Genomic DNA, 286,831 nt, shown 5'->3' with positions numbered 1-286,831 from the left:
ACTCAAGATTGATGTAGAAACATCACATGGAAGTTATTAAAAAGTACAATTTTTGTGGTGTTCTGTCAAAAAAATAATACAAAAGCACAGATTTTGACTTTCCACAAAAACAGCAGCCCTATTAACCTATCCAGTAAAACCGTGTGAAGAAACCAGTTTGCTTGCTGTGGGTTTTTTTAAATATTCTTTGAGCAAAATATTTACTAATACTGTGAAATAAATACACTAGATTACACTATATACCTGAATGTATTCTGAATGCTCAACTGAAATAAACGACCAGCATTAATTCCCGCATCCATACACCTCTTAAACAGTAATGTTAGATCAGGTGATGAACTTTTACACTTTTTATGGTGTGTCCTCATATTTCCACATGTTCACGGGGCTTCCTTTGCAAAACTGGATATATGTGCCATACCTACTACTCAGTAAGATTCATGAAAGTACCATAAAAAATAAAGAGATACAATAATTTTTATGCAAACTAGGCATAAAGAGAAAAATCCCTCATAAAATAATTCAAGCAAAAGATGACAGTAGAACATCATTTTTAAAAATAAATTTAAAAATCTAATTTTAGAACAAGCAGTTCTAAAGTCAACATCACTGTCGGTTACCTATGAAACAGTAACTCAAGAACAACTCTCAAAAAAGGTATCTTAGTCTGTAAGAAATTCTGAAGGCTAACAATGGTGTGTCGGTTTAAAAAGTTACTGAATTTTTTTTCAAGTTCTCTGTGAACAATTTATTTTTTAAATGGCTTGATGCAGCCCATCCACGAATACTGAAGAACAGAAACAATCACAAACAACAAGACTAGATAAGAATATTTCATTTACATGACTCATCTATTCTGGTAAGTATAATTTTGGAGATCAGAAGGAACGGTACTCATTCCTTTTGTCTAGCCCCTTTTTCTTCAATATTCACTCTAACACCATGGAGTGACTACCCTCAATAACAGATCCAGCTCCTGCAAGTGGTTAAATTAAGAGTACGGAAATTTGGCAAAAAATAAACTCCACTGCTCCTGCTTCTTCTTTTCTATGCAGCCCTGAGTCTTGGAGAAAAGATCCACAAGCTTCTCTTTCCTTATGGCTCCTCGAGAGGCCACAACATGTTGTTCAGCAGTGACAGAAGCAGTTGAGGGGAGAAACATGGTCACAAGTTGGATCATCAGCCACACTACAGAAGCTGGTAATTTAATGATGGTAGGTACATTAACCAATACTACTAAAAAAAGTATTTATCATCTTAATTTACAGATAATTCTCAATGTATAACTGAATATAAAAGTGGCCAGCAAGCAGTGCTCAGTCTTACACTAGAAGCTGGAAAAAATAATTATCTATCAAATTTGCTTTCTTGCTACAGTAATTCCTTCTACTTCCTTCAATGCTGCACCCTGCCTAGTTTTAGGGATGTCAAGGCTGGACAGGTGACCCTTGCGCACAGGGAACTGCTTTCCCCCACACTATTATTCCCATGAATCCAGTAACAGAACAAGTAGACTGAGGACCTTGGCTGGACATTTGGCTCCTTCAGCTCCTGCCTGGAAGGCGCCACATTTGTCAGTAGTGGAAGAGTACACAGGAGATGAGGCAAACTCAGAGCGACACTGATTAACCAGAGAGAGGAGTTCTGGCTAGGATGATGTTTCTGGAGACTGCCCATATGCAATGACCAAGAAATTTCCCACACAAATGTGTGTGCAAATGTAGGTGTAAAACTGTACCAAAAACTACTGACCTCAACTTGTCATCCAGACTCTGAAAAGCAATGCAATGATCCCACTCCCAAGGTACACAAGTCCTTGAGATATGGCAACTGCTGTTCTCCTGTCCACATGTATTTTTTCACAGTTTCTTTGAATTGCACAAACAATTAGTAAAGTCTCTCTAGGAACAAAGATGTTCTGAATTGAATGTGATATACCACATCTGCCTGATTCTGAATTACAGAATTGCTTCTCAGCTTCACACGGTGTTCATACACCCAAAAATGGCTGTGCTTATTGCTATTACCAGATCACACTGGAAAATGAGTGCTCCTTTTTTTCACCCTTTATCTTGACTGCACTTCAGATCCCCTGCCCAAAACATAAATTGATATGCCCATGGATACTTTACCCTTCACAAGCTAGTATTTGTTTTTATATTATTGTTTTTCAAGTTATCCAGCCGTAACATGGTGATTATGCACTTAAACTCTACCTGCAGGCTCTTAATTTATGTGCTACATGTGAATGTATCTTCTTCCCCCCATCTCATAGCTGCCTGACTACTGTGAGGAAATTAAAGTATTTTGCATAAAACCCCAAAATATAAATGAAAAAAAAAAATTAAATCAATGCTTTGGTGTTTATTTTCTCTTGACTGTACACTCTGAAAAGCATTAGAGACACATTTTAAAGTAATACTTCACAGAATTTAGACCTGGACCACATAGTTCATAAACATTATTTAGCTTAACTGATCACTATTTTTGCAGTTCTTTAATACTTTACAAAAACATTTCACTGGGTTTGCCAGTACTCTCCATCAGACTCCCTCATTTGTTCAATTATCCAGCAAAGTCTCAGTCTGCAAACTCTTACTTTTCTAGCAGGTGTTATCAAATTATAGTTTTTATAAAGAGGCATCAGAAGAACTGGAAGGGAGCGATAAAAGGAAAGGTGCTCCTCTCCTGCAGCAGGCAGGAAGAAGCATAAAGAAGGAGCATGTTCTGCTGTGGTGCACTGCCTCCACACGTTCCCCTTCTGCAGGGTTCCCTGCTCCACTGTCACCAGGGCACCGTGGCCCGGCAGCACAGGACACCAGCAGGGTGCACATCACACCTGCACTCCCAGGCTGCAGCGCTCTGAACATGCCTGGCCATGGAAATGCCACCTGAAGCCCAGACTTAGGATTGTAGCAGCACAGCCCTTCCCACAGTTTAGCCATCTCAGCTCTGCTGAGAAAAAGGAAGGAAGGGGCAGGAGCAATCATCAGCTATGCCATCTTCTTCACCACTACATCCCACAGACATTTAGAGCACTTGATGGGTGACATGGCAGAACCACAAGCCATTAATCACAGCAATATTTTCACATCAGCATGTTTAAATTTACAGCAACACAAGTTTTTAGAGACTCAGTGCCCAGAAACTGAGTGATACTGCCTGTATCATGCTTAATTCCATTATTCTCCTTGAAAAAGAACTTGGACTTGGAACAAAAATATGGAAATAAATCTCTTCCCCTCTGAAAATTAAAAGAAGTGTTATACCAATTAACATCTCTATGTTATAGCATTAAACCACAATTCATAGGGCCCATATTCAGACCTAGAAATTTAAAATTTCTCAACATTACACATTTTAGGTGTCATGTAATGGTGGGTACAGTCTGCAAAAAGGTAAGCAGTTCATATTTCTTCCCTGAGGCAGGTCTGAAGATGTTTTTAAGAACAGGTTAGACAATACTCAGTTAAGATTTCATATTCTTTCAAGCTACCCTGTTCCAGTGCTCAAGAACACCTAAAATTTTTAGATTTTCATTTTTCCATATTCAGTTGATTCCTTCTTTAATAAAGACACTGAAAGCAACTTCTTTTTGTATCTCTAGCACCTTCTCCCATTTCTTAAGTTTACTATGAGGAAGGTTATTCCTTCCTTTCTTTCTTAACTACTGTTTCCTAGAAGAAACTAGAACTTTCAAAAAAAAGGTTTGTTCTTAAATGTCTTATTCTCACTTAGATCTAGTATGACATTCATCTGTATTTCCAGGTGCTACCAACTCTTCACTTAGTTGATCTCTCTCTCGAAAGCTAATATTATACAAATGTACTTTGGTATCTCAATTACTTTGAACTGTTTCAATTTCATCTCCTAGTCTAACACTCCACTTTCATTTTCTTCCCGCTTATATGGCCTATCATTCCCTGAACTCTGCTATCTCTAATGTACTTGGCCACCCTTATCTCTTCCAGGCAAGCTTTGAGTGACTACGTATGTCTGGTTGCTTCTCCGCACATTAAGATGTTTTTCAGCTGAACTACTAAAATTCCCTACGTGATTAATTTTTTAAACCAATCATTCTTTCATGGAAATTCCTGCTATTTGAAAGCTGCAACATTCCACATTAGGTTGCAACCTGCTGTTTAACCAGTGAGTTGTATCACTTTTCTTTAGCTTGCATTCTGTTTTGGAGGGTTTTGTTGTTGTTGTTTGTTTGTTTTTGTTTTGAAGGGGAAATATATTCCAATTTGAATACAGACTAGTATATTGTCTTACTTTCAAGAAGAGAATGTGAAAGCTCAATTATACGTGGTATGAACAATGACATCTTAAAGGCAGAATGAATTGGAATTTTTTTAATAAGTACTGGAAGGGGTGAAGAGCAAACATGCTCCATGATACACGTCACAGAATCAAAGCTGCAAACCTTTACGACAGCAGTAATGGAAACCTATTGTGAAAATTCCCAAAGCCTGTTTTTACAGACACTAACGAGCATCTTTTGGTAGACAGAGATAAACAATGATCACATATGGAGAAGGAACCATCTTCCCTCAAATGTCTGATGTCTTCTTGAACTCAAGAAAGGCAACATTAGTTGACAACAGTAGTCAACGACAGCCCCACCATCTGAACAACACTTGCCGTTTTTTTTTCAATCCAATCCAAACCCAAGCTGTTTTAGTGTTCAGTATGAATGCACATAATGACAACGGCCCAAGTGCTGTTATTAGCATAGGGAATTCTCAAGATTAATCACTCTGAAAAAATGGCAGCAGATCTGAAGTTGGTTTATGCTGTCTACAGGAAAACAGCCTAGGCTTGATGCACAGTATAGATAAAGTTTCACATATTCATTAATGCCAGTTATTATAAAGCATGACCCCATTTGCTTTTATCAATAAAAACATTCTATGCTTTCACATTTTATGTGCTACAAATATACTTACATCTTTTGCCATGTTACCAAAGACTAAAAACCAGTCGTCTTAAAATCTTGATGTCTGCAGGACACGGGGACAATGCTATTTTCTGGAAAGCAGAAAGCAAAGATAGCACCAGCTATAAAAAATGAAAGGAGGGAAAGTTTTTACAATTGAAATTATTGACTACTACCAAGTACAATTTAGGTTTCCTTTTGAAAAAAAACCCACGTTTTTAAAAAGGGAAAAGTTTCCCACCAGCACCTTCTCGCCCCTGGAGCCCCAGGCTCCCGTGTGGGGGCACTCCTTTCCCCGGGGGGGAGCGGTGCCCCGGCAGGAGGGAGAGGAGGGAGAGCCCTTCCCCCGCCGTGCCCGCCCCACGCGGGGCCGGTCTCGGTCTCGGTCTCTGTCTCTGTCCAGCTGCGCCCCTTGAGCGCCGGGCGCGGGCGGCGATCACGGCCTCCTCCTCCCCACCCCCATTTCCAGCAGCAGGCACAAGTAGGCCCCAGGGGCAGCTCCCCCCGGGGCCTTCCAGCCCCGCTTCTCTCCTCCTCCTCCTCCCGGCAGGCGGACGGGCCGCGGCCGCAGCGGGCGGCACAGACCGGCCCCTGCGCCTCGGGCACCGCGCGCCCGCCCGCGCCCCCCGCCCGGGGCCTCACCGCCCTCAGAGCCCTGAGCCCCGCGCCGCCCCCCCCGGCAGCGAGGGGCCGCGCTAATCGCCTCGGCGGCGGCGGCGGGGGCGCGGGCCAGGGGGGACCGCCCGGCGGCCGCGGGGGGAAGGGGCGGCGGGCGGAGCGCGGGTCCGCGCCGTCCTCGTCCTCATCCCATCGCCTCCGACCCGCCGCCGTCCCACGCGACCCGCGGTGCTCCATCCTCGGGCGCGGGCTGCCCGCACCTGAGCGGCCGAAGGCAGAGAGAGCCGGCTCCATCCCCCGCCGCCGCCCGAGACAGGGACCCGAGCGCGGAGCGGGAGCACCCCCCGCCCGCCGCTTCTGCTGCCGCCGCCGCTTGTGCCGCTGCCGCTGCGGAGGCGCCCCACTGCACATGTGCGGCGGCTGCGCGGGCCGGCGGGAGGGGGCAGGGGCGGGGGGAGGCGGCGGGACACCGACAGCGGCAGCCCGGGAACAGGGGAGGGAAGCGGAGAGGGAGGAGAGGGCGCCGGCAGGGACCGCCTTTCCGCCCCCCCCGCGCGTTCGGGGAGGGGGCGCGGGGAGAGGAGGCGGCGGGGGAAGAGGGTCTCCCCGGCGGGCTGTCACTGCCCGGCGCGGCTCTGCCCCCGCCGGGCTCCGGGCCGCCCCCCCCGCGGCCCCGCACACCTGCCCGGCGCCGCCGCCGCCGAGGGGCTGCCCGGGAACGGGGGCGATGCGGGGAACCAGCGGGGACGAGCGAGCGCAGCGATTGCCCCCCTCCCACGGACCCTGCGCGCGTGACCCCGCCACTCTTCCCCCGTCTCTTATTTTTTTTTCTTTATTTTTAAAATATTTTATTTTAAAAAAAATTGAAACTTACACTTTTGTGCGTCCCCCTGACGCTGCGCGCTGACGTCACGGGCGCGGCGCGCCTCGCACGGGCACACGCGGAGCGGCCAAGCCAACCCGCCCGCCCGCCGCTTCAAGGCGCGGAGGGAGCGGGGCACGGAGCATGCGCGGGATTTTCGCGCCTTCTTCCGACTCCCCGCCCGCCCCGCGGTGCCGGGCGCTGCCGGCGGGCGCTGCCGGCGGAGCGGGGCCCGGCGGGGCAGGGCCGCACCGCGGTTTCCTTGCCGCAACATCCTGCTGCCGGTGCTTCCTCATCGCCTTTGGTCCGGCCGTTACTCGAGCAAAGTTTCGCTTGCAGCGATCGTTGCTAAAATTAGGGATTTTGTGGTAATCCAAGCGAGTTTTCCTTGGGGCGGTTGCAGCTCTTAACCTCGCGCCCAAAGCTAAAGCACTCGGGGCTGTGCGGCCTCTGCCTGCAGGAACACAGCATTAGCGAGGGTTTTCTGATGGAATTGCATCATTGTCCTGCACGTTTTGGGGGGGAAAAAAACAACCCAACCAAAACGTGCAGCGTGCTGGGGCCCACAAAGGCAGAGCAGTTACAATAGACAGTGCAGGAAAGCAGGGAAGGCTCAGGAGCCGGGGCCTGTAGGATGCAGGGCGGTTTGATGGGGAGGAAGCTACAGACCCAGCCTGCACGGTACGAGGCTGCTCATAACGCAGTGAACAGGGGAGCAGGAAGTTAAAGGCTTGTTCTTTAGCTGAAATCATGCTGCTTCCTGTGAAAGAAGACTAGTTGGGAATGTAGCACACAACCACAGGGCCACTACATTGCAGCAGAGAAAAATCGAGCAGAGAGGATGCTGGAGAAGATGCATTTCATGAGTTGATGAGATTGGCATTCACTTTTACACCTTATTCTTTTATTTTTTTTTTTTTTAAGACATTGAATTGTTGTGTTTTACAATAATAATGAAGCACTACGTTCATTTTCCAGATAAATAGCAATCTTTGGATTTTTAAATTAACAATACCACCCCCCCCCACGCTGCTCTAGGGTTATTAGTTATTACCTCATTTCTTTATTCCTCTTGATTAAGCTTGACGGCAGTGGACATCGAAGAAAGAAGGTGATAATGCAAATGTGTTTGTAACTTTATAACTTTTCAGAAAGCAGCAAAAACTTTCACACACAAAACCCATAAGCCAGCTGCAGGAAAAAATGCTTCCTGAAAGACATCTCCAGTAGATAGTGCTGCTCTCCACCCTCCAGGTCATATATACTGTGCCTGAGGGTTCAAACCGTCTATGTATCTCATGTCCCTACCCACCCACCTCCCCCTCTTTTGTTTTACATTAATTCTTGTAGGAAAAACACTTGCGAGTCAACAGAACAAGCACAAACAAGAAGGAGTGTCCTAGTTTGCTAGAATTTATTTTGATACATACTAACTGCCCAAACACGCCCAACTCTTGGGTAGTGGTTGTTGTTTTTTTTTTTTCTTTAGCAGAGGGTTCTTCACAACTAATTTGAAGTATTTGTACCGGTGGAAAAACTTTCAACACTTCTCTAATCTCTGAGCACACCTTTTCCAGGTATTTTGGAGTTTTAGGATTTGTGTTCACAGTGGTGGAAGGCTATTCCACTTCACAGTTTTCTGGGGAGTGCCTCTCCCTTTGCGGTGCACGAAAATAACTTTAAACAGCACCAGCACCGCAGGACTGCATGACAGACGTGAGGAAATTGTCTCATGAGGTCATCCAGTCTATAGGCAGAAAGCTTTAACAGATGCCAGAGGAAATACACATGAACGGGAGACATGCAATCTGAACACTGTGATCTCTGCAAACTCATGACTTAATTAAAGACCTGGTGACACCTGACCACCTTGTCAGCATCTGGCCTCGTCGGGAGGTACCATCTTCCAATTCTCAAATTTCTACTCTGTTTTAGGAAATAAAAAATATGGCTTGGTACCATAACTTGGATAATTTTACTACTCTGTGATCTAGGTTTTGTCCCACAAGGCAGGATCAGTTATCCTTAAGTCGCTCTTGTCACACCATTGTCCCGTTTGTTGTCTCCAGCATGCAGAAGGGTCTCCTAGTCCTCCTGTCCTGAAAGTGTCAGTAAGTCCAACCCCGCAGTGGTAATTACTCGAGAGAGGTGGTGGGAGAACCCAAGAAGCAAATCTCCTGGGCTACTGAGTGAATTGACAGAAGCATGGCTTTCCCTCCTGCCTTTAGGGGTTGAGAGGGCTACACATCTCCGACCCTTAAGGGCATCTCACTGTTGGTTCTTCTCCCTGCAGCAGTTGTGTTGGCTCCCTCATCAGGTCATCAACACTGCATGTCCTGGTACTTCGCTGCTCCTTACAAGCTATTGCATTTCCCACGAAATAGTAATGCTGTTAGTGTGGCTTGCCTCTTGTCATTCAGGGATCCCGTTTCCTCCACCTTTGGCACTGCCCACATGCTGGAACACTGCCAGGACTGGTTACAGACCAGAACTATGGATTCCTTGCCTAGACGAACCCCAGGAGTGTTTTTGTGGTTAGATTGTCCCTGGGTTCGTTCCAACAGGCAAGACCACACTAGATTTCTCACCCCCTCCCTCAAGCATCATCATACAGCAATTATCTGTCATACAAGGCAGCCCCACATCTTTCTGCCTGCAAAGCTGAGGATGTCCAGTCATAAAACAAGTGAGGTACCAGGCTTTGTGAGGATGTTTTTCCTCATATTTGAGAATTAGAGGTAGTATAAATTCTTACAGCTTTTAAAAGGCTATGTAGGCTCATGGATTTGGTCCACCATCACCACATTCTTGAGCCATCCCAGACCTACATCAGTCACAGTTTCAGGAAACCACCTCACAGCTCCCACAAATACCTTCCTACTGACAAACTGAAGCCACCTGCTCTGTATGGGATTAGCCACAAACAGGGTGGTTGTGGGTCCATACGTTGTGGGTCCAATCTAACCCCAGGGTCAGGGAAATGGCTCACAAAGCACAGCCCACACGACCAGCTTTTAAACTAGTTTGGTTCCTTTATCTTCACAGAATTAGCGAGGATAGCAATTAAGGGCTAACAGACAAGAACTCAAATTTTCAGAAAGCCACACCAAACAAGCACAGCTAAATCCACCTACAAAATAAATCAACCAAACCCACCCTCCAAAAAACCCCTGAATCTCAATCCCAAGATAGGTCAGCTGAATGAGTTGCAAGTCAAGCACAGAACAGACGTTCCTTTTCACTCCCTTAAGTTCAGCTTGACCACAGGAATATCGTCTCATCACCTTATGAGGTTTCTGCTCTGTATCAGCTTTTCTGTATTCAAATGATGCTGATCATTAGTTAATGAATGAGATAGAACCACTGTCCAACAAGCTGGAACAAGAATTTCCAGAAAAGACTTTGTTTTTCAAGAAATCAGTAGATTTTTCCTTTCAGGGCTCCTGGAACTCTGCTTTAATTTTATCTGCTTGACACAGAAAGAGAATATTCCACAGTACAAGCATAAGGTTTCCAAAAAGCTGCAATTATATCTAAGTGGGCTGGTTATGCAATATTCTCCCCATTTTCCATACAGGAATGAGTGATCATTCAGGAATAAGGTCTGTTGTTTCTGTCCTAAGACCATATCATGAGACCACCCCATTTGGACATGGAATTATGCACAGAGCCATTACATGCATTTCAGCAACCATTTACAGTATCTCAATATACCTCCAGATTTCTATGAGGCAATCTCAAATGTCTGATTGTAAACAAACTTACCATATGCCTGTTAAGATTACTAATTTGCACTTACATCTAATATTGAACCAGGCAATCCAAGTCTGTGTCAACAAAGAGGCACAGAACACTGGTAGTCACACAAGGCTATTTCTCTTCCCCCAGTTCTCCTAAAGCCTAGCCAAGTTTTCCTGGTTTTGGCCAGGACACAGCTGTTTTCACAGTAGGCATGAGGAGCTGGAACCTGGAGTGGTGTGGGTATGTGTATTGTTATTCTATACCATCCTACCTCATTGCCAGAGGCAAGGAAAAAGGGACTCCCTCTCTTACTTCAGGAAGAAAGGTGGCCCCTTTGTCTGTGGTGGGATGGAGAAATGTTGTCTGGGGATCCTCTGTGTACACTTTTCTAACTAATATTGTTGCTGTTACTGTTTTCCTTATCTCAATGCTGTTTCCAGTAAATGGTGCTTATCTCAACCCACAATCTTTGCCGTTTGTGCTTCCAGCTGGGGGGAGAGGGGAAACAACTGACAGTGTGGTTTTGGTGAGAGCACTAAATGGGGGAATACCATTCCTAAACTATGACAAAAGTTTACTTGGGAGAGAACTGAGAGAGATGAGGCAACGAGTAAGGTATCTAGATGCTTGCTTTCCTTTTTTGAACATGGTACCAAAAGAGCTTTTCAGGCACATCTTTTAACAGATATTCAAGAAAGTATTTTCTTTCTTTTAAGAGAAACAAGCCATCAGTATTTCCTAGTCTCCTTCCTAACTTTTAAAGAGTTTTCTAGAGAACTACAACTACCCACCACAATTTGTTTAGATAAAAGTTTTACTCATCACAGGTGCAATATGTTGTGCAATTGCTTCAGGGCTAACTAAGTGACATAATGGAAGCCACACAGAGGTGTCTTACCATGACCTGTCATACATTTTTTCCCATGAATCAAGTGGTAAACTACATGTGAAATAAGCATCTTTCAAAGCCAAAATGAAGCATTCAGGAGAGATGCTTGTATTTCATGCCAAAACAATGAACTAAGTGAGTGGATAGAGTGGATAAAACAGTTACGAAACAAATTATTTCAGTGAGGTACCTGGAAAAGAGTAAAAAGTCTGAGATAGCAGACTGTGAAATGGAACCATAAAACTTGAACTGCTTCTCTATTTTGAATAAAAAATATTGAAACACACCAAACAAATCAGTTTTGATTTTCTTTTCTGTTATAGATTCATTTTATTAAAAAAATATTTCATTTATAGGGCAGCTTTTTGCTCTGCATTTGTCTGTTTTGTGACCAATTTCTGAAACCATTTGAGGGGAGGTGGAACTGCCATACATTCCTCCAATCATTAGGAAGCATTAGTGCCTAGAGGGAAAGGCCTGAATCCAGTGAGGAAGAACTCATGTATGATGATCTCTACCCTGTCCCACCAGTACATACACACTCCAGACTAATCCAAGCTTCATTTGGACAAGCCCAGCAGACGTCAGAGAAAACACAGAAGAAACTGAGGCTGCTATGGGGGGAAAGAAGTATAGAGCACAAAAATCTGTCCAAAGCTTTGTTTTGCTACTTGGAGGATAATTTTCATTTTAATTGGCAATTTAAACCTCATAACATGCATTTTTTCTAACCATTTTGTGGGTATCAATGTTATTTCAGATGACACTGCAATACTGACTTGAAGTGTTAATGTATCTTAAACAGTATTGGTTTTAGCAGATAAACCTCAAGATGATTGTTAAACGCTTTGTCACAGAGTAGACTATAGCCTATGAGTAAGCTTTCTCTATGACACTTAAAGAATGGGCTTTTACAAGACCTATCTCACTACATACAACATTTTAACGAAAAACCACATTTAAGATCACATTCAAAACACTGTTTTCTAAAATATCATGGTATTTTTAAAAGACTAACAATTTATTCAATGTAAATGTAGCTTAAAAGATCATGGGGTTGCAAATATACATCCAGTCTGCCATTTCTAGTTTTCTGCAAGTTAATTTACTTAAAGTAATTTCAAATCTAGAGTAGTGTCAACTAAGATCCAACCTCCAAGGTTACAGAAGTACTATTTTTCACATCTAATTGAAATTACACTTTCCAGTTTTACTACAATTCTTTTTGATTTAAAGGAAAACACCCCTGTAAACCATTACTGTAGCAGCAGTTAGCAACAAGAATGGGTAACAACTGTCAGTGTGCAAACATAAGTTATGCCCTTTCTTACTGTCAATTCTTAGTCAAATATGTAAATAAATACAAGAGCTAACACAAAATATACCACTATAAGAAAATACATTATATGCTGCAATTTGGAATAAAATATCATGCAGTACTGGCTGCATGATTTGGAGTATGTAATTAACTGCCTGGAACTGATGCTAAAGAGTCTTTGTGTAGATCACTCTTTTATTCACCATCAGAAATTTGGTTTTTTAATTAATTTTATACTGCTATTTTAAAATCCTAAATGTGAAAATGACTCAAGTCATTTAGTGAAAAAAGATACCATAGGCACCATAATATATATATATATATTTTTTTTTTTTTTTCCTTTTTGAACAAAATCTGGTGATGACCAGCATTAACAGGATGAAAATTAAAAGGCACATTCAGGAAAAAAAATAATCAACATAGTTTGCATGATGCTATATTTTAAAAAAATAATTTATGCTCTGAGTAACAGACTGGATCAGAAACAAATATTCTAGAAGATTCCAATCTGTCCAAGTAAAAGTAAATTTTGTAAAAGGTGTGCAAATCAAATGACGCAAGTATTTTTTTAGTATTGAATTTTGTTTTAAGGTCAGTATAAGGCTTATAACCAAGTGCTTGTTAAGAACACTGACTACTCAACAGGTCTTGTTTTCTGAGTGCATAGAAATACAATGAGCAATGAAGATGTTTTCCTTGCAAGAGGACATATTCTTCTATTTGTGCAAATCTTGATCAAGTACTTGAGCGTCTTTCAGGTCTTGGAACACATTTCATAATTGCAGCCCTCCACAGGGCAGGGGCAAGTAAAAGGCTAAGAGTAGTCACACTCAGAATAAGAAGATAGACCTGCAAAAGCAAAGAAAAGCTATTACTTCTCTTGGTTACATGGTAGCACAAAGAAGTATCTAGAAGTTTGATGAATTTGACAAAGAAGTCCTAAGCAATTTTGCATATTGCTACAAAAGCAAACAAATGCATGCTCAAATAATCTAATTACTTGTTTACCTGGTGTGAAGATAGAATTGCAAAAACATTATGAGCTTATAGAAAAACAACTGTTTTTATGTGAAGTGATCAATTTTGAAAATTCAGCATTTGTTAAAAAGCCAAAGGTCAATTATCACTTTGTTTAAAAAACATAACTAAAATCCCCAAACAAACCAAACCAAAAAGACTCCCAACCAATCAAATTAAAAAAATCCCACCACCACTCTAAACTATTCTGGTTTAATGATATAATAGCAAAGTTCACAGCTAGTTCATGTATCAACATAAAAAAGCATACAAAAATCCTTTCAAGTCAGACTATACATCTACTGAAAAAAAAAAGATCCTAACTACATAGTCTGAATAAGTCTTAGAAAACAGTGGCAGGAAGTAGTTGAGGTCTCAAACAAAAGAATGAGGTTAGGAAATTTCAGAGGTATACAAACCAATACAGTAGATAATCATGTGAGAGCAGAAAAAAATGGAAGCCTCAAAACCTCCAAACTCAGTGGGCAGGCCCCTAAACTGGTTCTGTGATCACGTACAGATATCTTGAAACTATGCAAACATGCAATATTTGTAACTCTTACTTATATGAAGGAGTGAACATGAAAGTGAATCACCTTTACCTACAAGTGAACAGCATTGTGTAAGTTTTTCACACATGCTTTATTTGGAATTGGTTCCAACACTATGCAGTCCACTTGCTCAAATAATGAAAACTTTGTATTACCAGGAGAGCACTTTTTGCGAGCAGAAGCACAGAAGATAAAGCAGCTAGTACTAGAAAGTGAGGTCAGTTGCTGTATCTCTATAGCCATCATTTACTTAATTTCATAAATCAGACCTCATCTTCCAAAAAAGAGTAAGATTCTCACAGGTTCAGTATAAAACTAAGTTTAAGGCATCTTTCCTGAAGGACTTTTTTCATGACTACCGAAAACATTGGTTGTTTCTTCTGTGAAGGATTTAAAATTAATACAGTTTATAGGTTAAAGTGATTACAAGTTTATTTGCTTGTTTAAATGTTAAGGCAATTTTCACAATATCTGCTCTCTAGTTCTTATTTACTGGTACTTCCTTCTTCAAATCCTATATTCTCTTTCTCTTGTACACTCCTGCATGTCTTTCAATAGCTGTATCAAGATTTTTAAAGCAAAGGCTTTGTGACTTGGGTGCTATCTGCAACTCACTAGTCACATAATTAAGTTGTGAGAGAAGTTAAGGTAAAACATTTATAACTAAGCTATTTAAAATATTGAAGTACAATATGAAACAAGTAAAAACCAGCACTAAGAACCCTGTCAGGGACATACAAGCATCCATTTGTATGGGTTAATTCTACATTTTTACAGTTGAGAGGTGCCACAAAATTGGAGTGTATTGGTATTTCAGATACTGGGATTTTGTATTACAGTGTAAGTTTTTCAGGTGCAAAAAAATTAAGTTAATAACCACAGAACAGCTTACCTCCCGAGATATGATCCCTGCTCTGCGTGCTCTACTTCCCAGAACAAAAGAGAATTCACTGACTTGTGCCAGTCCTGCTGAGACAATCCACTTGATATATTGGCTGGTCTTTGGAAGAATCAAAGACAGGACAAGCACTGCCAAGACAAACTTTAAAAACAGGTTTTTTGGGTTTTGTGGGTTTATTTTGTTTGTTTGTTTAAATAATGAAGTCCAATAAGTAAGATATTTTATATCTGTAAGATATATAGCATCAAATAGAATGATTTTGGACATAACATAAAATAATGAACTTCCAAGTGTGTCTTCTGTATTAATGTTAAAAGAGACTAATGTACATTGCACAGTAAAAAGTAGCATCTTCTTTACTATAATAAAACACTTGATAACTGTCACAAATCCCAAGCTAGAGAAATAGATGCTTTGCCATGTGCAACTTACTTTTAACATTAAATTATTTTCTTTTTAAATACATGAAGAATATTATATCAAACTGTATTCTAATCAGTAAGATTCCTCCAAGTACATAATAACAGTAATATTCTCCATTATACCAAATGATCAGTTCTTGCTTAGAATTTTCTTTAGGGGATGCAGCACAAAGATTACTTAGATTATTGAAGATTAAAATATTTTTTAAAAGTGTAGAAGAAAATACCTTCATTATGACGACAGACAATGTAAGGAATAGCAAGACTGTGAGTTCATATATTACAAACGTGGGAAAAACATGAAGTCCTAGAAGGCAAGAAAACAATATTGCACAGTTTGAGGCCAATATCTTACTATGGTAATTTTCTGGGTTAATAATATATTAAATTGCAAGACTGTATTCTCAAAACCAATCAAACAAAAAGCCTTAACTTACCTACCAACCACTTGATCACTAAAGCCCTAATGATCTACTTGATCAAAAAAGCATTTCCCCCAATATCCAGCCCTTTTTTCCTTTGGGGAGGTTTAGCACAGGCAATATTCCCAACTGAATTAAGTTGCATACGACTGATGCACAAGCGCTTTAATTTCTAAAGTCTTCCACCAGTCAACAATACAAAATCTGAACTGAAACACACATCTAATGAAAGCTATAAAAATCCTGCAAGAAAATAATTCCATTGTTATGCACAGTTATATTTTGCTGGTCATTTAACTTTTGTTTTATGATATGGTAATGGACTATCACAGTGGGAGGAACACGATACTCAGTATTTGCATGGATTATAGCTACAACAGAAATCCAAACCGTTTTCATTCTATGACCATCACTTCCAAACACTGTAAGTCACCTGAACTTGAAAAGTCACTTAGCCTGAAATCAGGTAAGGCCATAAACCCCTAAGCACAGTCTAACAATTAAGAAATTATAGAAAAAACCATTGCTATGATTTTTTTTTTTTTTTTTTTTTTTTTTTTTTTTTTTTTTTTTTTTTTTTTGTTGGAGTGGATTGTCTTTGGGGTTTTTGCAAGATTTGGTCTTTTTAACTTGGAAATTAGATAAAGAAAGGTAACAGGAACCACAACAAAGAACTCAAAAACTAAATCCTGAAAACATTAAACATAAGAAAAAGAAATATTTGTTGGAGAAGTTCTAGAGTCATGGAGGAATAATCTTACAACTAAGTCCATTTTTATCTCCTGAAGTATGAGGAACTTGTGCAGGCAAACATAAGCGTGTATCATCGGAAGCTCATTCCTTTTTCATAGAATCTTCTAAAATGTGAAATCAAAATAGTGGTGGTGTTCCCAACAAATTCATAATAGTTGGCATTTCTCCAACCCAATTATTTCTGATGAAGAACAAGAATTTAGCTTTCTAAAGCATAAGGCATGTATATCAATGCTGTAAATAACTTCTTATTTTAATGTGGGACAAGGTTCCACTAGTTTTCCCTCCCTACAGTGCTGAAGATCCAGTTGAGCTGTAGAGAACCAAGAGTTGTCATCTCTTCCAAACTTACAGTAACTTCACAGGCTTGTCTGTATGTACATTCAACTGCCAATGGAAACCTTCTTCAATTACATCAGAGATCTTTACACAAGTGCCACCCAGTCAGTGTGCACACACCTTGTTTTATTTTTTAATTTCCTTCCAACTACTGAAGTGCAAATGCAAAAGACTATCAAAGTAAGAGGAGAGACAGCAGAATAAGAGATGTAAACCACACCAAAAAAAGAAATCCATATATATGCACAGATGCATGTGGAAGGGCAAGTGGCTTCTGTTTTCACTGTTTATCACGTGCACAACGCTCCTTCACCTTTAGGCTGACCTAAGAATACACATGAAAAGCAATCAGAGAAATATACAGCCCCTAGCAATGGCATGCTTGATAAGAGGGACAATTCTGCCAGATCTAGAACTGAAGGTTTCCAAGGGAGGCTATAAATAAACCTAGTACTCTCATCACTACTGGTGGCACTACGTGTTCAGTTTTGGAGCACACAGGCAGTCTGAAGTCCATTTGAACAGCTGCTCAGTGTTGAGATTATTGCCATATTCCAAAGAGCTGAAGCACAAACTACAGCAGATTTCTATACCAACTCTTTGGAGGAGAGTGTCTGCAAGGTGAAAACATGCCTAAACCTGTCACATACACTATTCTGAGCAGACAAATCAACATCCCAGAAACCAGACTTTTTTTTGAAAGAAATAAATCCCATCATAAAGTATTTTTATGGTCATTACAGACCTTTGCCCCATTCCTAGATGAAAACCCAGGATAAGGCCAGAAGTGCTATCAGACTCATATACAAGCACATGGCGCCTTCCTGATAACAAAAACACCATCAGAAAGATTAATTTCATAGGCAGAAGATACATGAATATGGCCAATTATTACAATGGTTTTGATCAGACTTTGACTAAGCTCAGGACTAATTTTGAAATCATTCTCTAACACGGGAGAAAACACTCCAAATAACTCAAAAGCTTCAGCACTGTCATCAGCACATGTCACACTGGCCAGCAGTCAACAGCTAGGGTAACACCTTCACAGAGCTGACCACAAGCTACCAGACTTCAGCTCTAAGCAGTGTTCAAAAGAGCTGGAACAGAAAGGCCTTGGAGTGCATTACTGTCAAGCCAAAAAGCACAGTTTACTCATAGAAGTTGGTGTGTATTCCATGGACAATTACAGGCAAGACTTTGCACAATTTTTTTAAAAGTACTTTTTTCTTAACATGTAAACTCCCTCTTTCCTCGATTACAGAGATTCTACCAATCTGCTGGATAGCTTCTAAACAGCATGTGAAGATCCAAATGCCCTGACCACATCTTGCTTACATCCAACATCAGAAAAAGCAATCTTGGAGATCCTTGATGGTAAACAAGAGTACAAAAATCAGAACTCTGTGGGTCAAACTGGAGCCAGTAGAATTAATTCTGACACATCCTCAGGACAAGATATTACTCAGAACAATCACATTAGTTATGCATTGAGATTGTCTACTAGGAGTCGTAATGACCTCAAGATCATAGCCAGGAAATGCAATAAATGCTACAATCCTTGCTAGATCATTAAGCAGCAGAGGGGAAAGCCAATCTTCCTAATTTTTCTGCAAGGGGTAAAGTGGAAAGTCCTTTTGATTCTATTGTCAGTTCTGAGAACATGAAACCTCCAAGTTCCATTGCGCTCCATGCAGAAAAACAAAGCAGTAGAGCTGAATGGATAAGAAGGCAATGCATGCCACCTAACAAATTCCAGCTGAGATCTTCCTTTGATATTCTCAGATTCAACAGAAATGCTAAGAGGCTCATTGAATAATCCTTGTGTGCATGTTTGTTCTGGACAGGGTGGTGTTGGCAGTGTCAGCATCACCCATTTTCTGAAGAAAAAGACTGAGCTGTTAAAGGGTTCCCAGCATCTTGCATTCAAGGTCCAACACTGACCACAGGAGTTACCCGAAGGGAAAAGTGGAACCTTGGCAGGTGGGTACAGGTGTACATCACATTGAGAACACATAACTTGTCAGTGGCAGAGAGGGTCTTGATGCCCAGTTTCAAACTCTATACTTCACATGTAGACTAAAAAAAGAAATGGGAGTTTTTTTAAAACACTCAGTCTATGCAAAGATACCTGCCATCTTTCCAAAAAGTAATCAAAACAAAATCAAATGATGTATGGGTAAAGATCTGTGTACTGGGTACAAAATCAAGTGAGAAATAAAGTGCCCAAAATGTGGCTCTAAGAGATTGGTCAAGATGTTCTCTCAAAACTACCAGTAAGGACAGAGACTAACAGAAAATCTCCAACTTCAGCAGGTGGCATAAAGAATGCCAGAAACCTTGAAGAACACCCAGAGGCCTAAATGACTGTACAGATAGAGAGCAACTCAAAGTGCAGCTGTTAATGCCTAACTGCAAAGGTGCATTATTCCCACAAATGCACCCAAGCGCAAATTTGAAAGCAGGACCATTGCACAGGTCAAGCTAAGGGCAGGTCCACTGCTATGTATATTACATGAACAAGTACTATCCAGCTCAGCTTTTAGGCACCAGAAGGATTTCTGTAGTAAGAACAGAAATGCAGGCATTTAAGACAAGCAAAATAGGAATGAACTTTTCCAAATGACATACTTACAGTCACTTTTCAATTAAGATAATTTTTTCCATTTGTGCCTTTATTCTAAAGGGACCAGAAATGATACTACTGCAGTGGTGTTCCTCAAGATCTCAAGTGTTTTTGCTCTCTATAAGATGCTTGCTGCATATAGTAACAAACAAACCTTCTCTTTAGGCAGGGGTGAAGAATCTTTCTCTGTGTCTTTTACATAATTTCACACAGTAAATCTGTATATATTTATATATACATATAATTTGCATGTATACATATGTAAGTAGAGAGCAAGCAAGAATTCTTTAAAAAGAAATCTAGCAAGAAGAAAAATTAAGGAATACTTATTGCTCTACTCAGGTTTTCTTTGCAATATCACATCACTCCTTTTAAAACATACCTCCTTGCCACCCCAGAGAATTTCCTGTTAAGCACAAAATTTAAAAGTAACTGAAAGTTAAGGGGCTGGGGAGCTAATTTTCATTTGGGAAGGAAAGGGATTTTGTTTGAGGGTGGGAGGTTTTTAGGGTTTGAGATCTTTTTTTGTTGGTTTTGGACGGGTATTTGTTCTTGGTTGATTGGTTTTTTTAACAAGCAAGCATTATCACATCTGATTTTTTAGTTAATTTTCTTCTGAGGCAAAAATAATAACCATTTTCTGTAAAATCACACCAATTTGTTAGGCAATTTTATTTTCTTCTCTTCTTGCAATTATAATGGTAACATTTGTTAAAAACTTTTTTTAAAATTCTGTAACAGAATGACTAAAATAATTTCCTTAGAGTACAATGTAGGCTGTATGGAGTGCTGCTAGCATGCCAACTGAGGTCGTGTTATTTTCTTGTACTCTAGCAAAGTCTTATCTCTAGTCTTAATTTATGCAGCCACAAGAGTGTAGGACAGTATTTTTTCCTCAGTCCCTTGTAAAATTAACTTTGGGCTTGTAATCACTTGTCATGTTTTGTATCCCTGATAACACTATCCACTCCATCAGCATCTTCATTGAAACACATAAACAACTTACATCTGTGAGCATTTACAAATTACTCATCCAAACTTGTCAGTTATACGGGGCCAAGTTTCATCAGAGCTCACCACTTTTCTCCCATTATTAAAAAATAAGTTATTCAAATAAACATATTTATTACTAAGTAATCTGACTCATCACCAGAAGGTACTATAATGGGCTGGATCAAAAAAAAGACAATAAAATTAAGACTGGCAACCATAGCTATTTCATTTTTGTTTTGACAGCCACCAGTTTTGTTATGAAACAATGAGAATCAAACAGGTATATAAGGAAAAATATTAAAGTTATGCTGATGATGGGACTTCACTGTTATCTGAAAAAATACATGGAGATAAAAAGAACAATTAAAAAGTTAACAGCAGAAGAAAAACCAAGGATGGTGTTGAAAAAATACAAGCTCAAACCCTAAGACTTTCTAAGTAAACATGGTTGAAGGAGGTTGGATTGATGCACCAGGCCATATCCAAAGTCCCTCTTAGACACTGCAATGTCCCCACCATAGGGACATGCATCTCCTGTACAATCCACGGGGAGGCAAGTGCTTTCACAGTGCCTTGTGTCCTCAGCCACTGCACTCGAGCACCTCAGTGACGTGTTCCAGTTTCCTTTAGACAAAGCGTATTGGGGCATGCATAGACAGCTAGAGGATGTAGCAGTTCAAAAGGAAGTTACTGATTTACTCTAAGTATTCTGATATCCAAACTCCTTTTGGATATCAAGCATAATGAGTTACTCTCTCATCTTATACCTCAATGCTGCATTTGGCATTCGAGTAGTGTCTGAGATACATCTTATTTCAATTATTTTTTCCCTGCATTGAGAACATACAGATCACACTCTCCGAACAAAATTTCTAAAGAAACAAGCTATAAAAATTAGGACATTATGACATTCTGCTTCTATAGAAAACCAACTCACAAAAATCTGAAATCTAGTCTATCAATTGACTCAATAGTAATACAATTTTAATATAAATTACAAATACAGCTGCTGGGAAGACAAAAGAACATTCAAAAAAACCCCAAACGAGTCAACAACCAAACCAAGGCCCTTTTTATCTTAAAATATTTAGTTACATGTTTTAAGTGGGATGATTTCAGAATTAATATTGAAAAACTGACACTAAAACAAGACTTGGGAGTACAACATAAAAATGGCTTCTAAAACTGAATGTTACATTTAAAAGTAGTAGCAAAGGCAAACCACTCTTGTGGTCAATTAACAGTACAGTATTTTAACAAAATAAAATCTATTTCCTCCCCTCACATATAGACACCATTTTTTTCTCCTCACCCACACTGTAAGCAATGCTTTTATATATTATATGCATTTTATATAGTATAGATTTAACATTATTTAATATTACATATAAATATCAAATACTTTAAAATAAGATTTCTGGTAAGTTACCTATAGATGCAAAGAAAATGATGGCAAGAAAGTCACGTATTGGTTCAATACAGCACATAATCTCCTCAGTAACCATGTGACCCTGAGAAGAGATCAGAGCTCCGGCTAAGAAGCATCCCAGCTCCATTGAAACATCCAACAGCTCTGTGATCTGTTAAGGAATAACAGAGAATCTATTGCTGAGTGACTTTATATACCATTTCACAGTGAAACTATAAAACTCTAGGTTATACCAAATGCAGGAAATTACTGTCTTTATGCAAGTTCAAGAACAAACAGAATTCAATGTATGCATTTCAAAGTTCTGCAGTGTTGTATTTATACAGATGATTCACAAATTTAGTTTCTCCCTTTATGTTACCTCCTTTCCCACAAAAATAAAAATAAATTTCTTAATCTACATTGCAATGCTTTGTGTGACCCTTAAGGACAGCATCTGATTTTGCAAGTCAGAGAGAGACTATGACAGCTTCAGAGTTGGGATTACATAATACATTGAAGCTGTGAAATAAAGCAGTAAGAACAAGGTATTTTCCAGATGTCAAACAAGAGGGAAAAAATTAAAATCTCAGCATATATTCAGGGGAAGAGTCTCAATCTAGCAGAAGTCCCTGGCATAAATTACGTTTTATTATTATAATTTTGGTTCAAATGTGCCTGTGTGCCTCACTGAAAAGAATTCATTTAAGTGCACAAAGTAAACTGCTGAAATGAAGCACAAAGACTGCTTGAAATAATTCAAGACTGCTTAATTCTTTTTTAATATTTTAATGCAGTACTAGAAGAAGAGATGAAACATGTAAAGAAACTAAACAAAACACAATGTAACTGCTTAAGGCCACACTTGGAAAGCTAAAAAAAAGCAAACTGTACTTCTAATGTATGGTATGGTATAAAGTATGTTTTAAAATAATTACTTCAAAATCATGCAGCCGCAGATGGTCATCTTGCTCAGAAAGGACAATGTTATTAATAGAACATTTAAAACCAACAACTTATTTTTATTCTAATTTAAATTAAGCAAGAAGACACTATAGTACATTTATGGACACCATTCATCATAACTTGAATAGTGTTTTACTGTAAGATATTAAACAAAAACTCAGGCAATGTGAAACTAATGGAGGAGTGCAAAAGACACAATAAACAAGTCTCCACACTATGCATAAGATGCCACTTAAAAATAACCTCAAGACCTTTGTGTATTGAAGTAATAATGCCTGAATGCTCATCACATAATTGCATTTGTGATAACACTGTAATTTATTGCAGGATGTTTAAGGTAATAAATTAGTTCTGTCAACTAATAGAATTAGATGCTGATCATGCAAAGCAAACAAGATAATGTTATTCTCATTTTAAAACAAAAGAAATTTCAGTGCTTTTTAGAACAATTAGAAATCGTAAGAGGGAAGAAGGCAATATATATGTGACACACTTTAAAATCACCAAGAGATGAATAAAATTAAGGAAACAGTTATGAATAGGAAACGTTTAAGTTCTTCTCAATCATACATTAGTTGTTTTAAAAGTCATGGCCTCTTGTGGATGATTAAGATCCAATACAGCCTATTCAAATAAAGTTGTAATTATTTTTACTACTCTTAAGTGTTATCAGCTGCAACAGAGCTCCACATCAAAAGTTTTATAGCTAATATTTTAAACATTCCCTTGGACAGGATTAGGTTACCATAAAGGAAGAGATGCAGCATATTTTGTACCAGAATTGCATGATACCACACTGTTGTGAGAATCACTCTTCAAGCAAGGAGCCATTTGAGTGTGAAAGAAACATGTTTATTCAGAAAGCATCAGACATAACTGGAGCAAATCGCATATCTAACTGGGAATTTGGTCCCACAGCATAAAAACTGAATTACCTTCCTTCAGTTTATGGCAAGCCAACTATGAGCTCAAGGGCCTGGTAAAAAAATAGGCAAGTTTTACCATTTCTTGTCTAGTCCCTGGGTACTACACAACTTCAGCTCTACAAAATCCATAGGTCATTCTACATACAGAAAAGTGCAAAGCATATCAGAGGACAAGAAAAAAACTAAAAATTACATAATTATCATCTAAATATTCTCTTCCCTCCTCCAATTTGTTCTTCAGATTTACAGAATCAACTAGGTTGGAAAAGACCTTTGAGATCATACAGTCTAACCTTTTATATGTAGCTTTATACAGAAAATCCTTTTACAGTTCCCATATTGGTCACCAGTTGTCCCATAGTATTACCTACAACTTGACACATTTCCTCAGCTAAAACTGTAGCATCAGAGTTTATTATATATAATGTATGGGCACATGTGCACACACATACTGGAGAGGACTTGTTTTACTGGCAGGAAGGCATTTGTAGCAGAGTTTTTTTACATAAGCAAAACCTGGAAAGTATTGAGCATTTAGTATTTCCTTTCTGCTTGCATCACTTCTAATGTTCAGCCTTTACCAAACGGGGCTTTAACCATTACTAATCCCTGGGCTTTGTACTGTCCTCAACTCTTACGTTACAGAAAGCCTTTTCAGTCAAAATGACATGAAAATATTTTTCAATTCACGTTTTTCTCAGCACAACTTAGTTTTCAGTTGTATTCAAAGGTCCCATTTACTCCAATTCAGAAAGGATTGCTTTACTTTCACTAGAATATTGGATTTTTACGTTCAAATGTTCTACCACATCAATAAATAAAGCAATAAGCGTTACTGCTATAACATGTTCTGGGTGAATCTCAGCCATCTGTTCAGCAGTTGTTTTGCTTATATTCTCTAATGATGTCTATCTTATTGCTAATCTTTAATCATCACAGAAGCTTAATGAATATGGTAAGCCAGTAAAATTAAGTAAAATTTTGCTGGAAATAAAGGTATTAGAATTTCAGGCTTTAGTAACTTAAATCTGCTCAAGAGTACAGAGGTGAATTTTAAGCCTGCATTTCAAGAAAGTTAAGCTGTAATGGAAACTGAAACAATTTTAAGTGAACCTTGTAAAAACTCTATCTCAACTGTATTTTTTGAAATAATTAACTAAAATTTTTGAGATTACAGTTCCTCCTAAATCTTCTTTCAATTAATAGAAAAGAGTTCATAAGCAGGCTATAAGCCATTGAGAAGCACTGCAGACAAGCAAAGAATGATATTTCAATACCAGTAACGATATCCATAAGACACTGCAGAAAAAGCTCATACATTTTCATATGTAAAGTACTGCGATAACATCACTGTATTTTCTTTTCAGTATATAAAGCAAACTGGCAATTTGCCTCCACTCACTGCCACCATCTCAGATCAACTATCAGGCAGCAAAACTAGAAGCCACTTTTCCTCCATGTGTATGCACAGTCCTATAAACATGTAAATGTAACTGCTGTCATTCTTGTCAGGTTAGGTTTTATATTTTTCCATTTCCCTTGTAACATTCCACAATTTCAGTTTTAAAAAACAATAAAACTGACTACTGTTGCTCTGCAGGTTTCCAGTACAGCATTTCATTATCAGGACAGTGTTTTAAACAATTTTCCTTGTAGTGTTTCCATACATATAGAACATGAAAAAGCAACACTATACCAGTGAATGCTCAGGCTGACATATTCTTCAGCTCATCCTGGTAAATATCGTGACTTACAACTACCAGTTTGGCCATTGATTCTGAATGTTCATGTTTAAAACTGTAAGTTAGATTTGTTCCTTATGCTGCAATTCAGGAGAACAGTTCACCAATGAAAACAAGCAAACAATCAATCAAACAAACGCTATCTGCATAACTCAAAGCTTGAAAATGAGTTGCTGAAAGTACAATAATGATCTACTGAACCTTTGTTACTGAAGACAAGGTACATGATTCAAAGATGCATAACTTTGTCTCAGTGTCATCTATACTATTACAGGATTGGCACTTGACACAATCCCCACCTCCCAGCCCTGATCTGCCTAACCAGTTGAAGGATAAAAGGGAGGGGAAGAAAACAGAAACAGAAAGGGTCTCTTTAGATCCAAGTCTTACTAAAATATCTGCAGCTGTAACAAGTTGCAGAGTTATCCAAGTGACTCAAGTTCAGAAATGCTCAAAAGTCACAACCATACTCAAAGCTTCTCAACTGACATGATAATCCTTACATGAAAAGTGCTTACTTGCACTGCAGTATAGGAACCTCTTTCATCTCATCTTCCTGCTTGTTCTTCTGTACAGAATTTGCCCTTAATGGCAAGGAAATGGCAATTTCTTGTATGCTTGCTTAATTAATGCTTAATTAATTCTTGCTTAATTAATCCTCTGAGATTTTTCAAACACAGGAACCAAGCAAAATAAATCAAGTTTATATATAATGAACATTACATGTGTTGGTGTTACACATTAATCCAAATACAGAATAAGCTCAGCTGGACCCCAGAAACCCAGCCAACACTGAAGCACCTAATAAGTAACTATATGCATGAGGCAGGAACATCATAACATTTCTAGTCTCTTTTTTGTGTATTGGAAAGGATGTGTCTTGCAGAGTAACTCACAATGCTAGACAGTGACTTAAATTATTTTATTTAATAATGTATGTCAAATTTTCTAAATGGAGCCAGAGAGTTGTCTTTGGTTAAGGACACTAAAATAGGCACTTTCTTACGGCTCCTCTACAGATTCAAAAGCTTTTTTAGAATTACACCAGTACAGAAAATTCTGTGTTTGCAGATTAATTATACGACCTCCTTCAACATTTAGCCTTGGCTTCCCAAGGAAAAAGATCTTTGCAGAATCTGTGACGGTTTAATTGTTTTTTTTAATTGGCACCCAAACACCCTAAACTAACCTTTCCAAAGATATGCAACATTTTTTTCAGCTTAGACTGCAATCACTATGTTTGTACTCCAGAAAAAGTACAGAATCTATACCAATTAAGATTGGTTTTCCAGGTTTGTGTGTTCACCTATTCAACTCGGCAAGCAAACACTATTTTACTTTTCTTTTTTTTTTTTTTTTTAAGTTTGTGTGTTCAAACTACAACTTGTACTATTACTATAATGAATCTATAAGTGTCAGTGAGTATCCAGCATCTCAACTGGTTCACCCTAGTTACCTGCAGTATCCTTTTTACTATTCCCTTTGATAAATTATTCATCAACTTTAAAAGGAAAGAATTTTGAAATGCTGAAGAAGCTTTCTGGGTTTGCAGTATAAATCCAACAAACTCAAACATATTCTCTCCTGCCATGTCTGTATACGCACATGTATTGTGTAAAGTCACATAGATGAACTCCTTGTATATTTGAAATGCAATTTGGGTACAAGAAGCCCAATTCTACGTAGGCCATGGTTTTAATGAAAGTAAAATTGCATCTAGATACCATAATATTTTACATAACTTCAGTGGTTTCTTTGCTGTTTTTTATTGAAGTTGTTCTACAAATGTAATGTTTCCTTGTTAGAAAGTAAAAAGGAGAAACTAGTCTTGTTTCTTCTCTTCTTAGAGGACACATTTGAAATATGAAAAGCTGTTTAGAAAAATGGCATTTTTAACTTATACAATAGAAGTCACTAATTAAGGCTACAGTCTCATTAATTAACTTCTTTTTAACTTCTTCCTGAAGGTGGTCAGCTTTTCCTGTTGGACTGTAGTAACTAAGCAAACACCCCTAGAAAACAGGCACAGGAACTTTTCGGCTTAATTATTCTCAGGCGATGTAACAATCTGCACATTCAGGATAATGGAGTGTCAAAGCCACAACATTATCAAGCAACTGTCACATTCTGCTCTGCAGCAGTATAGTTTTTCAGAAGGCTGAAATGTGAGATAGAAACAAAAAAGGAGAATTCAGGGAAAAAAAGACCACACCCAGTAAGGTTAATCAAAATCTATAAACCTTAAGGCATTTCTCTACTTTCTTAACTTCATCCCAAAATATGTCTCTCACACACACAAAAAATTATTTTATAATAAAAACCATGTTGAGAATTTGCTATTGAGAAGAAACGCGAGCAAATGTCACAAATGTCATTATCAGTATCTCAAAACCCATTGTGAACAATTTTCAAATGCATGAAGTAGCCCACAAATACAACTCAGATCATGAATTCCTAAACTGGCTGTATTAAAAGCTAACAGCAGAATTCCAGCCGATTCTCATTCAAATTGTATCTCTTCTTACTCATCTGTGCTACATTGCAGGAATCATCTGCAAATTTGGTGCTTGTTTAAAAACAATTTAAAACCAAATAATTACAGAGGCACGTGCATATGCAATAACACTAAGTGTGATGGCTTTTGTGATACTGATGACATAAACTACCACATGCAGAAAAATGTTTTCTCAATTTAAAAGATTACCGTTAACATAAGGAAGGTGAATGCAGTTATTCCTAGAATGAGGATTTCTTTATTCCCTTTGCTTTCTGTGTGCAACTTGCGGTAATATGGTCCTATGAGATAAGTCTTTATAACAAGACATAGAAGAAAAACAGCAGCCAGAGAAAACAGAATTTGACCAATCAGTATCAGTATTCTCAGAATTTCCTTGAAAATGCTGGAAGAGAAGAACAAAGAAAAAGTTTCTTTCAAGTGCTCTCGTACTTCCCAACCAGCTCATAAATGAAAACACCCAACTCCATAAATGCTCAAAACTGAGTAGCTACAGGAAGGTATTTAGATACATTAGTAAACAAGATTAAAACTAAATCTGCAGAGTGCCCAGAAACCTCTTTTTCAGTCTCGAATTTACTTCCATGTTGACTCAGAAAGATTTTCATTGACTGGTCTCCAAGGTAGGCCATTTGGCACAATACTATTGCTTAGTCTTTGACAAAAACATGCCCTGCAAGAATAAAGTAAGTGAAGAAATTAAACTTATTTTTTTACAGTAACAAACTTTTTGCTTAAAATTTTAATTACCACACAGGACTAAAGCAGCTATAGCAAAGAGTTTATTTTCATACAACTGCTTTTGTATGACTACTACAGGTTTCTACTTCATGTCAAGTAGGAACAGTACAGGAAATCTCAGTGAACAGAGTGCCTATTTTCCATGGAACCAACACTAACTGTAGTGCTTTCACATTCATATTGGCAATCTACATACTAATTGCAAGGGGTAGAGGGAAGATCCACACAATGATTTTTTTTTTTTACCTGGAATATGTGCTCACTCCTGCTTGAATAAGTGTAGGCATGACAGCTATAAATAAACCAAGCTGCACATCCTGCATCACCAACATGCCAAGCAGTACGCTGCTGTAGTCAATATCCCCTGTACATCAGCAAAGTGGTCATGGAAACAGTCATCAGAAACTATGAATGCTTGCAAACAGTCAGAAATCTAGAACAGGCCTAACCAAATGGAAGCCCAATATAGCTCTTAATGGGCTGAAGGTCATTCAAAGCAGTCTAGGGACATTTTCCCCCCACTAGTAGGTAAATTAAAATGTATCTATAAAGACATATTAAAATACAAACAGAATATTCATATGAAACTTCTGTTACACAATAAAAACATAGATTTTGCTTAGCAGTTAAGCACTAGCTCCACATTTAGTGAAACTCCTCTACTGACAGTATACAGGCTTTATTCTGAAGACACACATTCAAGCCAGCATGTGTAAAATATACACCTTGAACTTTGGCATTAGAATGAATATGCTAGAGGGTGAGGAGTACTTTAACACATTTTGTATGAGGGAGACTTAAGTGGAAGAAAGCACAATGTCAAAACTTTCAAAAGGTTGTACCACACTGTCTTTGCCCAAACAGGACTGGCTATGTACAAATCAAGTACACTTCCTAGCAAGAATACACACAACACTGGCCAGTGTTAAACAAGGATGACTGTTTGTAAACCAGGCTTAAGAGTGAGTTTTGGTTTGCTTTTTGAACTAGCTTCTCTTATAATATTACAAAGCCAACTTTTTTTCAAATTTTATTAGATACTAGAGTAGTCCATATTTAAAGTCATATTTACCTTCTTTATCTCCTCGAACACTACCTGCAAGAAATCTGGAAACCAGTGGTGTGCTTGACAAAGACAAACAAGTGGAAATGAAGACGCTTTGTGTTGGTCTAATCTGGAGCAAGTGCCCCCATAGTAAACCAAAGGCGATCATCAGAACTGTCATGTAGCAAGGTCCTTGCAAAGATATTTTCCATACCTTGGGAAGAAAACAAATTCTTATGACACTTTTTTCACTGCTAAGTTACAATGTTTTTCTTTACAAATAAGCAGTTAAAGATATGTGATTTGGGGCTGTAGTACTGGGGCACAGAGTAAAGGACTGTCACACTATTTCACTGAAAACTCCCAACTTACTACACTGAGTAGATATTCTACCCCAAAAGACTCCCTACCAGAAACCAAGTGAATTTCCCAAAGCTCAGGGACGAATTAAGGGCCAAATGGTCCAGGATGGGTGGAAATACATTAAAATTATCAAATGAAAGAGCAGTTATTTGATGTGATTCTAAGATGAGGAAAAAATGGGTGTGGCAAAGGCAGTCACCAATACCAGTAACTTGCTCCAAACTAGAGCACAAACTATCCTGAAGCAGCAACTCACCTACTACAGTTTAGGAACCCTTGAATTACTGATTTTTATTTTGGACTTTAGATGGACCAGAAATAGCAGATTAAGCTAAATGGTCATAAATTGTGACAGATTTCAATTAAAGCTTTTCTAGTATCATAAACTCACAACCATCAGGTTAGGAACAGATCACACAATTATTTACATATATACAGTCTTCACATATTTATAGCCATACTTTCCACTATTAAAATTCTAGCTGGTTTTTAACTTTTTCTTTTTAAATTAAGACAGAAAGAAACTTGTAGTTTTTGCTGAATTCTGATGGCCACATAATTTAATATTCCAGATTGCATTAACATACTTGCTTAATCAGTTTATTAGCCAGCAGAGTATGTACTATTAATTCAGTATGCAGTACTTGAACTTTCTGATTTTTTTATAACAGGAATGGCAAACATCACTGACACTCCATAACAGCAACTGCACATTACTGCATGCTAAAATAAAGCAGAGATAGACTGCCAAACTGTGAGAGATTTTTCTAGTAATCAAACTGTTTTACTAAAATAGGGAGTAAATGCACATTTTTTTGAGACACTGAAAAAATAATGCATTCCATTCTTTCCAAAGTATAGAGGCAACTGTCACATTTGTCTTTTCAAAAATGTACAAAGCTACACCAGCGTATTATAGGAAGTGCATAAAATTCTAAAATATAACTGAAATCTGCAGTTTCAGTAATTATCAATTAAATCCCTTGACACAGAGATGTTATAAAAAAATACCTTTCTTAATCTTTCAGGAGAAAATTCTAGACCAACTAGAAAGAGAGTGAAGAATACACCAAACTCTCCTAATGTCTCCACCTGTACAATAGACTTAGGGGAAAAAAAAAAGAAAAAAAAATCAGTGCACATCAGTTGACTTATACTACAAAACTATAAACACACTACAAAACAAATTGATTCTCATTATGTTTCCACAGGTAGTTCACTTGCTGCTTATACGACATCAGAAGTCCCCAAAGCACCTTTGGAGTGCAATTCTCTTTCCCATCACCTGGCTGACACTAGGCAATAATTTGGTGGGAGAGTGCTGGTCACCCAACGTGCACACGTGCATGGATCTTGGTAAGTGTTGAGGAACACACCTGATCCAGGTAGCTTGGCTGGCAAGCTGCAGATTGAGATGCAGACTGAACTCTCAGTGGGAGCCTGCAACAAGTGTCAGTGAACTACCAACTTTTGGGATAACCAAGGGCACGAAGGTGAAGAAGGCAGAGAGCCTTGTCAATGGTCAGACTGGGGAGTTCCCTTAAGAGTAAGCTTACTTGCTGGTTAAAAAAAAATAGGCTATTTTCTATGCATGTACTATTAAATCTCCAAGGCTTGCATTCCAGAAGCTACTTCTTGCTAGTTATTTTATTGGTCTATTGGTGTAACCTTTCTGCTAAACTGCGGTTGCTGTTCTGTTTTCCATCCTACAGGCTCCACGCATCCATCTCTCAGATCAGCACAATTACCAGCCTTTGTGCTACAGAGAGAAGGCTCCAACAACAATAAAAGTGGTTATCTTCCTCATCACAACAGAAAAATGGGGATACTTCTGGCTGGCAACTGGTGTACCCTCAGGGTTCAGGTCTCAGGCCAGTTCTGTTCAACAGATACATACATATATCAATGATCAGAATGGAGGAACACACCACTCACAAGTTAGCTGGTGATAACAGACTGGGAGGTGCTGTTGACTCTTTTGAGGGACAAGATGCCTTGCAGAGGGATGTAGATACACTGGAGCATCAGGCAATGATTAATGCGAGGAAATTATCTGACAATTCAAAATGCTGGATTCTGATCCCCAATATACTTTGACAGTTCAAAATGCTGGATTCTGATCCACCTAGGATGGGGTAATGCCAGGCACAAGTATGGATTAGGAGAGGAGTGGCTGAAGAGCAGCCCTGCAGAAAGGGATCTGGGGGTAATGGTGGACAGCAAGCTCAATGTGAGTCAGCAGCGAACTCTGGCAGCCCAGAGAGCAAAACCCATCATGGGGTGCATCCAACAGAGCATCACCAGTCACTCAGAATTATCCTGCTGAATTCAGTGTTGGTGTGGCCTCACCTGGAGCACTGTGTGCATTTCTGGGCCCCACCATGGAAGCAGGATGTGAAGGTCCCTGAATGCATCCAGAAGAGGACAAAGCTGGTGGAAGGCTGGAAGAATGTTCTGCGAGAAACAGCTAAGGACTCTTGAGTCTGCCTAGCTTGGCGAAAAGCAGGATGAGGGGCAACCTCATCATTCTCTAGAGAATCATCTTCCCTTCCTGAGGAGGGGAAGTGGAGAGGGAGATGCTGAGCTCTTCTTACTGGTATGCATTGACAGGATGAGTGGGAACAGTTCAAAGCTGCCTCAGGAGAGGTTCATACAGGACATCAGGAAGCACTTCTTTACTGAGAAGGTGGTCAGACCCTGGAACAGGCTTCCCAAAGAGCTGATTGATGCCCCAAGCCAGTCAGTGTTTAAGAAGGAATTGGACCATGCCGTTAACAATATGCTTTAATTTTGGTCAGCTCTGAAGCATTCAGGCAGTTGACTGGAATAGTCTATTCTATTTTAAGAACCTAGTATTTCTTTTCTATGTATTTACAGGCCAGAGTAGAAGACAACAAGGTTTACCATGAGTTACAGAAGCGGGGATGAAAATCATCTTCTCTGCCACATTAGAATCTGTCTGCCTTCTCAGTTCCTCAGACATTCAACTTCTTTAGGAAATGAAGAAGAGACCAAAAACTAGAGACCCAGCCAACCTGAGTATTGTCCAGATGAATAATGTTTAATCACAGCTCCACAAGGAAAAGGCACGCCACTTAAACTGTCCTAAAGAAACTTCTCTTATATCTGTTCTGACCACATCATCTTCCTCAATGAAAGTCTCTTGAAAATTCGTCGTTAGGTCTCTTTCTCACACCAAGTTTACAAACTTGTTTCTCAGTCCAAGTAGTCAAACTCTTCAGACATTCTCAACCCAGAAATTATGTACAACACAGAGGGTGAGATTATTTAATCTCTTCCAATACAAGATCAACAAAATCCTACAATTTCTACTTCTCCCTACTTACTTTTGAGCTCAATGATAATTTTCAACAGAAGCCCACATAGGAGCAGATGTTGCAAAGACAGTAACTTCCAAGTGGTTTCATGGCTATCAATGCAATAGACACATGCAATTTAAGCAGACATTACTGTGCAGCCCTAGCATGTGTTCTGTTTTGCCTGCTGGCTAAACAATCTGTTAATGCACACCAGAGCACTCATCAAAACATGTCCAGCCAACCACAGCTCATGGTTTTGCAGGAGCCAGAAATCAAAGTACACGTGATGGAGCTAAAAAGGTTCAAAAGACTTCAGGAATGTGGGCAGGGTATGGGGAAAGGAATAGGGGAACTAGGGTGGATGAAAGCACTACAGAGCTGCAAAGTAACTCTCTAGAAACCCAGGCTATGTTCCTTGGGGAGCTATTTGTTTTAAATGCTTCCTCCACTGTCAACACTGACTTTTTTGCAAGTTTCTGTGTATTTTATGTCCTTTAAATAATTTGGTTCCCAATTGTGATGCTTTACGATTAAATTCAAAAAGAAGAAAAGAAAGAAAGAAAAAAAAAAAACCCTGACATAAAACTTCCACAACACACAACCTTCAGTTTTCACTTTCAACAACGTTCATAATTTTATAGGAGAAAAAACGATTGAAAACAAAGTGATTCGAAGGCATAAAATTTGAAGCCCTTCTCTTGCAAAGTTTCAGGTTTGGGGGTATCTCTTTTTGAAATACATTTGAGGTTGGCAATACCATATTATTTTAAAACTACTTTTAAAGATTTCAACAAATTAAATCAGTCAATAAGTAACTTGCACGCTTACCTTGATACTATTTAGTCCTGAGGGTCCTAAGAGTACTCCACAGATGATATATCCAAACATGGTTGGCAATCCTATAGTTGTGCACAGCCAGCCACATGGCAAAGACAGCATTCCTATTGTCACAATATCCTAAATACATGAGATTTACAAAGGCATTAATATAAAGGACACATAAATCTGGGATGAAATTGAAAACTATTATCTTTTGAAAGATAAATAGCACTGTAAAATTAAATATGGACTACTTCCTGTGAAAAGAAAACAAACCTTCTGTAAATTAACCTCAGTGCTGCTGTAGGTGTAAGCACAGCAGTTTTTTAGATGAAACAGATGAGGTACTGACCTTAAGTAACTGGGGGACTTTAAATCAATTTATAAATATTTTAAATGTATTATAGAAAGTAGGCTGTTTCCTGGGTGGAATGACACCTTGCATTAAAAAAAGATGGTGAAAGAGAACAGGCTTTGGGTTTTATAATTAAAACAAAAATCCCAATCTAGTTATTCTATATGAAGCACAAATACAATCAAAATTCTACCATGTCTGTGTATTTTTCAGTATTCCTTTTTCCATCACAAGGCACAACCAAATAAATTCTCTCTACTGACAACATGCAAGTGGCTTATTAAGCACAGCAGTAGCTTTAACTCTTTGTGGTCTGAGAGAAGGAGCAGTGCCCCAAAGGTGCAACAAGAGAAGCAGAATAAAAACAGAGGATTCACATGGCATCATGATCAATCTTGTGAAAACAAACCTAAGAGTAGGGAACACATGGCTGAATCACCATAGACAGGGGAGTCATGAATGCTGGTAACTCTGAAAACTTCAGAGAGGCAAATGCTGAAACTATACTCACTCCAACCAAGTGGGACTAAATTCAAAAGTGACTGACAAGAATGTCTATAAAATTATTACCTTAATGAAATGATGATCAGCACGAGGAATGGTTGAATCTCTGGGTTTAGTAAGGATGTACTGATTGTTCTGAGAATCAATAAGCATACTAAGACCTAAGTCATCTTCTACTTCTCTTTTTGAAGCATTTCTTTTGGAGTTGGCTTCATCTTCTTCCACCCTTAAAACTGCTTCAAAGTTTACACCTCTTACCTTTAAGAAAAAGAAAAATAATCAAACAAACAAAAAAGAGGAGTGAATTAAGCATGCCATAAAAAGGGAAAGACTATTAGCTGTCCTTCAAGTTTTTACAGAACCTGTTGACGCCAATTAAAAATACTGCAGGTTTCTTCTTTAAAAATCTTTCAGTCTCTTTATCAAAACTTGATGTCTTTAAAAGTAACATTTTATTATCTTGAACAAAACCAATTGGAGACTATAAAGTGATATTCAGTTCACAAAAATCTGAACTAAAGACTGCATTCCAAGTCAAGAAAAGGTCACTATCCTGTAAATTTGAAGGAGATATTATGAAAACTGTTTCTATCTAGTTATTTTCAGGATTTTATTTCTCAGAACAGCCACTCTTGAACACAGGTTGTAGTGCAGTTTTTTTTGGTTTTTTTTTTTCATTTTTACCTCCTACACTTCACTATTTGGCTATATTTTAATAGAAGCCTGTGTATCTTTATCAGAATATTGATTACTGTATTAAAACTTCTCTATTCTAAAATCCCACTGTTTAAAATAATTTTCCTTGCAATGATGGAGAAGCACATAGTCCTCCAGGCTGCACTTCATGATTCCTTTCCTGTGACAGATGGAGCTGGAAGCAGAAGAGCGGGAGATGCCGGGAGAACAGGGCGGCGCTGGCGCTGCGGCGGTGCCCCGGCCCCGGCAGGGCCTTTTACCCCGGCGGGCCAGGAGAGGGCGCCCCCGCCGGCCCCGCCCCGCTGCAGGCGCGGCTCCCACGGGCCACGGCCGCGCTCTTCTGCTGCGGGCAAATAAAATACCTGCTTTCACCTTCTCTCCATTCGGGAAAAAAAAAACACAAACAAACAAACAAACAAACAAACAAACATACAAACATACAAAGACACAGGAAAAAAAAAAAAAAACCAAGTAAAACAACATCTTGGCTCTCTGCTACAGATAAACTGGTTTTTGCCTTCTCAGCAGAACTCAAGAGCTCTGCTCACCTCGGGAGTCAACCTGGAAAACAACAAGTATCTCCTAAGAGAAGAAGTGAAATAAACTGTAACTTGTGTTCATACAAACAGGGCCAATTTAGGGAGTCTGTTTCAGGATGGCAGCATGGGACACCAGAATAAACTGACACACTCCTGGCTCCAGAGACACAGAGCCTTACCTGAAGGATACTGTCCCATCATGCAACATAAAAACAAGGATCAGTGCAGGTAGGCCAAGATAAAAAAACACAGAGGAAGTCAGATGTGGAAGAAGGGGAGTGAATTAGTGAGTGAAACACATTTCAGGTCTTTCCTTTGAACAATATGTCCTTTCCCAGACTGTAAAAACCAACTGCAAGGATTCTTGCTCTCCCATAACATTCTCAAGAAAATGAAAAAGTGGAGACAATGTTTAACATAGTAACTCCATATCCTGCCAAGTCCAACCATCACAATTCCCACCACCACAGAGATCCCATGTCTCTCATGGGCTGTATCAGTGAAATGGACTACACTCCAAAAGTGGCAGCTGCAGGGAGGACTTTCAAATCAAAACCACAGAATCACTAGTAAAAAGGAGCAATTACTCCTATTTGCTCACTCTTTAACAATTACTAAAAACGTAACAACTATATAACACAAGAGAAACACACAGTGCAAACACCAACCATAAATAAATGCACTCCAATGAAATGACTGAGTATAAAGCATCACTTACAGATTTGTTGTCATCAAAGGCATGCTCTTCTATTTCCTCTTCCAATCTATCAGCTGCCTTCCTGACATCTTCCAGAATTTCATCAAGCATCGACAGGCTTTTGTTTTGGTGCTGCATGTTCTTAAGGGCTTCAACCTGGTGTTTTTCTGCAGCTAAGAGTTCAACATATTCCATTTCTTCCTGTTGAATTTTACAACACACAGATAAAGTGTTGGCAGGCCTTTGAGCAGCACAAAACATTTGACACAAATGTGTGCTTCTTTTGACACAAAATATTTTATCAGTGGAATTGCAAAAGCAATATAGACATCATGAAGATTGTTTTTTCTTGTGCCAATTCTCATTGGGTAAGTGGGTAAGAAAAAGAACCAAACAAAATATCCACCAATTGCCTTTTCTATTACATTAAACAGTAGACCTGCCCCAAAATTATGATCCAGAAAATGCAAGAAAGGATTTACTTTGAGAAACTCTAGGGAGCATTTTAGAGCCAAATAAAGTTTAGAAGTTCGTGCTTTTGAAGGGAAGCATAACACCTTGAAAGCATAGCTATACTATCTACAAGAAACAAACAAATTAGATGTACAGCACAATGAATCTTAACTTTATAAGCCCTTTTATAAACATAGGAAGAGATCTGTTTTCAAAAATTACAGTAACTGTGGAAACAGGAAAAAAAAAGAGCTGGGGGAGAGACGAACAGCCAATCACTCTAGCCAAGCTTCCTGTTCGTGTTTCCCAAAAAGCACTTTTACTATTAGAATTAAAGCATGTGACCTTTCCCCCTATTTCATTTTAGGCCTCTTATCAGCTTGCACTGACAACTTCTGAAAATTATTAGATTTCTGAAGAAAAAAGAAAAAATATGCTAATATGGTTTGCTATGGTGTGAAAATATTTCAGTAAGTTCCCTGATAAAGTTATGATGTTTCACCTTTCTTTGGATGTTTCAGGTTCAAAAAGAGAACTAAAAACCTTAATTTACTCACAACTGGGCCTAACATCTTTTACATAGTTACCATTACAGTAACCAAACAGAGTATTTGTGTATTGACAGAGAACAACTTGAGAGTTTGGGGGAAAAAAGGTTCTTTCTTTTACCTGCCTCTATTCTTTGAAAGATTTTTGAGAGAATAGCTATGAGTAAGGAAATGTACACAAGGGCATCACTCTTTCCTTTCAGTTAGATTCAGGATTCTGAAAATACTTGCATGAGAGAGACCCTTCTGCTCCTTTAGAAAGCCAATATTATTAAAAAGGAAAAAAAAAAGGCAAAAAAATTGCAAGCAATCTATAGGCCTGACTCAATTCCCAGAAAACATAAGTTTCAGTCTTCAGATGCCCTGCCCCTGCCATGCCCAGTTAGAAATCAGAGGACATAGGTCTCCCATAGGTTGTGTGTTTTATCTGCCTACCCTCCATAGATATCTTCAATAACCTGAGCTCATTAAATGGTCCTAAACACCTACGCCGAAATAACAGGAGTGTCTCCTCCTCCACACATTTGCAGATGGACATTTTTCCCCTTGGAACCTGCAAGAACATGCACATAATTTGATCAATTCCTTGATGCCAAGACAAGAATATGTTCAGTACAACCAGTAACTGTAGCCGAACCCTTTAAAAATCCTGACAGTCGGATGAATGCCTCTGACTGTGATGAAACCACAGTAATGGTGTCTGTTGGGTGTTTAGAACCATCATAGTTACACCCTCATGGTGAAAGTTACCCAGATCCCAAAATAACTGGAACTGGGAAGAATCTAACTATTAATGTGTTTGGCCCAATGTCAACAATTAGTTCTTATGCAACACATAAGTAGGAGACACAGTCACTCCCATACAGCCTCAAGGGAAAACATTTCCTATCTGCTGCTCTATGCTAGCAGACATTGCTCAAAAGATGTAAGAAACAGCCCTCATATGAGCTGCAGATTCTCTGCTAATTCAGCAACAACTTAGAATGCAAGATGAAATTGAAAATTATTAGCTTCTTTCCCCTCAAAAATGGAAGAGGTTTTGGTAAGGAGCCCATCACGGTCCTTTCTGTTGGCCAAGACACCGAACCTGAACAGAGGCAAACTACATAAAAAAATAATGCTCTAATTTCAAAGGAGTTAACTTTCTCTGAAGAGCTAGGTAGGAAAGCTTCGAAAAAAATAAGACTTTGGCTGCAAGTTCCTTCAATTAATGGAGATAAAGGTTTTTGCAGTCCATTAAAGTGGGATTTGTTTCCACTGAGAGACAAGTGTGATAGCAGTAGACTGGGATACCACAGGCAATGGTGGCCATAAAAAGCACAAGTTAATTCAAACATCCTGCTCCGTGCTAAGCAAAGTGCATCACAGAACAAACACTGTTCTGCAACTCAGGCTGGGATTGGAGACATTTGATCATGAGGTACATACCAAGCAACCTCTTAAGCAAAGTAATACAGATAAGGATTGTGCACTCAACAGGAACACCTAAAAACACATGAGCAAAATGAAGTAAGATTAAGTAAGACTTTGGGACAAAGGTGATTCGGAATGCAGTTTTGCTGTTGCCCTCTAGTATTTAATCAGAGATGACAAAAGCACATGCAGAAGAGGTTGCATCTTTGCAATACTTGCAAGTTATTTTTTCCCACTCATGTCTGATTAGAAGGCATCCAAAAAGTTAGAAGCTAACTAAAAAGTAGATAAGATTTTGTTGCTTTTTCCTGAACTTCGAAACAAGATCCTGGAGCAAAAAGAAGGCAGAAACCATCTTCAGTGCTTCTTTCTTACTTCCCCCTGCCCCACACCGTGAATGATCCCATTACATCTTTTCAAAGCAGCAGAACCAGCAAGAAATGCATCAGACATACATATATCATCCCAGCACTAATGACTTCCAAGCACTTCAACTCAACAGAAATTATACAGTATTTTCCATTCGCTCACTGCTTAAAAAATAGCTGTTCTATGAGTATACCAACAAAATAATCATTACAATAAAATGAAACTGGGACAAAGTTCGACCTAATGTGTGTCTTATGAAGTAAGAACAAGTCCAAAACAAATCTATCCCATGCAATTTTCATCTTTTTGGCATGCATTTTTCCGTATCCTTTGCTTCCCTTTATACAACAATTATAAGGTTGTTAAAACCACAAATATTTTGTTTAAATAACCACATGCATGGCATAAGAAGGAAGGTGCAAAAAACTGCTCACTCAAGTAAATATTTGGATAATACAAAAAAAGCCTGCACAATCCACTTCTGCAAAAGTAAAGTTTTGACAGGGCACACCTCTAAAACAATCATTGTACACCAAGGCCTCCTTCTAAGAGAAGCACCATTCTCAAGTTCAAGGATAAATTACCTCATTATTTTACAGTAACATTACCAAGAATTAGGTAAATGGGAAAGAAGGTTCTGGACACCCTCAGTGCTGCTATTTTACAAGCTCTTAGAAAGAAAAAAGTTGGAAAATCAAGTAAAGCTCATGACAATTTCTATGACATTTCAATGCAGCAGAGGCTACCACTATCATAAAGTATCAATATACAAGTCATATAAAGCAGTCCACTGGAATACATTTGGATCCAAATTATTCTCTATTCAACTTCGTTGTAATTCAGTCTTCACCTCCACTGCATAGAATCACTCCAGTCTGCCAAGTTTAATCCTAATTTCTACTTCCACCAAGCCTATCTTGGCATGATTCACTGGACACCTTTCCGACACGTAATTTCTTTCCATTTTCACCTGTCAAGATCTGCACATTTCTTAGCACAAATGCCTTCCAGAGACTGTCACAATTCAAATGCTAAATGCCAATTACATTTTTGTTCCTTCTCTTGCTCCCTTGTGCAAGCGCAGCCTCTTCTTTTGGAAGACAGAAAAGAAACAAAATTCTTAATATATTCCTCCAGTGGTTAAGGGGTAGAGAAAGGAAAGAGCAATTTAAATACCAAATACATTAAATTACATTTTCTCTCAATGGGAGACTTTCAGTATAGTCAGACTTTCAGTCTGAGCACTACTAAGTCCAGAAGACAGTGGCAGATTGTGCTCAACCTAATGCGACATGGGAACTCAAACTTTCCATGAAGTATTTGTGTTCAACTGTTACTCATCTGTGTTTTTTCTTGGCAAAGCTATTTCAGCTGACTCTTTCCCAGAAGCACTGCTTTTCAAACCCACACTTCCTAGGTTAGGAGTGCAATACTGAGTTTAAAAATCTAGTCGCCTACTGTTTTGCATGTCCATTTTACCCATATCTATACAAACATGGAAATGAAAGGCAGCAAGTCATCCTGTTTTAAGTGTGCACTTTGGTTGAGCAATTCTCATTTAAAATGGATAAAACAGTTAGTATATCACTCTTTGATGGCAGTATTTCCACTCAGCTAATGCCACTGGCTTGTCTAGTGCAACTGTGCTATGTGCACTGATTCATTCTTCTTATTCCTCTCCCTTGAACATTATACTTGCCATAGGTCTTATGATTATGCTTAGCTTTGACATAAGAACTATTGACTGCTAGTAAGTTTTAAGCTCTACATCAAAATTGCCTGTAAATTTGCTAATGAAAACAAATACTTCATTAAACAGTAAACATTACAAGTTTCATGTAGATACCTGTTTTTATTAAAATAGACTGAAACTGTGTCATAATAAAGTTAAAATCACAAGTAGAGTATGAACACTCTAGTAACAAACATGGGGAAACCAACCTTAATTGCAGCTTCTCTCAAGGCCTCCAGTCTCTGTCTACTGCTTTCTTTCATATTTACAACATCTTTGTAATCACCCTGTAGAGCTCTCTGGAGGCCATGGATCGCCTGAAAGACTGAGTTTTCACTTTCATTTAGCTCCTTTTGGAAAATTTCGAAGGTGTGCACCTGAAAAAGTTTCTCTTCATCAGACAGTCCTGCATCCTTCTCAACTGCTCTTATGGCACTTTTTAGTTTGTTGAGAACAACGTTCTTCTGGCGAAGAAGACCAGACAGTTTTCTGCAGCTCTCCAGCACCCACTGCTTCCTCTGAGTGATAACAGCTCCCTTCCCACGGTGCAGCTTTATTGCATGCTTCACTACATCTTCACGTTCTGCAGGGTTTGCTAATGGGCCACAAGGCAGCGAAACTAACGTCCACAGGGAAATAAATCCAGTCGCCTTCATTCTTCACTTTATACTGCTCTTGGGAGAAACTGATAATCCACAGCTGCTCAAGGCTTTCTGCTACATGGTTTCTGCATCTCCAGTATGCACACCGGGCTGCAAGACAGTACCAACCAGTTATCAAACATGGTAATGTTGGGCCATTAGATCAAACATAGAAAATAAATCCAAGACTGCCTCCTGCACCACAACCTTTAACAGAACACAGCATTCTTCTTCACTCAGCATTTATGAAAACCAAGAAACAGGCCAAGGTTAGTGACAGATTTTTGTTTTCCCCTTGACTATTTCCTAGATAACAACTTATTTTAAAAGCAGTGACTAGAAAGCTTAGTCACTTCACATGGTACTCATCTGCACTTCTCACATGAAAAAAAAGCCTTTAAAAATATCAGGCCATGATGTCATAGGCTGCATTTCAATCCAGCACTAGAACTCATTATTCTTAGCTATCAGGAAATCTCCTGTCTCTTCTCAACCTAACTTAAAACATTGCATCATAATCATTTATTATTTATAAATGTGTCAGAAGCATTAACAAACTCAACTACACACATTCAACACAACATAATACTAAAAAAAATTAACTAAACCAGATTACATTATAAATCATAATTGTGGAAGAAAAAACAGGAAAACTTCCTGGACTTCTGAGTGCTACTAGTTTGGATCAAAGGCCTCCTTCACCTGAAAGGCTGTAGAGCCTTGAGGTACTTTACTTCAAAACCTATTAGAGATCTTCAAGATTTCAAAGTAAATCGTAGAAATACTAAATAAATTCATTCATAAGTTCATTCCCTAGCAACTACTTGAAGATCTATACTTCAACTGCTGTATTTAATTTTAACACCAAGCAGAATAGAATTTAGAAACTAATGTCCTTCCCTCAGAACCTAGAAGGAACTACAGACATTATTGCACAAAATAACAAGTATATTTTCTTTTAAAAAATCCAAACAAACATAAAAAACCCTCACACCACAAAGTTACACATAAGAACATATAAAATTCTATACATGGCCTGCTAAAAACTCACATCGCACAAAACATATTCATAGATCATCAATACAGCAGGTATTTCCCTAAAAATTCAGTTACAGTCTTGATCATTGGGCCAGCAGCCTTAATGAGGAATCAACACATGGACAGAGTCATCTGGAACCAGTCTGCCTAAGAAAGAATCTCCTTTTCCTTCAAGGCAGGAGAAGTCACAATCCCAGATAACCAAGCCATCAATACACAGAATGAGCTCTGAGCAACCTGGTCTAGTAGATGTCCCTGCCCACGGCACAGGGGTTGGAGCCATTGGTCTTTTGGTCCCTTCCAACCCAGGATATTCTGTGATTCCATGGGAAGGGAACTTGGCAAGCACAGTCATGTACTACCTTCATTTTTTAAATGCCCTCCCATCTCTGTTTCAGAGAGAAATGAGAAAATCTGTCAGTGAGTTGGTCTATTTCTTTTATCAATGCATAAAATGCAAGCCAAAATATTTAGTTATTAATAGTTGAGCGTGGGCTAGGGCTTAACATCACAAAGAGCTAAAATATTTAAAATGAAGAACTGAAAGTGCAATCAAAATAGCAAAAGCGTATGACATCAGTCTAATGTCAATAAAATAATAAAGTACTAACATTTTGGAACTGTGAGAAAGCTGTGGGGCTTACTACTTTTAAGGAATCAGGAAAACAACAATCCCCACCAGCTGGCAGAATTCTAGAGTGAAATTAAAGGAAATATTTCTTCATATATAGAAACTAATGCTTTTCCTGTTTAGTAGGCTTGGGGCAGAGATTTTACTAAATATATATTACAACCTATTTCTGCGAGAAAGAGGGAGAAGAAAACACCCAGTGTATATCCAAGGTGAGTAAAAGACTCTACTGCATGTCTTATGTGGTACATCAAACCACAGAACTTAATTCTGAGCAGAGATTTACACCAGCAAAGTGCAGTCACTGCTGCACTGGGCAAACTTAGCACTGCGGTTCACACATGGGACAGTTTTGTTTCAGTGATTTTACTTGGCTTGCAAAAGCTGTTTAGAGGAGCGACACCTGGGGCAGCGCTCAAAAGCTCTTACAGGAATAAAGATCTCACGTATCAAAATAAATGATGTGATGCTGAGCACACACACACACACACACACAAAAAAAGAAAAAAAAAAGTAAAAAAAGCTAACGCTCCTCTCCATTCAGTAAATATCAAGTAGGAGGGACCCAACTGTCGTTCGGAGTCCTTATTTAAGCAGCGTTTGCTTCCTGCTGGATTGCAGCTCATCCTCCCCCTTTCTCCTTCCCGAACACGACACTGTAGCACCAGATTTCATCAAGCTGATAAAATTGGACCCTGCATTCAGACCCCTCCTCTTGAGGGTCCTTCCACATCTGTGGGTTCGCCTGCCCTCGGCCCTTTCCCGGCCCGGCACCGCCGGGAGCGGCAGGGAACCGGGAGCGGGGGGGAACCGGGAGCGGCGGGGCGGCCGGAGCGGCAGGGCCCCCGGGAGCGGCAGGACAGCCGGGGCCGTGCCCCGCGGCACCCCCGCCCCGTTGCGGTCACCTCAGCGCGGTGGCAGCTCCGGCCGCTCCCCGGGGCAGGCCGGCCGGGCCGCGGGGCACAAGGGGAGAACAGAAGGAGAGATAACCGGCGAGCGAGCGCGACCGGCCCGGCTCCCTCTCCCTGATGGCGGCGGTGGGACGGGAGAAAAGAGGCGGCCGCCCTACCCGGCCCTCCCGGCAGCGACACTCACCTGAGGGACAGAGGAAGGCCCGCGGCGGCGGGGCAGGAAGGGAAGGGCGGGGTGGCAGGGCGGCGGGCACCGGTGTAAGTGGGCGGCGGCCGCGGGCGGAGGGCAGCGAGGAGCCCCGTCCTTGCGGCCGCCCCTCGCCCCGCGCCGGTGCCCGAGCGCCGGGGCGGCGCCTGGGAGCGCAGCCGGGCGGGACCCGCGCTCCGAGCGCCGCCTCGCGGCGGGAAGCGGCACCGCGGCTCCTCGCCGCACGCCGGGAGTTGTAGTCGGAGCCGCGGCCCCGCAGCCGCCCCAGCGCCGCGGCCGCCACCGCTCCCCCCGGCAGCGCCGCGGGCCCCGCTCCGCCACCCCGCGCTCCGCTCCGCCACCCGCGCCCCGCCTCCGCGGCCCGTGCCCGGAGCGCTCCCCGCGGGAGGCGGCGCGGGCGGGCCGGGGCGCGCCTGCGCGGGAGGCGGCGCCGGGCGGTGAAGTTGGTGGGAGCGCCGGTGATAAAATGGTAGGTTGTGCGAGCCGGGGGGAGGGGAGGCGGCGAAACAGGGGAGGGGGAGCCCCGACCAACCCCCGGACACCCCCCGGGCTGAGGAGCCCAGAGCCCTCACGCCTCCCGCGGTGCCGAGTCCCATTGCTCTGCCCGGGGACGCGCCAGGCGCGGGGACGCGCGGCGCGGGGACTCGGGGACGCGCACCCCCCGCGCGGAGTCGCGCTCCCGCCGCCTCCCCCCGGGCCGGGAGCGGGGAAGGTCACCGGGGGCGGCGGGGGAGGGGAAGGGAAAGGAGGGGGCCGGGCCCCGCCGCGGGTATTTCGAGCGCGGGCAGCCGGCGCAGCGCGTACCTTTCCCTTTTTTGGGATTGAGGCTGGCGGGGCAGGGCACCCGAGCGGAGATCCCTCGCTCCTGCCGGCCCCTTCCCCGCCGCCGGACGCGGCAGGTGCAGCCTGAGGCGGTGCGAGAGGTGCGGTACTAATTCCCGTGCCGGGTCGGGTGGCGGACTCGGCCGGGGCTGTGGTGGGAAGGAAGGGCTCTCCTGGTGCCTCTGCAGCGGCTCCAGCGCTCCCCGGGGTGTGCGGCGCGGTGTCATTAGCGCTGGAGCGGGCTCGGGAGCGTGGCCGGGCTGTGCCCGCAGGCGGGGTGCCCCGGGCGGGGTCGGGCCGGGACAGGAGCTGCAGAGCCCCCGGGCCCGGCAGGGGCCGGGCACGCTGAGGGGCGCGGGGCAGCGGCGGGAAGGGCGACGTGGCAGGCGGGGGGCTGGAGAGCCCGTGTGCTCCTACCGCTTCTGATCGCTCCCTGCTTCATTTCGGTAGGAATTAAAATAGAAAATATCCGTAAATGCCTGGCGTTAACTAGGCTTGAGAGGACGCGGGGTTCGCTTTGGCGTTGTTGGCAGAGCCCTCTGTTGTGAAGTGATTGTCACTAAGTTTGCTGCCCAGAAGAAGTTTATGTAACTGAGGAAGATCTAGGTGCACAGACTCCCCCAGCTAAACCTTCATGAAAATTTGGAGGCAGGCTGGAGCTCGCAGCCAAAGGATTATGGGTTATTTACTTACCAAAGTATGCACTAGTTATATTTTGCACGTTTTTCCTCCCACTCTACATATTTCTTGTGGAAAAAGAAACGCGGCACATTTCTTCTTATATTAGATTGAAAAATCTTGTAGGAAAGACCAAGATCCTTATCTTGTTTACATGACGTGTTTCTTGTCTCGGGACCATCTATAGTCAAGATGTCCATATGGGTACAAGAGATAAAAAGTAAACTGAAAGATGGTCCCGTGTTTACTGCTCACTGGATCAGGATTCAGTTCTCTTTAAGAGTCCTGTAAATTTTCCATTTATACCATTGTACCATTATACCTGATGATTTAAGCTGTACTGGAGAGTTCATACAAATTTCTCAGCTTAATTGTTGGCCCAGAACATGTGTTAAGAATGGTTTAACAAAATTGGAAAATACAGAATATAATAAAAAAACAGAGTTTGATTTAAGCTATCTCCTTCTGCTTCCAATTTCTTGTAAAGAATAAGGCTGAAATATGTTACTAGCAAATTTTCTCCCTGTAAAATGCCCATTCCTACCTCTTGGGTGTTCCAGAAGTTTAGGGATATTGTCTCAGTATGGTTGCTGCAGTTGAGAGAACCATCATATTAGTTCTTGTAGACCACTACGATAGGCTTTTTTGTTGTTTAATATATTAGTAGTATAAACATATTTTTCAAAGTTTAATTAAACTTTTAGGTCACATTTACAGCAATCCTACAGTTTCATTGTAACATTCAGCAGTCTCTGAGACGTCCACTTAATCTATTTTATTTTTGCCTTGTATCTTCTGTTGGCAATGTTTTATAACATAATTGTATGAAAAATGCTTCTGCCTTTTTCAGCTGAGGACTTAGAATGATTAAATTTTGCATAGTTAGTTGTTGCTAAGAAAATATTAGGAAAACTCTTGGGTATTTTTTCTCCATGTATGAAGGACTTATACAGAATTTGAGAATCTGTAAGTTGCACCGTTTTAATTTCTTTTTTTTATAACCACTAGGCATATCTTTCAGAAGATAACCATATTTTAAAATGACGAAACTTGTGTTTACTGCTGTTACAGAACAGAAAAAACGTCAGCATATGTGAGCAATAAAGCAGAAATACAAGTTTGTTACTGACAGAATATGTGCTGCTAAAAATGTATATATAGATGCTGTCATTTCAATTTTCAGAAGAAAATGCTCTCTGTTTAACTGCAGAAGAACAAGGCTTTGTCTTCCTGTAATTCTGAAGTGAAAGTTGTCATCAACAAGAAAACTAAAACCTTTAAAAGATAGGCATTAGTAGTAGAATGCTGAAACAAACTTCTGGATTAGCTTCATTGGCTTTCCTGCTTCTTTTGCATCCCAAAGCATAAGCTTAAATCATCCCAGAAGGACAAGGTCCGCCAGTTTATGGCATTTACCCAGGCTGGTGAAAGGACTGCTATATACTGCTTAACACAGAATGAATGGAAACTAGAAGTGGCAACAGACAACTACTTCCAGAATCCAGACTTGTACTACAAAGAATCCATGAAAAATTCAGTAGACAAGAAGAAATTAGAGCAATTGTATAATCGATATAAAGGTAAGGTGTAGTTTTCTGGGGAGTTTTTGGTTGGTGGGCTGGGGTTTTTTGTTGTTGTGGATTTCCTTTTGTGTTTCTCTAAATTATGCTGTGTGAGGAGTTTTTCTGCTTTTTCCCCTACCATTTTTGAGAAGTTTTAAGTAAAGCTTGCTAGCTTTTGCTTCCCACTATGTGTTTATAATAATAAGATAAAAATGAAGAAAGGTTTTAAATTCTCTTCATGATCTGTACACAACTTCTGTAGAGATTTCTGTAGACTTTAAAAGTAGGAAATTAAACTTACAGTGAAGAAGAAGTGCCAGCTGTCAAATATGGTAGCAAAGTTTATTATGCAACATATGTGATTTTTTTTTTTGCCCGTAGCTGCTCTTAAATGTATGATGGTCTTTCCATGGCAAAATAATACATATTCTTCTTCTGCTAACATTTGGGGGAATGAATTCTGTTCAGAGACAGTAACATTTCTATACATTAAAATCAAAAAATGTTTCAGATAACATTACAGCTAGGAGTGAGACAAAACAGGTAAGAAAACTAAAAAACTGGAAACTGCACCCCTATTTAATTCCTTCATGCTGGCACCTTACAGCAAAAGTGATTTGCCTTTTCAGAGAGGGAAAACCACAGGAAAGTGGAGTAAAGGCAGAGTTGCTTCTTTTCCAAGTCTCATTTTACATCATTGTTTAAAAAAACCTCAAAAGCTAGGCATTTAAATATAAGAATGTGTGTGATGCAGGTGATGTGATGCTTGCTGAACCGTGGCCATCTGACACGAGCGTGCATTGCTCATGTTGCAGCAGTGCAGGCTGGAATCATTGCTAGCTCCTGTTGAAATCCATACATCACATGTTTGAAAACACAAACTCTTAACCATTACTCAACTAGGATTTTATCTACTTTTTTAATTGAAATATATGGCATGCTTTGTGTACACTTTACCCTTTTTTTTAATGTTACTGTTTCCACGATTTTTGTTGTTCTTTACATAATCTGTTCTATTTTAAATGTAGGGATTCTTTAATACTTCAATGTTGTGTGGTAATGAATTGTGTAGGGACAAAGAGGCAGCAGTGCTATAGTATTTCTTCGTGAAAACAAAAACCCAGAGACAAAACTCAAAGAACCATATTTTGTTTTATATATGCTTATGTGTATGTTTATATCGTATATATGTAAATCTGCATATATCTGAATCTTTTGTTTGCTCCTTAAATGTCAGTCAGTTTTGCAGATTGCTGGGTCAAAAAATATATATTCAAATTCATGAATGCTGTTAAGAATAGCTAAAATGGAAGAAGATTATCACAAATGTTATTTGTTATTTATAAATTTCTAGCAGTGGCAAACTGCACCATCTGACTTTCATGAAAGTAAGTCTAGCCAGTTTACGTCAGTATTTTAATTAGCAGCACACCTTTGCAATTCTGGCACTTAAACACTGAAGCTGTAAATATTAAAACCTTTCACAAGATTTGACAGAACCCTGTAAAAGTTTTGGTTAAGCGCCTTTCCTTGATTCATATCTGGCTTAAACCTGAGTTGCTGGCCCCTCAACAGTAAGAGTTTCCTTCATTCGACAAGATCTATAGGTTAGTACACTATACTTGAAATCTGAAATACCTTCTTCTGTGCTGTTTTTTTTCTTAGTTTTCCTTCCTGTTTATCCAGCAACTCTGTCAAAACAAGAATTGCATTTTTGTTACTAGTTTCCTGGATGATGTGAAATGTTATAGGGATTTAAAGTCCTTATTGAAATCCATCAGACTTTTTCCATTGATTTCAAGATAGTGCACATCTCGCCTTCAGTTCTTCAGTTACTCTCCAAATACACAAGAAATATGTTTTACATGTCTGAGAACTAGTTGAATAGATATATTTACTTGTTATTTGGGATCAAAGGTCCCTGAATTATACTGTGGATGTAATTCTTGGTTTAATAAATGTAACTCTGTTTGCCAAACTAACTTCCTCTCTGGAATTAACAGTTTCTTTCACTGTAGTATTGGCTAGAGAAATTAAAGGGATCTAAGCTTAAGAATTAAAATAAAATTCAAAAGGTTTTATCTAGGCTTGATTTTTTTTTTTTTAAATCAACTTCTTGGATCAGGACTAAAATAAATCATGGCTGAAAACGGTAACAGTTTAAGAATCTAGTGTTAAATTTACTCAAGAGATGCTTTTGTACGCAGCCCAACTTATGTTATTGAAATGTCTTCCTCTCAAAAGCTGAGAAAGACAGTTTAGTTAGTGGTTTGTGAAGTCTCAAGCTTTGAAAACTAGAGGTGTGGGTTTATCTTCTTTTGTTTTCAATTGCTTTTTTCTTCTCCAATTATCTAAGTTTTCGTGGAGAGAGTTGGTTGTTTGGGGGCTTTTTCAAGAGAGAATTTTGTTACAGAATTACTATAAGGCATCTACTGGCATTCAGAAAGCATTTCCTCAGTAGTACCTATGTTTCACTTGTACTAAGTTGCATTAACCAGCTTAAGACTCTGTTTTACTAAGGCTTTGTTTGAACAATGTTTTGGTGATTTCCCTGACTTATAATTAAACCCCCAAAATGCTTAAATGTGGTCTTTAAGTAGATATAGTGGAAACCCATATGTCACTATTAGGAAGAGAAAATCTGAAGTCTCATGTGGTAGGTATGTTTTTGTTGGATTTGGTTTTGAGTTGCTTTTTTTTTTGTTAAGCTTAATACACGCTGATCAATATAAATATGTTGTATATTTTGATGTGTTTGTCACCCTTACTGTTTCTGAATGTAGGCAGCATCTCCTGAGTTAATTCAAATCTTTTATAAAGGATTGTGGACGGAAAACAAAACTTAGTTGATGTTAGCAGATGATTTCAGGAAACATTGTAAAACAATTTCTTTATAAGTTTACAGAATACTTAATCTGTTTACTGATTCTCTTTTTAAAAAAATCTAGATTTCTAGTGAAAACATTTGTGAAATGGCTATGAAAAAATGAATACCTGTATTATGCAGCACTGTATTATGTGCATCAGAGCTGTCACATGAGTATTTGTTAATATGTTTTGTAAATAATTATAATTCTCCTCTTTGTATTTTGAACTGCAGACCCACAAGATGAAAATAAAATTGGCATTGATGGGATCCAGCAGTTCTGTGATGATTTAAGCCTGGACCCAGCCAGTATCAGTGTTCTGGTTGTGGCATGGAAATTCAGGGCAGCTACACAGTGTGAATTCAGTAAAAAGGAATTTGTTGATGGCATGACAGAGTTGGGGTAAGTATCCATTTCTGCATAGTTTGTAATGTAAGGCCCGAACCATGTTTCTGTTCAAAACATTTTCAGTTAAATTGCATGAAGCTTAAAAAAGCTGTTGAGGCTAGTGCCAAGCTTAACAGGTGCAAAATGTCTGTAGTGTCTTGTCTTCCTTGAATTGGTGCTTTACTGCAAAGCCTTAATGACCACAGTAGGGGAAAAGGAAAACAATTTCTACCTGTACAGCAAGGGAGTCAGATGGATGATTCATGTATCTTTTTATGTACTTCATAGTAAGTATATGCATATTTGTGTTAAGGATTTGAGTTGGACCTCCTGCTGTTAAAAACTGAAAGTCACTGGAGGTGTATGAAGGGAAGAAAAGTCAGTGTTAAAGCAGAAAAAGAATAGAATAGAATAGAGCCTTCAATTCTTTCCCTTTACCTTGCCACCAGCAAATGGACCCTTTCTTTTTGTCCATTTTACCACCCATATTTTCCTCTCTTTTATACTAGATACTTCATTTGTACAAAATATCTATGAGGAATTGAAGTAAAAATGAGGATATTGGTAATAAAAAAGATTGTCCAACTGTGATGTGACTGATAAAAATTTCCTTCCTGGATTATGGAGCTATTCTGGATGATAAGCTTTGAACGTTGCCTTTGTTTACCAATAAAGTCAAACATTTATCATCATAAAATAATGCTTTGTGTGTAACTTTTCCTTGAAGAGGAGCAGCATTTCTAATATTTAGACATGTCAAATGATTCTTTTTAACAGATTACATTAAATGGGTGGATAAGTGCCATTTATTAGTTCCTGGTTTTTGTGGCTAAACAATTTCATTTGATGTTAGAATGGCACCTTATCAATACATTTCTAAGATAGACCAACTTTTAAGAAATGTGGTGGTTGTTTCTTGACCAGAGATTGTAGCAGTCTGATGTTACTGACCTCATCAGTTACTGATTTCTTTTTAAGCATTCCTTTTTAAGAAATTGTGATGAAATAACTTCTGGTACCATCTGAAGTTCACTGCTTTATTTTGCCCTATTGGGCAGCTTTGGGTAGAAATTATGAGAATGACTATGGTCTTCTAACCATGGACAGAAATTAAGTGCTCGTGCTATTATATTAAAGGTTGTCAGCTTTTTTTTTTTTTTTCATAAAAGGTTTTCCTAACGACCTGTTCTCGGAACAGCAACTGTTCTTGGGAGCATTATATGGCTGTGCCTGCTTGCCACAGCACTTAGAATTTGGAATGATTTTGTTACATACTTGGAGGCACAGTGTCTGTGGTTTTTAGCAATGAACACAAGTGAGCAGTCAAATGGAAAGAAATTCTCTGAGGCTTAGATCACATAGCATCTTGAGGATGCATATGGAAAAGTATATTTATTGACTAGATCAAGTCCCAGTGAAACTGAGCTTCTCACTTGAAGACTGTTGGCAGAATTCTTTCTTTTCTCCGCCAGGTACTGCTGGAGGCGAGAAAGGTACTTATTTTTATCTGTACCATGCCAGACAGTTAAAACTACATTTGTGTTTTATGGATGTTGTTATAGTTACTCATCCTTTAATAGAATTTTTCTTGAATCTTTAGAATAAATACAAACATTTGATTACAGAGACCTTTCAAATACACTGTGTTAGTTGTGATAGCTGCTTCTTTTGAAACCTGTTTGCTTCACTTTGAGTTTCTAGGTATAATTCAAGATATTGGTTGTGTCCTGTAAACCTTGAATATTCATTTGATGCCTCATTGTGGGAGAAACACTTCCCTTTTAAAAATGTGTCTCAGGTGTCTTAGCTCAGGTGTTTTCACTGAAAATGCTTTGATGGTGTTATTCAGGGATGTGTTTCTGTTAGAATTTCAGTAACTTGATTCTGTCTTAGCTTAACTGTGCCAGGCTGTTAAATATTTTGCCAGCTTTCAGGCTATCATTCGAGGCTCATTTTATTCCTAGGTTTTATTCTCAGGTGTTCTATGATGGGGAGAGAATGACTGCAAATAATAGTTCATTTAGTTGGAAAGTCCGCAGATCTTAAGATGAACTGTAAAAATATAGTGTGAAGAAGCTCTTTATTCAGGAGAGCAGAGAATAAGCAATGTGTATCTAGATTAAAGCAAAATGTCACACGCTTGTGTTACAACATCTGTCTCAGGGGAAGGAATAACAGAGTTCAGTGAGGTTTGGGTGTTCATTAAGAACAGAATAGCATCTGTTCATAAAAAGATAGAAAATTCATAAAAAGATAGAAGTTAAACCACTGAATGCTGTTTGCATTCTGTACCTAATGGATGCCTGTATACAATATTCCACTTAAAATTCTTTAGTAAAGGTACATGAGCACTTATATTTTTCAGAATGCTATCCAGAAGATAATCTGGTTTTGTCTTAACCTCTGTTTTGCTTTACTCTTAAACTAAAGCATTAAAAAGGTGGGGGGAAAGTAGGAAGACATTTTAAATATATGCAAATAATGTAATCTCTCTTGAACAGGTGTGACAGCACAGAAAAGCTAAAAGCTCTATTGCCAAGACTGGAACAAGAGCTAAAAGATCCAGCAAAGTTCAAAGATTTTTATCAGTTTACTTTTAACTTTGCTAAAAATCCTGGACAAAAAGGTCTAGGTAAGTAGAAAAGAAATGAGAAAATGTCTGCAGTCAATGAAGTCTTCCAAATGTTTCCAGTACTACAATATTCTCATTGGCGATTGTATAGTAAATTCATTATTGATTTCTTTCACTGACTTCTCTTTCCCATCTTCTTTCATTTAATCTCTTCCTAATGTCCCCTTGGTGCAGATAATTTAATGTGGTTCTCTGCCAGTATTGACATTCTCTCACCTCTTGTCAAAAGAAGTTTCTGCAGTTCTTTGAGACCTGTCAAATTTTATTTTTAAAAAATACTGAGCTAGTGAGCTCTGTGTGTTAAGAACTACTGAAACAAAATGTCTTTATCAGCTCAGGAAGAGGGAGAAAACTGGGCAAAAGTTACTGTTCTTTTTAAAATCTTTAGTATTAGCTCAGTTTTTTTGTAAAATTTAGAAGAACAGTATTATGGACTTGGTTTAAAACTAGTGAGTCAAAATGAGCATAGTTTATATAGCATTAAACTCTTATTCTTCATAAAGTTTGAGGTTTATCCCAATCCATGCCTTGTATTGCTGGAGTAAAACTGATACATCATTAAAATTCCATTTTTTTTTTCTCAAATCAAAAATCTCCGGATTGTGAATAAATAAAAAAAAAACCAGCAAGATGAAGTCCATTCTTTTCAAGTTTATGTCCACTTTCAGAGGATGCTGTGTAGGAAGGAATTAATGTTTTGTATATAGAATAGCACTGTACCATCGTCCTTGCTCTTTGTGGTATGTGTGAGAGGAAGTGGTTTGTTCGGGTTTTTTAGGGTTTGGGTTTTTTTTTTTTTTTCTTTTTAGCATAGCCACTCTAAATCTGTGTCGAAGTTACTTGGAAAGTTGATAAATGTTTTTCTCAAGAACTGTTAGGAGAGCCAAATATCAATTTAGATCTCAATCAGGTGTCTGTTCCACATTCTTTACTTCAAATAATCTTTCTTGTCTTTCCTGATGTCTTTTTTTTTTTTTTTTTTTTTTTTTTAACTATGGACAACTTTTAGCTAGTTTATATTTTTCTTTAATTTTTTTTCAGCGATTTCATTTTTCATTTCATCTATCACACTCTTATGGCTCATGTGCCACTTTTACTGACACAAAAATGAAGAAGTCTTGTAGCATCTCTGTGAGTTTGGTTAGAATTCTAGTCCCTTAGCTAGTCTTCATTAACAAAGCTTAGTACCATTTACAGCTGAGGCTGGAATTTATGGGATACCTAAAGAAGTATTACAAATAGCTTCCTCTTTTGCTTGGGTCATCCCAACATGAAATTCATGAACTTGGGCAGTACATTTCAAGAACTTTTCACCTAAGCCTGTATTAACAGGAAGAGGGGAGGCAGCCCAGCCCAGGTTTAGCGCTGATTGTGCTGTTTGTTGGATGTGAGGAGACTGACTTGTTTTCCATTACTGCAGAGCTTACAGGCCAAGAGCAGGCAAAACTACCTGCAAATCAGAAGTGGTGGGCAGATATTTATTCTGCATCCGAGTAGGCCCAACGCCTTTCTTTCAACTTTATTATGACACACAAGGGTGAGATGTTGTATTGCACTAATTAGTTAGTTCATTTTGCACTGGGTGTTTTTGGTCATGCCTTCCCATGTACCTTTTCACCTCCCTCACCTGATACCCCCTATTGTCTCACCTCCCCCTGGGTCAGCTCCCATTGGGCAACAGACCTCCTCCTTTCCCCCCCTTTTCCCTAGGGATTAAAACTCCCCACACGGGGGAATCTCTCCTTCTTTTTCCTCCTGGACCTTGAGGTGTGAGTTCTACAATAAACCTATGGGACTGTGCCCCACGAGGAATAAGAGCGCCTTTTGTCTTTTATCTTTTTCCTAGCCCAGATTCCCCCCGAGGTCCACAGCCAGCCAGGGTCACACCTTAGGGGTTTAGGAACTCAGGCACATTACTTCTTTTTATTCAGTATTGAGGGTCCTTTCATTTGTAAGTCTGTCTTCTCTGTTGTGTAAGAAAGGTGTTTTCTTGCTAGAAAGTACCAAAGTTCCTTCTTGCACTAAGAGTTGAACTATTAGCAGGAGAAAGTAAGAAGTGCAAAAACTGAAGTAAAACTTGAACTGTGGAATGAATTGATGGGAACTGTTGCTGATTTCAGTTTTCAGGAATTTTAGTAATTTTGATAATATTTACAGTGTCTTAATTTCTAGTACTTAGTTCTTACATGGCAGTATATTAGTGGCATTTTTCATCAGACTTTTTCTGGTTTTGCTAAGCTGTTTCTAGATAGTAAAGAATTACAAGCAGATTCCACTTTTCTTACTTAAGTGGAGATACACCATATTTCTTGGATCAGTATAGGTTGAGTAGAAAGATACTATTGAGCAAACATATGGACTAATGCGACACTTTTGAGTGAGCGAGGCCAATGATAGCTTACCCAAATGAAAATGAACACTGTATAGGTTTGGAATTGGAGTCCAAACCTATACAGGGATTCCTAATCCCTAATTACAGGGATTAATAGTCATAGTGGAGCAAAGAGGTGAAGCAAAAAAGTAAGTTTAGGGGTAGGTGTTTGTAATAACCACAGAGGGAAGCAGTATCTTGTAAGCAAGGAAGAAAATCCCACCAGTTATTTTACTGGAGCGCCTGTATGAGCTGAGAATTCTAGTTGCTTCAGCTACATTTAATACAGGTTTAGGTTGGTTTTTTTTTAATTTCACATCCTCTCCTCTGTATGCATTTACATGTTTTCTCCTGTGAGACTGAGAGTGAGAGGCTGTCCATCTTTGTTCCCTGTCTCCAGGGTTGTTTGGTATTTATGTCCAGTGAGTGTGTGCCCTATTGTCAAGGAGATGTGGGAATTGATACCAGCCATGTACAAAGTCTGTTGCTGTCTTACTCAGTTTGGAGCCTTTACTTTGATTAAGTCCAGATAGTTCAGCAGAGTGAATAATTAGATTTGTTACCATCTGATCTGTTAGAAATCTGTCCCTAGCTCTGTCTACATCATCTTACAGTGATGACTTCTCCTTCTTCCCCACATGCACATTAGATGGCATTCAGTCAGTACAGGATGCTTCTTGCCTCCTGCCCAGCTGCTTGCCTTAAAGTCTTTCTGGTGAATTGCAACTTGGAGGAGACTCAGAGGTCTATAAGTTTATGTCAAGTAAAGCATAAAAGTGAATGGTTTGAATTAATGAAGTGGAAATAATCTAGGAATTCTTTCCTAAACTTCAGTTGCAGGATATTTTAATGTGATTTTTCTAGGATCTGAAGTATTCCGTGTTTTTTCTTATTAGGCTGGGAGCTTAAATCACCAAGTCTGGTAACTGTACTCATTGTTTAGAGGACTGATCTGAAGACTAAAAAAATATTATTTAAATCTTAGATATACACATGACCTATAAATGTACATATTTGAAAACTAAGCTAGTTTGACATAGTGCCAGTGACAAATGAGGAATCCATATTCTTAGCAGATTGTTAATAGAAACCTTTTAGAAAAGAACACGTAATTAAACTCCTTCTGTTGGGTCCTTCAGGCTAAGTGCTAGGGCATCTCTTATAACAGAAATAACTCTTGAGACTAGAGCTTACCAGAAGTGTGTCTGTGATAGACAGACTGACTTACACAATTATTCTTCGTATTTTTTCCTTGGTTTTTTTGTCTTAGCATATTGAAGCCATAAGAAATGAGTGAAATAGCTCTAAAACGTTCAAGTAGCAATGCTTTGGTTACGAGTCGTGTTCATTGCGCCATCATTTCAGATTACTTTTTTAAAAATCTGTATCTACTGTTTTAAGAAGTGATATGCAACAGTTATTACTTTAATTTTTGTCTCCTCTCCTCTGAAAAGCACCAGGAAAGGGTGACTTATGGGTTTCTTTTTAATATGCCAGGTAGTCTTTAAATTTAAAAGGTAGAGAAATACTTACATAGTGTATTCCCTTGTGCTAGACAGAATCAACATCTACTTAAACCAATTCTTGCACATGCTTTTCTAACCAAATGCTCTGTGGTATGCTGCAATATATATTAAATTGCCTTTTCAGTTTCAATAGGTATTAATAAGATTTGGGGTCTGATTTGTACTGGTCCTATGGCTTAACAAGTTTCAGAGCCATTGCCTTCACAAAATAGAATCTTAAATTTTTGATGGCAGGTTCTATACATCTTTGTCCATGTTTGCTTAAACCTATTGTTAGATTTTTTTTTTCCTAGCATATAATTTAAATCTCTGTTTCTGTATTTCTCAGTTTAATACTTTAACCAGCCAAAGTAAATATGTAGAATACATTTCCTTAGAGTGAGTAACACCTTCTTAAATAGTTGGCAATTATATGTGTGTCTTCACTTAGTCTCTGGACTGAGTAAACCAACTACCCAGATAAATTTTCTCCCCTAGCTCTCTGATACTGGAATTTTGTCTTCTGACTCTTATTTGCTTTGCAGTCAAATTGATCTAATATTCTCTTGTCGTGTAGTACCCAAGCCAGACACCTTCTATGTGTCTTAAATATTTTGCTTCTTGTTTTGCATCCTTTTGACTTTGCTTAAGTCTGATACTGTCTGCAGTTTGCAGTTAGTTTTACTATTGGGTTTCTGCAGCACTACCATGTACCCAGTTAAGTCTGATTTTTCTGATCTGATATTTCTGTAGCCGATTACTCCTACTAGCACTATGACTTTGCACTTCTCTTTAATGAAATCTTTCTTATTTACTTCCAAGTGATTTTCCAGTTTGTCCAAATAATTTTGAATCTTAATCCTCTTTTCTATGATGTTAGACTTTTTTGAGGTTTTTTCTAAGTTGCAAATTTAACAGAAGTTAGATACAGGACTGGCCTGCTTGGCTGAGTTACTTTCTCCCAGTTTGGCAGAGGAATGCTTGAGGTTCTTCCAGAACTTCTTTGACCTTTATGAAGTTTCAAACATGGTAGGAAGCAGTTTGAGATTGCTTCAGTATCCTGAGGTGAATTTCACCGGATCTGCCTTCACATTGGGCAGCAGTGCTTGAAGAGTGAATTTCTAGAAGTTCTTTTTGAAATAACTGTCCGTTTTCATTGAATCATTTTGCTTGGAGCATAGCTTGGAAAAAAATATCTGTGTGTGTCCCAGACTTTCTGGAGTTACTATCAGCAGGACACAAGTGTCTTTTTATCACACCAGCTGCCATTTGTAAGATGAGAGGTGGAGGACACAGAAGCCTTTCTTAGAAGTGTTTTTGATGATAGAGAAATTTTGATAATACCTGAAATAGCTGTCTTCATAATTCTGAGGGGATTTTGCTCCAGGAAGATGGTCTTGGAGAGTAGGAGTATGTGTGTCGTTTTGTGTTTTCTTTATTTTTTGGAAAGGCTTATCTTCCCTTGCTTTTTAATTTCTTCTTCTTCTCCAGTTCCGCTCAAAACCAATGCAAGAAATTCCGCCATTATGTAATTAGATGGGAAGAATCCTCTCCAATAAACTAAGTTACATCTGTTCTGTCATTCCCTAAAATAGACACAGAATTCAGTACACCGATACTCATTCCTAGAAATAGGACTGCCTTTTATAGGAGTCTCTTTTCCACAGTTCATGTGGTGACAGTAGGGAGTTTTTATTTCTCTTTGTATCTGCAGGACTTCTGTCGCTATAGTCTCATCCAACTCGAAAGTTCACATTTTTTTTTATTAGCTCACCATTACCAAGTAGAATGCTCCAGTCTGGACACATGCTTTTTAAAGAAGTGAAAGTAGTAGCAGTCCCCCAGGATGATATCTTGTATAAGGAGTGAGGTGCAGGAGGCAAAAGCTCAGTGCATGAGATCTGCCATGATGATCTTGAAGTAGAAAATTATGTTCTGATTAATGTTACTCAGCACTCAACTGACGAGTGTCTTTCAAATACATCTGAATAGATTTGATCATTATCAAGGAAGACAGTGTATGCTTTTAACTGTTAGGACTATGACTCTCTAAGTGGTGGACAGAATTAAGGAAAAAAACAGCCAAGTTTCAACACAGCAGTGCCATCTCAATGGCTGCATGTTGGACCCGGAGCAGATAATATTTAGATATATTAAACTTGGTTTGCATTTTGTCTTTTTATTTTGAAGGTGCTGTTTATCAAGTTATCTGGCTTGTCAGGAGACTTTAAAAATAATTATTTTGGATAACTGTGATTCTGTCTTTAATCTGCTTTCTCATTTTCTTACTACTGTATATAGTACAATAAGTCTTTAAATTTTGCATGGTACAGATTTGGAGAGGTTTATCTTGCATTCTCCTCCCAAGGTCCAGCCTTTCTACTGCAGTCTAAATGGAATTTTGTATCCTAGCTCTTGTTGGTAAGTGTGTTAAAGGAAAGGATTAGAGGCCTTTTGTCATGTTGTCTACAGAGTAGTTCAGTTTTCTAAGGGCACTTGCAAGTTCAAAACAAGGCCTTAGCTCTGTCTCTATTTTTTTTGTTTTGTTTTGTTTTTTGAACCTGATACTTGCTGTGATTCTCTTATTGGGTCTCCCTTTGAGCCCCAAAAAGACATGCTCAGGAATTTGTTACAGTTTGTTTCACCCCCAAGGAGGAGCTTAATGCATTCTTTCATGGTCCTCACCTTCCAACATGGAAACAAAAAGCCGTTTTGGTCCTTCATCACTTCTTTGTGATCCCTTCGTCTGCTTGCTGGCTCAAAAGGTTGTGCTTCCTTCTCTCTGCCAGTTGCCTGGGATCAAGCAAGAGATGAAAGATGAGGAGGGCATTCAGACTTGAATCAAATATTACCTCAAGACCAGAAGAATGACTTTCTTTGCATCCGGTATGTGGACTTCAAGGAGGTTTCCTTTCCTATAAGCAGATGAGTATAATGTACTCTTTTTAATTGAAGCAACATCAACTTTGGCTTTTATCATAGCAGTATCTGAAGATTCTTTGAGGAGATCTTTAGACATTAGGGAAGGATATTTTTTCTTTCTATTTTGTTTTCTTTTTTTATTCCCACCTTCCCCTCAGCCTAGTTACCAAGATGTCCTCCCCTTTCAATGAAGATTTAGATCCATAGGCAATTTGTAGGAGTGAGTGGATGGAAGAAGTTGAGTGAGGTCTATAAATAAATTTTACATTTATTTTGAAAGAGGTCTGTGAATGCTGTATTTTAGGTGTTCAGTGACCTTGGTCTGTGGGTATGGTTCTTCCTTTATTTTTGTTCACAATTTCCACATTGAAAATCCCAGCAGTTTAAGAGAAACTTGGTATAGAAGAGGTGCTCTGATCAGTAAACATGTGGCATAACTTCCAGTTCTACTAAGGCCTCATTGATTCTTTTACTCATGTTTGCACCTTGTTAGGGAAATATATATCCAGTCAACTTTAAGTCATCTGTTTTAGTTTATCTGACTGGTACATGGGGAGATTTGCAGAGGCAAAAGGGTTGTTGAACTGGCTACAGTCAGGTTCATTAGGCTGCAATCAAACTGGTGTTCAGGCAGCTGTCTCCTAAGTCTAACTTGACTAAGTCAAAGTAGTTCATCTGTTTCTGTGCTTAAGGTGATCAGTAGATAAACCTGAAAGGTTCTGTATGGAATCAGGCTGCTTCAGCATGGCAGATGCTGAGACAGAGCCAATGAGCACAGCCAGACCTTGCTGGATTCCTGCAGTGCTCCTCTGAAATCCATGTGCTGTGCTTTACTATTCCTCCTGTCCACCACAGGCACTTCAGCCTGACACTATGCATTATCTGTCCCCTAAGACAGGGCACTGGGAAGCTCTTTGCTTACGTCTTTGCAGAGATGAGTGGATCCAGCTCATCTAGATCCTGACTATAGCCATGATCTGTATTTGTATCACCCCCTTACTCATTTCTTTTCCCTTCTGCCTGTCTTCTATGGAGGAGCATCCAGTTGTAACTATAGGCTATTTTACTCTAAGCTTTTGGCAATTCAATTAAGTGTTTTTAGGTTATATGTAAGAATATACCTCATGGTATATTCTTCTTATTTTGCTGATTAGGAAAGAAGAAACTAATTCTGCTAATTCTTGTCTGTGTTCTTAGCAATTTGGAGGCCAAAGAAGACTCTTAAAAATCATTCAGAAATGAAGAAACAAGGAATTTATTAACTCACTAAATCTTGCAAGTATTTACTTGATGCTTATTGGTCAGGCAGGTATAATAGTCTTGTTTTTGTGACAAGTTGATACCAGTTTCCATTGCTCTTACCTGTGCATCAGTTTCAATACAGTATTGAAAAGTTATATTAGTAATTCAGGTGAATTAATGATAATATTCTGTCCATTTCAAACATGAGCGCACAAACAGGTCATGTTGGTAGGGAAGACTGAGAGCTAGAAAGCTCTGTTTGGCAGCAATCTGATAATGATTTTCTTTCTTTCTTTCTTAACAAGATCAGCATTTGATCAAATCTTAAAAGTAGGCACAGGCTGTATTTCTCCTTCTGCATTAATTGTGCTGTTTGTTATCACTTCAAGCTTTCTGTTCAATCAGGATAGAAGAGGCTAAGTTTGTTTTAAAGCAAGTTTAGAATGAGGTTTTAATGTTTCAGGATAGATCATACTCATACAAAATACTGTTTTTGATTGAGAAAAACTGATTGTTTAAGGGTCTCCATGACATACAACTCTCATTAGATATTGACACTGAAAATATTTTTGGGTTGAAAGGAAAGCTCAAACTATATAATGTACAGTAGATGATGTGATATTTTTATGATGATCTTTAACCATTTAGCAGTTTTATACTTTGGATATGAACATAGATGTTAGCAATGAAGTCTCTTTCAAACTGATCATTGTCTAGGTGTTTTCAGAGATCCATGCATCTGTCTTTTTCTGTTTATAAAACTTATATTATTGGTCTGTAATGTTGATAGCATATATTTAGGTATAAAAGCCCAGCATATTTTATAGTCGTAGTTTGATCCTTATTGTAACAATGCCTTTGTATCTATACAGCATTGAAAGAGGTTTTCCTAAGACTGCCTGAGGAATTTTTGCCTTGTAAAAGCATCTTCCTGTGGGGATGCCTTAATGACATAAGGGCTTTTCTCTTTTTTTAATATCTATCAGTGCAGCACTAGTTGTAGCAGATCCACAGCATTAATGTTTATTGATACTACTCTCAGCCTGCTAATGGAGAATTTGAACTCTGTAGCTAGGTCTTCCCTTAAAAGCAGAAAAATCCTCTTTTTTTTGTCGTCTGGTGTCAAATTTCTCAACCTAGGTAGGGAATTGTCTTCAAGCAGAAGTGTAGGCATATCCCCTGAGCTCGTGGCAAACCTGAAGGCCCAGTTTTCTCATGTACTTTAAGACGGCATAAACTTGCACCACTATCAAAATTGATAGTCCCATCTAGTCCTTGTGTTCAAATAATGCTTGTGTTAGTTGATGGCTTTGTGGGATTACAGTGAACCAGATGAGGAAGATTGGACCTTTTTTTTCCCCCCCCTTTTAGCAAATTTTACCAAGGTAAGGACTTTCTTCCTTGTGCCTATCAGGAAGAGCAGCTCCAGAGTGCACCTGTTTCATCCACTACGGGGCAGCATCTTTAGTGGGATATGCATTTCTCATATGTTACAGCAAATAACTTCTGCATCTTTGTGCAGAAGTTGTTTGCAGACACACGTACACAGTGTCTTTCAGGTGTCAACTTGAGACAGTATTTAATATGTATTGTGTTAAATACAATTTTGCAATAATCAAGTTCACCTTAACATAATACTGACTTTGACAAAAACCAAGCAAGTGGTCTCTCTTCTTTCCCTTTTACCTCTTCTTTTGTGGCACCTTTAATCATCTTTGTTTCCCTACCTATACTTATTTCCTTTTTCCAAGGAATATTTCCATCAGAAGTATAAACTTTTCAAGGTGTTACTTCTTCAAAGTGCATTTTGCTTAAAGTTGTCACATGATAGATTTGCAAGATTTGCTTGGAGATGTTAAGTCTTCATAAAGAAGCCTGAGTGAGTGGGATCAAAGCCAGTTATTTCACAGTGAAGTTTAGAAACTGTTAAGACTTAAAGTTTCTCTATCTTCATTTTTTGCCTTTCATGTGGGATACCAGATAAGACTAATTAATCTGCATATCTAAGCAGCAAGTAATGCTATTAATTACTCTTTCCTACTTTTTTTTTTTGTGAAAAGTAAGCGTGGTGGCATAGACAGGAAGAACTGAAGGAAGTTTATTAGAGCATAATTCAAGTTCTGTACTGAAGAACATTGATCACACTAGGACAAACACTGGCAGCGCTGTCCCTGTGTAGATAGGTTGAGGCATATTGCATTTTTCTACATCTTAACTCTGCACTTCATCCAGTCCCCAGCTCTGTCTGAAACAGGGACTCTAGGAGCATGACTGTGTTAAAATCTGGAATGTTTCAGTCAGGCGTGAAGCTTGATTACAGGTGACAGTGTCCTTTGGTTTGTAGTATATATGTACAATTTCAAAAACCATTCTTCCTTCTTGTAGGTGCAGGTTGAGCTTCTGTTTTATGTGCTATCGCAGTACTTTCTCATAAGCTTCATGTTTTGCTTATGCTTCCTTCATACTGAAAGCACAAGCTGAAATACTTCTGTGGTTTAAGAAAGGCTGTGCCTTATTTTATGGTTGCCCAGTTGTAATCATGTACTTAGTGCTGTTACCTGTGGGAGCAAGCACCAAAGACATTAGGTATTTGGGAGCTGCTGAGGATGAAAATAGGCCTTCAAGGAAACATCCTTTTTAGCCTTAAGCTGCATGTTATATTCCTTCTGCCTTTCTGCTGGAATGTGTGGTACTGCTGTATCTTCCTTGACCCCTGCCCTCAGATCACTGGTCATGATGGAGAATAAGGGCTGATTTCTTGGACTTGTATTTTCAGTAGTGGGTGTAGGTGTTTATTGAATGATGCCAGAAGAGAATTATTGCTGTAAGGGGTTCTGTAGAATCATAATACCACAGACAAATGACTTTTTTCATACCCTCATGTCCTTAAATTCCCTTCAAAGTCAAGTATGTCCAAAATGTGATAAATTAAGAGGACTTGACATCTGTGGATTTAAATGTTTAAGTGTTTCTGTCAATATTTGCTATGTTTGTGCATGTGTGTATATTTTTTTCTAGATTGTTAAGTATTCTGTTCTGTTTCTGTAGATTGAAAGTAGCTTTAATCTGGCAGTGGGGATGGTGACAAAAATCTTCTATTGACTGATGTTCAATACAAAAGTTATACTCTCACTGCTTGTCTTTTACCTTTTAGGTCAGGGAGAGTAGAAAACAATTTCTCATAGTTTTTTAAGTGATTTCAAAAGAGTGTTATTTATTTGTATCAGAGTATATCTAGATGTAGCTGTCATAGTTTAACCAGAAGAGGTTTATTACTTATAATATGATGCAATATTTACATGTTGCTTAATCTCTTGCAGATCTAGAAATGGCAATTGCATACTGGAATTTAGTCTTATCAGGAAGGTTTAAATTTTTAGATCTTTGGAATAAATTTTTATTGGTAAGTATGTATTTTATTTCTTATTGCCTATCTTATTCCTCAGCAGTCTGGCTTTTGCTGGCTGTGTGCTTCCAGTGAGAAAAAGATGGCATATCTCTATACTTCTTTCAAACTTTTTCCTTTTTGAAAGCTGATATAAAATAGTCTCAAATCAAGCCAAATTAAATATTTTCTTTATGATTTTCTAATTTAGAAGAATGCAAAAAGATGCAGCAAAGGGTGATCTGCTTGCTTAATATTGTATCCTCCTACTTAGGAAAGTTCCTGCATGAAAGGAAGCATGATTGTAGATGAAACTGGTGCTGCTAATTCTCAACACAGCTGGGATTATTGTCAACCATGTATTTTACCACGCTCTGCCTTTTGTAGTACTAATGCATAAACTGGGTCTTTTTAAATCAGTCATACCAGAATTTAACGTTAAGAGACTTTCCATTTTCAACAAAATTTCTTGCCTGAGTCACCACATTGACTAATTTTTTAGCAAATAGTTGTGAACTGATCTTGACAGTTTTTTTACTACTAGTGCAATTCTGTGGGCAGTGGAGTAAAGGTACATAATTTAAACCTTAGAAATTCAAAAATATTCTTGTAAAAGATCCAATTCAGTCATCCATGTTTATACATTTGCATGTCTATGTAATTACAGAAAATGAAATTACGTAATATGTAATTTATTTTGATTTTTCTTCTTCATTCTATCTTTTTATCTGTAGTTTAGGAGAAATAAAAAGTCTTTCTGCATTTTTGTTCCCCAGTGCTTAATAGGGAAGGTGTACACTTTCTGAAATATTTTTTGTAGGTTTTCTCTAGATTTTTTGGCAGTATATTTATTTGAATCACTGAATAATGTACCAACTTCATCGAGAGGGCTTCTGAAAACATTTCATGTTTTTACTGCCTTAATACCCTTTAAGACATCCAAATTCAGATCTGTAGATGTAACTGAAGAAAAATCTGCAAGTTACGACCTGGTATTGAAGTGTGTTACTTTAGAAGAAATATTTAACCTGAATGTTTTGTTGAGAAAAATACGTAAATTAAAAGATTTCAACCTAAGAAAGAAGCAAGCTGGAACTCTTTCAGATGCGGGTTTTTTTGGTTATTGGTTTTTTAACTTAAAAAAGGTGAAGGAATGTTTGTAATAGGTATATTTTTGTATATGTTAATATAAAATACTGCTGTGTAATTTGAAAGTAGTTTGGACTGAACAGTACTGTTATTGCTCTGTACAGGAACATCATAAAAGATCAATTCCAAAAGATACTTGGAATCTTTTGTTAGATTTTGGAAATATGATTGCAGATGATATGTCCAACTATGATGAAGAAGGTAAGCAGTACCTGAATATCTTCAGAAATTGGTACAGCAGAATTAAAATACTGCTATAAATGAGCAAGAACATGTTGTTACCTCATGTCCTAATTTGTTTACCCTTAAAGTTTCAGTTGCCCATACAGTGTCATACTTATTGCCAAAATAGTAGTGATAAGGAGGTTAACTGGTTTGCTGTAATTAGAAAACAGAAGATACAGTCACACCAGGATAGAACACATTATTTGAATGTGTTATGCTCCCTCTGCATGAAACAATGTTTTATACTAAATTTTTGCTACCCTAAATGCAGTTTACTCTCTGTTACTAATTATGTTTTGGAATATGTGCAGAAATAAGTCCTAAGATCTGAATGGCTATAAAAAGAATCCTGTGGTTTTGCTATCAACTAGTGTTTATATTTGTAGTGTGGAGTTCTGTGTTTTAAGTACATTTTGGTTGTGTTAAGAACTATTACTGCAAGAAAGGATTCATATGTGGAATTTATTAGTTAAGTGGGTTTTTTTCAACTATTTTATCATGTTGGGCCTGTTAAAGCTAGACTAGGCCAGAAATGTCAAGATGAGCTTCTAATCCTTTGTACTACACCAGTTTATTGCTGATAATGGTAGGCTAATTTCTCAATCTCTTGATTTCTCTGTAGGAGCATGGCCTGTTCTAATAGATGATTTTGTGGAATATGCACGACCAGTAGTCACAGGAGGAAAACATAAAACTTCCTAACCCCAGATTTGTTGATATGGACTAAATGAACTGCACTGGGGAATGAAGATTTGTTAGCTGATAACTGCACCTTGGTGCTGGTTTCAGTGGTCATGATGATGTTCTACAGATAAAACTGAATTTCCTCCTTTCTGCCTAAAGAAAATGATGACTGATGTGTGGACACTTCAAGAACAAACTCAGAAGATCCAAGCTGTTTGTAGGCTATTGGCTTCAATTATTGTACTGGTTGTATCATATAGGATGTAGATTTTGCATGATTTTATACTTTGGAGAAGTTTAACTAGAGGCCATTTTATTAAAGTTTTGACAGCACAGCATGCCATTCAGTTCATAATCCAAAGTGAACACCAGCAGTTACATAAATAAAAATGTATTATATTGTACTTATATTAAAAGCAGTATTTGTGGTATATAAATTAAATCCATAAATAAAACTTACGCAGTATGTTGTATTTTTATAAAAGTTAGTTCTGTGAATCTGTCTGAATACAGAATTGTAAAAAAAAAAAAAAAAAAAAAAAAAAAAAAAAAAAAAAAAAAAACACCAAAAAAATGAACATAAGCTCTTTTTGTTTGTAACTTATTACCAAAATTTTAAATTTGTATTTTCACATCCTAGATGTATACAGTGATTACATTCAGCCTTTTGCTTTCTCCCAGTGAATTTGACTTCCTCATTTTTCTTCTTGAAGTGCTTGGACATGTAACAATAGCATTGCTGAGGACAGGCTGCTGCTCTATGCTGTGTTGCAACTCCAGCTTTTTTTTAGTACCATTTTGAAGTAGACATTATACAACCAAAGATGTGTTTATAATTCATGTTTAATTATCATAATTCATTTAGTCTCCAATTATGTGTTTTATTATTTTTTAATAAGGAACTGGTGTATGGATTTTATTTGTAGCTTGAAGCATATCATAAATTCTAGCTAAATGCAACATAGTTGTAAATTCATTTCCTGGCACTTCTCTTGGAAAATAGATGTAAATAAGCCCAAAGAATTAACTAGTTGGCTTTCATGGTGGAGAAATAGTTAGGGGTAAGGAGGTTTTATATTAATGATTATAAATATTCATGCCTGTGAATGTGTTGCGCATTCAGCTGTATTTATTTAAGGGGAGAAAAAAGCAAATTAATGCAGTTTCAGTGATCTCAAGGCTGGTGAAATTGGACCAGTTTTCACCAGATCTGAATTTGTTCAGTCATTTGTTTCTCCCCTTTGCCAGCCACTGATTATGAAGTGCACAGTTTGTCTTCTGTTTCTCATCAGTGTCTTCCGCTGTCTAAGCACAAAAAAGTTTTACCAGAAGCTGTTCAGCATGTCTTCACACAGGGCTCTTGCAAATGCTACCTCATCAAAATGAGTTTGTCATAGCCACTGTAAAAGTTTGTTAAAATGATGAGTTGTTAAAGAGTATGTGATCAGCTATGATCAATATATTTTCTGTATTTAAGGCTGAATAGATGCAAGAATTTTGGAGAAAATGGTGCATTAAGTTATATAAATTACATCTGTTTGGATTGTTGAAGTGTTGCATGACAGCAGACTATTTTATTTTGTAGTTGCCAGGGTATAAAAGCTTACAATATTCTCTTGAACTCTAATATTTAGAGTTTCATACAAGCAGTCAGCTTTCATTTTGTCAATACAACCTGCAAGGACAAGTGTACAAGAATACAAGTGTATTCATTCTTCCACTTGATAGAATTTCAGTTGTGCATGATCTTTAAAAAACAGGCCAAGGGAAAATTTGAACAAATAAGTGATTTTTCTCTTAATAAGAGCTTGCAAGCAAGTTACGAATGCCCGTGAGAGATTTGTTGTGAATATTTGTCCTTTTTTTGTGAGTGTCAGCCCTGGCCAAGCAGCCGCCAGGTGTCAGCGTCTGAGCCCGCTGCTGCCTGGTGCTCCGTGCAGAGTTACCCACTGAGATTATGCCCAATTACTGTTTTCTGACTGCATCTTTTTAGAAGGGCATTTGTGTACATAACTCCCAAGTATTCTACAGAAGTCAGCAGAGAGCTAGCAGTAGTTATGCTCTTTTTACTGTATTTGATTAATCTACGCCACCTCCCCCATACAAGCCCTTTCTATATCTGTCCTGCAGGCTTTGCAGAATGTGTAACATCTTACAGCAGCTAGTGCATTTATCTAGCTAGAAGCAGTGGAATGCTTGTTACTCACACAATTGCCACTTAAAATATATAGATAAAATATAACTGACCAGAAGTAGCTTAAGTTCTATTGGTATGTGATGTAACTGAAGTTTCTTAGCACTAGAGCTTGTGAAACATTTGCTCATGATAAGAGCTCCATCAAATCATTCTGATCAACCTTCTACTTTTAAAATAAATAGAGCATAAAAAAAGGCACATGGGTTGAGGAATTTTTTTCCTTGTTAATCTGGGCAAGAAAGAGGGTGCTTAGCCTAGGATTCAGTGTGTATGTGTGTAAATATATACACACATTTACTCTTAAATCTCATTCCTGGGGGACCCTTCATGGGTGACAGCTTCCAGCAAAGGAAGACTGGGCAAAACACTCCAAAGGTAGTAGCTGATCCTTGTCAACTGGCTTTTGAGGTTTGCTACACATTTTTTGTTGTTCTTCCTGGTCTTCTACCCATTTTAAACCACATGTGATTTTTACATTCCCATACATAAATAGCATGAAGTAATGCCTTCACACTTGAGCAGTCATAAAAAATGCAAATAAACTGCTCTTACCTTACAAGTTTCTTGGATATTTTAATCATTTGCTGCTGTCCACAGTTCCCCTTTACAGGGTACTCTTATTTCCATTTTAAGTAAGCTGATACAGTGGTAACACCTAGGCTGCTCAATTTATAATCCTAAATGGTACAGATGTCTTCAAGTTGTTCAGTGCATACAGTATTACTTCACAGATATGCCATATGTATTTTTAAACTTGGTGCCAAGTTGTTTGGTTTGAAACTGAGCCATAGGATTTGTACTTGCCAGTTCTAAATTTAAATGTAATTTATCATGTGTGTCATGCCAAGGAGAGCAAACCTGCAGGCATCTGCTCATTCAATGCACCTGGGAGATTTGCTGCTGAGTAAGCTGTATGTGTGTGTATATTTTTTGGCAATGGAAAAAGGAATAAATGGACTGTCAAAGGATTGAAGTCAGTCACATGAGATGTCTTTATGGTTCTTGTCAGTTTTCTGCTTTGGAAGTCTTAGTCTAGTGGGAGTTTTTTGTTGTTGTTTTCTGGTTAATTTATTAGGTTCTTTTGTTACTACTCCATCAGCCAGAAGAGGGTAAGGATGTAACTCATTCATTTTTAAATGGCCTTAATAAATGTTTGGTTTAGTCATCTGTGTCACCCTTAAGCTTTTAAGAGGCTTGACATGTTTACCTGCAGTACTGTATTCTGCATGTATCTGCTGGTCACCAGACTCTGCAGTTTGTGCCATTAGTTTGTACTGGCAATGGGAACGGTAATTACAGGAAGGTGTTGCTCAGTCCTGGCTCTGAGCTCTGTAGGAGAAGCAGCACACTCAGAAATCTGTGCAAAGACCTTCAGAGGTATGCATTCACCTACTGTTAGTTCTCTTCTGAAGGTTTAAGTCAAAATAAATAAGTTGTCCTCTGTCTTCACCCAGCTGCCATCCTTCTCCAGTACTTACACCAACCACGGGCTGCTTTGGTGTTGCACAAGTCTTGTCTTCCTTTTCCTGTGACAATGAATCTGCAGATGTTGATACTTGAACCATGGCAAGCCTTTTTTCTTTAAAGTGTCAGCACCAGTAACTTGCCTCAGCAGATGCTAACCAGCATCTCAATCACCAAAAGGCAAAGCCCTTCTGAAACAGAAAAAGTGTAATGTTTTTACAACCATAAACCTGTTCAGCAAAACACATTTTCTGATCTTTTTGTTATCTGCAGTCCGCTGGGTAGAACTAGGTGGCACGCCTCTAAAATTAACTTTTTTGTTCTAAACTGTTGACAGAGGGCTCTGCAGCTGCAACCACAGGCACATGCAAAAAATACTGTATTTCAGACAAATGGGTGCAATGTTCACCTCTTAATGAGATGGGCTGGGGAAGTTAAGGGGCATTCACATTTTGATTGAGTATTGGGATACCTCCTCTTCTTGGTGCATATACTTGACCAATTCTTGGCGGGGGGGAGGGGGGGGTGCAGGGAGGGGGGTGCCTCCTTTTCCAAGCAGTGAACTATTCTATTGTTTGGCAAATCCTATAAGGCTTCATGTCATGACCTCAGCTTTCTATCAAGACAGTAAAGAAGAAGTCCATCCTGTGGTGTTAAAGGATTTTTTTTTCCTTCAAGGCAGTGGTGTAAACAGTATGGAAATAATTCATCTCCATTGTTAAAGAATTGAGTAAAGCCAGTTTATTTTTTTCCTGAATCTCAATGAATGTGTTTTAAAGGAATGATCCTGATAAAGAATGATCCTGAATGATCCTGCTCGAGTAAAATCTTTCACTTGAAGTGTTGTAAAAATGCACCTCTGACATAAGTCTGGCACCCATCTGGTATCAACCTTACTTTTCCACTATATGGCCCTGTGTCTTTTGGATGGGTGAGCCTGGAATCAAGAACACTTCTCTGCTGACTGTCTTTGAATGGCAAAGGATCACTCACTCACTCGTGGGGGAAGCATTTGGGGTGTAGTCCTCTTTTAACTTAAAAAGGGCTTGTGTGGGCACAGCATCAGTCCAGCTCCATTTGCCAGTTCCTGGATTCAGAGCAGAGCTCAGCACCTGTAGCGTGCACGGGCTTTGTCCTGGAGCCCATCCACGCACTTCCCTCTGCTGGAGGAGGCAGGGGCAGCCATGTTTGCCAAAGGCTGCTTTCATGTTCTCACCTCGGGTTTCAAATGCAGTTGAGCTGAAACATCAGTGTGTTGTCACCCATAACAGACAAGCCTTTTCTGTCCTGCCTTCCCATTCCTTTTTTTATGGATTCTCCCCATCCAAAAGCTGTTATGTGTACACAAATGAAAAGACACCAAAGATGCATTTTAATATGATATAACAAATAGTTCTGCCAGCTCTGCTCAGGTTTGGGAGGTTTTTTTCCTATTGTGAATAGTTATCCGTCTTCATGGAATTACTGTCTTTTATCTCTGTTTAAGACATGTAAGTATGATATTTTACAAACAATTGTCTCCTTTGTGGGGAGTACAGATAGTTAGTTTAGCGTGTGTAGCCTACCTCTGCCCAGAAAGCTCACAGTAGCTGAAGTACCACATGAAAAGGAGATCATGTGCAATTAAAAAATTAAATAAAAATATCTTCGCTGCATATTCTGTTTTACAGACTTGAAAAATAGAACTTCTCTGAAATTTTATCTCGGTTTTTATCAGAGCCTTATTCCTAATTTGGGCTGTGTTCTGAGCAGCTGAGTGTGTTGCAACAGAGTGAAGTCTATGGGAGGCAAAAGGGCAGTGCAACTGCTAGCCACATTCAGAAGAAAAAGATAAATGGAAAACTAAGAATAGCTTTGCTCATTTTCAGGGAGGAACCTTCCATCTGATGAGGCCCTTACCTAGCTCACCACAGTTCCTCAGCAGGTGATTCCTCCTGTCCTTGCTTTGCAAGTTCAGATTCCCACGTGCCTGCAAACCGTGATGCTATGCAGCAATAGGGAACAGGTGTGTGCCACAGAGGGGTGGATGGACCTGTAACAGAGACATCAACGTCAGTGCTTCTTCCTGGTGTGTTCTGTAAGCTGTCCTGGCCTTGGTTTTCCATTTTTAGTGTTTGTTTTCAGACACATGGAACGTGAGGTAACACGGACTGCAGGGGTGACTCTAAGGTTACCTCTGTGTTGCATAAATGCTCTGGTTGTGGGGCATGATGCCTGTTCCTTCTGCCCCACACAGGGCAATGGGGCTGGCATCCACCACTTGTGGCAAGCCAGTCCTAGAGCAGGCTGCCTGTGCCCCACTGATACTTGTCCCTGCATATTCTCTGGTCCCTAAGGCATAATTGTCCTCCTTTTCTCCTTTTTTTTTTTTTCCCTTGGCTTTTTCAGTGTGGAGCTGTTAAATAAAAACGCATTCACATTTTCAGTGTCCTTTTCAGCATTTCTGTTAACCAATCCCAATCTTTTAAACAAGAGTGCACTAACAAGAAGCTACTTTCACCATTTGGGCACTTTATCTCTTCTAATGTAGAACAGACATGGCAATGTTTCGCTGTGTCCTGAAAATCCATTAAGTACAGAGATGTTTCTACACAGGTCAATAATTTAGACCATGATTAACTTATTGTTTATTAACTTGTTGCTTTGGGTGCTAGGATGATTAATCCCTAACATTGCTGGCCTTTTCCATCTGAATAGCAACCAGTTTTGCCCTCTGAAAAAGATCAAAGAAAACAAAGACCTTTCCCCTGCTATGAGTTATCAAAATTACAGTCTAGTCAATCAATTCTTTCTGTTTACCTCTCTATATTTACATTTCTATTTCTGTCTGTAATGTAGTAGTAATTTGTGAATCTTTAGGATTTTATTAGACTCTTAAGATACTGTTTCAATGCATCTTTCAAAATAGTTTCCTTCCAGAATCCAAGTGTGGACTGACCTCAGCTTTAGGAAATAGTCACTCTTTGCCAGGGAGTAAGAGGCATGGAATTGAAGCTGGTGTTTTCCTCAGTGTTTATCCAGGGGTGCAGTGAACTAGCAGAACATTCTTGTGCTAGGTGGAAGAGAACAAGAAAGCTGTTAACAAAATATCTCCATGGGGCATAATTAGAAATGGGAGAGGTCATCTGCATTTCACTAGTTTTCTTACTGTTTAATCCCTCCTTCTAGTGTGTACAGAGCCTGGAAAACTGCCTTTATTTCTGACTGGTCCCTGAGAGGGAGGCTGACTGCAGCATATCAGAAATAAGCAGAAGAAAAAATATTCATTTACAAGTTGTTGAATAAATAAGCACCCCTGTGGAGGCATCTGTTTTTCTCGGTGTAGAGTTACTTTGGCTGGGTAGGGCTAAGGATCTCCTGGCTTGCTTTAAGCTGGGTTGCAGAAACAAGGCTTTTGCAGGTCTGCTCTTACAGTTTCATTGAACAAAGCCCCTGCAAAATCCCTGGGTTATGAAATATTTCCTCTCTGTCGGGTCCCAGACAAGAGATGGCATCTGCAGAACCAGAAAAGGAAGTCCTTGCCTTATAGAGAGAGCTCTTGGTGTGACACAATGGCTGATATAAAGTGTCGGGAGAGCTGAGTTGAAGGCAAAGGAACAAAGGAAGATCAAGATTCGGTGGCTGTCTCGGGCAAAAGGAAAGTGGAAAGTGTCTCAGGGATGGATAAATTTAAGGCTGCACTTGTTCTGGCCGGGGTAGGGGATGCTCTCGGTTATCGCAATTTCTCCCGCGAAAACAATGCCTTAGGTGCAAAAATCCAGCAGGAGCTGAAGGAAATTGGAGGGCTTGAGAACCTGGTGCTCTCTCCCGACAAGTGGCCAGTAAGTGACAACACGCTCATGCACATGGCTACAGCTGAGGCTGTCATCACAGGTAGGTACGGCGGGAATAGCGAACACAGCCTGCAGAGGAACAGAGCTGTCGAGCTGCTGCATTTCTTAGAATAAGCTTGATTGCTGGGGAAATCATGAGAAAGCATGTCAGAAATGCTGCTTATGTGAATGATAATGTGCATTAGTTTGGCTGCTCCATGAGCACAATCCTGTGACCATCTCCCAAACGGGAGGGGGTTTTAATTTCTGGAGTGTGCAGGGGCTCGTCCTGTATTTTTCCTAGAGATGTACATTTGGTTGAAGCTTAAAGACTAAAATACCACATGTCCAGAATAACAAAAATAATCGCCAAGTAGACTATCTGTGTGCTGGAGTACATCAGGGCATAATATAGCCACTAGAGAGTCTTCTGTAATAGATAAGAACTCTTCTGAGTGCATTGTTTGTGTCCAGAACTCTAGTCTGGAGTAGAGTTACCTTAGTACCTCTTTCAGGCTAAAAGCACTAGTGCTGTCTCCTCTTTGCTGCCCCTCAGACAAAGGGTTGCATCTGCAAATACCTATTTGTTTTATAAGGAGAGCTGCATGTCATTGGTCCAAAAAGTATCCTAACATACTGTATTTATAATGAAATCTGTCAGAATTGTGGAAGTTATTAAGATGTCTTCTAAAATTACAATGGTTTGACAGAGAACATTTCTTTTTTCTTAAGGTGGGGGTAGTCTTTTTAAGATGAGAAGTGTTTGTATTGACACCTTACCCATCAAACTAGAGCCTTCTGAGGCTGGCAAGATCGTAGAAAATACACCAGAAGACAGAGACCTCTCAGGAGTATTTTGCCTCTTCAGAATGGTTCAATTTTTTTAAAAAAATATCTGTACAAGTATTCCTGATTTTTCTTAAAACTCATAACACTGCATAACTACCAGTAGCAGAAGCTCCCAGTGTAGCTAAGTATCGTTCACGTCAATGAGGTTTCCTTTGTGCTCGTGTTTCACTCCTTTATCTGCTTGCTTCCAATCTGCTCTAAATTTAGTAGGTAGAGATCAGTCGAAGAGTGTGTAGGACACTTCATACTTGGCTATTAGCTAACCAATGGTTTAAGGGGTAGCTAATACACTAAAGATAAGGGCAAGATGTCAGCCTATCAAGAAAAAAGATGACTAGCATATTTCTGAATATAGGCTATGATTAAATACATATCATATGTTTCTTGCTTATTGAACCCTCTAAAATCATAACTTCTGGGTAATCAAGTCAGTTAGACCAACAGTAAAATAATAATTCTTTTCTTAAATATAGCAGCCTGTAAATTGCTCTAAAGAAAAAAGTTTAAGCTACTGTTTCCATTGATTGTGTTTATCCTACACTTTCATTTCTTTCACCTGATCAGAGAAGCATTTTAAAAAGGTGCTTTCATGGGCTGGAGAGGAAACAGCAACATGGAGTAGGGAATTTTAATGAAAAAAATCTTCATTTTACAGTAACATTGGTGAGTGGGATAAAATGAGCCCTTCTCCCTGCTTCCCACAAGGGAAACAAGAACCTCTCCTGCCGGCAGCAGTGTCTCCTCCTGACAGGGGGAATGCAAAAAAGCTCTGTGTCTTACTCATGGCCCAGCCTAGGTGCCAAATCACCCAGTCAACAGAGTGAAGCTGAAGAAGGTGAACGTCTGTGAGGCTGAAGGCATCTGCCACCAGCCCTGGGGGCCTGTCCTTAATGCTGTGGAAACATACTTTAATGAATATATTGGGTGACTGGAAAGTTACTAGCCCAAAAAAAAAAAAAAAAAAAAAAAAAAAAAAGAGAGAGAGAGGGGAAATAAGCAACAAAAATATCTCTGTTGTTCACTGCCCTGCTCCTTGTTCCTGTTTGCCTGGCTGGCTGCCTGCTGGCCACAGCATTCCCTCATTCCCTGGACACTCACCTGGCGGGATACTTGTAGGCTGGCACAAACATGCCCGTGGCTTAAAGCCATGAAGTCCTGTTGTCACTGTCAGGGCACTGCCCTCGGTGGGGCTCCCAGCCGGAGCCTGAGGCAGCAGCCAAGTGTAAGGTGCAGGCTTGTGTTAAGACAAAGGCAGTTCTCACCTGGGGAGGGGATTTTGGCCAGCGCTTTGGCAGCTGCACGGAGAACATCCCAGGAGGAGCATGGCCACAAGCAAGCAGGGCTGCGGGCACTGCTGCAGACTGAGCTGGTGCTCCCCAAAGCCAACATGTGCCCTGACTGAAAGGTTGATCTGACAGTGAATGATAGACAAAGCATCTGCTTCCTGGAGCAATCTGTCCTATAAGGGAGGAACAAGGACAGCATCATCAAACCCAGGGCAACTATCTCTGTGACGACAAAAGCATCGTCATTTTCCTCTCTTGCTTACACATGGGTTAAAAAAAAAAAAAAAAAAAAAAAAAAAAGAGTTCATTTCTAAAGAAAGAACCTGTCCTACTGATGGCTGAGACAGAACTATGGTACCAGGCATGGGAACCATGGTGGGCTTGAACAGCCTGGAGGTGCTGGACCACAGGGACTCTGTGCTCTGGGAACAAAGTTTCTGCAAGAGATGCCAGGCAGTAAGCCCTGCTCCTGGCTCCCGTCTGGATAAACTGTGACACCTGACTCCTAAATGTGGAACAAGCTGGCAGCTTGAAAGTGTCGTTTCTTTGGGATTACACACTGAGATGGGCAGTGTAACTGGTAGGGTATTATTTTATGTGTAAGAAGAGGAATCTTTGTTCTACCCTTCATTTTCTTTTTTGCCTGTCTCCATAACTGGTGCTTCAGAATATCTCTTGCTGCTGGGACTCCAAACTTTCTCTTAAGATAAATTGTGGATTTCCAGAATTCACCATCTCTGACAAAATGAAGATATTTTTAAAAGAACTTCTCCTGCTGTGTCATTCAACCTGTGTAACTAACCAAGTATTAAATGGGGTTTTCTCTAAGTATTTAGAAAATATATAAGTGGATAAATCCCTTTGGCCTGTGTTCACACTGATTACACAGCTGTAATGGATGCCAGAGGAAGGTTTTCCTTGACATGAGTCAAGGGCAGGATTCTTCAAGACCAACAACAGACAACACCAGCCAAGAGAAGCAGCAATACTGAAGAAAGTCTATGTTTAACAGGGGGAAGGTTCCTCCTTAAGCAAGACTGTAGGACTTGGTAAAAATAATCTATAAACAGATATTGTTAGTCAACTTATGGAGAGAAATTTATGTGCTGGAAACTGCCTTCAGGCAGTAGGGATTTACTACTCTTACTGATTCTTATATAAATACTTCTTATTTATTTTAAAAACTCACTGTTCATGATATTATAACATATTTGGCTGCCTGCATGAAATACCTACAAATTTTAGACAAAATATATATAACATACAGATTTTAAAAAGGAAGTTGATAGTTTGCTTTTGTATCTAGTCATACATACCTCTTTAAAGTGATTCTGTAATGTGGTAATTAAAAAAAAGAAAGGCTTTCATTTTTAAATTGGATCCACATCTGTAAAGGCAGGGGCTCAGCCAGGCACAGTTGGCTTTATCCAGACCCCATGGCAGCCACGCTGTCACCTGACAGTTGATCATCTCTCTAATGACTTCACACCAACAGAGCTTAAATAAAGGCCCTCAGCAGCTACTGTTGATTAACAGAATGCTTCATCATTCCAGTGAAGGAATTAAACATGGAAAGGAAAGGAGGGAAAGATGAGAACTGAGAGTCAAGACCATTCTCCCTCCAGCCTGCTGTCATGCTGTGTAAAAATGTGACATTGGCACCAGAAACATGACTTGGTATATTGGAAATGGAAACAGGAGTATTTCTCAAATGCATAGTGAGCTTGCTTGCATGTTTTTTGTGGTTTTTCGCTCTTCTGCCTTCACACAGCAACCTCCTCTTCCCTCCTCTGAGCAGATTACTGGTGTCTAGAGGACCTGTACCGGGAGCTGGTGAAGCGCTACGTGGATGCCGTGGACAAGCTGTCGGGCAGGCGGCCAGACCCTGCCACCATTGAAGGCTGCAGGGAGTTAAAACCAGACAACCACCTTCTCGCCTGGCACACGCCCTTCAATGAAAAAGGTACAGTACTGCTTTCCTTTAGACGGCTGGGCCAGAATAATGCATGCTCTAGGTGTTTGTGGCTATATGGAAATTGTTTCCTTTTCCCCCCTGACATCAAAGGCCACTACCCCTGAAACGTTTCCATGTTCGCCTGAGGATGAAGAGAGATCTGCCAAAAATTCCTTCTGTAGGGCACTGTGTCCTCTTGTAAGCAAACCCCTCCCTCTTTAACATCTATTTAAAGAAACTTTGTCCTTGGCTCTGTGCCTCAGGGTCCAGATTTTTGTCCTTGAGTTTAATGGTTATTTTAAGAAATATTTTCTGCCATTTTTCCTTTAAACGTTTGTAGACTGGGATCTTTTCAGTGACACCAGATCTGAAACAAAATGCCAAGCCTGTAAATTGCTCTCAGTGCTAACACGTTCACTGGAGGGAAAGCAGAGACATTTCTCCCTTTGGGTGCCCTGCCAACAATTATGATTTTTTTGTTGATAATCCCTCATATTCCTAGCCTGGTTTACCTACATCTGACCCTCTCTTTCTTTTCCTTTATGATCATTCATTTTTACAATGAGTAAAATTTCCACTTCAAGTTAAATAACATGCACACAGCTATATGCACGCACATACACACACAGTGCAATTAATCTTGAAAGCCTGTAGAGGCCCCATTATCAGGGAGGGAGCTCCAGCCAGCCATAAAACACTGTCAGCTCACCCTGGTGCTGGCTGTGTCGGTGACACCCAGCCACTGCAGAGCGCACTGCCTCAACAGAACTGCGTATTGATGCAACACCACGGCAAAGACCTGGTGGCACAATGCCACAGCTATTTCTGGGTCTCTACAGCCAGTTTGACAAAAAAAGCATCTCTCACTTGTCCCCTGCTCCTCTCAACAGCTGCTGGGAGTGAAAAGGGTGTATCCTTCCCACCCTGCTATCAGCCAGCCAGATCTGAGAAAGCGCCCCTTTGGCAGTGTCATGTGTTTTGTGACTGACAGTGGATAAAATTTGGTGAAAATAATTGTGGGAGCTGCTGTTGGCCTCAAGTAGCTCCTAACATTGTTTGATAAATGGCTGAGTATGGCTGTTCCCTGGTCCACTGCAGAGTTGGAGCTACCTCTCTTCTTTCAGCCTTCTACCTCCCCAGCTTTCCATGATGGACTATCTGCTTTGGGGATACTCTGGGCTAGAAGAATCAAAAATTAATTCCTGCCTTGAGATCTGGCAGCTAAAAGCCACCTTCTCCATCTGGTCTGACAAATAAGCACCCGGAACATTTCAGGAAGCCTTTTTTTCACCCTGAGAGCAGAAGAACCAGTGACCTGAAGTGGAGATGTTCTGTCTTCTGTGGGACCCAACACTGCTATGGACATAATTAGCTTTTAATTGAATTTACACAAAATTCTTCTTGAGGCAAAAACATGCCACAGGCATTGAATGCCTGTGACTGAATGCCTGTGATTGCATGCCTAGCAGTCAGATTATATTTTGGATGGGGTGGAACCAAAAGGCTGATTTGCTGTAGGCATTCTATCTTATCTTGCTTCCAGCAATAATTCATGTCCCAGCCTTCATGGATTTATCTTAGGTAATTTTGCATTGCTTATGGATACTTCTCTGCTCAAATTCTTGTGAGTTTAGTAAGCACACTGAATCTCTAAGTCAAACTGCCCTGTGTGTCTCTGCCACCCCATGTCATGCTCAATGTCACTCATTGCAGAGATACCTGGGTTATGTTAGAGGCTGGTGAGATTCCTGTGACCACCAGAAAACCTGCCCAATATTGTCTAACACCTTCCATTTTAAGAGCTTGTTTACAAATTACAACACTGATTAGCACAAGCCTAAAATTCTCTCCATTAAGTGTTTGCCTCTGTCTGTAAGTATTTGTTTAAAATTTTGATGCAAATGAGTCTGCTGTTTCTGAGACGTGGTAAAAATGTTTTCATCCATTGCCGAAACTTCAAATTGTTCAGAAGAGAATCATTGATGTTGTATAACTGGAACCAAAGTCTGAGTAAGATAATACCCTCTGAGCCAGAGATTTGCTTTTGGAGCCATTGTGAAAAGCCAGTCAAATGGTGGGTCAAATAGCTGGGCTCTACCTGTATCGTGTATTTCAGGCTGAGAGTGCAGCATCCAACCAGGTCTTTATTTGCAGCTGTGGAAGCAACTTCTGGGCTTCCTAGAAGAACTTTTTGCTGGTGGTATCGGCAGATGAGCATGAGAGAAAAGTGTGAGGAAAAATGCAGAAAATTGAGGAGAAAGTTGAAGAGAAGGTTAAGCTGCAATTGCACAGGAGATAAAAGTGCTGGGCTCTAAGTTTTCATGCAGAATGATCTGTAGTCACAAAAGATACCACTTCTTCAGGGCTTAGCAGCCATTACCCTAATCTTTGTTATTCTACAGGTGTAGAGTGAAGAAAATCACACTGAGGTATGATATACCAAAAAAGAATAATGTAGTGCATGAATGAAAAGGAAAATAACTGGGAAACACAGAGCAGACGTTCACTGTCTCTTCCAGGACAGCAACTAGGGACTTCAAATGAAACTAGGAGGTCATGACCTCAAAGCAAACTAAAAAATGGACTTCTTCACACAACACCTACATAAACTGCATAACTATTTTTCCAATGCCAATTTGCAGATGCTACAGTTCATGAGAGTTTGAAAATGAGCTGGGCAAATTCACCCAGGGGAAATCCTTCAAGAGTTTTTAAGCAGAAAGATGAATAGCCAGCTGCCTCCTGGATCAGGGAGACAAATTGTCAGCAGCTTAGTTAGTACAAAAGGATATTGTCATTGTATTTTTTACAGTTTCTTAAGTATCTTCTTCACTGTCAGACATGATGAGTTGGTTTGACCTTTGGTCTGATCATGGAGGACAGTCCTTATGTTCTCACATGTGTCACTCCTGTTGCTTGGCCTAGTCTTGCTCTCCTTTGTGTCCTTATGGACACAATCAATGGTAGATGTGAGACATGGGAGTTAGCTCCCTGAAGCTCTGTCTGGGTTTAATGTTGCTCCATGTGATGGAATTTTTTTGTTACCAAGTTTACTTGTCTAATTCTGCAGAAGGTTTTAATGGAACTTCCCAGACTGTTAGAACACAATGAAGTGGAAAAGACAAGCTTCTCCAAATCAGAAGTCAGATTACTGTAGTACATCTTCTAGTTTGGATACTGAGAGATGTTATTTAATTAGCAGTGTTGTGTAGTGCAAGAGCTTGCCCTCCTGGATAACCAGCATGGACTGTTTCTGCTTTGGAGAAGCCAGGTTTTCATAGGTTCTCATCTGCTACTCCAGGACAGCAGGTGTTTAATGAAGGGTTTGGTCTTGCAAGCAGGAGAAGATATTTTCTCCCACTTGAGTGGTGCCCTGGAAGACTGGATTTCCTTCCTGACTCTTTCTAATGGTTTCTATGTGATCTGTGGGATAGGCAGACAGTTTTATCTGCTCCTGGATAGCTGCTCTCAGGGGAGAAGAAGAACTCTTTTCCTAAGAGGAAATTCAGATATTGCACCTGAAAATGCTAGTAGGTGGTTTATGTTAGTTTGGCTCAGGCTTCAGTTTGGCTTGAAGTAGATCTCAGTGCCACCTTCACTACCCTACTTGGATCACACTCATAATCTTAGTACATCAGAGCAGTGGTGTTCCAAAAGAGCCCCTGGTGCTCTGCTCTCACAGCAGACAAAGCCCAGTGGAGCAGCTGAGGGCCCTTCTGCAGATAAGTGACTGAAAGCTGTGACCCTGGTGCATTGGCATCTGCTGCTTCAATTCACTCTGGCCCCTGAGTTGTTCCTCCCATGCCATCATACACACTAATGGACATGCAGCCATTCCCCATGATGCCTGTCTGGGATAGACAAGGAGATTGGGCTCCTAATGCAGGTTCACATGGGCTAAAATTAGGTAGCATAAATATGCTCCTTATCTTCCGGGAACTAAGAAGAGAAATGCTCATTGCTCCCAGCTATTCCCAAGGTCACTGGGAAGTGTTATTGAGCAAAGACAGTGCTGAAAAACGCCAAGTACTTTAAAAAATCGAAGCCTCAAGGTGGTTGCCTGCAATGAGTTAATGCTTTTTTGGGCATTGGCTCACCAGCTGCAAAGAGGAGATAATCACCTCACTGGTGCCTGGTGAAGATAAGCTCATTAAAACTTCTCTGGGATCCTAAAATTACTGTGATAAGTACTGCAGAGAAACTCATTAGTAAGTTTAACTCCACTCAATGAAGTGTTTAAAAGTCAAATACCTAGGATCACACTCCCAATGCTAAGGATTAAAAGAAATTCTGAATTAGCTATTCAATAAATAAATTTTGTGTTGCACAGAGGTGGAGGTTCCCAAGACTAACCTCGGTAAGTGTAGGTTGTAGCACAACAAGCACTAATTTCAGGTTGTATGGGAAACTTCAGTTCTGACAGTGCCTAACTTTGTAGGATTTGGCTCAGTAGCCTTTACTTTCTTTCGGACACATTATTTTTGTACAAACAGGTGAGGCTCTCCAGGATGAAACACTGAAAGGCAAACTGTGAAACTCATAAAGTGCTTTAATTTTGTGCTTACAACTATAAAATAAGGGTGTGAGGAAATGTGTCTTTCTCAAAGTTCTGTTTCTGGTGTGGGTACTTGGAGCAAGCAAAACAGCAGTGTTAGCCAAAAATGAGTCAAGATGGGATAAGAGTTTGGATCAAACAAGTCCTGTGAACAAGAGAGTGCATGGTTTTCTGAGCCCACTATGCTCTTCATAGCACTTGATTATATTGGAATATACCTGTAAAACCAGATGACAGTGTAGGAGCAAAATTCCTTACAAAGAACTTTCTAAACTTGAAACTCATTTTGCATGGTAATTTCCCATTCCCTGAGCACACATGAGCTGAATTAATGGAGTATGCTTGTCCCACATTTTATCATATTTGTGCGGGACCAGTCTCCTTTTAAATGCTTGATGTTATCCTTTTATTTTAGGTTCTGGATTTGGAGCTTCCACAAAAGCCATGTGTTTAGGGATGCGATACTGGAAGCCAGAAAGGCTGGAGTCACTTATTGAAGTGAGCATTGAATGTGGACGAATGACTCATAACCATCCCACAGGTAATGCCTGACATCCCCTGAGGCAGCTTTCCTCTTCTGCAGGGACTAACACAGTGAACTTCCCTGGTTAAACCACTTCTGATTTGCAGGTTTCAAGGCCTCAGTTTGAACTTTGCTTGGTCAATGCATACGTGTGTATATTATTTCTATAGGCTTATCTATTTGCTTGTATATTATGCTGACAGCATTCTCAGGCATAGTTGTTTTCTCTCCTAAAATCCCAATATGTAAACATTACCTGCCTTGTCCAAAGCATATTCATGTTAGTTGCCCTGATCAAATTTTGGGATTCATGTATATCTAGATGACTCACTGTTATCATGCAAATTTATAGTTCAGGGGATAACAACATTTTTCTCTTGGCAGGTTTTGTCATATCCAATCACTGTAGGTAAAGCCAGTAAGCCAAAAAACCCTAACTCCACATATTTTAGGATACAATCTGAAACATTTTCTAAACAAAACCTAAATAAGCAGATTTAATGTTGTTTTTAATATTCAGGTCTGTCATTTTGATAATTTTATGCTATGTAAACCTGTATTCATTCTGTCTGTTTTAAACAGCAATAAATAAAGCCATAATGAATGGTGACATGTTCAACAAGCTCAGTGCTACAAAGCAGTCAGAAAAGCCATCAGGATGCCATAAAACTGGGGGAAAAGGGTTCAAAACAAAGCAGAAAATTAGGCTGGTATGTAAAGTCTGTGGTGCATTAGCAGCCCTAGTAGTCTGCTTGTAGTCTGTGCCCATCATGTCAGAAAGGGCTTATGAGACCCAGACAATGGCAGCAAGGAGGATCCAAGTTGTCAGACACCTTCCATATAGTGAGAAATTACATCCAGAAAGAGTTTTCAGCTGGGAAAAGAAACAAGTGTCACAGCAGGGAAGCAGGAAGGAGACAGGTGGAAGGGCCACATGTACCTCACTGCCATCCTGAAATGTGTCAGGGAAATGCCAATTATGATCCTCATAACTCAGAAAACCCAACCAGTGCATCAGTTGGGACTGAAACAAGCAGACAAAGGAAATACTTCCCCATGTTATGCACAGTGAAGCCTCAGACCTTGCTGCTACAGGCAGCTGCAAAGTCCATGGGTATGCCTGGGTTCAAAAGAGACCAGGCAAATAGGTTGTCTTGTCAAAATCAACCAAACTGTGTAATTAAAATGGCTCCTAAAACTAACTTAGTTGCTCTGGGGAATGGAGAAGCCAAACCATGTAGGGATTCACTTCTGTCTTGCAGAGGCAGACACCTTGGCCAGGGTGTGCTTTCTCCCCCAGGGAGGAGCAGCACGCTGTGTGAGGGCTGCCCTGGGCAGGGGGAGCAGGGCAACAGCAACAGTGGGATGGGCAGCCTGAGGGGAGGGCAGGAGGGGACTGCCAGTCCCTCCAAAACCTTCAGGGCACACCCCAGCTTCTGCCACCCTCTGACTGAGTTGTCCCACTGCCCCCTGCTAGCCCTTCACACTAAACCCTCTGCTGCCCCTCACGGTAAATGTGGCACTCAAGGACCTTTGTGGCCTCTGGGCTAGGTGCTGTCTTTCTGAGTGAGACCCTTTGGGCTGGACCTACACTGGCTCTTATTCTTTATGAAAACATATACAGGACTCTAGTTGGATGTGCCTGGGCCTGACCCCGTATTGCAGGTCTTGTAGCAGAGGGAATTAGTAAGCACTTCATCTGGACTTGTCACCTCCTAAGATAATTTTGTTTTACCTTCAGCAAAACACACAAAATTCATTATTACCTCTATGTATGAGTGAACACTTTTGGACTCATGCACTGAGAGAAGCACCTGCATCAATACTTCGCTCACCTGGGATTTATTTAAATGACTGACTGGTTTTCTTAAGCTTCTTTTGTACACTGCACCAGGTTGGTTTTTTTGCCCTTGACAGAATGCCACATACACAAGCAAATATAAGAAACGAGCCAACTGTTTCTGGTGTCATGGAAGTGTTGAGTGCCCATCAACATTTTTAAAATGTTGAAATATTTGTAACCAAAGGAGAATACCAGCATGTCTTTCTTGGACAATTTCTTCTTTCCTCTAACAGGACATGGCTTTGTTCCCTTAAAGTCAAATGAGCCAGAAATAATGTTAGATCTAGCAACCACCACTCTTGGGCTGGACAATGCTGTAAGCAAGCTGATACAGCTTGTAACTGAATCACTTTGTACAAGTTAATTATTTCATGTGACTTCAATTAGAAGATTTTCAGTACCCCATTGGTAGATGATGTTTATTTTTGACCCCTACCTCAATTTCTATCACATTACACCACTGAGAACAGAAGCTCCCTCTTATGTAAGATAAGTTGCAAACCGATGGGCAGCACTCATTAGCCAATAATCTCAACATGCCACAAGTCAGGCTGCAAACAGGAGGAGATGGCTTGTGTACATTTGTTAATCTATCTGACAGCCATGAGGCATGCCACTGGTGATCTTATGAGGAAAACAAGGACAAAAAGGATGGTACCAGCAAAGATGCACACTGTGAACCCTTGTTATTTGTGAATTGCAGGTTTTCTAGGGTCCCTTTGCACAGCTCTCTTCGTGGCATATGCAATACAAGGGAAACCCCTTGTGCAGTGGGGAAGAGAGATGATGAAGGTTGTGCCGATGGCTGAAGAATACTGTAAGAAGACCATTCGTCACATGGCAGGTACCAAGTCTGCATCAAGAGTTTATTTTCTTAAAGCTATGTTTAGCTGGAAAGGCACTGAAGAATTCTTGCTCCCTAGTCTTCCTCTAAGACTTTACATCTTGCTGCTTTGCCTCCTCTCCTCCCTCCAAAGGTTGTCCTCCTGCTTTCTCTGCTCGGAGAAGTAAGCTCTTCACAGGTGGTCTCACCTTCTTCTTCCTCCAGTTGGTTGCCTGGTGTATTGGTGGCAAAAATATAAAGCAAAATCGCAATAAGCATACCCTAGATGATCCAGTTTTATTTTTAGGGAATCTTCAGAGATTGCTGGCAAGGTGGAGAAAAGAAATTATATTTAGTAGGTTATTAGGCAAACTGACTGCTGAGATTAATTATTCAGCTGCCTTCCATCAATTAGTGCAGTTCAACATCTTCCAGCAGAAAAAACATTGACACTCCTCATCCTGCCAAGAAAATTTCACCTGCACATGCCTCCTGAGCAAGAGTTAGCCTTTGACCACAATTCAGATTTGACTTTTTGCTTTTCTGAACAAATATTTAAGATACAACCTGCTGTATCCTTGTTTTAAACAACCGAGTATCACCCACCTACTGAACTTGATACTACTTACTACTTTATTATTGCTACGCATGTGGTCTTTGGGGCAAAGGTACTTTGGTCCCCTCTTGCCAGGAAGTGGTGTCTGTAATGGTGAGACCTGCCATGGAAAGATGAGTACTATTACATTGAAACATCAAGAAAAGAGATTAAAGAACAGCTGTTGAGAAAGGCTGAATTCAATAGAAACCTTTACTCAAGAGCACTCAGAAATTAAAACTTACTACTGAAGAAAAGCTGCTGCTTTAAAATCTGAAAGGAGCCCCAGGAAGGCTTTCTGAAAGACCCTGCATTTTCATCTGTGCCTCATTGCACACCAGGATTTTTTTAGCAGAGACCCATGAGGAGCAGGTGCAGGATTAATGTGATTGAGCGTCCCTCTGAGTGGCTTTGCAGCAGGTCCCTGTCACTCCACCCCAGCAGGACCCCTCAGTGTGGAGATATGTGTGCTGGACTCCTGAGGCATGCCCTCCAGCCAGTGCCCGTATTGTTGAGCTTCATCCTATTTTGGTAGCGGGAAAAGTGTCCTGCATTAAAGTTAAGCTCCTTGGCTGCTGAGATGCACTGCAAAGAAATCCTGCCAAACAGAGTCCTCCAGTTTTAGAAAATCCTAATTTAGCTATATTATCCCCCCATGGATAACAAACAGAGAGCTTGTTATCCATGTCACAGAGAGTTTGACTCTACACCCCTCTCTGATATCCAGTTGCAGTTCCATGGACCTGAATGTGACCATCACCTCGGCTGGGCTCAAGGAATGGTGCAGAGCCTTGCTAGGGTTAGTGGCATGGGATACTACATGCTACAGGACCATGCTACAGGTCCACCCAACAAAAATTTCCTTCAGCTGCTTGATCCCTCTATTTCTGAAACTGTGGAACAAGCACCTTGCTTGTTAAGGTGTTACATAGAAAACATTCATTTTTGAGGCATTTATGGTTTATCATCATGGGGAAATTAGGGGGAAAAAGCACACAAACAAGCAAAAAGCCAACAAAAAGGAAAGAGATCGGTCAGGTCACTCACATTCCTAAAAACTCTCATAACCAGCTGCTGTAGTGGATAGTTTACATTTGCTTTGCTTACATTTGTTTTCCTCTCGATGGTGTAGGTGCATCTAGATGCTCTCCTTGGCCTGATGGCTGTAAATGCCCTTTCACTCTGCTTTTGTAAACATCTCCCCTTTTTAGGGTTCTGGTCAATGTTTTCCTTGAAATGAGGCTAAACTGTGTCATAGACTGAGAAAAAGGGCAGCTGACATTTCCAGATGTCTCAGACATGTGGTTGAATGGCCATCACTGTCTGGGACTGGGACATTGGAAGCTGACAACTTTGTGAAAGTATCAGGTCCTACAAAGTAGCTTGGAGTTTTACAAAAAAAGCCCCTACTTAAAGATCTTAATTGCCAAAGAGAGTCACTACTGTGGCATTTTAGGAAAAGAAGCAAAATCAGATTGCATCCTTCAGGTGAATGAATCATCCTTCAGGCTGTGTGTGCACTTCTCAGCTACTTGCAGTACATACCACTGAGAAGCCAAGCAGGAGAGAGGGAAAAAGTGGGAATGTTAAATTTTATTTTACACCCATAGTCCCATCCCAAACTGCTAGTTTGCCTTGGCATACTTAGCCATTTGGGCCACCTCACTGCTCTCTAACCTCCTATCCCCTTCAGCTTGCCAGGCAGGGCTTCCCTCAGGCCTCAGTTCTGCAGGCAGGTGCACGTGTATGTGCTTAACAGTCCAGTGTGACTGACTTAGGTGCCTTTTTAAGCCTTTATAAAAAGAGTGAACAAGAGCATTGGCCTGAAAATACACTAAATTTAGTAAGTTTATTTACATAGGGAACATAAGCATGATTAGAGATCACTTCCCAAAGTGATAGAAAAAAAGGAGAAAGACATATGGTTATTAAAAAAGGCTTATTTCTATGGGCACAGATAGCAGATGTGTATACTATTTATCTCTTTGCTACATTTGATATATATTATAATATCTGCAAATGGGAATTTTGCACTTTCCTATCTGTTTTTTTCTTGAATCATCACACAATAAATGCAATGAAAATAAAGCAGAAATACCGGAGAATTTATGCAATTAAAAATTGATAACTGAGGTAGGTTACAAATTGTATTTAGGATATGGAAGCATTTTTTATATTCTTTAATCATAGTAAAGGAATAAAAACTGGAAAAGAATTGATTATTTTCTTTTTGTTGACTCTTATCTTTTCCTTGGAGTGCTCTTCAGTAAATTCTTGTAAACTTTCATCTTGATATATTTTGAATTACATTAAAATAACACAAATTTCTGAAAGTATTTTCTTCATTGCCTCCTCTGTTTTCAATTAGATGTCCCACTCCATACATACTTAGTATATATACTTAGTAAAATACCTAGGGTTTCATGTCAGTCAATACTGTCATTACCTTTAAAATATATTAAAGTAGAACTGAAAATGTTCTCAAAATGAAATACTACATCATTAATTCTTCTGCCTTCAGAATATCAAGAGCACTGGTTTTACTTTGAAGCCAAGTGGCAGTTTTATCTGGAGGAGAGAGAAATCAATGAAGAAAATCAGAATCAACCTGTCTTTCCAGCCAACTATGATGCAGAGGAGAGAGAAAAGGTAACTGCAACTTCCAAAAGTTCTTGGGATAGAACCTGAACTCTGAACCCTGAACCAACAGAGGTATTTTCAGAGAGACACACCACTATTTTTCAACTAATTCTACTGCCAGAGTAGTCAGAAAATACTTCTTTTTCCCCCTGAAATTTCAAGAAAGAAAATAACAACTCCCATCCTTGACTCTGGTACATGTTAGCTTAAAAAATAAGCAGTTACCACCAGTCCTGGGTTTGCTGCAATGGGAGAAGCAGGTTTAATGGTCTGGTACCCAGAGCAGGTACAAAACATGGGCCATATGAGGGTGGAAAAGGCAAATGTCCTGCCTGGGGCACTCATTAAATCCTAATGGAGCTGTGGCCAGAGCCCCACAAAAATATCTCCAGGTATTAGAAGCTGGATTTGGTCGTGTTTAGTGGAGGGTGTCCCAGCCCACAGCAGGGGATTGGAACTCAGTGGTCTTTAAAGGTCCCTTCCAACCCAAACCAGTCCATGATTTTTTTGGTCCTTTGAGCAGAAGACAGACATCCCAAGTGGTTGATTGGCTGCCAACCTGGGCTGTGCCAAGCTAGTTTTAAGTGTCTAGAGAGATGGTGTTTCACCACATTCCAGGAGATACTATTTTATAATGTACATGATCTTTTCTTTGCTGGCTATATCCTCTTAACTCGAGAGAAATAATGTGTCTTCTTCCCTGCTGTTTACAGCTATCTGATATGGGCTGGCACCCCCCAAAGCTCTCCACTTAGCAGCTAAGCAATACGTATGTGGTTCTTGTCACCTTTTGCCATAAATCAATCCTTTTTTTCCAGACTATTTAAGCATAGTTCTATGCTGAAAAGTCACTTAGTGTATTTTTACGTGATTATCTGTGCAGTGCCTATGGAAGTCTGATTGACTGTGGATAAAAAGAAATATAAAAAATAGATTCCCTTCCAGGTATATTTTACTAATTCAGTGCCATGAATTCATTACTAGTTTTATATTCCTTCCAGTACTACTGGAGTCTCAGCAAAGGTTTAGGAGAGATTAAACCAAGCAGTAATTTTCCATGATCATTTCAAAAGAGAACTGTATGAATTCCTAATACAGAAGCAAAATTTACCTTCATTATCCTAGTCCAACTATTTTAGGCTACTAAGCTGTTTATTTTGATGAACAAGAAAGGAAAAACGGTGCTTGACCCTCAAACTCGTCCACCAGGCAGAGATCATAGCCAGGCAGAAGACGAGACACTTCACTAGTGTGGTAATAGCCATGGAAAGAATAGATCAGGAGAAGGTGACCATTCTGCCTGCCCTTTTTTCAGGAGTCCCCTCCCTTTGCCTTCCCTCCAGACTAGCTGTCCCCTTGTGTTTGGGAGTACAGCCCACTGCCTTTCCACACGCAGTTAATAAAGCACCAGTGTCTGGAACAACCTTTGCCCACAGGTCACCACATGCGTGTTCCTGCTTGGCCAGGTGCACCTTTCTGCAGGCACAATGCCAGCTGCACGTGAAAGTGAGGCCCTCAAATGTGGCTTGGATTGACACAAGCATGTTTCAAGGGCAATTTTCTTCTAAAAAAGAAATCACACCTTGAAGTGCTTAGCAGCAAAGGCCACACACTCTATAAGCTGGTATACACAATTTTTTAGTGATGAGCTTTTGTTAGAGATGCGGTGAATGGGCAGACATTGCTCAACACGTGGGATCAGCCTTGATTCTGCAAACAACTCACCTGACTTGTTTTCCTGTGATGGACAGAATGTGCTACAAAATTAGGGAGGAACAAAACCCAAGTTCATTCAAGACAATTAGACTTGTTTCCTTAAGATGGAGTTGCTTAAACCAGCAGTGAGAGAGAGCCCAGAAAGCAGAGAAAAAAAAGAATGGAAAAGGAGTGCTAGCCAGCAGCAGGTCAGATCCTGAAGGGTGAGGAAGTCAGAGGCAGATGTAATTACTGGCAGCAGGGGTTGACAGCAAGGAGGAGATGTGAATTACCTCCCAGGCTTGGCAGCAGCTCAGTGCCTTCAGCAGGAGAGTGCATGCTGACACCCCGTCCAAGTCCTGGGTCCTTGCTGGCCCACCCAGGGGAAGCTGGGCTGGTGCCACAGCACAGCACAGGGCTGCACAAAGGCGCTGGAGCTGAAAGGAGAAGGAAGCAGTTTGGGAAGTGCTGCCTTGGGACAGTTAAGTCCTGCCAGGTTCAGTCCGAGGACAGCTATCTCCAATATAAAGCTGTTTCAGCAAGGCCAGATGACCTCGGATGTGTGCGGAGCATCAGGGATGAGGAGGAATAGCCGGAGCAACGCTTGAGCTGCCTGGCTGCACACCCACAACAGCCCCTCCATGCTGAGCCCTCCTGCCTTTGGTAGCATTGCATGTGTGTCTGTGCTGCTCCACCAGCACCCAAACTGCAGCAATAGGGCTGGAAATTTCCATAGGGCAGAGAGCATAGCATAAGGCATATGCATAGCATAGCATTAAGACATAAATAATATCTCTAAATTGTAAGGAAAAAAAAAGGCAAAAAAAAATGCAGCAGATTGAAGCTGCTGAGTGAAGTAGTCCGACTCTGTCGAGTTTGATGGATGTATAGATAAACCTCAACCAAGTATGAAACAGCTCAGGTGAAAATGAATAGAGAGAAATGCAAACTCTTCATACATGTTGCAGAAGCCAAGACCCAGCCAACCAGCAACACTGAACTTGCCATGATGTAAGTTAAACTTCAGGAAATAAAGCTGCTCATTTCTTAATAAGAAGGTATTTTTTAACTATAGATTTATTAGTGTTAAGATAATTTGGGGATTTGGGGCTGGAGGTACCTGCTCGAGAGAAAATCTAATTTTCCTTTGCAAACCTCACTGTGGGTTTGGAGTTCTTTTGTCTTCCTTCTTCTCCTGGGGAAGAACTGTTTCTTATATTTTCAAATTATTTTCCCTTGTGTTTGACAAGTGCTTTTAGAAGAGGAGAGAAAAGGCTTGGCAAGAAAAAGACAGAGAAAGGGGCTTGAATTACATAGTCTGAAACCAAGGCCCTAAAGAAATTACTGGATCAGAACATTTTCACCTCCTCATGAAAACTTGGCCACTGAAACATTTGTGTGCCACAGGGAGTTGAAAATATTCCCAGAGGCAGGAAGAGGACTGATGAAGTATGTCCTTACCAACCTTAGTTTTTTATATGATCAGAAATTTCTAGGAAATTTTCTATTGAAATCTGTCTTGATCTAGTTTTTGGCATTTCTGGCTTGCTTAGAGCAGGCTGTGGGTGCAGTAATCAGGCCCGCGGGCTGACACCGGCCCCTCAGGCCCCCGGGGCTCCTGTCCCGGCCCGGCCGCCGCCCTTCCCCAGCCCAAAGGGGAGACCCGGCCCGCAGCTCCGGGCCCCGGCTGACAGCCCCGTTTGTCCCTCCACAGACGTACCGGAGGTGGAGCTCCGAAGGCCGCGGGGGAAGGCGAGGCCACGACGCGCCCATGATCGCATATGACGCCCTGATGGGCTGCGGCGGGGACTGGACGGAGCTCTGCAACCGCTCCATGTTCCACGGAGGTGAGGCCCTGTGCTTCCCGCCCCTGCTCCCTCGCCAGGCCCGGCAGAGCCCTCCTGGCTGCCAGCTGCCTCTACCATGTTGTCTGTAACATTTTCATCTCTGGTTTTAGCCTCTAAACCCCATTCCTCTGGCAGCAGCTGCCACACAAGCCACTGCAGCACTTTTCAAATGATGCTCCATCTGCATCTCATGATTCTGCCAGAGGTGCTTGAGGAGTAAGTCCAGCACAGCTTTCTGAAGGGCTGACAGATCCTTACAGAACACAAGCACATTTGGCTAAACAGCCCTTTAGCTCCAGGTAATGAAACCAAGTAAGGGAGAAAAATAATACAGCAACCAAACAAGTGGCAGCCAAATAAAATCCAGCACTTGGAGGCACACAATTAAGTACTTCTACAGCTTTGTGAGAGAGAACTTTCTCATGAGCAGGTGCATCTTGCTGGGCTTTTGGGAGGGCCAGCATAGTTGGGGGTAGGAGCCCAGCCCTGAATCGCCCACTCCCTCCCTCCCTGTGGTGTGGGCCCTTTGCAGGGCTCTGGGTCTCTCACCTGCCCCAACACAGTGGTGGGAGCTCACAGTCCCCCCCTGCAGAGCCCGGCAGGACAAGCCCACAGGCACTGAATGCACAGGGCACCAGTGCTCCTCAGCAACGCTGGGTGTTTTGGAGCCTGCACAGTGCTCTGCTGTGCTGTGCTGTGTTGTGCTGTGCTGTGTGGAGGGAAGGGACACTCTCCAGTCCAGGACCTCTGTTGTATAGTAGACACCCCTACAACTATTATTCCCTTTGTCCTTTGTCGCTGTTAGGGGACCCGAAAGAACCATGCACTCACCGTCAGGTTGAAGTGAGGAAAAGAAGGACAGTTTATTATGATTTAGGGTTTAAATAGGATTAGGAATTTGGTCGAGGATTGGTAGATGAGAGGAACACCTCTCTGACTCCAATGGTCAATTCAGAAGTCCATCACCAAGAAATAGGAAAACAAACTACATTGTTTTGAGAGACTCCAGAAGAAGTATGTAAACAATCATTAGGAGGCTAAAGAATCAAGATGACAGTCTTTAGCAATGGCTAGCTGCCTGCAAGAGGCGCTGTGCTGGGGCAGATTTTCCAGAAACTAAGCTCCCAGACCAGGAGTGCACACCATGGTTGCATCTCCATGTGCTTGTCTTGGCATCACTCTCCTATTTAGGCATCCTTAGCCTTAAGGACTGACCCAACACGCTCCCAATGAGCTCCATCAGTGTGGAATTCTCTCTTCTCTGCTCAGTGCAGTTTTTGGTTGTGTGTGTGAAGGTGACACTAAGAGACCACTGCAATTGTGCTTAAACCTGCAGGGGAGAGCGCGGCCACGGGGTCCATTGCCGGCTGCCTGTTCGGCCTGGTGTACGGCCTGAGCAAGGTGCCCAAGGGCCTGTACCAGGACCTGGAACAAAGGGAGAGGCTCGAGTTCTTGGGCGAGAATCTTTACCGACTATCCATGGAGGAAAAGTAAAGCAGTTTCTGCCATTTTCTCTTTCTATAAAGACCTTTCTATATCAAACCCTGTAGATACCTGACTGGCATTCGTAGTGAAGGAAGTAGCCCTGAGTTAGTCTGAAGAGTTCTGTGTACATTGCGTGCAAGTGAAGATAGCTGAGTTATTAGACTGATTAGAATTATTAGACTGATTAGATATATGTGATATTTGTGGGTTTTTTACAGATGTAGGGATTTTTAAATATAAGGAGTGCTGCTTAAACCTCAAATGGCAAAAAATAAATAAAATGTCTTTTGACTGATTTCAGTCTAACTTGCTATAATACCACTTCCTAAACAGCTGTTTCCAGTAATTACACGTACAAAATTAATTTTCAGAACTAATGCTTTCTTGCAAAACTAATGGTAGTACCCACTCATGGGGATATTCTCTGTATATTTGACAATCCTTTCACCACTGTGTCCCTCCTTGTTCTCAAATCTAATGTGTCTGTGACACTTGTAAACCTAATGTCTCATGGATTAGCTTTTAATGAATCACTGATCCCTGTATCAGCACTGTGGTGTAAGGTATTGTTACATTAGAAGCTTCCAGAAAAGGAAAAGCCAACACTAAAAATACCTCCAAGGAACAGCAAAGCATCAGTGTGTCTAAAATTTCTGATCAGTGTGTCTAAAATTTCCGAATTATGTTTTTATTCTTCTTCAGTCTTCAGAAAAAAAATTTCTTTAAAATATAACTGGCTGAAATATTTGTAAATAAATTAATCTTGCACTATTTTCTAAGTATCAGTCTTTATTTTTAGATTGAACAGATTATATGTTGCTGTATCAGTATCAGAATTTTTGGCTGAGGCCTTCAAGCAGTTGTAATAGGTCAACAGTTAGGCTGTGATACATTTCACAAGTCTGAACACCACGAAAACCCCAAGAAGAAAAGTTACAACTGTTTTACCTTTTTCCTTTTTTTCCCCTTTTCCCTTTATTACCTTTTGTCTTTTTTGCCTTTCCATGCCTGTCTTCATCTCACCTCTTCTCTCCAAGTTCTTCTTCAACAATTCCTTTTTTCTTTTTTCTTTTTTTCTTTTTTCTTTTTTCTTTTTTTCTTTTTTCTTTTTTCTTTTTTCTTTTTTCTTTTTTTATCTTTTTTCTTCTCTCTTGTCTTTTCTCTTTTCTCTTTTTTCTTCCTTCTTTGTTCTTTTTCTTTTCTTTTTTTTTAATTTAATTTTTTTATTTTATTTTCTTGCTTCTTTTTCCTTTTCCTTTCCCTTTGCATTCCCTTTTTTTTTTTCTTCTTTTCATTTTTCCTTTTACTTTCTCATTTTTCAAGAAAACCAGCAAACCACAATTGGGTTAAAAGTTGCATACCACAAACAAAACAAACAGTCGGCCTTGATGAAGGATATCCTAATGCCCCCAAGAGCAGCACAGGCAGAAATATGGAATCCTCAATCAAATAACACAGAACTGAGCTCAGAATTTGTTCCCATATTTAACCTCATTTTTACCTTAGAAGTTCAGAAAGTGAGGTCCATGTAATACCTTCTAATTTCCACTGTGTGTGATTGCCTACGTGGTGTTGGTTTCTCCTGTCTTTCTCCAGCTGCTGAACTGTGTTTTAAAAAGATAGCTAAAAATACATGAGTACTTTCCTACGCCTTTTTCCATGTAAGCCATTGCTGGGATCATCACTGGGATGTTATGTGACAGACACAGGAGCAGGTGATGCCTGTCAGTAGGAATAGCAGCCTGCATGACAATGTCTGTATGAAAAGGTTTTCCGTACTCTGCGTTACCTCTCGCACTGTTGTTTTAGCATGTTTTCTCTCGGCAGCTTCGCAAGGTGCTTTCTTGTTTGCTTTGGAGATGTGTTAAACCAAAGGCAGCAATTGTGTCAGTAGCTTTTGGTGCCAGAGAATACCAAGACTTTCTGAAAACGTTGCTTCTAGTTTAGGATGCCTCTAGCACTCCTGTAATAAATTCAGCAGTAGAGAAGAGAGAAGAACATTTTCTGCATAAGGTAGGACTTTCTCTAGTACTTTGGCTTTTCTTCTTCCTTAGAAAAAAAATAATCACCTAAATATATTAAAAGCCTTCATAATTTTTCCCACTTTACCTTCTATCCTACCTGGGCAGGAACAAGTTGTGTTTCAGAGATCAGTAAGAGAATGTCATTGAAAAAAAAAGATTGAACCTATAAAACATAATTTCTGCAGCTGTTGGGGTGAGCAGTGCCTTAGCCATCATTTCACTGAACACACTCAAAAGACCTGTGTTTTGAGTGGGCAGAGCTACTCCTGGTTGTCTTCCTTATCTAGGGGCAGGTCATTGGACTAAACAGCACCCAGAGCCAGGTAGTGATGAGATGCCCAGGGATGAAGAAGGCTATGAGATACAGCACTTTGTACACTCCAGCTCATGACCATTTCCTCAGAGCCTACCAACAGTAAGGCAGACCAATCCATTGGTCTCTGACAGCTTTTGCAGGTTGGACAGTGTTTTTCAGTTTGTTTCTTGTTTTTTGATGAGGCCTCCATAGTGTTGTTTCCTTCTGCCCATGCCACTGTCCCTGCAAAATTCAGTCCTTTGGGCTGCCAGAGTGTCTAAAATGGTGATCAGATATTTAACATGAAATTCAGGATCAGGAGACAGAGCCTTCTCTTTTCCACACCAGAGACACTATATCAGAAAATCTTACTTTTATGCTTTTATGCTTTTAGCACATGGCATGGGATGCCACCATGCCATGCTACTCAGCAGCATCTGGGCCCCTAACAGAATGGAAAGGCTGGAGTGCACTGGTGCAGGAGGGAACAGGCAGGTCTGGGAGAGAGTGCCAGCTCCTCTCCCTTCGCCTTGGCACCTCAGGTCCACTGCAGAGGTGTCTCTGGGACAGGCTGGCCAGGATAGGGTTGCACTGCTGCCCATTAGCGTGTTAGGCTGTTACCACTCTGATGCTGCCTATGCTAAGTGTCCCCAAAGAACCTATAAATAAGTAACTAAGCAGCCTGTCTTATGCATCTTAATTATCTATGTGCCAAGAAGACAGGAAACTTTTGAAGGTGGCCTTGCCTCCTCTGCAAGTCCAAGCAGTCTGTCCTCCAGACACTGAAAACCATGCAGCAGCATTTCTATAAACCAGCAGCACATTGACACACACCACACACATTAAAAAGTGTGGAAGCCAGCATCTCCAGAAGAAGAGAGGGGGGAGGAAGATAAAGTACATGTTAGGCCATTTTGCAGGGTCGAGGAGGAGCCCAATTATCTGCCTTGTTATATGGCATAGTTTACAGTGCCAGGAAGTGAATTCTGCTGGCCTGGGGTTCCCCCTGTGCATGGGGACTACCTGTCTGGATACTCCCAGTGGGATGAGAATTGACTGTCTGTAGTTGATACAGAGGTGACTATATTTCGTTGATAGATGACATAGTTTAAGAGCAGCAGGATGCAACTTGGGAAATATTAGGGATGATAACTTAGTCTGTTGAGAATGACAGTCATGCTCCCAAACATGAGAAGCCTCTTGCTTAGGCCTCCTTCCTTGAGAGGAAACCATGGTGTTTTCCAAACACCAGGTTAAAGCAGACTCGTCACTGCCTCCATTTTCTGTGATGGTCTCAGAATTCAGTGTTGTTGTACCACTGCCCTTGCACAGAGTGCTTTTCAGATTTACATGGTCATGATGGTCATTTGCAGGTGACGTCATCTTGGAAGAACTGCAGATGCCCTAAATAGGTGCCATAGCTGTTTGTTCATTTTCTGCTGCTGGCTGGTGAATATGGATCAAACACTCAACCCATGCAACATGTCTTGGTACTTCAGGCAATGCAGTATTCCCAGAAATGCTACATTTCAGATGGCATCCTGTAATAACACTCTAACATGGAAAAGGAAATTCCTGAATAGAGCTCACTTGTAGTATATTTTAACAAAGTAGTTTGAATTTTATAGCTCATATGTGATTAATTACTGTGAATATTTCTAGCAGAGAGGGTCTGATCTTCTTCCCTTCATAATCAGTAGTAGTTTGGTTATGCTGAAAGTAAGACTAGTCTGTATTTTAGTGTGACCATTTATAGCATCCAAAACAGTCCCAGAGCGAGGGGTAAGCAGAGCATCCAGTTCCACTGCTGTTCTGAGAGGTCAGAGATGACCCTAAAGCACGTTGGTTGATGGCCCAACATGTTTTTCTGAATACACCAGACACTAGTTAGAGAGGGGAGGGATGGCAAGCTTGCAGCTAAAATTTCAGCAGACTTGCTAGGAGAGGGAATGAACCTGGATATTTTTAGCCAATTATACTCTGATTTCTGGTTCTTTCTTTATTTTGAAAATTCCCATAGTTGGGATGAATGGGCTTCTTGGTGTAACATAGAAGCTTTGCCTCCCTGGCTGTGGTCAATTTGGTAAGGGAAAGGGTGGATGATGCCACCTGTGCTATGCTGAAATGTGGTTATTCCCTATCAAAACCTACGAGGTATTGTTTGTCACATTAGACATGTGCCAGTTGTCAGGCTTTTTTCTTTTATTGGCCTTTAAAAATACCTACAAAGTCATTATAAATAGACCTTCTTCCATTCAAGATGGCAAGTGCATCCCTCTGCTGAGGGATGTAATTTTCAATATGTGCACTTGAAATGCAGCCAAATGGAATCCAAATGTCACAACCCAACTGGACGGGGACCAGCCCCTCACTTTGCAAACAGCCTCCATAATATTGCAGTGGGGGGCCAGGCCTAGTTTTTTTCAGAGACCATGGGGTGCCAGCTGCTGGGACACAGCTGGGCCTTCCCCAGCCTTCCGAGCTTGACACCCTAAAACATGAGCCTCTTTGCCGCCTTTCTTCATTTTCTACATGTGGACTTAATTTAAAGAATTTTTTATTCCACTTCTGCATATAAAAATTAATCCCCTGTGGGTATGCAGGCTGCATTCTGTGCATGAAGCTATTTCACTGCACAGTGAAGTAACCTTCCAGCTTTTCATGGTGTCAGAAATCTGACACCTCTTGATTTTTCCCTCCTAGACTCATCTATTGTTATTGACTTTAAGCTCCAGCTTTTGTGCTGAGTTCAGTATTTTATTTAGTAACAGATCCACACCAGTTAAAGAATTGCCTAAATCCCCAGCTGTCCAAGGGCCTGATTCTTCAAACAAGCAAAGATCCAATATACCATCCTTCTTCCTCCAGATTAAGAGAGGTTGTAGTCAGGGGCATTGCCAGGGTTGTTGTGTGATAGCCTTCACAAAGCAAATTTAAAGAGCATAGTCCTGATGTGGGATTTGAATGCTATCAAAAAGTAAATATCAAAAAGTAAATAACAGCAACCCTGTTGTGGGTTTTTTTTTTTAATCCTGACTTCTAACCTGTACCAATAGTAAAAACCATCAGAGGCACATTTGGGCCCCTCAGCCTTGATATTTTGTTTTAATGGTTATAAACCAGAGACAGAACCATGTTTTCCTGCTAACTGCAATCTCATCATATTTATCTTTGCCTACACTTTACTTAGCAGAAAAGTACCTTCAGTGTTGCCCTCACTTTAGGACATGGTAATTCTAAATGAGGGACTAGTGGCACAGAGGAGATGCAGTGACCCTGACTAGCATTGCTTGCTTCTCTAAGTGCTTCCACTGCCCACAAAAGACAAAAGAAAGAGCTGACAGTGCTGTGTGGGACGACATGAAGCCCTGACACTCCTGCTACACCATGCCTCATGAAGCTTGTTGAGCACTTTGCATGCTTTTTAACAGGCCACTAACATCAACTCTCCTGAGAAGTTCTAAATTTAAGTGTTTTTTTTCCATTTCATGCGTAGCAGCATGCCATTAAAGCAAAGTAAGAAGGTAGTGACAGTGTTGACAACTTGAAAAGACATTTATGTTTTCTCTTGCACAGCACCAAAAGCTCACCCTTCTGTGGAGATAAGATGCTCATAGACCCTCTGGTGCTGAAGAAGAAGCTCAATAGGATGCCAACAGAGCCAGGAGCCTTTGCTGTTCTCAGCAGCCTGCTGCTATATGTCACCGAGCTCGCAGCTGGCGATCCACAGATCAGCAACAAGAGGACAAAATGGGCAGAAGGTAAAGAAAACCAGGTGAGCTCTAACCAGCCATGTCCAGATCCAGTTAGGGTTCAGTATCCAACCAGATTTCAGCTCTTGCGGTCCAGGTTTCTAAACAACAATCGTGAGCCGTACACCAAGAAGAGAAGAGAAGTTGGCAAACTGGTCATTAAGGAGAAGATGTGGGTGAGCAGGGCTGGTAACAAGCTGGAGAGAAATAGAGACAGGAAGGGAGATGGAAAAGCAGTGGAGGAGGACGCAGACACAGCACCCAGCGAGAGGGCAAGGTGGAGTAGTGGGACTGGAAAAAACACAGTGAAGAACATCCTGAAGAAATTTTTAGCTGCTGAAGAAAAAGAAGCCAAGGAGAAGTCTCCCAGCTGGAAAAAGAAGGGAGCAAACAGCAGTTTGCCAAAAATAGCCAACAAGAATTCACTCTTTTCCAAATTGAAGGAGCAGTTTGAACAAAGCACTCTCTGCTCAACTGCAGAGGTGAAAGCGTCGCTCTTGCGCAAAGGTGAGAGAAAGACTAAAATCTTCCCCAGCAGAAAAACTATTCATAAGCCTGAGGTCAGAGTTCTGCGCACGGCAGCAATGACAGCCACAAGTATAAAGAGCCCAGAGTCCCAAAATTTAGTGTGCTCCATGGTCCCAGTGCCTAGACTCAGCATGGCTACCAAAATTAACCATCCTTGGAGCTGGTCGAAAAATAATGCCACAGAGCAGCCTTTTGGTCATGGCACACTACTGAAGGAAATGAAGGAAAAGGAAGGATCCAGCAGAGACCACGGAGAGAACATAACACTGGCAAATGCAGCACAGGACAGGGAGGACAAAGAAGAGTTACTGGTGGCACCAGAGGCCATGTCAGATGCAAAGGACTGTGCTGAAGCTAAAATAGATTCCACCAAACAGAGACTCAACTTTCATCCTGTTCTAGATAACTCTTCAACTACTCATAAAAATAAAGCTCTTGGAGACTGCATTCCCCCCTTACCTGAAGGTGGTCTAGATTGTGACAGGACTAATGTGGCAGCTGGGCCTGACACATCTTCACTATTGGGAATTACAAATGCTCTGCAACATGTTAAGGAAAACAGCCCACCTTCTGACTTACCTGACTCTAGCACAGCTGAAGGATCCCATGAACAAAGTCCTCAGGATGCTAAACTAGGAGAGATTCCTGAAATATCTCTGTATGTATACGGTTCAGACGAAGATGACACAGAGCTCACAGAGCCAGGAAATGATCCTTTCTTTGCAGGCCAAAAATATTTTCCAGAGCAGAAAGTACTGGAAAACATTCTGCCATTTTACTCTCCAAAATTTTCAGCATCTTGTGAAGCTGAGCCTTCAATGGATGATCGACAGCTAACTGTCCTAATACCAGCTTCTGGCACAAAGCCACCAATAGAGGTACTGGATTTAAGAGGCAAATGTTCTAAGGAAGCCAAAAAAGAAGCAACATTTCACAGTGAAGACAAAATGTCTTCTAGCAGAAATTATAGTGATGTCCCAAATATAGAGGAGGAGGAGGAGAATAAGGCACCCAACAGCCAAATGCATAATGAATTAAAAACCATGCAGCCTCAGCCTCCCCCAATGAATTTTAGCTCACAAAATAACTTTAATGTTTCCAATGGGGACATGCCAGTTCCAGATGCAAATCAGAACAAACCTACACTCTCCTCAAATAAGAGGCTGGAGCCAAAGCCTGGTGCTGCAGAAGAAGAGTACACCTCTTCTCCTCTGGAGAAGACACAAAGCCCTTTGCCAGGTGACTTTGTGAAGCACAGTTCCTATATTGCAGAAGAAGATTTTGGGAAGGACAAATTATCTTCATTAAATGAAGTGATGAATCACTCAAACAATCAGGCCCTGCAAAGGAGTTCCTTAACTGACCTGGAGACCTGCCACGAGCCATCTGAATCTTTCATCGAGCATGAAGAGGACACTGCAGATAAGATGCCCTGGCCTGACTCTGAGGCATGGCAGTCACCCTTGTCAACCCCATTACCAATATCAATGAGTGGGATTGCAGGACAAAGTATCCATCACACTCTTGGAAATCCTCCAGCACTTCAACCTATTGATCTGGTGGGACAGGGAGCTGGTGCTGTGGAACATGAGTATGACAGCCATGGCTATGAGAAGCATCCACACCCCCCTTCAGATGAGTTGACAGATCAAGGGAATGACACAATGGGGGAGAAGAAAACTATGTGTGATTTAAAGAACCAAGCATTATTCCCAGATCATGCAACAGAAGATGAAAACTCTGCAGATGAAGAGACAAATATATGTCATAAACTTGAGAACTGTCTTTCACATTCGACCACAAAGCCAGGAAAACATGAAAATAAAACCACACTAGCAGGAAATCCCCTATTACCCTTGGTGAAGAGGCAAACACCAATATTAGATGATACCAAAAAGCAAGGATGTGATGTGCTAGAAGAGAGCCCGATTCCTCCATCAACTGAATTGGTCTCAGACCAAAAGAAGGATCCAAAAAGTAGAAATAAAATATCTGAACACACAAGGGATAAGCTCTTCTCCTCAGATGATGACATGAAACATGAAAGTGATAGGATGGAGACAGAGGAGAAAGAAGAGAGAAATGTCTTGCATAAATTTGAGCAGGAACAAGTATTCACACCAAATGATACTGTGGACCATGATAATGACTCTTCAAAGGAGAATGATGCTCATAGTCTTCAAACATCCCAGTTACCTTCATCAGAGCATGATAGCAACATTCAAGGAGTGAAAAATACAGGACAGAGTTTGGAGCATCAAGCATCTCCAAGAGATTTTGTGAAACACAAACATGATATGACAGGAGATGAAAACATCTATTGCAATAATAAAAAAACCAACCTGGACTCATCAGATGAACCAATGAAACATACAAATGACCGTGAAGGGCTAGAAAACATCAAGTTAGACTTCAACAATTATTCAGTGCCACCAAGAAATACAGCAAGGCAGGAAAATAAGATGGCTGATGAGGACAATACCACTCTAGACACACAGAAACAAATGTCACCAGGTGACCCTGTAAAGCCTGAAACAAAGCCAGACAAAAAAGAGATTAAACATACCTCTGAGAAGTTCCAGTTACCTTCTTCAAACAAAGTGCCAAATTCTCAAGACAGAAGCTCTTTAGGAGAGAGGAAGCAAAAGATACCAGCAGCGGAAGACACTGGATCACCTGAAACAGAGGTAGTAAAAGAAGATATTGAGCAGCAGTTTTCTGGGAAGCACCAGCTACCTCCATCAAGAAAATCAGAAATGTATGAGGAAAATATTCCAGGAGACAAACAACAAATGAGTTTTGAAGATTTTCTGACACCTGATACAAATACTGCAAAAGAGAAAGACAAACTTCTAAGTTCCAGGAAGTATCCATCAGTACCACCAGAAACATTGGTTAAGCCTCAAGAAAAACTTACTCCAGAACAAAAGCAAAAAACACCAGAGTCTTCAGATTTTAAGAAGCCAGGTACTAAATCTGTAAAAGAAAAGGATGGAGATCCAAATTCTGAGAAGCTGCCTTCTTCAAAAGAAGTGCCAAACCCTCAGGAAAAAAGTGCTTCAGGAGAGAGGAAGAAAAAGACACCAGCAGGAGAGGACACCAGGTCACCTGAAGAAAAGGCTATGAAAGAGAGAGATAAATTCCAGGGTTCTGGGAACCATCCATTACCTCCTTCAAGTAAATTACTGAAGCCTGAGAAAAATACTCCAGGAGGAGAAAAACCACAAACTGTATCTGAAAGTTTTACAAAGCCTGATGCAAGTGCTGTAAAAGATAAAAGCAAAGATCCAGCTTCTGGGATGTGCCAGTCCCCATGCTCAAATTTGCCCGTGAAGTATCAAGAAAATAATGACACAGCCAAAAAGGAGCATTTGCCACCACTACATGATGAAAAACCCACATATAAAACTGGTAGTCCAGAAAGGAAGAGTGAAGCTGAGAGAAGAGAGAAATACCAGCTAGGCTCTTCAGCTCAGTCAGAGAGGGAGAGCAATGATGGCCCAGGAGGGGAGGGCCCTGTGAGTGATTTCAGAAGCTATCAAGCTCCATTGCCAAGCAATGGCATAAACTGTAAAAGCAGTGCCGTCCCAAAAGAGACCAGTTTGTCTAATGCAGAGAAATCCCCCAAATCATCCTCATCATTACATGTTGCATCAAAAGATGAGGTAAATCCTACTGGAAACAGAGAAAAACAGCCTGGATTTAAGAAGTACAAAGCACTCTCGTCAAAGACTTTGGTAAGGCATGAGAAAGATGATGCTGAAAGGGAGGAGAGCAGGCAGGCAGCTGGCAAATCAAGTAAGAACAAAGCAGAGCTGGAGGACTGCTCTAAAGCAACGCCATTCTCCAAATACACAGTGGAAAGCTACGGTGAAGGATCCTTAGATTCAGCTTTCAAGCCATTGATCATTAGAGTAACTGACACATTTAAACATCACAGCTAAAAATTACGGCTATAGCTTAGGCAAGAACTTACAACAGATCATGCTACCAATTCACTTGATCTTTCTTTTCTCCTTTTTTCTCCAGGGCATTATATTATCATTTTTTAATCACAAGGAGATTGATGTGCATCTGTCAGAGCTAGGGTTTTTTTCTGTCTTAAACATTAGCCTGAAGACATGAATTAAATTAATCACTGCAAGTGAATTAGCTAATCACTGAATTAATCATCAGTTTATAAATTAAATATGAGAAGGGCTTTGAGATCATCGTGAATTCAGCCCTGCTTCAAATTCTCCTTGCTAACTAATGGGCTTTGTTTGTAACAAAGACAACTGTTCAGGCTGGACTCTATTTCTATTTACTTGTTCCAATGAAACTCTGCTAGTACTTTTTCCAGAAATAGTGGTAGGCAGTGTGGCTTTAATTATGTCAAAAAGCACTTGTTCTAAGCTCTGCCTTTTCACAGATTAGCAGGAACTGTTGATCTATTGCTGCACTGAATGACACTGTTAGCAGTAGTGAGGGAAGGAGGGGAATGCTTCATTTATCTGCAGAAAAATCCTCAAAGGACATTGATGCTACAAGGGGATTTACCACAAATGCAAATGGTCAGCCTCATTAATATTAATACTATAAAAATTGTGATTGAACCTCCTCTGAAGCTATTTGCACTTTGGCCACACACACTGTATGCATTATTGTTGTAAAGGTACACCATTTCAAGGGGTCCTTAATTACTGAAAATGAATATGCAACAAGTGTAAGAGCTCAAAAAAGCTCAACACTGAAAGGCCATGAGGACAAGGTAAGCCAGAGGCTCTCAACACTTGACATAGCAATTCAGCTTTTCCTGGGACATCTGTCCCATTCCAAATGCTGGGGCACACAGACATGAGGCAGGTGCCTCAGCTCACATTTAAAGTCTTAGGGAGTTTTTATTTTACAATGCAGTGTGAAACAGAGCAGTAAAAAGCAGCTAGTGTTGCTGAATCCTACTAACAGGGTACGAATTTTTGTGTTTACAATAATAGCATCTTCTGCAAAAGGTTTGTGTGTGGTGAACATTGTTTTGGAGAAATGAGGGCAGGGTTGCTGCCTGGGGTGTCTTAGTAAAGCTGTGACAGAACATCTCACAGTGCCAATTTTCCCGTACACGAGTTTAGCTTAGCATTGTAACTGCACATTCAAATTAAAACTTACTGTGGAGGAACCCTAAAGGCATATCCTGAGGACTCAACTTCAGGAGGAGAGAGGGTTCATACAAACAAGGCCCTGCTTCCCTGTGACAGTGAATCCCCTTCCATTTTGATGATGCGCTCCATAACCACACTCTGCAGCTGAGGGCTAGCTGTTCCTTAAGCCCAGGTTGACAGAATGCCTCTACCCACTGCCATCAAGACTGAGGACAAGGACAGGCTGGCAGCAAGCTGAGATCAAACCCATTTGCCAGCACAATGCACACAAGTCACACATGTGACAACTGGGCTGGCCCAGTCCGGGACATTGCTGGGAGGAAGTGGGAATGTGAACATCGTGTCTCCTGACCACTGAAGAGCTTAAACTTTGAGTTCTTTTTCCTTCCCAACCTGCCAAGAATTAGGCTTTCTGGCATGTAGAGGGTCACGAAATGAAAATTTTATTTGTATATCACACCAGTCCTCAGAAACTAAAATAGATTTTATTGGAGATACAACACTGCCCTTACATACAGGGGTTTACTTTGCCCACAAAATTTTACAAGCTGGCAACTATAAAGGCCACTTTGTGCTAAATAAAAAGCATAATTTACTTTTTATTGTCCATTATTTCATTTCACATTTGAGAAAACAAATGTGAAATGAAACAGCATAGAGCACTTGCAGCAGACTTGCATAATAAATTCTCTATTAGCTGGCTTCTTCTGCCTGCACAGGAAAATCACAGAATCATAGAATTGCTGTGGTTGGGAAAGATTGCTAAGACTATTGTGTCCACCCATTACCCAGCACCACCAAGACCACCACTAAACCATGTCCCTAAGCATCACGTATTTTGAACACTTCCAGGGAAGGTGGCTCCATCATTTCCCTGGGCAGCCTGTGCCAATGCCTGACACTCATTTTGGTGAAGAAAGTTTTTCTAATATCCAATCTAAACCTCTTCCAGCACAGCTTAAGACCATCTCTTCTTGTTTACTGCTTGTTACCTGGGAGAAGAGACCAACACAAACCTCACTATAACCTCCTTTCAAGTAGTTGTAGAAAGTGATGAGGCCCCTCCTCAGTTTCCTTTTCTCCAGGCTGAACACCCTCAAAAGGTCCTCATCAGACTTATGCTCCAGACCCTTCACCAGCTCCATTGCTCTTCTCTGGACATGTTCCAGCCCCACAATGTCCTTCTTGTAGCAAGAAGCCCAAAAGTGAGCACAGGAGGCCACTGGTGTGGCCTCACCAGTGCTGAGTACAGGGGGACAATCCCTGCCCTGCTCCTGCTGGCCACACTATTGCTGACCCAGGCCAGGATGCCATTGGCTCTCTTGGGCACCTGGGCACACTGGCCCATGTTCAGCCCCAGGTCCTTTTTTTCCAGAGGCACCTTTACAGCCTCTCTGTCCTGTAGTGCTGCCTCACAGCCCTCTGTGACCCAAAGGCAGCACCCAGCACTTTGCCTTGATGAACCTCACACCACTGATCTCAGCCCATCGATCCAGCCTGTCCAGATCCCTCTGCAGAGTCTTCCTGCCCTCCAGCAGATCAACACTCCCGCCCAGCTTGGCAGGGCCTGTGAACTGACTGACAGCAGGCTCAATCCCCTCATCCAGACCATTGATAAAGGTATTAAACAGGACTGGACCCAGTACTGAGCCCTGGGGAACATCACAGGTGACCAGACACAAGATGGATGCAACTCCATTCACTCTCACCCTCTGGGCCTGGCCATCTATGTGGTTTTTTACCCAGCAAACAGTTCACCCATCCTAGCCACAAGCAGTAAATTCCTCCAGGTCAATGCTATGGAAAACAGTGTCAAAGGCTTTATTAAGGTCCAGTTAGACAACACACACAGCCTTTCCTTTATCCACTAGACAGGTCATCTTCTCATAAAGGGAGTTTTAATTAATCTTATTAGAATTTAATTATTCTAACTAGAAGCCATCTCAATTATTCTTTTGCTAACCTTTTAAAAGAAATTGGGGGGGACATTACCCCTTATCCGCACCTGGAAATATTACTACTCTGAAACAAATTGAAGTTCTTATCCTTGCCAGAAAGTTAGACAAATGTTAAGGAGGTGCTTCCCAGCAGAGCTTGTCCTTGGGCACCAGGAGGCCCTTAAGTCTTCCAGTTTACACCTGCCTTCTTTGCTTTTCTCAATAGAGATGCAACATTAGCAGACTAAGATGCATTACCCTGTGCTTAGGGTAAGCCAGGCAAAGTCATCTTGTGGGGGTCAACTTCTAGGTTGTTGCATGCCTTAATCTCTGCTGATAAAATAAAACAGCCATCCAAGTCAAATGACCCTCCCCAAAGTACACTTAAAACCTGACATAGACTTGCATGAAATGCATCCTTATAGGTAAAGCCTCACTTAAGGAAATTACTTCATTCTGGGAGTCAACACATTTAATTCTTCAGGAAAGAAGAGAGCAAGGCCATAAAAATTCCAGTGGTGATGGAGCAATAGAAAACTGGTGTGCCTTGCAGTAAACAAGTCACTCCAGACCACGTGGGCAGGAAATTTAGCACTGGTGATAGGCAAAGAAATGCCAGAAATTGGTATTTCATAAAGAAAAAGAGTCTGAGGAGTTATTAATCTATGCAAATGGAGCCAGGTGTGCAAATGGCCAGGCTCGAACTCTGATGAGACCCTTTGTGACACAACAGAAAACAGTTCTATTCCCAGTCTCCAGTAGTCCTTCTCAAATTTTTTACCCCCAGGAGCAGAAGCCTTCTCCCCTGCTATCCTTTAGGCACATCTCCCACTCCATGACAGGAGAGGTGGTGAATGGAGCCCTCCCAGCTGCTGTTTCAGTTTGTCTGACCTAATAACAGAAACTTTTGAGGCATCTGCCAGCAGATCTCTTTGTGTTTTTGGTTCTGGACAATGGGTGTAATTTTGTGCAGTTCTGTTCCTTTCCCGTACTACAGCCCTCTGTTTTACTAATACACAGTTCTCAAGGCAAGCATCTCTCAAGGTCACAGGAGGAATTAGATCCTCAGCCTATACTAAATGTAGCAGGATTTTTTTTAGTAATGATTCCTTAAAGCCCTGCCTTAGCTACAGACACAGATACACAATCACAACCAGGGAACAGAGAATATTAAAAAACCCCAAACCCAGGTAGACAAGGTTTTTCAAGGTTCCACCTCTATGGTGACATATTTTGAAATTTCATATTCTTATGGAATTAGACTCTAATGGAAAGAGATTTTATTTAAGGAGACCGGGAAAAATTACAGTTATTGCCTCAAGCATAGTCCATCGCTTTGGAGTCTCCAAAGTGAAGCTTTCCTGAAGTTTTTGAAACCCTGAATAAAAGAGGCATTTAAGGGGAGTCCAAGCTCTGAGCTGGAGCTGGGGTACCTGAAGTGTCCCATCTGCAGAAGCAGGTCTCAGGGGGCTTGGTAGTTAGTTCTGCATAGAGATTGAGGCCACAGAGAAGCCAGGCAGGCTCCCAGTACCAGCCATCAGTTAAGTTCTTCAGGCTTTTTATGTCCTCTCTAATTAGGCCATAGTCAAATCTCCCCTAGCCCTTCTTCTTGATAGCACACCTGGCAGATGGGCTTAGTAATACAGAAATCCCAAAAGGATTGGTTTGGGATGATTTAGATAGTCAAGCTTGGACCTGGCACATCGGTGTGATAGTACAGTCCCCTTCACAGTGCTGGACAAGTGCCCACCATCTCCAGCAGCCCCACTCACCTCCCACATTTCTGACTGAAGGACAAACCTCTGCCTCTCCAGGTCCCCAAATTCAGAACAAGTTCAGCTGCCCTCTGGAGGTGCCTCTCTCCCTCCATCTCCTGCAGCAATGCAGTCCTTGCTTAAGGTGCTTGGGGCTAACTGGGACAAACCCAGGCCTCAGAATCCCAGCTTTGCAAAGAGACCATCACTTTCTCCAAAGGTTTCGTGAAGTGAAAGTGATGCTTATATTTCTGGGACTTCAGCTGTTTGGAGAGCTCAGAGGGCCATAGGAGAGCTCCCTCTCCCTCCAGTTCAGAAAGGGCTGTTCAGCCATGCTGGATGAATATTGTCTCTAAATAACAGAGCTCCTCGTTGATTTTTTTTTTTAATTTTTCAAATTTAAAAAGGGCACATAAAGCATAGCTATTCCCAGAAAAAGAAGCCCAAACCCTGTGAAGGTCTACCCCATGGAAGAACAGTGCTATGTCATGAGCCATGACCAGTCCACTGCAGTTTCAGGGAATATGTCACTGCTTTTACCCAGACATTGAAACCAGGAAAAAATGGTTGTCCTGGTAGTGTTGTCTGATTCCAAATTGCTCAAATGAAATGAAAAGGAAGTTAATGAGTGCACTCTTTTGACTATGAACTGTATAACTTAGTAATTGATCAGCATCTTCTACAGTTGGATAACCTCTAACACATCACACATGACAAAAAAGATAAAACCCATGACCTTAAGGTGTACCATTTGACTCAGGTTTCCTCCTTTGTACTATTTTGGATGTCAATGGAGCTGATAAAAGAAGAAAGCACTGAAGACAACAGAAGAGACCTCATATCCCAACACACGGGACTATTCAGCATCTGTCCCAGGCACAAGATGCTGCAGATGAAATCTGGGCTGCTGACAGTAGAAATGCCCCACCTAACGGTTGAATTTGGAAAGCAGGATGCAGGCAAGCGGCGGTGAAAGCGGAGGAAAAATAGTGCCAGGAGTAGTAGGAAAAATTAGGGAAATATTTCTTCTCATATTCCTGGTCCACTATGGATACCATCCAAAAGAAGTTTATCTGGTTGATCAGAGAATCCTGACAAGTAATATCTGGGATCCTTACAGATTTTGGGGCAGGGGGTTTCTCTGGAACACTAAAGTAAATCTGTTACCTGAGAAATGAGCACAGGGATATGCATTGTCAGCAAAACAGTTTTAACTATTGCACTCACAATGTGGTTTCCAAAATGTATTAGGTTCTGTGAGCTTTATTTCTCCTTTTCATTTCCATAAACATTCTTTTATAGAATTGAAGCATTTTTCACTCCTTGATGAGAATTTAGGAAAAATAGGGGGGAGAAAAGTTTGCTAGGTATCTACTTTCCTGCCAACTAAAAGACTTTTTGTATACTGAATAACCAAAGAATCAGCAGGTCAGTATTTTCCTCTTATGACCTGAAGGACCTGAAACAGTTTAGGGAATTGCTACGCATCTCCTGTTACTGCACTTGGTAGCAACCTCGATATGTCCTCAGTTGTAGGGTGCAAAAACAACTGTGGAAAGTGGTGGGATTTTCATTTGGCAAGGAAGCACTAAAGCAGGCTCTCAATGGTGTTTGTCATGCAACAGCAAAAATGTACTGCCAGAGGGAAAAATCACTGGGAAATAAAAACATAAAAATCTATAATGCACTGAACTGATTATCCTCAAAAAAAAAAAACACCAAATAGCTGGCATGGGCGCTCTTTTAAAAAATTGATAGTGACCCCAAATATCCAAAAAGGGGCAGCTTATCACAGATCTGATTTTTGGGAAAAGTGCTCAGCATTTGCTCTCTGAAAATCAAGATTCTTTCATAAGATACCTCGTATTAGGCAACCAAAGTCCCTTCTAAACAAAGTGCCCCAGATTCTGGAAGTACAGGAGAGTTTCATAGGCACCTGCTTGCCTCTGCACCTACAAAAGAAAAGCATGTAAGCAAAAGAATTGGTGTGCAGGGATGGCCAGCTCCCTGCAGCCCTGTAGGTGAATGCAGCCACATTTGCTTTTTCCACAAAGAATTTCAGCTACTTTCTGCAGGCTGCACACCATTTTGACCTGCACAACACCATTTGCTCCAGTTGCTGGCTGAGATGCAGTCTAAATAGTAGGTGAGTCCTTCCCATCACTGTATTTCCCAAGACTTCTGGAAGGAATCAAAGAAAGAAGCCTTTTGGACACTTTAGAGCCAATCCATCCTTCTCAAGAAACAACTGTGAAGTCAAAATACACCACCAGAGTGAAATCCTTGTGCCCTCTTGGGATTCATACCAATACAATGGACTATCAAAAGGCAGCTGTGGATTGCTAACCCAGTTACTGAGATCTTTCATTCTTCTCAGGAATGGGAACAGAGCAGACTGCAGTGATCCAAACACCCAAATAAGGTCCCACCAAATGTATCTCAGCTTTAACTCTCTCCAAGCTCCAGGACACTTATTGCAGAAGACCAGAAATCCCCAAAAGACATTTTCTTTATTAACTCATTTAAATTACACACATCATGTGACAAGACAGTCTGTACCATTGTCATGCCATAGAGATTTCTCAATAAAACTATTTTTCTCCTCAGAGGGCTCCTGATTTCTACCACTGAGTCTTATTTGTGTGTTGAGATTAAAATGGTATAAGCATATGAAACAACAACCTTGTATTCATTCTGTCATTTTCAGGGAAGGAGCATGAGATATAAAGACAAACAGCACCTGTAAATATCTTATCAGTATACAAACTGTTTTCCTTATGTCCAAGAGAGCTGACACATGCCACGTTTCATGTGACAGCTGGGAACAGGTAGAAAATATGGAACATTAATTACACAAGTGGAATGGCTTTGAAAAGAACTCAGTAAAGTACATTTTCTGCAGCTTCTTCCCTGCTGCCTTTTCCCTGCTGGCTCCTCAGACATGGGCAATGGGAAAACTGTGTGTCAGGGAGGTGGCTCTGACACTGAAACAGGAGCAGTAACAGGCTAAGGACCAGGTTGGTTGGACCAACTTCCTCCTGTGCTGCCCATAGAGGGGGGTGGCTGGCCAGGGCTGCACGGCCTGACGTGACTGCCTGCCTTGCCTTTGCTTGCTGAGGGCAGTTTTAAATTCACACCTGAAACAAACCCAGTGCTGTGGCAGGGCTGGATCAGGTTTGGCTATCTGTGGTTCAGGCTGGCAGAAGAGGTCAGTAATCTGGTGACCAAATCAGTGTGTTAGAACTGTGGAAAGGCCTCAGGCAGCTACTCCTTCGCATATAACCTTTGAGGAAAACAGCTTTTACTGTTGAGATTGCCAGATGCTGTCCTCCCCAGAACAGCAAAACTGAACCTTTAAACATGGACATACAGTTACCCACTGAGTAGTGGGTAAAGCCCACTACTAAAACTACTACTGAGCTAAAGCCAGTGTGACCAGCAAGCATTCCCTCCCTGTCTGCTGTTCAGCCAGAGCATTTGGGCAAACCTGGGTCTAGTCTGTGAGGACCCATCAAACAAACCCTGGGGAGACCCCCAAAACTCCTCCGATCCTGTGTTCTGCTCCCACAAATGCCAGTGAAGGGAAGAGAAGGATTTTTCTGAGGGTTCACCCTGCCCCATCTGAAGATATTTTGGAGGAGCCAAGCTCAGTTCTCTTCTTTCTTGTCACAAACTGTCTGTGAAATCATCAGTAATTAATCCATTCATGCATCCTGCCTGCAAACAGAAGATGTACTTCACAGGCTGCAGGGAGCTGAGGTGACAGCTGTGGGCAGGCTCCAGCAGTCACCCAGCCTGGAGCCACTGTCTGGATGTTAACAGCACAGGGGAACCAGGACCATTCACCATCATGCATCTGATTCCTTTCCCAAAAGCCCCACCACTGATCTTCACCTCCTCTTCATCTTCTCCAGTGCTATTTCTCCAGGAGGCACACATAGGTGACACTGAGTGGGACCTATGGGACCTAAGTGTGGTGGAGAATGAACAGAGCCCATGTGAGCACACAGGTCATCAGAGCAACCCCCTAAAAAGGCAGCAGGTTTTCAGCTTTAGGTTTAGCTGAGTTACAACTCCCCTGTTTTTTACCCAAACCAATGCCAGCAGTTGCTCAGGGACTTCTGTGTCCTTTGGTGTTTTTTTCTTCACAGACTATACAACCCACATTTGAAAAAATTACAAAGAGTGTGTGTAAACTGTGTGGAAACACAATTTCCAGAAAGAGCATGTGTTCAGTATGAAGCTGAATTCACTAAGAATTAAAAGAAAAGTCTTGTGTAAGTACCCCATGAAACCAAACACTTAAGCCCAATGGAGTCCTAAGAAAATATCATGAAAATACAGTTAAGTCTTGATTTTGCTGCCCCTTCCCCCTTTCTCCCCAGTGCTTTCTGATGTCAAGAGAATCTGCCTTGGTCTATGCTTTGCTTCTCCCCCTGTGTAAGGGGAATGAATGACTCTTCCCCTCACTATGTCTCTATACACTTAAGTCCTTTGGGTCATGGCAGTCTGCAACAAGCATATGTATGCAGATGTACTGCCCTTCTGACTGCAACCAAGAGCTCACCTGATGTTTCCAGGCAATGTGAAAACTCAGTCTGAATACTATTTTCTATTAACTTCAGTCCCCTGTTTCAGAATTCACCTGGAAGCAGATACATGGCAGAGGTACAACCTCTGGGTGCTTCCCTTTCAAACAAGCTAACACTGAGGCTTAGTTTTGCATTAAAAATTTGGTTCAGTCTTCTTTAAATTTTTTTTTTTTTTTTTAATAAGTGGACACTGGTCTCAAATGTATACCACCAGTGCCCAACTCTAGATAAACAGAAATTGAAAAATCTGGTCCTTCTTTATGCTTTCTTCTTTAGAAATCCAGGTTTAAATGAAAAATCATCTCAGTTTAGAGATAGTTTTTATTCAAAATGGGGGGAAACTTCAGTTTCCTCTCGCCTTTTTTGAGGGATGAATGGAAGTATTATTATGAAAATGAAACATTTTCTTTACATTTTGACTTTCTATGGTTAATTGGACACAACTGACATTCAAGAGCACTACAAAATAACCACTGAAATAAGGTAAATATCCTCCTTAAGATTTATTTCAAATAAAATAATGCATTCCAATAATATTCTTCCAGCCTGACAAAGAAAGCTCAAACTTTGTGAAACACTATGTTTTAGTATCTTTAAAAATAAAACATGTTCTCATGGCAAAAATATGCTTATGAAACATTGTGTTCTAATCGAAACTGTGTTTCATGGGAGGAAACAGTGGTGATTTGTAGTTGCCGGGGGAAGCTGTTAAGGCCTGGGCTGGGAAGCCATTCTCTCTCCTTGCAGCTGAGAACAGACATGAGTTAATAAGGGTAGGAGAAGCCTGCTGCAGAAGACCATCAAGTCTAAATTTTTTTACATTTTTAAGCAATCCACTGGGATAGGATTAAGCTCTAGAGACAGACACTCTAAACTTCTTAGGGATAACACCCAGAGAGCAATTTCCTTTTGTAAAATGGAGCACAAAAGAGGAGGAACTGGTAAGACCACCATAAGCAAAGTGTCCCTGAGCTTGTGGGGCTGTTTCTTCCCTGTCCCTGGCGAGTTGTCTCACTGGCCTGCAGATGGCGAGTTTGCCATGTGGAGATGTGTCTTTTTGCTGACAAGGAAAAGCCCTGCATCCTTAAGAGACTCTGGAAAACAAATTCTGCCTAAAGATGGTAGCTAAGAGTTAACTCTTCACCCTGCCCAACAGTTGTCCCACAATGCCTCCTTTTGTGTGCATGACCAGCTGTCTACCAGGCACGAGGGAAGATGGTAATATCAATACTTCAGCTGATCATTAAACATTACTCTTTGTAATGGAAATAGAGATCTTTACTACCCACTTCAGCAGCCACAGTCTACAGCACAAAATCACTAAGACTGTTCTTCCAGGAGGTGAAGCAACATTACATGATAATCATCTGATCAATTTTCTGGTCCCGCCCCCCCGCCCCCCCCCCTCCCCACACACAGAGTCTTTTTTAGTAATACACAGACATGAATTAAGAGATACCCATATTGACTGCTCCAAATGTTTCACAGCAAGGTACAAGGTTAAGACTTAAGCAATGACTTGTAGTGTTATGAACTCAGTGCCACAATGAGTTAAATTCTCCAGAGTTCAAAAATTTTGAGTCTGGGCACCACTGAATCATGACATCTTTCTAGGAAAATATTGTTTTCATATCTATTTTTTCAAAATCCATGTTTGTGTTTAAAATTCATCTGGATTCCTTCACCAATTCACAGAAGTAAAATTATTAATGCTTCACAAAAGTAAAAATAAGATGTTGCAAAGAGTACTTTTAATAGACAAAAGAATATATGTTTTTCCTTCACTGTTCACACAGAAACTCTGCTAAGCTCATCCTGTGACACATGCATTTCCTATTGCTGGCTTCCCTCTCTTCCTTTCCATTTTCCTCCTTTTCCCCTTACATTTCTGTCTTGTTCAAGGGCTACAAAATGAGACTGGAACATGAATCATGTGTTTCCAAGAAATATAGAGAACTTTCTCTCTGGGTCAAATTTTCCAGTTATTGTTCAATAAAGACTCCTGAGCCCTCCCAAGAGCCTCATGAGAAAGAATTTCTTTCCAGCATGCAGCTGCTAATTAATTCCTGGGAAAACCCCAAAAACAGAGTTTTCAGTAACATAGTAATCTTTCCATTCTGAAGTTTCACTGCTATATTTTAAAGAAAACACTCGTAGACATTAAAAAACTCCATTGTTTGGAACATGCTGTTTTGATCAGCTACACAGATGCACACATATACTGCATTCTGGCTGCAGATCTCAAATTGGTGACAACCGGGTGCTCAAATAACTAAAATACTGGGGGGAGCATGGAAAGTGTTCCCATCCCTCCTGTACTCTGGGGCAGTACCCACTTGTCCTTGGATACCTTGGGATTTTCCCCTTTGCCACCACCCCAGCTGCAGGAGAAACCTGGTAAGGAAGGCCGAGTCCTCTGCACCTTGGAGCCCTGGGCAGCACAAGGGACAAGGCAGGTAGCAGCATCCCCTCCAGCATGGCAGAAGGATATCTGGTGCTCAGCTGTCAGACCACAAATGCACAACAAACAAGCCAGGCCTGTTATATTTGCACCAGGGCATTCTGCCATTGTCTTCATCTCTACAAGCCACAGGACCATAAGAGCTGTGTTCTGTAACACAGCCCCATCCAAAACCTTGTACAAACACCAACCTCCTCTTGCTCTGCCACTGCCACCTCTGTCCCCCATTTGCCCAAGGGAATGGGTGGGTTTTGCAAGAACCTGGACACATCCTTGAGTGTATTTGCCCATGGCTTTCCCTCTGCTCATCCAATTCCCAGGGCTGCAGGGCTGCTCTCCATGACAATGAGCAGCTGTGCAGCACAAAAAGGTGTGGAGGCTCCTACAGTAGCAGGGAAGGGTAAGTGCACAGCAAAGGCTGTGGTAACAAAGAGGAAGCCTTGATTTATGCCCAGAAGAGCATGTTCCTGGCAAAGAGCAGCACTTGGTAACTCCTACTTCCAGCAATCTAGAGACTCTGTTTCATCCCTCGATTTTAATAGCTTGTCTTTGACCCCACAACAGATTGTGAGTCATGTGGGCAAAGCTAAGGGGAGCAGAGGCAATACCTCTATAGCATATTTCACCAGCCTGGGGGCATTCCCTTTGCACACACAGCACTTCTTGGCTGATAAAACAGCAATTTTGGCTGACTAAATCTCCTTTCCTTGCTGCAAAACATTTTCTGTCATTACCTCTGCCTTTCCCAATGCACATAGGGCTTCCAAGCTCAGTTGAAAGTGAAGTTGCCACAGGGACTTAGGAGTACCTAAGATCAGTCTTAAAGCCCTATCACCATTTGGCACAGAGTGTACTTTTGTATTTCATAGGATGGAAATCCTTCAACTGCTTTTCCAGATTACTGTGGACCAAAATAATCCTAGGGTTTGTTGTCATTTAGATGATGTGGCTGTGCAGGACGGAAAGGAAGACTACAACTCTGGCAATCTCTAACAGCACTGTCTCCTTCACCTCACACAAGCCATTTTTGGAGCCCCTCCCACCCTGCCCAATTTCTGCAAAGTTCTTCCACTTCGGGGCAGAAGGTGGATTTGGCAGTGCTGGGTTAAATGGTTAGACTCAATGATCTTAAAGGTCATTGCCAACAGAAATTATGCTCTGATACTATTGTCGTGTGTGGATGGAAGGATTTCCATTGCGCACCTTGGCCAGAATAAAGTAATGCCTGATTCTCTAATACTTAAGACATGATGTTGGATAGTTTATTTGATTCCCACTGTTTTGGTGACACTAAGACTCTGTGATTCTTTGTTGTGCCTGCAATGGACTCAGTACCTGCACTGAGACCGAACCAACAGCAAAGTGGCTTTGCCTAGTTGGAGCCCTTGCATTATGTAGGTTCTGACTCTTTCTTTCCTGTTCCACAGCTGACAAGGTCTGGATGGTATTTGGCTTAGATCACCAATCAAATCCTCCACGATTTACTTCAAGGCCCCTTTGACATTCACTGATAGTGTCTGCACAGTGATTTCTTTGGGTGTTACTCTGCTGCAGGCACAGATCAAAGTGCTCTCTCTGACTCTCCTCTGCTTGTCATCCAACTTGCATTCCCCAGCACCACAACCAATCGGAAACTTTTCTAATGAGGTTGCTTTATCACTTATCAACATTATCATTCAGGACTGTGGGTAGATCTGTGAGCTTGCTAGTAGCAGTGATAAGAAAGATGCCCTTGGCAAAGGCAGACTGAATTTTGCCCTGCAATTGCTCCCTTATTCTGGGCCAGCTAAGGATGCCCCTCTTACAAATGTGGGTCTAAATGGCAAATGTGTTCACGTTCTCTCCTGTCAGAGACTATAGAGTCTTCTTCTCTGCTTTTCTCAGTGTTTAGTAATGGCGGAGATAGGTTTTGCTGTAGAGATTACTTGTTTCCCAAAATCTTAGAAGGATCACAGAATAGCAATAAAATGAAGGCAACAGGAAATCATTGTTTCCATCCATAACACACACAAAACATAAAAAGTGAGAATTTTGTAGAAAAGTCATTAACTCCATAGATAGTAAGAACTAAAGGCTGTAAAATTGCTCTCAGGACTAATTACCAAAAGGAAAAGAGAGGCAAAATAAAAGCAAAATTCAATTTGATGGAAACAAAAAGAATTAATTACTTTATATTACTATTTGCCTAACACATGCTTAGTTAAATCTTGAGAGCTGCACATAATGTCACTGTCTTTAGGAACATGGTTGTCTCATCTGGCAGTCATTATTGTTGTTGGTATGTACAACAAGTCTTCTAAAAATAGTCATGTTCAAATTAGAGCTGCAAAAACCCTGATGCAGTGGTTCTCTGTGGTGCCCTGCCTCACCTCTCCAGATTCTATCTCTTCTAAACATTTTTACCCATCTTAATAGTACAGACCATTAACACAATTACTGTATTGCAGTATGTATGTTCAGGGAGGAGACCCAAGATGCCTTTGTTTTTTTGTTTAATTAAAGGTAAGTGGTAAAATGGAAAGATAAGCATCTTGCATGTCCTTATTGTCAATATTTCAGCGTTCACAGCTTGGGTCCTTGCAATCATCTACGGCAAATTTCTCGTATATTATTTCATGGTACTCCACTGGTATTCAAAATTGTTTAGGAAGAAATGCTAAATGCAGGCTGGACCCAGACAACTGAAGGTAGCTCTGTGGGTCAGGGCAGTATAAGTTGCCAATAAGTGCACAAGAGGATGTATTTACAAAAGGTACTGAAGGGTGCTGGAGCAGCAAATAAGACCATAGAAAAGCTAAAGCCAGACGTAGATTCTTATGTGCTACCTAATTGTTACTTCTTCCTGAAAATCAGTCCACCAGAGCTGTCTTTTGTTTCATTACAAATGACCCTTTATAAGGACCCTTGAGAGTAACTGTGAGGTTTTTAAGTACTATTTATTATCACTACATAAGCTTGACTGCAAGGACCAGCATTAGCTTTCTCTCCTGGGAATATGAAAAGTATTGTCAGGGACATACTATCATTGCTGTGGGAAATACAACACCTTGCTAATCCTGTATTTGTTTCATGTAGAACCCACACTGTGAACTCTGACCACCCCTTGTAGTAACCACACAGCAGTAGTCTAAAATACGGCCAGCAAATCAAAAGAACTACAGAATTTATTCCACACAGAATAAGCCCTAGTCATGCTCATGAATGCTGTGTGCACTTTGAAAGCTGAGTCCTCCCTAGAAGAGGACTTCCAAGAGTCCCCTCTTCTTTTCTGCCTTTTTTCTTTTTTTTTTTTTTTTTTTTTTTTTTTTTTTTTTTTTTAGAAGCACTGGGTGAATCTGAGGAAGTTCTCAGCAAGTTGTCCATCTTCCTAGTATCTGACCATTTGATTCTCAGCTTGCATAGAGATGCTAGATTTGGAACTTTGCTGTGAGCAATAATTGATCCTGTAATGTGCAGGGGGGAAGTTCTGCATTGTTCTGCACGATATCCAATGCACCAGTAGATTTTTTTCTACCAGCTTGAAGGCAGAACTTGCTTTTGTTCTACTTGCAGCTCCTTCATTTTTATTTTCCCTGAGTACTCAGATATGAAGTAAAACTGTGACTATACCTTCCCATTTATGATCTGGCCTGCTTTAATGTATAGCCCCTGCCTCTACTTTTTGTAACACAACAAAGAATTGCCATATGAGAGACAGAGCAGCCACATGTAATATATTTCATGAGCAGAATATATGCTAATATTAATATATATGTTACTCTAAAATGGGAAAGAACAGTGTCAGAAATACCTGAAATATGAAAAAGAAAAATTACATTATTTCGATTTTGACAACATACCAGTTTGTCATAGTACTGGAACACTTACCCGCAAATAAACACAAAATGAGAGTGACATTTTTCCTCCAGTATTAGTCATGTGATGTAATTTGTAACCTGACAAAGTAAGCCAGAAGAAAGTAATAATTTGATCCTAGATGTTGCAATCACAGTTTCTTCCCTTCCAAAGGAATTTAAAAACATGATACTTCAGCTGATATCCTGATCCCATGTAAATACTGAGGCATGTCTGTACTGATGGTTGTTGCTATAACCTTGCAGTTCCAAGAAGCTTCACTCCCTGTCAAACCCAGTTTCAGGTTTTCACAAAACTTCTTTTTCTTTCAGACTGTGAGTTTGAAAAATGTGTAGAGGTGAAGAACAACCTCCTTGGGAGCACATTACCTTTTGCAGAGTTTGGCACTTCAAAGCTTGGAACTCACAGAAAAGGAATTTGCTGACTTAAACTAAGTACCCCTGTATGTATGCATTATAAAACAGTATTTAATTACAGAAAATTCACATCTGTGCTCCTACAAAACTCATCTTTATTCCATGTGTGAAACTGATGTCTGTTCCTGAGTAGATATACCTTTTTCTCTTTACACCAAATCATCTTGTTACTTTAAGGATTTTTTTATTTAAATTGATTTAATGCGTTATTTTTAGAGAAACCCCTTACTGCATAGAGACAACTAAGTGAAATAGCTAATGTTCTTCACGGCTGAGACCTTGTATTTACATGCAAGTACTATATTTAAAGATCTGTAATGATAACTCTTCCTGTTTCTTACCAACTGGGATACTACTTGAGACAATTGAAATGACAGCCCTTGTGTAGGAATCCTAATGCAGAAACCATCAAAGGCCAGGAGAAGGTTTGCCCTAATTTTTCTCAACTAAGACTAAATGTGAAATCATAGGAGACAGAGAACATTCAAATTAAACCCCATCCCTAATCAGTTGATATTTGAGCTGCCAGATTTGCAAGGCAGGTTTCCTTCAAAACTGGGGATAAGAGAGAAAAGGGGATGGGACAAGTAAGGAGTTAATAATCTCCAATCTTGCCTATCATCTCTCCCTATGAAATTTCAAAGTTCAGTTATAAGCCTTGTGCTCATGCAGCCAGGAAGGAAAACATCATCATTGTGATTTAAAGGGCTTTCAGCACACCCCTCATGATCATTTAAGTAGATAAGGATAAACAAGATAAACAGAAGAAAACCATCTAGAAAATACTTCACTTTGTCGTTGAATAACAAACACATTTTACAGAGTTGCAGTTTGACCTAAGATAGATTCATTAATTTCTCTCCTCTCTGCTCAGTTCCACACTGTTGGGTTACTGATCTGTGATAGCTACTGACCTTTCTCCTAAGGACACCCTTGTCCCTGCCTTAGGAATGCTTCCTGCTAATAATGTTTAAATGTCTTTACCATATCATATTTTGACATATAATTTTGCTGTGTTTTTCTCACCAAGGGCACTACCATATAATTTCTCTTCCCCTGCTGTTTCCAGTATTGTCACTTACAGCCTTGAGCCTTCTTTTCTGACACAGCTGGAGGACAGCAGCTGAGCGCAGAAACCTTTCTGCAGAGGTTTCCATGGGTAATGTTGATTCTCCAGGCAGCTGCAGTGCTATGCAGCAAGCTTCAGAGCTCCTTTTTATAGATGCTCTTATCAGTATGCTTTGACTCCCGGGGCCACAGTCATACTGAGAATAATCAAAATACTGGCGGTTCCTAGACTACACGTGGATGTAACTTGTTCTAGCAGCTAGTAACCTTCATAGACATGGAGCTGTGAAGCCTTTAAGGAATAGTGGAAATTAACTTTTAAAAATACATTTCTGTCCTTGCTATGCAGTCTTTTCTAAAGTTCAGTGAATGCTGATGGAACAATTCACGTGAACAGGTTTAATCAGGCTTGCAGACTACAATTATGTAAGCATGATGCAATTTGCTGGGACAAAAACATGGAGCAAGTTCAGCATTTCATTATGGATTGAGAGCCATATGTAGATGAGGATTGACTAAACTTGGTAGGTAGCTGGCTGTAACAGGAACTGAACGTGTCTGTGGTGGTTGCATTCCTTAATCTCATTAGCTGGATGAGTTGTCTGGTCCTGGAGCACATGATGTCTATGTTAGAATGTAGACAAGCAGAGATATATAAACACACACACACACAAACACACACACATGTTTACTTTTTACTGGATATTCTATGCTGCCAAATCTTAACCTTAACTGTTTTTCCCAAGTATGGAGCAGCAGATTTATTTCAGCTCATGGGAAAGTTGCTCCAGCCAAAGAGTAGAGCTCCAAGGAAGCAGGGTACACTTGTGTGGTGTGGTTAACTAAATACAGACACAAAGATGAGTGGCTGTATGGAAAATCACATGAGCTAGGGGCTATTAAACCATCTTGTGAGCAATTAAGGTTTGTGTTTTTTTTTTTTTTTTTTTTTTTTTTTTTTTTTTTAGTTTAAATTCCTGTCTGTATTTGAAAAAGCAGAGCTGCTACCTTTTCTAGAAATGGTATTTTTCATGAACAGAGTCACCCGTGCTGTTTTAAAAATATTAGGCACACAATATCCATGTACACCTATATTCACACACACCTTATTCTTTCTTGGTCCTATAGTGCTTTTCTTTCCCCTTACAATATCTATACTTTGGCCTTCCTGAAGCCAGCAAAAAAAGAACCTCAATTTAAAAAAAAAACCCAGACACATATCTGATATTCAAAATAATAAATATATTTCTTCCATTCTTGGAAGGATAAAGAATCCTTATGGTTCCCACAGGCAGTCAAAGAAATGCTTCCAGCACAAATATTATTAAGGAATTTCTCCTTATGATCCTTCTCCACTGCTGGCCTTAAGAGTAACAGTGGCTGTGGGGTGGTATATGAGGAGCTGGACCACATTTCAGCACTGCTGATACATCAAATGTAGGTGACGTAGCACACATGTCACAGTGTTAGGAAGCATAAAGCCACTCCAGAATAATTCCTGATAAGGCTGAGAATCACTCTGGTACTGTTATTTAGCAACTGCTCTGCAAACACAAGAAGGGAAGTTTTGCTCACTAAAATGCAGGGTATGAGAGAAGCAAAGCTCTGAATGCCTCAGCCACTGAAGCACTGATCTGCAGCCTTTGCAGGGAACACGTCTAAATGCCTACCCTTAAAGGGAAGTCACTATTTTAGGAAAGTCACTGTTTTACTCTGGGAGCAGAATGATGAGAATTTATACCAAACACGTTCACCATAACATAAAAACTTCAGGGATAAAGTTCAGATGCAAAAAGCGTGTGGGGGAGAAATTATATAAAGTGTATTTCCTTTTGTGCCAGGTGGCAGATAGGAAGGCTGTGAGCTTCACTGGCCTGAATGCCAACTAACACTACCCTTTTGCACTCTGCCACAGTCACCAGCTCCTTCAGAAGAAAAGGATCAAAAGTAAATTGTATCCTTTTCTACTGATCTCACCACTAAAGCAGTTTTCAGATTCGAGGGTTTATGCATTCGTTTCTTTGAATGCCTTTAAATGCAACATGCTATCATCTGCCCAGAAGAGAGCAGCATTGATACCCCAGGAAGGACAAGCAAGGTATTCTCCCTTGCCAGACAGTGGGCTGGCTTGTATTATCAGACAAAATATGGGGATCCAATAATTGTGCTGAAATTTAGGAATTATTTCTGTGAATCAATTAATAACCTAAGCATCCTTAGTGGGAGTTTTTGTGTGTAACAGGCATAAATCTGAGTCAGCCACATAGCTGTGTTGGTATTAGAGCAAGAGAAACTGTTCATAACATTTGAGGCTTGAGTAAAAGTACACTGTGCTATAGAGAGAACTACCCTTGATGCACAGCAGATGTACCTTAATTAATCACAGAACAATCTGCTGTTTCCAGGGAACTTTTGATGCATCCATTTAAAGGGCATACACACCAAAGGGCCTGATGTTGACAGATGAAGTATAACTCCATTACCTAACAAGCCTATGATTTCAGGATTCAGAGGAGAAAAGGATATTCTGCTTAACTGAGGCTTCCTTCTTTTTCTTCCGTGGGACAACGTTGGCTCCCATTCCCACGTCGGGAAGGATTTTGTGTGGGGCTGTGGCCGTGTGGCGGGCAGAGCTGTTTGCCGAGTGTGTCAGTGCCCGCGCTCCGCAGGCAGCGCTGGCGCCCAGTCGGGCCGGGCTCGGCGGCTCCCCCGGGCCGGGCGGCGATCACACTCCCCTCTGCCAGAGCCGAGCCGGCCCTGGTGCCTGAGCAGTGATCTGAGCAGGACCGCCCTCCTGCAGGAGCAGCCCTATGCCCGCTGGAGCGCACAATTCCCTCCCGGCCCCCGCGAAGAAAAGGTAATAATTATGTTTTGTTGAACAATCGCAAATTTTCACAGCACTGCAATGGCTGTGAAACCAAGTACAAACCTCTTTATTTTCTTTTCCTTGCCATTGGAGCCGAACTACATTTACATCTCTGTGCGGGTAATTGCCTGTGATCCCGCAGAGGGAGGGTGGCTTTCCTGAAGAGTGTGCTGAACAACTGTTGCTCTCCCTTGTGAAATCCCATCTGTTGTCTGCAGCAACTCTTACTTGCTGGCTGAACAAGATAATGTTTCCCCAGCAGTAGCTGTAATTTTCCAAGCACTTTGCTGGGTGCAAAGTCAGAACTCGATTCAAAAAAGGACAAGCAGGGATATAATTTTGCTCTCTCCCTTCTGTTTTGCGGTGTGTTATGAATTAAGCTGCTGGCAGTCAGATAGGGCTGAGTCCTTGTGGGCTTCAGGCTTTATTTGAGACCTCTAAAGATGAAGAGCAGTGTGCTTATTTTGGAGGTGGATTCTGGAAATGGGGAAGCCAATTTTTTTTTTTTTTGTATTATTTTCTGTATTATTACTCCACATTTTTTTACAATCTGCCATTTATTATTTAAATAATATCTAAATGAATGTTAGTTTACAGTGGAAACTAATCAGTAGAAGCTGAAGTTGGCAATATTCCAGCGTATTGGGAAAAGGCTCTTCACCCAGAGGGTGACTGGGCGCTGAACAGGCTCCCCAGGGCAGGGGTCCCAGCAGCAGCCTGGCAGAGCTCCAGATGCGTTTGGACAGCGCTCCCAGGCACAGGCTGTGACTCTCGGGGTGTCCTCTGCAGGGTCAGGGCTTGGGATTTTTATGGTCCGTGTGCATCCATCCTTCAACTCAGAACATTCTGTGATTTTGTGATTATGACCGTAATGAACAATTTGGGGAAATTAAAAAGAACATTGACGATTGGAGGGAAAAAAAAAAATCCCAAACCAACCAAGCAAACTTAAATAATAATGCAACCACCTCTTCTTCCTGCTTATAGGGAAATTCCTTGGGTTTGAAGAGCTGTACCTGAAACCACTCTTCCCTCGTATGAGTAGGACATTTTCCTCGTGCTAAAACATTTGAATTTTCTTTTTCCCTGAGAGTGAGCAAAATGTGAAATGCACAAATCTAAGGCGGGATCAGCATCAGACCCGGGTCTCCAGCCGGGCCGGCCGGGCAAGGGGGGCGAGCCTTCCCTGGGGGCGCGGAGCTGCCCTGCCCTGTGCCCTGCCCTGCCCTGTGCCCTGCCCTGCCCTGCCCGGCCCTGCCCTGCCCTGCCCTGTGCCCTGCCCTGCCCTGTGCCCTGCCCTGTGCCCTGCCCTGCCCTGCCCTGCCCTGCCCGGCCCTGCCCTGCCCTGCCCTGCCCGGCCCTGTGCCCTGCCCTGTGCCCTGCCCTGCCCTGCCCCTGCGCGGCCCTGCCCTGCCCCTGCCCTGCCCTGTGCCCTGCCCGGCCCTGCCCTGCCCTGTGCCCTGCCCGGCCCTGCCCTGCCCTGTGCCCTGCCCCTGCGCGGCCCTGCCCTGCCCCTGCCCTGCCCTGTGCCCTGCCCTGTGCCCTGCCCTGTGCCCTGCCCGGCCCTGCCCTGCCCTGTGCCCTGCCCCTGCGCGGCCCTGCCCGGCCCTGCCCTGCCCTGTGCCCTGCCCTGCCCTGCCCTGCCCTGTGCCCTGCCCGGCCCTGCCCTGCCCTGCCCCTGCCCTGCCCTGTGCCCTGCCCGGCCCTGCCCTGCCCTGCCCCTGCCCTGCCCTGTGCCCTGCCCTGCCCTGCCCTGTGCCCTGCCCGGCCCTGCCCTCCCCTGCCCTGCCCTCCCCTGCCCTGCCCTGCCCTGTGCCCTGCCCGGCCCTGCCCTCCCCTGCCCTGCCCTTCTCTGCCCAGCCCTGCCCTCCCCTGCCCTGCCCAGCCCAGCCCACCACCGGCCCTGCCCTGCCCTGCCCTGCCCTGCCCTGCCCACCACCGGCCCTGCCCACCACCAGCCCGGGCACGGGGCGGGCCCGGCGGCCGCCCCCGCCCCTCGCAGGCGGCGGAGAGTTGAACTGGGGAGCCGGAGCTGGACGCGGGGCCGCGGCCGCGGCGCTGCTCGGCCTGGGGAGCGCCGCTCGCCGGGCTCCAGCGGGGCGGCCGATGGCGCTGCGAGAGGACGGGCGGGACTGGGCGTACAGGTAGGTCGGTAGGGCTGTCGAGAGCGCTGCCGAGAGCGCTGCCGAGCCCCGCCGAGCCCCGCCGCGCACGGAGGGCGGGCTGTGCCTCCCCGCGCCCGGAGCGGCCCGGCCGGGGGAGCCCCCACAGAGCGGCCGAGGCTGAGGGCGGCGAGCGCCCGCCGCAGCCTGCCCTGCCCCAGGACAGCCGGGGAGGGCGGCTTCCCGAAATCCCTGCCTGCTCCCTCTTTGCTTTTTTCCCTTGCTGCCTTGGGAATGGAGTGGAGCATGAAATTAATCTGTACTTGCTGCCTGGGCAGTCGCAGTCGTAAATAAGAGCTGTGTGTTCGTGGACGTGCGAGGGGGTTTGTGTGTGTGTGTGTTCTCATGTTCTGTGTCTTCAGAGAAACCCGTGTCGGGGGTGTCGTTGCTTTTTACACCTGTGGTTTTGTGTCAGATCTGAGGAGTACCTGAATACTGAGGTGATTCTTCTAAACAGCCAACAATGTAATAACAGTTTGAGGTCTGAATATTTAATTGTTCCTCATCTGATTCACGCCTTACCACCTGTGACGCTCCCGTGAGCCAGTTTTCCCAGGCTGTGCCAGTGCTGCTCCATGGCCAGATTCCTTCGCCGTGAATGAAACAGGCAGTGTTTTGGGAAGTTAAATCCTCAAGTCTGTCTTGAAACCTTGTCTGACTGGACAGATCCCTCTGCCTGTTTACCTTCTGCAAAGCCCATTAATGTCCTGTACTCAGGTGGGGCACTGCAGGTATGGGGCACCCGGGAAGTTGCAATAAATCTAATTTAGCAAGGTAAGTTGATGTGTCAGAACAGAATCAACCATGCAAATCTGATACTCTGTCATTGTTGTGCTGCCTGAGATAATGTGCTGTAATACTGAACAATTGTAAAAGATAATAAAATAAGCATTTTGGTATTACATATGAAGAAGGTAGATTGACACAAGGATTTGTCTTTTTCCACATTGTATATTTTCATGAAGATAACTTCAGAAATTATCAATTTATAAAATAACCTTCATAACTTGTTACACTTGTAATTTCTGTTGTCACTTTTCTGCATGGAACTGTCTGGAGAGAGAATTCAGGCCATATTGGAGCTGTTGTGTTATATCTTGTACTTTTCAGCTGCCTGTGTTGTGGAGAAAAATACCTCCCAGACTTTTATGTGGCCATGATTTTGTGCCAGTTTTGCACACAATAGGTCCTTTGCTCCAAAAACGCCTTACTTAAAAAAAACAGTGAAATCTGTGGAACTGACTGAACAGTGCATGTTTAAAATAATTTACTTAAACAGCTTTGATATGCTAAATGGAGTGTAACAGTTTGCGTAAAGTAGGTTTTCACTGGGAAGAGGGCGTCTTAAGCTGCTTTTAGAAATAGCAACTGGAAGTTATTTAAAGCATACTTGCATTTTGTTTTGTTTTTTTTTTTTTTTCAGCTGTAGGTATGTAGAAATGTCATTTTTATTTTATTTTGTAGGGTTGATCCATATGGGTTTGAAAGGCCAGAAGACTTTGATTATGCATCCTATGAAGCATTCTTTTCCAGATACCTAGTGGTACTCACTAGAAGAGCAATAAAATGGTCCAAGCTCCTAAAGGGGAATAACAGTATACAGAAGAGTTTAAAAGGTGAGCTTCGTGTCTCTTTCTAGGTATAAAAGTGCATTATGTTAGGATTCAATAGGTTAGTGTTTTTGAATGTTAAATACTATTTCTGTCTTCAAATGAAAACCAGTAGTATAAACAGCAATAATGCATAAGCAAGTATGCTTATTCTTGTTATTAGTTGTTAGAGGGATTTAATTTAAACCTTCCAAAGGAGTAATCCCTCTTCGGCAAAGGAATATCTTGTTATATCTGTAACACTGGCACTTGAAGATGCTGTTTTGCAGCTGTTAGCTGTATTGTACTCTGTGCTGTCTTTAAAAAGACATGAGATTATGTAGAAGATGCTATCTTGAACCCCAGGGATTAGGATGTTAGGGCTCTCAGTTACTGCCTCTTTAACAGTTCTTTAGGCTGCTGAGATTTTCTAGCTCTCCTTATCCTCCTTTTGTAAAATGACATTGATCATGCAGCTAAAAAGGTGTCTGCTAAGAACTGATGATAAATGCCTTATGAAGTGAAGAAAGTAAGATTAATGCAGGAGCTAATGCAACATTGGATAAAATGCTGATGGGAATGTTAATGTCTGCTTCAAAGAGCATGAAAATCTCCTGGTATTGTTTTATCTTGCAAGAAATACAGGTAAAAGTAAATGGACAGAGTCAGAAGGTGTTAGGGAATCCTGTGAAACTAAAGGGTGGAGTTTCCTTCCACTCTCTCTTCTGGGTTATGTTTTCATATATGTATCTATCTAAATTTTCCTGTTTGCTCTAAATGGTGCTGATCAGGTTGCTTTCTCTTTGGGTGTCTTCTGGAGTTGGGCAGAGTTCCCTCAAGTATGTTAAGGAAAAATTGAATAAAACTAAGCAAAGATTATTTGGACATTATAATATAGGTAAAATATTTAGAGCTGTGTTCCACATGCAGCTTTGGCTGATGATTCTGATAGTTTCGTTGTTTTGGGGTTGTTTTTTTCCTTGGCACCAGGAATGGGATGATAACTAGTGAGACATTTTAAATATAACAGTGTATTTTGTGTACAGATGTCTCTTTTAAGGGTGTGAAATTCCAGAAAATGTAGGTCTGAGCTATAGCTGCTAGATGATACACTGAAAGTATCTACTTCTGCTATCTTACTTTTCTTGCAAATGTAAAGATGCTTTTGTTTGGGGTGTCAAGTTTGAATGTAGTGATAACTACGGGCCATTTTGAATCAGTGAGGATTTTGAGATTCTGCAGAACTTCTAGTTGTGGAGAAATAATCTCAGTTTTGATTCATACCCTTAATGTGGGAGTGGTAACAGTGGCAGCTTTTAGCAATTTTTGTGAGTTCATTTCACTTCTCTTTCGTTGTGTTCCCAGTTCTAGCATTTTAGAAACAAAATGTTACTGTGATACTAACAGTGGGAATGCCTTTGGTCTCATTTTGGAGCCAAAACTTTGACCAAATCTCTCAACTTGTCCACCAGGCTTCAGAACCAGGGGTCATGCTGCCCCACTGGGCACGTAATGGCAACAGCCTTTAAGGTGTCTTTGATTGTCTCCAACAGGCTGCTCTTTGTAGAAACTGGAATTCTGTAAATCCACTGAGGCCAGGCACAGGCCATGGCTCTGGACTGTCACAAGTCCTTGTGGGCTCGTGCATCATCTTTGACATTACTGGCTTTTGCCAAAGATACCTGGATTTCTAGGCTATGGATTCTCACATATACATGTAATTCCAGGGAGAGTGACAGGAATAAATAATATTGAGGAAATGTATTTTGAGTGTAGATTCAGAGTTGTTACAAAAAGCTTTCTGCATTAGCCTCATCTGATACCTCTGAGGAGAAGAGTGAAAGGTTGACCTGTGAAATTACTGATTTAAAATACTTTTTCTCCTTTCAGTATTAAGATTTGATTTTTAAATACCTTTTCTCCTTTCAGTATTAAGATTTAATTTTTAAATACCTTTTCTCCTTTCAGTATTAAGATTCGATTTTTAAATACTTTTTCTCCTTTCAGTATTAAGATTGAAGTCTGTAACATGCACATGGAATTGTGTAAGCAGGTGTGTCCTTTATCCTGCAAGGTGATTATGCAGTGATTTCCTTGCAGGCAAATAGCCTTGCTGCTTATCCACTGGACTTCCCTCCTCCTCCAGGACCTGACTTCATTGCTATGAAGCTTTGCTCAGAGCTGCTGGCTCTGCCATAAGCTAGAACTGAGAAGAATATTTGATTTGCCACTTCTCCCCCCAAACACAGTAGCTGTGAACCACTGCTGTGTGAGTAGGTATGAGAGAGACAGTATATGTGTGGTATCTCAGTAATTCCACACCCATTTGTCTACACAGAGAGAAGCTCATAATTTCTGCCCAGGTGAACAGGAAGAAGTGATGACTTGTGTTAATTTTCCAGTTTGGAAATGTGGCATGTTCACATGCTACTGAGTGTGCCTCATATCCAGGGTGGTTTGTATGTATATAATTCTGTTCCACTGTAAAGAAAAATAATTAGACTACATTTTAGCAATGGTAATTAAGCAGTACATTCTCTTGTTGTGTATTGGAGCCTGCTGGTAGGGTGGGTCATGGGAATTTGGCTGATAGTTCCTTTCACTCATTCCCCAGTCTCTTCCTTTTTGTTATTTTTTTGGTATTCTGTTTTCCCTCTCACCCTTATCTTCACCTTATTTCCACTGCACGTGAGAGTTCATAATCATTGTTTGCCACTTGCCATCTTTCTGTCTCTCTCTCCCTCTGCCACTACAGACATCCTCCTATTTTTTTCCTTGTTTCATTCAGCTCTATCTTTATGGGACCAAAATACAGCTTTCTGCTCTGTTTTGTTTACAGGTGGTCAACAAACTGTCTGACATAATTGCTCAAACTATCCTAATTCTGACCAAAATCATGCTACACAAAAGAATTTGGCTATTGGTGTACTAATCAAAAGTGACCAGTAGCAGATGAAACTTTGTGATCTTTGATAAAATACAGTGAAAGGGAAAAGTAAATGTATTAAACAGTAGTTATAACATGATCACTTCTGTTCCAGCCCAGGGCTTGGCAGAATGAGAGTCAGTTTGACTGGAACTTTAACATTTACAGCACTTATGTGCTCTGATTCTTCTGTTCTGTATTCATGAAATAAAGCTTTCAGTTCCTTGTATGCTGTTTCCAGCTCTTTTATAGAATTTTTCTTCAAATTTATTTCCTCAACATTCAACAATAATTGTTAGTACCTGAAAAAACAGAAGCACAGATGCTTCTCAAAATCACACTCTTCTGATATTTTTAAGATGAGGTAAGTTTTGGTTTAAAATGTTCGGGAGTTTTTGGCTACATAAACTGAGTCTGTGCTGTAGAGTGAAACAATATTAATGGGAGAAAAAGGCAGTACAGCACTTACCTTGAAGCAGAAGTTTTCAAAATTTTCATATTCTACCATCAAACAAGGATAGGAAGGTTGAAATGACTTATTTTTACATCTTGTTGTTATAAGTAGTGTACATTATGTTATTACAGGTGTACAGAAAAAAATGTTATTTTCTGCATATTTTTCTCTTGAAATTACTTTGGGTATTTATCATCACTGTTAGACTGCTGCCCTATCAGGTAGCTGTTTTTTCTTGTAAAAAAGGAAACCACATTCATAAAGTGTGACTCTAAACTTGTGAAACTGGCACTAAGTGTCAGAGGCAATTGAATTAAGAGGGGGTGAGGGTTTCTTAAAAATAGATGTTTCATATTTTGTTAATGAACAGAGGCAAAGATTTTACATAAAGATATTTCTTACCTATTTATGCTCCAGAATTTAGACTGCATACTACGATTGTCCTGCGAATTCTGTGTGTAGTACTTGGGGCTTGCATCTAACAGTGCTATCTTTGAGATCAAGCCCTTGGTTTACAACTGGCATGTGGGTGGAGACCTATGCATGATCTGGCTTCATCTGGGAAAGCTCCTCAGATATTACAGTGGGAGGATATTCTGCAGTGTGAACTGTTGTTATGGGCTTCTTAGTTCCCAAGGATAATGTGGAAGAGAGCCTATGTATTTCTTTTTGTATAAACACAGTTCTATATATAGAATATATCTATGTCTGTCTACATAAATGATATATATTAAACTGCAGCTGTCCTTCTTTTCAAAACTACTTTGCTGCTTCTGAATGCCAGTTTGCAGATTCTAGCAAGTATTATAATGGTGTGAGGAAAAATACCACAATGCAAAGGGCTCTTGTATTCCTCAGGGGGTGAGGGAGCTGGGTCAGTAGTCACTTGGGGTGATACAAGCCCATGGCTTCTACTGCTATGAGAACGATGACACTGAGGAATGATGAATGTGTGCTGTGCTCCAGGCTGCTTTCCCCTTATGCCACTGTCAAAGGCTTGTCCATGCTTCTCTGGAATTTAATGTGTGTTGTTGGATATCAATGTCGGCTATGCTTACAGAATTTGCAATTCTTCCAGAAAAAAGTACCATCGGGATTATGTGTTAAAATGTGATAATCCAGTATTTTAGCAAGTAAATTTATTCCTAGGCTTATCTGAATGTTTGCTGTTAACCTAAATGGGACTAATTCTTGATAGTAATTTCTGTATTTGCTATGTCAATTTGTAGGATTTCTTGAGCATTAGAGTTCAAAATCTTGTAAAAAAGATGAACTGGGGATTATTAAACCACCCTGGAAACAAGTGAATTATTTCTAGTCTAAAAGAAGGTTGTAGTTAAGGTAACTTTACAGCTAGAACTGTGGAGTCTGTAATCCATAATATAAATTCTCATTGAAAAGCTAAACAGAAACTGTACCCTGAAGACCAGGCATTTGTTACAAATATGTTTCTTTGAGAGAAAACACCAGATTTTAGGTGGGTGAAATGCTCATTATATGTGCATGTTTATGTTGGGTGAAACGGGGGAAGCAGCTTTAGGTCCTGAAGGATAGGCAGCTGTAATTAGGTGGCATTTATTTAGAAGGCTGAGTTGTATAACCTTGCTTCACTCTGCTGTTTTTAAGGCCTTTAGTTTAGGCAGCATTTATTACAGAACTGTGTGAGTCAATAAAACCTGGCTAGGTAGTGATATTGTGTGCGGTAGTGTGTGGGTGGAATAAAAATCCCCACGCGGATTTGAGTCCCATAAAATTTAGAGAGGAGACATTGATGCTTTTTATTGATACAACATGATTCATTTAGTATGAAATATCTGTTTCATTTGTCATTTTCTTCTCTCCCAAAAAAGAAGAATCTTAAACATTCAGATGTCTTTTTGGGTCAGAAAAGGTAATGGTGATTTAGGATTAGGTACCCATAAGCAGCATTGACTCCTTATTAATATTTTTATACCATTCCCAGGAGGAAGCTGCTTTTATTGTCATTAGCCTGATGCTTCTTCCTGTAATCTTGCATCATAGTTATTTATACTGAGTCATCTGCTTAAAAAAACCCTGAAGCACACCCTTATGATGAAAATGATGCAGGAGATAAGAGCTACTTTAGATTTGAAAAGACTTCCACAGTTATTCTAGGAAAAAGTCATCTGCTGCTCACTCACATCTCCAGTTCTTCCGGGGCTCATTTAGACAGGAGGCACATATTTCATTTCCTCAGTTTCTGCTGTATTTCAGTGGTCAGGTGCTAAGCTGACCCTTAGGGTTATGGTAATTTGGCCATTGATGTTAGAGCTGAATGGGCAGAGCTATCATGTCACAGGCCACGGGTGATGTAGGAAAAGTCAAGTCAGTGAAAAAGGATATGAAAATGATAAAGGATAAAGATCAAGGGGGAGCATTGCTGCTTGTATCTCCATCCAGAAAAGTAAAAGAAGAGGAAAGGATTCAAAATTCTAACGAGGGAAGAGAGGAGGGAGGAAAACCTGAGTCTGAAGATCTGAGGGGAGAGTCTGAGTGACAAGAATTTAGGATTGAATCTAAAATATACTCTGCAGCTAAGAAGTAAACGCTTATCCTAAAATTGTAGCATAGGAGAGAAAATAAAATCTCCAGTCAAGAGTTTTCCTATGACTTCTTAACTTTGGAGTACTCATTTAAAAAAGAATAATACAGATTGATTAAAAAAATATTAAAAAATTAATAAACAAAACCAAACTTCTTGTCTTGCAGTGAAGAGATATATCAGGAAAGGCATCCCCAATGAACACCGTGCATTGGTCTGGATGATCGTGAGTGGGGCCCAAGCCAACATGGAACAAAACCCTGGGTATTACCACAGACTTCTTGAAGGAGAGAAGAATGCCAAGCTGCTTGAAGCAATCAAAACAGGTTATTCTCTTGATAATGCTGCTTGTCTGTATTTATCCATCCTATGTCCTTAAGTGTTAGAGATCAAGTTATGTCATGGAAAACTTAATGTTTCTGTAGTAGTGGTTTAAGTACTGAATTAACACTTAAGTTAGATTAGCCATAAGCTGTTTAACAGTACAGATCTTTCCAGGTTCATGATGTGGTTAAAAGCATTAAGGAATGCTTTTAAGGAAGATTAAAAATTATTTGAGAAGGAATAAACTAGAAGACATTACAGTGTCATCTAAGTGATTGAAGAGTTGTAACTTTGAGCCATGACACCTGCCTTTGAGTCTATTTCTCCTAGTTCTGTCCCATAGGACACTGGAGAAGCAGCAGGGCTGGTTGAAGATGTGGTACAGAGGCCCATATGAGGCAGCTGAAGCATGCTAGGATTTCAGGTTGAGCAAGAAGACTGATAAGAAAAAGCTGTTGATAGGTTTGTATGAATTATAAATGGTGCAAAGAGGATGAATGAGGAGGAATTGTTGTTTGTTTCTTGTAACATAAGAACCAAGGACACTGAATCTAATTTGCCATACTGCAGGTTTAGAAGAGTTGTGGCACTTGTTACTGTGCTGCAGATGTTAGAAGTATGAACTAGTTTAAAAAGGAATTTGATAAACTGAGAGGTGGGGGAATCCAGTTGATGCATGAAATATTAAACACTAAACGTAAATCCCTGAGAGAAATGTAGGAAGTGAAACACCGCTCCTCTACTAATCCGTTTTCATGCGTGCTTTCTGTGAACATTGATCAGTGGCCAGTACTGATGGCAGGGTATAAGAGCAACCAGACTTTAGGCTGGCCCACTGGGAGGAAAAAGGCAGTAAGTGAGGACAAACAAGTGGGAGTTTGATGTAATTGATACTTGCCCTGAAACCTGCTACAGCAGAGCCTTTGTGGCAAAGCTGATATTAGCTGAATTGCCCAACTAAAATGTCAAGAGGTTGGGCTCTGCTCTGGAACAATGCTGAGGTTATTTGGTTAGAAAGGCAGGTTGTCTTTTTCCTCTTGCAAAAACCCAGGTACTTAAAGTTTGGGCTTTATGGATTCTTATTTGAGTTGGATAAGCCTCCAAACACTTTTGGTTTATACAGAGTTTCTTCTCTGACAGCAGTACTTTGGGCTTTTGGGACTACACGCCTTAGTAAGGTATTTTGGAGCATCAACTTCATGCTCCTATGAATATGGACACTAGCCAGAAACCTGCAGGCTTATATCCTCCTCAGAACTAGAAACAGTAGAGCTCTTACTATGAATAAAAAGGGAGCTAGTAAGATGACTTTCTAAAGCCCACCTTGGTAAGGGTCTGGAGAAGCACCAAACTATTCAATTGGGGTAAAATTTCTGCAAGAGAGAATTGAAAGCAACTTATTTCCAGTACTAGACAAAGATGTGAAGGGTCATTAGGTGGCTTTCCACAGAGGTTACAATGAAATAAAAATATTTTTGTGGGAGAGGAAAAACACTGGGAGATGATAAAGATCTATTTGTGAACTATAGAAGAAATAAAGTTTCGGAAGAGCTACTGCATTGATTGGAAAACTGTAGAAGAGAAAATTAACATGGAGCAAGTGAGGGGAAAGATAAAGGAAAATGGCTTGGAAGACTTTATTGGAGGGGAAAAATATGATAAGGACCTCAGACACTCCTTCAGAAAGGAAGAACCAATGTGGACACAGGAGGGATGAAAGGAGCAAAGTACTTAAGGTGAATGTAAACTTTGTGGTTAGTGTGTTTAATGAACGTGTTCCTGTTGACTGTGCACATTCTGTAGTGGGCTTTGGCTGAGGACTCTTTTAGTGTGAATTGTTGCCTGGCTTTCATTTTGTTTCTTTAAGTGTTGTTTTCCCATTACTGTAGTTGTTTTTAATAATAAAGCAAGGTAAGATGTGGATCATGTGCTGTTCACTTTCATGTTTGCAGTTTCCAGGCAAGCGTGTGGTATTTATTCCCACAGCTGTAGAGTTACAGCCCAGCACAGTGCTGGCGTTTATAAACCAGAGAACAGCAATCATACTTCTTTCTTTTTTCCCCAGGGAGGGACAGGAAGACAAAGCCAACCAAAGACTTTATTTCAAATTCAGTTTAAAATGTGTAAGAGTCAGTGTGTCCTCTTTATTTCACATGCCCAGAAGCTGCAAACAATTTTCATGTATGTTCAAAACTAGTTTTCATATGGGAAAGCCTTTAATATGGTACAATCAGGTTAAAAAGGGCAGGTAGACTGTGAAGAAATGGACTAATCTTTAAAGAAAAATCTGATTAGTAATAGCAACAGAAGTCTTTCAGCTAATTAAATCTGTAATCTATTCTTTCACCATATTTGCCCTTTAACTTCCTGATTCTGAACTCGTGAGCTTTATTGTTATTTTTTTTTAATATGGTATTTGCTGTTCAAACATTTTTGTTTTTTTAAGAAAAATGTAGGAAGGAACAGGCTTCTAACTCTTAACCATTAAAAAAGAGCTTAAAGAATGCAGGTGTCTAAATTTTTGTATCTTAGTTTATGTACACATTTAGAAGGGCATGCATTCCAGTAACACTTTGTTTTTCATGCCCTATTATAGGAAAGCTTAGTAGGACAAATTATGTTGTAAGATAAAAAAGTGGCTGTCCTTCTAATGCAGAGGCTACATGCTGGATGCAAAAAGACTGGAGTGTAAGCTCATTCTTTGGAGTAAGCTCCCCTTAGGTTGGGCCATTCTGAATTTTTGCTCTTGTATCTTGTCTTTTCTCTCCATTGAAAAAACAAACTTTTGGACAGAAGTGTGTCTGTGTCTGCAAGTGCTCAGGCATGTACATGCAGCTAATCTGTGTTTCCACTTTTGCATTTCATGAGGAGGAATTGTAGGTGCTGTGAAACCTACAATTTGATACTTATCAGTCAGTCCCAGAGTCTGAGCTGTGCTGTGTGACAGCTGGCGTAAGGATCTGACTCTGGACTGGATGATAGTTGCAGGATCCTAATTGAGTTTATGATGGGTTCAGAGGAGTAATTCAAACAATGGTCATTTCACTGGAGACAGGGAGTATTTTGCTATCCAAGCACTAAGAAGCTTTTCTGAAGCTTCTCTGAAACTATGAGTGGAAGCTGGGAATTTTCAGGTGAGTTTAAAGCATTTAACCATGCAAAAGGAAGGGGAAGAGCACTGTCAGCTCTTGTGGCTCACTGTCAGAGGAGCCCTATCAGGTCATATCCAAACAGCTGCTCATCTGGTCTTTGGTCTACCACAACAGCTGAAGGGAGAACTGGAGGAGTAAAGTGTGTAGTGACATTTCCTCAGAATGTTTTTCCTAGTCTCCAGTTATCTGCTGTTTGGAGAGTTGCCAAGACATATGCTGCATGTTTGTACCTAATAATGCTGGATGGGGAAAAAAAAAATCACAAAAACCCTTCTGGTTGCTCCTTTTTCATGTTGTTTACCATGCTCATGATTTTGCAGATTTATGCTGTCTCAATGCTGTTAAGCACCTCCCTCTAAACTAAGGAGCTTTTATCCACTTGGGTTTATGCTAGGTATGGTAGCCATTTTATATCTGTGGTCTTCCTTGTTGCTATTCTTTTCTGTAAATTCTCTTATTCCAGTGTCATCTTTTGGAGATGAAGGAGACTGGAATTTATGTATATGCTTCTCAGATTTATACAGTGGCAATACTGTTCTTTTATAGGAAATCCTAACCCTGTTGGCTTGCTTGATTGCTGAAAACTCTTGAACTGTTACTTGGTAGTGGGGGTTGTGAGGCTCAGTTTTTCTGACTTTAGTTAATGACAAACTTGGCCTTAACTTAAACAAACCCCCAAGCCTCCGAAACAATTTATAGTTCCAGGTGTTGCAGGGAAAAGCTTGAATATGACTGCAAAATATCCTTCAAATATACTGGTTTTACAAGTTGCAATTTATGGCCTAACCTCATCATTCTGGATTTGCAGTGCAGTTTTTGAGTGCTTGCAGTTGGCAGTTGAAATGAATTTTTGCTCTGCTCTCTACTATGTAATAAACAAACAAACAAAAAACCTGCCTGGAAGCTCTTCAGAGCAGATGAACATCACAGATGTAGCAGTGGCAATGAAATTACTGTAAGTGGAGTAGAATATGTTAGTTATAAAAATAGTTGTGTAATTTACTGACCACCTGTGTCTTGGAGTGGGAAGCACCTGGATATGAAAGTAAAAGTGCCATGGTTTTGAAATGTATTCTTCAATTTAACACTCCTACAAAAACCATGTGGTGGTTCCTCTCTGCACCTCCAGCTGGAGGGACCAAGGGCAAAGATCATGGATTGAGATAAGAACTATTTACTGGAAACGGCAATGAGATACAAAAACGATCAGTAACAGCAATATTAATAACAAAAGGTATATGAAACATTGCACACAGAAAGAAAACAAATGATAATAGACAATACCAGGTGGCTCCCTCTGCCACTTTCTCAACTGGTTAGAACCCCTCCCTGGAAGACAGTTCCCTTCCCAGGCCCCTGGCAGTGCTGAGGTGGTATAGAACAGCCTCCAGGTCCTATAGCCACACCCCCTCCCAATTACTGCAGAAATTAACTCTGTCCTGGCTGGAATGAGGACAAAAAGGAAGGATGAGAGAGCAAGGTGAAGAAGGCTTGGGGGGTTTGTAGAGGCCTGACTTTTGAAGTACCCTAAGTAGGAAAAGCACGAGACTGGTTTCAAAAGCATCTTTTTTCTGGACTGCACTTTGAAATTGCTTTGCAGCAGAAATAGCATCAATGACTGTGGTTCTTGGTACCAAAATAGACAGCTGTTTTATAGACTGAGGCTAATGTGTTCTGCTTGTTTGTGTTACTGAATGAGGTAGAAATACTGCAGACCTGTGAGAGGGAAGAAAGAAGCCAGTGGTCTCATGGTTGCTGCACAGAGGTAAATCAGCGGGAAAGCTGGTGGTTGGTTTTGTTTCATAGCAGCATAAAACTGCCAGCTCAGAGACCTGAAAGACTGTAAAAAATATTGCTATTGGGATTTAATCTGAATTTGCTACAAAAGAATAGCTAGTCTTTTCATCGTGACCTTCTTACTGGTTCTGTGCTCCCATACCTAATTTATTTATAAGCAGCAGATCTGCACATAATGACAAGAATGTCACAGTTTTGGGATTTATCTAGCAGTATAAGATTCTAATGTTCTTTTTGCTGCTTGAGAAGAGCCCTGTTTTGTTTTGGTTTCTTTTCGCAAAACTGGACTAGTTTGAGGCTGTGTTCCTTTGGACAGTAATGCCTATTAAGAGCAAAACAGATTAGGTTCTGACAGTAGGTCAGAGGATAGGCTATGCAGAGCATGAGAAGGAGGATGTCTCCCCTGGAACAGATGTATTAAAGTGGATGTAAGTGGTGAAGCCAAATGAACAGCCCTTGCCTGCTCCTGCCAGTTGCCTCAAGTCATCTCTGACCCTCATCTTGTAGCATGGTAAAACATATTGGCTTGTGTGTTCCTGTGGAGTGGGTTGAGTTCCCTCACCTGAGTAAGAGGAGCCTCAGAACTGGAGGAGGAAGGAGAGCATGCAAATGGAGCAGAAAGTGCAGGATGGAGAGGGAATGGGACACTCTGCTCTTGTTCTCAAAGTAATAATCTGGCACGAGGAGTCCTATGAGACCGCGCTCCGTATTTTCTATTAAGGGTAAAGCCTTTTAACTCTTGTATCTTTGTATCTTGTTTTTTCTCTCCATTCCATCACCCTAAACTAAAATATTGTTACTAAACATAAAGGAAAGTCTTAAATCCTTCTTAGAACTAGGGAAGGCTTCCCCTAGTCCTTTTGAGAAAAACAGGCTCTGCAATCAGAAAACAAGTTGCAGCTGATTCTCTTAATTGCAGGTTGAGAAATTACAGATGAGTTCAGTTTGAGTAGTCCCTGCTTGTATGTGATGGACTTTTTTTACTCTCCCCTCACCCTTTCTCTGCATAGCTGAGGAGAAGAGCCATGGATAAAATTCAACATTAATCTTTTCTGTAACATTCAGTATATACTTTAATAAGGATTAAATTTTGATTATGCAAATACTACCAAGAAGAAACAAAAATTTATCCTGTAACTGTCTGTCTTTCAGGTCCTCTCAAAAATGGTATTTTTTCTTGTTTTTCTTCTCATTCACATGAGTGGTGAAGTGAAATACTTTCCTGTAAATTATTTGGTCCCTTTAAAAGGAAGAAATAGCGATTAGTGTGATAACTTCTTCATGCATGTGACTTCCACTATGCTACTTAAGATTTTGGGGTCTTTCTTCCTTTAGCTGCTTGCAGCTGAACTTTGTGTCAAAGCTGTAACAGACTTCTTCCTTTGTGCTGGAAAAGGCTGATAAAATGTGATAATTCTTAGGACATGAAGATCTGTACAGAGGTGCTGTTACTGAAGTTTGTTTATAACTTTAACCCAATTTGTTGTTCTCAAACAACTACTCATATTTATGAACAACTCTTGGGTTTTGAAAAATCTCTGAAGTTACTCTTAGACTTTTAAGTTGGAGAAAAAAATTCTATTTAAAGATCAGATGCACAAGTCTGTGCATGTGACCTTGGGTTCTCTCTTTATGGAGTGAAGCAGGCCAGAAATTAAGTCTGCCTGTTTCTTTCTGACAACTAAGGGCTGTTTTTGGGGTGACTAGCTCAAACTTGCATGTCTAATTTTTAGACCTTTGTAAGGAGAGATGAGTCCTACTATTAATGTTTGGTCTGAAAAATTAATGGTTGGAAATGTCAGTAATTGCATCCTCCTTACTTGGTTAAGCATTGAGCTTGAAGCATGTGGGAATGTGGTCTGCTGCTTGGTTATCAAAAACCACTCCCATTCTCAATGATCTTGCACCAGTGAAGAGACAACTCTTCTCATGATCACATCATGGAGAAAGTTAAATTTTAAAAAGTGATTTTTAAGTGGAAGTCAGCAGCTGTGGGAACAGGTCTGGGGGGTTTTGGCTACTACTGTTTGGTAGAAGTTCACTGAATAAGTAAAGTGAAAGTTCATCTGACTTGTTATGAGAATATGGTTTCCTAGAGGCACAACTGATTTCATGCCACTTGACTTGATACATTTGGCATGTCTTGTGTCTGTCAGTCTAAATACCTGGTTTGCTTTCATTTAAGCCTTTGCAGTCAGACATGGAAAGAGTCCAATCCAATCTGCAGGAGAAATTCTTTAGGCCTGCTTGAAATTGGTTTCTGTACACTAATAGGTTTATTCTTTCTAGGAATAGATTATCCTTGAATGCAAGCGCCCTTTTAGCCAAAATGGAGGTAAAGCTGTTTCTTAAAAATTAATCTGCCAAAACAATTCAGTGAACCAAAGTGAAGCTTTGGTTGTACTTCAAAAGATTTGTAGAAGTTTTTTTAGAAAGTGACAAGGAACAGCTCTTAATTTTGGTCTTTTTCTCTTTTGTCTAGACATGAACAGAACATTTCCAGATAATGTAAAATTCCGCAAAACCGCTGATCCGTGTTTGCAACACACACTCTACAATGTGTTGGTAGCGTATGGGCATCATAATAAAGCAGTAGGATATTGTCAGGTAGGTAATCATTGTTTTGTAAACAGTGCTGCATTTCTCGTGCTAACTCTTCTTGTCCGTTTGAATGTGTGTTCTTAGAAGTACACCCACAAACTGTTTCTGTTTATAAACTGGTCCTGGGAGGTTGTGGGAGGGGGGCAGGGCATGAATAGCTTCAGGCAAATTCAAATGTCCTTCTGAATTTCTCAGTGGCTGTTCTCCTAGCCAGCTTGATCAATTTGGTTCCATTTGTTAGCTGCAACAGATGTATCTTATCACACATGGTTGTATGAAGAGTAGTTGCTTTGGAGACAAAGAAGCGAGCTTGCTTTTCCCTCCTCCTGTAATCTTTCCCCAAGCAGTCCTTGGTATGTACAAGGCATTATGAGATCTCAATTTCCTTTGTTTTCGCTGTTACATTTTTCAAAGTACAGAAAGACCAGCATTAATTAGACATCATGTACTTGGGGGCTGGTAGCATTTATTTAGGGCCATCTCCCAATGTAGGTAACGCAAGTAGGAAAAAAAAAATCTTTGAAATTCAACCTGATACTGCTTTGATGGCAGCTCAAGAAAATTCTCTTGTCACTGTCAGGTACTGTAAAGTTTCCTGTGGGACACAAAGAAGGTAAGTTGATTTGTGATAGTCTGACAGTCAAGAAAAAAAGTGTTTGTCTTTAAGAATATTAAAGAAGCAGGCACTGTCATGAGCAAAATGTATTTCCTTGTTCACTTATTAAGTCCTCTCCTGTCTCCTCCACTTCTTGAGCAAGAATGTGTACTAACATATAGCTCATTTTAGTTGAGAAAGTTAGTGTAGGAAATACAACTACTCCATACTTGAAAGAATATGAACAGTATTTTTTTAAATCTTGAGAGAAGACTTAGAGGGACTTAAACCCACACCGAAGTCTCTAAAAGAATATTTAAAAAAAATTTTCTCTTGTGAGCCCCAACTAGTTATAGTACAGAAATTATTTACTCCCATTCTTCAAAAGATGAGTGATTTCTGTTATTTTCAGGAATACGTATTTGTTAAAATATAATTTTAATATTTTGATAATAACAGAAGGGGTAGAATTACAAATAATCACTTTTGCACGTGTCAGGTTTCTATATAGAGGTGATTATACACAACACACTTCTAAAGCATAGTAACTGCTACATGTCCAATTGTTAATAAAATACTTTGGTACCTTTACTGTTTAATGGGCTAATGAAAGAAGAACACTTAAAAAATCCTTGTGTGGATTCTTTGCACGTCTGGTCTCCTCACAGGATCAGTGCTATTATATGCATATGTGGAGTACTGGCAATATTATGGAAGAAAATGGTTTGTACACAGCCTTTGGATGAGTTAAGCAGATTGTAAAAGCTGCTGGAACTGCAACATTTTACTTAGTGTCTTTGAGTCAGACATTCTCCTCCTGCAGCCTCACGGTCTACCTGCAGGTTTGTTGTGTTTGTAGTGCTCAACTAATACAGCTGTGTTTGAGTTCTGATCAAAGCTTTCAGTTGGATTGGGCTTTGGAATTAAAAAAAAAAGGCAAAATTGAAAGTATAGACTGCTAAGCTTTTTCTTTTAATTTTCCTCTCCTTGATCTTTGTTAATAATTCTTGTTAGCTGTTGTCCTGCAGGTTTAGCAGGTTACTCAGCCACTGGTCTTCATTACTAGAATTGATGCACACCTTGTAGAACTGTAGTAATTTAGCCCTTAATCAAAAGAAATAACCTAGAAACTCCTAAGATAAGTGTATGCATATCAAACCCCTTCTTTCTATTTCAGGGCATGAACTTCATTGCTGGATACCTGATTCTTATTACAAAGAATGAAGAGGAGTCCTTTTGGTTGCTAGATGCTCTTATTGGAAGAATATTGCCTGGTATGTTAAAAACATAGTTTTATTCACATATTGGAGCTTGGCTTTTATCTTTGCATTCTTCTCCAGCTGTAGACAATATCTGCATCTGGTCTGTTCAGTAGCTCTCTGGGTTCCCTTGCCTGAATCTCTGGGTTTGCAGGAAGTGTTTACACAATCAGTTTTGTCCCATGTATAAGCTGAACCTCACTGCACATGTGAGGTGGTTTAAAACCAGAAGCAGACACCAGGCACAGCTATATTTTCTACTCCTGTGAAATGCATTTGGGGATGTTTTTTTTTTCTTGGGATTTAATTGTAGGGGTAGAATGGTTTTATCATGAATTCCCATTAGCATTCCACAGGTCTGACTACAGAAACACCTTTAATGAAAGTGGAAGGTCTCATTGGAAGGTCAGTAGAAAATGGAGGACTAATTCCTTATAGGCCTAGTTTTGCTTTTGCACAGATTTTTATCTCAAATGGTTGGAGGTGGAATTCAGTATTAAACTGTCAACTAGATACTAGTCAAGGACATCAAGGTTGATTGAAGCTTTCACTTTTCCTTCTGTCTGTTCATGTTTAAGATTAAACAAAAAAAATTGGTTCCCTATTGAGTGGAAAGGAAAGACTTTGAGAAATAAAGAATAACTGAAGGATTCTTTTTATGCTTTTGAGTGACAGTAAGAAATTATTTTACAATGAATACACCATGTAGGAACTTGGATTTTCCTTATGTGGAAACAGTGGTTGGACTTTGTTTCCAGACTGAAAGAGTAGAGACAGGCAGGGAATGTCATGAGTTGTTGAATCAGTCTGCAAATATTTAACGTTATGCAGCCTTGAAGTTTACTTTCCAGCTGTAAAAACACTCTAAAGAAATCAACTGTCTGTTGCTTTTGTGCAGCCTTGAGAGCTCTAAGCTGTGCAAACAGGTAGGAGACAGGGCTGCTGTCTGCCATGGGTCCTGCCACTCACTGCCTGACCTGGGTGGATGCCTGTTTGGCATCACTGTGTCAGGGATAAGGCACTCGGGAAAAGGCAGGTTTATTGTGAAGTGATGTGTGGAAACTCTTGCTGTTAATCCTTTCAATAGTCTTACACACTTTAATTTGAGGCAAAGGAGGTATGCTTGTTGTTCTTGGTAGGGAAGCTAATTCAGTTTATCAGAAAATCTTCATTTTTATATATCCTTCTACCAGTTTGCCACTGATACTTGTGGCAAAAGTTGTTCTTATTTTTCCCTCTTAGCAGTTGACTTAGGCAGGTAGCATTGGTGCTGAGAAGAAACTCATAACATTAAATGTAATTACTGTGTATAAAGGAGGTGTGTATTTATTCAAGTTATAGGTATATTTTTACTTTCCTGTAACAAGATTGTTACTGACTTCAGCCTGGGTCCAACTGGACAATATGAATCTTCTATATAGTATAAATATTTGTATTGAATAATACAAGCCTTCATTGATAGAAATTGTTGTTGATGCTCTTTTCCCCCGCAGATTTTTAAAAATATTTTTATCCTTTCTATTCCCACCACTCTCCTATATAGGTTGATTTGTATATTTATAAAAGTCAAAGCATGACAGATGAAATAATCGGCATAATTTCAGTGAAATACTGTGTGTGCATATGTGAGAGAAAGAATCAGACAGACTGACTATATTCATAAATAACTCACTCAGGTAAATAATTACTGCTTTTCTGTTAACAGTGCAAGGTATTGCACTTTCAGTTTTAAGCCCTATAATTATTTGTTAGGGAAGCAGAGAAGCACTGTACCTCTCAAGATCTTGTAGATCTTGAATGTTTTCCAGGTCTTCAGAGGAATCAATTTTGTTGGATACAAACAGTTTGATTAGCTAGAATTTTTCCATTAGTTTGGTGGCTGATTTGGTTTTCTTGATCTGTTTGCATTATAATATACATGTTTTCCCCCTATTGCTGCACCCAATATGCCTTCAGGTCATGTCCTCATTTTGGAGTGTGTCCTGTCACTGCCAGTTAAATCAGTGGTGCTTTAGGACAATTTAGAAATCCATTCTCTGCCCTCTGCAGTGTCTCTGTGGGTGCTTCCTCCCCTGCCCACACTTGTTTAATTACATTAAATAGCTGCTCCAGAACCATGGTGCTGACAGTGGTTTTCTTGGTCAGCAGATGAACTAAGCCAGCCATAGATCAATGTCATTGATTGAAAAATGTAGAGTGTGACAGATGGGAACATTCTGGGAAAGTGACAGAAAATGGGACTCCATCAGTAAAGGATTTCTAGCTGAATTTTTCTGTTACATCCAAATGGAGGTAACGCATCTGGAAGAGAGAGCCAGTAAATTAGGCTTTGGTTGATTGGTAAGAGGAGTTGTGTGCATGCCTTTCATTTGGCTGAACGTAGATAGCACTGCTGGGTATGGCTGGGTGAGGCCAGAAAGTTCTTACTTCTGCTGAGGGCAATCCCATGCATTTCTGCCTGTTGTCTGTCAGCTGCTCAGCCAGGGATTTGGAGGGATTATCATTTAAACACAGCATGGGAAAAGAGAATTATTTGTTTAACTGAAGTTTAGGGCGTTACCAAGTTTTTTTTATTCCCAGGCTCATTCAGACAGATGGCTGGAGCAGACAGCATTGCCCACAAGAAGCAGTATAGATTCAATTCAGGGTCAGCGTGGGTGTGCCTTCAGTTTGTATTCAGCATAGTTCTGATGTTTCTGTTCCGTTCATCACTCTGATTCTTGTTGAGAAGTTTTGTTAAGGAAAGAGTGGGGAGATTGCTTTAGAAAGCATTGGGGTAGGTAGGACCTTTTAACTGTGGTACTTCAGTATATATGTAAAGGAGTGTACTTCTCATAATTTACATATTTATGATTAAATGCTGAGCTTACGAGAAGAAAAAATCAACAATTTATCTCACTTTAGCAGGACAGTTATGCTTATATATAGAAGAATAATCCCCCTGCCTACCTTCAGTGGTTCTTGGTTTAGAAGAAATTGTGTATATCAACCAATACTCTAACTAGACTTTTGTGGGTGAGAAAAGTCCCCCTCTCTCTTGTGCTTACTTTTCACATATTTGTAGGATGCAGTCAATTAATTCTGGAGGTTTTTTGGTGCGGCTGTTTTTTCAGTCAAACTCTTGCATGAAACTTCTCTGTTCCTATTTTAGCTTAATAATTATTCCGTGTGCTAGTTCCAGTTTGAATTGATTTTTAAATTTTTTTTAAACCTGATCACAATGGCACACTTTTATTTTCCAGTGGAGAATCAGCTAGTGCCTTGTGCAGTGGCTCTTTTCAGAGTGGAAAGTGTTTTACTTAAGAGAGAAAAGCTGTAGGATTTCCCTTGCCTTTTTTCCCTGGTGGCACTCTGGTTTTGATTTGTGATCTTTATCATAAAGCATGTGCTCTTCCTTCTCTCTCATGGTCAACAGATGTTTTTTCCAAAGCACTTAGGAATTCATAACACCTTTTTGCACATTCTTGTTCTTGCCATTTTAAATGTCACCATGTCTCTTATTCCAGTCTTTCCACTGATATTTTTTGTGCTTTGTGTATTGACATGGGTTAGTATCTCTTTCTCTTAGTTTACACTTGTCAACAAATACCAACTTTTTCTTTTTCTCCTGTGTTCTTAATAAAAATTTAAATGAGGTGTAGCGTTCTTCAAGAATCAGTCTAACAATCTTCCTTTAGTCTCGTTACTTTTTAGCAGCTGCTTCTAAATTTTTTTTACCCATGTGTTTTACCTGGTTGTTTATAAAAAAAATTAAAAGAGCAGAGTTTTGAATGATGAAATAGTCACCAAAGTAGCAGACTGCACTGAAGTAACTGGCATTAGCTGCAAGCACACAAGGTGCAAAGCAAGGTGCTACTTTGGTGTGCAGTGTAGTGACTGCTGGTTAAGGCAAGTGCCTGCATGCTGAGATAACAGATATCTCCCACGTTTGTTCAGCTCTCTGGCTTGCAATTGTATCAGCCCGAGACTCACAGGTTGCACAAGAGATTAGGCATGGTAAAACACATGAATATTTGGACTGAATGGCAGCATAGCTATATATCGAACTCTTGAATATCCTTCTCTTTTGAGTGATTCATGTTGTAACAATCTTTTGAGTCCCATCATACAGACTTCCAGGTTTGAAGGGAAGGACTGCTTGGGAAATGCAGCAAGCTGTACTAAGCTGTAAAGTATTTCTCTTTAGACTGTTTTTAATTGCAGTTGAGCCTGTATTTATTTTGTTCTTGTGGCTGAATTTATTTAAATACTCTAATTGGGTATTGCCAGGGAACCTCTAAATGCAGAAGTAGCTTGTCAGCTGCATATTTTCACTCCTGCAGAACTCTTCACAGGAAGCATTTTAATTTAGCTATGCAGGTAAAAAACACTGCTAGACCTACATTGAGCTGAATTTGCAGCCTAAGATGGGGACTGTTGTGATAAAAAAACATTTCCTTTCAGAGAGAAGACTTGAACATCTCAAGCATGTGCTTTTGGTGTGGAAAGCTCCTTTCAAGGCTGTGTGTGATATGCATAACACCATGTTTGCAAAGTAGTTTTTGACAACTAAGCTTTTTTTATAGCACCATCAACCCAGAAAATTTCAGCAGATTGATCAGTTCTGGGCTGCTTCTTTATCTTCTTCCTCTGGCAGCACTCAGCTACAGGTCTGTGAGTTGGCAGGATTCTCACTCATCCATGGAGTTACTCTGTGATTGCATTTGAGGCCATAGTGGTGTGGCCCTCTGGCCTCCAACATCACATCTGGTACTCAGAGACAGAAGCATTTTTCTGGTCAGCTGAACAATTAAGAGTTTTGAAATACGGGACTCCATCATGTTTTACTGTTAATCCCCAGCCACGATGAAAGCATTCATGTTTGAGCATTAGAAGTCAGTTGAATATACCTAGGAGTTAAGCATGCAGTGTCCTATTAAGCTGAAGGTGGAGTGAAGGAGTCATGTGCCTGTATTTAGAAACCATGTTAAGCCTGAAATCCTCATTACTTAGAAATCTGAACTGCTAGGAGATTTGTGAGACTTCAGCAAGCAGGAAATAAGCAACTGATAGAGGTTTTTTCTTTAAAAATACACAGGTATAAATTTGAAATAATTTATTTCCTTTCTGTATCATACTTCCCTCCCACCCAGTCTCAAACCTCATCAATAAAAGAACAATCTCATTATTGTGTAGGCGTATTTTAGGTGGCTGGGTAGAACTCTTACAGTTTTGTGTGAAACAGAAGTTTGCTGTATGTGACAAGAATATCTATGTTGTCAGCCTTACTTTTGTAAGGAAACATGCAGCAAAAGCACCCATAGTGTTTAAAAAAGCTGAACAACATTGTGTTCCTTGACATGACTGTATTTACACTGGAAGCAGGACCTATTCCACCAAGAATACAAGAATGCCTCCTTCATTCCGACAAGGAAGCCTTCTGTTGATACAGTTTGATTATGTTGAACTTAAAGTATCTTCAGTAGGCCATCCATGGCACTACTCTGTGTGGGACTGCAGCCTTTGGCTGCCTGTGCAGACAGTGCTGCTTGCTTGTTTATCTACTCAGTAAATCAAAGTTTCATCCCTGTTAAAAGCCATCAGCAAAATAACTTGCCAAATGAAATCTTAATTCAGCTAATACTGATCAAAGGTAGAATTCCCTGGCTGCATGCAAAGGAGGAAGGTAGGTAGTGGCATAAACACAGAAGTGTGGGTTTGGGAGAAGAGATCACAGGCTTTTTTTGACGTGGAAGAACCAATTAGTGGCCAAGTCTTAGTATGCAGCACAAAGCTTACTTAGCTTGTGCTTTATATTTTATTAGAGTAGCCATGTTGGAGGGATGTCCTATTTTCCCACAGCAGCTTTTTTGGTTGTTTTTTTTTTTTTTTTACTTTCTGATGGTCACCCAGGGCTCTGTATGTTCAGTTACACTTTTAATAAATGAACCTTCCTGAATATGTCACTTTGACAGTAAGAAGCATTAACATATCAGCTGACAAATGTATGATGGGTTTTATATGCTCAGAGCAGATCTCAGTATACAGTTCTGTATTTTAACTTGTAAATCCCCATAAAATGTATTAATGTGCTTGAAGTTATCTGTGTATTAAATACCAAGACTCATAAAACTGGAAATCTAACTTTCCATACAAAAAGCCAGGAGAGGAAATAGGAGCTCTTCCCATTGTGGTCTTTCAGTACTTAAAGAGAGCTTTAAAAAAAGGTGGAGAGCAACTTCTTACAGGAGGAAATAATGATAGGACAAGGGGGAACTGTTTTAAATTAAAATAGGGGACACTTAGATTAGATGTCAGGAGGAAATTCTTTATTCAGAGGATAGTGAGGCAGTGGAACGGGCTGCCCAGAGAAGTTGTGTGTGGCTTGTCCCTGGAAGTGTTCAAGGCCAGGTCAGGATATCTGAGAGGTCCCAGACTTGGTTTGAAAGGGTCACCCTGCCACCACTGCTAGTAGTGTATTCAAAGTGTAAATCAGTCTTATTAAGAACACTTGCTATATTATTGAATTGGAATTTGAGTTGTCCTAATTTGCAGGTATTGCTTTTTTTTTTAGACTTTCTTTTATTCTATTGAAAAGATCACAATGTCTAGTGTGTTTTCTCTATGAAGTGCTTAACTTTGCTTTTTAATTTTCTTGCATAAATGCTACAAATAAAGAGGTTCCTTACAGAACTCAGGTTTTCTAAGTGGTGTTTATGACCTTTTCTTTCATGTCCTTTCCAGTTCTTCAACTTTCTGCCTGAATTGTAAATATCAGAGCTGGGCAAAGTTTTCTAACCTCAGTTTTGCTAATGTCATAATCAGAGATGATATACTCTCTTCAGTAGTGACTATATCCAAGGAATGTTTTGGCATTTTCTGAGCTAAGATGTGTTTACCCTGAATTTATTGTATTTGCAAGTTAAGACACTGCAAGATTAAGGGTTTTTTTTCAAAAGTTCAACTCAATATTAAGTGTTGGGGTTTTTTTTTTTTTTTTTTTTAATATGTCACAGTAGAAAGAAGCACTGAGGGCAGGCTTTGATACTGCTTCAAAACATAGTATCATGTATATGCAGCATAGGTGGCAACATAAAGATTGTGTTGATGTAAGGAGATGTGCTTTGGGAGTAAAGGAAATTAAATGAAGAAAATCGTGTACAGTGGTAACTTTTGTCTACCTAAATGTACAAGAAGTGAGTGTTTAGTTTAAGAGAGATGCTTAGAAAATGCAACCTTGGTTGCATTTCATGTATTCATGTTCAGAAGACTGAAGTGCTTTACTGAGCTGTGAGTTTATGGCTAGTGGAGAACTTTGGTTCCTCTTACAGTTTTAAAACCTGTTGCTTCAAGAATAAAATTAATTCTTTTGTTAGCTTCTTCAAGCTTGAAGTAAGAGGACCGTGGCTTTCATTCCCCTTCTATTCAGACCGAAGTGTTAGATCGGTTTCCCTCTTCCAGTGCCAGACTAGAACAATATGTGTTGGTCCAGCTCTGTTTTATGGTGCTTCTGTCCCAGTCTCAAGTAATGTGCTCAGTGGCCCCATGTTGTGACTGTGGCATTCTTGGGAAGAGCTGATGAAAATTTAACAGTGGGGCTCTTAAGCATGAGAGGACATCTCTGCTGTGTTTTGTGCTGAGGTGTTAGAAATAATCTTGTCAGCGCGGTCAACTGATAAAATACCTATTCTTCCTAATCCTGTGGAGGAGTTAAAAACACAGATCTAGGAATCCTTATTCAGCTGAAATCATCAGTCATTAAGACTCATTATACAGTTGTAAGCTATTTTTTTTTTTTAAGTTTGTTTCCTCAACAGGCATGATAAGCAGTTGTAGTTTTCAATGTTTGTTCTTGAATTTCCTCTCAGTTTAAAGAAAATGGTGATAAAGGTCTGTCAAAGGGTTTTGTGAGTTAAAAGCCTTGGCTACTGGGACCATCATCAGCCCCATAAACTGCAGACTTCTCCAAAGCATGCGACTCTTCAGACAGCACAACTCATGGGGTGGGATGACGAGTCAGGCCAGGCTATTTGGAAACAGCCGAGTGGGGAATCCTGTGTGTGTACAGTGTCTGTTGGTGTCTGTCAGCTCAGTGATACTGTGAAAAAACCGCTATGGACAAACAAATGTGGCCGTTCCAGAGGTAGCTGATAGGAAGAGGGGAAAGAGGGAAGAGAGAATAACTGGCCGACACTATTCTGCTCAGTTGTATCTAAGCTATATGAGATTGGTTTGGTATCTATAACTTTAAGCTGGACTAGTTTTAAATGAAATGCAAATGTCTCTACTGAGCAGCACATAACAGAGCTGGTACGTAAATAAATAATTAACATAGCCAGTTTCGTTCTCTGTAACTAGACTGTCTGAAAGTTGCATTTGTGTTTTCCAACATGCTGCTAACTTCAATTTGTTTCTCTGAGGGGTTACACGTGAAGTCTTTGTTTCTTTGTATTTCGACTCTGCCTTTTCTGTAATGTCTGGAAGGATGACACCTTTGCCTGCCTTTCCACTGTCTTTCTAATTAACAAGCATCCTTCTTCAGTTTCCAAATGGCAGGTATCTACTACCTCTGCTCAGAATCCCACTGTAGTCTGCGAAATGCAAATGGGAAACAAAGGCTCTTTCAGCTCCCTGGGATCTATTTTCCAAGTTTGGGGCCAGAAGCAAAAGATGAATACAGGCAGGTGGCATTATGTAGAAACAAACACTGCCTTTTTGTGCTTGCTGGAAAGGTGTTAATAGTAAGTAATTTCTCAAGATATATTACTCTAAATTTTGTATAATCTCAATATCAATCCATAAGGATCTATAAAATGCTTTCGTTCCTATTTTTTAAAGATAGTTTTGCCATCCAAAATAAATTTGGTTTCTTTATGTTTTCCTAAAGCTAATGTTAATTTGTGAATTATACAGCTAATGCTGGTTCTGGTGTGAGTTCAGTACCCCAGGACAGAAATTCTCAGCCAGTTTAGTCTGAAGGAAGAGAAAATATAGCTTGAGCCTGTTTTGGGTTACTTGGTTTGTTACGTTTTTTTTTCTGTTCCCTGGAAAATTAGGAACTTGTTTTAAAAATAATGTAGTTAAGAGGTTTTAGCTTGCCATTTAACCTCATATCTGCAGGATATCACTCTGGCCAGGACACCTGCAGGGGTCACTCTGGCCAGATAGTGCAAAAAATAATTGGCAGTACTCCTGGGTTTCCTCCTTTTCCTGTTGTGGCTGATTTCTTCCCAAATATAGGGTGTTCAGCTTTTAATGTAAGGCTCATGATGTAGATTTAGAAGACACAAAAGCTGGTATATTTTAAATGTTTATTATTTCCCTCTACAAATGCACATGATGAAATCTGTTTGGGTTTTACTTGGAATGTAAGAAATGTAGAACTGAGTGCTTTTCATGAAATTGCATTCATGGAAACCTCTGAATTTTCTTGCCAGCCCTTAGGCCTGCTCTGTTTCCCTCCTGGATTCCAGTGAGGTCTGGTAGCAAATGGTATCTCCAGCAAGGAGGCATTCTTGAATGTTGCTTGGTGGTATAAAAATGAACTACTTCTGCTACTATGGGAGGAGAGAGAACATTATTATCATCTCTCTTACACACACACACACACACACACACACACCCCCACACACACACACACCCCAGTTCTCACGGACATTATAAACATGTTCTTGTGAATAAAATACTTTGCATTGTGTAGACTGTGAGAAAAGTTAAACCAGTCAATTTTTAATTTTCCAGTTGGTTTGGATCTCCAAAACAAATCATCAGGTTGGCTGTGTAGGCTCTTGAAGTAATCGAAATACTGGAAGATAAGCAGCAGAGCTGAGGTCTTGTTTTGGTTATTTTTGTAACACTTATGAATTTAGTTTCACTTGGAATATGTATATTTAACCTGTCATATGCACAACGGACTGGAAGGATTTATTTTAACTTCTGTAGCTCTTGACTCCTAGAGATAATTTAAGACTGTAAGAGTATTGCTTCTTAAACTTTTATTTTTGGAACCTCTTAATCTATTTGTAACAGAGAACAAGGTCATAGAGTCCCTACAAGCTTTATCCTTATTTCCTACAAATCTTATTACTGTTCTGGAGCACAAGCAGCCAGTTATGTCTTAGTCCTGGACATTCTGGTAAGATCCAGAGAGATGCTAACTATTGTGACAGGGAGACAATGAAATGTAGTGTTAGGAATGTCTCTGCCAGGACAGGTTTCCAGCTCAGTGACTGCATGCCACAGGCATACTTTTGTTAGTAACTAAAAAAAAAAAAGCCTTTTGAACAAGGGAAAAGGTCCTTTTATGTGGTCACCTGTGTTGTACAGTAGCAATAAGTAGCTGGCAGCTGGTGAAGCTGGCTTTTCCTGTTTGCTGCTAGATTCCAAGAGGAAGATGATGATCCCAACAGAGCCACAGGGCTGCACTGCTGTTCAGGGTCAGGGCACTGATGAGGAAGGAGCACATGGCAGAATGAACTTCATGTGGCATGCTGCCCACATTGCCCTCTGTTACACTCTCAGGCATTCCTAAACTTAGCAAGGCCTCCAAAATCCATAGGCATATACTTGTATTAACAGACTGGGTAAAGCACACAGGTAAGCAACAAAGGGAAAGCTGAGAGGAAAGTACAGAAAGCCTTGGATGAGTTTACAAAAGCACTTGAAAATGCCAAGTTGCATATTGAGAAACTTGATTTTCATCTAGATTTTTTCTGGAACTTAGTAATAAATTAATAATACAGTAATAATTTATAATACAATATTTTATTTGTTGCCTTCCAGAAAATGTGATGAAAAACAATGTAGTGTGTGATCACCTAAAAATTATCACCTCCATTTGAGCATTTGAAGAAAAAAGGAAACAACCTGGCTTTGTGTTTTTTTTCAAGGGAATGATATTTTGTCAGAGGACATTCCTATAAACCACCTAGATCAACAGATAGACAATATAATTGGCCTATTTTTTTAATTAGCAAGTGGCAGATTGGGAGCAGTTACTGACTCAGGTTTGTTCTGGGTCATCAACTGCTCAGTATTTTGCCAGATTATTGAGAAGGAAAAATAATTAAGATGCTAATTAAATGTGGATCATGCAAACCTAGAAATTTAAATAATTTGTAAGATACGTAAGGAATATAAAGCTAATGTGTTTCAATGGTAAACGAGTAAAAATAATTGTCTGCTCTGTATTTTGTGAAAAAAAGTTTGGTGATGTGGGGGAGAAGTAGGCTTGTGTAGACTTGGTTTTAAACAAGGATATTTTGACTTCTGGGCAGAGCAGTCAGTTATAAAGTATTAGGAAAGTAGGGCACACAGTGAAGCATTTGTGGCAAGGGAGAGCTGCAGGATTTTTGCTGAGGGGACATTTCCATAAGGCTTAATGGCTGGGAACCCCTAGTAAATAAGAAGGGAATATATAAGCAATGTAGGTTAAATGTTACCAAGCACTTAGGCACTGAACCAAGTTACAAAATCATTCTCCCTACTGAAACCAGATGTGGACTGTGAAAGGTGTTCCTTGTAAGGGATCTGTGGGTAAGTTTTGCACAAATATGAGCTCCTCCAGAAATGTTTCTGAAGGATTTGGAAATGTGGCTTTCCTAATTTGAGGAGCTAATTTTACATACATACATTTATGTATAAACATATATATACAGGAAAAATAAATAGAAAATTATAATTACATATTAATTATGTGTAATAATTATAATTAATACCCACATGAACTATAATTAACATATAATAATTGAAAGATAGTTAACATTATTAACATGTGCAGATTCTTTTAACCTAACTTCAGTTGTGAATCTGGCAGCTAATATCCTGAAAAGCCCTGCTACTCAGTTGCTGGCATTTGCATGAATCCTTAATCACCCCTCCCACTGGTTCTGCAGCAGCGCTGGGCTGAACATTGCAGTGCTGTGTACCAGGGCACATGGGAGCTGCTCCTGCTCCACGAGAAACAGCAGGGGGCTGCCCCAGATAGATGAATAGTTCCTTTTTCCTTTCTGTCCAGCAGTACATTCTAACAGACTTGAATGAAATTTTAATTTACACCAAAGCTTCTGGCTGCTTCAGTAATTTCTGGAGTGACGTATCCACGTTGCCTGTCTGTTAACTTTTTGCTTCCCAGCTCTCCAAGACTGGGTAGGTATCCAGTTGTGTTTCTGAGATCCTGACATTTACTTTGCTGTACAGATTAAAAATAGCAGCTGCTGCTGGTTTCAGCATATCAGATGATTGGAGCAGAGCAAGTGGGCTGCTGTCCTTACTCCTGAGGACATTTGCCAGTGGTAACTTGGAGAAGTTTTCAGTACTCACATGTTTCAGGAGCACAAGTAAAGAGGAAAAAAATGGTTTGTGGATGTAGGAGAGGAGGAGGAAGGATAGGAAAGGGAAAAGCCTTGTTCCGTAACTTGTTATTTGACATGTGATTAGATTTCACTTGCATTAAAGCAGCATTTTAAAGATTCACTCAGCTAATTAATGTTACTGTCACTGCATCCCAGTTCAAAAATGAGCACAGCACTAATACAATATATGTAGAGAGGGTTTTGTGCTGGCTCTGAGGTCATGGTGTGGTTTTAATACACTTTTCCATGGGATTACTTGTGTTCTAGATGTTGGAGCTTTCCCTACAAGAAATTAAAAAGGCAGATGGTTAAAGAATATATAGGAATGGCAGTGACTCTTAGGTCTCTAGAGGAGTTTTACATCTCACTCTTCAGGGGAGCAGAGGATCCCAGACAGAAAGCTAGGTTCCTGAAGACTGGGTGTGATGCTCTGTAGTACCATTAAAAACTCCTGTAGATGTTCTAGAGTTTGGACAGAACAAATGTAGAGCAAATAGCTCATGGGGTGGGAAGTCAAGTCAGTTCAGGAAAATGACTGGCACAGGAAAGAGTGGAATATTAAACTGCTCTTGTGAAATTACAGGAGTTTAAGTGGTTATACATGTACTGCGTAGTTCAGACATATTTTTAAACTTACCTGTGGCGCTTGGAGGTTTTATTAGAATTATTTTACCCTGACAAACAGGCTGTGAACTGACAGCCAGAGTGTGCTCTGTTGTTTTTAATTGTGAATTTACCAGTTACTGCAGTGACCAGAAGTGCAGAAATGTAGGTCTTGTTTCAATCCCCATCTTGCAGGGAGATTAAGTAGGAAGAGATGTTGCCTGAGGGATCTGTCACTCACTTCCTTTCAGAATTATTCTATGGAAAATGGGATTTTCTTGGCTCAGAGAGGAGAGAAAAACTTACCTTAATTGCTAGGTTACACCTTAGAAGATGGGGAGTATCTGGCCTCCAGTACCCCTGCACAGCTGATGCTCTGGGGAATTTGCATTTCCAGTTTGACTGGACCTAGTCTAAAAGCTACAGGTTATTATTGTAGTGGTTTGGGGTTTTTGTTACCTGTCTGGGTGTTGCGTGGACTCGGAGTTTTGCAGCCCCCACACACAGGAAGGAGATGGTGGTTATATGGAACTGTTTAAATATTAGTAACGCTTTGTAGTTTAGGCTAGCAGTTAAAAACCACTTAGACAATCCTTCGTTGAGAAGGAAGAATGAATTGCCAAAAAACATCAGAGAGAAAGAAGATACTTCAGAGTAGGCATGAATGAAATCTTTGTGCAGAGGGATCAGCCTCAGCTGAAAGAGCAGCACTCTGTGACCACAGTGCAGAGATCTTCGTGCTGTGGGTTAATTTACTTCACCTTGGGATTCTTAGGCTCAGCGTGCCTTTATACATCCAGCTGCAGAGGACATTCTCTTCAATTTCATGAAAAGAGCATGTGCACAGATTCCTGAGTTTTAATTTCTTCTCTCCAAGATTATTACAGTCCTGCAATGTTGGGCCTGAAAACGGATCAGGAAGTTCTTGGAGAACTTGTGAAAATGAAAATTCCAGCTGTGGCAGAGCTGATGGAAAGACATGGAGTCATGTGGACCCTAGTGGTGTCACGCTGGTTTATATGCCTGTTCATTGACATTCTTCCAGTGGAGGTAATTGGTAATATGAAGTTCTCTTGCTACACCCCTAATTATTTAATTTGTACTGCTTTAGTAATAATTGCTTACTGGGAATCAAGGTTAATCTCAATTCTCTCCTTTCTTGCAGACCGTGCTCCGAATATGGGATTGTTTATTCTATGAAGGGTCAAAGATCATCTTCCGTGTGGCCTTAACACTGATAAAGCAGAACCAAGCTTTTATTTTGGAAGCCACGAATTTCCCTGACATTTGCGAAAAATTTAAGCAGATCACCAAAGGAACATTTGTAACAGAGTGTCACACCTTCATGCAGGTAAATTCTTGGCATCTTTTGGTCATTCCAAATTAAAACCAACACAGACTTAGAAATGTTGTTCACTGAGCAAAAATGGACACAGTTAAGAGAAACATAGCTGTTAGGATTGTTTTTCAAGAAATTCAAACCCTTCTAATAAATATAAAAGTATATTAAATAATTAATATTTAACAATTATTATAAATTATGTTTAATAGTTATTGTCTAATTCCATATGTAGAAATCCATCCACATTATCTGTCATACAGGGAAGAAAATTTTTTGCCCTTTTTACCATTTAAGGCAGGAAGTCTGATGAGAAAATAATTTAAATGCATTTTTCCAGTGAGCTATGGATATTGATCCTGTGCTTTTTTTTCAGATGAATTGTAAATACATTATGGTTGAACAAGCATTTAAGTGAATTTTAAGCTTGCACTGATAAATGGCTGTAGTGCCTGAACACACAGCATTCTGTTTAGAACAAGATGGTAGCAGCAAGTTCTCATTTCCAGACAAAAACCCATGAAGCTGAATGTCCAAGTGCTATGACAGTCTGCAATCTAAGAATTATTCTTTTAAATTATTAATACAATAGGTGCCACAATAGTATAAAACATTAGATTCAGGGCTTATTTTGAAAGATGGAAACGTAAAAGGTAGTAGCTGCAAAACAAGAGCACATCCGTCATAAATCACTTGGTCAACTCCACTATCACTGTTTGCTCAATGTGCAAAAAACCATGTCCTGGAGGGTGACATTTACTGCCCAAAGTGTTTCATGTTCATGGCACATCTCTGTGCATAGGTCAGTCACAGCATGATTTCATTTATACTAACTTTCATTATTGTTCATATAGAAGAAAAATTAGCTGAACTTACTGACACTTTAAAGTCTTTTAATTGAAGGAGCAAGAGAAAAATCACAGGTACAGGTTTAATTTAGAAGGGAGATGTTCAAGGGGTTTTTCCATGCCATAAACAGTTTAGAATAACAATTTTATTAAGCGTTAAATGCCTTAAGAACACTTGCTCAGAGGCTGATGCTAACACTTGTCCTTGAAGGACTTCCCTCCCCCCGTTATAATTGTGTTTCATTTTACACCAGCTATTTTTAGAAAATCAACCACCTTTTTCTTGCAGTTACCCTGAGTAAAAGAATTTTAACTGTTTTTTACTATAGTAATGGGACTTTGAAGGCAGTTAAGATAACCAGTTTAGATTAGGTTCTTCTGTAACTTTGAAACACGTACTTTTGTGCTTGGATGTTTGTTGGGTTGGGTTTTTTTTTCACCAGTAGAGGTGATGACAGGTATCTTTATGCCACCTCCCCCAGAAGAGAACCTTGGGGGTTTTTTTAGTTTGAAGGCTTCTTCACCAGAAAGCTGTTCTGAACTGGTTCAATTACAGTCTCATCTCTAGAGCTGTCATTTAACAGCTCCAGAGAACTGAGGTGCCCACACACCTTAACTGTAGCTTAAAGTGCATAAATCTGTAGCTTTGCTCCACAGTTTTGTTCACTCAGAAGTTCTAGGTGAAGTAGTGGAAACAAATGTATTGTTCTTGAACAACAAGTGAAAACAAAAGAAAAAAAGTAATTGAAGATGTGTGATGGGCATTCAGCACACATCAAGTTCTTATAACCCTTACTCCCCTGGAAAGCCTGGTAGAGAAGAGGAGCAAAGGTAGTGTTGTGAGGGATTAAAACTGATTTTTTGCAGTAGGAATACACTGGTTTCTTTGTGTTCCGGAGCCTGAACCACCTCTGCTAGCACCACACAAGAAGTGCACTGGTGCTTTGTCACATTACCCAGGACAGTTTAATCTGTTCTAAATGTGCCACACATATAAAATAATCTCAACTGGACACACATTCAAACCAGATTTCCTATTGCTGCTTTTGTGTAATTTACTGCACTTGTTGTATGAGCTGCAGGTTTACTGTGTATTTACAGCTCAGTAGATAAAGATGTTACCCATTACAAGAAGGCCAAAGAGCAGTGAGCAATTTCACAGTAAGGACACTGAAGCAGGGATTTCACACCTCAGAGAATTATGTGAGAATTTTAGCATGCTGTCCAAAGCCAGCATTTTAACTAAAAATTTTCTTCTTTTGCCTTCAGAAAATATTCACGGATCCTGGAAGCTTATCCATGGCAACAATCAACAAACTCCGAGAGACCTGCAGGGAAAAGTTGCTTTCTCAGGGATAACATGCCAGATGCAACCAGGTGGTCAGATCCTACAGCAATTGACACATTCCTCTATTTGCACTGATTAAAGCACACTTTAAGCTTTCCATGAATTAATTGACACTTGACCAATTTTTCCTGCCTTTCAAGTAAGTGTGTTAACACTTCATACTGTACGTCAGATTTGATAACTGGAACTGGTGGTTCTGTTAGTGTTTGTTGGTGTTGTTTTTATTTTTTAAGGATTAAGCTATCTTCAGACTAGAATGTGATCAATGTCAGGACCCTCCTTTTAAAAAAGTAGTCCCAGGGAATTTTGTAATATTAAAAGCAAACAGATGTATAAAATTATGTATTACTGTGTTAACTGTGACACCATTACCATTTGTACAAAATAAATTAATTTAATTTGTCAGAACCTGTTTCTTGGTGTGGAGAGTATAAAATATGTGATCTGAGTCCTGACTGCCAGTTGTTGGCTGGAATACAAGCATCTTTTTCCTCCCTGCTCTCACTTAAGGAACACAAATACAGCAAAGTACAGGGCAAGAAAGCAGTCAGTGATCTTCACTAGTAGTTGATCTATGGAGTCAGAGAGAGCAGCTGTAGTGCAATTCTCCCATACCTGTTTCCCTAAAACTTTGAGGAGAAACACTTGTAAAGACATCCACCAACAGACTCCCTTGACAGGGGAAGATACTGGGTAGTTCCAAAGTCTGTATGGGCACCAGGCCTCTTGCAGCCCTGCTGGGGCCAGGAGTCTGGGAATTGCTTTCTTGTCCATACAGAGCCCTCTCGTGGCCAAACCTCTCTTCCAGCTGGGGAAAAAGACAACTGGAGCACTTTGTGCAGTTCTACGGTCCCTGTTCAACAACTGTTGTGGAAGGCCTCACATCTGAACAGCACAGTCCTTTTCAGCCTTTACTCCAAGCTCTCTTCATTCCTTGTGAAGCATGGCTTCCCCTTTTTCAGAAGTAGAGGAGTGCTCTTCTAAAGACTGCTACGGCACAGTGATTCTGAGCTTCCTATCCTTCATGGTACCAGACATACACCTTTTTCCTCAAGTACTGAATTATAAGGACAGTAGCAGTAACATACTCCTACTATGTCAGCAGGTGTTAGGAAACACTATTCTCTACTAGCAAAATTCCTGGCTTCCAGGTACCTTCAACGTTGCAGGGCTTTGGTCCAAAGTTCCTGCCCTGCGGAGCTGGTACAAAATCAATCATGAAAGGTCATTTACACAGTCCTTAAACTAAGAACCTTAGCAGCACTGTCAGAAAGGGAGGCTTAGCCAGGCAGACTCATGTACCGACATGTCTCAGGAAGTAGCAGTTTAAAGAGTTAACTTCTCTAAGTCTCAGGTTACCAACTCACAGCTTTCCTTGTTTCCAAACACAAAGTGCAAAACGAACCTGATTCCAGCACACACATTAAGGTTTTCCTTTGTACCACAAAGAAAAAACTTAAGCACTTGTTTAATTCCACACTAAAGACTGAAGGTTCCCAAGTATAGCCAAACCATGACTTCAGCCCTCAAGAAATGGTTTTAAGAGCGATCAGCAATACTAAGAAATACAGAAAAAAAAGTGTCTTTATTAGCATTGTTACAGGCAATGCATACATAAGAACTGATCCTTAAAGTGTACAACCCCCAGCCAAGTTTAAAGCAATAGAATCAGCAGATTGAGATCTATATTGTACACATGTGCAGTAACAGGATCTCTCAACCTTCCAACAGAATAGACTGAAATCACTTTACAAAACAAAGTAAATAAAAATAACACCCATTTTAAAAAAGTACCGGCTCCTAACGAGCTGGCATAGCATCAAAAATATCAAACAGGGGAGTTGTCCAATCATAAAGAGTTCCTGTAAGGTTTGAGTATTGCGTCGTTCACACCCTGCATGTGCCAGGCATTGAGTTTAAAGCTTAGTAAAAAATACACACCTAAGAGACAAGGTGAAGTTCAGATTTTAGATTTCAATTTTGTCAGTTGTTACTAAATTTTTTCAAATGCATCATCAGTATACTTTACATCATCGCTCAATTGCAGCGGTGCAAATAATTAACCTTTTCCCTTTGTTAAGAGTTCTGAAATTGAGTCAGAGTTAGCAACATCCCTCTCTGGAATCTGTAGCTGACATGATCTTACACCAATTCCAAAAAAGCACCCTTAAAAACTTTTAGCTTGTTTCTAAGTGGGTAAATATTAAAACTAGTTAGCAAAATTAAAGACCAGAATCTTCAGAAATTATTTTTGTGCATAGTTAAATGCTGCAAGATGATTTCACATTTAATAAAGCAGACTTTAAAGAAGCAATTTGCAAGAAAAGATGTTACAATATCAACCAGTTCAGGGGAAATGTAGGGGGATTTTTTCCCCCAGCCTCTTGCAATTGCTTTCATCAACGCTGAATTTTAGTGCAAGTAATTAAATTGTTTGATATCCAGCATGGCTCCTCTTTCTGCCAATCAGGTAAGCAATCAAGACAATTAGAACAAGACCAGCAAGGGCTGCACCAACTATTATAGGGATCAGCATGTTATTTTCATCCAGTTGACATTCTTCCACTGAAGAGAGAGAAAAAGATCCACGTTAGGTACTAGTGCACCAACAGATGGCTACATCCAGAACTTCAGCATTCTGCTCTCAGCACGTAGATAAAACTGGCTCAGCTAGCTTGCCAACAGTGAAAAGGAAGCCAAGTCCACTAACTATGATCATTCAGGATCAAGTCTTTCTAGTACCAGCTGTATACACATTATGGAGATTATACTGATTGTTTCCTCCTCAAGAGCTGTTAGTTACACACAAATGTAACCATCATAAATAGCTATGTGACCCTTCCCACAGTCATTTTGCTTTTATCGTAGTCACCAGGGACAGGTTTGCCCCTTTTACACAACTGTCTGCACACAGTTTGGATGGAAAGGTAGCACCCTTCCTTAAATCTTCTCTGGACCATCAGGAACAAGTCCAAGTTATTTCAAAGCTTTTTGCATACTTCTCACACTAGCCTCAACTTGGACATCTTAATCAGCCCCCACATCATATGTACTGGGGCATGCAGAGACTAAGCATAGCACCCACAAGCTGACATTTGACTACAGAATGTTATATTTATATCAAAGTATACTTTACAAATCTTGGATTTGACAGGGGCTGCCAAATGCAAACCTCTTACCTGGCCCAAATTTGTCTCCATCAATCTTGAAAATCTGGATCTGAACATTAAATACATTGACAAAGGCTTGGTCTGTGACCTGCAGATTCTCCTCAGAACTGCACTTGTAGGAGTTCCCTACTGAAGCTAGTAGCTCACTCATGCTGTTGTTTGATGCTTCAAAATTTGGATCTGTGTAAGAGAAAGTCTTATTATATAAATCTGAAGAGCAGGAGCTGTAAGCTCATAGAGCTGCAATTTGATACACTCATCCCCAACATTTCTTATCCATTATTTAATGCAGGCTACCCTTAATATTTACCGAAGTAATCACAGAGAGTACATTTCTTAGAAGTCCTTACTTTTTGCTTCAGAAGGCAGGGTCGTGTTTACACTCACACCTTGCAGGAAGAATTTTCCAGCACTTGCATTCTTTAAAAAAACAAAAGCAAACAAATCAGTAGTTGTCATTTAAGCTGACGATATGCAACATAAGCTGTTCATGTTCAGGTTCCATTCTGCATGCATTTTGAGAAAGGTTTTTAGAATGTAGACCACAAATGGGATGAGCATCCAGAGGAGGTGTTTAGTTGGACTTTAGGAGAGAAAAGCTACAGAAAGTATGCACTTTAAGGAAGATTATTTTGTCAGAGGGCAAAGAGGCAGAGAAAGGGGGCCTTGTCAACCCAAACTGTTGACGACTTCCACACTGCAAGTATAATCTCACCCATCGCTTAAGCAGCCTATCAGCAGTGAATTTGAACCCCACAGAGCTGTAGAGTCATTTAACAGCAACAGCTCAAGGTGACTGGCATTAAAAGGAGCATGAAGCTCTGACAAGCCGTGGATTCAGTCCTCAAAGGTACGCAGCTCCAGTACAGCACCTGGGGCAGGGCTGTGGGAAACAGGATTCCCACCATCACAGGAGACTAGAAGACAAGCACTCTTGGCCTTTGGGGTGTACACAGATTATTAATGAGGACTTAAATCCAGCTCCAGGCCCAAAATTAGATGAGATGCCCACTTGGCACAGGCTGCTCCCAGTTTCGTCAAGAAGCCTTGAAGAGTAAGCAACATTCAGAATCTTCAAGGGAGTTCTCACTCTAAACAAAATACTTTTCTGTGTACACATACGCATGTGTGCATATATACATAAACATAGTCTTTTCACACAGTGGTTACCAAGCATAAAACCCACTAAATCCTAGTGTTAAAAGCAAAGTTACTGCCCTTCCTGCAGCTGTCATTTTTCCTCTTGCACTTGCCCCAGTTAGTTTTCCCCCATGGGAAGTCCTGCAGATCCTACACGCTCTGTGCAGAGATTCTTACCAATGCAAACTGGAAGGTAACGCTGGTTTTCTCAAAAGTCAGGTTCAACAAGGCAGATGTACTGTCACATCTCCCAGAAGAAATTGTATTATTTGGTATGAAATTCAGCAAATCCAAACCCATCTGTGAGAGAAGAGGAGCAATTATGGCACTTGAAGAGACTGAGCACATCACCCTACACTCAGTGGAGGCGTAGCTGGCTTGTGTCTCATGCCTACACTATCATGTTTGCCCAATGTTTTGCTATGTTCCAGACACCGGGGCACATTTCAGACCTGTGCAGGCTGCATCTGAGTTACCAGACAACTAAGGGCACATCTAACAGAGCTTTCTGCAACCTGACTGGCTGCAGCCAAGAACCCACTGCTTTCTCCACACAAATTTCTTTGGTCCTTGCAGCATAAGGAAAAACATCAAGAACCACCACACTACACAGAGGGCAAGATGCTATAAAATACTGCTTTGACATAAGGTAGAAGCAATTAAGGAGACCATCTGTCAAAACAATCATCTTGTGTCATTTCAGTTCAAAATGTTTTAGTTTTGTCCATGGTTCATGATTTTATACTGTCTTGCATCTGCAGAAGGCTGTGGGTTAAATGCACTGGCCAAACAATTAAATAGAAACCCTTTCCGTAGCTCTTAGCTGATCCTCAAGTGACCAGAATACCTACTTGCCACCTCCTCACTGGTCATGACACTAGAAATCAGCTGTTCCACCAGAAGTAGAACACCAGAATTAGGGAATTTCACACAATTAAGGTGGCTAAAATACAGTTACCATCATAACAAGCCACTTTACAGCCACCCACCAGCTGTAAGTTCTCATGATTTTACCTTTCAGTCATCAACATCACAAATAAATGCAGCAGTTCCCTTTGCAACACCATTGCTTCTTGTTGGGGGGATTCAATAGTCCCTTTGGGACTCTGGGTTTGTCCATAGGGCTGGCAATCTGGGCTCTCCACCAGTAGTGGAGGGACAGAATCAGTACCAGGGCTGGATCTTACATTTAAAAAGTTTTTAAAAATTTTTTAAAATTTTTTTTCTTTTACTATTAAAATCAGCTGTTAGGTAGGTTTTAAGCATCAAAGTCAAACCCAAATGTCTTCAGTGATGGCTGGAAGGTAATTAAGGCACAAGCCTGTCCAGTTTTACAGCAGCAATTTTCCCTTCTATTAGCCATTCATTCTTTCTATGCCTCAGGCCAAATTTCTGCATTTTTTTAACAGTTTAAAAATCTTGTTTCAATTGCAGCTTTGATAACAGCATTCCCCTACTCATATCTTGGTAATTTTTACTACTTTTCTTAAATGACCATATATACACTTCCTGGATTCAACAGACAAGTTTAATACTGTTTTTAGTGAATGGAAAAATCCTTAAGAACCATTTTCAGTACAAGTGTTTGAAATGTCACTAGTCTAACCAGGTTAAGTCATTCAAATAGAGAATAATGATGGATGAACATAAACACTTGGGCTTTTTAAAGAAAAAGGTTAGCTTATAATAATTTACCAAGTCTTCCCCAAAAAAGAAATTTGAAGGCTTTGAAGAAACAGAAAACAAAATGTACCTTCTTTTCATCTTTTTTTGGATAGGTGATATTAAGCTGTAAGCCCATGTGGGCGAGTACACAGGTTCCATTTGGACCAGTCACATTGTATTTACCAACTGCAGGATTTGGGGGTGATGATGTTGGTGCTGGAGGAGTTGTTGGAACCTGGGTAGTAATCTGTTTAGGAGTTGTAGGCACTACAGTAGTAGAAACCATATCTTCAGCACATTCTGTTTCTGCAGAGAAAGGAAAACAGTCATTACCAACCAAAACGAAGCTGTGGGATGATCTACCTTTTTAATCCCTGAAGGAACGGAAGATGCAATTTCAAGTAGCTTTTTTCCTTATAAAAGATAATAAAAGCTCAGAAACACAAAGGTAAAGCATTACCTAAACTCTTGTTGCAAAGTTTAAGACCCTTTTAAAGCCTGTCATGTGTAAATGACACCTCTGCTGGTGATTTACTGAAGTTCATGGTGACCACATCCACTTTCATTCACATCCATCATTTCACTTTGCCATCGGGTCAGGATAAATCTGACAGAGCCAGTGTTCCTTGCTGTAGCCAGGCTGGGATCCCTATCACTCACTTATGTGGGAAAAGCAAAGGAACAGTTCTCCTGCCCACTGTTCAAAGTGGACTCCCAGGAGATGTGTTCTCCTTCCCTTCATTCTCATTATTCTATTCTGGCAATACCCAGAGTAGTCTTAAGATATTGCTGTGGCTCTTCTGTCCTTAACAAGGGGATTCTACACTGCTCCTGATACCAAGTTTTCTGCTGTATCCTCTCACATCCATCCTCCCTTCAGGGCTGCATGAGAAGCCACCCTCCAAGGGGTTAACCAGGCTGTGAAGGAGTGCAAGTTCACCTTCTCTTTTCATCCAGTCCAGCAGCAACTTCCAGGGGAACAGCAACTCTGATTTATTTGCCAGAGTACTTGGAAACATGTGGCAGCAAGATCTTAAGATCTTAACTTGATCTGGGAGCCAAGAAGGTTCCTGCATTGAACATCTAAGCCAAAACCAAAGGTCATAACAAAGACATTACTAAAGTAGAGGCTTCCATGTTCGAATCCAAGGTCATCCCCACATGCCAGGGATAACAACTTGCAACTTTTTAAGGACAACAGCAACTGCAGCAACAATCCAACTGACTCAAAGGGCCTACTTCTAAAATTTAATGCATACACATTTTGCAGATAGAAGACACTTAATAAATAAATAGCCTTAAACAGCAGCTTAACTTTTGATTATGGCTCAGAAAGAGGAACTCAAATCACACAATTTGAAGTCACACACACTCCAACATAGCATGCTTTCCTATTTCTATTCCACTGCTGGAAAGTCCGAGAGCAGAATGAAGGTGGATGAAGGAGTGATCCTGTATTTTGTAGACTGATACTGGTCTGATCTCAAAATGCAATCATTTCCTAACAAACAAAAAAGCAGCTTTCTAGGTATAGAGAATTACCCTCTATCTGCAAGACCTCAACACATAGAGGCTCTTCTTTAAGTTGGCCGAGATGGAAACAACCAAATCACATTGAGTGCAAGTTTAGCCTAGTTGGAGTTTTGATACATTATTTTTACTGAACCAATTTAGAGCAATTTGTAGTAGCTCTTCAGGGTAGATCAAAACATGAGACAAATTCTAACATCTTTTCTTGAAGTTACAGGAAAGGAGCTGACAAAATTATCAAGAGAGAGAAAATGGAAGTCTCCTTTCAGAGCTGCAGATAACCTCTCCCATCCCCTCAGTCACTAACTGGTAGTACACTGACAGAAGCCACAATTTTTAGTTATGCAGATGCACTGAACATTGACCCTTCTTCCCTTCAGTAAGCCTTGTGCGGATCACCAGCAGAAATATCCTTTCATTAAAGATTTGCAGGGAAAAAAAATTAAGGAAAAATTCCTGATCTAAAGTTTATCAATAACTAGCTGCCTAAGGGACAAGAGAAGGCTCAAGCCTACAAGAATGGAAGCAGAGGACTATATAAGAGCAGATCTTAAGGTCTTGAAAAGGAAAGTATTACACAGTAGGGAGATTTTATTGAAGTTTTGTAGAAGTTAAAAATCAGCTTTTCCCAGTATCATGTCTTATGTTTGAGCCTGCTGATGAATGATCACTTATCATACTTACTTGGTAAAACAATTAGATCAAATTTCATAATTAAAAAATATATAGTTCTGAAGGCTGCAGTAATAGAAATCAGGGTTTGGTGTGGGTTTTTTTAAGCATAAATGTAGGTACACATCTTTACTGCAAACTAATACACTGAATGGAAAAGTTAGATCAAGGGAATGATACATACAAATCTGAGCAAGTCATGTGAAGCAGCCATAAAAGAAAGCAATGCCACCCACTGTTATCATGCATCAGGCAAGGTATTTTTCACAGAAATAGAGATACTCCAGTAGAAGGCACTTGTTCATTGTACCCATTCCATACTAGCACTGGCTACCCTAGTTCTTAATATTTGTTTCAACTTAGCAGGTGCATAAATGGGATTAACAGCTAAGGAAAAGTTCTACATTTCCCAGGGAAGATGAAAACTGTAAGAGTAAGGCAGACTTATCACTCCTTAAGACAGTATGGATGTCCAGTTATACATCTCTTTTGTGTTTGAGGACTGCTGCCTCAAAGGACATGAACTTGAAGTAATTGGCCCTTAATAATTTGAAGTAAAATTCCACACTACTTTTCAACACAAACAATCAAGATAAAAACATGACTTTGTGATTGTGCCTGAAAGAGAAAAACCTGATGGTTACAGCTGACATAAAATCTCCTGTAGGAAGATGCATCTTTCTGCTCTCCACAGGCCAATTCTCTCCTGTCTGCCATTAATTCACTAATTTTCCCCAGAGCACACAGTAACTAGTTCAAATTACTTTGGTAGAGGCCATAATGCTTGGGAGTTATCAGACACTTCTTAAAACTAGGATTTTGGCCATGTGTCCACTTGACCTACTGCAGCATATGTTTAACACCCACACTCATGAAGAGCCCAGTTCCAATATCAATGGGAACCCAGGGCACTATCCCCTAGCCATGGATTCCAACATCCTACAGAGAAATCCTGAGGCAAGTCTATTCCTTTCAAAAGATGCTGTTATCAGTTTCAGATCCAGCTTGTACCCACTTCAAATATGATTAGTCAGGACTTAAAAAGAAAAAACCTATTATTGCAAATATTAGCTCATCAAGTACATTTTCTGTTACAAGATACTTACTGTTCACACTCAAAGTGCCGTTTGTGAGATAGGCTTCCAAAGTGACATTGCTAAAAGTAACATTCACACTCTTCATATTGATGTGCTTGGAGTGGATGCATCTGTATTTTGTGCCCACATGTGCCTGAATAATACTTTTATGTGATACGGTCTTCACACCTTCTGTAAAAAGATACATTGCATTAGTATGTACCAGCATTCAAAGAAAGGATTCAGTATTACATCTGGAAGGGTTTCACAATAACAACAGGAAGTTTTTGTTTTACCTGTAGTTGAATTTGGGAATAAAGTTGCATCAGACAGATTGTAGCGGAAAACTAACTCTTCAACTTGGTACTTGTCTGCAGATTCTGAGAAATTCAGGCTTAATGAATGCCCTGCTCCAAAATCCAATACCAGAACTGAATGAGATGCGTTATCTTTACCACAGGAGCTCTGTGAGTCTACTGAAGCATTTTGTGGAAGAAAAAAGTGTACAAACTGTGGGGCAGAAAATAAAATTCATGTAAGCTTTTCCTCATGGCTTTTAAAATATCTTATGAAACTGTTACAAACATACAGTAGACATTAATATTTACTACAAGATGTCTACTTATATACACCACTGGTACAGTAGTAGCATTTTTTTAACCCTGTATTTTGCTGATGCCTAGGGAAAAAAAAAATCAACAACACAAAACTGCAATAAGAGTATAAATAATCCCCAATTCCTATTTCAGTAGTGAAGATACAAAAAACCCCCAAACTTATTTGTTAAGGCAAATTCTTAATTTTTCATTAACAAATTTCTGCTGTTAATATGGAACAATTTGTAAGCATCGCACTAGTCTGTAAATACACTGAAATCTAGAGATTTGCTAAGTAAAAAGGTCACAGATTTCCAGAGTTTAAAAATTTTAAAAGCTACATGCCAACAGCCATTTCAGTTCAGATTTAAGTCCATGTGAGCGTGACCAAGTTACCAAAAGAGAACTTGTAGTATTTTTTGCCTTTACAGTTCCAGTGAAAGCCATTTTAGTTATCAACAGGACAGGTGTGGAATTTCAATCACAAAAGTAATTTCACATTTTCTTTTGTGATTGTTTCAGGCAGTCTCAACCTTGCTGTTTCATTAGAAGAAGCATCCATAATAAAGAAAAGCCGATGCAACATGACTGGGAGAGTAAAAATCTTTGTTGAAGCAGTTTCTCATTCATAGATACTCAGTGAAAATTTAAATATTGCACATGTGCAAAGATATCACATATTTTATAATACTAAAAATACTAATAAATGACAAACAGTAAGATACTCACTGCCCTTACCTCTTTTTGCCCACTGTTTTTGTATTCCACTGAGAAGGCGACTGTCAAATCAGCAATTATGCAGACCTTACCACTTGAATCTTTCACTTCAAATGAAGAGGAAGCCTGTAAAAAGCCTGATAAAAATAAAAAAAATGGTTAACTTGATGTCACATAAATTTGCATTTTTAATCTCAAAGAGACAACTATGTACAACTGCACATTTTGTGAGTACAACTTAAGCATCAGTTGAGTTTGGAAACCTGGGCATTAACAGTCGCTAGATTAGCTTCAACATCTCTAACAAACAGAAGACAAAACACCTCATTTATAAAAATGCAAAGCCACCCAAACCAAAACTGTTGACATGCTGGGTCCTAAGAGATAAGAAAAACATGCAACAAACACCAGTCATAGTGTTCAAAGCAGCTTCAGTGTTCACCATACACAGCAACAATTTTACCATCTTCAGCCAGACCTGACTTAGTTTATTTGATCCTGCATGCCTCCAACACTGCCTTCCCCCCAGAGCACAACATGCAGCCTTCACCCCTGCTGTACCAGGACACTCAGCTGTACATGCACTCAATAAACCATTTAGAAAGCCTGGACTGACTGCAGATGTTTTGAAGGCACTGCCAAAAATAGCATGCTACCCTTGCCAGGAGAACTTCTCTTTACTGTCCCCATGCTCTCCACACTTCAGAGGAGCAGGAGGCCAAGACCTTGATACAGACTTGATGTTACGTCTTCCTGACTGGTTTAAGCTAAACTCAGACTGAGCTGCTGAGAAAAGCTTTTCTGCCCCTTGTTCCACTGCAGCCTCTGAGTACAACTGCCCAAAGTACCGACTCCACAGGGCAAGAACACGCAGCAAGGGGAGCACACGATCATCCTTCCTGATGGCAGGACTGGCCCCAGTGTGACCAGGGGCCAGTGCCAGCAAAGCTTCACACAGGGAACACGCTTTGGCGGGCGGGAAACAGCTGGAAAGCTGGTTATCTCCTACTTCATTTGGGGCAAGGGATACCTGACGGTGCTCCTGCACCTCACCAGTTCTTTATTTTAGAACCTTTTCTTTTTCAGATTCTTGATTTTTCACCACCACACTGCAAAAAGCCTGCACTTTTTTCATGCTGGCACTTTTATCAGTTTGCATTTGCAACAACTTCAGTCTTGCAGAAAACCTGATAAAAACCAACTGCAAGACATAAGCCATTATCACAAGCAAATAAGCTTTAAGGAGTCAAACATGCTAATCCATTCAACTGTTGATAATAGCAAAGAGATCCAGATGAGGGATTTATTCATTACCTAAGTTCCCTCCCTGAGAAGTTTTAAAAAACCAAAACTTTTCACTGCAAAACAATGGTGTATACAAGCGTTTGAAGACAATTATTAGGAAAAACTGGACTTTTGTCAGCTGGACTTCCGTAGAAGGCACATCAGTTGCAGGAACACATTGGAAACTATTTCTCTGGCACCCAGCAAGCATTTTCCCTTGTTGCTTTCCCCTTAGCAACATCACATCCTCTCCCAGCACCAAAGAGGGCAAAGCTGAAACTGGAATTCACTCAACTTTACCCAGTTTTTGGAGAGTCTAGACTTGAAATCAGAGATAAGACAGAAGAGAGAAAATGCTTAAGAACAGGTAGTGTAGAAAACTTATTTCAAGCACAAACTGTCCTACCTTTGCCTTTATGTCCAGCATAAAATGTTCATTAAGGACCACATATCCACAAATGAATGTGATTTACTGCAATTCAGAGCAGTATCAGAAACTTGTTACTCCACACGGAAGTTTCAATTTGCAAAGTTTCCTTCAATTTCCATTTATATCTAGAATTTGTTTACATTTCATGCAAGCAGTGGTTTTCTCCAAAGCAAGCTGCTTACACTTTCCTGAAGATTTCTAGCACAGCGTGGAAAAGCATAGAGGCAGGGAATAAGAATCCACTGCTCCTTGAACTAACACTATGGCTGAAAAACGTGCTAGAATGAAAATTTCCCTTCTTTGACAGCTATTAAAATCTCGGCAATTTTAGAGCTAAAAATAATGAAGTAACGGAGTAGAAGAATGAAAGAAAAGTATTTTTTTAAAAGAAATGCAGGGAAAAGACTGAAAAACAATTAAGAAAAATGTTGCTGACCTAAATGAAAACACGACAGACCCATCCATTACAAATGATTCAGAGAACAACAGACAATGCAGAGGTACCAGAAAGCATCAAATGGCAGACAAATTCTGGTAATGAAGAGCTGATAAATCACCCTCAGGAAGTTTAAGTAATAAAGAATAAGGGGCATGAATAAACATTAAATAGTAACACCTGCATAACTACTAGATGTTTGTAAGATTAAAGTCACATCATTATATGAATCCTGATTTCATTAGTGTGGGTGGAACAATTGCTATAAAACTCCAGTCCTTCTTAAGAAATACTCAGCAGCTGCTGGATTTGCAGTTTCAGTGATGAGACAGACACATCCAGCACGAGACACTGAGCTGTCCTCGATGGAGTGGTGAGAACTGACTGCACGTAAGGCAACACTTGGGACCACAGGGATGGTGATCAGAGAGGACTGAGCTCAGCATCATCCGCTCCCAAGGTCTTGAAGGAATGCAGATGAAACCAAGTAAAACGTATGGGACACAGGATCAAGGAAAAACTAAGAAAAAACCACTGAAGAACAAATCAAGACATTGAAGGAAAGAAGGTCCCACCTACTCTCTGCCCCAGCCAGTTTAAGGCAGAGGAACAGCTCCCTGTGTCTCGCAGGAAAACAGCTGTTGAGTTTGGTGAAGGCAGTTTCAGTGTCGAGTAGTGATTAATGCATGAATCATCACCAGCCCACAAACACTACAAGCCTACAGCCAAAATGTCAAGAGTACAGAAAAGCAAAATGATGTTGAATCAATCTATCCTGAGAGTATTTCTAATAAAGTTATATAATGTATTGCTTAATTCTATCAGGGCATATCTACAAGCTGAGAATACTGTTTGTACATCTCATAACAACATCATTCTTTGCAGTTAAACACAAAACCTGATACAACCTCCAGATTCTTAACTTTAGGCTTTAAATGTTCCTCTTAATAAACTGCAGAGCCCTCTAAGACAACTATCTGTGGCACAGCAAGTGCAGTGCTTCAGATTCAAATGAAGCAGTCCAAGACCTTTCAATAGCAAAAAGTAAGTTTTGTTAGCCTCATTATTTACTTGGCTGGAAACACTACATTATGGATATTTAGCAAAGGAATTACCAAAAAAGTACTAACATCAAAGAAATTTCACTTGGTTCAGACGCTTCCTTTGTATTCCAGTAAGTTCCAAAAAAAAAGACTGCTTATAATATTCATTCTAGCTGCATATTTTCAATTAAAAATAAGAAGACAATCTCTCCCTTTATACCTAATTTCTGCAATTACAATCTCATGCAAGAAAACACTTAAAGTAACTGTTAAAGTAACAACTAGAGATGTTGCTTGAATCAAATCCAGCATCCTTCTTTATTTAACATACCTACCTCAAAAAAACCCAAAGTATATTAACAGTCTAAGATGAAATAAGTAAGTCAAATAAAACAAATACTTCCTTGATTGTCTAACAATTTATCTTAAAGTAATCCACCTCATAAAGTTGTTTGTTTTAAGCTGAACACTACAAAGCTAACAAAACAATCTACCACATGCTTTCAGGTTTCAACCTTCTTATAACTGAAATCCTGTTAGTCAAACACAGCTACCCCTGATTTACTCTCCCACATAATGGAAACCTGCTAAGGGAGAGAGACAAATGGTTGTTGTGCACTAGAAAACCAAGCATATTTCATGGCAATTGTGTACACCATCTGCTTGCAAAGAGAACTTCAGTTACTATAGTTAATGATTTACTTTGCCTCCAATTTTTATTAGAAACATGGAACACTGACAACAAGGAAACACAAAAGCTACTTCTGTATAATCTGGGGTTTATTACTATAGTCATGTTTCCTGCGTAAGTAAAAAATTCTTCACCGTTTTTCTTTCTTTTGGAATAAACCTTGGAATAAAGGGCAGCAAGCTATCCAAATCCACCTGGGCACACATCCTGCATCATCAGTACTTCAAGCCATACAGCTATCCAGCGGATGGGACTGTTTAAAGTTACATCAACTGCCTATGGTGTTCAGGAGGAAAACCACGGCTGCAGCACAGCGCAGCTGCCAGTTCCTGGGATGTGCTGTGACGGGGTTCAGAGTATCCCACAGCCTGGTCACACTCACAGACTCTCCTCAGCCCCAGCCCACTCTGGAATTACTGTGCAGCAGCACTCTGGGGTAAGGGACGTGTGTAAGGCCAGCCCTCCATAATCATTCTGTACCTAAGCTGCAGCACTGATGTGTTGCCCTGCACCTTTGCCCAGGTGTTCTGATGACAAACACAGCGAACGCTGCTATCTGTGGGGCATTAATCCAAGGAGATAAGAAATGCTGGTTATTATCTAAAGAAGGTTTATTTTCTATTGTACATGTTAACCAAACTGACCAGTAATTTACTCATTCTGATGGTTCAGAATGATTCTGTCATCTCAGTTCCATTTTGTGAACAGTGGTAACTGTAGTCACCACATTAAACTCCTAAATCTATACCAGAGAACAGAATGGAAAAATCCCCAAGGAGTTAATGCTCTCCTACAATGCTCTGTCTTCTAATATATGCACCACTCCCAGAGGGACACCAGGCCCAAGTCCTTCATCAGAAGACCAAGTCAAGATCACTTCCTTAGGACTCAGAATCTATACCATCTTGGGATAATATAGAAAGAAAAAGACAGGAACAACTGAAAGCAGGAAAATTGCTTGATGTATGAAACACTTTGCAAGAGGTTAGATAGTCACTATAAGATTATGAGTTACACACTTGCTTTTCACCAATGGACACATGAGATTGAATGCTGGCTATCTGGAAAGCTGGCAGGAAAAGACCAGGCTGGACTCACTTCAACACACACACAGTGGTGGGGAAAGGGAGAACAGAGCTGGATTCAGGGATGCATGAGAGCACTTTAGGGGATAAGAGAACCAGCTGCACTTGTGCAGGTGCAGCACCTGATTATATCAAGTTCCTGATCCAGCCCAGAATATGCATCCTTGCCAACCAAGAGACAAATTCATGCAATCTCAGATTACAGTTTTGATATTGTTGACTTCAATTAAGACAGTAAACATTTTGTTTCTCAATTCAAGTTTGCGATGAATAACTTGTCTTTATAAACCAATTTATACAAGTACAAAAGCATTAGGAAGGAAAGGCTATCTAACAGCCATGTACACTTCCCATTTGACCAAGAATTGCACAACTGCATCAAGTTTAGTCACATGAAACTTCTTTATGGCTTCCTATCTAGAGGAAGGAAGTCTTGGGATAGCTCTACAGCAAATGACTGCATGAGTGCACTGAGAGAGCCGAACTCCCCTGGCCAGACCCTTTTCAGCATTCACACGAGTCCATTCTGCACTGGCTCTGCTTAGTGCTGCTGTATCACACCACACAACTAACACACATTCTTCAAGGCAGCTGCCAGCCCCAAACAATGTTTTGAAGAAAGGAGCACTGTGTGACAATTTAAAGAGAAAGCTTCTCCAGAGGAGAGACTATTGGAAACAAGGCAATAAACTAACTGCCCGAGTAAAACCACTCTCCTAGTCCTACAGAGTAGATCTTAACCACGTCAAAGAAAGTAAAAATATAGGTGTTCCAATATTATATGGAGTGAATTCTTGTTAGGAAAACAGATGCCATCAGAAGTCTAATACAAGAAAATCAAATATATTAACTGTGAACTACTGTGCTCAAGGCTGAACACTGGAGAGGAACAAGTACCCACTGCACAGAGCTGAAGCACATTTAAACTCTGTACTCTTAATGCCAGGGTGCACCTAAGACTCTCGCATTTGGAATTAACAGTAGAAAAAGTAGTACTGATAGTCAGTAGTGCTGACAAAGGACAGAGAAGGTTAAGAAACTGTTACACTGAAACGGACACCAGTCCATCTTGAAGTCACAAACCGTGAAATCCTGATTTACCAAAACATAAGGTACATTTAAAAGTATGCAATATAGAATCAAGGTAATGCAAGGGAGTGTTCGAAGAGCTGTTGCAATTCCCACCACTCACGCCCAAGAGCGTCTTCTGCCAAGCTTAAGAGAACACATACCAAGAAATCCATTTCAGCACCCAGGTTTCTCAAGGAATTTCCAAATAATCATGGCTGACTTGAGAGCAAAGACAAACTGTTGAAGCTGCAACAAGCAAAAGCAAGGTGTGCCTTTAACTAGAAATAAGCTTTTATCTTTGAGACCTACAAAGGCTTATCAGAGATAACAACAGCAGTTAATGTTGCAACAGAGTATCAATCTCAATCTTTGAGTCAGGTTCCTCAGTACTTAGAGGCAATTCTTCACTTTGTCATCTGCTCCTGATTAGAATACATCCTAATCGCTACAGAACAATCTAGAATCAGGCTACACCAAAAATGAAACTCCTGGGTCAGCCTGAACAGAAACCTTGGAAACATATCTCAAAAGTAGCATGTCAGGGAATCTGCAGAGTTCTCAGCAAGTCAGAAGTTACTTCACCAGTCACAAAAGCTGCTGAAGCCAAAGCCAAGTAACCTATCACTTGACAACTGGCTCACTAATTCAAATCCTTAGAGACTGTGTCAACACACTTCAAGCAGCTATCAAGCAAACACTGTGTCAGGGCATAGTCAAGGGCAGCATTTGGTCAAACAATGTTTCAAAAGTTGCTCAACATTAAAGGAGTTAGATTTCGTGAAAACCAAGTTAAAATGGTCTCAGTTCCAGACACCCGATAATGCCAAACCTGAAAAAAACAATTCAGCAGCAGACTGTTCACTGGCTGCAATTCATTATCAAGTTTCTCTCAACTATCTACATTGGTAGCAAGGTTTGAAATTCCTTTTTGGACTACAGTTGTGCAATAGAAACATGTGGATTATGCGTCAGTGACTATGAAATGGCATCACATTACCTTGAAAAACGAATTTTCCCTTCTGCAAATCTCGAGCACTTCATTACTTATTCACTACACTGAATCCATGTCTGATTCTAATCTTAAACTTTCAGGGAAGTGTTCTCCGATGTGTCTGTGTTTCAGTAATGAAAAACTGTGCGGGTGCTCTAGATCTCAGAGAGCACGAGCAGCTCTGCTGGGTTTGGCACACAACCCAACTGACTCATCGTGCTCAACAACAGACAAGCACCATCTTACTCAGAATTTCAAAGAGCAGCAGCTAAGTTTAGGGGAGGTACTTCCACTCTCCACAGCCCTCTTTCCCTACGTGTACCATATACTACCTAAATGTTTTCTTAATTAATTCCACATGTATGTTTGATGCTAAAGAGGAAATCAATTACAAAATGCTCAATAATGCTGACACATGAAACATTCAGCTTAGTGCTTGCTGCTCAATCTAAATAGAAAACTGAAACAGTAAGTGAGGTACGGTGAGGTATTCAGGTGGAAAAAAAATCCTGCTATCCCAAAGCAAGGCATCACCAAACAAGGTTTCACATCTGCCCCACCCATGCTACTCTTTCAGTCTCCTGTGATCATGACCTTACCCTAATTAGTGTTCACTCAGATGACTTAAAGGCTGCAAATGAGCTAAAATATCTGAAGTCTTCAGCTCCTATATTATCATGATCTCTTATTCTTCTCTCCTCACCTATAACCCAAACCTCACACTCTTGCAAGAAAGGGGTTTCTATTTGCACCACAAAATCTTCCCCCAAGATAGCAGTATAAAGTTATGCACAAACACCCAAAGCTACTAGACACTGGTACAAAGTCCCGACTATCAGTAAACAGTTACTCTGTGGTAAAATAAACTATTCTGTTGCCTCATTGCAGAAACCTAACACATTTTACATGCCAGAAAGTGACAAAGATGTTTGCAACTGCCAATTAAGCAGAGGAAGACTACTGCAGTTAAGCATTAACTATGGTACCACATAAAAATCACAAAAGCTGATCTGAAAGCAAACTATAAAGCAGTTCTTCATCTGAGCCATAACTATATCAACCAAACTATTCAATAATTCCCACTGTAACACCAGTTCGACGACACTTCAGCTGGCAGGCCTAAAAAGCAAGTCAAGGGGCACTGTAAATCACTGTGCTGGCTACACCGGCTCACGAGGGCTGGATATCTGAACTGCTCAGTGCCCTTTGCCAGTGGCATCTTTCGGGCTCAGTGAAACTGAAGTACGGTCAATGGCGATAAGGATATTTACCCCCAAAGAGACGTTACAGGAGTTGCAAAGACCGTCCTATCTCAAAAACGATGGCAGATAAGCATTCTCAACTGCTACTTTATTTAGGAAATATTTTGGGCAGCTGCTGAACAAGTTTCCTTTGCTGCCAAAGCCACATCTCAGAAACCCGACAGCGTCGTGTGATGTGGCTTTCGAGACAAGAAACCAAAAGCAAGGTAGTTATCAGCAAACAAGCAAGACGCAATTCCTTGTTAAAAAGCCTTGCTGCTCAAACGAACCTTCTCGTCAAGGCCCTGAAATCTCTCTATTCCAGACACGTTTCACGTTTTACTCAAGATATGGCAGGAAGAAAGCCATTAAGGAACGGAGCACCACATGTCCCATAGAAAAGCGCTGCTTCCCAGCAATGACATCAGTAGCTCCCGCGTCTCCACGCCTCGTGCTCCAGGCGCGTTTCCAGGTTCTTCCCGGAGCGCTGTCCCTACACCCAGCGCAGGTGCCCGGAGCGGCGTTCCCCGGCCGGAACGCGGCTCAGCGCGGAGCCGCCGCCCCCCGCCCGTCACTGCCCTCAGAGGCTCCCGGGACACAGGCCCCGGCGCGGGGAGGGGGCGGGATGGCCCCCCAAGAGCCCTGAGGCCCCGCGGGTCAGTCAGCACCCGGCAACGCCGACATCGGGCGGGAGCGGCCGGGCGGGCGGTGTCCGGTTACAGGTGCCGCGTCCAGCGCCGCCGGCCCCGGGGCCGCCTCAGGCCGCTGCGACCCGCCCCCCCCACCGCCACCCCGCCGAGCGTGCAGGCCGCCCGGGTCCCCCCCCCCTTACCGAGCAGGGCGGCCGCCGCCAGCAGCCCCCGGGCCATGTCGGGGCGCGGGACGGGGCGCGGGACGGGGCGCGGCGGGAGCGGGCACGGGCCGAGGGCGGGCACGGGCGGGGGGCGGCGGCGGCTCCGCGCTCGGGGCGCTCTGGCGACGGCCCCGGCCGGTCATGTGACCGTGACGTCACGCGGGCGGACCGCCCGTCACGTGAGGCGCTGCGGGGCCCGGGCGGGATCTCGCGAGAGCGGGGCGGGTTTGGGGTGCGGGGCCCTGAGCGCTGGGGCGGGCCCGGGACGGGGGGGCTGCGGTCTGAGCTGAGGGCAGCCCTCTCGCACAGCAGTAACTCAGGCCCAGCTGGATAAAAACACCAGAAGGCGATGGCCTATTATCTCTGAAGTGTTCTCGCTGTACATACCCAGGGATACATGTGAGGCACATGTGTTCCAAGACAAAACAGGGACTGCTAATGACGTCTGTTCGCATGGGTAAAAACTGCAATTTCACGTAGCTTCAGATGTCTGATGTTTTTTAAAGAATCGCTTTTTTTTTTTTTTTTTTTTTTTTTTTTTTTTTTTTTTTTGAGAAAACCAGAAAAGAAGGTGAAGTTAGTTTGTAAACATTGTCAGGTGTAATGGAGAGGGACAGGCCAGGTCATTTGATCACTTTGTAATCCAAGGCTCTCTCTTACCCACACTGTTAGGGATACGCTTGCTTCATCTGAAACCTCAGAAGGCATGTATCTTGCTCCTGAAATCCTGTTTCTAGGGGGATTGGGATGAGTCCCAATAGCAGCATGCCTCTGCTCTCTCACCATGACTGCCATACAGTCCCTGTCCTGGCTGCAGCCTGCTCCAGATTAATCATCTGAGGCAGAACGAGTGCTGCTCCCAAGATGCCTTCATACATTTTTACTTTGAACCCATTTGAAATGCAATTTAGCTACTCCCAGCTGCTAAGTCAAGTTCAGCTGCTCTGAGCTTGACCTTTCCTTGCTGTTTGTTTCAGGTCACTCACAGTTCCTGTTTCCCCAAAAGATCCTGGATGAGTTGCTCCTTAGGGTGGTATGGGAATCTACCTTTCATTTTCAATGGTATTGCTATAAACACATGTTTCTTTCTTAATGCTGCATTTTTTATCTATGCATTTTTAGACACAGCAATATATTAATTGGTTTGTTTTTCCCTGCAACCCCTCTAACAATCTTTGTTCTTGCCCTGCATTGCCAAAAGCAGAAGTTAGTTTGAAAAAAGGCCATAAGGAGCAGCTCTGGTCAAGTGTTTGAATGACTCATCTGCCAAGGAGTTGAGGGTAATGGAGGTGAGACATGGGTTATTCTCATTTTGGATCAGTTTTTGGAACCTGCACTGGGAGTGGAGGAAGACAAATGGAGAGGGAGGCCCAAGCTCAGGTTTACACTGGGTGTGCAATATTCTGCCTCTCTGATGGAAAATTAATAGGCATCTATCAATGGAAAAAATAACAGATGCTTGGATTGCTACCAAAAAAAAAAAAAAAAAATCACTCTCTCTATATAAGTTGAATAAAGCAATAATATTGTGGTAAAATTTAGTAAATAAAGAACATAAGGTTATCAGCAGAGAATGATGTTGACCTTCCATGCTGTGGATCATTAGCTCACTAGGCCTTTATTAATGGTGCAGAGATGGCACCATACCAATTTCCATCTCCTTTCAGTACAGGTTTTACCAGGGTGTTTGTTAGATGAATGCATCAACTCTTGCACAACCGTGTTGGCCATCAGCCCCACTGCTTGGTAACTTGGCTGACATCAATCAACATGAGAGCACAGTAAGACATAAACAAAGTTACAGCTTCTGTAAAAGCTGCTATATACACAGCCTGGGGGTCCAAATTAGTGCTGTCACTGAGGGAAATGAAATGCAGTCCATACCCAGCCCCTACACATTTCATCTGACAGAGCTGCTGGCCAGCCAGCATGCTCACAGGCCCAGATAATGAACCATGATGCACTCCCTGGCCTTTCTTCAGAGCCATGGATGCAGAATGGGAAACACCCAGGAGATATAGGAGCCATTAGTACAGTGAAAGTTGTCCTGTGAGATCAAGGCAGAGTACAAGCAAGGGAAACAGAGTACAGGCTAGGAATTTTTACCAGGAAAGGATTTCCACAAAACATGACTTTTCCCAGAGCCTTTTGCTGAGTATTACCTGACTTCATACAGTTATTTCCTTTCTGAAGAGACATGCTGGGAATGGCTAACCAAGTTCATGGTACAGAGTCCACTCCCCTGAGCACACCTGCCAAAGATAATAAACCTACAGACAGAATTAAATCATTTAGGTTGGAAAAGACCTCAAACATCACTGAGTTCACCTGGTAACCCAGCACTGCCAGTCTAGCACTAAACTATGTCCTTAAGCACCACATCTATAGGTCTTTACCTGGAAGACAGCAACTTCATCATTTCTCTGGACAGCTTGGCCTAGTGATTGACAACCCTTTCAGTAAATACATTTTTCCTGATATCCAATTACTGTTACTTTGCTACTGCCCAACATCTTCAACACTTCCTTTTCCAGGAAGGAATGTTTAACATCCTCTGCCCTGTGGGTACAGGTACGCTCAGGGAATGTGACACCAAAGAACCAACTGACTGAGACAGGCTGCTCAGCCAAATTCTACCACCAGCTACTGAAAAGCAATCAAACAGCTATTCCACTACAGAGAAGTGATTTCCATGCTGACTCAAAGCAACTGCTTACCTGTTTGGTTCAGCACATAAAAAATCCCAGTAAGAAAAACTTGAGGAAATCAAATTAAAAACGAGGACCTGAGAAAAAGAGTCACAGTTACCTGGCCTGTCAGTCTCTCCCAAAGCTTTTGAACCCCTGAAGCCACTTGCAGTCCAATCTGGAAAAGTGTTCAGGGATCATGACAGTCTCTATAGGTTCAGGGGGGAAGGGGATGGGCAGAGATCAGCAGCTGGATGAGGGACAAAACCCCCACTCCCACAAGCAGAAAGGCAGAACCAAGGAGAAGCCCTTTGAGTTGCTGCCTGAGGTTATTCGCAGGGGATGATACAGTCAGGTACCAAGGGCATACAGCACAGAAGGACAAGCTTCATAATTCCCACTGCTGTGGAACAACTCATTTTTAATTGCCAGACCAGAACAACGTGGCTAAGAGTTCTCAGTCTGTGGCAATTAAGAAAAACTGCACATCTCAGCGCTTTCAATTAACATTGCTTCTTGAGGCAGAACCATTTCAGTCACCTTCAGGATAACACCACTGCTTTAACCTATTGTCTAAAACTACTGAACCAGAACATTTGGGTTCAGAAGGGGCAGGCAGTACATTCTCACTGCTTCCCAATAGCTACTGCACACTACTGCCAGCTTTCAGTGTGGATAAAGCCTCTGGCCATTACCTTTATGTGAAGCATATTCCTTCTTCAGTTTAGAAGTCTGGTAAGATGGATCTCATTGGTTTCCATATACATAAAAAGTGAACTACAAAGTGAATGGTATAACTAACACTAAAAAAACCCCACAAAAATAAAGTGAAGTGCCACAGTCTCACAAAGGCTGAGAAATTAATACTTAATATGCATCAAAGATTTTATTTGCCTTAACTGAAGATTCAAATATTAAAATAAGTCTACATTAAATTATAATATTAAATATGCTTTAAATACAATAAACTAAACATGTTTAGTTTCTAAACACAAAGGGAACAAAAATAATTCAGAATGCAATAAAATTAATGACACCAGAGGACAGAATAAGGACTTTTAATATGTAGTTCCACAAGTTGTCACCTCATATCATTGTTTAAGAAGTGGCCTTTTACTTGATGCACAAAGCCCACATTACATAATCTTAGTAAGGTATCTCTCAAGAAAATATTGCTCAGTTAAATTCTCATTTATGTAGTGATCAAAACTCCTTTGGTAGCTCTTTTACAGAATGAAACATACCAGTAGACAAATCAGGAAAATAAAGTCTTGCAAGTATTACCAGAAATGGTGTCTTCCTTATAGTTACAGTTATCTAACACATCTACAGTGTCATTCACTCTTAATTCAAATCAACTTACATATGTACAATATGTAACAAAGTACTCACAAAATCCTTAGTCTTTCAAGACAAAAAGCTATGCTTTCCCAATATTGAGACCATAAAAGTATTTTTTTTAAAAAAGGTTTTGTTTTCTTAAAGTGGAGCACACTGTACAGTAGGTTCCCTGGATGTTATTTTCAAGGCAGAACTAAATGTTACGGCAATTACAGAAAGTGAAATACACCTGCTGCCCTAAAATGAGGTAGGGCCTCTTTGACTCAGATCTAATCTTTGCCACCCAAGCCAGCAAAAGTAGTAATAATAGAACAATCCATATTTTAGCTAAATAATCCAACAGCTAAGTACACACATGAATGCAGTTGTCCTCTTGGCACTTCAAGAATCTCACTTCAAAACCTGATTTATCCAAACCAGACTGAAGTTTCTAGTAACTTGAAAGAAAAATAACTGAACACAAGTTTAAGGGTTTCCATGGTGCAAAACTTCAGTGTATTTCAACAACACTGCTTGTACATACATGTTCACCTATGAAAGGTTTTTAAAAAGTTACCCAAGTTGTCACTGTAGCTAAAGAATGCAGCATTTAGGGACTTCATGGATGCAGTTAGGAACACCTAGATGAAGAAACCAGACTTGCCCCCACAAATATTTCTCCCACAGGTGATTTTACCTTTTCATCCAACTTCAATGACATTGTTAAACAAAACTGTAAAACTAAATTTTGAAGAACCCAAGAGAACAAAAGATTAACTAAAGGGAAAAAAAAAACAAAACCCCAAGACATTTAAATTTAGTAAGAAGTCTTGACAAAGGTGATCAGTTAACATGTCATTTTGCTTCTTTTCCACAGCAGTGCATGCAGCTGGTTGAAAAATATACATCAACCTGAAATCTGCTAAAAGGAAAGTCTGGAACAGCATAGGTATTTGGTGTCCTGAAGATACATGATTTTGGTTTTTATTTTTTCATTTTTATTTTTTAAAATAAAACTATTTCTTCTCTTTTATGCAACATAGTGGTACTGATTTGGGTTGTCTTTGTCTCTCTCCATATAGTCTCTGTCAATGAGAGATTCAATTCTCTTTTTCAAGTCTCCAGGCTACAAGAAAAGATGAGATTATTATAACAGTTAGTAATACAAAGGCAAACAAACTTAAAAAAATACTGCTAGAAGCTACATAAGAAATGCACCATAGTACATAACTTATGTACTACTGATACTCTGACTTATTCACACAATATCTTAATCTTTGGGTTTAATTCTATGATATTTCACATTTCTTGCTCTTGTAGACAAGTTGAGTAGAAACATATATTACACATATTTAGATAAATCTAGGATGGTTTGACAAACAAAAACATAAGTTACCTTTACAGGAAATTTCAGTTGATTATACAATTCAGACACAAGAAGATTATGACCAAGAGTCTTCCTCATCTTCATTATTCGTACAATAGCAGCATCAATCTGATATTGCCTGTCCTGAAACACTCTTTCAGTTGTGCTGACCTGTTCCTCAACCTAAAGAACAATACAACACCACAAATCAAATCACCTTCTGTTGCTACTTTTTATTAATTATATATCTATAGTTAACCTTGGCAATAAAATGAAACTCATGCATTCTTACTTATCCTTGAGACAGGTGCATGCATTACTGCAGTCTAAGAGGTATGTGATTTCTGAAGTGTACTGCTAAAGCAAGTAAAAGAAAATTAAGGGTAATGTAAAGGGGAAAAAATGTATCTTTTTTTACATTTGATAAATTAAAGTAAATCTTAGAAACTCCCTTCAGATCTTTGAGAGAACACATAACACTTTGACAGCCCAAATAGAGCAGTGTTTTGTGTCAAACTCCAGTTTGAATTTCAGGGAATTTAACATGCAAAGGCAAAAAAGAAACAAGCCAGTGTTAATTAGAATATGTCATCTTGTGTCAAGAATGGGGGTTCAGATACAACAAATAAGGTTTGTTTTCACCGCAGAATCAGGGACAACCCTGACTTTTATAGCCCTCTTACCTGCTAAATATAGAAGTGACATGGTGATATTTAATTCATGAGCTCAGTATAGTACCAACACTTGAGCAATACCACAGAAACTTCTAAGATGGACTGAAACATCTACAAGATCTATTTAGTTTATTATATAGGCATTTAAATTTGCAAACACAGGAAGCAACTTAAGTTGCTTTCAAGTTCAGTGATTTTCAAGTCTATTGCCTCTCTGAGTCATCCTGACTACTCTAAAAATGAAATAGCCTTTGAAATTAAATATTTTTTTCTTTATATGCAAAAAATACAAGAGATTATATCTTTCCATATGGGATATGTAGATGAACAGTTAATACATCAACTGAATGAATGCAAAAAGTACGTACTGTTTCTTTCATTTGAATCTGGTTGATCTTTATTCTAAACAATTTGTGCTTGAAATCACCATTAAAGATGAATTTATCTCCATCTTCTACATCCTTGCCCTTTGGATTTTTAATCAATACTCGTGCTTTTCCACAAGCTAAGGACTGCAAGGTTCTTCTTAATTCACTGTCCTCTGTGAAGGAGTTTTAATATGGGAGAAAGCAGAACAAAACATTAACATCAAGAGTTTTATGTGATTAATCTAGAAATAAAATTGAGAAGCTAGTGATTTTATGTTAATACTTTCTTCCAAGTTCCAATTAGGAAGTAGCTCACAGCATTCAAACTTGGTCTTGTCTTTCACAGGTTAAATGCTGAGAGCATGCACAGCTCTCCATCAGAAAGATGGATTCAGGCTCATCTCAGTGAGTTTTCTATCCAAAATAGTTTCAAAAAAGATTTCACATTAACACAAAATTAGTTTTATTGCTTTAGTTTTGTGTGGTAGTAACAGGGCTTTAGAAAACAAAAAGTCAGTGTATGACAGGAAACTCAAAGCCACCTATTTTAAGATTTGATCAATGTTTTTATCACACAGCAAAAAATAGAATAAAAATACAGAAGTCTAAATTGACAAAGATGTTTTGTGGGAGGATAGAGCTGACAGCTATTATAGTCAAACTTCTCTCAAAACACAAAAGTAGTAGACACAAGCGTGTGAGGAAAATTTTATCTAGTAATATTTAAGGCTAAAAGTATTTAGGCAAAAATATAATTACAATGCTTAAGACTTTATTTTATGTTGCAAGGTCTTGTATCAAGATTTTGCATTGAAACAGTCTCTACAGTCTCTAGAATACTTCATTCACAGTATTAAATTATCACTAAATGTGTTGGATCTCCTGAACATAGTTCTTAGTCTAAAAACTGAAAGAAAGGCTTTGCAATCTAGTGTTGTAGTACAGCTGAGTAACACCATTGCTATTTTTAAAATACTTAAGCTTTTACATAGAGCAACCTTTTCCTTCTTTTAAAGTTCTAACTATTCTATGATTTCTAAAAAAAACCTCCTTCAAACATTGTGGGCTAAACAGGCATTTATGACATTTTGAGACACTTTGTGTTTCAATCCCAGTAGATGCAGATCGTTGAGCCGTGTTTTTGTCCAAACACACAAGGCTGCTGTTAAAACACTCTGGAGCTTTGCATGTGAAGTCACAGGTTACAGTATGCCAAACGGAAGGAATTTACAATTACCTATCAATCCCTGAAGAAGGAGTAATAACTACAGTTCCTAGAGGCTTGATAATAAGGTGAGTAAAAACATGAAATATATTTGGATAACACATCTCAAAGCAGCCCAATTAGAGAGAAGGGTGACCATTCTTTCTCTGAGTAACAGTTTATACATTTTCTCACTGTTCTAATGTAGCAGGGACAAGCTCATTAAAGAGGCTGATAATTATTTATTTTAACAGTGATTGGAATACACAAGTTCCAGTCATGGCCAGTTAACCGCTACAAGAAAAACGGAGAGGAACTTGTAAATTTACAAGATCATGTAGTGACATGACAAGGGGGGAGTAACTTCAAACTCAAACAGAATAGATTAGGTATTAGATAGAAATTCTTTATTGTTAGGGTGGCAAGGCACTAGAACGGGTTGTCCAGAGAATTTCTGGATGCTCCTTCCCTGGAAGTGTTCATGACCAGGCGAGAGGGAGCTCTGACCAACCTGGTTTAATGGACAGTGTCCCTGCCCAGGACAGGGGGATAGAACTGGATTATCTTCAACATCCCTTCCAATCCAAGCCATTCTGTGATTCTATGCTATTCATCCTGGCCTCACAGGAATCCAGTGGACCATGAACTGTCCTTATTACCTAAATTTCTACACTACTTCTGCAAAAGGGAGACAAATACAGGCATGGTGCTTAGTGCAATGACACATAGGTAGTTCCCAACTATCAATTCCAGCCACTTGCCTTAAAAACAGTTCATTGACTTCCTTATTTTGTGCTATAATGGAATGGATTTCCATGCAGCAGATTTTATCTGTTGCTGTCAGGCAGTCAGAATGCAAGCTCTAAGGGACAGCAATCCAAGATGAGAAAGCAGGACCTGGACCAGGCTTGCATGAACCTTTGTTTGTTCTGTAAACACTCTACTCCAAACTAATGAGCCTCTCCAGACTATCCTGATAATTATTATCACTGGCATGGATTTTCTTCAGCTCCCTTACCATTAAGGGAGAGGATAACTAACTTGAAGCACTGACACTGAGACAATGGAGCACCCAGGCTGTACTTCCTTCTGAACCACAAGGATTCTTGGTAACCCTATTTTACAGTCTTTTAGTAAATATATCACAATATTTTAGTACTTGTAAGGGCTCAAATACTCTTTCAGATACTGCTGTATTAGCTTCATCTTAAGTTTCAACATGTGAAGGACTACTGGGTATAAGCTGCTGATTGATGCAAAACTTGCAGAGAGTGATGATGACAGTGTTTTGGATAACTGTAACTGGTAACTGTTTCAAGAGAGTGTAAGAATTTGGGGGGACCCCCCCCCCCCCCAGAATATAAAAACAGAAGACAGATACTACAGATGGTTAAAAAGAAAATGGTACTCTTCCTCAGTTTTCTCTGTCCTTCAGGTTGAGATGCAGAGGCAGAGCTAAAAAGTGCACACCCAGCACACTGCTGCTCTGAACAAATCAGACCTGCTGGGAAGGGGCACCCCAGCAACAGGAATGGGCATCAGGCATGTGAGCTCTCAAAACACCTCAACTGAAAATACTCTCTTAGATCACCCCCAAATGACAGCACTCTACAACAGATCATTTTCAAAATATAGTATGTGAAACTGAAAGGGAGCAAAAAGAATCAGTACACACAACAGTCCTTATCACAACTTAAATTTTAAGAATTGCAGTGATACATTCTGTAAATCTAATAGGTTGTTAGTAGTATCACATGCCACACAGCTCTTACTAATAATTTTGTGAAGCATCCATTTTACACACCAAGAAAATATACTAAGAAATACCTGTAGTGTGTTTTCCTCACCACTCTTGGTGTGTGTATGCTATTGGCAAATAGTTTGTGCTAATGATAGTGACAAATTTCTTAAAATTAGGTCTTCACATACCAAATCATAATTGCTGATCACTTGAATAAATTTAAGAATCAGAAAGTATTCTTCCTACCTACACCAGTAGCCATTTTAATTTCTTCAAAACTGAATTCATCTCCTTCGTTAAACATAAGCAATACTAATGTCTGAAAGAGCGATACTTGAAACTCCTTCTTCCCCTAAAAGAGAAACAACAAATAATAGTAATATTCACATAATTTTCTATTGTACCCCCTACATTTCATAGTTACAGAAAGTATCCATTAATTTTTCTATTTCTAGAGGAATAGATATGTCTTGGAATGCTTGGCACACAGAAGAATCTGCCTGAATGTAGTATTAAGGAAACAGGATGTTCATAAAACCTCTTTTTTTTTGTCCTCTAACACTAACAATACACAGCAGAAGCTTGTTAGAATGGCCTGGTATTTATTTCACATCCTTCATTTTAATTACAATATATGAAATTTTGCTGTTGCCACCATCAATAGTGAATTTATCAATAATTAATTCAAATTAATATTCACAGCAAGTTAGTAAAAGAATTCAAGGGTTTTTTTGTCTTTGCTGTGGCTCAGTGAAGCTGCACTATTACAAGGCAAAATGCTGCATGAGACAAAACAAAACCACATGGACAAACAGTGCAGTTATTTAACAGTTAAATAATTCAAGAAGCATTTAAATTTTAACCACAGCCATCACATGATTAACACCCTTCAGTCTCTTTATGTATGTCAAGCATACTAAAAGCATCACCAGGATTTCTACAATCAAAACAATTCCAAATTGAAGATAAAAAAATGCTGAGTTTTTTCTTGCTTTAATTTCTTGTTTTATTACAACTTAATTTATTTGAACGACCAACAGTTCCTATCAAATTAATATCACCAAATGGTATCACATTGTTGTCTTGTTAGCTAGGTAGTATTTCAGTTTAATAATAAAAGGCCGACTTCCTGTAAAAAATAACAGTATTGAATTGTGATTGTTCTCCCACAAAAATGTTACTCCCTTTATAAAAAATACAACTTATGATTAGATTCCAAATAATTCACCTAAATTTTAACCTAACAGGCAAAGCATTATGCAAGCAAACTTACTTCCTTAAATTCTGCCTTTAGGACAGCATGCCCTAAAGTGGTCTGCCACTGAAGTTTTCGACCACTGTGTTTTCCCAGGTAAAAGGTTTTAAATACCTCCTGAAGCTTTATCATCTATTAAGAAAAGAAAAAACATTAGCATTATATCAGTGCAGTGATACAAAATGATTTCACATGTAATTTCTTTATTCTCCTCAACCATGTTTCATAATAGGTTCTTTTGTGGGGAAAAACGTGACTTAAAGAGCAAAATTTTGCTCTCAAGTACACTGGTACTATTATGCACATAAGAAAGCCTCAATTCAAATATATCTGAATTTTCCTTGAGTTTTTAATTTGCTTGTTTTGTTTTAAGTAACAGTAAAATACACTCCCTGTAAAGGGTTTTAAACTTCAAAAGAGATACTGGTTTTGTCCCAGACTGTGAATCCGACCTAGAAGTCATGAGACAAAATGCATCAAACTCACACCTTTACACTGGCTAGAACCATCTGCTCTTAAGTTCTTCCTGTAGTTTGTGGATGGACTGGAACTCCAGTCCAATTCCACTACTTTATGCCCTCTTACTTCCAAGTAAGAGGGTTTTACCCCTCCATTTTCATGAGCTGTTGCTCAGGCTGGATCCTTCAGTAGTCTGCCATGGAGGAAAAGATACTTCAGGAACAAGAAAGAGTACAAGAGCTTCCATATGTTCCAAGCTGATTTGGAACCTCATTACCACCTCTGACCTCTCAAGTGCTTCCCACATGTCCGACCAAGCAAGCTATTGCAGGAAATAGGGACTCCAAATACGCATTTCAACATAAATCACTCCTGAAAGGAGCTTTACAAAAATCTCTCAACTTGAAAACAATCATTTTTCAGGCAAATATTATTTAAATGCAGGGGCTAGTTTTGTGTGACACATTGCAGGGAACAGAAGAAGGATCTTTAAAAAAAGGAACATGCAATAACATAACCATTGACTAGTTCAAAGTGCCTACGCAATGTAGTTAAAGATTGACTAAATTAAGGTGAACTGACCAATTGAAAACTTTTAAGTAACTGCTTGCAATTCTATGTAAGGCAATGATATTACTATTATTCAGGTAAAAAACCCACCACATTTTTTTAAATTCTGGAATCCTTAAAATTACATAAACCCCTTAAATATCTAAGCAGAAAAACATTAAATGAAGGGCATTAATGCACCCTGTGATAATGATTCCACTCTGTAAAGTGCATTTAGAAGAAGAATTCAAACAAACCTCTGAATTTAAATGGACTTCCATAGGTGTATAAGTTGGCCAATATCCCATAGTTAATATATTTACTGTCAGGTCTATATTTCCTGGGTCACTTTGGTTCTGCATATACTAAAAATATAAGAGACAAAGATTATTCAAGAATACTATCTCCATACTTAATTAGAAAATGTATGTACTTAAATTAGAAATTTAGGATTAGTATAACAATGAAAAATTCTTACAGGCCACATCCTTGGTTAGACATGCTCTACCAGGATTTTCAGTAACTATCTAATGACCACTTCCCCAACTTCAAAACAGCAAGCAGTTAGGAGTACAAAGAAAATATCAACATGCCTTGAAATATCCTAGACCACTGTCCATACAGGGTGCTAAGGTCAAAGAAACTTTATTCACATGCAAATAAAGTAACAGAAAAGAAACCATGGCAGAGACTGTAAGCTCAAAAGGATCCCCTTGAACTTTTACACCTATTAGACAGAACTTTTTCATATAATTGGAGTAGAGCATCAGTCAAGCCAGACTGCAAAATCTGGGACAGAAGAGTCACTACAGTATTTTATTACAGGTGTTGACCTGGGTCAGATCTCTACTCCAGCATCCTGACTTCAGTAAGGTCCCAAAACAAGTACCCAGAGAGAAATGCAACAGCAGGGTGAGCATGTACAGTATTTCCTGCAAGCAGTTATCAGTCACCATCAGGTTGGAAACTTTGGGGCTGAGACATGCACAGTTTCTGTGCACTTAGCAATTTTCAGGGAGTTTCTCTGGTGTGCACCATTCACAAAAAAAAAAAAAAAAAAAAAAAAAAAAAATCAGAGCAGCACCAGTTTACAGAGTGAAGGAATACAGACTTCCAAGGATGTCAGTCAACTAAATTACTATGTGGTGTTTAGACTAATTTACTTTAAAAGGAATCAAATAAAACTGTATTTTTTATTTTATACAATAAAATTATTGTATACAATAAACAAATTCTGTGTATAAACAGAACAGTAAGTAGACACTATTATTTAAACTAGGACCTGCTCAAAAGCTGTTTTGTTTCATTTTAACTTAATCCAAGGGACAGCACCATTAAATGCCTCCCCATGACTGTGGAAAATTTTATATACAAACAAAAGCTAGAGGTACCTGCTTGAACTGTACCATGACATCTTTGGACAGTTCCATGTCCTTGAACATGCCCTCCAGTTTGCTGGTAAAAGCAGCGCCACATTCTGTCACAAAAAAGGCAAAGATCCCATAATCACAAAGAAGCACAGACCAAGTGATAAACACTTAACATGAGACAGCTGAGCCACATTACCAGGCTACAGAGCACCCACAAACAGGAACATTTTCAGGATTTTGCTCCTCTGTAGGTACATTAAATAAACCAGTCTCATACGTAAGAAGTCAGCCTGATAGTTCTTGCTGAGCATAACGAAAGATCTGATATACATATATACATACACACACCCCCCAAAGTATTTAAGTTAAGAGCTGTATAGCTGTAACTTAAAATTTGGCTTGTCACTTCTTAAAAGCATGAGAAAGTAAGTTTTCCAAATTTGCATGCCAAAAAATAATACAAATTTAACATCTGAAGACACCTACCATGTTTAAGCTTTGACAACATGGACTTCTCAGCATCTACTGATGCACTTTTTCCAACCAGCAGTCTTTTGGCTAAGTCTTTCTTATAAAATGCCTCAAACACATCTTTCCCTGTAAAGAAATAGAATGTATAATTTAATTTTATTTTTTGTTTCAATCTGCATTACTGCCCTTCAGGTTTGTGACACAAGCCTTTCTCATGAAAAGCTGATTAGCAGAACAATACTCATTATGCAGCAGTGAAGAAAAACATGTAGGTATTTTGTTCTTTTAATATTTTAGTAATTTTTAACATTTTTGCAAAATTTTTACTTTTTTATTTCTGCCCCAGGAACTTGGGCTGCCTTGTATTTTCCATTGGATCAGCTGCAAAACTAATGAAATTACTCTGGGGTCCAGAAGACCATTCTCCCTCCACTGGTCTGATTTATTTAAGAAAAAAAAAAGGTGGGAGGGAGGTTTTCTATGCATTAAAGAATGTATTTTGAAAGGCTAAGGGAAAGATAATTTAACGGAAGTCTTCTCACATGGTTTGCCAATAGCCTTTTGAAATGAATGAGTCATATAGATACCCACAAATTTCACACCTTTAACCCAAGCTTCTTCCTTTTGACAGTGCAAAGATACCAGCAAGGTGTTTCCCTTTAAGAGGAATAAATTTACTGTAACCTAAGCCACTACTTGTGCTGCCTACAGTAGCTCCTTGTAATTCCTTGCAAACACCTTCCAATTTAGTGTTTCTAATGATAGTTGTCCCCCTTCCCCATTTTGTCCTGATGATGTTTCATGAACCAGCTACATCAAGATATTATCAAAAGGGCCAATGCCCAGGAACTACCTATTAATTATCATCTGTTCCTAAAAGAGCTCGTATGTACTAGACAGCTCAAAATAAAATTCATGCTCTTAACTCAGTACTGCAAAAAATATGAAGAGAAAAAGAGTTGGTCAAAGTTTCAGAATAACAAAAATAATCTTAGGTTGACAAGCTGCCAGTACAACTGTTTTCATTCACCATATCCATCTGACAAAAACGATGCAATTATGATTCAATTATGTAAATGATACTACTTCATGACTTGACTGCTCTCCCATCATATTGTACTTGTTTGAGATTTTTATGAGGAGAGAACCCCACAGATCTCAGACAAACTAATACAGATTTAGGTAATTCCTGCTATTCTACCCCAGCCCAGGATATACATTCCACTTCCCTCAGAGGAGTGACCTTGCATCTGTACTGGATCAGACCACTGTTTTTTTTATATCCAATCTAGAAAAAAAATTTCCTCACACATTCAAGGGTTTTGCTCAGACAGACATACATGAGTGAAATGCATTTCAAAAGCAGTGAAACTCAGCAAAAACACTTCTTCCTATCATTCTGAGCTCTCCTCTGTGCTCCTTCTCAGCTAGGATGAGAAAAGTCAAAAAAAGTTGCTGGGTTTTCATGCTTTGTACCTACAACATATATAAATGGACAGGAAAGACAAAGTCTGTACTGTCATTAGAGGAGAGGTGGTTGTTACAGGCATGGTTAATTTATGCTGAAAAACTTCCAGCAACACCTCTAACTCTTAGGTCTCCACTCACAAGACTCTGAAAGGTTTGTAACTTGCCAATCTCCACAGAACTATTTGCCCTTCCCAGTATATTTATAAGGTGACCTCAATTAAAGACCGAGTTGAGCAGAAATTCATGCTGAAAAAGATCTCGTGCATTCAGAGGAAAGCAGCCCTGATAGTAGCAAGGGGAGCAGTTTTAATTGCATCAACAGTGAACTGCTATTTCTTACCATGAATGAATCTAAATATGATCATGATTTTGTCAAGGATTCTTTCCAGCTCTTCATCTGTTGCTTCTTTATTACCAGCTCTTAACTTGGAGTCCACATATTTTGCTACAAATAAATAAAATTAGGTAACAGCTTAAAAAACAGATCTAAAATATCCATCTCCTTTAAGCATCTCCTGCTTGAAATATTACTATGTGTTAAATACTACTGTATGTTAAAATATAGGATAAGCACTAGATTTTCTATTTTCCCATCTCTGTGTTCAGTAGAATAACAGAGCCCTACTATATATAATGGAAAAAAAACTGCAAAAAGGAACAGTCCAAGGCAAAAAATAAATACAGTATAATAATTAAAATTAATGCATTAGAAATTCCCACATTTTGTGTTATAGTCATACAAGCACATTACTTGTTGAAAGACAATGTTTTGGAAGCATACAATGTATATGAATGTATTTTATGAGAAACAGAAACAAACAACATAAAGAGGACTATATTTCTGTAAACCTTTACCATGTCCCTCATGCTCCTTGGCAGGAGCATATTAAAATTTAAACAGAAGCAATGCTTTCCAGTTAGTAGTTTCAGAATGCCAGAAATAAGGTTAAGCCTTGAGTTTAGCTAAGTATTTATTAAGCCACATTAGTATCCTTATACAACCTTCTTTGTAAGAAAAAAACCTTTGTGGCAGCTGGAACACCATGATCCAGTAATGACAACAACCCATATCATGGCTTTAACCTGTATCACTATGTTGTGCAATCTGTCCTACATAAAGCTGATTTTAGAAGGAAGACACAAAATAAGCCAAATAAAGGCAAAAAGAATGTACAGAGGAAAAACAAACAACCAAGGAGCAGGATCGTCTCCCGGTGTAAAATGCCACAGCTCTAGTTTTTCAGCAGGCAAAACTGTAAAGATAGCTTTTGTCAGATCAGGGATAAACTAAATAATAGTGTTTTTAAAGTATTTGTTATTATCTTTCCCCTTAATAAGCACAAGTTCTCCTGCCAAGGTAGTGGAGTTTTTTCCCCTCTATTAAAACTCCTTGTATCTGAAGGCCTTAAAATTGTTATCCTAACTTCAGCCTTCAAGGCAGATGGGATGGGCTGCACTTTTTCCTGAGAGATCCAGAACATCCACAGAACGCCTCTACCACCACCATTAAAGCCAGTTCCCCTTTACTTGCCACAACTGCTGTTCCCCCTGGCCATTTAATCCCGTGGCAGCCCCAGTGCTCCACTGAGCAGTTGTTAGCCCCAGGCCCCGTGCAAGCAGCAGAGCGCAGGGACAGGAGGGTGACAGGTGACATGCTCCACCAGGCCCCTGACAGCACACCCAAGCTCTCAGGGCCCACCACGCACCAGAGTTAACGTTTGCCTCACGTCCCAAAACCAGTCTCCTAAAGCAGAAGGCGACTGCACCGCTATTGCACTAGCACACTCAGCAGCATTATCATGCTTTCTACAGATTTTTGAAATATTTTACAGAAAAATATTTGTGTACCTATCAATTCTGCAGGCTTATTTGGTCTCTTGTTGATAAATGTTTCAAAGGACTCCTTCATCAAGTTTATAAATTTTTCATTTTTCTGAAAGCACACTTCTATGATATGGTCCACTTTATCCTTAAAATCTAGTAGTTCTTGCACCATATCCTTGTCTTTTTCAGGATTAACCACTATTGTTGTCCCAAAGTTCTGTAAAACAAACACTTTTGATAGTAAAATACTTTAGAGTGCTACCTATCTCCCCCAACAGAATAATTTACCCTTATAAAATTTGTCATTAGAAAAAGGAATTTTTTACAGAACTACTTATGACTGCAAGTTCTTAAAAAATGAGATGCATTGAAATTAAAAATAAAAACTAGACACACATTAATGGATTTCAAACATTAGTGTTTGATTTAAAGATTATTTACATTTAAGACAAAAGTAAAAAAATAATTAAATAAATACACAGTAGACAGGACTATGACGTGCAAGTTTACAGTGAGATACAGAACCATGATTCATGTAAAATAAATTAAATGGAAACTGCCTCAGAAGTGTTAAGTAAAAAAGGAAAATTTCCACTCTTTTTATTAAACCCGCTTGAGAATTTACTTGATTAAACAGGTAGCAAAAAATTTAACTGCTGCTCAGCCCCCAAAGATTTCTCTTTCATCAAGGGTTCTAAACCAAAATGATCCTAGCTAACTTATAAGGAAACAAAACTTTCCCATGCACAAGCAGCAAACACAGACCTGATTTTCTCTTCCTGTTCCTAAATTTATTATCTCAGAGATAGAACACCATTTGTCTAATGAACCAAAATATCCTGTAAGGGAGGATTTTCACCTACTGGACAATTGACATTTGCTTAGTAACACTGATCACCGCCCTGGACAGAATGATCAGTTTTCCACAGTGAGAAAGAGTAACATCTGCATAGCAAAAGCAAAACAGTATTCAATTCGTATATTTTCACCAACTAAAGTATGCTAGCCAACAACAGTAAATGAGATAGGGGGAAATTCTTCTCCAACCTCAGAATTTCCACTGCATCATCTAATTAGCTACTGTCATCTTTCATGGAGATCTCTCTCAAGTACCATTTCAGAGTAAAGCTGATCACAAGGCTCCCAAGATCCTTAGATTGAACACATGTATCACAGGATCACAGAACAGTTTGGGCTAGAAGAGACCTCTGATTATCACCTAGTCCATCAGATCTTCCACCTGTCAGAATTTCCCCTTCATTAACACAGCATTTGGGTGTCTCACAGTCTGTCAGGTACATTCATAAATTGCAGGGCTTTCCCCCATTCTGCAAGCAGCAAACTGAGATACAAAGAGCCAAACGGCACCTCTGAATTCACAAAAAGGTGACTACAATGGATGACAGACCCCTACCTGGCTCACAAGATAAACGCTAAGTTCTTGAAGCTCTCTTTACTGTCATGCAGAATGTTTGGAAGGAGATTTACTGACACTACAGAAAAGGATTTCTAGGTTTTTTGAATATGTACAAAACCATCTTAGAGCAGTAACAGGTCTGATTCTGCAAGATACAGGGTATGATAAGCAAATTTAGCAACTTGCTGCCGTGAAAGGAGAGGTTCCTTTCCTTATTTTCTATGCATCTTGAACTCTTGCTTCTTTCCTTGGACCTGCACATGGACTTTTCTGTGAGTCTCTTTAGCTCACAAAACCTGGGAATAAACTGACTTTTCCCAGGTACTGTGATAAAAGAGATCACAGGAGAGCCAACAGAGTGGCAGGCAGCAGTAGGATTAAGTGAGCAGCATGATCTACTAGGAGGTAAGAAGAAATATGATGCTCCTGAGCCACAGCACCACCACTCAATTAGGCAACACCTCAGTTCTGGGGGCAGAGGGTAACCATGTTACACTCCCATGAGCTGCAGCACTGGTGGATCATGCTGAACTCCAGACACAGGTGTGCAGAAAAGGCACTTTAGAATTAACTGATGTTGTGCACTTAGTCCTGAAGGTAGATGAACACATGAACAGTTCAGGAGAGAGCCATGACATCAGGAAATACAAACTCCTGGGATAAAAATCTTTTGTGAAGCTTTCCTGCCTTCATCTTGCAAGAGCACTCTAGTGCAAGCTCTCTGGGGCAGCATACTATATGGATATTATGCCTGACAAACAAACCCAAAGCAAAACCAACTTGATGATTATTCTTAACAGGAGCATTGCCTTCCCAACAGCTTTAACATCTACCAGCATTGTTGTAGATTGGTTATAAGTAGCACTGCCTAAGCTGCAGAAGAATACCAACATGTGATGTTTCACTGGTTTTACAGATATGTAAATAGTTGAGTGTATTTGCACCAAAACAACATATAGTACAGTCCAGCATAGTCTAAACACATGTGCACGTGATTCTATTTAAAAGCAACACAACCAAAAAACACCCTGTGTAATGTTGAAACCTATAAGGAAAGCAATTTCCAAGTAGAAATTTAAAACCAAAGCAGGTGTTGCTGTTTCTCATCATGTGATTGTTACTGAGGCAGAAGCATTAACATCCTCCCCATATTTACTTAAAACTGAAATTTGGTGATACACCTATATGTTATGCTTGGCTTTGACAGAAGAAATTTGTAACAGCATAAATTTTTACATTAGTAATGGATCTTTGAAATACCTTGATGTATTCGCTCCAATGTTGCAAAAGGATCTGCTGCCCACCTTTTACCCGGCTGAACAGCTGGTATGTCTGGGTCAGATCTGATATTCTGTTTTCATCAAGCAGGCTATCAAGTCCTAAAAAAAAAAAAAATAAATTAGAAAAAAGAGCAAATTTGAATACAGTTACATAGAGTTAGAACTATATTAGAGAAGATACCTATTAGAGAATATACTAGTATTTCAACCGAAATACTTTCCCAACCAGGTGGTGATCCTAAGCCTTCTGCAGAATGGTTATGAAAAGAGCTTGACTTCAAAGGTATAGTTTTATCAAGGACCTCTAAAGAAAACAGGAAGCTAAGTAAACTGCCCTAAATTTAAAGTAATGATAAATACTTCCTGAGATTTGTTTCTGTGGAGCACAGTGTGCCATGTTTTTAGATTAAGAATGTGCTGGGAACAGTCTACACTCCTACCAATGGAATAACACAATATTACAAATTTCTTTTAAACAACTTTTGCTTTGTCGATTCACCCTACATGAGACTAAACTTTGGGCTAGCAAATGGAGAACTGAAGCCCAAGGAATGTAACAAGCAAATAACTTCATACACATTTTTCCATTTGAGAGTATGACAGATGTAGTCCCAGTGCAATCTGGGTGTCTGGTGTCAGTTACAGAGACTTTAGTAATACCAGAGCATAGCATCAAAGATTGATGACATTTTTTTAAAAACAAAAAGCTTAATTTTACACAGGTTCACAATTCACACCATCAGTGTAGCTGACAGTGTACAACTGTCCTACTTCAAATATATTTGATTAGTGATAACTTTTAAATGCTATGAAACATTGCTTTCCAAATCACTACCAAATTATCCCATATTCTACAAATTCTTCAGCTTAAAATACTTTCACTGTATATTGTAACTTTCATGCATGTTCAGAAAGGCAAGCAATGTTCAAGAACGATGTTAGGTTAACCTTTGTCTGCTATTTTGATATTTCCTAAACTTCTGAGATATCAGAAGATTAGGCATACTTTAAATATAAGATAACAGACTACACAGTCTCAAATACAGGGTTTCAGTGCTCTCTTTTCATTGAACATGGAATTAAAATCCTGGGAATCAAAGGATCATAGAAATGCTTGGATTGGAAGGGATCTTAAAGATCACCTTGTTCTAATCCCCAGCTGTGAGCAGGGACACCTTCCACCAGACCAGGCTGCTCACATCTCCTTCCAGCCTGGCCTTGAGCACTTCCAGGGATGGGGCATCCACAGCTTGTCTGGGCAAGATGTTCCATTGACTCACCACCCTCATAGTAGAGAATTTCCTCCTAAGATCTCATCTTAGATCTCTCATTTTTTAGTTAAAACTATTCCCCCTTGACCTATCACTATCTGCCCCCTCTTTTTTATAAGCCCTCTTTTAGTACTGGAAGGTCACTGTGAGGTCTCCTAGGACCCTTCTTTTCCATGCTGAATAACCCCAGCTCTATTAATTAAAAAATGCCCATCCCATTCAAGCATTACCTCCTCTTCATTTAAAGACACCAATACCATATCTGCTTTATTATAACCTAGATCAAAAAAATATAGCCTTCCCTGCTTCTCTAACATGAGTTGTGTCACTGAAAAAATATTTAGTTATACATTTGACAGACAAAAAGGACATGAAGCAAAGTCCTCTGATATATACTCAAGTCCTGAAGCACAGTAACCAGAAAGCTAGAAAAATGTAGAAATCTCTCCATATTTAGATGGATGGCTCATATACATTATAAACCAAGAAAAAGTTCAGTTTAAAACAAGACCACATACTTCTTGTTTAAGCCACTTGATAAAAACATATCACTGGAAAAGTAACTTAATCATACTTGAATTAAAGAGCAAGCAAAATTGATATATATCAGCAAAAGACAATAATTCTTACCTTCTGTTTATAAGTTTAAGAATAGCTAAGTTGAAGTGACCAAGCTTATTTCTATAAATGTACTGAAAATAGTGAAACTACCTACTCCCAGGGTAGTTGAGAGAAAGCTGAGCATAAGTCATCTTTAAAAGAGACAGACACAAATGGTATGTACAACATGAAAGTGTTAATTTAAACATGGATGTGATGGAGCTTGAAGATACCACACTAGCAGGGACATCTGTTTTACAATATAAAAGAAAACAGATGTAAGGATAATTTGGTAGAAGATCTAAAACCTAAAATATGGCTACTGCAAGAAAACAAAGAAAAAGATCATTTAAAATATTAAAAGATCAGGGAATACTGAACAAACCCAGAAATTCAGAGAAAAAGAGATTAAAATGTAAGAGGAACAAAGAAATGGCAATTTGAACACTCTAATGTCTGAATAAGGACTTCCTAGGAAGGCTGCAGTTCTTACCTGAAATTGCCAGACAAAAGGTGAAGTACGGACAAAGGCGTATGAGAGAGTTCATTGCCTCAAACACTGCCAGTTCCAGTACCTCACAATTCAACTACACAATCACAAGAATATGTGAAACCATTGCACTTGAGCTGTGTGATTATCACAAAAAAGCTACAACAGTAACTGCAGCTCTCATTTAGAAGTTTATGTAATTCTAGGAAAGAAGCAGTTCCAAAGGTTTAATTCCTAAGCCAACTGCTGCAAGTCAAAGGAGATTTAGAGGCTTAGCAACCTTTACAAATATGGAATTAGATTTTAGACATTTCTTTCCAAATATACCATTTACTTGTCACAGTGAGGGTAACAATCACAGGATTTGCCTTCTGTGTCTGTGGAAGTTTTTCCCACAGCTAATATACCTCCTAAAGTAAAAGCTGTGGAATTTAAAGTTATTGCATAGTATGAGAATTCATTAATAATCAAAGATTAGATTAAATTTTTAAAAATACCTTTTTGCAAAATAGCTGATAAGTGTTCTCCTAGTAGCTGCTTCTCCACACAAGCAATCAGTGGTTTCCTGAATTAGGCAAGAAAAACAGAAGCATTAGAGTATAAAGGAGTTGCCTTCTGTCACAATGTATTTGTGCATAACTTACATGATAATGCAAAAAAACCCCAACAATTTTGTACTTAGAGGTTACAAATTAAGACAAAAACCATCAGGCGATATAAGAAACTACGTATGTAATTAAAAAGTAAAAAAAACCAAACTGGTAAAACAAAATTCCTTATACAGTAGAAGTGAGACACATTGCAAAAGTCAATACAAAAGCATAACTAGAAAGAAGTCATATTGAATTCTGGAAACAAACAAGCAAACAAAGCAAAAACCTCCAAGGGTTTGAACTTCAAACCAAAACAATACACACTAGTTATGTTCAAGAATCAGCAAGCTGTAAAATTTTCAGCTAATTGCATTATGTATGTACACAAGCATTAACTGAGTTAGAGCCACAAGACGAATTTGCAAAAACTTAATTTGTCCTTGAATATCCTCTACTTTTCATGTTTATACATTCATTTTAGTCAGGATTGAAAAATAATGGGAAGTTTTCCCTTACTTTCATCACCTAAAAGATACAATAAATGCCTGAAGTGCAAAGGCATGATTAATTCCAATGTTTAAACTTGTACCTTGCTTAAAATGGAACAACATACGACCAACCATTTCTTTATGAGTTAAGTTTTATAAAACTGGTTCTCAGAACCTTGAGATTTCCTAGAAGAGATGTGCTCAACTTGGATTGATGGAAACATTTCCTGTAGGAGGATACACTTTTGGTAAAATGGAAGTGTACCTTTGCTAAAACACTCTCTTTCCTTAAACAGCCCATCAGTGACATGCCTGACCTTCCATACAACACACCAGTTTGGGTCCTTCATTTGGAAAGGTTCAGAGGAGGAAACAAGGATGATCAAAATATGCAGCTGTAACTACAAGAGATAACTGCACATATGTCAAGACTTCCTTCTGGGAAGGAGACGACTTAAGGATACCATTAACAGGCAGGAAAGGGATGAAGGGAATGACTGATCACTTTTTTTGTTTTCAATGCATGAACTGGGGTCATCAGCAATGCTATTGGGTACCAGACTTAAAAGGAGGCACTTCATCACCTCGTGGCTGTGCACTTCATCACCTGTGGAATGCTTTGCCAAAGACTGGCACAGACAGAAAAGCTGATGTTAGTCCTCATGAAGGACTGCAATTACTTCAGAGATACAAAGACACAAACCACAGCAGGTTCAGAACATACACTGAACTGAAAACAGGCAGACACCAGGAGAGTATCAGGGCACTACATACACTTCCCCTATTTGTTCCCTTCAATGGTCATTAAGTGAACATGAAATATTGTTTAGACAGACCTTTGTTTTTAACTCACACGGCCAATTTCATGGTACTTTCCATATGCCCTGCCATTTCCAACTACTGCTATCTGCAGCTGCCGGCTCTTTCCAAGGGCAGGAGTCAGGGTGGTATTAAACATCATCCCTTGCCCTGGAAGACCTGTTCTGAGTACAGGAAAAGGGACAATTTGTCTGCTTGAGGCCAAGAGGCAAAGCACTATGTCCTGGCAAGCAAACAAAATGAGTATTTATCTTGACTAAGGAAGGAGCCAGAAGGTACCTTCAATATGAGCACAAAGCCATGTACCTTGGCCATCTACTGACTGACAAGGAGACATGCTTAATCTGGTCAGCTGTCCAGAACAGCATGTACTGCTGGGCTGAAAGAATCCCTCCATGGGCTGCAACGACACGTTTCTCAGGTGTTGTTTGAAGTATTTGGAATGGTGTTTCCCACAATGCTTTTGTCCTAGAAGTATCACTTCCATCTCAAGATCAAGCCAGTTTTAACTAAATTTCACCTTTTCTGCTGTTTTCATGCACACCAGAGAAACAGTTATGACCCCAGGAAAACTCAAGTGCTCTAATTTTAAGAACAGTCATTTGTTAATGCAAGGGAAGGAAATTACTGTGAACGCTTCTAAAAGTAGGTTTCTAAACATTTAACTAAAGGTAAGATTCAATGCAAGTACTTAATGTCTATCTAGATTGAAAATGTAATGGTATCAATCTAGTTTTTAACCTAAACAGTAAATAAATACATGTATTTGCTGTAACTTTATAAACAGAAATAGTTCCACATATTTCAATATGAGTGATTTCACCAGAAAAAGCCAGTCACCCTGCAATCAGCATTTACATGAAGATCCAAGTTCAAGTATGTCCATGACACACAACACACATACATATCTATATAAAAAATCTGAAGAAAATAGTAAGTTAAAAATAATTTTATTCAGTCATCCTTTTGACTGAAGGATGAAATGCCAATAAATCTCCTAGAAGACAAAAATCCAAAAAATTTAACATCACATTCTTAACTAAAAGAAAAAAGCAATAGCTTATTACAGGACAAATTATATTTGGATTTATGTAGCATGTCAGTTCCTGTAGGAATGTGTTAATCCAACAAAACAAACTATTACTTAAAACCCAGTTGAAAACAGGACAAGCTATCTCACAGTACAGTGACAGCAGCTGATATACTGTTAAGCTCATACCTTGGACTGTTTATAAATTATACTCATGTCCTCCGCCTTTCTGGGTTTTTGCAGGTTTTGTTTGTTTGTGGTTTTGCTTGTTTGGTTGGGTTTTTTTCTAATGAGTCTTTCCTTCCCTCAAGGGATTTGTGGTTAAAGATGTTATCAGTACATCAATGGCTAAAATCAACTGCTATTTTGATAATGGAAATTTGAATTCTTATACATTTTTTTTAAACTGCAGTATATAGAATTAGTATTTAGAATTATATAGTATATAGAATTAGTATTTCTGAACAAATTTCTTTCTTACTGAAAATATATTTTTATTTTAAAGAAGTAACTTTTGATAAAAATGAAATCTTTAAAAAAACAGCTATTTCACAAGCACTCTTAACAAGATAATAACTAAGATAATGAAGAAATTATCTCAGTGTCTCAACAACCATAGATAATCATACTACTTTATGAAGAATGCTTGACTTACAGTAAAAATGATGAAATTTGTACTCACTGTGTGCTGTGATCTAAGTATGTTATTACTCTGTCTCCTTCTTCTTCCAAACGTTTATTAACATGGTGAAGATACTCTGGGACCTAACAAAACAAGAGAATGACCAGTTCAATTGTAAAGGTATGAAAGGCATCTAATCTTGTTCCATGACAATTAAACTAACATTTTCAAAGAGAACATGAACTGGAAAGGACTATTCCACCAGAACGTTGTTATGTACTACATAATCTATATTTTTATTAATCAATGTTATTTCATACTAAACATATTATAGTTGGTACTGTGGCTTTAGCTAAAAAATGTCACTGGGTTATGACAATTTTATCTATCAAGTTCCACGACAACCTAGGGTCTGCTCTCCCTGTTGATACAATACCATGGTCCATATCAAAACACATGAATACCTGTGTGCCAGTAAATTTCACTGGACATCAATATACCATGGCACTACCAGTTCTCATGTAATCATGTAATTGATAAAATTAACATAAAAGCAATCACCTACCACATGCACCTACCTCTCTTTCCTGCATTAATCTTTGGCCTTCTGCAGCATATAAACAATTTGTCTCTTCCAGAAACCTCTGTTCAAATGATTCCTTGTAAACCTGCTCAAGAAATCAATTTAGTTACTTATATTAAGCTCACAGTAACAGTAGCATATTTTGTCAGGCATAAGAGGGCAAGTAAAATTTTAAGGATGTACACAGCTGTGGGAAATGTCAATGTAACATTACATTAACAAATTCTCTGTTTGCCCACTGTTTTCAAGAAGACTGAGATCAGAAGTGACTTTCCAGAGCAGCAATGGCTTGTTTCAGTCACCTCTACTTGAACAGTCTAAAATAACAGGCTTCTGTTTAAGGCACACAGCCGAACACCAGTACCGAACATCATGGCACAGCAATGACATCCAATCCACCCAAGATCTAAACCCTACTGACATTTTTGTGGCAAAAAACCCCTTCCAACTAGTGAAACATTGGCACAAAACAGGTAGTTCTCTTCAGTAAACTTATTAATATGCTCAGCAATACATCTTCAGGTTTCAAGATCTGCCAGGTTTCTCTCAGTAGCCCAGGAAAAATTAATTGTATCAAATAAGGTGAACTTTTTCTACAGGGAACAGATAAGGTTTGTAAAAAAAGGGCACCAGTATCAATCAGAGACATTAAAAAGCTTCTGCATAATGACTAAGTTTATTATAGAACGGAAATAAGTCAGAGAGGACAACCACATACAGAAAAAGTTGTAACAGCCTGAAGAACTAGGGACTAATATGGAAACGGAGGTACAGTGAAAAGAAAATGAGGAAATTCCTTGAGTGTGATGGAAGAATAAAAGAAAATATTTCTTTCAAAACGTGTAACAGCTGTAAAACTCGTTACATTCTGACCACTTTTTGTCTCTTAAGGACTCCTAGTTGAAGGTTCCCTGCCCAATGCAGGGGGGTTGGAGCTAGATGATCTTTAAGGCCCCTTCCAACCCAAATCATTTTATTATTCTATGACTTTCAAAAGCTTAGGTTTTTTTTTTTCAATGGCTTCTCTCTCAAACAGACTAGTTTTTCTGGGCTGATACAGGAAGCTACAGATTAAAGTCAAGAGGATTAACATGAAAGGCAGAAAAACAGGTAAGCTGCCTAACCAGAAAGGACTCTTTAATGCAGTCTGCCTCTTCAAACTCTTTCGAACCTTCAGCCAGCTTTGTAATGCTGTATTGCTGCTTTAAAATGGAGCAAACTCACCAGGTTTTAGGAATGAAGGATAGCTCCAAAGTTTCATTGCATATCACACAAAGCTGGAACTTTAACTCAAGGACAACCTGTGTGGAAGCCAGAAGCACAGCATTCCTCAGTCTCCTTGCTTACTTATCTCTGCCCATGGAAAGTTCCAGTAAGTTGCAGCTTGACATGATCTACCTGAAAACCTTGACTTTAACGTGGCATCCCATTCTATCTCCAGCATTTCTAAGAAGTTGCCAGTAGTTATGCTTTTGTGAAACAGACCCAAGATCTGGATTCCAAAAAGTGACATGTTTTTACAGTGAAAGAGGGGGATTTTTATGTTCCTACAGTTAACTGGCACTAGGATGAGACAATGAGAGATTCAGACAGACAATACTGCACATACTAAAAGACCTGTAAATCTATTAAGATCTGAGGCCATTACCTCTGCTAAGGAAAACAGGCAAAGAGGTCTCATTTAAAAACAGTACATGATCGCACATGGGGTAAAGAGGCAATCATACCAATGTAATAGCTAGATCTTACACACATTTACCAGATGAACAGAATAATTTCTGTACAAAACACGACATAGCCAGTCCACACTGTGTTCCTAAACAAAGCTGTTACTAGTAAATTTGGCTATACTCACCTGCAAATCCGAGAGCATGCTCAACAAACTCCGCAGCAAACTCCTGTCCACAGCTTCACCATTTCGCTCTCGTTCAATCAGCAGGAGAATTCCATCAATGGTCTTGGTTTGAACTTGCTTGTCACTAATGATATGGGTTCTAAATAATTCTAGCCCCATATCCCTACGTGAATATTGAAAATTAGTCACACTGCTGATTCTTTTGAAAAATCATACATTATGTTTAAAATACATACAGTGTGTATATATATTATGCAGAAAAAGATCAATGGTGTCTATACTCTGAGACTATCCTCTAACAAAACCGTAACAAGAATTATCCTAAAAATACCAGATCACAGGCTACCAGAGGTATACACTTCAGTGGAGAACTGTTACCAGCCTGTCCAACTTTCACATAATAGACAGTAAGTTTCTCTCATTATTAAAAAAAAAACTGATCATATACCTTAAGCTAAGATTCCATGGATCAGACATTTTATGTGTAATTTTAAGTTTTGTTCGAACGTATGAATTCTTTGTACCTTTAGGATCTTATCACCTCTATCAGATTCTTGATTCATTCTAAGTGATGAGGAATGGTGTCTCTATGCCATGAAGCAGCTAATTGTTAAATATTGAAAATGGAACAATCTTAGAACTTGTTACCTCTGATTTCTTCACATGCATCAGGATTTCAATAAAAGGAATTTTCCCAGTGGAAGAAAAATAAGACAAAGCATGAACAGACCTCATCAACAATGTTTAGTAAAAGGAAGCCTAACAGAGAGAGTTGGAGGAAAACTGCTGAAGCTGAGAACAAAAGACATTCACTGGACAAGCAAGAGGCCGAAAAAAAGATGCCAGGCTCCTCACACAGTCTGAGGAACTCCAAGAGCACAGCAGCCAGCCAGGCAGGGAAAAGACATGCTCTTACTTCAGTACTTTATTTACTTTTTTTTTCTTTTTTTTGGGTGGGAACACTTTGGATAAAGTAGTAACAGTACCAGAAATTTTTGGCAAAGCTTGGGTTTGTTTGCTCGGGCAATGATGTAAAATGTCCCTCAGGGGGCATGTTTTAAAGGAAAATGCCAAAAGATGGGGGCTGAAGGTACAAAAGCATCATGAAGTCATGAGAGCTGGAAAGATAATCTGCACTTTGTCACTGTACCTGATGTACTTAAAAAAAAACAGAGCAGGAAGCTGAATGTGGAATTTTGTCAAAACCAAGAGCACCTACAGTAATGCTAGGCCAGTGCTAAGGTGAGAGGCAGCAGTCACGAGGAGGCTCCCACAAACCCAGCCTCACCCAGGCTCTGACAACTGCAGCTACACATATGCCTTAGTTTTTAAGCCCATGTTCACAGACTTTCTTCTTTTACCCCCACTTGACAGTGATTATTCCTGAGGAAAGAGGACATGATACATACATACACTGACACATGCATTTCCATAAACTGACACAAAATTTTAGAGATCTATTATATATCTCAAATATAATGGGGAAGATTTATTTTCAATCTTTGCAAATGTAATAGTATGTGAACACTCTAAAGACTATAGGAATACTTACATGGATACCTACCATATAGAAGGAAGCACTGAATTCTGAAGCACATATGTACGATCCAGAAATAAGAAAATGCTTCTGATCATGATCTGAAATATAGAAAGAAAATATTTTTCTCTTCACCTCCATGTGATATTTTAAATTATAAAACAACTTCTGAAAATCTACATCACTCATTTAAGTAGGTATTTTAAATTTTTATGGTGACTTGTACAGCTATGTGTGTGCAATTTATTGATGTCAATATTATCACTTAGTAGTATTCCCAAGTTCATCCAAGACAGTTTTCAAATCCATAGCCATTAACTAAACAGTTTTATTAGCCTGTTAGGAGTTTTATATTACTGATAAACATAAGCTATTCAAACAGTACCTCCAATACAGTCAATAAACACTCTGAAATAGCACGCTGCCATGCTTTTTGCTTTCCAATTAAAAAAAACGAAACAACAGCTTAAGCTGAGACAGTAATAAGCTGTGCAACCGATCTTTTCATAATAAAAGTTACCTGCCAAAACTCATAAGAAAAATAGAGATACATTTAATCCAACAGTAGAAAGAGGGTATGAAAACATATTCTCTCTTTTTTAAATTCATACAGTGGGAGGAGGAGGTGGTTTTGTAGCTTACTAGACTTCTACATTTAAAATCCATTTTTAACTTTGCCCATAAGAAGGCTGCCCAACTCCCAGTTTAGCATTAGCGTTACTCCGGATGTCAGTAACTTACCCCCGGGCCAGACAGAGATTTCTATTCCCAGCTGTCCACCTACTCCTTCCCTAAAAGATTGCATTGCCTCTGAAGCAATTCTCAAGCTGACACAGCTTCTGGCCAAGCATATTAAAGTAAAACAGCAGTGAGGTTTATGTTTTATTTTTTTCTTAAATAGCACAAGTGCAAACCCAGCACATGGGCAAGAAAGCCACTTGCTACAGGTTGCTACTTTAAGGAAGAAAAAAAAAAGAACGCTTAGAAGTAATTAAAGCAAACACTGTTCACAGCAAAAGCCCTCTTATGAAAACACAGGTTCACACTATGTCTTCAAGGCAGAATCTTGAACTCTGTTTTCATCAGACTGCTGAATTCAAATAGTTTCTCTAACACCTTCCATTTTTAATTCAGATAAAAATCACATACCTCTGCCCAAACCTCACAGGAGAGGAAAGAACAGTGGATTTGAGGAACGAAAATAGAAATTCAACCATATGGGGCATCTGCAGCCAAAGCTAAGTGACAATGCAGCAAAAACTCATTGTAAAATGTTGGTTTGGAATCATAATGACACCTTCTTAAAGGCACAGTTTTCATAGAGTATTTCAGAGAGAGGACTTTTTTCTGTCCATAAATCATTGTGGAGGTAGAAGACAAGAAAAGGCAGATAGAAAGCAAGTTGTTTTATCCTTTCTGTTTCTTAGCTCTATAGTCAGGATAATCACCTCTGCTTTGAAAAAAGGTCACAAGTTAACCTAGTTCTTTTAGATATCTAAAAGATTCTCCAATTACTTAAAATTATGAACAGCCAATGGCTTCACCATTTCTTGGTTAGTTTTTCCTTCCACCCAAAGAAAAAAAGATGTCAATATACTTCTGAGTGATGTTCAAACCTTTTATGAGCCTATGAAAGTCAGAGTTAAGAGAACCTACACTTCCACAACGGAAGTTCCCCCAGCCAGCAAAGGGAAAAGTGAAAAGCAATGCTAAAACTTAGGAGGAGATGCAGTGCAGTCTCAAGCTAAAACTATGACAAACTCATTTTAGCCAGATTTCACACCTCGAGGATATGTACTCTGAACAAACATTCAACTTACCATTTGTCTGCAATGATCTTGCCAGCATTTGTTTATCTTCTTTAAAAATAAAAGACTATCCAGAGAATCTGTACAGCACCCATTAAGGAAAACTAGTTTGCCAGTATCTTTAGAGGCCAGATTCTAAAGATGATCTTTGCCAGCCATTAGGCAAAGCTGCTCCATGGATATTCCAATGTTACTGTGCCTGCCAGGGATAAACTGTTAATTGCAGAGCTGCCCAGCACAGTGGCTGGCAGTTCTCCAAAAGGCCTCCCTGTGTTTTTCAAGGAATAACACTCACAGCTCTTCAGTAATACCATCTAGTGGCTGTACTGTGTAACCTTTATATAGATTTAAGCAAGAAATCCCACCAGCGTCAAACACACATTTGTCATCAACTGAGGTGAGAGGGATGGAGAGGTTATTTTGTTTATTTAATGAGTCCACACTGTGCACAACAGGAGTGACCCTAATCTCTTAAAAGCAGTTACAGTTCTAAATAATCCTCAACAAATCCAAATACCACTCTTTTCATATACATCTCCAGGTCACCCTAAGTAATCTACAGAATCTTCTTCATTACACAACAGAGCCAATTGTTATTTACAAATAATAAAATTCTCATGTGTCTCACAAGTAAATCTAATGAGGCTTTACCTTCCTCTCCCGCACATTATCATTTGCAACTCTTTCTAGCCAAATCTGATTAATTTCATCTCATGTCCTTGGGACACAAAGTGATACACCTGTAAAATATTAAATTTTCAACTCTGCAATCCACCATCACCCTGTCAAGAGGGCAAGGTGAAAGCAAAGTCTGAAAACATTAGTTTTAAAACGTTTTTTCATAACATCACCTAAAGTCTGAAAAAGCAGGAATGCAAAAGATGGTTGTATACTGCTTTAAAGAAGACTGTAACATTTGGTTCTCGAAGACCAAGTATGTTAAAGACTACTGTACTACTGTGCTATGTAGAAGCCAGATGCCATAAATGGGACTCAAAAAACCCAACAAATCACCTACAAAAAATAAAACCAAAACCACACAGCCCAAAAATACGTTGGTGCTACATACCATTAATACCCCCAAATTATTCTGAGTGTAGGCACCTACCTGGGGAAAGCAGTGAACCAAGAAATTGAGTCACAATCCAAAGCACATTTAAAGCATTCACCTGGAAAGGGCATTCATTCTGGGCCCTGCCCCTTGTTTTTTATCCTATCTTTTTTACTTCATTCTATTGTTTTCTGCTAAAAAAATCCATAGAGAGCTGGGAAACAATGCCAGCAGCCACACAGTGCTGCAATATCTGTTCAATATGGCACGTTCCATCCATCATCTGCTGGCTAAAGCATTTTCCAGGAATATGGGGACAGCAAGGTGGACACAGACTATTCATCTGCTGCTCCAGCAACCCCGTGGCTATTACACAAAGACACCTATGACATAAAGCACCTTCTCAGCATGCAAAGCTTGACTGGATTCAGGAAACAGGGCTGGTAACCAGGTGTCCACAGGAGATCTACAGGCACTTCTGTGACCCATTCAGCCGGAAGACAAGTCCAGCAATGTAACTTCAGTAAACCATGGGGAAATTTACCATAAAACTTCATCCTTCCATGCATCCCAAGACAGCAAAATGATCACCTGAACTTAGAGCTCTCTTCCAAGAACTTCCCGAAGTCCACATAAGATGCACGAAGCCTTGTTGAACACCTCTATAATACATCACAGTTGACCAGTTGTTATTTTTGGTCAAATAGGTGCACTATGTTTGAAAATTCTTTTAATGTTGACAATCACAATAATGTTGATTTTTTTTAAGCTATTGCTGCCATAAGCATCACAAATACTCACCAGCCACAGATATTCATACCTGCTGAGAAATCTCATAGTGCTCTTAACATTTTCTAGATTTAGTGTAAAATTTGCATCCCTATTAAAGTGACAAATAAATTCTTATTAGCATTTTACACATCAATACACAAAAATTATTCACCCACATGACTATAATTGCCTATGACTGATTTAAAAATATGTAAGCAAAGAACTTCTTTAACATATTGACAATTATTGGTGCAATTTTTGCAAAGTCTTGTTTTAGGAAATAATTATTTAAACTAACCATTCTAACCACTTCTGTGCATGACAAAAGGATATTCTCTAAACTGAAGGATTTGTGCTTTCACGTGTTCTTCACAGACTTGTCGCAGCTGTTTGTACAGTGTAGCAGAGACTTTGTAGGAACAGAGATTTTCAACAGCCTAAAAACCAAAAATGGATTGTGAATGAGACAAAAAAGGAACTTAAATTTTTGTGTTTGTGTAATTAAGACCGAAAGAAAAAATTAGTGTTATATTTGCAAACTGCGTACAAAACCAAAACAAAGTTATGTAGAAAAATTAAGACTTCAGGTGTCCTTTGTGAATTTGTCTCCCTCTTATCCTACTAAATTTTGTGTCACAAACAAAATCCACCATCATAATCAGGGTAATATTTCAGATGTGCTGTTAAACACTACCAGAATTCTGCCTCCTTCAATACTGCTCAGCAGTAGAACTCCTCCAGAAGGCCCATTTTGTGCATCCTTCAGTATGCACACAAGCACTTTTTTGGAGCAGGAACACAATCATACCAAATATTTTACTTTCTTAATAACTTTAAGGTAGACATTTTACCCAGTCTGTCTAAATGGTAAATGAGTATAGCTACTTTCCTGTCTTTTTAACAACTTATATCTTCCCAAATATTTCCACTGATGCACACACTCATGCTAAGACACAAACTGAGAAGGAAAAAAAATTATGAAAAAACCAAACAATGACAAAACCCCAAAAACCAAGCCCACATTAACCATTACATAAAGACTTGAACTGATTTATTGGGAACTCATATGATCTAGTTAAGTATTTATTCTTAGTTAACTAAGGAGGCCAATTCTGCCCCAAACCAAATGTTCTGGTGGTCACCACATTAATATCAACTGCCCTTATGAGGCAATAATGCACAGAACACTACCAAGGATTTAAAGCATTATGTCACCTGGGCAACTAAAACTGACCCAAGAATGTTTTCCTCTGCTCCAGAGGATTCTAACATACCTCATCTGATTTTATTTAAATGCACATAAAAATAGCCTCCACAATTTTGATACAACATTAAAGCATGCAACCAAAATTATAACACAGTGCCTATAATACCTTTTTAATCGGGTTTTAAGGTAAGTAAAATGATAACCTGCAATCAACAGTATTCAGGCAATCACTTTGCAGAAAGTGCTATAGCCACTCCCATCCAAATATACATCCAATCAGGACTCTCATAATTTTTCCTTCACTGCTCTACTGTCTTTCCTTTCCTAATACACTGTCCTGTTCGATGTCCTCCAGAATGGCAGTGCTGCCCCACTTCAGGTTATTTAGGACCTCACTGCAAAGGTAATTTTCTTTTTCCATTATTTTTATCACTCATTCCTCATTTGGTAGTTCTTTGTACTGCCCCACTTTCTCTATCCCATCAAGTATAAGCTACTTCTATCAAAATCTGTGCAATCTACCACCAATCCCAGACATCATTTCTATTTTAGTCACAAAAAATTGGCTACCACCCTCCCATTGCTCACTGACTACATTTCTGCCAAGCACCTCCATGCCTGATTCCATGCTGCCTCTAATGCCTGGAAAGGAGTGTCCTTCAGGCTTCCCACACAGCCTCATCATTGTTCTTCAGTTTCTTCCCAGCCACTGTGCCAAATTAAATAAATAAATCAGAAGGTTCAACTATCGGCTGGTACACCAGCTTGCTGAGTGCACTGAACTCTAGCAGGTCTCACTTCCCCCCACAATATCAGATAAAGACTCAAAAAAACCCCACCAAAAAGGCCTGATAGTAAGAACTGAGGCACCCAGAGATATTTTCCCCTGTGGATGACTTGGTGCTCGCCAACAGGCAGTTAAAATGATCTGTAAATACAGATCAGGTTTCCAATGGATGCTGAACCTCATCTTTTATTCCTCTGGCAGGAGAATAAGTACCTGTCTATGCACAGGCACACTGAGCACCACCACCCACTGTGCAGAAACCTTCCTGATTTGCTGTGTTACGTATTATTCAACCAGCCTTGCACAGTTTTTACAAATAAGCAGGAAAAGAGAAACAGCAAGTACAGTTCTCCCTTCACAGTTTATCTGAAATATCTCTCCTCTTCTGCCAAAAGTCAAGCACGTACCCTAGTGATTTCATAGCCATATTACTCTAATATCATTTCTGAGCCTCTGAAAACAAGTTAGGTAACACTCAAAGCATCCGTGGGCTGTTTTTTTTTTTTTTCTAGATATGAAAAAGCAGGGGTTTTAAAATGCTGATCTTAAAACAATAAAATGCATTATGTCATTCAAACTCTGCAAGTCTGCAAGCGTTAGTAGATAAATATATTACAGTCAAGTATTCTATTTAAAGGAAATAATTATATTAAGTCAATATACATTTACATAATCAGCCATTTTAGACCCATATAATACATTCCCTAACTAAAGGGACAAGTATAGTCAGTTCTGAAACCCATCCTGATTTTCTTGAACAGGGACCCAGTCCAGACTACAGGCCTTTCCTCTCTCAGTCTCCCCTTTGCACCTCAGCCTAACATTTAGAAAATTCTAGGTGTGCATAATAATGTTTTCAATCCTGGCCTGGCAAGGACATCAACATGAAGATCAAACATCTGCACCCACTGAAAACTCCTAACTAACTTATGTAGCACAATTTAGCACATCAGTAACTTTTTATAACATGACCACTCTAAAAAGCTACTACTTCAGTTAAATACCCCAAAGCACATCTAAAATAACATAGAACTAAACCACGTATAAATGGAGAAAATAGAGCGAAATAGCTCAGAAGTCTGTCTTTCACCCTCCCCAGACCCTGCTCCAGTAGTTCCAGAAATGCTTTTTCACCACTTGAATAGAAAAACTAAGATCCTGATTGTTATGAAAATGCAAGAGTAATCTGAAATGTGGGGAAAATGACAGTTTGTTGCCTGCTCAATCAAGATTCTTTTAATTCCCCAAAAGGTATAAAAGTGTAATATTATAATCTAATAATATCAAACATTTCAACATTGCTACTGACAAGATACCATAGTGTACAAAAATACACAAAAATCATCATAAAATATATAACTTCATAACCCTGTTAGAATGACATCCCATTTTCAGCATGTTGAGTAGGCAGAGTGCTGAAGACACCAAGATCTCAGCCCTGCCCAGGAACAGCTTTCTGTGCCTCCCAACATAAACTGCCTTTTCATGGGCCCAAATCCTGGCAGCTCTCCGAGGAACTGATGTACAGAAACTGACTAGAAACAGACTATGTAGCGAAGTATTCAATCGGCTTTTAACAAATCAAAATACGTTATGCTGAATGTGTGCCAAAAGAGTTTATTTGCAAAAAAAATGAAACCAAGATCTTACGTGGCTTACCTGGTAGAGCTCTTCAAGGTTGTATTTAATAGAAATGCTACTCTGTATTGCTCCCACCGCTTCATGAAGTTTCTGCCAGGTGTCCTGAGTATAATTATCTGGTAATTTGGGTCTTTCTGTGAGGTAAGACACAGGTATTTTAAAAACGGCCACCCACCGGGGGCCCGCAGCAATGTCCCTGTCCCTGCTGCTCCATCAAGTTCTGCCAGGCCACTCCGCTCCTGGCCATGCAACTGCACACTCGGAGGGGACACTAATTCCACCCAAGCCTTTGCACAACGCGCTTCATCCTCCGGCTGCTGTTTGACGCCCGTGTTACTTTTAGCGAGGCAACCACCCTCGCCTGGCTTTAATCAGCGCTGACACTAAGGTGGCTTTGTGCCCGCTCCCCGGGCCGCTGGCCCCGCGCACGGAGCCCCACGCGTGTCCCCGGGACCCTCACACGGGCACGGTGCCGGCGGCGTTATCGGCCCACGCGTGTCCCCGGGACCCTCACACGGGCACGGTGCCGGCGGCGTTATCGGCCCACGCGTGTCCCCGGGACCCTCGCACGGGCACGGTGCCGGCGGCGTTATCGGCCCACGCGTGTCCCCGGGACCCTCACACGGGCACGGTGCCGGCGGCGTTATCGGCCCGCGGCAGCCGCTCCTGGCCCCGACACGGCCCGGCCGCCAGCGAGGGGCGGGGAGCGGCCGCGGTAAACAAAGATCAGGCCGAGCGCACCTGCCAGGACAGAGGGCCCGGCCTGCCCCGTACCCACCTCTGAAGTTCTTAATCACGAGTTTCTTGGAGGAGGCGGTCGCGCCTCCGCCTCCTCCTCCCGTGGAGCGGGTGGCGGTGCCGGCCAGCGAGGCGGGCTTGGTGAGCCCGTTGGTGTGTCCCACCAGGGCCGACAAGTGCGGCTTCTTCTGCGGCTCGTCCGCCATCTCCGCCCCGGGCGCCGTGTCCGGCCGGGGCAACGCGCTGGGCTGGGCCGGGCCGGGCCCGGCTGGTCTCCGCCTCCGCTCCCCTCCTCCTCCTCCGCCACCGCCCGGCCGCCCTCCCCCACTGCCCGCGGGCGGCTGCCAAGTCCCGCCGGAGGGAGGCATCGATAGCTCCCGGCCGCCTCCGCCCGCCCGGCTGCGGCTCCGGGGCTGTTCCCGGGCCCGGGCGGCGCTCGGCCCGCGCCAGCCCTGCTCACAAGATGGCTCCCGGGCCGGGGCACCCCGCGGGCGGCAGCGGCCCCTCGCCGTCCCCCGCTTCCCCTGGCTCCGTTTGCGGGCACCCGCCGAAGGGCGGCCGAACGAAAGCCCAGGAGCAGCTCCACTGCCCGCCCGACACCGGCCCGGGAGGCCGCCCGCGCCCTGCTCCCCCCAAACCCGACCGAGCCCAGACTGCACGGGCATAGAACACGTCCTTATCTCACACATATCCCTGGCGTTAGTGCCCTCAGGAGTCAACCTGTTGGGGAGTTTAATGCTCAATTCAACTTTCTCCACCCACGTTCACCGAGACCCCTCTCCAGCACCCCCGCGCGCAGCGCAGCGCAGCTAGGGAGGAGGGAGGGGAGATGAGCCTGAAGCGCTCTCCCAGGGAAGTAACTGGCGCGTCCCGCCACAGGGGTCCTGCCATCTGGAGGCCACCACCCGCCTCCTGCACGAGCCGAGGGTACGAGGGGCAGCGGAGACCACAGCAAACATCCACCACCGCTGCCCGGGAATGCCCGCGGTTTACCGGTGACGCGCGCCCTCTGCCCCGCCCACCGCTCACTCCCATTGGCTGCCCAGTGAAGCCACGCCCCGGAGCCGCGCTGGGCGGGGCAGCGGCCGTTGGGGCTGTCACGTGGCTCTGGGGGCCGTTCCCGCCGCCCCCGGACGCGCCGGGATCCGGAAAGGCGGAGGGAGCTCCGGGAGCCCCGGGAGTTCCGGGGCGCGCAGGGTGGCTCCGGTGTGTGGCTCCTGCCTCTTCTCCTTGCCCTTTAATGGCGCACATCACCATAAATCAGTATTTGCAGCAAGTAAGCAAGATTTTTTCATTCATTATTTTAAATTGGTCTGTGGGCCCTGTTTGGGTATGGTTTTCTTTGCCGTAAATATGCTGCCTTGGCTAAAAAAATAAATCAATGTAGGGTGAGTGATGTGGTGGGGGAATATATTTTTTAAGTAAGGCACACACCGCCGGAGTGCCAAGGATGTACACCTGGAATGCCTCAAATGTGTGGCGGTTTCTGAGGTGATTTGTGTGTAAGAACCGGCCCGGAGGGCTCTGTGTGTGTGTGTATATATGTGTGTGTGTGTGTGTGTGTGCGCCCAGGCCGGGCGCGGCTCGGGGCTGGGGGCGCAGGGCGGCCTGGGGCACAGGGCAGTGCACAGACACTCCCGACACGGGCCGGGAAAGGCGGGGCCGGGATTCCCGCGGGACGGGGCTGGCGGTGACCGGCCTCTTGTGCCTCCGCTCGGGGTGGCTCTTGCAGCACCATCGTGTTCTCACCGCTGTTACTGTCTTACGCTATCTGGCGTTAGTTAAGGCACAAAAGGAAGGTAATTTTGTTTGGGGTTTTAGTCTCCAAAAATGGAGCGTTTGAGGTCTCCCGGGACAGCGGTTTGCTCGGAAAGTCCACATCTTCTTCAGTTGACACTCCATTCAACATTCAATATGAAAAACTGCCTAGCGAACATAAAGTTATCTCCTCTTTTTCCTGAAATGAAAGCTAAACGCGGATTTCTGAAAGAGTTTAAACAGCTGATTTTCCCTCTTTTGTTGCTATTTTAGTCTATGGGTTTTTTCCCATTTGGTCTGAGCTTTCCATACCTCAAAAAGATTTTTTTTTTCATATTGAGACACAGTAATATGACAAAGCACAAGCAATGGGAAGAGAACTCTTAAGAATACCTAAAATAACTTCTATAACTGAAGAAATTTCCACCTTGATGTCACAATAACCTGTCCAAGCAGACTGTTTTTTTACAAGGAGTTATATTTAGCAGGAAGCAGAATTAAACCATTTTTCCACAGAATATAACATTTACAATCTTAGCAGGTTTCAAAAGCATTCAATATAGATAGAATAGCAGTCTAATATCAGATATTGCCTTTGGAATGATATCTGCATGTTAAATCTGCCTGCATTCATTTTAAAGCATTTCTCAAAGATTGTGCCTTTGTATCCATGTTTGATGCCTCTAAGTACAACTGGAATTTTAAAAAGCTTAACCAAATCTGGCTCTCAACTGCTGTTTTACAATGCTAAACCCACGTACATATGTATGTTTGCATCCTATAAATAAATAAAAAAACCACAATGGTGTTCTCTCTACCTTCTCCCTGAGATCTTTTTGAACAACAGGTGTATTGGAAATACAAAATTATTTATTCAGTTTTAAGCCTTTAAAAACTTGATTCAGTATTAATATGTATGAACAGTGGTAACTAGGTGGTGGCTTCTGTACTTGTGTAAATATGTTGTGTGCCTGTTGCTGGATTTTATTCTGTAATGTGACTTTGATTCTGTAATGTGTTTGATAGGTACAAGAAGCCATTGAGACCAGAGATGGTACTTTTTGTGCAGAATTAGTATCATTTAAACATCCACATGTTGCAAATCCAAGGCTACAGGTGAGGATCTGTTTTTTGACCTCTTGATTTACTTTCCGTTTTCCTAGCTCTATATGTGGGTTCCTTTCCATTGGAGAGAAACCTCAGAAATCTGTTTCACAGGCTGAGGTAGAATCCCCTTGTGGGTTTGCTTCCCTTTTCTTCTTACTAGGATGCTATATATAATTTTTGGGTTTTGGTTGGCTCTTTGTGTTCCACTTTGAACTGTTCTCTGGATAGAAACAGTTTAGAATGTCCTTTCTGACCAGGTCTGCATTAGTTATTAGCATAGCACAGTGGAAGGCACTACAGAGCAAAAAGCAGTGGGTAGAAAAGGGCCTGGTGTTTGTGTGTTTTGGATGCTTTTATTTAAGGTTGGCTCTGTTCAGGTCCTGGAGACAGAATGTACACTAGCAATTAATTGCTCTGGATATGATTGTTAGTGAAATTTAAAGTTCTGGTAGATGCATACTAGGTGATCTCCAGAGGTTCCTTCCAACCCTAGCAAATCTGTGAGAACTGCCATGACAAAATAGGCATATGATGTTCTGTTTGTGGTGCACTGGATGTTCCTTTAATGTTTTATTGATTTATTCTACACTTAGCTTCCATCTCCAGAGGAGAAGTGTCAACAGGTTTTGGAATCACCATATGATGAAATGTTTGCAGCCCACTTAAGGTAAAAATGAGCCTGGAATGTAAAGTCTGTTGTGAGATGTACAGCAGGGATAGGGAAGGATATCCTTAAGTTTACTTGCCTATTTTAAAGTACACCTGAAAACTTGGTATTTATTACTCTTATAAATAATTGAATTATACTCTTATAAATAATAGAATTGCATGAAATAAAGTCTAATCTTTCTCTCTTCTCCACATAAAGTTTGCTCTATGTACCTGTCTGTCATCTGTGTATGATCATTGGCACAGCTTTGGTGTCAGTGATTGCTGTTACCCTTGCTCTGCCTACTATCTGCACAAGAATTTAGAGTGAAATAAGGGAAATAAATATTTCTAAAAGGGAATTTTAATCATAGAAGTACACTTAAGAGACCTTAGTATCTAAGTAATTCTGCAAGGCTTTTACTTAATAATTTTCTGCATCTAGTCTCTTTCAACAATCTTGCATATTTTAAATTTAATCTTGGTGACAGTTTCAGTGAGCATTAGCTTATATAAAAAAAACCCCTATTCATCTCTAGGATCTGTTTTGTACAATTATCAAGCTTAGTGCTCTATTAAAATACCTATGCTGGTTTTTTAGGAGTGCTTCTAGTCATATTTCTTTGTGCCTTAAGTAAACTGTAAAACTTCATGTAGGACACAAAAATAAATATTTAATTTATATCTATTTTCTGATGCACTAATGGACCTTTTCTTTGACAGGTGTACTTATGCTGTTGCTAACCATGACTTCATAGAAGCATACAAATGCCAAACAGTTATTGTCCAATATCCTTTTCCATAAATCTTACATATTGTTTTCAGATTAACTTTTGGTAGAGTAAGTTCTCTTCATGGTTTTTAAAAATCTAATAGAATGGGGTCTGTCTCCTAATACACTTCAGTTGTTTAGGTTTCTAAGCAAGGAAATCCAGATTCATTCTTCTTCCAGCTTTCTATAGGGCTAAGAAGGAATTTTTTACTTGGCTCTAAAACAGAATATTAATTTCTCCCAGAATATAGGAGAGTCTCAAATCATAATAATACCTTGCAGTTTGTACTTGGCTACAGGGGAAGATAATGATAAGAAGCTTCTATCTTATCTCTGGCCAGTTTCTTATTGCTGCTGCCACTCAAAGGAGTGCATGGCTGTGCTCATTTTCTTCCATACTGCAACTCAGCTCCTCGACTTCTTGATGTTTTGATTTCTAGTCTTCCATGAAGTCATATATGGTCCCATTGAACAGCTGTTTCTCGAATCCATTCCTCAGATTTCATAGCATTTTAAATTTTCCTAAATACAGTACATCTTTCCTGCGAGCATTTCAGGCACATAAAGAAGAAAATTGGTGAGTACATGGTAGAAAGCTACTAGAAAATAGACTCATCTTTTCCTAGTATAATATCATTGTAGTCAAACTAAAATTATAGCTATAGTTTTATTTTTCCCCAGTGATTCTAAAATCAAGCCTAATTGGCTTTGTTGCCTTGTTGAGTTTTCATGCCCAAAGTGTGAAAACTAAACATCTGAACTTAATTACGTAGAATGGTCCATATGTAAATACATGATGGATTTTTTTCAAAGAGAAGTGGAATTTTATTAAAGCCATAGTAAAAAAGACTCTGGAAGTAATTATTCTAGTGTAGGATTTCTGAAATGCTGAGATCTTAAAGAACTGTCCTTTTAAGACATTCATTTAAAGATTAATATATATATATTTAATTGTATGACCAGCTAAGAAAAAAAAAAAAATTGCTTGTTTCTTATGTCTTACTTATTGCTTGATTTGCACCTACTAAGTACGCTATGATTTTTTTTTTCCAGGGCCTTACCTATTATGTATTCTGTAGCCCTTGATCTTCGAATTTTTGCTAATAATGTAAGTAGATCTGATTAACAACCTCATTACTTTTATCTGTTTGGTATCTCCACAACAGAAATATTTTTATAAAGCTTATTACACAGTGTAATTTTGCTCAGTTGTCTTTAACTCATTGTTTATGATTTTGTTGACGCACTAAATTCATTCAGTCCTATTGAAAATGAGGTTGCTCGATCTGTCCACCTCCCATTTGCAGATGGAACTAGAGGGGTTCTGAGGACCTGAACACAGCTCCCAGCAGTTGCTTAAAACTTGTGAAGGGATGAATATTTTCTTTATTGAGTAGCATGTGGTATAAGTCACTATTTCCTCGTTTTCCCTGGGGTTTGGTGGAAATTAGAGGTATCACAGATAACCAAGCTGATCTAGTCATTCACCAAATCTGACAGGGAACTTTCTGCTCCCCTTATCCAGACATGTGCACCACTTCTGATGCTCCCTGGAGCCCTTGGTGAGCTCATACAACTGCTGACATGCAAATAATCCCCAAATTTACATTATTTTTCTCAGGCTGGTGAATTAAAATAGTTTGTGTAGGGATCTATTCAGAACTTTTGCCAAGGTGAATGGCAGAGTTGTGATTTTTTTCCTAGTCACTTCACCTGAAGAGTTGAAGCTAGAGTTCAAGTTAGGTTACGGTTTTTCAATATCCTGTATTCTCAGTGTTCATCACTTCATCACTCTCCTGTGCCCACTTAACCACAAAATCACACATGTGGAATGCTTGCACAGGGAGTTTTTTTCTTGTGTGTGACTGCTCTGCAACAAGACTCAACTCTCAGTTTGGATGACAGAAATCTGTATCTCTGAGATGCACGAGAAAGGGAAGTGTTGAGTCAGTCATGGTGGAAGTGTTTGAACTCTGTCTTCTAACCTTATTATATTCAAAGGACTTGGTGTCAGTGAAGACTTCTGCACCAGGATGCTTTTTCATTTCTTTCACTTATGTTTCAGCTAGTGAGGATGCAAACACTATAATAAAACTTTAGAAAGCATGTAATAAATATCGAATTGCTATATTTTTTCTGTTAAAGTTCTGCATTACTCAGTGTGTGGAATTTTCCCATATGTTGACAACTGAATTATTTTTTTTCCTCTTGCTGCTGTAATGTATGTTTTATCTTTCTTTTGGAAATGTCAGGTGCCAGCAGTGTGTGTTACTACTGGAAACTGTTGAATTTGATTTAGAAATAAAATCTAGTCTTTGTGGCTGTGGACAGAAACTGAATTATAAATTCTAAGAACTCAAACTCCATAATTTTTTTCCAGGTTCTTGGTCTTTGTACACTTGAGTTGAAATGTTAGTGCTCCAATTCAGGTGTTTAAACCTGAATTTAGGTTTGTGAGACCTGCATTAAGCTGAGTGATACTAAAGGTAATAGTGATCAGTGCTCTTTTCCAAGGACTGTTCTTCTTGATATTGGGCTTGGTATATGTCCAGGAGCCTCTCAGAATATTTTCTTTTGTTCTGTGAGCTTGACTGCCTTCTAGATTTGGGAGATAGCAGCCATGACAGATCTCCTGCTATAATACTTTATAAAATGCTGTATTAAAGAACTAAATTTTGCAGCCCAGTTAACCATGATGTAGAATTGCATATTGTTTCTTGCTGTGTAATGCTAGGCAGATCAACAGCTTGTGAAGAAAGGGAAAAGCAAAGTTGGCGACATGTTGGAAAAAGCAGCAGAACTGCTGATGGGCTGCTTTCGAGTCTGTGCCAGTGACACGTAAGTGAAAGACCCTCTGTTAAACTTGCACTAGTAAAGTACTAAGATCATAATGAACTATGAAAGTACTAAGATCATAAATCATCATTTAAATTTTCCCACTAACTTATACCATCTATGGGTCTTAGAATGAGCACTTCTGAGGCTTGTCTCTTCTCGTTTTAGTCTGTTCTCTCTTGACTATTAATTACAGAGGGAGAGCCCTCACTTCAGGTTTAGCATTCCTAGCAGGTATTGTTGGGAGGGACTGATTACGTCCCTGTTTCTCAGGAAAGATGATTAATGCTTTTGTGCCCTGTTAGTTGTGAAGTTTGCTTCATTGGAATTAATTAGATGGAAAAGAGGTGACTCTGGTTTCCAGTATTAGCAATTTTAACACCTCTGAAGTGGAAAAAATGCTTTTGTTCGGGTCGATCTTTTACCTCAAGTATTATAAAACACTGCTGTACTTGTGTAGATTATCTGCAGGCTGGAGTGAGGACCCTGATGCAGATGAATAATATTCTGCATGACATCTTTTCATTATGTTGAGAAAAATATATAGCAGAGCTACACCTATGTTTACCCTAAAAATGCTATGGAGTGAATATATATGGAATGAATTTACTGTGAGGACTAAGTAATTGTTTTCTTAAAATGTTCAATACTAGCAGGCTTTTTCTTTTTCCTTGTGACAGTCGAGCAGGCATTGAAGACTCTAAAAAGTGGGGCATGTTGTTTCTTGTGAATCAGCTGTTTAAAATTTATTTTAAGGTAGGGTTCAAGTCTGGTAAGCTGTGTTTTGTATTTCATATTCTAAGTCAAATCCACCCTGTTTTTATATGATACCATCTATCAAGACTCTGATTAAAATGCTATTTTTTTTTAACAGATCAACAAGCTCCATCTCTGTAAGCCCTTAATTAGAGCAATTGACAGCTCAAATCTGAAGGATGAGTATAGTATGGCACAGAGAGTTACATACAAATACTATGTTGGACGTAAGGCCATGTTTGACAGTGACTTTAAGCAAGGTACTGTATGCCAGTAAGACGTGTTTAAAATTTTGCTCCTTGGCATGAAATCTTGGTGAAAATGTGTGTGTGACTCAAAATTGCATTGATCAAAGGAAAAGTCATGCTGAAAGGTCTAAGTCCCACAGGCTGACTCAAAACAGATGAGATTACATGCTACTTCTAATTGTAGTGTATGCCCAGCTTTAAGGTATCTGTGTCAGTGAAGTTTCCTGCAGTCTTATGCATTATATGTGTGCGTTACAAAATGTGTGAGCATCCAAAATAATAGGTTTGTAAAAGTTTCACAGAGGAGCCTTCAACTCTTCAGGTTGCTGTGTGCCACATAGGAAATCTTCAGCAAACTGTAGTGTGGAATAAGTTTCTTGATCCATTGATTTTCGAAGATGTACTAACTGCATTCCCTAGATTTCTAATAGATTTCACTAGCAGAAATCCTTCTAGAGCTGAGATGTACAGTTTCATCACTAGCTGAAGCCCCTGACCAACATATATTCTGGAGCTGGCTCTGTTACTCCAAACAGTGTATTCTGCCTGTCAGGCTTATCATTTTTTCTCTGTCAGTGGAAGCTGCTGAGAGATTTTCATGGTGCTGTGCTGTGTGGTCTCACTGGCACATTTCTGCAGCTCAGGAGATGTGTGTATTGCATTCAGCTTTTATCTCATGAAGAATTTAGGAAATAAAGTGTATTATCAGCACTTCTTGAAATTCTCTGCTTCTGAGCACAATAATGTTACCAAAATGAGCTGAAAATTCCAATATTGCTTGTAACTGTAATTTCTGACATCAAGATACTGACAAGTTTTCCTTGACTTTCTGAAGGAGAACTTACTTTTCTGGTAATACTTTGTATTTTGTGTGAATCTTCAGTTTTTCTGTATGTATTTTGCGTGATGTGGTTCTTTTTTATACTATTTCAAATGTTAATGTGTTCAAGTTAGAGATGGACATCGAGCACAGAATTTGTGTTACAGCTTTAATCCATTTTTGTGGTTGATTTATGTTACTTGTGTTTGCAGCTGAAGAGTATCTGTCATTTGCCTTTGAGCACTGTCACCGATCAAGCCAGAAGAACAAAAGAATGATTTTGATCTACCTGCTGCCAGTAAAAATGTTGTTGGTAAGTAGGTATTGCTTTCCTAAATAAGGGGGAGGGAGTACACATGCAGGTGGTAAAACTGATGCTCAGTATTTGCTTGGTTTTCCTGTAGTGGAATTCAGAGGCTATTTTACCCCCCTGTAAGAGCCAGGGTATGCACACTTTTTTACGTGAGGGCAAAAGGTGTTGAGTTGTCATTTATAACAACACAGGAAAGGAAATGGGGGGAAATAACACAGCCAAACAAAAAACCCCAACCCTCAAACAAGACTAACCCAGCCCTCCTTTCCCCCTACCTTTCTTCCACCCTTCCTAAGGGTGCACCTGATCTTCTTTAATATAGTCGAATTTTTTGAGAAGCACTCAACAATGTAACTTCTGTCTTGTAGCAGAGATCTCTCTGCTGATCAGCTGCACACAAAAGCCAGGGAAGGTGTGGATTCGCTAGAACAAATTTGTTTGCTTCTTTCACTTGGTGGAAGAAAGAAGGATGTGCAAACAGATGGCTGAGAACTGTTGAAAGGGATTTGCCCCAGGTACAGCCTGTCTTTGGCTTCTTTATTTGTACCTTGTACATTTTCCCATTCAAGGCATGTCAGAAGGGTCATTAGGCAGAACATTTTCGTTCTGGAAAATCAGTGAAGACTTGTTACTATTTGATCACTTCATATTTCTATTAAAAGAATTAAGCACATCTGTTTCTTGCTCCTGTCCTTTCCCATGTGCTGTGCTAACATTTGTGTATCCCTGAATAAGTGGATTATTCTGAGTATTAATTCATTGTAACTGAGGGGACAGGAACTAGATTTTAGACTTTCCTGTTTTGGCCCTGTGGCCCTGTTACCCGTGAAGAATGTTATCACCTGCCTTTACTGAGTTGCCATTTTCCACCTTTCCCCTGACCTGTTTGTGACCTCCCTGCCTTTTCAGTTCAGTGCTCCCTTTCCAATCTGTTGCTGTGTGAGGTGGGTAAAGGGGAAGTATAGTGGGCATGGTAATTGGCTTCTGTCTTCCTTGTTTTATTTGTTGTAGTGGTTGTTTTCCGATCAATCAGTGGTAGGGTTGATAAAGGGAGACTTACTAACAGTCTTCCTGAAAGCTTTGTCCCAGTCCTGAGTGGGTGCCTTAAACTGGTGGGTCTGTTGGTGCCTAGAATTACTGTGGCTTTTCTGAAGCCATTTTAATGTACAAGGGGCACTAAAGGACCTACATAAAGGTCATTGTATTTACAGTTGCTTTTTTTAAATCAGAGCCCAAACATTGACACTACAAACTACTAAAATAGCTTGTCTGTTGGTTTTTTTGTTCCTCACAGCTCTCAGTAAACCTGCAGCTCAGTTCTGCTCTCAGCTAATCCTTCATCCAGGAAAGGAGTTAGCAACAGCATAGCATGATGTAACTAAATTTAAAGTCTGACCAAGTCAATGTGCACTCTGATGTTTGCTGTACAGGGGATGAAAGACAAAGCTTCTTTTTGATTCTGTAGATGGTTCAGCCTTACCTGATCTAGCAATAAGAATTAGTTTTGTTTCTTTAAATTTAACTGTTCTCTCCCTTACTTGGGGGGGAGGGACATGGTGGTGGTGTTTGTTTTTTGAAAGAACATTTTTATTTCTGCAGGGAGGCATAGAGAGGAAAAAAATCTGGTACAAACTGAGATAGCACTTGAGAAGGCTGAAGCTCTGCTTGGAAATGCTTGAGATTCCTGCAGCTCTTCTGTTTGTAGATTAGATGATACAACCATGACATAAAATTTGAATCTGCCAAGGCTTCATATCACAGGATCTTGACTCTACGAGTTTGATAGTTGTTTCCTAACATTAAGTATTAATCGTCCCTAAATCATGATAAAACAGTAGTTCCTGTGAGTTGTGCTATGAGATGTTTGAGAGGGACCAGGGGATTGTTTTACAAATACTTTTATTCACTTCTTATTCTGTAGCAAAAAAAAAAAAAAGTGGTTAAACATTCCTCTTTTTCTCTTAACAATTTTTTTTTTATAGCTTACTAGTTTCTATTTAAAATGCATTTGACTTTACTCTGGAAAACTTGGACACCATTTATTTTTCAGGGCCATATGCCAACAATTCAGCTCTTAAAAAAGTATGACCTTATGCAGTTTGCTGAAGTAACAAAGTCTGTGAGGTATGGCGCTTGTTTTTCTGCTTTGTGTTCAAAAAGAATTAATTAAAAAATGTTTCTTTGGGGTGATTGAGGAAGGCAGGGGAGGTGAATTCCTACTAAGTCGTAGTTTCATTTCTCATTGGATTTAGACCTTCTCACTTTTTCATTTCTTTATCCTTGCAGTGAAGGAAATCTTCTCCTACTGAATGATGCTCTGGCAAAGCACGAGACCTTCTTTATTCGATGTGGAATCTTTCTTATCCTTGAGAAGCTAAAAATCATCACATACAGGAATCTCTTCAAGAAAGTGTAAGCCTAACAAAAGCTACGTTCTTGCAAAAGCAGATTTAATGTGGTTTCACCTGGCACTGGAGTAGAATTGTAAATGCTCCATAGCTCTCTCTGAGAGAGATGACTTCCTGTTAAGGTGAATTTATTGTAGAAAGGCCATTTTTCTAAGAAACAGAATTTTAAGTGCTTTTTTCTCAATAACACGTTTTTCCTTTTGTTTCTTTCAGATATTTGTTACTCAAAACTCATCAGCTATCTCTAGATGCTTTTCTGATTGCTCTGAAGTTCATGCAAGTAGATGACGTTGATATTGATGAAGTCCAGTGTATTTTAGCTAACCTTATATATTTGGTAAGCACTGACCACTCATTGTCTGATGCTTCCAGACTTCTGACAGTGAAAAATACTAGGTAGAGAATAACAGTTTATGACAAAAAACGCATCAGTAATCCCAGGTTTTCTTGTGGGTTTTTTTGAGGGACTTGTGCTCAAAGTTTATGTTTACATTTGCCCTGAGGATTTACTCTAGTTTCTGCATTTTTTTGCAGGAATCAGTTAGAATTGAAGTTGAATTTCACATTACAAATTCAATACTGACATTTCTATATGTGCAGAAACATTGATTTAAAAATGCAAACCTTTCAAGTGGCACCAAAAAGATTTGTTCTGCATTTGAAGTAGGAGACTCTTGGTCTTCTCAAATAAGAAAAAAGTAGAGCCAGATTTCTTAGGTTCTGTTCCACATTTTGTCTTTTACTCTGAATTTCAACTGCTTATGAATGGATAAAAGCTTGAAATCTAAATATTTGGTTTAAATCAGAGGTTTTGAAGCATCACTGTAGTGTCAGCAAGAAAATGAATCACTCTCCTGTTTCTAAAGCATTTTTTGGTGTGGTCTAGGTCACTGGGAGATTTGTTACAGTGTTCTAATACTATATCTGAAAAGGAAGTACTATGTCATTTAGTTTATTAGGTATAGAATACTAATTGGTTAAAAATCCTCATTTTAAAGTGAACAAGCATGAATTTAGAAACACTTGTGTAGAGCTCTGTCTCCTTAAGGCAGTGTAAGCAGACTGTAGGGGGCCCTGGCAAGAGGCTCTCAGTCTGACAGCACCCTTAGTACACAGACAGGGTGGTGGCTCCAACTTTCTGCTTACTCTCCAAGGTAACTCACTTACATAAACTGGACCCTCATAAATATTTAAGTACAGTAGTGCAGTGGTGAGTGAGCATACACAGCTTTGCTATGGTTAGCTTGTAGGTGTTTGCTTGGGTTGTAGAGATTGTGTTACCAGCTCTAAGTACTGACACTGCCTTTTTCTCCTTCTGCTAGGGTCACATTAAAGGCTACATATCCCATCAGCATCAGAAGCTTGTGGTCAGCAAGCAGAATCCATTTCCTCCACTGTCAACAGTGTGTTGTTGAGTATTGCATCTCAGCCATGCAAGTACTCTTCAGATACTCAGCCTGCCCAGTGGAACTGCTCCCAGTGACCCCAGAGCACTGTAAATGGCCTGGTTCGTGTCCAGGACTGAAATACCAGGAACTGTTCGTGGCTACTTTCCCAGAATGGCCAAGGCTGCCAGTGTTACAAAGTGCATTGAAATGAAATGCTGACTTTTAAGTGGTAGTTTCCACAGGCTTTCTAGATCATTCAAAGTATTTCATGAAGAAATAAAGCAAAGCATTCCAAATTATTCCAAACTATTAAAAAGCTTTTATAAAGTACTTCATGTTACTGTTTCTGTGTTTATCTTCAGAGAGTAGTATCTGCCTTTGTAACTTGTGTTAATCCATTCTTCAGAGTGGAAGTAATGTTTTCTTACATGGTTTCCAACTTTTTTTTTAAGTCTCAGTAATTTTGCTGGTATTAAATACTCTTCAAACTGTCTCTAAAAAATAGAGAAGTGTTTGACACGAAAAGCTTTACTGTGTCACTAATACTTACACGCTTGAGTAAATGTGGTAGGTGCCCACAGATGGCTTTGGGATTTTTTTAAATTCTGGTCATACTTTGTTTAATTTTTGTTAGATGAACAAAAACTCATGTAGCTAAATTATCCATACTCTGTTTTATTTTGCTTCTGGGGAAAACACTACCACTGCATCCAGTATTTTTAGTGTTACTACTCTGGGGGTTGGTTTGTTTGTTTGGGGATGGTACAATATAACTTTGTCCAGACTGATGAGATCATAGTTTTGGGGTTTTAAAATTATTTTTAAAATTTAAAAAAAAAAAATTAATTTTTTTCTGTCTTTGACAGGTTTTATTGTACCCTCTAACTGACATGGGCATCATTCATAAGGGAAAACATAGATTCCATATATTAGGGGAAGCATTTTTTAGTGTGATGAAAAGGTCAAGTCCTACCTGAACATAGACATTTAAAAGCTTGACATTCCCTATGTCTTTGTAAGTTTTACTTGTATGGATCCTGAAAAAAGAATATGAATTTGCTGGATCAAACCTCAGGGTACTAGCAACATATAAAATCACAGAAAAATATTCAACATGTTTTGAAGTCTAGGATGAAGAGTTTTAGGAAATTTAAAGTTAAATCAGTGTTAGTTCAATAACTAGGTTTACTGTATCATAACTTTCACAGTACTGTGTGTCAGCCAAAGGAAAGACAAACAGGTTTTTCTGTATAAACTGGAGTTAAATACATGTCATTGTTGCAACTTCCAGTGCTGCAAGTAGTGGTAGAGTCAAATGTGGTTAGTGGCTGCATCCATATTTCTTTTGCAATGATTGGTAGGGTCTGGTGCTTGAGAGTTGGTTGTGTTTGTGTCTTACTTTATTTTTTGTTTAACCCATATCATATACCTTGCAGTGTTGGTGAAAAGCAACGTTTCCCAGTCAGTGTTTTCTAGTGGCCAGGAACCCAGGATCCCAGTCAGAAACCACGTGCCCTTGTACTCAGTGACCAAAAAGCTTCCTCCAGCCAGACGTTTGTCTACGGCCTCCTGGAGGTGCCCACAAAACTGCCTGTTTGTCAGGCTGGTGTTGAGTATTTGTTTGCAGTCCTCTGCAGGAAGGTACGAAACCTGCAGCTCTTCACCTTGAAGCTCATCTCCTTCCACTCTCCAGCCACTGACTGTACCAGACAGTTTTGGAATTAAAACATGTTCTGCAAAGTCTCTCTCAGGGGTGCACACAGGAAGGTGGTAGTTGTCACACTCAACATGCTCTTGAAGTTGTAGTAATGCGATGTTGTTCTCACCAGTGTCTTCATCATACCGGATGTGTATGTGCTTCTCACTAACTTGCATTATCTTCCCAGTTCCACTTGTTCCATTAGACCCTGTGGAGCAATGACATTTCACTGCTCTTAGGAAGAGTTCATTAGTGACTTGAAAGCTGCATGCCAGCTGCCTGTTCGTGCTGAGAAACGTGCAACAGAGAAGCTAAAGGGAAACGAGGAATAATACACTGGCAGCTTTTTAATGCTGGTAGGACTACACCCATAATTTCAGCAGTAAGGATAAATACCCAGCACTGATGTGAATTTTGGTATGAAACTAAAGCCACCACTAAATCCACCATGTTTAGCTGATCTCTGGGTGTGAGTCCTCAACTGTGCTCAAGAGGCACTTCTCTCTGCTTGCCTTGTAAAGGGGAATGTGGGGTAGCTGTAGTTCTAGCTCAGATATTTGACTGAGGTACTTAAATGAAATGGCAGCATATTCGTTCCCTTTAACTATTTATCCAGCAAGAAGTTTAGTAACTTTTTAAAATTTAGCTTGTCAATACTGACATGTGCTGCAGCAAGGAAAAACGTGTTTGATCACCTACCAGCACCAACCCTGATTTGAAAATGGCTGTGCAGAAGGGCACACTCTGCTGTGGTCAACACGAAATTACTTTTTAGCAACACTCCTCCACAGAAGCCTTTCCCGTCTGAGTTTAGCAGCAGTACCTAAGAAAATGCAAAAAGACAAGACATAGCACTATCCATGTGAGAGGGTAAGTGATGGGTTTCATAAATTGCTAGGAATACCTGCCAAGGAAATCGCTCATCACTTTTCTTCCTGGTTTCAGTTATAAGGTTATCGCTGTCTTGAAGTCTGCCACATGCACATGTATCTAACAAATGAATTAAAAAAAAAAAATCAAAACTTTGTTCTGTATCATTTCAAGATAGCTAATACCTGCAAATGCCTTACTGTTCCACCTAGACTTTGGGTTTCTGCTTTTGCACAAAGGAAAAGGAGAATGACAATTTCTCAGCTGGTGAAAATTGGAGTAATTTGTTTGGCAATTGTAGTCAGAATAGTTTAGCAACGGGCTGAACATTTTGGGTCACCATGTTAGGCTTGTAGAGACCAGGTTTCACTGTGCCTGTCACTAATGAAATGAAGCTTCCTCTCCAGCCAACCATTAGCACAGCTTGCTTTTTCATCTTTGAAATTCAAATTGTGTGAAATACCTGATAGCTGTGGCCCAGTCTGGACAAGGTAAATCCTGGGGTTTCCTTGTTACAGCAGTCACTCTAGGGACGTACATGACTTTCTCATCCGGTTCAAACAATACACGTGCTTTTCAATTATTCAATTATTCAGTTATCTGCATTTGTCACACTTCCCCTTGGTTTGGGTCACACACACTGGATTCTGTTCAGGTGAAGCTAAACCACAGGACACCTTCCAGGTGCACACATGACATGTTCTCACAGCTAACTGGTGCTTAGTCCACAGGACTGAACTAAGCCAGTTTGATGTAAAGCCCTCCTGAAGTGTGCACTGAGTGTGGACACCAGTCTTTCACCACCAAAAGCGTGGCTCTACAGCTGAACTCCAATTTGGCCGCCCCATTTGTGCTAATGCAGACACAAATCTAAGTATACTTCTGTTTTTCGTAGACCTGCTTTGTAAGGGGATGAAATTGAATGAGATACGTAAAATGAGACTGAACAAATAAAAAGGGCTACTGTTTCAAGCTGATTAATATGGCAGCAAATGTTACCCTTCATTTATCAGACCATTGGTGACCTGATGGGAATCAACTGAATCTTATTGCCAAGCAAACCAGTGTTCAGCAGCATTACTCTTTACCAAACACAGGAGTGGAAAACCTGGTCCAGTGAGTGATATATAGGGTGGTGTAAATTCTCTCTGCTGATTCATATTTAAATGTTCTGATCAAATAGCCCTTCTTTTACCATTACTTTGGCATCTGGGGTGGTGGTGCCTAGATTCCTTTTTCTACCCACTAATATTGCTTTAGGTTCACATAGGCACCTACCTAATGCAATGCACTGTTTTTCATCCTTCCCAAGCTCGTAGCCATCAGCACAGGAACAGCGGTAGGAATCACTTCCTGGATAGCAGAAGTGGTCACACCCTACTTTTGCTTGGTGGTGACATTCATTTTTAGCTAAACAGAACAAGCAGAGGAAAAACATGGAATATTCTTTCATCACTTGAGTCATCTATGTTTTATTTTTTATTCACTTTGTGTGGAGGTGGGTAGGGACTCTGACTCCCAGCAGGACCACTGCGATTTTTTCCCTTGTTAACCAGAAATTGGAGACAGCTGAGTCCCTGCAGCATTCACGTTGCAAACTGCTCCCCCCTGCACCTCCCTGCACCAGACATTGCACCTCTGAGTTCTGGGGAGCATTAGGCATGGGTCAAACTGGGCCTTCCATGTGAACCCATGGAAGGATGCTATGGGTTTTTAAACAAAACAAGTATCTGCAGTGAGGGGAATTGTTGCACATGTTATGAAGACATGTATTGCTTGAGGAAGTAGGAGCTAAGGTTTCTGGTTTTGAGAAAGAACAAACCGTAGCTCTCATTTTGCACACTTGTTTAAATTACCAGCTACCAAAGATAAGAGAAAAAAAAGGGTAGTATGAACATTGAAACATGCTCAACTTCCCGTAGCTGAGCAAACACTTAAGTCTTTTGCACAAGGCAACAGCTATTTGATCTAGCTCATAAGTAGCAAAAAATCTTGTGTAACATGGCTCCCTAAGGCTCATACTGAGATGATCTAGTTCCCAGCACTGGTCCAAGCTGTGTCACCTTCTGTGCTCCCCCAGAGGCTGGTCACAGTCACGCCCTTTATACAGAAAACGACCCTGCCTTGCTGCAGCCAGGGCGTCTCCCACCCCAGGGGACCTCTGAACCAGCAGAAATACTGATGTAAGGGCTGGAAAGTAGAACCTGGCAGATATAGAAATGTAATATCTGGCCCGGGGTTTTCCTGTGCCAGAAAGCATCTGTTTTATTTTATGCCTTTTACTTCCACTGGAAATGGTTTGTTTTTTGGAGTCCTTCTGTCCTGAGGGACTGTCTTGTGGGTGTGTGTGGCCTCAGAGGCACCACGGTGCCTAGGAAGCCACCCTGGCACTGCAGCCTTGGTCCTTCGGCCACACCCCTGGGACCACAGCAGGACAAGCAGCCAGGCAGCGCAGGTGGCAGTGGCAGGGCTGGCTTTGGGGTGTACCCACGAGGCGGTTTGGTTTTGCATTCCCAGAGAAGGGAGGCTCAGGGCACAGGGACAGCCCGCGGAACCCCAGGATGCCATAACGTTTTGTAGGCAGGCAGCACACATCACCCCTGCTCTGCCCGGAGCTGTGTGCTTTAACCAAAACCACGGCAAGTGGCATCGCGGGGGAGCTGCGTGTGCTTTCACAGGGTCGCCCTGTGACAGGAGGAGACGGGGCTTCTCAGAAGGGGGCAATGCCTCACCGAAAGCACAGTTCTCTCCCTCGTAGCCCTCAGCACAGGTGCAGGTGTAGCCACGGATGCTGTCCTCACACACACCGTTGTGCTGGCAGGGGCTTGAGGAGCACCTCCTGCCACCTGAAGAGATGGAGAGGGAGGAGTCACCACCTCCAGTGATCCCAAATTACACAGCCCCAGCCCGGCACATGAGCTGTTCAGAAAAGTGTTGTGAGAGCAGTTTGGAAGGAAATGGGATAAGTGTCACTGAACTGCTCCTCAGGGGTAATTTTTGCTCAAGTCTGCTTCCAGAGGCACTCTTGCAGCCCCTGTCAGAGGGGCTGGGAGCTGCCCAGAGGCAGAGCCTGCTTCTGGAGGATGGGTGCTCTGATTCAGAGAAAAAGACTGAGCTACAGCTCATGCTGTGATACAAATGTAGTACGAGACTGGTGTTTTAGGTCTTCCATGTTAGATTGATATGCACTAGATAGAAAAAGCTGGCATCAAAATTATAGAGCAAGTGTACAGCAAGCAACATCAAAATAGGAAGAAATATAACTTTTATGTATCTGCACAATTATCATGCAGCAGCTCAGACTCTAGCAATCCTAATCTTTCTGATGAACTGAAGATTGAAATGAAAGGGTGTATTCATTATGAGTGAAGCACCAGGCAGAGCTGCCACTTTCCCTTCAGGCTGCCCACAAGAATGACTCCTAAGCAGTTTGAAAACATGCTCCAAGTAACAACTATTTATTATAGACATATGTTATCAGTAAGCAAGCCAGAAGAGCCTAACCTGGGACGTGTTGTCCAATCTTTCTAAAAATTAACACCTTGTCAGAGAGGTTAAGTCAGTCAGCAAGCTGCCCTAGCTGATTTCAGGGATGGAAAAGTAAAAGCTCTGCCAGCTACTGGGAAAAAAAACCCAACCCAATCACTATCTGCTTAGACTATGGGCACACATATCTTTGAGTGTAAGATGTACTAAATACTGGCTGAAAGAGTTCCCACCTTCAACCCATCTGCAGACAGATGCCACCAGAATATCCAAGCACAATGCAGGCCTCCAGGGAGGATTTTTGGGTGAATGAGGAGACTCTCATCTACACAGCTGAGTAGGCAGAATTGAGGAGCTTGAGCTAGGGAGGGGTTATCCCTGCAGCCTGAAGCAGTTAGATGGATATAAGCCTCTGAACTGGGTGCTGGGAAGAAAATAAATCCAGCACCTACCTTTATTAAAGAAGGAAAAAGAAGATTCAAGGAAATACAGAGAACTTGGCCTGATTTCTGCAAGTTACTGGCAAGCTATGATTAAACTGTAAGCACCCAGCGATATAAAAAGGTGGCAAGTAAAAACCAACATACATTTCTCAAGATCAAATAATTCAAACCATTTAAATCTAATAATATTATAGGATAAGGGACCTAGGGGGAATCAGTGAACATCACAGAATAGAAATGTCTCCAATGACACTGTCATTAACTGAGCACACTGCTATAAGGCATGCACAAAACTTTTGGAAAGTGATGTTTAAAGAGCGATTGTCATAATAGCGATAATTTAGCGATTGGCTAAATTTATACTGTTGATAAAGGAGGGTAGGGGACAAACGTGACCTCAGGCAAAGTGCCCTGACAGCAGACATCCAGCAAGATGCCACTACATCACTTTTGACTTAAAGGGACAAAGGTGGAGCAGTACAAAACAGAGGTGGTGGGTGACCCAGCAGTTAGGTGGGTGCTCAGCCTTTCTGCTCAGCCCTCTTTTATTCACAAGGAAGATTTATCCACTGCACCCTGGACTTTCATGGGAAAGTAACATGGATACCAGAGGTCTAGAAAATGACATTATTGGAAGACAGGATGAAAAAATGTATTTGTTTAGTGAGGAGGAAAGAAACCACTTTTCAAAGGCAACACTCTTCAAAATGTTAGAGAAAACATCACAGAGAAGGAAACACACAGTGCTGTTCTTTAAGAAGAAGACAGAGCATATGGCTTTTAATTACAGCAAGAAAGCCACCCCTGAGGCTGGAGTCAGTAATGTGTCCTGATTGTGGCTAAGCTTGTTTGCAGGGGCCATTCTGAACTAGTTGCTCTTCTCTCTTCCTAGATCAGAGAGGAAGCCTGCATGACATGCTTAGTACAAATATCCAATGACTCAAATTAGAAATTAATCCCACCCTCACAGAAGTAATAAAATGCCAGATATTTAGCATCATTCTTCATAACATTTATAGCATTGATGGGATTCTTCTGTGCAATGGTTCCCAGGACTCTGATTTAGTGGCTTCCCAGGACTCAGTGATTTAGTAGCTTGTGCAGAAAATTATTACTGACTGCTGGTTTTGTCATTTCCATATGCACTTTAAACCTAAGATTAGAAATTAGTGATAGCTAAGTTAAAAACAAGAGGAAAAACTTGGGATGAAGCATACAGGAAAAAGGGAGGGAATAGGGCATAGTCACCTCAAGCTGATGTCACAGGCTCCTTGTTGGCATTCTGTTACATCAGGCCCTTAGCTTCTACAGACTTGTTTCTCACCTCTGCACCAGATAGGGAATGATCCAATCCCAGTGTAAAGAGCTTGTAGACAGCTCAGTAGCTTTTAATATCTATTTATCTTGCTCAGATTTAAGTGCTAATTCTGTATTTGGGAGATTTTGCCAGTAAAACCATGCTGCTGTGTTGTATCAGCAAAACATACTTTCTCATCTCCCAGGCTGTTTCAGAACAGCTTTAAATTCAGGAAAAGAAGTAGCCTATTTACTATGATAACCTTTGCTCACATTCTACTTTTATTGTTTTTGCAGCTTTAAACGGTTTTTCCTGTATATTAATTTTTAAAAATCATTTCACATCAAGGATTTTCTGCTTTACTACAGACATGACAAACAGAGACTGATTGTTTCTCATAGAACATACTCTTAGAAAACTAATATTAGACTGAATCATAATGTTCATAATGTGACAGTACTATGAATGAGAGAAATCAAGAAGCCATCTTACCATAGTAGATATCCCAAAACATTTTCTGGGTGAAAAAAAAAAGGAAAATCGTTTTTAATTCTCAAGTAATGTAATATGTCATAAATATTTTGCTAAACCAAAAAACATGTTATGGGAGAATATATACAATGGTTTAATGTTTGTAAAATTGCACAACTATAATTTCTGCCCTGCTAGTAAAATACGCCTGAGAAGGGAGAGGCTTTGCCTACTGCTTACTTTATTGTTTCTTAAGAAGCTGTAAAGGAAAAGAAACAATTCACAGGCCAGAGAGGAACAGCTGGATCCTTTAGCAATGCGGCTTCCTGAAAAAACTGTCTGGCTATTGTGTTTGTGGCCTTCAGCAGCCTGGGAAGTGACCCCATCCTGTCCCATCCTGTCCGGCCCCCGGCAGGTGCTGCTGGAGGCAGAGCAGTCAGTGCAGAGCAGAGCTGTGGGGCACCACCACTGCCCACCAGCACCATGTGCCCTGCATTTCCCTGGGTACTGCAGCTGACCCTGAAGCTACTTTCCCTGAACTGACACCTCTGCCCAGCTCTCCCTTCCCCAAAGCACCACGGCTGCCCTTGGGCAGCCCTACAGCCATTTCCTATGCTTTTCCTGTGGACAAAACTCCCTCCCGATTCCCATTAAAGAGCCCAGCATCCATCTGTATATGTCCAGAGAGCCCCTGGTGCAAAGGAATTTGCAGCTATTCACTGAGTGTGCCTCTTTCTATAGGTCCCACAATTGCTGCATTGATTCCCTCTGTCCCAATCATAAAATCACAGAATGGTTTGGATTGGAAGGGACTTAAAAACCATCTATTTGCAATCTCCTGCTGTGGGCAGGGACACCTTCCACTAGATCAGGTTGCTCAAAGGCCCATCCAACCTGGCCTTGAACGCTTCCAGGGATGGGGTATCCACAGCTTCTCTGGACAACCTGTTCCAGTGCTTCACACAACTCTAACTTTTCTCATTTATTCCCCATGCTGCATGCATTTGCATAGAGGTGTTTGAGTTGGGCCCTGATGAAGCCAATTTACTGGCTGGAGTGGCTGGTATTCCTTTGTGCTGCCTTCCAGGTGCTCTTCTGCTGACCAATACCCCTTTGTTTCTCCTGGACCCTAAGAAATGCTGAAGCTATATTTCTGTCTGTGGTCAGGATGGAACAATAGCCATGTGATTTATGATATAAGGAGCATGACCCATCAGTTTCAGGAGAGGACTTGAAAAATATCAGAGCTGACCTTCTCATTTCCATTTTGACCATGGAAGTCTTGCTACTTGCTGAGATGGCAAATGCAAAGATTTCACATGGAGAGAAACCCAAACAAATGAAGCAGTTTTGTGTTTCCTAAGTAAAGGATCATGGCAGCAGTTTTTATTGTGCATGCAGGGAAATAAAATACTTACAAGAATTTCATCATTTTCAAATACTTCTCTTGCTTCTTCATGTGTACATCTCTCTTCTAGGCATTCTCTTTCCAAGCTGCCTTGAAGGACCTCCTCCAGAAGCAGGGAACTAGCACGTCTCTGTCTCTTGATAACACTGTTTGCATCTTCAGCTGATATAAATACTGGAACATTGTATGACGAAACACTAATGTGAGTACTTAGATTAATTTCTTGATATACTTTTACCTTCTTTTTTTAAGGTAAATAATTTTGGTTGATTTGTGGGGTTCAGTCACATAAAACTTACATACTTAAAGAGCTCTACTGTCTTAGCCCATATTCAGCTGAGGAATTGTGTTGTTCTACTTCTGGGGAATGCCTGACTTGCTCCTAAGCAGGGGAAATTTGAAGCCCTTCCTGGCACATTTTACTGCATGAGACACACAGAGCAGAGTGTGGTGGCACAGCCAGGGAAAGGGGGAAAACATTATTACAAAAGGTAGAAGCTATTTTGTGAGATTGCATAGGGGTTTCAGACGCATTGGTAGAAGTGACTATTAGTTGTATTGAGTTATAATGGTGGATCCAGACTGATGCTCTTCAGTCTCACTTCATGGCAATTTTTTTTTTTTTGCCGACAAGCAAAGCCAAGCCATGGCTGAGTTCTCAATCAATTCCCTCTTAAGGAAAGTAAATAAAAACTATCCCTCAGCAATGCTCATAGTTAAGAGGGTTATATCCCATACCACTGTTTATGTGGAAGACATTGTACTCTTTCAGATATAAGTAAAGAGGAGGAGAGACCAGAGACACCAGAGTTAACAGATCTTAAAACTCCTCTTTGCAAATGATACCTTCATCAAAAACTGCCTGCTGGCTGGGCAGCTGGTGGCACCCTGGAGCCTTATCTTCCACATGAAACAGTGTGTGACTGTGTGTGTCAGCACGTGTTTGTCTATTCTTCTGTGCTTGGAAAGTAAATATGTTGGGTGAGGGAATATTCAGGGTATTTTCTCTTTTATACAGTTTTTGGGGACCCAACACTGCTGGTTGAAGTAATCAATAATCACAGAACTGGAAAAAGTGAGAGCAATAGCAAAATTATTTTGAAACTGTGTACAGATATTTAGTTATCTTTTTGAAGGATATCCTATAAGCAACTGACTTGCACATGATATTAAAAAAAAAAAAGCTTCATGACTCTGTTCTGCATTTTAAATGTTATCTGACCCCCAGCACATATTTCTGCCATGCAGTGGTTCTGCCACATCCAGTACAGCTAGCAGTGAACTCCTGCTGCAGGGTGTTTTGACTTTCGTAAGAGATCACCGTCCTTTCGTCCTTGCCTGGCTCCTCCTAATTTTTTGACAAACTGTGGAGGATTAATACAGAAACATAAATTTCTTCAAGCTATAACAAGCATGCATATTTGGCCTCTTTCATAGCACTCTCTTATTTTATTTCAGCAGCAACTAAAAATATAAAACAAAATTCTCTTTAATATGTGGGACACTCTAAAAATTTTAGAGAAAGACAAAATATTACCCTAGCATAAACGATGGTGCTTCAAAACTACATTGCCCCATTAGCCTACAGCAGTTTTCACTTAGCTGCATGAAATAAATGGCAGAAATTAAAGAAAATAAGGAATGGACTGTTTTTATTGATTTCACTCTGTGCTACAAAGTAAATATTATACAAGGTACAAAATTACTTGTGTTTTTAGAAAAGCAGCAGCACAAATCAGGATTAAAGGTGCAACAAAACAAAAGGCATACCTGCCTGCTCTGTCTGAAGGAAAAGGGCAGAGAGAAGGAAGAATATTATCCAAGAGCACCTTGCCATTGTTACCATCTGAGCCTAATGGTGCCTGCCTGCATTCCTGCAGCTCTTGTGGGAAATGGCTACAGGAGGGATGTTGAAGTTCAAAGTCCAGCTGCTCATGAGAAAACAAAAATTCTAAGGGCAAATCCTGACTGCAATGTCAACACATGGGGAAAAAAACCTGAAAAACAAACCCAAACCAAAGCAAAAAAATCAACGGCCAGTCAGTAGTGAACAGTGCCCCTTCTCTCTGTGCCTGGGTTGACTGTGGGGCCCTTTGCCAGTGCCACTGGGAGCTGCTCCGAGGTTCGGATGTTCTTCCCACGCCCCAGCATTCACTTACCATAACACAGTGTGGGGGGAGATGAACAGCATGAACATTTCTTTGTACCAAATCAAAGCACAGGCAGGACAATGACCTCAGAGACCAATTGTATGACGTGGCCCTTTTGTATGTTGTCCCCACAAAACATTTACTAAGGCTTAGCTGCAATGGGCAAACCCCACCAGCTTTTGGAGCAACCAAGCCCACAAACATGATTTTTCCCCTAGAGATGCATTTGAATGGATATGGCATCTTTCTTTTTTACTCTCAGGTTTGCAATGCCCAGCCATGAAAGAGAGCACGGAGAGCTTTTCCTGACATCAAGATTCCAGTCACACAGAGATGCACAGACAGACAGAGTCTGTGAAAGGAGGTATAGGTATGGAGAGGACAGAAATGCTCCCTGGGCTGCTGAGCTATGAACCCTGTGGACGGGGCGACTCTGTTTCCCAGCCCTGGACCAGAGGAAGGATAAACCCTGTGGCATGCAATGGCAGTGTTGCTGCAGGGTTCCCAGAATGGGCTGGCTCCTGGGAAGAGCAGGAAACCATTTCTACACTCAGAGCAACAACCAGTGAGAGGAAGAGTGGTTTTTTATTTAATCTGAGTTACAAACTGAGACCATTCTGTGTTTTCTTATTGTAAATTCCCTTCTATTATTTGAGTATTGAGTTCATTAAACAAAGTATGATTGACCTGAACATCCATGGGGAAATCCACAAATAAAACTTCACTTCCCATCAATTGCACCTTTGAAAACAAGCTTCAGTGAGTATTGAGGCCACTGAGGGAAACGAACTACATCCCTCACCAAGGCCGGTTCCTACCAACCCAGGGCTGATGTTACAGCTCACATAACAGGCCCCAATACCTGCAGCAAATAATCAACCTGCACTTTGAAACTCCATTGTGGGAGAGTTTTCCTGCACTTTTTGCAGGGGTGTTGTTCCGGAAGTTCACTTGGAGTTAAAAACCCTTCTGATACCAAGCTTAACTTTATTCACAGCCAGTTCATGACCTTACATGCTTGTTTTGCCCTCCTTGATATTTCTGCAGAACTAATTAAGACAGCCTCTCATCCTCTTGTTAACTTTGTGTCCAACTTTCCTTAGTAAATAAGCTCTCCATGCTCTCCTCATCCCCCTGAGACCACCAAGCCCCATTGTACCTCTCCCAGCCAGAGCTTTCTGGCTAAGAAGGGGAGAGCTGTTGCCAGTGGTCACATTTGGCTGGGGGCTCAGACAGCACTCCTGTGCCCAGGAGTCACTGTGGAGGCTCACCTCACCCCCCTTGCCTTGTATGGCAGTGGCTGTGTTGCTTTTCCACACTCCTCTGGCTGTCCATTCCCATGGGAGCACCTGCCAGTGAGGCTCCTGCTGTAGTGGCCTGGGATACTTGCCTTTACCTTCTCAAGATAATGAATATCATCCCATGCATACACACAGCACAGCCAGTCTGGCTCCCTTTGGCATGAAAAATATGTCACCACTTGATGTCAGCACAGGACTTTGCAGAACCCAGCATGAAAACATGGACCTGCAGTTAGCTATTTTTTTTCAAGAATTTTTTTACATTTCACAATCCCAAATCTATGTCAACTAAGGATCTCTTGTAGGTATAAGTTCGTTATTCAAATTGGTTTAATATTAATAACACAGAGCTTCAGAAGCTGTATGCTCACAAGATCTTAGTTTACATGGTCATTTTTCCTCTTACTGTGGGATCTGTTTTACAAAAGATATCCCTTGACTGAGCAGCTGTGTCCTTGGGAATGGGACACACTGTACTCAGGATGTATGGCACTGACTTTGCTTTTTCTGTATTGACATCAATGCAATAGGTTTACATTTTAACTTTCATATTACTATGGGAAACTTCATAAACAGAGGGGGTTAAAAGGGCAGTCCTTTCCTAATGTGTTTCTTCATGAAGAGTTACTGGGATTTCTTTTTCCCCTCCTTTAATTACCACAGTGAGCATATGGCAATGTGTTTCATTATGGAGTCCTGCACCCTATTTCCTGCAGCCCTCTTTAGGGATTGCCTTCCTCTTGAAGGGTTACTCATTCTAGGAATGAACCTCAGGCAGCGTCAGACACAGAATTAGCAGTTTCTCAGGATGGAGTAGCTGAGAGAGTTAGTCCTGCTTTAGTAACTGGTTCACACAAAACTTGTTCCTTGCCCAGTGCAACAACCCAGGGGAAGTGGGTTTGCAGACCTGCTGCCCAGGCAGTGACAGGGCAGTGATGGGGCAGTGATGGGGCAGTGATGGGGACATGTTAGTGCCACCCATCTCATGCTATGGGTTGCCATCGGCCCTGCTGCAGCATGATGTGTCAAGGGCAGCTGTCCTGAGAAACCCATTGCATGTTTTTTTGGAAATGCATACCTCAGCTAGTGAGCTGCTTAGTGCAGTTAAAATGGATACTGATTTCAGCTAAACACCTGGATTGAGATCAGCCAGGTCTGTTCACCACCTGCAGAAAAAACCCCAAAACTTTTCTTGCCAAATCCAAAGTGCATCAGCATTTCTAAATGTGGGAGGAACTTGGTGGCTGTTTCAAAAGAATAGCAGCACTCTCTTTGTGTTTTGATGTTTTGAAACCTTGGAGGAGTGAAGAGGGGAAGGAATGTAACCCCAGAGAGCTCTGATTTTCTCCTTTGGGTGCTGCACTAGCAAGGCTGTCAGCCTACCCTCAAAGATGCACAAGTGAAAACAAAAGCCACCTTGGAACTCCTCTGACATTTACTCCATCCCCAGAAGTATTCAAGGCCAGGCTGGATGGGTCTTTTAGCAACCTGGTCTAGTGTTGTACGAGGTGATCTTTGATGGCCCCCTCTAACCAAAGCCCTCCTATAATGCTATGATCTCTGCAAATGCAAGCTCTGACATTTTCTGTGCATATATTGTTTAAAATAGTTGTTAACATTTCATTTATTAAAATACATTATTTCTTTACTTCTGTCTTCATTTTTCTTTACTTTTCCCCTCAACTTATATATTAAAATTCTTTTCCCTACCAAAAATCCAGCCAAAGAAACTGGCTTTGGAAGAACCAGAAGATGGGAGAGCACATGCACAGATATCATTTCACTTCATCCCCTAGTTACAGTTTCAGTGATAGATAAGGGGGGTGGGTAAGATGTTTAACTTTGCTCTGAGATGAGGAATATCCTCTCATCCTGTGTGCAAAATGAAGCAAAATCACTCTCAAATCTGTGCCATTTTGCTGAAGATTTTTTCCCTCCAATTTTGTATGGTAACATCTCCCCATTGCCCAAACCTGGAGTTCAGGATAAAAATTATTAAGGATGTCTCTCAGAGTAACCTAAACAGTGGATTTTTCAGGCAAACTCCTGGAACATTGATGCAGGCTGAAGTGGACAATGAAGAGATAAGAAAGTATTTGAACTTTATCCGGAATTTAATGCAATTTCCTGTTCCTCTGTCTTTCTGCCTGACTCTCTCCACTGAGGACATGGGGCAGCAGCCCTGCAGCTCTGTCCAGATGCTATCATTTAAATTGTTCCTTTGACATGCCAGTCAGTCCTTCTGCAACAGATTCAGCAGGAGGGAAGTCCTAACATGACCTCAGTGGCACCAGTGCAAAGACTGCACCCATCTTCCACCCACAGCCCAGACATAGGTAACTGGCTGGTTTTTGCCATCAACCTGACTGCAAAGCTATGGGACACATGGATTCTGTGGACTTGTGCAACTGTCACAGTGCTGGACTGCTTTTGGTGATTGACTTCTGCATTTAAAACAGGAAAAAAACCCTCTATCCATATTGAAATAGGGTGGCAAAAAAAGCTTATTCAAGTTGCAGAGTGCATCTTCAGGATGACTTGAGTTAAAACTCTATCCTGTCTGTGTGGACCCAAAGAGCATTGGGGCAGAGCACTGATGATGTGTGCTTGGATATGTGCCTTGAGTGAGGATTGCAGTTCTCTGTGCAATTAAGCAGCCGTGGTAAGTGTCCCCGCAGACAGAATTTGTTCTTATATGGTACTGAGTACCTGAGGAGGTTGATGATGGTGTTTCATGCCTGGCAATGCAAACTGGGAGGTGAGGAAGGAGAAGCTCAGATGACTGATTCCTCTGAATGCATATTGAGCTACAAACAGCAATCAGAGCCCATCAGAGGTGTCTGTACTCTCTGTAATTGATTATGAGTAAACCAGGAGTGCTGCAGAACTGGGACAAGTGGTCATGGAGGGCTGGGTGGAAGGAGAGATGGATGGCAATGAGGGAAAATCAGAACTTTTTAGTCAGAAAAATACTTTAAATGAAAACTTTGATGAAACATTTTGGGCTTCCTTACAGTATTCCTATGGTACTCATGATAGGCAAGCCTCAACATAGAAGAATTTTGCCTCATTTGTAGAGCAATACAGTCAGAATTAAACAGAAAATAGATATTTATTTTCTTTTAAAACTTCAACATTCTGCATACAAAAATCTACAAATTCACATATATATTTGGTCTTCCTCAATTTGTATGAAGTCTCTTTGGGAATTAAATGGCCAGGCAATTGGAGTTAAGGCAGCTACAATTTTTGCTTTACTCTGGTAGGTTGAGTAAAAATTTTATGACTCAGAACACCATTTTTCAGTGCCTAGGATTTGTGATAAACTACTTTTTAATAAACAACAATGGCAAATAATATATTTGAGGTTTCAAGTATGGAACAGAAGTATGGAATAGTCCCAAAATAATATCTACATGCTGTCAAAACAGTTACTGCTAATATCTGAATGAGGCATCTGGAATTCTTCAGTGTTTGGTCAACACAGGAAATTGCACAAAGTTGTAATATTACACCAATTTAACTACAACAGCTCAGCCTTACTTGCCCACATAACTCCCTAATTTATATTTGGTTTCTAACATATATAAAATACACTAGGTCAAGCCAAGCTTAAAGAAACTGTCTATTCTATAAATTTGGCCATGTATTTCACTGTTAGTCAAGAGATAAAATGAGGCAGCAGGGAACAACAAGAGGGTAAGAAAAGCTCTGCTAGGATTCAGTGTCTCACATAAGGAGAATAAAATGTGAGAGAGTTTCTCATTTTTGCAGTAAAGGGAAAATAAGGAGCACTTACTAACAATCCCATACACAGGACTATGGTTTTCCATCTCTGTGGGGAATAGTGCCTGCGCTGTCCCTGAGGTACCAAGCTGAGTGACATGCAAGGAACCTTGTAGAGCAGAAGGACAGAGAGTTGCTGTTGAAAGCAATTTCTGCCACTGAAGTGCCATTCAGCAGAGCTTGTTTGATGGAGCCCTTGGTATAAAGAATAGTTTTTGGTCAGGAAAGTACAACTAGTTTCCATTGCATCTTGGGATGGTTTTCATCACAATTATTCAACTCTGATGGAATGTAGGTTTTTCAGTCAAAAGCAGCCTTTAGAGTTATAGATAGATACCTATGGTGGAGGAAAATAGTTTGCAGGAAACAGGTCACTTTCAATCCTTTCATGAAGGGAATCAACCCTTCATGAAAATGAGAGAAAACTTGCTTAAAATTAATTTCAAAAACAACTCCTTGACAGTAGCCTTTTACAATCTAATTAGATATGCAGGTGTCCTTGTCAGGTTTGGCTCTCTTAGATTTTTCAAGATTTCTCAATATATTAACCAAAACTTTGCACATGCAAAAATTGGAATGTATGAAAAATGAAAATAATTTTCATTTCTTTTAAAACTTACCCATTTTTGAGCTAGTAGCTAGTAGTTCATAATTTTCAAAGTACTTAAAAGTTAAACATCTTCCATTATTGGCATAATTGTTATATTGTATATATAACAATTGTATATTGTATATGTTGTTTTGTACCTGCTGATAAAAAAATATTTTAATTGGAAAATAGAGTAAAGTATTCCGTGCTTGGAATCATAAGCTCATGGTAGTAATTTGTCGTTAAATTACAAAGGGTATTATAACATATATCAGACACAGAAGAATAGACTAAGACTAGTAATTTTTAATGTTTGATTTGATTGAAGGCAAAACCGATAGTATTAAATTCAGTGTCAGTAGTTATTAGTGTATGTATGTTGCCACATGTTAACTGCAGAAAACCAGTTGTTAAAAGAAAAGAGAAAGGCAGATGGTATTTCTTTCAGACAGAACAGTGGTATTTGAAGAGAAGCAAGTGAAATATAACTCAGTCACATGATGTTACTACTACTGAAATGATAATGAGTCTTTGTGAACTGTATACTGTAAAGGGAGAAATTTCTCGGATTTCTACTTATTTGGATCTGTAGGCATTCATTCAGGCATTCAGCATGTCCCAGAGGCCTTCAAACTAGACACCAACTTCCATCAACTAAAAATCTAACCTGTTGCTTTCTAACAAAATCCTCCATATTATGAAAGGCCTGTTTCAGTCTTTGGGAGAAGAGGAATCTGAGCCCTGTTGTAATGACCACTTTATGATATGGTTTTCCTCCTGCTGGGACATGGATTTTGCCATTCCCTGAGAGAACACACCCAATTGCACAGAATACTTTCTTGAGATATTTTTGCTGCCATACATCCCCCACAGTTGCATAATTTGATGTTACTTAAATTATGTCTTCTGGCTAAGGTCTTACTAAATTTGTTATCAACAGCTCAAAGGCCATGTGAAAGGCCTGAACAATTAACATTATGCTACAGTGGCACTGCAACACAGCAGCACTTCCTAAATGTGGTACAGATGTGATGTGTCCCATAGAATGAATTATAAATGTGCTTTGTACCTAGAGAAACACAGGTTTTGTCATTGCCCAGGCCACAGCAGCACAGGAACATATGATTCCCACATCTTCAGTTTTTCAGAACTGCTCACAGTTCTCACGATGACCTTGCATCACTTGGTATGAGTGCAAAGGAGACAAAAGGATACAGGTTCATGGTGACTTCATAAAAGTACAAGCAGCTTATAAAAGCTGGCTCAAAAATATTATTCAAACACCCCACCACTTTAGGAAATACAGTACAATTCCTGCAAAAAACCTTAATAATAACAATAGTTGCATTATTATTTAAAAAATACAACTGTAAGCTATCAACATTAGGTAATCTGGTAATATTCTACTTTTTATGCTGAGTTTCCCAGCTCTCAGAGGGCAGTTCAAGAGCAATTCATACTTGCCAGAACAGCCATTGTACTAAAGCAAAGATGAATAGGGGTTCTTACCCACATTAGAGGTAAAACATATTAACAACTAAAGCATCAGTAACAAATGAGGCATTGGACTCTTGGTAGATCCTTGCAATATTCCTTTTCTATGTGTGTATGGCTCATGCTACCTTAGCTCAGTCTTGATATTGACAGATCACAGGCAGAGTGAGAGAGCTCTTCCTGACTCTAACAGTGCAAAAGCAAATAAACTGGTCCTAAAGATGTTGTCTAACCTGTTCCTAGAGATTCATAATGAGATTCCACAGCTCACCCACACAGCTTAACACACGCCTTGATTAGTCTTATAATGTCTAAAAAGTGTTTCCTAACATCTAATCTGAGTAGCCTTTAGAGAGATGGGATCCCATTACTTCTTGTTCTAGCTGTTCATCCTCATGAAAATGAAGAAGTCTTGATTTATTACATATTTTACAAATCCCTGTGGTTGCATGTTGTGGGACCAAAGGTGAAATTTTGGGTTTGTGTTTACATAATTGCCTTCTATTTATGTTGGACCAGTGTTTCAGTTTCCCAAGACTGCCTGAATGCTCATCTCAACTTATGGTAGTCCTTCCAGTCTGGAATGAGGTAAAAATGCAGTGAGAAAACACTCTCTGTTGTCTTGCATTTTACTGTGGAAAATACCAGTGTTAGACATCTTCAGGCTCACCCGTGTGGAGATTTGCACTCCGTATAACCTTTCAATCAAGTAGCACAGTTTCTTGGCCAGATTTGCACCAAACGTACAGATTTCTCTTGCTGTTGCCATAAAAGCATCAGATAAAATGACGTTAGAAGACTCCCTTAAAGAAGAGACCTGAGGTTTACTCCATCTTTTGCAGCCCCTCAGCCTGTTATCCTGTCTTTGGGGAAAATCGATGTGATTTTTCCCTTGGAGAAATTTGATGCGATTTCTTCCTGAATAGCACAGTTCAGCAGTTTCTTTCCTCCTTGCTGGGTGCAAGTTATTTGGTACCTTAAGGAAGAAATACTTCCTTCTCCATTGGGCAAAGACTAACATTAATAGTCTTCCATCCACTATTCAAATATTAGATCAGCTCTTGATTTTCACATCATGCTTATCTTATTGCATTTACTCCTCAGCTTTTCTGGTTTTATGACATGATATTTACAATGCTTTTATACACAGCTAGGAACTTTCACACTTGCTTTTGGAGGTCAGGTCTTGAAAGATCTCACAGTTTTAATCAATTCTCCTGTACCTTCCTGACCTTGGGACAGTTTTGACACATGCCTTAAACACTTTGGGGCTTTGTGGGGAATGTAGAAGTAGCCTCTCTTTTAAAAATATATTATTTTATTCTCGTGTTCTTTTTCTTTACTTCATTAATGAGCTCTGTAATTTTTACAGTTACTTTTATAGAAGATAGCTTCCATCTTTGTTTTTGCCAGGAAATTCTAGTCTATATTTTAACATTAAATGCAGGTAAGTGCACACAAAATTGCTTTTGACATGTTTATATGAGATTTTCCTGGAAACATTCTGGAGACTCACAGGACACCCTGTATCCCATTAAGTACCTCTCCAATTTCATCACTGGGAAGTCAAAATCCACCTCTAACTCATAGCCCTTGTAATGGTGATGACTCAGGTGTTTGCTCAGTTGTCTCCAATCAGAAACAACAGCAAAACTAAAACATAAGGCATGCATCATGTCCACAACATGATTCATAAAATTCCTCTGTAGAGAAGATCTCAGAAGCTATTTGGAAAGTTGCTTCCTGTTGGACACTGAGCCTGCTGCAGTGTGGTTTCCTCACATACTGTAGGACACTCTAACAAAGGACAGCTGCTCCATATTTCTTCTTCAGGGCAGCCCCCATCATGATGCACACCTGATAGCTACTTACATCTCTCACTCTGGAACACAACTGGCATCAGAGACTGCACTGCTCTCCTGGGAAAATCTACTGCAGGGCTTCTCTAGTCACAGGGCTTACTGACCATCCTTCTTTTCTTCCCTTAAGTCTCACAACTGTCTTTTCATTGAAGGCAGAAGAAGACGGAGCAGTACGTGGTAGCTTAGACCTCTCTGTCCACCATCCTTGGTACACACCAGATTTTTCCTAAGCCAGCCGTGTCTGCTTGCCAGGACAAGTTCTGGTACCTTAAAATCCACCAGTTTACTCAGCAGCTGTGTGCAGTGTCCCTTTCCTGGATTCTGCAGTCTGTTCCAATTTTGCTGTGTGAAATGACTCCCTAATCATTGGTCTACATTCAAAAAAAAAAAAGAGTGTGCTTTAATTCCTCCTTCTGTTGCAGGCCCTAGGGCTGCTTATGACCTTTGATAGGAGTTCCAGAGGCAAGGAGATGTTTCAGTCATGTCCTCTCAGCATGGCAGAGATGCTGGCACAGAAAGTGCAGTGGACATAAAGTGATGCCTTCAGCTACCTCAACACCTTTACAGCCCACTTTGTGTTTTTCTTCAGTCCTCAAGCTCCACTTGAGTAGAAGAAAGCCCTTAGTATGAGCATGTAAGTAGGATTTGGGTAGGACCCAGACCTGAGGTTTTCCTTTGAAGAGGGATCTTTCACTCTGATTGAGCACAAGGCAAAGGATCCATGGGAAAAAGGACTTGAACAAGAATCCCGTGGACAGCAGAACTCAGGGAACAAACACTGCTGAGTAAACACTGAAGTAAGCCCACTGAGGAGTTATACAGGTCAAGACCACCAAGCTGGGGTAACTGACCTGCCCACTCACGTTCCTGCCCATAGTTAGTGCTGAATGCAGAGCTGTATTTTGAGTTTGTCAGTCTGCTTTGCTCATAGCACCTGCTATGCAAAATGAGCCAGTACCACTGAAAGCCTGAGAAAGAAGTAGCAGGTGTCTAATGGAGTTCACTGTTCCTCAGAGCACAGGGGAGCATAAGAGTTTGGAGAAGCCTTGGAAAAGCCATCAGAATTCTCAGGGGCACAGAGGCTGATGAGGCTTTGTTAGAAAAAACGCAACCAAAGGAGAACATAAAAGAAAGAATCTTTTATTTCAAATGCTGGTGTACATCAATGTTGGACCTAACAGAAACACCTAGAGCAATACACATGCAAGGAGTTTTCCAATCCTTAGCTGTATGCTAACCAGAACAGGACACAGAAAACAATGAATGTGCACATATATATTTTCTGATGAGCAGAGTGTACAAATTAAACTAGAGGGAAGTACAATCCTTACAAAGTAAGCCCCTCTTTAATTAGATGTGAGATTCCCTGTTCCCATTAATCTTCTGAATACATCTTAAGGTAGAAGCTAAACAACTCCAGGAAGGACAAACTCCCTGCTGGGCCAGATGGCTGCAATATAAGCATTAACTGAGTCCTGTCCTTCCTGCTTTCACTAAGACTAGTGACTCTTCAGAACATGTTTAGGAGCCTCCGGTAGGAGCACTGGTGTCAACAGGCAAGAACCAAAACAGACACTGATAAATAAGTAAAAGAAGCCAAAGACACCCCTCAGAAGCTTTTTCTTTGGGGGAAGTCCCTAATTCAACCAATTCTAAACACCTGCACAGTCCACAGAGATGTGCTTTGAAGCCACAAATAATACAAATGGAAGCAGATCATAGTGTTAAGGAATCAGACCTCAAAAAACAAAAAAATTAGCAGATGCGTGGGAAAAGAAAGTTTCCATTACCAGTCCTGCACCTTGGCAGCTAACAAAAAGGATCAAGGGACACACCACCACTACAAACTCATGACTGTTCTTACCCAACGCAGGAAGCGGGACAGTTTGGTATAGACACCATATTTGCCTTTTCTTGCACATCCTTCACCCCAGCTAACAATTCCAGTAACAAAATAAGTATCCTTATATCTGGTCACATGGGGGCCACCACTGTCTCCTTGGCAAGCATCTTTTTCTTCTGTGTCATAACCAGCACAAAACATATTCTCAGTTAATGGAAAGTTAGTGGATTGCTTGCAAGTGCTCCTATTAACATAGGGGACTTCAAGAACCTTCAATTTTTTTGGGAGTGGTCCACCATCAAATTCACGTCCAAAACCACTAACCCTCCCAGATTTTTGGTTCATCAAAACTTCATTAGCAAAGTCTGCTTTGGGGAGACATGCTGCAATGACGTACTCTGAAAACTTGATAGGTTCCTTCAGTTTTAACATGGCAATGTCATTATCGAAAGTGTCAGCAACAAACTTGGAGTGAACTATTATTTTGTCCACATTATGCATTGATTCAGATGGTTCTTTCTTCTCTCGGTCCACTTCACCTGTACAAGAGCATTAAAAGGATCATTAATATGGAGAAAGTATAAGGATTTAAGGAACAACCTTGACAGAGGCAGAGTAGTATAATCATTCTGAGTACTTTGCCAGGACCTTAGACCACAGAAGGAAACTGTAAACAGGTATGGCAATAGAAAATTGGCATATTTCAATTGGCAATTTCTTAGCAGCAACTGGGTCAGCTTTGGTCCTGGGACTTTGTCTATGGAGATTTTTGTACCACTTTATATAAAGGCATAAGCTGATTCAACTAAACTAATGCACCTTTGTGGGGAAGCTCTTATAGGTTCTTGAGCCTGGCTTAGAGAAGAGCACATGGTCTGGACTAACAGAGTGCAAAGATGAAGCTGTGTTGGTCCTGTGTCCTGGCTCAAAAGGGAAGCAATGATAAATCTGAGTTTGTTCTTTTGTGCTCTATTCAATGAGTCATAGCTTTGCTCAGAGTTCCAGCAGGAGCAAATCTGGATGCTTCGGAAGTGCCAGGAATGATGAGCTTCCTGCAGAAGCATTGCTCTGCTGAACATATTGATAGCCAACATTTCTAGAATATTTGACTGTAATCACTTGCTGGTAGAGAAGAATGAGAGGCACCTGTTGTTACAGTGCAGGATTCTTACAATATCAAGAAATTATAAAAAGCAGCAAAAAGGTAACAAACCTTAATGAATCATGAGTACACCTAACAGGAGATTTAGGTCACAGAAGGTTAGGCACAACAGATACTCCAACCTCAAGTAAAAGTAAAAGAAATAATCACTCACCAACAACAACTTTGATTTCTTTGGATTGGTTCATGCAATGAGCTGCAGTAAGTATAAAATTTTCATTCAGAATAGTTCCACCACAAAATTCTTCCCCTTCCTCGTTTAAAAGAACAGCCTGTGAAGCAAAAAAGGTAAGTGCAGAAGGAAAAAGTGCAGTTTAATGTTGATTAGCTGTAAAGGGGTAACTGATTTCTCTGGACACTACAGAGATGCTTCTTACTGCACCATGGACATGGCCCTCCAGGTCTCTCCTGTTATTGCATTCCCAGGTGCAGAGGCTACAGATTGACTTCTGCTGCTACAAAGAATCTCAATTGTCTTTATGTGAAGTTCACATTTGGCTTCCACAATACCCCACTCCCAGTGCTGAGTAATGCCCCTCAAGCACTGACTGACTGAGCAGGCAGAGTGCAGACTCCACATCACCCCATCCCTTGGACTTACCCCCACAAAGAATCTCCCAAATACAGGAATTCATTTTGGCTGGCCCAATCTCAAGAGTAAAACTGAGACATGAGGGTGTATTTGTGAAGCAAACCTTGGCTTTATCAGACGTGCATTCGGGTGTGCTGCCTGGGTGGATGGGCTCAGACAGAAGCAAAATGTAACCTGCAGAAATGGCCCGGGAGACCAGCATGGCCCAAAAGTTCTCTCTGGGGATAGGGTAGACAGCTCCATCACAAACAGCACAAAGCCTTTTGTTTTGACACTGTGAGGCTGCAGCTGGCAGAACAGCACATCCAGGTGCCCAGGGTCACACACTTCAGCTACATCTCGCTGCCACTGGCATGTGACATGGCTCACGTTCAGAAGGCAACCAGCTGGAAGGAGCCACTGCTCACCTTCCCTCAGAGATACGCTCTGCCCACGTGCTGGGCAAAACCCTCTCCATTTACCTGCCATGGGCATTGGCCAGGAGGACACTCATCCCCACCAGCTATCCTTGTATGGACATTTGGAGTCCTGCTGCCTGGTCTGTTGTCAGGTGGAGGGGTCGGGCTTTCTGTGGTAATTGCAAAGTCCTGCTCTGTGTTCATTTCATTTGCAGGAGGGTTTTCTTGATCACTTGTTCCATTGCTATAGTCAGCAGGTGAAAGAACAGACCTTTTTTTCCTTGCCATAAAAACTTTTCCACAAGGATATTTTACTGTAAAGAGAAGAACGTTAAAATTGAATATGGTTAGAAACATTGGCAGAAGAAGAAACTCCTTGGAAATACTATCTCACAATATATAGTGCCTCTTCCTCATTTTCCATACAATAACAAAGCCTTGGCACATGCAACGAAGGAAGAAGACCATATAGTTTGAAAAATGAGTGCTATTTTCTCATTGTGAAGCCTCTCTTTCAGCTTTCTTCTCATGGTCATGTTTTGGAAGTATTTAAAATTTCATACATCATCTTTAATTATTTACATTGATATATGAATGTAATTCCTCTAAATAAAATGTGCTTAATTTGGAAACTGAGTGAAGTGCTTTATTTTAGGAATAATACGGCTAATGACAGGAATTTGTTATTAGCTATAAAGTATAAAAAACTGATATGATATCTAAATGGTTGACTTACCCCTCCCCTCTGGCATTTTGAAATGCAAAAAAATTGTACATATATACATAATCATAATTATCCAATCTCTTCAGTTACGAGTTGATAATGTTAACTGCAATCTAAAATATGAATTTTTTGCAGTCTACTCTTTCATATGGCCTGTAAATGTTCCAGCAAAGATTCTTCCGTGATCATTTTTCTCAGTGTGGCCTCACCTTGAGTCCCATGTACAGTTTTTGGCATTTAAATATAAGAAAGATATAAAGCTCTTAGAGAGCATCCAAATAAGGGGAACAAAGACAGTGAAGGGCCTTGAGGGAAAGCTGTATGAGGGGTGGCTGAGGTCACTGGGTCTGTTCAGCCTGGAGAAGAGGAGACTGAGGGGAGACCTCATTGTAGTCTACAATTTTCTCCTGAGGGGAAGATGAGGGGCAGGCAGTGGTCGATTCTCTGTGATGACCAGGAATAGGACATGGATTCACAGAATCCTTTAGGCTGAGAAAGACCTCCAAGATCATTGAATTCCACCTTTGACAGGCCACCACCTTGTTAATCAGACTATAGCTCTAAGTGCCACATTTGGTTGTTTCTTGAAAATGGCCAGGGATGGTGACCCAAACCCTTCCCTGGGCAGTCCATTCCAGTACTGGATAGCCCTTTCTGTGAAGAAATGAGAGAGAATGGCAGGAAGCTGTGTCAGCAGAGGTTTAGGTTGGATATTAGAAAAAAGTTCTTTACCAAGAGGGTGGTTGGGCAGTGGAACAGGTCCCCCAGGGAAATGGTCAAGGTGCCAAGCCTGACAGAGTTCAAGAAGTGCTTGGACAGTGCTCTCAGGCACATGGAGTTATCCTTGGGATAGTCTAGTAATAGACCAGGAATTGGACATTGATGATCATTGAAGATTCTTTTCAAAACAGAATATTCTGTGATCTTACAATTTTTTATTCTCTTGTTAACAGCAGAATTTACTCTAACTGGCCTCACTGACAACCCTGTTTTTGAAAGAGCTCAAGATCACTTAGATTTTGATCCACTCCATCAGAGCACCTCACAAATGGAAGCTTTTGAAACATAAATCTCTTGGCCTCACTCTTGAGTCTAAGTCATGTAGGATACTGGTGGCTCAAAAGACATTCAGCTGTTAACCAAGACATCCCTTAACGGTGAAACAAGTCTCACCACCAGTGCTATTGGTTTAGCTCATGGCTTCGTACCTGTTGCGACACAGTGTTTGCCATCCTCTGCTAGAGCATACCCATCTGCACAGGAACACAACACATCCTTCCGTCCATCTCTTCGGACGCTGCAGAACTGCTCACAGTCCCCGTTGTTTATTCTGCAGAACTTTGGTATGACTACAGAAGACATGGTGGGAGAAAAACTAGATATAAACACTGACTTCACAGAAGATCTGTAAGGTCCCCAAAACAAAACACACTCTTTAAACACAATCTCTATCTCCACCTGCCAAGCACCTGAAGCATCTTTTAGGAATAACTGATGTGAGTGCTGAACATCAGCTTGTGCCTTACAAAGCAGCTGCATCCAGCCCACAAAACCTACTTGCCAAGTGCAAGTGGGCCCAGTGGCCATGGCATGGTGAGCTCAGAAAACCAGAGACAAATTGTCAGGGGAAGAATGAACAAAACACTAACAGAGAACATCTTTGTGTAAAGCCTCACATGATTCCTCCCTCCTGCCCTAAAAAAACTCAACTCCTTGTCACTCCCCTCAGTCCTGTGACTGAATCTCAGTTCCACACTCCCACTCTGACTTCTGGGCTAATGATACACCTTCCTGTGGCAAGGTCACGGTGGCACCTGTATGCCGCAGAAGTCAGCCCCTGGAAGGGTTTCCATGCAGAACATGCTTCCTTGCAAGGCTCCCTGGGAAGTTCCCCGCCACAGTTCTCCAAAGCAGAAACTTACCAAATTCACAGTTCTTGCCTTGATAACCATCCAAGCACGTGCAAGTGTAGGAACCAATTCCATCTTTACAGTGGCCCCCATAGTGACAAGGATTTGAACTGCACTGGTTCCCATCTACAAAAGCAAACGAAACCCCAAATTATCAGAAGCGTGTGAGCATTTTCAATGAACACAGAAGGGCTTTAGTTTTTTTAAGCCATCTTTCATCCTTCCTTTTAAAATATAGGTCATGTGAGTTGCCACATTCCAGATGGAACAAACAGTATAAATGCAATCATTCCAAACCTGCAATGATTCATCTATGTACCCTCAGTTTTGCAATCTCTTTTTGGTGGCCCCTGACTGAGAGTGTGTACGCAACCCTTTTTTTGTGGGAAGATAAAGTAATACATAGTGGTCAGAGTCTACATAACTTATAGTGAATCCTGTAAAACCAGACAGGACATTTCTACATTGCAACTACTGGCTAAAACTCATCAACTTTTATTTCCTTAAAGGTCATCTCAGGCCTTCCGCATGTCTTCTGTCTGCAGAGCTGTTCATTTAAAAACACAGATACTGGCATATTAAACAGAAGCTAATAAACCCCACAACTTTACAAAACATGCTAAATTCACATGAGCAGGCCAAACTTCTGTCGTGTACTGCTTAGAGCACCAAAATTTTTCCACTGTATCCACTGAGATAAAAGCTTGAGCTTGAAATTATTGCCTCTTACCTCACTGCCCACATCTATGCTGGCTTCTCAAGTTCTGCAGCCTTTCTTCCTTTCCCAGACGCAACTGGCTGACCTGACTCCAGGGCCCCAGCCACACATATCTCATAAACTCAGTTACATGGAGGACAGTGAGGTAATTCTGCATTTGGAGACACATTTCATGTAGCAGCTCTTTCTCCCACCGCATTCCATCCCTCCTCGGGTGCTCACTGACATGGTCTTTCCCATTTAGCGCTCTGCTGCAAAAAATGTGTTCCCCCTCACACATGTTCTCTGGGATGCACTGTTTCATAGAAGTAGTATAATATCCAGAAAAGTTACACTTCCTTAATAATTCATTGCTTTAGATAAGAAAAAAATTCAAATTCCTAAATGTTACCACCTATTCTGCCCCTGTTTGGAGCAGGGTCAGAATAGGTGGGACAATTTATTTTATCAAATATAGCTGTGACATTTGTGTGAAGAATTAGAAAATCACAGTGACATATGGGGTAGGGTTCTTGTTCTCTGCACAGTTAAATATTGTGGGCATCATTCTGTCCCTCAGCAGCTTACAAATGGATAGTAAGGATTGTTTAATTATCACATCTCTCGAGAATATAAAGAATAGCCCTTTAATTGTGCTGAGCATTTGAAAACACTACATATCAACATACTGACCCCATAATTTACACTGACACAATTGTCAGTCAAAAATGGAATTCCCCACGTGTCTGAGCCCTGAATATCATTACATTACAGCTATCAAAGAGAAACAAGGTGGGTGAGACAGCAGAGATACTGGGCGCTCACTCATGTCCCCTGCTCTGCAAAGCAAAGATATCGACAACTACCTGCATGGTTTAGGCAAAGCAGCACAAAGCCAAGTTAAAGCAAACACTCTACCTGTCTGCTTCATCTGAAGGAAAAGGAGGACAAAAGGAAGAAGCCACATTGTCCCACGATGACCTGCCATGACCATCCTCCAAGCTCACTGCGCATAACCTGCAGGGCTCTGGGGCAGCTGCTAAATGAGAAACACCACAGTGCAAAGGTCATTCACTCATGAGAAAACAAAACCTCTGAGAGCAAGTCTGCACTCAATGTCACAACGGCACAGTGTTAGGACACAAATAAGTGAGTGTGCTGCAGCAATGACACACTGACAGCTTTGTGCTGGCAGAGCACCTCCAGGAGGCTTTCTTCTAGAAATTTTGAAAAAAGCCTCTCTAAAGCAGCTAGACTATGCAGGCAGCAAGGAGCTAGAGTAAATGATCTGGCTCTTGCCCTAGTCCCAAAGAAGGCAGAACAACCAGAGCAAGAGCTTTGTGCCTCCTGTATGCTGGGCTGAAGAGGAAGGCACCCCAGAAATGAGGATGAATCAAGGCACCAAGTCTCCAGATCTTGGTAAGCACAGTTACCCACTAGCTCTGTCACAAGCACACTTGGACAGAGCACACCTTCAGATTCATCAATTTCCATCCCATTATGAATGTTGGGGGTGTTATTGTTTGAAAGCACAGCAGTGGGAGATCCCAAGTCAGAAATAAAATTTAATAGGAAGAATAAAATAAATGCAATAATACAGAAACACTGACAGAGTCAGAATACAACCTGCACCGTGTTGGTCAGGGTGTTGGTGGCAGTCAGATTAAATGGTGGCTGCAGTCCTCTTGAAGTGACAGATATGGTTCTGTTGAAGCAGTGATCCTGTAGAAGGGTTTGATCTTCCTCTGAAAGTCCAGTGGCGGTTATAGAGCTCTTGTCCTCTGGGAATTCAGAGAGTAAGTTTGACTGTGGTGTTCAAAACCTCAGATTATATCCAGGTTAGGAATGCTTGGTTCCTTCCCGTGGGTTCTGCATTTCACAATGGGATGATGCAATTTTATCAGTCATGCAGTGAGACTCAGTGGCCCATTAACAGAAGATATCCTCTGGAGTTATCGGAGATGAGTGATGAAGGAGATAAAGAACACTGGCTTACCTGGTTTTAACAACTTACGAAGATGGTGATAGAATACATACTTTTGGGTACATCTTACATTGTAACTTAAGGGCGTTATGGGGTCTATGTGCTGTTTCCTCTTGTTTAAACCACTCCAAGGGGACAGCTCTTGACATGGCATTGTGGTCCGGGAATCAGGCTATGGAAGACAATCCTGCCAGGTTTGTCACCTGCACCAGAGAGCACTACACAGAAGGCTTGTTCTTGCCATGCCAGTGCAAAGGCACAAAGGCATGATCCTAAGAGTTAGACTTGGCTTGTACTGCTAACCTGGAAAAATTGCCAAGGACACCCAGCCGAACTTACTGAACCAACAAAGGATCAAGTTGATCTCTATTATAATTTTGGAATGTTGGCCAAGGTTGCAGGGAAGAAGCCTGTTGGACACTGAGCCTGCTGCAGTGTGGTTTCCTCACATACTGTAGGACACTCTAACAAAGCGCTGCTGCTCCATATTTCTTCAGGGCAGCCCCCATCATGATGCACACCTGATAGCTACTTACATCTCCCACTCTGGAACGCAACTGGCATCAGAGACTGCACTGCTCCCCTGGGAAAATCTACTGCAGGGCTTATCTAGTCACAGGGCTTACTGACCATCCTTCTTTTCTTCCCTTAAGTCTCACAACTGTCTTTTCATTGAAGGCAGAAGAAGACGGAGCAGTACGTGGTAGCTTAGACCTCTCTGTCCACCATCCAAATCTGTCCACCAGATTTTTCCTAAGCCAGCCGTGTCTGCTTGCCAGGACAAGTTCTGGTACCTTAAAATCCACCAGTTTACTCAGCAGCTGTGTGCAGTGTCCCTTTCCTGGATTCTGCAGTCTGTTCCAATTTTGCTGTGTGAAATGACTCCCTAATCATTGGTCTACATTCAAAAAAAAAAAGAGTGTGCTTTAATTCCTCCTTTTGTTGCAGGCCCTAGGGCTGCTTATGACCTTTGATAGGAGTTCCAGAGGCAAGGAGATGTTTCAGTCATGTCCTCTCAGCATGGCAGAGATGCTGGCACAGAAAGTGCAGTGGACATAAAGTGATGCCTTCAGCTACCTCAACACCTTTACAGCCCACTTTGTGTTTTTCTTCAGTCCTCAAGCTCCACTTGAGTAGAAGAAAGCCCTTAGTATGAGCATGTAAGTAGGATTTGGGTAGGACCCAGACCTGAGGTTTTCCTTTGAAGAGGGATCTTTCACTCTGATTGAGCACAAGGCAAAGGTTCCATGGGAAAAAGGACTTGAACAAGAATCCCGTGGACAGCAGAACTCAGGGAACAAACACTGCTGAGTAAACACTGAAGTAAGCCCACTGAGGAGTTATACAGGTCAAGACCACCAAGCTGGGGTAACTGACCTGCCCACTCACGTTCCTGCCCATAGTTAGTGCTGAATGCAGAGCTGTATTTTGAGTTTGTCAGTCTGCTTTGCTCACAGCACCTGCTATGCAAAATGAGCCAGTACCACTGAAAGCCTGAGAAAGAAGTAGCAGGTGTCTAATGGAGTTCACTGTTCCTCAGAGCGCAGGGGAGCATAAGAGTTTGGAGAAGCCTTGGAAAAGCCATCAGAATTCTCAGGGGCACAGAGGCTGACGGGGCTTTGTTAGAAAAAACGCAACCAAAGGAGAACATAAAAGAAAGAACCTTTTATTTCAAATGCTGGTGTACATCAATGTTGGACCTAACAGAAACACCTAGAACAATACATATCCAAGGAGTTTTCCAGTCCTTAGCTGTACACAATCCAGAAAAGACACAGAAAACAATGAATGTGCACATATATATTTTCTGATGAGCAGAGTGTACAAATTAAACGAGAGGGAAGTAATATAAATCCTTATAAAGGGAATCCTTTTAAAGTAAGCCCCTGTTTAATGAGTTGCTCTGATCTGAGCAGGGCATTTGATGGAACATATGGTTATTTAGCATCACACATTGGTTAATTAATTTTGTCTCAGTCTTTGCCATGCAAGATTCCTTGCTCCCTTAATCTTCTGAATACATCTTAAGGTAGAAGCTAAACAACTCCAGGAAGGACAAACTCCCTGCTGGGCCAGATGGCTGCAATATAAGCATTAACTGAGTCCTGTCCTTCCTGCTTTCACTATGACTAGTGACTCTTCAGAACATGTTTAGGAGCCTCCGGTAGGAGCACTGGTGTCAACAGGCAAGAACCAAAACAGACACTGATAAATAAGTAAAAGAAGCCAAAGACCCCACTCAGGAGCCTTTTCTTTGGGGGAAGTCCCTAATTCAACCAATTCTAAACACCTGCACAGTCCACAGAGATGTGCTTTGAAGCCACAAATAATACAAATGGAAGCAGATCATAGTGTTAAGGAATCAGACCTCAAAAAACAAAAAAATTAGCAGATGCGTGGGAAAAGAAAGTTTCCATTACCAGTCCTGCACCTTGGCAGCTAACAAAAAGGATCAAGGGACACACCACCACTACAAACTCATGACTGTTCTTACCCAACGCAGGAAGCGGGACAGTTTGGTATAGACACCATATTTGCCTTTTCTTGCACATCCTTCACCCCAGCTAACAATTCCAGTAACAAAATAAGTATCCTTATATCTGGTCACATGGGGGCCACCACTGTCTCCTTGGCAAGCATCTTTTTGCTCTGTGTCATAACCAGCACAGAACATGTTCTCTGTTATGGCTAAGTTAGTGGATTGCTTGCAAGTGTTCCTATTAACATAGGGGACTTCAAGAACCTTCAGTTTTTTGGATGTTCGTCCGCCTTCAAATTCACGTCCAAAACCACTAACCCTCCCAGATTTTTGGTTCATCAAAACTTCATTAGCAAAGTCTGCTTTGGGGAGACATGCTGCAATGACGTACTCTGAAAACTTGATAGGTTCCTTCAGCTTTAACAAGGCAATGTCATTATCGTAAGTCTCAATAATAAATTTGGAATGAACAAGTATTTTGTCCACATTATGCATTGATTCAGATGGTTCTTTCTTCTCTCGGTCCACTTCTCCTGTACAAGAGCATTAAAAGGATCATTAATATGGAGAAAGTATAAGGATTTAAGGAACAACCTTGACAGAGGCAGAGTAGTATAATCATTCTGAGTACTTTGTCAGGACCTTAGACCACAGAAGGAAACTGTAAACAGGTATGGCAATAGAAAATTGGCATATTTCAATTGGCAATTTCTTAGCAGCAACTGGGTCAGCTTTGGTCCTGGGACTTTGTCTATGGAGATTTTTGTACCACTTTATATAAAGGCAAAAGCTGATTCAACTAAACTAATGCACCTTTGTGGGGAAGCTCTTACAGGTTCTTGAGCCTGGCTTAGAGAAGAGCACATGGTCTGGACTAACAGAGTGCAAAGATGAAGCTGTGTTGGTCCTGTGTCCTGGCTCAAAAGAGAAGCAATGATAAATCTGAGTTTGTTCTTTTGTGCTCTATTCAATGAGTCATAGCTTTGCTCAGAGTTCCAGCAGGAGCAAATCTGGATGCTTTGGAAGTGCCAGGAATGATGAGCTTCCTGCAGAAGCATTGCTCTGCTGAACATATTGATAGCCAACATTTCTAGAATATTTGACTGTAATCACTTGCTGGTAGAGAAGAATGAGAGGCACCTGTTGTTACAGTGCAGGATTCTTACAATATCAAGAAATTATAAAAAGCAGCAAAAAGGTAACAAACCTTAATGAATCATGAGTACAACTAACAGGAGATTTAGGTCACAGAAGGTTAGGCACAACAGATACTCCAACCTCAAGTAAAAGTAAAAGAAATAATCACTCACCAACAACAACTTTGATTTCTTTGGATTGGTTCATGCAATGAGCTGCAGTAAGTATAAAATTTTCATTCAGAATAGTTCCACCACAAAATTCTTCCCCTTCCTCGTTTAGAAGAACAGCCTGTGAAGCAAAAAAGGTAAGTGCAGAAGGAAAAAGTGCAGTTTAATGTTGATTAGCTGTAAAGGGGTAACTGATTTCTCTGGACACTACAGAGATGCTTCTTACTGCACCATGGACACGGCCCTCCAGGTCTCTCCTGTTATTGCATTCCCAGGTGCAGAGGCTACAGATTGACTTCTGCTGCTACAAAGAATCTCAATTGTCTTTATGTGAAGTTCACATTTGGCTTCCACATTACCCCACTCCCAGTGCTGAGTAATGCCCCTCAAGCACTGACTGACTGAGCAGGCAGAGTGCAGACTTCACATCACCCCATCCCTTGGACTTACCCCCACAAAGAATCTCCCAAATACAGGAATTCATTTTGGCTGGCCCAATCTCAAGAGTAAAACTGAGACACGAGGGTGTATTTGTGAAGCAAACCTTGGCTTTATCGGACGTGCATTCGGGTGTGCTGCCTGGGTGGATGGGCTCAGACAGAAGCAAAATGTAACCTGCAGAAATGGCCCGGGAGACCAGCATGGCCCAAAAGTTCTCTCTGGGGATAGGGTAGACAGCTCCATCACAAACAGCACAAAGCCTTTTGTTTTGACACTGTGAGGCTGCAGCTGGCAGAACAGCACATCCAGGTGCCCAGGGTCACACACTTCAGCTACATCTCGCTGCCACTGGCATGTGACATGGCTCACGTTCAGAAGGCAACCAGCTGGAAGGAGCCACTGCTCACCTTCCCTCAGAGATACGCTCTGCCCACGTGCCGGGCAAAACCCCCTCCATTTACCTGCCATGGGCATTGGCCAGGAGGACACTCATCCCCACCAACTATCCTGGTATCGACATATGGAGTCTTGCTGCTTGTTCTGTTGTCAGGTGGAGGGGTTGGGCTTTCAGTGGTAATTGCAAAGTCTTCCTCTGTGCTCGTTTCATTTGCAGGAGGGTTTTCTTGATCACTTGTTCCATTGCTATAGTCAGCAGGTGAAAGAACAGACCTTTTTTTCCTTGCCACAAAAACTTTTCCACAAGGATATTTTACTGTAAAGAGAAGAATTCTAAAATTGATGATGGAGAAAAACACCAGCATAAGAGAAAACTTCTTGGAAATGCCAAGGAAGCAGAGCGATTTAGTATCGCTGTTATGTGTTAACACAGTTTGGTTTTTAGTTAAAAACTAATATGGAATATTGCCCTGTCAGGAACTTAGAGTTGTTTTAGAAAAACAGGGACCTATCAGAAGCCAGTTCTTAGCTACTGGCATATGGTTTGACCATTGAGAAAGTTGCAGGTGACTTTTGGTAATACCTATACAGAGCTGAGACTTTGTCTGAGCCTCCTTTTCCATTCCAGCCAGTTGAACAGGTAACACCGAGTCAGGCCGTGCTGTTGGCCGGCCGTGCCCTGCTGCTTTCCCTGCTCCCGGGGAGCGGAACCAGCCCAAGGCCTGTCGGGCTCCATCGCCTCCCAGCACCCGAGGAGAGGCTGCAGTTTAACATCAGCTCATTTTAAAGCCTATCCTAAGCTGGCTGAGCCAAGAGGGAGCTGGGCAGGCCGGGCCCCCTGATAACACCACTGGGCTCGGTTGGGCCCGGCCTGCCCCAGTTGTCACCGAGGGCTGTGCGGGGTACCTGGACCCTCCTGCGGCGCCTCCCCAGCAGAGAGGAAACGAAAGGGGAAAGGGGAAAGGGGAAAGGGGAAAGGGGAAAGGGGAAAGGGGAAAGGGGAAAGGGGAAAGGGGAAAGGGGAAAGGGGAAAGGGGAAAGGGAAAGGGAAAGGAAAGGAAAGGAAAGGAAAGGAAAGGAAAGGAAAGGAAAGGAAAGGAAAGGAAAGGAAAATGCCCGGCCCGGCCGCTTTGAGGGGCTGCCTGGCGGGGATCACACATCCATCACAGGCCTAGGCAGATATAACCTTGTCCTGACAAAATGAAGCTTCCTAGGCTTAACTCTTCCTTGAAAGAAAGAAGAAAGGGACACAGTGAATGCAGAGAAGACACAGCATGAAGTTAGTGGAGTGAGAGTCAAAGGACTAATTGGAAAAAGAGATTGAAGAAGTGGACATTTTTAGCTGGACTTCTCTGGTGTAAATCATTGAGAAATTGACTATTTCTTGTAATATCATAATGCTGTTTGGGGGAATGCTAGTTCTAGTCAAAAGTCGTGGATTGATATATTTGAGATTTAATTGAGAATTTTGAACAGAGTAAGCCCCTTGCTCTTGGGGTAAAAGGAGGTCTCAGCCTTTGAGATGAAGATGGTTTTAGAGAGAAAGTGATTTGAGGCCCTTGGCCCCTTGGGTAAAAAGGAGGTTTCCATTTCTTTTGAGATAGAGACAATTTTAGAGATAGAAGAAGAGAACCCTTGTTTTATACTAGAAGAAGCGTTCTTAAATGGTACTCCAAATACACTGAGAGGTCTGTGAGTCGCCAGAGGAAAGGCTGCTAATAGGTGGGACTGCACAATCTGCAAAAATTCCAGGTAGCTGCAGATTTGTGACATTTGGAGCCATCAGACTTTTGTTTCAGACGGTGAATGTCTCCATAGGACTCTAGAGAGACTCCTCTCCCAAAGTGATGAAAGATTATGTTTAAAGGGTGAAACTGACTGAAAATCACAAGTTGTGCCTCTCTATGTTGTTGGTGAGAAAGTGAACAGTTTGTGGGAGGAGAAGTATTTTGGAAGTTTCATTTGTTTTTTCTTTTTTCTCTTCTAGTGTATATTAATAAAAACTATCTGTTTACTTTTAAGTTGGCTCTATTTTACCTTTTCTTCCTAATCCTTTCTCACAGCAGAAAGACATTAAACCACTACACTAAATTTGGCAAACAGAAACAGAGGTGAACGTGAAACCACTACAATCGCTCACAAGAGCAATTTGTTATTTTTTAAAGGATATAACAAACAACATCCCGGGCATATGTTTGACATCTCTGACCAGTCTTTTTATTAGAGTGCAAAAATGCACAAGTGTAAGCAGCATTAATTACAATTATTTAATGTTTCAAGTTTCTATAAAAAGAAAGGTTTAGAAAAGAAATGTTTCGCAGGCTGCTATTTTATGTGGCTTGTAAGTATTTAAGAAAATCAGTTATTACTGCAATTACTTTTCTCTGGACAACAGTGGAATTTACTCTGGTAATTTACTGAGAGGCACCTTGTAAAGGGTCCAAATCACATAGATTGTGATCCAATCCATCACAGAACCTCACAAATGGAAGCTTTTGAAACATAAATCTCTTGGCCTCACTCTTGAGTCTAAGTCATGTAAGATACTGGTGGCTCAAAAGACATTCAACTGTTAACCAAGACATCCCTTAACGGTGAAACAAGTCTCACCACCAGTGCTATTGGTTTAGCTCATGGCTTCGTACCTGTTGCGACACAGTGTTTGCCATCCTCTGCTAGAGCATACCCATCTGCACAGGAACACAACACATCCTTCCGTCCATCTCTTCGGACGCTGCAGAACTGCTCACAGTCCCCGTTGTTTATTCTGCAGAACTTTGGTATGACTACAGAAGACATGGTGGGAGAAAAACTAGATATAAACACTGACTTCACAGAAGATCTGTAAGCTCCCCAAAACAAAACACACTCTTTAAACACAATCTCTATCTCCACCTGCCAAGCACCTGAAGCACCTTTTAGGAATAACTGATGTGAGTGCTGAACATCAGCTTGTGCCTTACAAAGCAGCTGCATCCAGCCCACAAAACCTACTTGCCAAGTGCAAGTGGGCCCAGTGGCCATGGCATGGTGAGCTCAGAAAACCAGAGACAAATTGTCAGGGGAAGAATGAACAAAACACTAACAGAGAACATCCTTGTGTAAATCCTCACACGATTCCTCCTTCCTGCCCTAAAAAACCTCAACTCCTTGTCACTCCCCTTGGTCCTGTGACTGAACCTCAGTTCCACACTCCCACTCTGACTTCTGGGCTAATGATACACCCTCCTGTGGCAAGGTCACGGTGGCACCTGTATGCCGCAGAAGTCAGCCCCTGGAAGGGTTTCCATGCAGAACATGCTTCCTTGCAAGGCTCCCTGGGAAGTTCCCCGCCACAGTTCTCCAAAGCAGAAACTTACCAAATTCACAGTTCTTGCCTTGATAACCATCCAAGCATGTGCAAGTGTAGGAACCAATTCCATCTTTACAGTGGCCCCCATAGTGACAAGGATTTGAACTGCATTGGTTCCCATCTACAAAAGCAAACAAAACCCCAAATTATCAGAAGCGTGTAAGCATTTTCAATGAACACAGAAGGGCTTTAGTTTTTTTAAGCCATCTTTCATCCTTCCTTTTAAAATATAGGTCATGTGAGTTGCCACATTCCAGACAGAACAAACAGTATAAATGCAATCATTCCAAACCTGCAATGATTCATCTATGTACCCTCAGTTTTACAATGTCTTTTTGGTGGCCATTCTATTATGATGCATACGCAAGCCTTTTTTTGTGGAAAGTTAAAGAGATTAGCTCAGTTGGTTAGAGTATGGTGCTAATATGGACAGGCTTGCAGATTTGATCCCTGTATGGGCCAGTCATTTAAGAATGATCAGTGACTCAATGATCTTTGTGGGTTCTCCCAACTCAGAATATTCTTTGATACTGTGATTGCGGTCAGAATATACATACAGTGAAGCCTGTAAGAGCTGACAGGACATTCCTTTATTGCAATTACTGTCTAAAGATACTGAATTTCTGGGCCCTTGCATTTCCCTATAGTTTCTGCTCTGTTTCATACAAAATTCTGGATATCCAGCAAAGTGATGCTTGATAATTTGCTGCTTTAGATCACATGCCCTTATGCCCCTATTTTGCCACTTGTTCTGCCTCTCTTTGGAGCAGCTGAAACAGCAATGCCCATGGCAGAAACAATATTCAAGAAGCTACTCATCCTAAGGATCCAGCATGCTCCCTGTGTGGTATTGGTATTTCTGGACTTAGAAATGACCTCATCTGCTGCAGCTTTGCCTGCCACAGAGAACAGTTGCTGGGCTTTGTGTACTGCACCCAGACATCAAGATCCCTCTTCTACCTGCATGTGGCCAGAATCAATAGCTCTCCAAATGCTCCAGCCATGGAGGCTCTGGAAACTGATGTCCATGCTTAACAGAGGGAAGGCAAGACCAACATTAACCAAAAAAAAGAGACACACTGAATGTCTACATCATAACTTCTTGTTTCTGCTTCCTCTGCAGTGCCACAGCACTCTATTCTGTAGTGATCTTAGCTAAGCAGCATCCTATTGTTAAAAAACATACTTTAGTCTTACCCTACACTGTAGTTATAGCTGTAGTAATGAGTTTTATATAATATTGCATTAATTGCAGAATGCCCTACTAAAAAAGGAAGCAAGAACAAATTGTTCTAGTAACTTGGCTGAATGTAGCTGTGGTTTTCAATACTTCTGAATACCCATAAGGTAATTGTGGACTGTGGTTTAAAATGTATGAAAACTAACATTTTTGCTAAGAGCATTGGCACTGATATTCTGCTGCTTGTATTCTCATGAGAAAATGGCCTGAAATATTCCAATCCTGTTTACTGTAACACTGACACAGGCTTTGCTTGAAATTTTCATCTGTAGGTTGCAGAGTTCAGCCACTGCTTAGAGGATTGTGAAAGTCTGTGTCTTCATTTTTCTGCAGATTCCAAAAGAAAAAGCTGAGCTGTCCTTGTTCAACATTTTTGAGATACTCCTCCCAGAGTGCAAACCAGACATATACTTTCTGGAGAACATGTTAACAAACACTAATACATTAACAATCTGTCCCTGCACAGTGCTTACAAACACCAGAACCCTAATTAAAAAAACCTCATATATTTGGATAAAAAACCACCAGAAAACAGTTAGGTAGTATCTGCTGATCTACTGGCATATTTTCTTTGAATGCCGAACAGCTCCGTAAAAAACTGTAAAAACCAAAAAATGCACTTTAACACAGGAATCAAAAACACTTCGGCATTGAAGGTAACAGGAAACTGGCAAATGACTAAGCAAAGCAATTTAATTTCATGTTGGTTACGGCATTTAAGAGACACCCTCATCTGTGACTCTTTGCATTTTGAACTCTCCCATCTAGGGCTGCCCCTCTGAAGGAAAATTATCTGGCAGTCCCACAGACAGTTTCTGCTTCTCACTGTCTTTTGTGTGCAAAGGACCGCTGTTCTTTTGAGAGGACAAAGGTCAGCCCAGCAACTGGAGACAGCTGAACCTTGCCTTCAAATGAAGCAATTGGGTTCAAGTAACAGCAGGCAGTAAATCAGATTCCTTTTTCAGAGGAAACACAACATGAGGGTGTCCCAGAGTGAAAAGAGAGGAAGCAAGGGAGCAGGAAGGGGTTATTTAAGAGGTGCATCCTTTCAAACCTGGCAATAATGAAGCTTAATCTACTAAACAAACATAGAGTGTTTTCTTACCTACATAGATGTTCCAGAATTCCTCCTACAGGTAAGTGTGGGAAATGGAGAAAAAAAAGGAAGTAGACAAGAATTACTGAATTCCTCAGAAAAATACTAGACTTTTCATACACAGGATACTTGCAGCTAACAATTGTTAAAATAAATATTTACATTATAGATACATACAGTGCCTTGCAGCCCACCATTACTCTTTAATAACTTAAAACCATATGATCCATACAGTGTCAAGCTCTACAGAAACAAGTCTCATGCATTTTTCAGAAGTATCTGAAACTCCTAAGAGTTTTTCCAGTGTGACTCATTCAGCATATACCACTTGTTTTCTTGCATAACTATCTTTCCACCAGTTTTGTCTGAATTTACTCATATTCCTGTAATGCCAAATTCTCATCTTGATGCCCAGCCTGTACTCCCATCAATCAGGACCTCACAAATCCTGACATTTAAAAATATTTTGTCTGATTTGTGTTCGCCTTTCTGTCTGCACAGAGGACTCCAGGATGCTGTTTGTCCATACAGTCCTTTCCAGTGACATCTAGTCACCAGGCAGAACAGGCTGTGCTGGTTCTGCCATAGGTAAGTTAACATTTATGATCTGAAGTACACAGGCGATGCACCCATAAATCCCCATCCAGGACACCTCAGGGCTGCTCCAAGAACATTCTGGCCACCAAGTAATGATAAAGAGAAGTGAGTCTGGCCTTAGATCCAGTTTCAAGGTAGTTCTAAACAGCCACACAACTACAGGCTGTGTTTGCAATACCACCTTTTCTACTTACTCCAGTCCACACAGCTGCCCCGTAACTTTAACTTTCCCTTCAGCTTGGGAACAAATCACATTTCTGTCTAAAGTTAAGCAAGCCATTGGGGTAGGGCTGGTGACACAAGAGTCATACAAACTTCATTCCAATCAACATTAAGACATTTAAGAACTGTTCACAGTATACATTCTCTCAATTTAGATAAAGAGAGCTACAAAATTACAAGAAAAGCTGCTTGAGATAAGTTCAGTAAAATTCCCTCATGAGGCTCCATTTGCCTTCTCCGAATTCCTGTGGACTGCCTTGATCGCAGCCATGGCACTTAGGTATGTAACCCAGATAGGGTGAACGTATTTTCAACACTGATAACAACAAAGCCATTGAAGGCCAAATAGCTTTCAATGGCAACTAAAAAGATCAGAACAGGTAAAAGAATGGAGGATTTCACATGGGCTGGCCATGCAAGAGCTAAATTAAGACTATTATGGGATGATTATTGCCTTATCAATTCCACACACAGTAAATCACTATTTTGTATTTGTGTTAAGTAATTGGGATCAACTTGTGAGTTTTGATGCCCAGCTCAAAGGACTTGAATAGCAGTTTTTAAACATTAAATAGATAAACCTATGTTTCATATTAATTCATCCTTACAGTTTTCTCCTGGTCTTCAAAAGCTTCTCTTGCTTCTTCTTTTGAGCAGCGCTCCTCATTGCATTCTCTTTCAATATTCCCTTTCTTCAATTCCTCAAGGAAAGAGTTAGCACGTCTTACTCTTTCCAAAAACTTGTTGGCATTTTCTTTCTTGATGAACACTAGATAGCAGAGAAAAATAAAGGCGGGTAACATTTGGTGGTGGAAGAGTCATGGCAAATGAGTGAAGCAGAAACAAAGCCAAAACAGACCACACTACTACCTGTACGCAACATTACCTGTGAGATTAGTCCTCACACAGTCTGATAGATCTCAGGATCTCTCAGAGTAGTCTCTCTGACAATCAGTAGCCTCAGAACAAAATGTAAGACCCCAAAATTTTCTCCTACTCTTTTAAATCTTGAAAAGTTGCCAGTGAGAGTTTATAGTTCTGCTGCTCCTGCTCAAGACTCAGTATTAAACAGAATGCCTTTCCCTGAATGCTAGGGAGATTACATTCCTTGATTTGTTTTTAAAGCTGACCACCAGGCAACACTACTGACTGCTCCGGGGGCTTGTGTTGCAGAAACTAAATGCCACTCAAGATGCAGCAATGTATCTTCTAGCAGCTGGAAAAAGCCCATGTATGAGTTCTATTGCTCTTCACCACTCCAAATCCCACTGCACTGCCCTGGGATCTTCCTGCCCTCTTAACAGCATCTCCCTGTAGAAATGTTCCTGCCTTCCTGATTTATGTGCATGTAGAGCTCAGGCAGCTGCCTTATAAGATTTTACAAAGAGCAGGAGTAAATGAGCATCAGCTTTAGCAGGAATGTACGGCCTGAAGTCAGTTTGCTGAGTTGTTTTATTTCTGAAAAGCTTGGTGTCACGGAAGCCTGAAACCTGCTGCCTTCAAGATTCAAGTAGCTGTTGATTTAAATTGGAGGATCAGAGACATTAAACCATTAAACAGAGACATTAAACCATTAAACTCATTGGCAGGCACTTGCCTCTGTGAACAGTAGCATTACTGTCCAGTGACTTGTGCAGAAGTCACCAGGCAGGAAAAACAAAAACAACACTGGAGTAAGTAAGTTGTCAATCTCCCTGTAAAGAGTATATGTTCTAGGAAAGTGTGAAGAGTTTGGAAGCTGGCATTTAATCAAGTTCTATCACCTGGAATTTACATTGAGGAAATACTTTCCAATCACAGGCTGGAGAGTGGAAGAGTGTGCTACAGATGTGACTTCAAGGACTGTAGCTTATGCACACTGGGAGGCCTGCACATTCCTTTTGGAGCATTCTTCATGCAGCTTAAGTCAGTAATTGTATACCCTAATATCCTCCAAGTGAGCACAAAGGAGACTTATTCTGCTTTCACTGAAATTGGTGGATTTCAGGGAGACAAGTTCTGTTTGTGTTATTTATATTAAGCAATCCCACACATAATTTGAAGCCCCACTTACTTTGAAAAGGCTTCTCTCAAGGAAGTTTTACAGAAAGCACTTTTAACTTGCAGATCAGCAACTGTTAGTTCATTCACCCACTATCTTATTTGCCCTTAAATCCCCTTCTTCAGTGACAGGACACAGCCGGTGGGGTTATCACCTCTATATTCCTTTCCTTTCACGCCACTCATATAAGCGGATGTTTTTGTAAACTTGAACTAGCCTCTTTCTGAGGCTGCTCATTCTTTTTTCCTTGTCATGATAGCACTCTATCATACTCCCTTCTCCAGAGACATCAAGAAGCAACAGGCATTGGTCAACCGAAGCATGATATTCCAGAAACATGCCCTAGACCTTGTTTTAAACCCCAAGTAGTCAGACTCACTGAAGGAAAAGTTAACAGCTTTTGAAAAGTTCTTTGCTGATGCTGCCTTTGCCTTGTACTTGGACAGGCACTGAGGGCAGCGGGACCTGCTCCCCGCTGTGCCCCAGCTCCTCCACGGCCAAGCGCATCCAACCGAGACTTGGCCAGGTTTCCCCTCACACGAGAGCACCTCGGGTGCGAGGACAGCTGTCCTCCGGTGCGAGCGGCGGGCAATCCCGCTTTCCTGCACCGTCCCCGAGATGCTCCCAGCAGCTCCCTGCCCCCGAAGCTCAGCTCCCCGCTTTACGGCGGTGTCGGGGCGGGCACAGGTGCTGATAAGCCCCGAACCTGCCGGGGAAGACGAGCCCTGGGGGGGCCGCTCCCCTTCCCCGCGGCGGCGGCTCCTCTCCCGGTGCGCGCCCCCGGCCTGCGGCATCCATCCGCCCCCGGCGTTCACCGGCAGCCCCCGCCTCCCCCCGAGGACTGTGGGGAAGGGAGATTCCCCCCTCCCGAAAACATGGGAAAGGTGCCGCCTTACCGCCTTCCTGAGCGCGGAGCTCGGCGGCGCAGAGCGGCAGGAGCAGCAGGAGCGGCAGGAACGGCGGGCGCCCGGCCATGGCAGCGCCCGCACGGCACGGGCGGGACACACGGACGGGACGGACGGACGGGACACACGGGCGGGACACACGGGCGGGACACACGGACGGGACGGACGGAACCGACGGGACGGACGGGAGCCGCAGTCTTCACCCCCTCGGGCGGGGTGAGACTGGAGCCGCGTTGCTTCACCCTGCCCAGAAATAGCGGAAGCGCCGGGACAGGGTGACAGCCGTGGGATTTCTCAGTCGGGGCGTGAGGCTGCCCTTCTTACTGGTGTTTATTTTTTTAAAGCCCAAGGCAGTGGGGGGGGTGGGGTGGGGTGGGGTGGGGTGGGGGTGTTTTGGTTTTAATTACACGTTTTACTCTGGAGGAAGGGAGGTGAATGTTCCCCTCGATAAGCTGGCGGGGCTCCCCAGCCCCCAGCCCTGGCTGCTCCAGCCCCGCGTCCCTCCACAGCCCGCACGGAGCTCTTGGCCCCGCGCTTTGCGGCGGTGACCGCGGCCGGGCGCTCGCCACAAACTGGCCTCAGTCTCTCCTGTCTTGAGGGGAGTTCACAGAGCGCTGCCGAGGGCCACGTCTTCGGGGCTTCCAGAGCCAGCCATCAGGTCTCCTTCATCTTCTTGGCTTTCCTAAGCAGCCTGGTATATTAAAATATATAATCTATACCTAGATTTGTTGTGAAAAAGTCGTTTTGTGCGGCAGTTATTAGTACTGATTTTTTTTTTTCAGCATTTTAGCCTTGTTTCTGCAACGTAATTTGTTTATAAATTCAGTATTTTCAGTATTGTTCAGTATTTTCACTGGAATGTTACAGAGGAGAAATCATCTTGTGGATCACGGAAAACTCAAACTATTCTACCTTGAGAGGTCATCAGGGATGATTTTACAGTGCCAAGGGCCTCATCTAAATGAAAATGAGCCTTTATTTTCTGATCACTAGTTACAGTCACCTTTATCCTTGAGAGTGGACTCTCTTTAGGAGTAAGGAGAACCTTAGTGCATGTATATATTATATACTGTAACAGCTTTTGTTTTTCAGGTCTCTGAAATTTGCTGCCTTTCCTAGTTCATTTCACTACCTAAATGAACAGTAAAACTTCCTTCTCTGTTGGTAAAACAGGTTATAGGATGTTCAGTATTGCATGGTATATGTACCATACAATGACGATGTTTTCCCCTAATAAAAGAGTATGATCAATTGTGTCCTACTTGCTGATCAGCTTTTGTGATTGAGTTGATATTCTGCATTATTTGAACAATCTAGGGTGTAAATTCTGCATGAGATAGTTAAACTGTTTTCCAATTTCCTAGTTTGGTTTTATCCTCCTCACCTTTTCAATGTTTTCATGCTAAGGTTAGAAAGTACGTTTTTGAAGTGTATGTTTTCAGAGAGTTTCAGGTTTTATCATTTATGCCTTAAGACTTTAGTTAATAGTCTTTGGTCAGGATTTTCCAGAGGGGTAGACAATTATCCTGTTCTGGTTTTAGATCTCAGGATAGAGAGTACAAATGAGATTATACTGGACAACTGATAAATATTCCCTTTCACTTGTGCTCTTTGTATTCACAAGCATAATACCGAGGCAAAGATAAGATTAAATCAGTGGTATTCTTTACCACTCATAAATATAGGGTTAAATATTGCACTTATTGGCCTTACAGCAATAATCCTTGGTGCAAGAAGATTTAAATCAAGTTTTTATAGCAGACCTGTAAATATGGAATCAACCTTTTCCCAGATTTCTTCTCCTGGAGAGTGTCTGCAGTTCCTCCCCTTCAAATCTGCCTGCTGCTACTGTGACTGTGAAGGAAAGCTGCTTTAAAATAAGCTAAAAGAAACACCTCTTCTATTTTTGTTTCTGCTATTTCATCATTCTGTTACAGGATCCATAGCATAGGAAGTTATGAAAGCCAGAAGCATAAATGGTTCAAAGGAGATTGCACACAATTATGGACAACACATGCATTCATGACTGTTCAATATAATGCAAAGGCTCAGGAAGTCTGTACTTCACTGATTACTAGAAGTTGAGAGAGTAGCTGGAGGAAGGTCTGCATGATGTGTTGCTGACAGTCTTTCTTTCTGCATCTAGCTTTGACCTTTAGCAGAAATGGATGCAGAACAGGAGGGACATTGTGTCTGATTTGTTATGATTGCTCTCTGCCTGCTTGACAAGACACACATATTTATAAACAACAAAAGAGGGAAGTTGTTTTATGTTTTCAAGTAGACCTTAGGCTTACTTCAAATTTTTGATAGTGTTGTGGGTATGGCACAGATAATGAAGGAATCCTTCAGTGGGAAAATAGTACAGAGGGACTGGGGGCAATAACACAACCTGGAAATGCTGTGGCTCAACATCATTCGTCCATGTGCTTCCTCAACCAGTCGATGTATTTGGATACCCTTGTGTAAACCCCATAGCTGCCTTCAACAGCACAGCCCTTTCCCCAGCTGACAATCCCAGTCAGAAACCAAGTGTTCTTGTACTGTGTAGCATGAGGACCACCACTGTCTCCCTTGCAGGAGTCCTTAGCCCCAGACAGGTCTCCTGCACAGAACATATTCTCTGTAATATTTAAATCGGTCTCCTTTTCACATTCTTGTGTCTTTACACGTGGCAAATCAACTCTCATCAGAACAGAAGAAGCGGCACCTCCATCTATTAGGCGTCCCCATCCACTTACTGTGGAGAACTTGATGGTGGAAAGTTCATACACAGCAAACCTTTTCTCAGGCAAACATATTGGCACCACATAGTCAGTGAGATTCACTGGAGTTTCCAGGTTCAGGAGGGCAATATCGTTGTTGACGTGCCCATTTCTGTATTCTTCATGAACAATCATCCTGGCAACTCCCCTTTCTTGCTCAGTTTTCTCGTCAACGTTTATTTTGTGTTCACCTGGAAAAGTTATTAATCACAGGTCATGTCAGGTAGCTCCTTGATTCCTTGGAAGTGTGAGGATATAGGGTGTTTCTAGTCTGACACCGCTAAGGACAATTACCTTGTACTGTCAAAGCCTTCTACTCTGATTTTATCGGGATGAGAAGCTGCCATCACCTTGGTAAGATGAGGAGGGGAAGATACATACCCAGTCTCACCCGAAGCTGTTTAGGGTGAGTATGCTCCAAACAGTGAGCTGCAGTCACCACCCACTGTGGGGAAAGCAGGGTGCCCCCACACTTTTCTTTCTGATCTTGAATTATAAGGGCCTGCCAACATAAAGCAAATTTATGTCTTATATCAAATGGGCTTGACATGAATCTCAGTAAAAATGGATTTCATATTGCTTCTTTCTGTCCCTTTATGCAACTGTGTTTGACAGTAACACACTGTCTGCATGGAGAACTTAGCAGGGGAGGTTTTCTTCTGGATATTTTCTTCATCTTGTAGTATGGACTCTGCATATTACAGCCAGAGTATATCCCTGGAAGCAGCAACTGAAATTCTTGCTGGCAGTAAAGTTAAGGACTAAGGGGTTAGGAGATAAGAGACAGCTGTGCTACCACTCTACTCCTATGAAACCAGGTACTACAGAACAAGTCTCAGGTGACTAAGTGAAATGGGTGGATCTGCTGGCTATGGATGAAGAAGGAATTTAGTTATCAAGACACGGCACTTTTTTAAAATTTTTAACATCATAGATTTGAAGCAATGAATTTATTGCAGTGATTTCATGAGGAAAATTTAAAAATTAAAGCTGTGAAAGATTTTTGAAAACTCACTTGCCATGGACATTCACCATGAGGGCAGATTAAACCACCTACTATTCTCCCACGTACAGTTGAATTTTTTTTTGCCAGCACTGGTATTTTTCCACATGGGTATCTCACTGGAAAAAAAAGAGAACAAAAACCCAAAATCCAATACAACAAAAGGCAGCAAGTGGGATTTTATTGTACTGAATTCACAGCAAAATGTGTAATGTCTTCAGTCAGCTGAAAAACTGATTTCTAGTCTAGGAGCATGGATTCTCAAAAATAATGTAAAGGAGCTCAGCAGGTAAGTAGTCTTTTTTTTGTTGTTTGGAAACAGCCAGAAATGCTCTTACAATTAGAGTTCAGTCCCTTACAGCATCACTGACATGGAGTCACCTACCACAGGTCTTTGCAAACAATAAACCTGCTTAAGATACACACCAACACAATGAAGTAGGCTGCAGGCTGGAGCACAGAAGTGACCCTGACAAGCTCTGTAGTCTATACTTTTTCCTTCTCCCTGCTGACTTTAAGTCAGTTGTACCAAGTGCACAACATCCACGGCAGGGTGAGACAGAGACTTAATAGTGGGGTGTACATCTTGCCATTCTTTGTTTGAGCAGAGCCAGAGATGTCCCAAGAGCAGACACTGCCTTCAGGTGTGCCTCTCCCAGACAACTTTATTTGCATGTGTCCAAAGCATGCTGGATTCTTCCAGACTGCACATCTCTGTTTTGCCTGAGCCAGCATGTGAAGACTGGCAATAAAGAGAACCAAATCCTGACTGAACTTGCAGTTAAGCTGTAGTGCAGAGGAAGTCTTGGTGTTTTCAGTACAGCCCTTCATCCAACAGAGTTTTCCTGTAAAGGAAAAGGCCTACCCTTGGGCGTGCCTGTGTGCCATGTGTCTGTGCTGTAACACCATCCTTTCTGTCTGGCAATCACTTCACTCTGTAATAACACTGTGAGGAGGAGTGCTCTTTTTCTGCTTCTGTGGGAGCCAGGGTGCTATATAGTCTCTGCTGAGCTTTATGCAGCATCTCCATGGAGCTGTAAGTACTTCAGCTGACATGAAGACATCATGGTTTTACATGTACACAAGGTATGGAGAAACAGGGCTAGCTTTTTGGTGGCAGCTGGTGAAACATTCAACAGGCATAACACCCATAGTCTCTAATGTTGTGTGTAGGGCAACACAAATTTGGGCCATGGTGGGAGATGACAGAGGGACAGTGAGGAGACTGTCAGCCTGGCAGTTACACAGTGTTTTCTACTTGCAACACATGGTCAGTTCTATGGCTATTTTGGTCCCCAAGAAGCAAGCAGCAACAAATACATCTTCATTGCAGGGAAAGATGCACTGAAAAGCCAGTAAGGAATTTTGAATTCTTTGTTCTCAGCTTTTAACAAAAGCAGCTTTCCCATCACATGGTATTGCAGAATCTATTAATAAGGGATAAACATTAGTAGACATTTTTTTCTAATGAAATTCTGCTGTTGAGAGCTAGGTTGTCATTACCAGCTCTCTGCATGAGTGCTCCAGTAAAGTGTGTGTAGGGCACCATCCCTCAGAATTACTTTGCATGCTCCCTGTGGTTCTGTCCATTATGTTGTTACGTTCATATCCCCAGGGGTCTCCTTTTCTCTCTAATAAAGTAATTCAAGTAGGCATCTGCAAAAGAGTCAGGTGCCAGCTTATGTATTGGCAAAAAGATTAACTTGCACTACCCTAGTCCCAGTTGAAATTTACCTTGCTAGATGAAAGAAATATCTAACCATAGTGTCTATGGGAATACCAAAAGTGTATTATTCCTAGCAATTAGGAAAAGAAGAGAGGAAGGAAGGAAGGAAGGAAGGAAGGAAGGAAGGAAGGAAGGAAGGAAGGAAGGAAGGAAGGAAGGAAGGAAGGAAGGAAGGAAGGAAGGAAGGAAGGAAGGAAGGAAGGAAGGAAGGAAGGAAGGAAGGAAGGAAGGAAGGAAGGAAGGAAGGAAGGAAGGAAAAAGAATAACTGTTTTTTTTCTTTGGTTTTTATAGGCCTCTTCCTCTCTTGATTCCTGTGCTGAAATAAGTATAGTAATAAAATCTAGTCACAATTTCAGACTGGAGAGACAACAGTAAAACAAATCTGCCCCCAAAATATTGTCCTACTATGAGTGTAAGCTAATACAAAAAAAAGACTTTTTTTTGGGACCAAAGCCCCTCCATTCACCAGATACCTCTCAGCCTGATCCCAAATCCCTGACCACCTACTGCCTTGCTTTATTTAGATCACCTGGTGAGGAGTGAGGAGGTTGTCTCCACTGCTCAGTTCCTTTCTACTTGACTAGTGGTGAGTGTGCTCTCAAAGGAAGAGAAGGATTCAGCTCCCTCCTAGCTCTGAGCAGGTGGGATGATCAAACTTGAATTTCCCACATTCCAGAGGAGTGGACCTCTGGGGCCAGGAAGAAATCCAAAAGGATCTCTGCTTGGTGATCATGCTGACAACTGCTTTTCTGGGGTGGCTAACTTGCACTTGAATGCAAATGTACAGTTTGGGACTTTGCCCATGGAGAAGAGGTGAGGAGCTGGTATCTGAGGGTTATGCATTGCATGTCCTGACATGTACACTTTGAAAACTTTTCTTCCAGAGCTGGCCTAGACTTAGCATCAGGTTGGTGGTGTCTTACCTTGAGGGATGCAGGACACGCCATCACTCGCTAAAGTGTAATCATCATCACAGAAGCACAGTCGTATTTTGGACTGCTTGTCAGTACAGTACTGTTCACAGCCACCATTGTCAAAAATGCACTTCAGTTTGTCAGCCACAGCTGAAGTCAGAGAAAGAGCCTTTAGGATTCAAAACTTGGATTTTTGTGATTAACATTGATAACTTGCAATTGGAATGTTGTCAGGAAAGCAAGGCAGGCAAAAATATTTCTGTGATTCATGCAGAGCAACTTCATCAAAAGCACCTTCCCTCAAAAGCTAAGTAGGCCTGGATCTCCAGGGATTAGGGAAGAATAAGCTTTGCTTAAGAAATATATATACCTAAAATTAAATCAATCAGCATTTATACAGTACTCGAGCTGTCTCAAGAATGGTGATATTGTAATTGTGTGGTAACCATCGTAAAACATGACTGAAAAATTACTTGGTTACTGCGTGGGATTGTAATTCTGTCTGTAATTTTGCTATTTAGTAGGAGGATGCTCTGGGATGACTGTTGAGACTGCTGCCTAGCCCTTGTCCAGACTCTGCATGTTCTGAGGATGTAATACTCAATATTCAGTGTCCTCTGAAATCAGTGGAAAGGTCTGTGTTAACTTCATAAACCACTGGATCCTTCCCTTTGGGCTTTGTACCATGCATATACAGTGTAGATCTCACTTACTGCATGGAGCTTCTAAGTCAAAATACTTCAGCACTTGAGTAGGAAATAATTCCTCCTTTTCTCTCAGATGGTACACAAATGAATTTTTTCTTTTTTTATCACAAAGTCATTATAGGGCAACAAGTATCTTGCTGCCTTGCAGTGCCTGACTGCTGTCTGGTTAGATCCATCACTTAACACCAAAAGTGGTATGAGCAGTAGCTGTCACAGCTAGAATGATGCAGGATCACAGAATCATAGAATATCCCAGTTGGAAGGGACCAATGAGGATCACCAAATCCAAAATTATAATGACTACTACTGTTCATCTCAATGCCTTACATTTGGATTGATAATGGCATTCTTATTTTGTTAAGTTATGCCCCAGCTGACCTTTTTCACAGCTTTTCCCCTCGTATTCGATGGGACAGCGGCAAACATAATCCTGAAACTGGTCATCACAAATCCCGCCATTCTGACAGGGGTTGGAGTCACACTGGTTAGGGTCTGTAAAACATTCAGTGTCAGTCCAGCTCACACAAAGAGCTGCAGCAGTGGGAGTGTTCCACAGCTGCTAGAACATCCTGAATGATCATACCGGAATAGGTGAGCCAGAACTCTTCCTGGAAAAAAAAGATGTGAGATTTTATTAAAGAAGAATCAACTCAAGTCTTACAGCCCTTGTTGCATAGGATGGGTTACAGTCAGTCACTGTGATGCTGGTTCTGTCTTTATGGTTTGTGACAGTTAATATCCATAAAACATTCTATTTTCTAGATTGTACATTATTTCCATATGCTAATAGAGAAGGGCCTTGTTTAACACACATAAATGGGTCATAAATGGGTCAGTAAGTTCCCTATTGCTAACGTGGGATTGATTTAAAAAAATGTTGCACAATACAATAATTTAAAATATTGTCAGGGCAAGCATTACTGGGGGTTTGGGGAGATGTCTTAGAGAGCATCCATTTTCCCACCATCCCCTAGGTGGTTATTGCGTGGGATTGCCCATGCAGTGTGCCCTCCTGCAACTCATTGCTGCTGTGTACCCCCATATATAGAAAAGAAAAATGCAAACAGCAGGACACCAAGGGTTTTTTTAACTCTGGTGGTTTAAAGTGTCAAAGCACACCCTTGTGCAGGGAGAGTCCTTATGACAGTGAGTGCTCACCCAGCCCTGTGTTACTTACTGTCCTCTCAACATCACCGTAAATCTCTCTTGCTTCCTCATAGGAACACCTTTCTTCTATGCATTCTCGCTCTAGTGACCCCAGTTTTATCTCTTCAAAGAAGCTGTTGGCTCGTCTTTTTCTTTGCAAAACATTGCTTGCCTCTTCCTGCTTTAGAAAGACTGAAAAACAGCAGCACGTTCTGTTTGTCATAAAGCTGCACTTGCCAGACAGAGAGGATTGGGGGGCGGGGGGGCGGGGGGGGGGGCGGGGGATGAATTCCCCTGAAAGCTTCTCCTTTCTCTGGCCTGCCTCACAGGTAAAGTGACAACACAGGGATTTTAGAGATCCCAGAGCTTAGGAGAAGATGGTGTGTTACAACGGGGGGGTGGGGGGTATGTGTGTGTGTGTTGTATGCATGTCAGTGATTCCTAAAGAACTGTGCATGTCATAGGCTTCTTAACAGAAACTTCTTTGCAGCAGTTTCTTACAGCTGTAACAGCTGGACAGCCTGTGTCACTTTATCAAACACAGGTGTACATGGTAAAAGCTGATTTTTCTGTATTTGATACAGTCAGCCACAGTGACAGGTGGACCAGTCATGCCTTCACCCACAGTCACATGTTATGTCACACCCCTCAACTTGTTGGACCTGAGGAAGGGATTTATCTCACCACTAGTAGACCACAAGTTACAAACCACTGCTTTAATATATTATCTTTAATTTCCTTCTGTGAAAAAAGGTTATGTTAAGGTACACAGGAAGACTGGACAATGCTGACTGCATTTCCTAGTGGAACCTGTGAATCGCTCCTAGCTCTTGTCATCACCACAGACTACAGCCATGGAGGGGTCTTCTTGTGTGTCTCTACCATGCTTTGGAAAGATATTGGGTACATAGATTTGATAGCAGGCATCAGCAGAGCTCATTTCATGTATCAACTTGCCACTGGCAGAAGTATGCACTGGAAACACTAAAGTCATTGTTACCATGCTGACCTGCTCCTCAGCCTCAGGATATAAGCACATCACACAACTGTGCTCTCCCAGTATAATTCAGGATAAGAAGTCCAAATGCTGGTGTGTAATTTTGCTTCATGTACTACACAGAAAAGGTCTTGAAATGAATATTTTTTTCTCTTTGTTTTGCCTCCTTTATGTCAGTAGGGGAGCTTCTGGATCTTCATGACAGCTTACATTTCAGCACTTTAACTATTCAACTTCTACTTGTGGGTAGATTTGGGGATTGAGGTTGATGCATATCTCCTGCCTTTCCTCAGGACATTCTCTCCAAAAGAGTGGGAGTTATCTTTTACCTGCTGAAAAGGCCCTGAGAGATGCTGAAAGACAGACTCATGCATGTCATCACTAGTATAAAATCATATATGCTGAGGGGGTTTATTCCAGTCTGAAGTGATGTGAGATTTCTCCATAAACATTTGTATCTAGTTAAGGATATTTGCTGAATTACATGCAGAATAATGGTAATTTTCATCTGTATTTCAAAATTATTTAGAAGAATAAAGTATTGTGCACTGAATTTATCCCTGGGTGCTTCCATAAGCATTTGGTCATCATAGGAACGTCAGATAGGTCTTTCTGCCATGATTTCAGTCAGGCTGTCTGCATTTGATATAGCTTTCCTTAAAGGCTTTTAATTACCCTTATACTGCTGGTAAATGGCACATGTTTCAGTGCATGGGCACAGACTGTGACAGAGGAGCCTGCCTGAGCACATGGCTGGGGATGAACACATGGCTTGGGACGTCCATGTACTCATTTCGGCATTATTCACTTATTTGCATTGGATCACTTGTGATGTTTTTACCTATTTTTCCACTTTTCCTTGCTGCAATAAACAAGACCTAGTCAATGGCTAATGTGGAATCTGAGAGCACTGGATCTGCTTTATTAATATGGGAGCTGGTTTTTGGACATATACTGAGCAACCAAAGAGCTACCTCTTCTCTGCCTTCTACTGGAACAGGGTGGATCCTCCCCGCTTTAATTACTAATCAGCTGAATGACAGGCTATTGATGCTTTGCTTTGAAAAATGTCCCAGTTCTGCTTGAAATAACAGTAAACCCCTGTTCCATTCTTCGTGTAGACAGCTGGGGGTTTGCCTGCTGTCTGTGCACCAAGATAACAAATTAATTTAGCAGTCTAGAGGTGCTTTTCCTTAGTTGGCGGAACAAGTGCATAGATCCATTGCTGAGAGTAAATTAGAGCTTTAAAATAACACACAGGCACAGCAGGAGACAGGACAAACATGCAACAGTGCTCAAAACTTGCAGTGGAAACAATCTCAGTAACAGGAAAGAGGTCCATTGCCAGTAAACATAATTACAGCTATATCCTACAACATACCTGCATCCAGGGAAAGAGGGATCAGTAGCAGAAAGCAGAGAAATTGAGCCACATACTGCCTGGAAATCATGATGAACCCTGTGAGCCAGTGTTCTGGTAGTGTATTGACATTTCAACAAGGACTGTTTGGCCAAAGGGCTCAGCTTCAAATGCTTGGAGCCAGAGGAGGGGCCAGCAAGTCATGGAAACAGCAAAAGATCCATGACAGCCTGGCGAGCTGACCAGAAAGGCACATGCAAATCCTGCAATGTGCCCTTTTCACAGAAGCAGGGAGCTTGGTTTTGAAGTGTGCTCTCCTGACCTATGCAAAA

General features: G+C 40.7%; 13 protein-coding genes across 42 annotated transcripts in view; 5 read left to right on the top strand and 8 right to left on the bottom strand.

Annotated features, from left to right (window-relative positions):
* Window positions 1–6,660, bottom strand: part of TFDP1 (transcription factor Dp-1) — a 39,739-nt gene extending 33,079 nt beyond the window's left edge. For 2 of the 7 annotated variants that reach the window (XM_083855728.1, XM_083855734.1), the window contains exons 1-2: window positions 5,818–5,966; window positions 4,950–5,031 (exon numbers count right to left, since the gene is read on the bottom strand). In XM_083855728.1, the coding sequence (XP_083711854.1) occupies window positions 4,950–4,961 (12 nt within the window). In that variant the 5' untranslated portion in view covers window positions 4,962–5,031; window positions 5,818–5,966. Of the gene's footprint in view, window positions 1–4,949; window positions 5,062–5,153; window positions 5,411–5,817; window positions 5,967–6,431 lie in introns of those variants that run through there. The other 5 variants (XM_083855729.1, XM_083855731.1, XM_083855730.1 and 2 more) reach the window with 5 other exon arrangements.
* A 6,016-nt stretch (window positions 6,661–12,676) lies between these two features.
* TMCO3 (transmembrane and coiled-coil domains 3) lies at window positions 12,677–46,558 on the bottom strand. Of its 4 annotated transcripts, none has more exons than XM_083882701.1 (13): window positions 46,487–46,558; window positions 41,752–42,294; window positions 37,049–37,228; window positions 35,162–35,353; window positions 34,246–34,374; window positions 31,109–31,201; window positions 29,762–29,948; window positions 28,936–29,053; window positions 28,138–28,333; window positions 21,821–21,971; window positions 15,486–15,565; window positions 14,828–14,977; window positions 12,677–13,216 (listed from the first exon to the last, which is right to left on the bottom strand). In XM_083882701.1, the coding sequence occupies exons 2-13, from the start codon at window positions 42,196–42,198 to the stop codon at window positions 13,103–13,105; spliced, it is 2,037 nt and encodes a 678-aa protein (XP_083738827.1). In that variant the 5' UTR covers window positions 42,199–42,294; window positions 46,487–46,558; the 3' UTR covers window positions 12,677–13,102. The 4 variants fall into 4 exon arrangements, 3 of the variants coding, with proteins under 3 accessions (XP_083738827.1, XP_083738828.1, XP_083738826.1); XM_083882702.1 differs by lacking the exon at window positions 46,487–46,558 and adding an exon at window positions 45,776–45,796; XM_083882700.1 differs by lacking the exon at window positions 46,487–46,558 and adding an exon at window positions 44,948–45,283.
* DCUN1D2 (defective in cullin neddylation 1 domain containing 2) lies at window positions 45,357–70,580 on the top strand. Of its 6 annotated transcripts, none has more exons than XM_083882717.1 (7): window positions 45,357–45,440; window positions 47,835–48,051; window positions 51,134–51,302; window positions 53,789–53,919; window positions 65,280–65,362; window positions 66,598–66,694; window positions 67,341–70,580. In XM_083882717.1, the coding sequence occupies exons 1-7, from the start codon at window positions 45,438–45,440 to the stop codon at window positions 67,418–67,420; spliced, it is 780 nt and encodes a 259-aa protein (XP_083738843.1). In that variant the 5' UTR covers window positions 45,357–45,437; the 3' UTR covers window positions 67,421–70,580. The 6 variants fall into 6 exon arrangements, with proteins under 6 accessions (XP_083738843.1, XP_083738844.1, XP_083738845.1 ...); XM_083882718.1 differs by having other exon boundaries at window positions 45,365–45,440; window positions 47,480–48,051; XM_083882719.1 differs by having other exon boundaries at window positions 45,371–45,440; window positions 47,655–48,051.
* A 3,810-nt stretch (window positions 70,581–74,390) lies between these two features.
* On the top strand, window positions 74,391–95,730 carry ADPRHL1 (ADP-ribosylhydrolase like 1). The gene is made up of 7 exons (XM_083884901.1): window positions 74,391–74,936; window positions 78,809–78,973; window positions 83,935–84,060; window positions 86,589–86,729; window positions 89,825–89,952; window positions 93,353–93,485; window positions 94,822–95,730. The coding sequence occupies exons 1-7, from the start codon at window positions 74,723–74,725 to the stop codon at window positions 94,977–94,979; spliced, it is 1,065 nt and encodes a 354-aa protein (XP_083741027.1). The 5' UTR covers window positions 74,391–74,722; the 3' UTR covers window positions 94,980–95,730.
* A 2,938-nt stretch (window positions 95,731–98,668) lies between these two features.
* Window positions 98,669–111,274, top strand: LOC310923962 (uncharacterized protein). The gene is made up of 2 exons (XM_083884893.1): window positions 98,669–98,779; window positions 100,866–111,274. Exons 1-2 carry the CDS (start codon window positions 98,745–98,747, stop codon window positions 105,511–105,513), a joined length of 4,683 nt encoding a protein of 1,560 aa, XP_083741019.1. The 5' UTR covers window positions 98,669–98,744; the 3' UTR covers window positions 105,514–111,274.
* Window positions 111,275–125,554: 14,280 nt separating this feature from the next.
* Window positions 125,555–161,956, top strand: GRTP1 (growth hormone regulated TBC protein 1). Of its 2 annotated transcripts, none has more exons than XM_083884902.1 (8): window positions 125,555–125,647; window positions 129,283–129,434; window positions 135,518–135,676; window positions 143,106–143,230; window positions 144,997–145,093; window positions 158,891–159,063; window positions 159,179–159,364; window positions 161,470–161,956. In XM_083884902.1, exons 1-8 carry the CDS (start codon window positions 125,601–125,603, stop codon window positions 161,557–161,559), a joined length of 1,029 nt encoding a protein of 342 aa, XP_083741028.1. In that variant the 5' UTR covers window positions 125,555–125,600; the 3' UTR covers window positions 161,560–161,956. The 2 variants fall into 2 exon arrangements, with proteins under 2 accessions (XP_083741028.1, XP_083741029.1); XM_083884903.1 differs by lacking the exon at window positions 125,555–125,647 and adding an exon at window positions 127,700–127,800.
* A 1,158-nt stretch (window positions 161,957–163,114) lies between these two features.
* On the bottom strand, window positions 163,115–181,363 carry LAMP1 (lysosomal associated membrane protein 1). 4 transcript variants are annotated; one of them, XM_083884895.1, is made up of 9 exons: window positions 181,219–181,363; window positions 172,127–172,251; window positions 171,098–171,311; window positions 170,832–170,990; window positions 167,612–167,829; window positions 166,036–166,158; window positions 165,069–165,138; window positions 164,728–164,898; window positions 163,115–164,113 (listed from the first exon to the last, which is right to left on the bottom strand). In XM_083884895.1, exons 1-9 carry the CDS (start codon window positions 181,253–181,255, stop codon window positions 163,974–163,976), a joined length of 1,257 nt encoding a protein of 418 aa, XP_083741021.1. In that variant the 5' UTR covers window positions 181,256–181,363; the 3' UTR covers window positions 163,115–163,973. The 4 variants fall into 4 exon arrangements, with proteins under 4 accessions (XP_083741021.1, XP_083741020.1, XP_083741022.1 ...); XM_083884894.1 differs by having other exon boundaries at window positions 170,832–170,993; window positions 181,219–181,362; XM_083884896.1 differs by having other exon boundaries at window positions 170,832–170,993; window positions 172,136–172,251; window positions 181,219–181,362.
* A 3,436-nt stretch (window positions 181,364–184,799) lies between these two features.
* On the bottom strand, window positions 184,800–219,577 carry CUL4A (cullin 4A). Of its 12 annotated transcripts, XM_083854887.1 has the most exons (20): window positions 218,626–218,827; window positions 217,866–217,981; window positions 214,546–214,649; window positions 212,403–212,472; window positions 210,610–210,683; window positions 209,046–209,208; window positions 207,186–207,275; window positions 206,668–206,750; window positions 203,553–203,620; window positions 200,675–200,793; window positions 198,022–198,214; window positions 196,514–196,618; window positions 194,719–194,829; window positions 194,254–194,339; window positions 193,120–193,227; window positions 191,873–191,986; window positions 190,846–190,951; window positions 187,655–187,827; window positions 186,643–186,795; window positions 184,800–186,372 (listed from the first exon to the last, which is right to left on the bottom strand). In XM_083854887.1, the coding sequence occupies exons 1-20, from the start codon at window positions 218,789–218,791 to the stop codon at window positions 186,277–186,279; spliced, it is 2,298 nt and encodes a 765-aa protein (XP_083711013.1). In that variant the 5' UTR covers window positions 218,792–218,827; the 3' UTR covers window positions 184,800–186,276. The 12 variants fall into 12 exon arrangements, 11 of the variants coding, with proteins under 11 accessions (XP_083711013.1, XP_083711016.1, XP_083711017.1 ...); XM_083854890.1 differs by lacking the exon at window positions 193,120–193,227; XM_083854891.1 differs by lacking the exons at window positions 187,655–187,827; window positions 190,846–190,951 and having other exon boundaries at window positions 218,626–218,831.
* Window positions 219,578–219,709: 132 nt separating this feature from the next.
* PCID2 (PCI domain containing 2) lies at window positions 219,710–231,968 on the top strand. The gene is made up of 14 exons (XM_083884900.1): window positions 219,710–219,861; window positions 221,370–221,459; window positions 222,044–222,117; window positions 222,822–222,889; window positions 223,408–223,447; window positions 223,924–223,978; window positions 225,605–225,708; window positions 226,386–226,461; window positions 226,580–226,721; window positions 227,742–227,842; window positions 229,893–229,966; window positions 230,129–230,254; window positions 230,464–230,587; window positions 231,573–231,968. The coding sequence occupies exons 1-14, from the start codon at window positions 219,826–219,828 to the stop codon at window positions 231,663–231,665; spliced, it is 1,203 nt and encodes a 400-aa protein (XP_083741026.1). The 5' UTR covers window positions 219,710–219,825; the 3' UTR covers window positions 231,666–231,968.
* Window positions 231,969–232,069: 101 nt separating this feature from the next.
* PROZ (protein Z, vitamin K dependent plasma glycoprotein) lies at window positions 232,070–243,149 on the bottom strand (the record flags this gene model as incomplete). The annotated part of the gene is made up of 8 exons (XM_083884898.1): window positions 232,070–233,545; window positions 234,037–234,160; window positions 234,242–234,327; window positions 235,486–235,617; window positions 236,940–237,053; window positions 239,926–239,950; window positions 241,323–241,486; window positions 243,083–243,149. The coding sequence occupies 8 exons, from the start codon at window positions 243,147–243,149 to the stop codon at window positions 233,034–233,036; spliced, it is 1,224 nt and encodes a 407-aa protein (XP_083741024.1). The 3' UTR covers window positions 232,070–233,033.
* A 10,697-nt stretch (window positions 243,150–253,846) lies between these two features.
* On the bottom strand, window positions 253,847–260,829 carry LOC310905743 (coagulation factor X-like). The gene is made up of 6 exons (XM_083854417.1): window positions 260,739–260,829; window positions 259,136–259,249; window positions 258,422–258,562; window positions 256,553–256,803; window positions 255,654–255,771; window positions 253,847–254,876 (listed from the first exon to the last, which is right to left on the bottom strand). The coding sequence occupies exons 1-6, from the start codon at window positions 260,812–260,814 to the stop codon at window positions 254,335–254,337; spliced, it is 1,242 nt and encodes a 413-aa protein (XP_083710543.1). The 5' UTR covers window positions 260,815–260,829; the 3' UTR covers window positions 253,847–254,334.
* A 2,621-nt stretch (window positions 260,830–263,450) lies between these two features.
* On the bottom strand, window positions 263,451–275,970 carry F10 (coagulation factor X). The gene is made up of 8 exons (XM_083854416.1): window positions 275,872–275,970; window positions 273,543–273,703; window positions 272,125–272,149; window positions 269,787–269,900; window positions 269,073–269,213; window positions 266,493–266,743; window positions 265,594–265,711; window positions 263,451–264,816 (listed from the first exon to the last, which is right to left on the bottom strand). Exons 1-8 carry the CDS (start codon window positions 275,948–275,950, stop codon window positions 264,275–264,277), a joined length of 1,431 nt encoding a protein of 476 aa, XP_083710542.1. The 5' UTR covers window positions 275,951–275,970; the 3' UTR covers window positions 263,451–264,274.
* Window positions 275,971–277,803: 1,833 nt separating this feature from the next.
* Window positions 277,804–286,624, bottom strand: F7 (coagulation factor VII). Its single transcript, XM_083855795.1, has 8 exons — window positions 286,521–286,624; window positions 284,174–284,334; window positions 283,580–283,604; window positions 283,375–283,488; window positions 282,299–282,439; window positions 279,661–279,767; window positions 279,027–279,147; window positions 277,804–278,836 (listed from the first exon to the last, which is right to left on the bottom strand). The coding sequence occupies exons 1-8, from the start codon at window positions 286,588–286,590 to the stop codon at window positions 278,295–278,297; spliced, it is 1,281 nt and encodes a 426-aa protein (XP_083711921.1). The 5' UTR covers window positions 286,591–286,624; the 3' UTR covers window positions 277,804–278,294.
* Between the last annotated feature and the right edge of the window lie 207 nt (window positions 286,625–286,831).

The sequence above is a fragment of the Zosterops lateralis genome, assembly GCF_965231275.1.
Source record: "Zosterops lateralis genome assembly, chromosome: 2".
NCBI classification, from domain to species: Eukaryota; Metazoa; Chordata; class Aves; order Passeriformes; family Zosteropidae; genus Zosterops; species Zosterops lateralis.
This window is presented reverse-complemented; position numbering and strand designations above follow the sequence as displayed.

Coding starts and splice junctions, on each gene's coding strand:
- TMCO3 (XM_083882701.1), bottom strand. CDS start 42,198: ATGAAGGCGACTGGATTTATTTCCCTGTGGACGTTAGTTTCGCTGCCT. Junction 15,566..21,820: donor CATTTTCTTTGCATCTATAG/GTAACTTACCAG, acceptor CTTGCCTTCTAG/GACTTCATGTTTTTCCCACG. Junction 14,978..15,485: donor TGTCTGTCGTCATAATGAAG/GTATTTTCTTCT, acceptor CTGTTTTTAAAG/TTTGTCTTGGCAGTGCTTGT.
- DCUN1D2 (XM_083882722.1), top strand. CDS start 46,428: ATGAAAATTTGGAGGCAGGCTGGAGCTCGCAGCCAAAGGATTATGGGT. Junction 48,052..51,133: donor ATTGTATAATCGATATAAAG/GTAAGGTGTAGT, acceptor TTTGAACTGCAG/ACCCACAAGATGAAAATAAA. Junction 65,363..66,597: donor TTTGGAATAAATTTTTATTG/GTAAGTATGTAT, acceptor TGCTCTGTACAG/GAACATCATAAAAGATCAAT.
- ADPRHL1 (XM_083884901.1), top strand. CDS start 74,723: ATGGATAAATTTAAGGCTGCACTTGTTCTGGCCGGGGTAGGGGATGCT. Junction 86,730..89,824: donor GACCATTCGTCACATGGCAG/GTACCAAGTCTG, acceptor TTCTGCCTTCAG/AATATCAAGAGCACTGGTTT. Junction 93,486..94,821: donor CCGCTCCATGTTCCACGGAG/GTGAGGCCCTGT, acceptor TTAAACCTGCAG/GGGAGAGCGCGGCCACGGGG.
- LOC310923962 (XM_083884893.1), top strand. CDS start 98,745: ATGGATCAAACACTCAACCCATGCAACATGTCTTG. Junction 98,780..100,865: donor AACCCATGCAACATGTCTTG/GTACTTCAGGCA, acceptor TCTCTTGCACAG/CACCAAAAGCTCACCCTTCT.
- GRTP1 (XM_083884902.1), top strand. CDS start 125,601: ATGCCCGCTGGAGCGCACAATTCCCTCCCGGCCCCCGCGAAGAAAAG. Junction 129,435..135,517: donor TATACAGAAGAGTTTAAAAG/GTGAGCTTCGTG, acceptor CTTGTCTTGCAG/TGAAGAGATATATCAGGAAA. Junction 159,064..159,178: donor TTGACATTCTTCCAGTGGAG/GTAATTGGTAAT, acceptor CCTTTCTTGCAG/ACCGTGCTCCGAATATGGGA.
- LAMP1 (XM_083884894.1), bottom strand. CDS start 181,255: ATGGCCCGGGGGCTGCTGGCGGCGGCCGCCCTGCTCG. Junction 170,994..171,097: donor ATTCCCAAATTCAACTACAG/GTAAAACAAAAA, acceptor ATCTTTTTACAG/AAGGTGTGAAGACCGTATCA. Junction 167,830..170,831: donor CGGCACTTTGAGTGTGAACA/GTAAGTATCTTG, acceptor CTTTCTCTGCAG/AAACAGAATGTGCTGAAGAT.
- CUL4A (XM_083854887.1), bottom strand. CDS start 218,791: ATGGCGGACGAGCCGCAGAAGAAGCCGCACTTGTCGGCCCTGGTGGGA. Junction 210,684..212,402: donor AAGATCATTGCAGACAAATG/GTAAGTTGAATG, acceptor TCTATATTTCAG/ATCATGATCAGAAGCATTTT. Junction 191,987..193,119: donor AAGTCCATTTAAATTCAGAG/GTTTGTTTGAAT, acceptor TTTTCTTAATAG/ATGATAAAGCTTCAGGAGGT.
- PCID2 (XM_083884900.1), top strand. CDS start 219,826: ATGGCGCACATCACCATAAATCAGTATTTGCAGCAA. Junction 221,460..222,043: donor TTGCAAATCCAAGGCTACAG/GTGAGGATCTGT, acceptor TTCTACACTTAG/CTTCCATCTCCAGAGGAGAA. Junction 222,118..222,821: donor ATGTTTGCAGCCCACTTAAG/GTAAAAATGAGC, acceptor TTTCTTTGACAG/GTGTACTTATGCTGTTGCTA.
- LOC310905743 (XM_083854417.1), bottom strand. CDS start 260,814: ATGGTCATGGCAGGTCATCGTGGGACAATGTGGCTTCTTCCTTTTGTC. Junction 256,804..258,421: donor CAAACACTGTGTCGCAACAG/GTACGAAGCCAT, acceptor TTCTCTTTACAG/TAAAATATCCTTGTGGAAAA. Junction 254,877..255,653: donor AGAAATCAAAGTTGTTGTTG/GTGAGTGATTAT, acceptor GCTCTTGTACAG/GTGAAGTGGACCGAGAGAAG.
- F10 (XM_083854416.1), bottom strand. CDS start 275,950: ATGGCCGGGCGCCCGCCGTTCCTGCCGCTCCTGCTGCTCCTGCCGCTC. Junction 266,744..269,072: donor CAAACACTGTGTCGCAACAG/GTACGAAGCCAT, acceptor TTCTCTTTACAG/TAAAATATCCTTGTGGAAAA. Junction 265,712..266,492: donor CTGGCCAATGCCCATGGCAG/GTAAATGGAGGG, acceptor TTTGCTTCACAG/GCTGTTCTTCTAAACGAGGA.
- F7 (XM_083855795.1), bottom strand. CDS start 286,590: ATGATTTCCAGGCAGTATGTGGCTCAATTTCTCTGCTTTCTGCTACTG. Junction 279,768..282,298: donor CGTGTCCTGCATCCCTCAAG/GTAAGACACCAC, acceptor TTTTTTTTCCAG/TGAGATACCCATGTGGAAAA. Junction 278,837..279,026: donor ACAGCTTCGGGTGAGACTGG/GTATGTATCTTC, acceptor TAACTTTTCCAG/GTGAACACAAAATAAACGTT.